This window comes from Balaenoptera acutorostrata, chromosome 1, assembly GCF_949987535.1.
Source record: "Balaenoptera acutorostrata chromosome 1, mBalAcu1.1, whole genome shotgun sequence".
NCBI lineage: Eukaryota > Metazoa > Chordata > Mammalia > Artiodactyla > Balaenopteridae > Balaenoptera > Balaenoptera acutorostrata.
Window position 1 is genome coordinate 160,817,075 of NC_080064.1, and position 279,505 is coordinate 161,096,579.

The following is a 279,505-nucleotide window of genomic DNA, read 5'->3' on the forward strand; positions in this document are numbered from 1 at the left end:
GCACCTGTAGGGTTCTCCTTCCAGAAGAGAGGTTTTCTTCATGGGAATTGTGATTACTTTAGATCCTAGACCTCTGAGGGCTTTGTTAGGAAAATATGATGTCATGTTGTAGGGAAAAAGAAGTTGATATCTCTACTGGTAATACAATTCAAGTGAATAGTTTTAACTGGTCAGCTACAGAATTGGACTTTTGGGGAATCTGGGAGAGTTACCTTCAAAGTTGTTTGATTTAAAAATAAGTAATGAGAGCACTTAAAAATGTCTTTGAAAATTACAAAATAACACCTTTACTGATTTTACAATAATGTGTAGGAACTCTCTCTCTCTCTTTAATTGTGGTAAAATACACATAACATAAAATTTATCATCTTAATCATTCTTAAGTGTACAGTTCAGTGGCATTAATTACATTCACATTGTTGTGTAACCATGACCACCATCATTCCACAGAACTCTTCATTTTGCAGAGTTGAAACTCTGTACCCATTAAACAATAGCTGCCCCCTGCCCCCATTTGACAACTCTAGGTACCTCATATAAGTGGAATCATACAGTAGTTGTCCTTTTGTGACTGGCTATTTCACTTAGCATAATGTCTTAAACGTTCATCCAGGATGTAGCATGTGTCAGAATTTCCTTCCTTTTTAAGGACATTATATGTATAATCCACGTTTTGTTTATCCATTCATCCATCCATGGACACTTGGGTTGTTTCTACCTTTTGGTTATTGCAAATAATGCTGCCATGAACATAGGTATATTCCTATTTTTTTAAAATGTCCTCTACACCAAAGTTTTACAGGCCTGTGTATACATTTCTATATAATCACCTGTCCTCATTAAATTTTTAGAATTAACCTTTAAATATACATATTTTCATATTATGAGTATATATTTATGTTGGTAGTATAAGCATTGTATATTAATTTTATACCTTTTAATAATTACATGAATGACTAAACTGTTATTGTAGTTTTAACAGCTTTACTGAGGTTTAACTGACATATAATAAACCTCACATGTTTGAGGTATACATTTGATAAGTTTTGGCATGTTGTCTACCTGTGAAAACATCACAATCAAGATAAGTGAAAAACCATCACAAAGTTTCTTCATCATAATGTGTTAATAAATGAGTAAGATAATACTGCATTATAGAAATGACATTAGGTTAAAAACAAATAAGTATAAGCCAGATATTACCAAGTTTTAAATAATGATCCAAGCCACCCAGATTGGTCCCTGGAAAATTTATTTAACCTTAGTAAATAAAAATAAACAATCTCCCAGGGAAGTTGTGTTAATAATTGTGTCTCAGCTAGTACCATGTTTAGGAGAGAGGGTACAGGATAGGGGAAGAAAGAAAAGAAAAAAATCTTGGATACGTTACAAGTTGAAGAGTGGCAGTATCTATTTTCCTATAGTCCTTGCTTGAACTAGTCCCCTGGGCCTCAGGCCTCTTCTGAAACTGGTCACAAGTGAGCCAGATGCCAAGGGGAGGGGCTGGGGGCTCCCATGGGAGATCTGCTCAGAGTGTTATGAATATGGCTTCTTTCCTCTAATGATTGATTCTCTATCGTCTGTTGAATAGAGACCAACTTTCCAAGGTGAATATTACTTGGTCTTCAATCTGGCTGCAACCTATCATGTCAACCATACTTTTTCATTTTACTTTAAAAGGACGGGAGGCCTATCTGCACTATTTGACATTCTTTATTTTTTATTTTTTTTGGTCACACCACGTGGCTTGCGGGATCTTAGTTCCCCAATTAGGGATTGAACCCGGGCCCTCAGCAGTGAAAGTGCAGAGTCCTAACCACTGGACCACCAGGGAATTCCCTATTTGCCATTCTTTAGACGCATATACTGTTAACTAATATTTTGCTGTTTGTTTGGGGCTTAATGTACTAGGCATTATGCTAAATACTCTACATAAATTATTTCATAATTCTTACACCAATTCTAGGAGGAATATATTGTTATTATCCCATTTTGCTGATGAAGAAAGTGAGGTGTAGGAGATTCAGCGACTCACCCAGAGGCTGCAGCTAGTGAATGAACAGGAATTAGAACCTCGGCCATCACCAGAGTCTAAGTTCTGAGCACTGTTCATGAAATCCCTCTTTCTCCCTGCCCAGCCCCACATCTCCACCTACTGAGATCTCACCCTTCTAGTAAAGCTCAACTTTTCTGGGATGCCTTCCTTGGTCACACTGATCAGAAATGACCCTTCTCTCTAGTTCATTCACATAGCGCTATGGCATTGATCTTGTACTGCCTTAGGTTTTAAATATTTGTCTTTTAGTCTTCTCTCTACTGCTAGACTTCTGGTAGGAATGGTTTGAGGTTGTGTAGTGCAGTGCAGTGCACTGCAAAGAGTGTAGGCTTTGGAAGTAGCCCTCAGTTGGAATCTTGTCAATATCACCTCCTTGCTGTATATCCTTGCTCACTCAACTTCTCTTCTGTGACACAGAGATAAGACCAACCTTGCCAGTTTATTGTGAATGTGTGTAAAATGCTAGCTCCATGTATGGCAAGTATTAAATGCTAAATAAGTAACTCTTACTACGGGGGGGCCCCTTCAGATAGTAAACATGTCTAGAATAGTGTTGTAGCCTAAATGGTGGCTCTTAGTAAATATATACTGGCTGTAATGATGAATGCATAAATGAATGACCTGGACTACTACAAATAATTTTTTTAGAAGTAGTTTCTTAATTTGATCTTGATAATATATCTTGCATAATACCACCAAAGTGATTTTTTAAAAAACCAAACTTATCGTTCTGCTAAGGTCATAGCATAGACTGTTTACATCCATCACTTCCCAATTACCTTGATCACATTTTTTACCACTAGAAGGCTAAACTGCCTCTCGTTCCCTTACTGCATTATCTTATTTCATGCTTCATGCTTTATCCATGCTGTGTCTTCTGTTTGGAATGGGTCCTTTTCCTTGAACCTGGAAAACTTATCCTTTAAAACCCAGCTCAGATGTCACCACCTCCAGGAAGTCTTCCCTGCTTATCCCTACTCTCTGCATAGTGACCTTGTGCAAGATCCCAAGCAGGATTCCTTAGCATCTCTGCACAGGGTTAATCAGCCCACCCTCAGCATCTCCTCAGCAGTGTCTTTGTGCTTATTTGTATATTGCACTCATCATATTACATTGTAATCTCTTCATTTACACCTCATTATTTATAAGTAGCTGAGTACCTGGGGGATGGAATTGTCTTTTATTCATTTCCATGCGTCCAGCTTCTGGCATGGAAATGAATAAATACTTATAAATTGAATGTGAACCTTTTCTGAGTTGAGGTTGGATTTGACAATGCCAGGATGCCTTGCTTCTGCATTTCTCCACCTACTCCAATAACAAGACTTCTCCTTATGTTAATGTTATTTGAAATTCAAAGTAGATTAAGCATTGTGAATATTATCATCATACAGGGACAAGTACAAACTATGTCGCGCTGTGGAGGTTCCCCAATGGTGTTAAGTTTTTCCTTATTTACTACCCCCTCTGCCCCTTTAGAATCATTGCCCTAGAGCTATACTTGAGTTCTTCAATCATGTCTTTCCTTAAAATTCAAGGAAAATATTAACTCTGAAATTCGAAAGAGTTTAAAACAAAAGTAAGGTTTTTCTGTAATTGAAGCAAAACACATTCTACATTTGTCCAGGATTTATTCATCATTTAAAACAGATATTCCAGGTCTAAATTTGAGAAAGTTTAGGTCTGTTTTGACCAGGAGTTAAAACAGAGTTGACCTGAAGAAGAACTGCTGGGATACTTTTTCGAGGCATGGTTTTGGAGAGAGCTATTGCCTTATTAGAAGCAGCTACATGGTCTATGGTAAAAGGGGAAGAAAGGTCCAAAGTGCCCAACAGAAAAACTCTCCCCGCTGGTTTTTCTAGTCATTTGGTATTAAGTAGCCTTGACTTTATTTATACATTGTGAACGAAGGGTTCTGAACTTGAAATATACATTCATGAGGAAGGAAGAGCAGCTGGGAAGTGCACCTCCTCCATTTCTATGAGTATTTTAGGATGCCATCTGTTAGGGAGAAGGCAGAGCCTTTTTTTTTTTTTTAACCTTTTCTTCTAAAAATGCACTAATCAGTGGGCAGGTGACCCAAAAGGCGTCATGAAAGTTGGGACCTTGTCTTTGCTGCCTGAGCCCAGATTCTGCCTTTCGAATCATAGTAGGGTCTGAGTGCTCACTCTGGAGAAGGTGACCTCACCAGCCATGGGCTCCACAGGAAGACAAAGCACAGAAAACAAAGGTATCCAGGAGCGTGAGCTGGCCAAGACGTGATATGCCTGGAGCTTTAAGAAATACATCCTGTTTCTGAAGAGTTGGCACCAATTTCTCCAAACGTTGAAACCCCTTGGAGATCTGCTCCTTTTTCCCACTAGTCTTTTTCTTGTGTTTATTTATTTATTTTAGGGGGGTGAGGGTAATTGGGCCAGATCTTGTCAGATGAGTAAACTGCTCTTTGGGAAAGCATCTTGACTGAGATATCTATTTTGGAGCAATACTTCTTTGGGTCCATAACAAACTGAACTACAGGGCAGCATGGTTCCCTGGGAAAGAGTGCTGGATTTGGAGTCAGAAAGCCTTGGTTCTAGTTTGGCTTTGCCATTTACAACTGTGATTTTGGGGGTAACTCACCTCAGGTCTCAAAATTCCTTGTTTGTTTCCTCATCTGTAAAATCGGGACAACAATTCTTGGCCCTGGCTAATGGTGATGGTGATTATGATGAAGATGGCTAGCATTTAGTGAGTACTTCTTATGTCTAAATTGTGTTTGAAGTGCTTTACGTGTAGTCTTAACTCATGAATCTCCCAACAGCCCTATGAGGTAGCTACTATTATTATCCCCAGTTGACAGATGAGAAACAGGGAGGTTAAATAACTTACTCCAAAGCACACAGCTAGTAAGTGATGAAGGCAGAGTGGGAAACCAGGCCCACTCAACATTGTTGTGAGGCTCCAATGAAATAATTCATTTGAAATGCCTTTGAAACTGTGAAATGCTGTGGACGTTTAGTTGATTGTTCTCATTTCCTAGTATCTTGATGCGAAAAGGAGTTCTAAATGCAGTGTTCTAAATGTCTTCCTAGTATGTACCTATTTGATCTGCCTATGCCTTGGTTTTCTCATCTAGGAAAGTGGGGTTAAATTAGAAAATTTCTAAGGCCCGCCGCAGCTTTCATGGTCCATTAGTTTTGCTTATTTCAGATATTGAAGGTAACAGTTTTGCCCCTGTTTCGCAGGCACACTTGTAAGTACAAAACCCGTTGTATTGTCTGAATGACACTCTCCCCAGCCCCAGGGCTTGCCATGTCTGTGTGGCTGCTGCACACATGGAGCGTGGACCCCTGTGGTGGCACAGTGGCAGCTGCTCTGGAGGGCATCTGAAGTGACACTTGGTTAGGTGTCACTATCTGATAGAAAGGTGAGCCTCACAGCTGGGGAAATTGAGGTGAGGGATAGTTACTTGATTGACCTAGAGGTGGACTTGTGACTGGGTTACTAGGGACAATAAATGCTTTAATCAGGATAAATATATTAAACCTAGGACTTCCAGTAAGCTCAGAGACTTACAGAGTGAGAAAATTCTCCCCTGATACTGGTGTATATGGTTTTCCTCATCAATGGTCATGGGCCAGAGGTGGAACTTGTGTTAACGCTGGGTATTATAGAAATTTATGTTGTGTGCAGAACTTGAGTTTAAAAGAAAAAGAAAATGGAAGTTGGGTGATTGTCTTAAATTAAAATTATGGAATAAGGAAGTAGGAGGTTTTTAATCCCTGACATCTGGTCTGGGACAAACTGGGCGGAGGTGGCATGGATGTGGAACTGGGTAGGGTTAATCTAGACATCTGGGCTGTGGGGTAAGTGACTTCAGGCTCTCCCAGGATGTAGGATGGCCTCTTGCCTCTTATATTCCTCTCCATGTGTTAGGCCCTTTGTCAACTAAGGGATTTCTTTGTGGATTGTGATGAGGTATGCTGTAATATGGAGTGGAAGTGTTCCACGTTTGTGTTTGTTTTCTTTCCACCTAATGAATAGGCTAAGTAACAGTCTGTCGTTTTAAAATGAGTACCATTAATAATGATGACAGCTCATATTTTTATCAGTACAGCATTTAAAAAATATCATTCACAGGGAGGGAAGGAGGGCTGTAGGGCCATGGAGGACTAGCTATGTCATGTTGGACAAGTCCTTCCACTTTTGGGATTCTCAGCTTCTCAGCTAGAAAGTAGAAAGATGGATTACTAGTTCCTTGCTTTGTCATTTTTAGGACATACGATCCAAAATGGTTATCTTCAAGTGAGTTGACACATAGAGTTTACATGTTCATAATTGTCCTAAGAGAAGGCTAGAAACCATAGAACAGATACTGTAGGTTCTTCCTACTCATCTCTCCTACTCCTGGTTTAAGATTTCATCTTTTTTTAAATTTTATTTAATTTATTGGAGTATAATTGATTCACAATGTTGTGTTAGTTTCAGGTGTACAGCAAAGTGATTCAGTTATACATATATATATATATTCATTCTTTTTCAGATTCTTTTCTCATATAGGTTATTACAGAATACTGAGTAGAGTTCCCTGTGCTATACAGTAGGTCCTTGTTGATTATCTATTTTATATATAGTACTGTGTATATGTTAATCCCAAACTCCTAATTTATTCCTCCCTACCACGTTTCCCCTTTGGTGACCATAAGTTTGTTTTCGAAATCTGTGAGTCTGTTGCTGTTTTGTAAATCAGTTCATTTATATCATTTTTAAATATTAGATTCCACATGTTTAAGTTTTCATCTTTAAATGACATTAGTAAGCTTTGTGTTTTAGATGTCCTTGGAGTCAGTTGTGCTGTATCTCTTGATCTCTCTTATTTATTCAGTGATTTGTGGTGATGTAAGTTATCTCAACGCTTTGCTGTCAGCAGTTTTAAACAAACATTGAAGCATTGTGGGTAGATGATATCTGTTGATTTGATTAATGAGGTTCTTGATCTGGATATTTTAAGACCAGTGACAATACAATTTTAAAACACCTAGTACCCTTTAAAACTACAGTAGTGTTCCCACTGCCAAAGCCTGAAATCGATCGATACCAGTTAGTTCTTTCTGACAGTACATGTGTGCATGTGAGCTTTCTTTCCCTCTTGGGCCAGGGAGCAGGGCTGCCAGTCCAGAAATGCTAGCTCTTCCGGATTCAGCAGCAAAAAGAGTTCATCATTATCCAGGCAGAAACAAACCTCCCAAGTTTTTAACCTTCTGTTACCTAAAGTCTTCTCCTTGTTCCTCACAGAAGATGAGGCACTCCTGAGCACAGGTGTGCGCGTGCACATATACGCGCACACACACACTCTCTTACAAAACTTAATATAAAACGATCTCATGTTTATGAGAGCTGGAATTACTTGTGTTGTGCAGGCTCAGTGGGCATGATGTGAAAGCAGGGCTATTTGGCCTGTGGAGATTGCAGATAAGACCATGATATGTAATTGAATAAGAATTTGAAAAATTATCCGATAACATTAGGAGCAGCAAAGCACTCGCTTGTGCTTTTTTTTTTTTTTTTTTTTTAAATGCTCGAGAACTATTTGGAGGAGGAGTAAGGAGCTGCTAGCATTGTTTTCAGGGTGTGGGAACCCCCTCCCCACCCCATGAGCCAAATCTGTTTGCCCAGACAGAGTGTGAGGTCTCTGAGAGATCCCAACAGATCATTTAGTATATTCTTCTGCCCCCGGCAATTCTTCAGTCTAATCATGTCAGGAAAAGGGCTGTCAGCTAACCTTTAAAATCTTTTCCAGAAGAGTACACTGTAGTCTACCTTTCCATCTTGTTCCAGTGACCCAAACTATAAATGGTCAATTCTTTCATTTGTGGAGCTTGAAACAGGATAAAAAAGGAGGCCTGATGAACTGAACTTATGTTTTTGCTACTGCCGCCACTCCCTCTGTACAGACCTTTGCTTCATCTGGGTTCTCAGTGGCTCAGGGAAGGAGGAGGTAATTGATGAAACTTTCAAGGCATTGCCTCATGGCTGCTGGGGTGTTCTTCCCAGTATCCTCCCTTCCCCACTGCCACCAGTTTTGGTTCATCTGGTATTGAACGAGGAAATCATGAGCTAATTTCAATCCAGCACCCATTTATTGAACACCTACTATGTGCTTGTTATGTGCTGGGTTGTGGGCATCTAGAGGTACATAACAAGGTTTTGGTTTTCAAGGAGCAACAGCCTATTAAAAGGAATGGACAGGTTACACAAATACAGTGACAGGGCCACAGTGGAGGGATATAGAAGGCCCAGAAGGGAGAGAATAGTCTGACAATGATTAACATTGATGAGGCTGGTGGAGGAGGAGGATAGTGATTGCCTCTTGGTATTAATAGAGCACTCGATAGTCTGAGAAGTGTCTTTCCATACTTTATCTCATTTAACCTATGACTGGCACGACAACAGGGCAGTGTGATTTCAGGCAGTTTTGGTCTTTGTTTTCTGGGCTTTTTGGAAATCTTTTATTTTGAAATAATTACACATTCACATGCAATCGTCAGAAGTAATACAGAGAGCTTGCACATACCCTTTACTTAGTTTCCCCCAATGGTTAACATCATGCAAAACTATAGTACAGTGTCACAACCAGGACTTTGACATTGATACAAACTGCTGAATGGTGCCGTCACTAAAGGGGTCCCTCATGTTGACGTGTTATACTCCTGTCTCCCCCTTCACCTCATCTCACCTCCCTTAGTCCTTATTCCTTAACTCCTGGAAACACTAATCTGTTCCCCATGGCTATAATCTTGTCATTTCAAGACTATTATATACATGGCGTCATATAGTATCCAGCCTTTTAGGATTGGCTTTTTTTCACTCAGCATAATTATCTGGTGATCCCTCCAGGTTGTTTTGTGTATCACTAGATGATTCCTTTTTATTGCTGAATAGCGTTCCATTGTATGGATGTACCACAGTTTGTTAACCATTTACCCATTGAAGGACAGCTGGGTTGTTTCCAGTTTTTGGCTGTTAAGAATAAAGCTGCTGTGAACATTCATGTACAGATTTTTGTGTGAACAGGTGTTTTTTAAAAAAATGGAGGTAATTTTTTTTAAATGGGAAGATTGTAGATTAGAAGGTGGAAAATCTAGGTTTTGTTATTCACTAGGAAGTGATGTATATATTTTCCTAAAACTGATCACTTAACTTCTTGAGTCTCAATTTCCTCATCAATAAAATGGCATAATATATGTTCTGCCTACATGCTAGAGTTGTTGTATAGATAAACTGAGATAATATATGGTAACAAACATTATAAACTCTAATAAAATATAAACATTTCTCAGTGGGACAAGATACCACCTCACTGTGTTTTCTGGGAGAACTGAGCTGGAAACGTACCCAGAGCAGTTCTTGAATTGCAGTCTAGAAACAGCTCTTTTAGGTGGCCTTTCTTTTTCTTAATATTGATGTGTGGGTGTTTCTTATATATTCTGGTTACTTATCTTTTGTTGGTGATATGGGTTGCAAATACTTTCTCCCACAGTTGGCTTAACTTTTCACTTTTTATTGGATTCTTTGATGTATAGGAAATTTTAAATTTTAATATACTCAAATCTGTCTAGCTTTTCCTTTATCGTTTGAGCTTATTTTAGAATGCACATACACACAACCTTTCCTATTCTGAAATCATAAGGATATTCTCCTATGTGTTCTTTTAAATGTTTTTAAGTTTTGCTTCTCACAAATCTGACTTGAATAAATGTGGAATTTATTGTTGTGAATGGTGTGAGGTAGGGCTCTAACTTTATTTTATATTCCGTATGGCTAACCATTTGTTCTGATTCCATTTGTTGAAAGGGGCCATCTTTTCCCCCATTGATTTGTAATGTCATATTTGGACATGTATTGAATTTCCACATATTTCTGGGCAAGATGAGCTTGCCTTCATGCTGTAGTGGTGTTAACACTGTTGCCATCTGGAATGTGCGACAGGGGTGTTGACGAAGAGTTGCATGTCTCCCTCCTGAGGTAGGCAGCAGTAAGCTGTCACCATGGCTCCAACCAGAACAGCTCTGCTTTTATGTTTGCTATATTGGGTGTCCACCTCAGATTTTATTTGATGATCTTCTTACACTTAAAATCTTTTTTGGAAAGGTTTTAAAACTATAGTAGTAGCAAATTATGTGTTGGAAAATGTTTCAGAGATAACCAGGGGTCTTCTCTCTTGTTTTGGGTTGGATTTCAAGGGTAAGCCATGCAGAAGTCAGGACCTAGCGGTGAGGGGAGAATGTGCCAAATAAATACATGACTTTGTGATTGTCAGTAACCCTGAACATATCACTTATGCCACCAGTAATTAATATATAGGTTCCACGAGAGATTTAGAGCTGTCTAGAATTTAGTGGGTATCCTCTACAATCGCATAAACCAGTGGAGAATAATTGCCAACGTATACAAAAAGTAATAAAAAAAAAATTTAACCAACAGCAATACAAGAAATGACATCAGCCAGTGGATGACTGAAAATGAGTAGTGTTGATAGAACTTGAGGAACTCAGAGATGGGAGAGGTGTGGGCCAGAATGAATAAGACCTTGACTTACGGAGTAGGATTTGGCTAACTGGAGGGTAGGAGGAAAGAACAGAGGCCGTGTGTGCACTTCCCTTGGTGGTGTTCCCACAGCCCCCACCATGCTCACCCCTCTGGCATCACTTCCTACACCGTAATACAATGATGGTTCTATCCACCCTCACCCCACCCCGTGCCCCTTCCCGCAGATACACTCTCCCTACCAGAAAGGCGCTTGTGAGCTCTTTGAGGGTGGGCAGCCTTTCATCTTCACATTCCCAGCATCCAGCAGCATGTTGGCATGTGGTAGGCACCCAAAAAATGTTTGCTGAGTGAGTGAGTGAGTAGACCCTGGCTAGAGCAGAGGAGTTAAGAGACAGGGGAGTAGGATTGGGCTGGATGGATTTTGATGATCTTGAAGATCAGCCAGAGTCTGACTCTGTGCTGCCGTGGTCAGAACAATAGAGGCCATCTGGGTTAAAGAGTGGGGCCATGCAGTCCTGTTTCAGAGACACTCTGGTTGCTGTGGACTGGGAAGGGAGACTCGCTCCTGCCTACACAGTGTACACCAGTCTGTGCCTGGCCCGGAAGTGGGCGCTGTGAATATGTTGTTAAATATGACCAATTCTTATTGCCACCGATGAGGGGAGTGTGATTCTCCATTTACTGAACTATCAACTTGTGCTCAGACAGATGATCTAAGGTGACAGATGACCTGGGGTGGGGTGGTGACTGAGGCCCAGGTCTGTTGGGCTCCAAAGCCTGCTTGTTCTTTTACCCTTAGTACCATGTTTGTCCACATTATAGTCAGAGACACTACTAAGGTAGGAAAATGGGCTGCAGAGATAGGAACCAGGGCCGAGGTAAGAGTCAGGAATGCCTGAGGTTTCTAGCTTGGGAGACAAAGAGGACAATGGTGGCGATGGCAGAAATAGTCACGGGGAGGTCGGGGCACTGCGCTTGCCGAGAGAGTGAGCAGGGAGCGTTATTCTAGACATCCTGAGTTTGAGGTGACAGTTCCATTCAAGCAGGAATTGCATCAGGCAAGTGACAGTGCCATCCCTTCCCCACTCCTGCCACCCCACTCATTAAATCTGTCATTTTCCTTTCTTCTAAATTGAGAATGTTGCAGAGAAACCGTGAAATAGATGACACCTCACTCCCATGCCAAATACCTGACCTCATTTGCAGCTTCTTTACATTTCAGTTTGAGAAATGTTCTCCCTTGAAGGGGGACTTACTGTTTGTGTTTAGGAATTAGTAGCATTTTCTTTCCCCAGTCCCTGTAGGGGATGAGCACAGCTAAACAAGGAAAGGAAAACCTAGCTGCCCTGTTCTCCTCTTCTCCTCTGATAAACCTCTCTCCGGCCCGAGATTCGGTTAGAGGCCCCTTTTGAGGGTCAACCTGTGAATTAAAGAAAAGACAAGTCAAACCCCACCACCACCCTCCACCACCGGAGCTCTCAGGGTTGACAAGGAGCTGGCAAAGGAACAAGTTATTTTAAAAGCATCCGAAGGGAGTGTGGGAGAGGCTGAGTTCAGCGCTACTTGACTGGGTGGTGCCTGGGCTGTTTCAAGGTGTGGGAGCAGAAGTGGCTAATTGTCCTAATTTGAATAACTTTGGGATGGTGAGATAGAGGGCTTGATTGGAGATTGTGATGTGGAATTTGTTGACAGAGGAGATCAGACTAAAGCTATTTATGGGAAAACATATTTTCGATATTGGCAGTTGGACCAAGTGGATTCCATCATCACCTCCAAAGGCTTTGAATTTTTAGTGTTATTTCTGTTTTGAGCAGAATGGCCTGTGATTGCTTCTCATCCAATGTGCTGGATACAAGGAGACTGTAGGAATTATTATAATCTCCTTTTTTAAAAAAATTTCTGAGTAACAAAGATTATCCACAGTTGGCTTGGGAATTTTAAGCAACCAGATTTTAAGCAATTTGGTAGGAAAAAAACCACCCAAATGGTGGTTTGAAGGCTTGCACACCAATCCTAGCTTTGACCCTTAACTACATTAACTACACGGCCCTGGGTAAAGGCCTAACCTCTCCTGGCCTCAGCTTCTTCCGATATAAGATGACCATGTAATAAGCATACCTAGGGGTTGCTGTGTTGATTAAATAATATAATGCTTGTGCATCTGCTTTGTAAATTACACAGTCCAAACAAGTATACATTAAGATTTTATTTGCTGTGACAGAAAATGGTGGATGGTCTCCTGGTGTTTGTTTTAAGGAGACTTGACCTGTGTAACATTGACTCAGGATGTTTGTTAAAGTGAATCACCCGTTGCCTTCTGGGCCATACTTGAAGTGACATGCCGTGTTATGGTGAACCTCTTTTGTACCGCCCCAAGTTTAGGTTTGCTCTTACACAATTTGGGTGAAATTTATGTGCACACCCATTCTTCCCCAATAAGAACAAAACAACAACTTGGGCAGGGCAGACATCAAGATAGTGACTTAGCAGGCAAATATGTGATTAATAATGTAGATTTGGCCTAATATTAGTGTGGGCCTCTGTATACAGATGGGTAAATGATAAACAGCAAGTCTGCCAAGTAGAGCGTGTTGGGGAACCTATTGGCTTCTGTCTATGCTTGAGTATACTATGCTGATGCTGTACTTGATGTTTAACTAAATACATTCATACCAGTTGCATTACTTTGCACTTATTTATTTGTACATCTTTCTCACCTATTAAACTGTGAGCTCCTTGAAGGCAGGGACTGTCCCTGTTTATGTTTGTTTTTCTGGCATCTAGTGTAGCGCTTTGGCACACAGTAAATGTTTATTGTTTTACTGGATGAATGAATGAATGAAACTCTTAGCACTTTTATCGAGTTAAAAGGATTTTTGTGGAAGGTGTAGATGTGTGATTATTCGTGTTGTCATCTGCTAATTTTATAGATGTCTCAACTGGAGACCCTCACTGTGGAGGAGAGACCCATATTTATGCAAAGCTGGGTTGTGGCAGTTGCCGCCTCCTGCTTCGTCTGCCTGCAGCCAAGCTGCCTTGGCCTGATGGTGCAGTGGTGAGCACTGACTCTACACTGGCCTGTGGTCTCTTAATAGAATAATGGCCTCCCTCAGCCCCTATCCCCTTTGCCTTCTGTCTGCCTCAGGCAGTCTTCCTCATGCACATGGTTGTCTTCATCACACTTGTTCCTTCCCTTCTCTTTTCCAGTGCTTATCCATTATCAAGGAAATCTTTCCAAACCCTTCTTGCCGATGGTGTATTCTTCTTCATGAGTTAGAGCCCAAACTGAACACCCGCCTCCAACATACCTTAATCATGGCAGATGAACCGGAAAAGCACTAGTGATGAACCTGAAAGGAGAAAAGCCCCTCCACAAGGCTCACAGTGAAATGAAAGCAATAAAGCACCAGTGCTGTCAATGTTGAAAGCTTCTAAAAGTGCCCCTACGCCTCCTTTGGAATCCCTAAAAGTTTCCATTTACCTCCTCATCTTTCTCAAATGAAATTTCTTCTTTCTTAGGCATCAGTCTAAAAACAGCAGAGCAAACAAAACCCTCCACAACCTATTTCTTATTCTGTTTTGCACCAGTGGAAAGAGAATGGGATTTGGAGTCGGCAGGCCAGTGTTAGAGTCCAATTGCCACTTAGTAGCTCTGTGACTTTGAAGAAGTTTCTAGGCTTTCTGTTCCTCCATTTCCTCAACTGTTGACAACATCGCCATGTTCTACCAAATATCACCTATCCACAGAGTCATGGTGAAGTTTATGTGTATGAAAAACTCTTTGTAGCTAACAAAGCACCATATACATGTCAGGTATTTCTATTGTTACACTGGTTTTTCTATATCATGTTTCATTTGCACATACTGGATATTTCAGTTACGCTGTGGGCTGAGTCAGTTTTCTACCAGCCTGAGAACTGAAACTCTGTCGCATGCCTTTTATGGGGAAATGTGTTTGCACTTCAAACACAAACTTACAAATAATCTTGTTATGCAACATACTCTTGGTAAATTAATTGAGAGCTGTCTCTACATTGTTAGGTGTGGATGATAGGAACTCTATTTTATACTTCTTTTGTACCTGCCCCTGATGTTTTGCATAGTGCTGGGCATTTAAGATATACTATTGTTGATAGTTTGAGAAGTAATCTTTTTTTTTTTAACTTAAAAAAAATTTATTTATTTATTTGGCTGTGTTGGGTCTTTGTTGCTGCGCGCGGGCTTTCTCTAGTTGCAGCGAGTGGGGGCTACTCTTCGTGCGGTGCGCGGGCTTCGCACGGGCTCTAGGCATGTGGGCTTCAGTAGTTGTGGCGCACGGGCTTAGTTGCTCTGCAGCATGTGGGATCTTCCCGGACCAGAGATCGAACCCGCGTCCTCTGCATTGGCAGGCAGATTCTTAACCACTGCGCCACCAGGGAAGTCCTGAAAAGCAATCTTAATCATGACCTAGAATCATTCTTATTTAGCAGCAATCTCAGTGTCTTGACTTAATATAAAACTAATTTATTTTGGAGCCAAGAATGGGAAATTGGAGGACCTTCTTCTGTATCTATTTTGGTCTTGCAAACTCCAAAGTTGGATACATTTGAGTAAAGAAAATCAAATCTACTTGCAAAAACATTGTCCAAAAGAATGACATGTGTCTGCCAGTTCCTTAGTATGATTTTTTTTTTCTTTTTTTTTTTAAGATGACACTCTTTCTTAACTAGCCAAGGGAACCATTTCCCAACTTCTTATCTTGTTGGGGATGTTTCTGAAAAATATACCAAGTGTGAGAACCTGTAAGCATGGAGTTTACTAATCTGCTTAAAACCAGTTTTCCTGCAATTAGGTGCTCTTTAATGTCAACCATTGTACTTTTGTCTATAGGAAACAACTCAAGTTTAGTCCTGTCCTGCTCAAGTTTAGTCTACAGTACAGTTGGACTGGGCTGTAACTCAAGCAGTTGCTTAAGTCCAACTGTAAGCAGTTGAGGGGTAGGGTTGAAAAAGAAAGGCTATTGAATACTCTGCTCAAGAGAGTTTAAAGAAAAGAATAGAATACTTTTTTAAGGGAGGGTATGGGGTGGGGGTGGCGGTGGGGCTGCTTCTGAGTGGAGGCAGAAGCCTGGACCTTAGCATCTTGCAGTCTTAGTTCTGTTTCGGAAGCTTCCTCAATTTGTGCCAAAGTTGTGTAATGACGTTCACTACTGTTGAAGGTCTTCTTGGTTTGATTTGGTTTCACCGTTCTGAGGTTCCCTTTGTCTTATCTTGTGAGCATATCTCAGCGAATACTTAAATCATTAATGACTCTTTTGGCCATTTTCATTATCTGCCAAGCTGAAACTTGGGTGTGGTGGAAACCTGTGCAGGCCTGCTTGGCTGGGCTGCACCTGAGCACTTGAGCAGTTCCTCGCATCTTAGCTGTCAAAAGGCCACTGAATAAACAGCCTGATTTTAATAGGAGACCCGATCACTGCAGATCCTTGAAAAGGAGACAGAAGGCTAGTCAAGGGTGGCTCTCTTCAACCTGAAGGACTCTACAGCAATTAACACCTTGCCTCTCTTTTTTAGGCAATATCTTTTTTTTTTTTTTTCCCTCAGAGACTGTATTTGGGTTTGGTGTTTTTTTCTTTCAGGATTTCTATAGCTTCTTTCTTTCAGAGACTCAAAGTGCTTTTAGTTCTGTCATCTCATTTATTCTCTGTAGGAGCAGGAATTAGGTGTTGATGGAGGTGAAGTGGTGCATCACTTACTGGGCTGTGGAGTCCGTGTTCCACGGGCAGTTACAATAGGAGTTCTTCTCGTTACTTGTTGCCCAATTTATATACACACACACACACACACACACACACACACACACACACACACACATATATACATCTTACCTTATTTCAAACAAAATGGATGACAGTGTCACAGTTTAGTGTCTCCTAAAAGAGAATTTTACATCTTAGTAATTTTCTGTATTTTAAATATCTAACTTATGCCTCATAAGGAGAAAGAAGAAAGGAAGAAAGAAAAAAAGAAAGGGAGAAAGAGAGAAAGAAAGAAAGGAAAGACTTTTCTGCTTTTGACATGAGTTGTTGAACTTATTTGTCCCTTGGTAAGCTGATCAGTTGCCACTTGGATTGAGAGAAAGATGTTCAATCAATCAAAGTGTTTCTGCTACATTGGCATGCTTTGTAATGGAAATGAAAATGACAGCATGTTTTTGTCAGTTTAAATGAATAGGTTTCCTTTAGATTGATGCTAGAGTTGGTATTAGAGGTAACTCTCAGCCTATGAACGCTGATGATTAATTATGGAAATGCCTGATGGAGGCACTTGATTTTACCTCAGCGTCTTATTTCCGTTGGTGAAGTGTGTGCCGGCGTTGGCATTTCTTGTGAGTGCGGGAGTGAACCAGGACACCGTCTCTGTGGGGCCTCCCAGAGAGCCTTACCCTGTCTTTAAAGATTTCAATTCAACTTGTTTAAAAGATATTCATTCATTCATTCATTCATTTTTTCATTCATGCACTCAACATGCGGTGATGCATGTTCACTATGTACCAGGCTGTGGTCTGGTGCTAGAGACAGTTACCAACAAGACAGAGCAACTGTCTGCTTTCATGGAGCTGTAATCTTAGTGGAAGAAATGTACAGTAAAAACATAAGTGGATCAATTAATAGGGTAATGAAAGGTAGTTGAGTATTCTGAAGGAAATAGAGGAATCAGGTGGTGCAGGAGTTCCCTAGTGGCCTAGTGGTTAGGATTCCGGGCTTTCACTGCTGTGGCCCGGGTTCAATCCCTGGTCGGGGAACTGAGATCCTGCAAGCTGTGTGGTGTGGCCAAAAAATAAAAATAAAAAGAGATCAGGTGGTGGATTCAAGAGTGGCTGGCAGGGACCAGTGTGGGGGGAGCTTACTTAACCCATGTGTGGTCAGGGAAGGCCTCTTGGAGGTGACTCCTGAAGATCTGGGGGCAAGGGAGCAGCAGGTGCTGAGGTCTGAAGGTGCTCGTTTGAGGAACAGAAGGAAGGTCTGTGCAGCCAGAGGTAGAGAGCAGATGGGAGACGGATGTGGAGTGAGGTGGACTAGGCAGGCAGGGTCAGACCACACGGCCTGGAGAGCACAGTCAGGACTATGCATTGATTCTGGTGGGTGCAGTGGGAGGCCACTGGAGGGCAGCTGCAGGGGAGTGGAATGTCTGATTTATTTATTTATTTTTAAGATCACGCTGCTTGCTGAGTGGAAAACAGACATTAGCTGGTAAAAAGTGGAAGCAAGGGTATTAGTTGGAGTCTTGGCAGTAATCAAGTGAGAGATTTTGGTGGCTTTGACTAGGTGAAAAGTAGACAACTGTGAGACTTGTTTTCTCTCTCCACCAGGTGAAACTAGAATGAATGGTATTCTTTTTTTTTTAATGTGTATATATATATATATTCTTAAAAAAATTTTTTTCCATTATAGTTTATTATAAGATATTGAATATATCTTGTGCTATACAGTGCTGTACATTTACTATGCTTGTATATACTTGTGCTATACATTTACTGTGCTTGTTGTTTATCTATTTTATATATGGTAGTGTGCATCTGTTAACCCATATTCCCAATTTATCCCTCCCCTTCCCGCTTCCCGTTTGGTAACCGTAAGTTTGTTTTCTATGTCTATGAGTCCGTTTCTGTTTTGTAAATAAGTTCTTTTGTACTATTTTTTAGATTCCACAAATAAGTGATATCATATGGTATTTGTCTTTCTCTTTCTGACTTACTTTATTTAATATGATAACCTGTAGGTCCATCCATGTTGCTGCAAATGACATTATTTCATTCTTTTTTTATGGCTGAGTAATAATCCATTGTGTATATATACCACACCTTCTTTATCCCAGAATGAATGGTATTCTCAAGATGGATTTAAAAGGAGCATTTGCAAGGATGAGTGGCAGGACTGTATGTGGAGCTCTGATTCCATTTATGCAGGGTGGATAACACACCTTTCTACAGGACAGCATTGCCATTTACAGCCCAGGCTCTGTAGAATGATATGGCAGGCCTGCAGATAAGACCTACAACTCTGCAGGCCCACTTGAACTTCTTTGTAAACCCACTTGAACTTATCTGGAACAGTTTCAAGCTTTAGTTCTCTGTTTGCCTGAGGCTGGGCAGAAAACCAGCTATTGGGTGTGATTCGGGGGCTGTTGTCAAGGTCCCCTGTGGGGGGATGGGATGAAGACGTCTCTTCCACTATTAGCTTTACCTGTTTACAATGGTCTCTTCCCTCACATTACTCAAAAGTGCTATTTGTGTATTTATACTTGAGTGTGAGATTGCATTTGTTTCCTATGAGAGGTTTTGATAAGGGTCTAAGCCTACTAGATGCCAAATTAGGGAAGGAGAGCATCTCAGGGGAAAGTGCCCATGTACACGTGGCCAGAACTAGAAGGTTGCGGCACCTGCAATTGAACCTACTTAACAATTTTGCTTAGGGAATTCCCTGGTGGTCCAGTGGTTAGGACTCAGAGCTTTCACTGTCTGAGGGCGTGGGTTCAATCCCTGGTCAAGGAACTAAGATCCCGCAAGCCATATGGCACGGCCAAAAACAAAACAAAAAACCAGTTTTGCTTAGCCTTGAACTCTTGCCCTCTCAGAGAATTAGTTTTCTAATTTTGATAATGAAGAAGTTGGATTCGATGATCTCAGTCCCTTTTAGCTAATTTTAGCAGGGGGGTTTGTACCTAACCGCCCAGGCTTCTGAGTTTTTCCCCTTTAGTCCTTTTGTGAGAAGATCCTGCATTTTCTTTCCTTTTCCTCTGCCTGAAAGGGTGCTCTGTGGCCACGGGTAAATGCCAACTCACTAGTTTCCCCAGGAAGGGGAGGGTGCACACTTCCAGAATGGTATCTGCCATGGTGTCTGCATTCTGGTCAGATGGCCATGCTCAGTAGCTGTGCTCCATGTTGGGAGCTTATCTGTGGGAACCAGAAAGGCCCACACGCCCATAGTAAGTGACCTTTACATAGTGAAGAAGTGGGCGAGCAGAAAGAATACTCAGGTCAAGGTTTTCCGGAGGGAAGATTTTTGAACCATCAGCTATTAATTAGAACAGAATTTCCCTCCGCACCTGAAGATCATCAGGAAATATATATAGCAAGGAGGTCCCAAGTGCCGGGGAACAAACGTAATTACAGTTACCTCATAACGGCTTAGCATTTCGTGCCTTTTGAAATTGGTTCACATATATAATGTCATGTGACCTTAAAATCCTGTGAGGTAAGCAGGGCAGAAATTATTAACCTCATTTAACAGATGGGAAGAGTGAAGCATTAGGTAGGTAAGTGACTTGTCCAAGGTCCCACATTTAATACAGGTGAATTAGAATTTAGAATGCAGAATTTTCTTTTTAAAACAACTTTATTGAGGTGTGATTTATATACTAGAAAATGCACCCACTTAAAACCTAGAGTTCAGTGAATTTTGACAAGTGTACACACTTGTGTAACCGCAGTTGTAACATGCTGAGCATTTCTATATCCCCTCAAATTCTCTCCTGTTCCTTTTGCATTAATTAATCCCCCCTCCAAGATCTTTTGATGTCTAATCCAGTGCTCTCTTCATTGCCCCATACTCCGATTTGACAGCCTTTTTAGCTCTATCCTGCTGCAGAGAATACAGGCTGGTAGCCAGCCAGCCTCATCGCGTTGAGTTATGAGAGTGAATGGGAAGCCAGTAGGTTGGTTACTCCAGTGTTGGTTCCTCCTTCCCAGGCTACAGAAAGGTCGTGTGGGTTCCCCTCTCAGGAGAGCTTGAAGAACAGGACACCCACTCACCTGCCTGTACTGGCTTCCCTGTAGTCTGCAGAGGGGAGCTGGAGGTGATGGGGTGTTGGAGGAGACGACCTCTAGGGGATGCCTGACTCCCGGATCGTCTGCTCAGTCTCCTCCATGGAAACCAGCTCTCTGCTGCTTAGTTGCAGTTCCCTAAGGCCTTAAGCAATCCGAATTCCATATCTGATGAATGAATCCCCAAAGGTGTTGAAGATCCCAGCTCTGAAAAATGAGCAAACCCTGAATTTCATAGTTATGTAGGGCGGGTCTGGGAGAGAACTCTCCCTTTGCACCTGAGCTAGGTTCCAAGGAGAGACACTTCCCGATATGCTGTTCCCAAGTCCCAGATTTTGACCAAAATGTCTGGCACATTCCAGAGGGTTCGGATGTCTGGCCAGGTTGCTGTGTAGCATCCAGTAAAGGAAGAGAAGGGGCCTGCCCCTTTTCATAGCCGGCATTGCCCCCAGACCAGCAAGATAGAAGATGGTGTCCTACCTAGCTGAAACCCTAGAGTGGCCACAGGGGGTGACCCAGAATGCAGTCTCTGCTTTTCTAAGGTGACATTGCTCCCATTTCACCACCCAGTTTGGGGGACAGCCCTTGTGCTATTAGCAATGATGATAATCCCTTCCTTTAATTTGTTTTGGGCTGCGTGAGTTTATAGGGCCCTTTTCTATCCATTATCTCCTTGTTCTTCTCAATAAGTCTAGTCCCTTCTGTGAGGGTAAAAGCCCTGTCTCATCTGACTAGGACAGCTGCAAGGACAGAACAGACTCAGATTTCTCCTCTGCAAAGGCTCATCTTAAAACCTAGGGCCCTACGGTATTGATTTTCTTCTAGTTATCTTTGCAAATTTCTCTGGCTTTGCTGAAGGGGGAAAAAGTCACCAGGCTGCATGCTTGAGCTTCAGGTTTCTCCTTAGCTGGTAACCCCCGCCAGAAAAAAATTCTTCTTTAAAGAATTGAGCCTCAGGCACTGGTTTTTGCCTTGTATGCCCTTAAATGTCTAGCTCTCAACAGCTGGTGACCATCCCTCGCCTCCGTCTTTAGTTTGCTGTTGACCTCAGCTCGGTGAGTCCCTGGTGTTGACTCCTTGACCTCGCTGCCCTCCTGCAGGGGCCTCTTGTACCATATGGACTTAGAAAACAGTGGGCTTCCTGTGTTTTGTCTACCAGCAAAGCTGGGTACCTAAAGGCCCCTGTGACAAGGCCATGTGGCTGACTCCAGTGTGCTGTGAGAAGACAGTGTTAGAACAAAGACTTAGCTGAGAGCCCCAAATGTGTACATTTGACGTGGTTGCACAGAGGTTGGGTCAAAGGTCAGCTCACGTCTGCAGAGGGAGGGACAACTCCAATTTTGCAGAGGTGACAGGCCGTAGTGATGCTGTTTCTTGCATCTCCCATTGGAGTTAGCTTTCTAAAGGTCCATGAAGGTTTCATTCCTTTTCATGCCCCAAGAGAGCTTTCCATAGCAATGAAAGAAATGCAGGAAATGGGTAGGATTTCAGATGGCCAAAGAGGGTTGCCAAGAAAAGAAAAGAGTGTCTTTTAAAGGAAAAATTTTTGGAGATGCTCTGTGGGTGCTGCTGGTCACCTGGGGAGATGTTGGATTTATTTGACAATTCCCATCTTCCACTTAGGCTTCATGTATACACTTGTTTGGGAACTAGGGAGGGGAATAATACCCTCCCTAAGGATCTGTGGCTGAGTGCATTGTCCCCAGGACCAAACGGAGCTGCCGCAGCTGAGAAACAAATTGCCTCAGCTCTCCCCAAAGAGCTCAGAGCTGTGTGGTTATTTCCTGTCTTTTTCCCCTTGTATTTTCCTCTTTGCAGTTTGAATCTTCCCTTTCCACAGGAAGTCTCAGCTGCCTAACCCCCAGCTTTCCCCAGGCCCAGATGGACTGTTGCCTCTCTCCTTTTTCCCTCATCAACCTAATCACTTCTTCGTAGACTCTCTTGGAGGAAAGAAGGGTTTTGTTCACCCGCCTCTTGGAAGGGCTGCACCCTACCAAGACAGATGGCGGCCTAGCCTATTTTTATCTGTCTCCAGGGAAGAAGATTCCACAGCCTATTTTGAAACCTGTTCCACTGATTGACAGCTCTCAAATTAGGAATTTCTTGCTGATATCTGACTTAAAATTCGACAGCTGTCATTGAAACTCATTTCCTTTTCTTCCTTTGGAAGGAGAGAGATCCTCGAGGTCATTGGGGCTGACCCCTAATGAAGGAAATGAGACCCACAGATTTCCTGACTCCAGATTGAAATGGAAAATAATTCCTCATCCTCTCATTGAGGATCCCATCAGTTTGGGGATATGCCTTTGAAAGCACACGTTTGGGTGCCATTGTGTGAGAATCAATTAATTTTCTGGGGGAAAACATGTGATTCTGGAGTGGGAATGGAAGATGTAAAATGCAAGGCATTAACTGCCTTACTCTGTTTCTAGTGAGAAAGTTAAATGATGCTTATAGAATTACCTTGCCTCTGTTGGCAGAGAAAATAAAAATAAACTCAGCTTTCAATATACAAAGGCTTCCCCAGTTCGTTTCCCTCCTCTCGTACCAATCCCGTGTCTTTAAAGAAGAAAAAAAGGGTTGGTATTTTTCTCTCCTCCATCAATGGGATCCTCCATACGTTAAATATGTCTTTTAAAAATATTGTCAGGAGACTGAAACTCTGCTGAAGGCTCCCTTTTGCCTCGGCTTTCTGCTCCTGCAGACTTCTTTTGACATGAGGCCCCGTGCTGCTTTCCCTTGACAGATTGCATCTTGATGGCATAAAGCTCTGGTGGAAAGCTAATGATGTCGGTTCAGTTTCAGTGGCTGGAATCTTGTTATGTGGGATAGAAATCCAGCGTTCTATGCAAATTAACAGAAATGTATTAGACTGACTATCAAGGGGTCCTGGGAAGGGATCTCACTCCTCCTTGATAGTTAGTACTTGTGTCTTTTCTCAATAAAACATCACCTGAGACATTTTTTCTTGCAGAGATGGCATCACGTGCCAAGATCTGTGACCAAAGCTGAGGTGGCATCTGGGGCATCCTTCATCTCTTGGTCCATGCTTCAGGCTATGAGTAGTCAGTGTGCAGCTCATGCTTACAAGGGTTAGCATCTCAGTCTCTGGAAATTTGGCTAAAATTCCATGCACTTTGTCTGTTTGAGAGACGTTTAATGGGTCTATTTTATAAAATCCCAGGTCAACCTTCTATGCTATCCAGTTACACTGGACCGAGGGAATATAAACTCATTTTGCTATTGGCCTAAGAGAAACAGGCAGGTGTAGTGGGGACACCTTCTTATCTGGGCAACTGGACCAGTAGTTGGTCAGTCAGTCCCAAAAGTCAGTTACAGCAGAGAATCTTTTTTTTTTTTTTTTAAACATCTTCATTGGAGTATAATTGCTTTACAATGGTGTGTTAGTTTCTGCTTTATAACAAAGTGAATCAGTTATACATATACATATGTTCCCATATCCCCTCCCTCTTGCATCTCCCTCCCTCCCACCCTCCCCATCCCACCCCTCCAGGTGGTCACAAAGCACCGAGCTGATCTCCCTGTGCTATGCGGCCAGCAGAGAATCTTAAAAAAAAAAGATACCGTCCCTAAGCATTTTATTTAAACTTCAAAATAAATAAAGGTACATATATTCACAAATCTTTTGATGTGGACCAGGGCTTTTTCTTAGAGTGAGGTTCTCCTGAGTAGAGTTCTGTTGACTTTCTTTCATAAACTGCACACTTAACACATTGTGATTTCCAGTTTGTCTCTTTAAGTAAAGTGAGTTCTTTAATACACTTGAGAAATAAAATGCATAATGTTTCTAGATTTTTTTAGTTCCACCAATACAATTTTTTACCGTTGTCTTGCCCACACCTAATTCATCGGCAATTTTTTTTAGCAACTTGCCTTTATCAAGTTTTTCCAAAGCATTCAATTTATTTTTCATAGAAACACCTTTTTTTACTCATATTTAATCACTTTATATAATACAAAATTAAAATAATATCTGTTATGAACAGACTACTGACCCTGGGGAAGCACCCAGCCTGGCTGATGGAGCAGAAGGGAGAAGATACACAAGAAAAAGGCCTACTACTTAAAACCCAGCCAATGTAGTGTAGAGAACAGTTGAAGTATGTCACATAAGCTGGCAAGTTGGTTAAGAGAGCATCGTCTGTATGTATCTCCTTTTTGCATCCATTGCTTGATATATGCAATTTTATCTTAGCACCTGTAATCGTAATTCCTCTATTAGACTATAAGCTTAGGGAGGACAGGGCCCATGTCTTATTTATCTGTGTATCTCTCGTTGCCTAATATAATGCCTGGCCCATAGTAGATGCTTAAAAGTGTAAATTGTCTTATTGATTCTCCATGTGTGTGTGTATGTGTATATACACACACATATTTAGTGTAGTGCTGTACACATAGTTGGTGCCAGACAGCTCTTTCTCAATAAATGGATCTATATGTGTATCGCTGCACATAATGTACTCAAAATTCAAATAAGAACCTTTAGAATGTCTATTGTTCAGATTTTTTTTCGCACTTGTTCCTTCTGTTTGCAGGAGAGACTGAAATTGACTGTGGAGCGTTTACCCTCGGGTTAGAATGACATGTCTTTTAGGAAGGTATTTTCTTTCTTTCTTTCTTTTTTTTTTAATTAATATATTAATTTATTTTTTGGCTGTGTTGGGTCTTCATTGCGGCGTGCGGGCTTCAGTAGTTGCGGTGCATGGGCTCCATAGTTGTGGCACGCGGGCTGTGGAGCGCAGGCTCGGTAGTTGTGGTGCACGGGCTTAGTTGCTCTGCGACACATGGGATCTTCCTGGACCAGAGCTCGAACCCATGTCCCCTGCATTGCGGCGGATTCTTAACCGCCTCGCCACCAGGGAAGTCCCTAGGAAGGTATTTTCTTAATAATAGCTATGCTTCATTCTTAGAATAATAAAAATAATATCAATAATAATTAGTATTTACTGAGTACTTACTATGTGTCAGGCACTGTGCTAAATGTATATTATCTCAGTTAATCGCCACAACCCTGAAAGGAGACACAACAAAGAATGTTGTGTTATTATTCCTACTTACAGATGAGGAACGTTTGGAAGGCCTAATCTTGGAACAGTTGAGTGATGAGTACAGTTTGTTTTCAGAGTGCTGCTTCTTATTTTAGGGGTTTGGTTCCTCTAAGTGGGGTGAAAGGAGCCCTTGAATCTAAAGAGAAGGCCTAGAGGGAGAAACTGTACTTGCTTTTGGCTTTCTGGGATCCAGGGTAGGCACTCTCTGGACTCCAGAGAATAAAAAGGATCCTTGTGACTGCGTGTTGCTCAGAGTGTTTGAACGGCTCCTGGCAGGTGGTAAGGAAAAGCCAAGGTGGCACTGAGAACAAGCTACTGCAGGACATTGGATCCTGCCTGTCACTTCCCTCCCAGGCCTTTCACTTGTCGGCGGGCTCTTCTGAACTCCTTCTGCTCCGCTGGTCTGGATGTGTGGGAACAAGCTGCTTGCAGGTGCCAATACAAACAGCAGTGTGGGTCCCGGAAGCCTGGGCTGGGAGCTGGGCAGAGGGTGGAGAGGCTCAATTTTGGAGCAGTGATGATGGAATTAATTTTCCCAGCTGTTGGCATGAGATTGCTTCTGAGCTGAATTTAAGAGAGAGGTAGGATCTTTGGTCTATCTACACTTTTGGGACCCAGCAGATATCACAGACCTCGTCTTCACAAATGACAGAAGTGCTAGTCCGTGGGCCTGTTGGTCAGGAGGGTGAGAACATCAACAGCAGAAACAAACACACAAAACGCCCATGGATTGGCAAACAGAATTTCTTCTCAAGGCTACGTCTGAATGTTGGACTCGTCCCTTTTTTGTAGGTTGGAAGGAGACAGCATTCAGAGACCACCTTCTCTAGTCCTCCTTTTCAAAGGAAAAGCTGTAACTGATTTTGTGGTTGACTTTAAATTAATATAAAGACACCTTGGCCCGGAACTTAAATGAAAGGATTCTTGATGTACTTTTCAGCCAAAGGGCTTTTATGCTGCTGTATGGCCATTTTTTTCTACTTGTCTGCAGAAATTACAATTTTTGACAGTTGTCTTGACAAGAGTGTAGATTTTAATTGAGGAGGGTGATTTCATTTATTAGCAAGGTTGATTTCATGTTAGAATGAATTCTCTAGATCCTTCTTGGATTACTTTATGTTCCTTGACAAGAAAGACGTTGACTACCTTGAGTTTTATTCTGAGCTGAATAAAGTTGTCCACCTCAGGAATTCTAGAGTAGGGAGAGAATTTTGTGTGATCTGGGTCCTGTCTCTGGAAAGTGCCGTGCCCATCATGGTGAAAGGCTTCTGCAGTTTGGCCTTAAACCCGCGAAGCTAGTTCTCTGAAACGCCAGCATCCTAGCCGTGCATGCAAGCAGAAATTGTTCATGCCTAGGCCATATTTGGATGTCACTCTTCTTCAGTTTCATATCCAGTTTCCGCTTTCCTGAGACAGAATGAAGTCAAATAGCCCTCACAAAACCACTGGCCTTAAAAGCTCCCCCAAACATAATCCTTACAAGAGCCTTGAGAGGTGGGTATCGTTATCCCCATTTTACAGGGAGGAAGCTGAGACTCAGAGAAATTAAGTAACATGCCCAAGGTCATGTAGATCCTAGGAACTGAGATCTAGGATTCCAAAGTCTGACTCAAAGTCTATGCTTTTCCCACAGGGCTTCTGAACTTGACCTCAACCCTTTGCCGTTTATGTTGCCTTTTGCACTCCTTGGAAACAAATGAACTAAAATGGGTGTGAGGGAGAAAAAGAGAAACCTAACTGTGAGCGTTCAGATAGGTGCTTGTGGGGGACCCTTACTGTCAGATAGGAGCAGCCAGCCCTGTCATTTTCGTTTATGTGGACAGACTTCTTTCTCCTCTGATGGCCACTGGGTAGAAATAAGGATGCTGCACAGAGGAGAGGAGCTAAATGTAGCTTCCTGTGATTTACATAATAAAATTAGAATCTCCCCAATGGCCCTTTCCTGTCTGCTGGTGGCCATGATGGACTGCACCACCCTGGGGACAGCTTCACTTAAGGGCCTCCCTGGGGTCATCAGGCCCACAAAGGGTCTTGGGATCAAATGTGCAGTTAAATTGATGAGATCAATTCATTAGGATAAAGACTTCCTCTACTTCCAAAGCAGTGCGGTGCTCAGGCCAGTCTCTCTCCTTTCGAAGTAAAATATATAGATAAAAGATTTCATATTGGGAAGAGCTCTGTGCTGCCCTTTTTTCAGAGCTTTGATTATTTGAAGCGAGGGAAAGACTTCCTGAGCCTACATCAAAATATTCAACTTTGAAAGATGAATTGTTTTGAGGTTAGTTTGCTACCTGCTGTTTCTTTTAGAAATGATTTTTCTATAGGTTTAAAAGGTGACCCAAGTGACTTTTTTAAGTCTGGGAGGAGTTTTACAGACATTTTGTGTGTGTGTGTGTATGTATGTGTGTGTGTGTTTGTGTGTGTATGTGTGTTTTACCTCCTTCAACTCTGACCGCCTGGCAGTCAGTCTAATGTCTTCCCTCATCTTGATCCTTTAATTACCTATTTTGGTGCACATATGAATTAGATTTTTTTTTTTTCTGAACTCATAAAAGGCATTCTAGCCCCCAGAGGAAATAAAACTCCCCCTCCCACCCCAGTGAATACTCTTTTCCTAAAGACAAATAGAAAGTGGTTTGGGTTTGTCCCCTTTGCTTTAGTTCATAAAACATCTTTCACTTCCTTTGTTGCTGATAGTCTTGAACTTATAAAGTAAGGAAAATAAATTGAAATCAAAAGATATTAAATTGAGAGAGAAAATGATGCTGCCACACTCCCAGCTAGAGGCAGGCTTTTTAATCCATAATTTCAGACTTATTTGATTATAAAGTATAGTGACCCCTCTATTTTTTTTTTCTTCTGGTTTTCTTTCTAGTTCTATAATCAGGAGTCTGCTATTCTCTTTCTAGTGCTATAATTAGTAGTCTGGTCTAAGACATAAGAACCTTAAAGTTCTTAACAGAAACACTGCTTACTCGCCTCATTTTATAGAGGCCACTCAGCCTCTATGAGTCATTCAGTTATTCAACAAACATCATTGAGTGCTGACTATGTGTAAGAACTGTGCTAGATGCCAGGGGTCAAAGACAAAGAGAACATGCTTCCTGCCTCCGAGTGCATCATCTGATCGTGAAGCCCACATACAAACAACCAGGCAAATTCAATGTGAGAAATGTTGTAATCGAGCTACACTCACAGTTCTGATTTTGTACTTGTCTGTAGAGTAGCAGTTTCTATCCTGTTTTCCATTTACCTGATTACTTGCTTGTTCCTCTGTGAGCTCTTGAGGTCCAGGAATGGATATGGATGTGGATATGAATATGGATATGGAACCGATAAGGGAAAGGAGGTCTGTTACCAATGCCAGGCCTGTCTTACAAGGGGTCCCGTAGCTTTTAACCTTCCTGCAAAATGTTTTAATTCCTAAAGACTGATAGGAAATGGTCTTGGGTGGAGCCACCTGGGAAATAATGGATTTTGCATTCTTGCTTATTGCAAAATGTCCTATTTGCTTTTTAGGATTCTCTTAGGTTAAATCATATGAAATCATCATTTTGTAGGTAATTTCACATGGTCCAACCTAATAAAAAGAGGCCAATTTTACAGCCTTCTGGTCTTCTTTAGGTTTAAGACAGGCACAGAGGTGAGGTTCTGGGCAGGTATAGTGCATCCTAAACACTGCCACCAGTTTCCCAGCTCGGAGTATGAGTCTCTATTTGGAGCTTCAGAGAGGGAGGGAGCTTGTGCCCCAACTGTTCCTGTGACACTCAGCTCTGGAGTGGAATTCCTCCGGGGAGTGCCTTTTTGTAGACTGGACAGGGAATAAAACTGCTGCTCTGTGCCCTTCTTAAAGTATTTTTGTTTACCTTGGAGAACGTACAAGTACAGGGTTTCATGCATATATAAGAGAAAACAGCAAGTGAAAAGGATGTGTACACAGTGGCATGAATGGGGAGCTATTCTTAGCTGGGACTCTAACCTAGAGAAGAACAGGAAACACGATGCTTCTGAATGTGGACTCCGGCTGCCCCAGGCTAGAGCCAAGGGGCTTCGAGTCATAGAGAAACTCATGGTAGCTGCTAGTGTCCTCCAGACCTTCCTCTTTTGGTAAAAAATTTTATAGTCGTGTGTCTCACACTGAGATGGAGGAGGGGATGGCTTTCTCTTTTAACGGATCTGGAGAGAAAGTAGAGAAAGGCTTGGGAAGTGGGCCTCCTACGTGTACTACTTCTTCCATAGGAACGATCCACATCTATGTGGTAGATGGAGTAGCTTCTCTCACTCTGAGTGGTTTCGCTTCTGAGAAAGAGAGGGTTGCCTTGGCTGCCTGGATTAAACCTTCTTCAGAAACTTGTGTTCTTTGGTTTGTTGTTCAATCTCTCACGTTGGGGTCAAACCTGATTTGCCTTTGTAAGACCAAGACTGATGTATGTTATAGCCACAGTGGATGCCAGCCATTTTCTTGTCACCCAGTGACTGCTAATTGATTTGAACATATCAGGGTCTGGAAGCTGGACCAGTCACCCAGCTTCCCTATCTGAGGGTGTGATTGATAGGAGGAATGTCTCCAGGTAGCATTTTCCTGGATTAGGATAGTGATGGTGTTAGCCAGGATCTGTGTTGTCAGTGTCATTACCACTGAATGATCTTTATTATGAACGTTCTTAGACCGGGTGTGGGAAGGTGATATACATCCAGCCCCCACCCTGTATGCTTATTGTCTAACATTGACAATAGCTCCAAGTCAACATTTACAAGAGCATGTCTTTAGTCAGAACCCTATATGAGATGGGATTTCTTCAAGGAGGGCCTGAAATTGTGGCATTACAATTTACAAACTCTCTAAAAGGGATAGGGCCTGTATAGAAACCATTCCACTTCCTCATTTCTCTAAATGGAAAAAAAATCTCATTTCCTTTCTTTCTTTCTTACTCAGAACACTAAGTCCATTCAGCTACCCCAATAGTTATTATAGGCAGGTCACCCCCCTTAGAAGAAAGAAAAATTTTTCTTCCTTTAGAGTGGTACATGGGAACCTCAGAGTGGCCTTTTACCTCTTTCCTGATTTGATTAAGATTTGTGTGAAATGAGTGTAGGGAAAACACTGGCTATAGACCTGACAACTGGTTCACAGCATGTTCCTGTTTGTGGTAAGTCTGTGCTTTGACTATGTGAGGTCCCCATATTTTCCAGTTGTCACACTATATCAATGCTACAAGTTAGCCTCCTTAGGTAAGACAAGTGCCAGTTAGCATCACCTGATGGGGAGGAGGAGGGGAGAGAACAGAATTGTAAGCTTCTCCATTAAAGTGGTGAACATGTCAGTGCCAGGCCTTGGAGACCTGGCTTGAAAAAGCGTGGAGGTCACTGCCAGGAGCCCCTGTGGATCCGTAGACCTCGCCACCTTAGTGCTGAGTTTGATGAGTCACACAGCCTTCAGGTAAAGTCATTCCCAAGGGATTGCGAGAATGTGCCCCTCTTGGTTTGGATTGTGTCACATTTACTTTTTCTGGCTTATATCTGCTACTGAATTTTTTTGCATCATTTCTTCCCCGCAACTGCTGTTGATAATTTACGTGACACCAAAAAATCCGGGGAAGGTAGCTTTCTCTAAGAGCTGTGGAAGCCAAAGCGCAGAGAATTGATCTTGCCCCTGATCCAACAAATCGCGATCAGTTCTGCTGAACTTGGTCAGGCCTGGTCACTTAGGGTGTGTTCTGGGAAATGTGAGGTCTGACATGAGATATGTACAAGGGAGGCTGGACAGGGAAATGGCTTCACAAAATAAAATAAAATATTCATATTGATGTGATCCCAAAGAACTTGCCTTTTGGTTTCGTGATGGCAAGGTGCTGGATCAGTCTTCTGCGTGGATCACAATATGTGAAGCCAGCTGAAGTGAAGGGGTGTCTAGACAGGAGAAATGATGAGTTGAAGTTTTATCAGAGGCTGAAGATCTTCTGTTGTTCTCTAGCAAAAGTTCCTCTGATGTGGAATTTCTCTGTTTTGTCTAGCTAATTGGAATTATAGTCTGGTTTCTGTCCCTAAAGACACTTATGTTGGGCTTGGATTGCCTGATTCTCTTTGCTCATCAAATTGATGACATCAGTAGTAAGGCATGAGATCTAATGTCTAAACATCAGTTTGGTTTTGGATGATAGGTTCCTTGGGTTCTTAAGTTAGCAGAGAGAAACCAAGAGAGGCAGTATGGTGTAACTAGAATCAAACAAAACCCCAAACAACCAGCTTTAGTGTCAGAGAGACCTGGATTCGGATCCTGACTGTACCATGCATAAGCTGTGTCACTTTGAGCACATCATTTAATCTCCTAGAACCTTAGTCTTCTCATTGTAAAATTTGAGCAGAATAACTGCCTACCTTGCGGGGAGGTTGTGAGGTTAGAAGGTGGAATGCCCAGGAAGGGCCTGGCACGTGGAGGCACACATCAGCTTCAGCTGTTTCTGTTACTAGCAGTGGACTTAGCAATGTACGCATCTGTCCCTCCGTGCTTCCCACTTTTCCATTTGTAAAATGAACTTGACATTTCCTACTCAGTGGTTGACAGGGAGCCAAGTGAGATATCTGAGCTGGTGAGGATGGATCCTGGGTCCAAAATTGGGGTTCTACAAGTTGCGCTGTCTGTATAAGTTGTAGAACTATATTAAAAATATACCCTGCTTGTTTCCTCTTCTCGGTCTCCCATTCAGAGCAGGGCTCGCTGGCTTTGTGCTTGAAATAGTCCTCAGATGGTGACGTGAATAGTAGATGAACACAATCCTTGTGAATCCGTTTGCCTTGTGCTTGGGAATTCTAAGACCACAATCGCCGGAATAGAAAGCCTCTAACCTGACATCCCACCAGAGCCACGTGTGCCTGCTAATGGATTTCTTTGGGAAGCTGGGACAAAGGGCTGGGTCTGCTTCTGTCGTTGAGTAGGCCAGGTAGGGGGCAGTCCATAAAAAGCCAGTCTCCTAATTGTCTGCAGTTTATGAGTCTGGCTTACCTGGGGACGTCCCACATTATGATCCAATTAAAGTTCAGCCTGTTTACTCTGCTCCAGTTGAGGGGTTATAGGAGAATAAAGGCAGATAAGATATTTATGGGTGAACCGTTTCCTGTTTCTTTTTTTTTTTTTCTCTAGATCTGTGATTAAAGGGTTAATAGCACTTGTTATTTATTGAGCAGAGCCCTGGGAGGGAGGAGGGCTTTGGCACTTATTTTGCTCCTTCTAAGAGCCCAGGGCTGTGTCAGCAGCATTTCGCATCTTACTTCATTTATTCCTCATTATTTTTAGCCCCGTAATACAGAGGGTCAGGACTTGCCCAGGGGTCATGGTCATGGGCCTTCTACTATTTCATACCTTGCATGCCATCTCTCCTAATAGATAGGCAACAATGTGGTCATGTCTGGAAGATCCTGGTGATTTAAAAGCATCACTGAATGTTCATTAAACATCTGAATGTAGTTATTATATATGTGAGACTGGGTTCACCATAGAGCTCCTGACATTATCTGCAGAGAGGCTGGCCCTGACCCTGAGTTTGGCATTTTATGCAGTATTTTGGTTGCCCGACTCTGGAGCCGTGGTGCTGGGCGCCTCCATAGTGTGGGGGTGTTTCTAAGAGCAGCCTGAGCCCTTAATTATCTTACTAAAGACATTGCCCTCTGCTCGTGGAGTGTCTTTCTCTGGGAACTCTGGAGCTCCCAGAGACAAGATCTCAGCTTCATAACATCCCTGTCGAAACGGGGGGATCTGAAATCATTTGCTCTCCTTTACAGCAAGTGGGAGATTCAGGCACAGATGGGAGACAGAGGCACAGAAGTTAAATAATTAGTCCAAGGTCACATCAAATGATTTCCAACTCAGCTGACAAATCCATCTAGGACTTGGTGTCCCAAATGTTGCAGCTTCCCTTACAGTGTAATCTGGTCTCCACCACTTTGCGTGGCTTATCTTTCTTCTCCTTTTTCTCATTTGGTAAATAAGATGTTTCTTACACCTACTTCCTGATTAACGATGGGTTTTTTTAAATTTAGCCCTTCAAGATGATCAATGACTTTACCTAGAAAACTGCTGCCAGAATGTGGTTTATAAAAACATACCTTTGTTGTGATTTCTCCCTGATGCTGAATTTTCTGCCCCTATATTTTGCACGCTGTCAGTTTCTGTGGGTTAAGAACCTTGGGACTCTCAAGGGTAACCTTGACAGAGAAGCTGCCGTAGTTGGGAATTGTCACGTTTTTCAGAGCAGTGCTGTTGGTGGTGGGGGGTTTCTAGAAATTCCTGTCCTCAGCTTCGCAGAGGAAGGGCAGCACGTTCAATGTTAGCCTTGTCCTGTAGGAAGAGTACAGATTTGGCTTGTGTTATTTCTTGTTTCTTGTAATAATGTTGTTATTTATAATGATACCTTTCTAGTTACCCTCATGACTCAGTATTCATTAAAACGTATGAGATTACTCATGAAATGTTTCTCCCTGTATTTTAGATGGGAGCTGTGAGGTGGTGTGATTACATTTGGCCTCTTAGGAAAATGGCCGAGTTGTTCAGATTCTCAGCTACATTATGTGACGTTTTTTGTCAGCTTCACTACTTACCACTGAAGAGTTATAAACGGGAACTTTTTACAAAAAGAGATAGATTCACCCAGGGGAGGGGATCCATTGTTAGTAAAATAGGTCTAATGCCAAATGCTTTTTGTTTCCTGAAGACCTATCCAACTGCAGATCTTGTGGCTTCATAATATATTCAGTTCACAGTTGCTCATTCAACATTTTCTGTATACCCATTCTGTGTCAGGTACCACGTTGGACATTGAATGACAGAGATGAACAAACTCCTAAATCTTAAGATCTCACGGTAGATGTTGGAATTTAGTGTCATTTAGCTTCCTTAGATTCTGCAGTAGTTCCAAGATTTCCCAAGACCCTGTCCCCCAGTGTCCTGTTTACTTCAGAGTGTGTCATTCTCTGCTGTCCTCCATTCCCCCACCCCCCCCACCCCCAACTGCTGCTACCCTGGGCCTAGCTGCCATCACCTCTCACCTGGACTATCTCAGCAGCCTCCTAACTGGTCTCCCTGCCTCCACTCTTGCCTCTTTCAGTCAACTCTCAACACAACAACTACAGCAATCTTTTAAAAATGGAATTCAGATCATGTTACTCCTTTGTTCAAACCCACCAGTGGTTTTTCCAGTCTGTGCATGGTTGGGCCCCCACTATCTGCTTGACCTTGCCTTCTGCTGTTCTCCCCCTCGGACTCCTCTTCATCAATATTGGGTTCATGGTGTTTGCTTTAACATGTCAGCCATCCTGGGCATATTCCTGTCTTAAGGCTCTGCTCTTCTCTCTGCCTGCAACATTCTTCCCCTGGGATCTGCATAGCTCATTGCCTTAGATCTCTGCTCAAAAGTTACCTTATCAGCAGGTCCTTCCTGACCACTCTCTATAAAAGGTACCCCCACCTTGTACTTCCCATTTGATTAGTGTCTGATTCCTCTTTCCCCTCACTAGAATATGAACTCCATGAGGGAAGGAATTTTGCCTGTTTTGTTCATGGCTATAGCCCTAATACCTAGAAGATGCTCAGTGACTACCTGTTGGCCAGACTTCCCTGGTGGCGCAGTGGTTAAGAATCCGCCTGCCAATGCAGGGGACATGGGTTCGAGCCCTGGTCCGGGAAGATCCCACATGCTGTGGAGCAACTAAGCCAGTGTGCCACAACTACTGAACCCGCGTGCCACAATTACTGAAGCCCGTGCGCCTAGAGCCTGCGCTCTGCAACAAGAGAAGCCACCGCAATAAGAAACCCGCGCACTGCAACAAAGAGTAGTCCCGGCTCGCCACAACTAGAGAGAAAGCCCACACGCAGCAACAAAGACCCAACGCAGCCAAAATAAATAAATAAACAAATAAATAAATGTATTTATTTAAAAACACGAAAATACTTGTTGGCTGAATGAACGAATCAGCCTATTGCTGAATCACTCAGTGAATGTCCTCTGTAGAAGGGGCTCTTAGACCAGTGGTGCACATCTCTCGGGTGGCTGGTGTGGGGATGACGTGGTTAGATTGGCTCTGCCTGTGTGGAATAGAGTTTTTCTTAGCATCATCCCAACTGGCTCCTATTGGGTTGAAGCCTACAGTTTTAGCCTTATTAGTATCACTTTTTAGTCGTAAAGTCAGAGGATGTTAAGATTGGAAGGGATCTGGGACACCATTAGGTCTACTTCTCTCTTACTGATGTGAGAATAAGAGTCTAAAGAAAGTGGGTGAGTTACCCAGAGTCTTAAAGCTGGTTAGGGTTAACCTGAAATTAGGCCTCTGACATCTGGTTCCATAGTCTTCACTGCATCTAGTCTCCTCTGGCTGAGAGAGTTCACAGGCTTTCAGATTTGACAATTTCTCTCCAGACTCCAAACAGGAGCTTTTATCTGGACGTTCTGGGTGAGTGTAGATGGATGACGACCCTGTAATATGTGGAAAAATCCCAAAGACTGACCAGTGTGAACGGGAACTACCCCAGGTGTGCCAGGAGCACCACAGGCAGGCTCGCTCTTCCGTTGGCAGGAGCTGCGTAGGGTGGAAAGGAAACCAAAATCAAGATCCCTTGCCGCTCCAGTTATTTTATTACATGTCACAGTCAGAATGTGTCTTCCATTTAAATTCAGAGTTTTTGATGAATGGCCAGACCAGCTGCAAGCCCTTTAGGCCAGAAACCTTGATCTCGCCAACTGTTCATTTTCTCGATGGACTTCCTTATTTCAGGCGTTTGTGTCTAGCCGGCCTATTGTGGACTTGTCAGAGGGGTGTAGAGCCCTCTTTTTGCGACAGTCAGTTCCCCCCATGCAGCATGTGTCCTAAAGCTGGCCTGCCTCCATCCTCTTTTTAAGTGCGTGTGTGTGGTCTTTTGTTAAGCAGGGTGAAGTGAGAGAGGACCCTCAAAGAGAGAAAAACTCCTTCAGCATTTGCTAGAACATGTTTGTGAGCTGACCGAGCTGTAATTGGGATGGCAGAAAAAAGGCTTAAATTTATTAATTTCTTGTCAGCTGTTTTGTCATATAAGGTGCCCCAATTTTAGAAGGCACTTTGATCATACATGAAGAATGTGTTGTATTAATTCTACTCTCGGTGGCCTCTTTGACCATACCTATCAAACATGCAAAAAGCCCATGTTTTTGCTGCTTCTAGTTTTGCTCAAGCAAAGGCTCTAGACTTTCTTAATTTATTTCAGCATATTTCCAGTTTAGATATGAAACGTACTCTGGGGATGCTGACTTCCAGGTAGCCATTTTGGGGGTCAAAGGAAGTTAAGTATCCTGAGTACAGTAGCCATATTAGCTAAAAAAGCTTCATTTTGGTTTGGTTGCAAATTTTATTTTAGCTTAGTTTTCTTACTTTAGGTGGGCAAAATAATAAAGGGCAGAAAGTTTAGAGCTGTGCCCTAAGACACTCAGCAAAACAATAAGACCTAGAATTAGGAATCAGGAGTGACTCTATTTACAGATTATTTCTTTTCAGGCCGGGCTAGTGGAGTTTCTGAGCACCACTGAATTCTCCCTTCTACATCTTCAGATTTTGTAATCGGACCCGTTTGGGGTCCGATCCGGGTCACTGTCACTCATGGGAGCCCTTGATCTGGACAAGATGGACCTTGAGTAGTTGAGTTCACACAACTAGGGCAGTGAGAGGGTCTCTCCTCTTGATTATTGTACATTTTCTTACCAAAGAGCTAGAGGAGCAATCTCAAGGTCAGGCGAACTCACCCTGATGTCTTGGGTTGTTTGGGATTATGCTGGATTCTCACTTGGGTTCTGTCATCAAATACAGAATGCTCTGATCCTTAGGGGCAGAGGTAACTATTCAGCCTGTGGGTTCAATAACCAGGAAATGGAATTCTTACCCATTCTTGTTTTTTGTGCTAGAAGTTATTACTTTGAGATTTGAACCTGTCTCTTTTTTTCTTTCTCTCTCTCTCTCTCTTTTTTTTCCAGTAGCAGTTTGAAATTGGCTGTTCATTCAGACAAAAGCAAAAGGATATTTACCCAGCCTGGGAAATAAATGTGAACCTACATAGTCTTTTCCCAGCTTTTTTTTGCTCTTTTGGTAGCATGTTAATTGTATTTTCTCTAGTAACCTTCCCCCTCCCACCCCCCGTTCTTTTGGCAGCCATTATTACTTGAATTGGAAGAGCAGGTGAAGACCTGTTTTTAGGACTGTCTGGAAGAGTACAGTACAGAGGACAGTCTCCGCTAATGGTAACCAGAGCCAGGGGGCTGGGGGCAGCCTGAGCTGGAATCAGTCAAATTAGCACAGCACTGACTCTGAGTGGCAGGAATACAAGTGACCACAGAGTGTTAAACACATCTGGAAGAGGAGTCTGACATCATCCCCGGCATCTGTGGGGAATACGCACAGCCTGTAGACCCATTCCTCTTTGACCCTATAAAGATTCTTTAAAAAGTAATGCCCCTGAGTGGTTTTCTGGCCAGCTCGCCTGCTCATTTATCTTGGAGGAGATGGAAGGAGACAACCTGCCTGTGAGGCTCCTCGGGCCCCAGAGGCAGATGGATTCCGCATTTGAAAGTGCTGAAGCTAAGAGACCGGGTCTTAGGGGGCCCTGAAGGGTCTGCTTTTCCTCTACTCATTGTCCCTACAAAACTTTTCCTGGCAGCCGGCATTGCTGTTTAGACGGTTTGTTCTCTGCTTGCTGTTTAAGTTGTTTGGCAGTGGTGTGTCAGGATGCGGGTTTTCTGAATGCTTTCCCAGCTGGTTACTTGAGTGGGGGTTAGGGCGGGGCGTTCTGAGCTGCTGAGGCCAGTCTTCTGTCTGGACACTCTTAGCTGGACCAGTGGGAGAACGTCATCTTCATTCTGCTGCCTCTGGTGCTGTTGTGCGTGGCTCTTGAGATGCGGATAGGGTGAGTTGGGGGAGTGATAGGTCTTTTTTTGTTTCTTTTTTGTTGGTGAAGGAGTCCAGACTACAGGAGTCAATGTGACTTTTACCATTATTCTATGCATAATTCTCTGCTAGCCGTTGCCCCCTTCCTCAGCCTGTAATTTCCCCAGCTCCTCTTGGTTGAATTTATTTAAGGGCTCCATTTTCAAAAGCAGGTTCCTTTTTAGTTCCTGAGCCAATTATGACTGAAAAGTAAGTTCTATAAGCAGCCTCAGATCCACCACCTGGTAAACCGTGCTGCCAACTAGACCTGGGATCTGGGATTCTAGATCAAGGGCTGGGTACCATGACGCCCCTGTAACTCCCCACATCCCTCTAGTTGGCTCAGCCCATTAGGGCTAAAATTGTCACTCGTATCCTGGTCTCTCTTAGAGGCAGAGGCCTTGCCTAAACCCCAAGCTGCTTGACTCAAGTTCTGAATTGCTCTTTTTTTGGTGGTGGTGGTGGTGGCGGGGAGAGGGTTCAAATATACACACAAGAAATTTAATGAATCTCCATTTACCCAGCACCCAGATAAAACAGTTATCCCCATTTTGCCAAATTGGTTTCATCTTCCCCAGACCCCTTAAACATTTACTGTTATACAGGAAAGGCTAAATAATTACGTAACTCCCCACCCCATCTACCTTTTAAAATCGCTTTTCAGAATAATGAGTTAGTGACCTAGTAATTTCCAGTGGTGACCAACAATCTTTTTTGTTTTTTTAAAATATTATTATGAACTTACAGATTTATTATGTTATCAATGTGCTTCAACCCATTGCATTCATTACTCATTAATTGTTTTGGATGCTCACATTGTCTCATCTTAGGTCAGTGGACATCCCTTCAAGTTCATCCCATGTTCTTTTGACATGACCCCATTGAACTTTGATAGCTTCCTTGCTTTCTGGCATAAGATGTTCCAGGCTGTATATCCTGCACCAGATGTGGAATCAGCCATTTCTCCTGGGGGCCTTGATTTCTTTTGGTAGAGAACACAGTCTGGGCTCTAGGACTAAATTACTTTTGTCAACTGTCAACCCTCTCCTCGGGGACTACAGCCTGCTCCCCTGCTCGTAGCCAGTGTGAGCTTCTTACTGGGAATCAACAGATTGATAGTCACCCACTGTGGAGTTCTGCCTCACTCTGGTAAGGATTCATCTCTGAGAATCTGGTGTTCTATCCCCTGGTTCTGACACTTTTGCTTCAATCACCCTGAATTTGGCTAGTGCTATGTATGCTGTGCCTTGGACTGCCAAGCTGTTCTCACCGGGGCCAACATCCCAGTCTAGAATAGTTGCCCCAGCCCATGCCTAATACCCTGTAAGCAAGATTCTATCTGGGCTCAGCTTAACTTCTGCCCCTGTGGGCCTTGTGTTCCACCCATTCCCAGCGTTCCATTCATCTGAAACTCTCTCTTCCCTCATCAAAATCTTATCGGGTCTTTAAAGATTTACTGCTGCTTCTTGGGTGCTGAAGAACCAGCTCAGGTGTTCCTGTTTCAGTTTGAGACCCTATAGGTCTGTCTCATGAGGTAAGTGTCAACCCGGCTGGGATTAGGCAGAGTGGGGGCGGAGGTTAGAGGGTGCTGTTGGCACAGCACGTACCTGGCTGACTTATTCTCGACTTTTTCTTTACTCTTGTAATCCATGCATTTCAGCACCTTCTGAGTGGTGTTTGGTAGGTTGTCCTGTTGATTTTCAGCCAGGGAGTAGGATGTTCTGGCTCTGTACCATTGGCAAAGGGATTTGAGGATAGGTAATGGGCTACAGTTTTGTTAAATGGAACAGTATGAGGAGATGGCCTTGTAAAGAGGCTGGGCAGCGGGGCCCATTTGAATGGTTGGTTCTTGGCTCCCATACTGGCAGATCCTTGACAGGAATTTTGAATGGTTCCAAATCTAACAGATCACTTGTACTTAACTTCAGAGGAAAGTCAATTAGCTTTCCTCAGGGTTGACTGTGTACCTTGAATGCAGTTTTGTGAATCTCTGGAGGTTCTGTGTATAAGGTTTACTCGTTCTGTTATTTTAGTTTCGCTTGTTTACATGGAGACCGTAAATGTTGAAGAGAAGCAGACATTAGGATTGAGAAACCCAGGAGCCTTGTTCCCTCCCATCCCCTACTTGGGTTCTGCAACGGGACCCATTGGTGAGTAGTAAGGAGCTAGGCTCAAAATGAAGTAAGCCCAGATCTAGCTCTGCTTCGTGCTTGCTCCAGTCCTCAGTCAAATTTACTTCAAGCAACTCAGAGTAGCATGGGGAGTGGTCATTCAGGACTGCAGTAACTTGCACTTCATTATATCTGGTGGGAGACTCAGTAATTTATAGCCTATCATTTCTGGAGTCTGGAGATGGCTTTGCTGAAGCAGATTCTATTACATTAGAAGAGAACCTAGCTGGCTGCGTCTAAGACCCGAAGCTTTTAGATGCTAAGTAAGGAGGCCATATGAAGGGAACAGAATGACTCTGGAACTCAATCCCCCACCTGAGAAAGAGAGTAATAACATTCTGGGTTGGCCTCTTTTCATTTCCCTTTGATTTTGAGTAATAAATTCCCTCCCTACTTCCCAGCTGAACAATTTGGGAGCCTGTATTCCCTAGAAAGACTCTGTTCTCACACCCATCAGATTGCATTAGGTGAAAACTCCTTGGCCTTAATGAATGTTGAAGGATTTAAAAGGGCTAATGGAAATTCTTCTAGAAGTAGCAATTTCCATTCTATTGGTAAGACAGTTCTGCAGAAATTCCCCAAACGTGTTGGGTTATTTTATAAAGTAAAACAGCCAGCATTGGGTTTTCTTTGCTAATAGATGACAGAGAGAATGTGGACATTTGGAATTCATGGAGACTCCCTGAGTTGCATTTTAGCTCAGGTGTTATGTCATCTTTCCTAACCCTTTTACCAGAGCTGCTCACAGGAAAACAGCATAGATAGATTTGCTTTACTTCTCTCTTTGCCTCCTCCTACCATTCTTTTAGAAAACGGTGAGTGGCTGCCTGCCAGGTAGAATCTGGATGACAAAATCCAAAGCTAGATTCAGAATTGTAAGCATAACCCCTGCCCAGGTTGCTTACAAAGGAAGAAAAGGAAGAGTTTTGTACAAAATCTTGCTTCATTGGCTTTAAATATGGTATTTATTGAGTTATCACGTTTTAATTTAGCCTTGTACTAGTTGCTATGCGCCTTTGATTGATCAATTTCATTCTACATTTACGGAGCACCTACAGAGTTCCTGGCACTCTGCTGGGGCACCTGAAATGAAAAGATGAACAAGACATGGTCCTTGCCACCTGGAGCTCACAGTCTAATGGGAAAGCATCAGAAGGTACGAGAAGAGCTATAGTAGTCTTGCCACATACTTTACATGTGTATCCTAAAGCCAGTTGGGAACCATGGGATTATTTTAAGCAGGGGAGTGACATGATTCAGTTTATATTTTAGAAAGATCACTAGTGGCAGTGAGGATAAAGTGATTTAGAGGGGGTGAGGCTGGAGGCAATAACAGTTCAGACAATAGATGTTTATCGAGCCCCTGCTTAGTCCTCGGTGTAGTTCTAGGTGCTGGGAACCTAGGGGTGAACAAATCAGACAGTCTCTGCCCTCAGGGAGCCTATATTCTAGTGGTGGTGTGAGGTCGTGTAGACAGACAATATGCATGATATTTTTCAGATGGTGATAAGTAATTTGAAGAAAATGAATAGAAAATAAATAAATGGAAGTTAGAATGAGCATCAGGGTAGGTGCTGACCTATTGGGGTAGTTAGTGAGAGCCTCTCTGAGGAGGTGACATTGGAGCTGAGGCAGCTACAGGAAGATGTGGGGAAGAGTGGTCCTGATGGGATGAACAGCAAGGGCAGGGACCCTGAGATGGGAACATATTGGCACAGTGTTTGAGGGCCATAAAGAAGATCTGGGGGGCTGGAGCATAGAAGGAAGGGCAAGTGGTACTGAGGTGAGGTTGGAGGGCCTTGTGGGCCATGGGAAGGAATTCGGATTCATTCCAGTGGAGTGAGAAGCACTACAATTAATTAAGTCAGAGATTGGCAAACTATGGCCCATGGGTCAAATCTGGCCTGCTGCCTGTTTTCGTAAATTAAGCATATTGGAACACAATCATGGCCATTGGTTTACAAATTGCCTATGGCTGTTTTTACATTACAAGAGCAGAGCTGAGTAGTTGTGACAGAGAACATATGGCCCAGAAGCCTTAAATATTTACTAACTGGCCCTTTATAGAAAAAGTTTGCTGACCTCTGAATTAAATGCTGTATTTAAGTCTTGAGAAGACACTCTGGGTGCTATGTAGAGAATGAGTGGTAGGAGAAAGAGTATATCTGAATAGTTCAGATAAGAAATTAGTGGATGTTGAACACCAGAAGGCAGAGGTCATTCTGCTTTTATTCTGTTTAAAAGCACCTAGCTCTTATCTATCCTCTCTAAATATTGTTGATTGAATGATGAGGTACAGATTAAGGCAGTGACAGTGCAAATAAAAAGGAAGCAAGGCTTTGAGAGATATTTAGGAGGTTAAAAAATCAGTACAGCTCCTTGCTGATGAGTGGATAGAAGTAGGGGCAAGGCAGAAGGAGTGTAGGATACCCTTCAGCTTTCTGGGTTAGGTATCTTGGTGCATGGCACTGCCATTAACTGAGGCGGGGAGAGTGGAGCTAGAAAGGGCATATGTTGCCAGGGAGAAGGACATGGGGCACCCAGGACGTCCAGGTAGAGATGTCCAAAAGATAGTTGAAAGAGGTCTGGAGCTCAGTGGCATGAGACTCAACTGGTGGTGACAGGCATGTTGGAGTCATTAGCTAATGCAGGCTCTCCCAAGAAGAGGAGGGCAGAACTAGAGCTCATGGCATTTATTTCCTCTGCAGACTTGGATCTAGAGAGGAGGCAAAGCTACACTAGCTGTGTGGATGGTTTGCATCCGTTCGTCTGGTCGTCTCGTGACTACAGGATATTTTTTCTGTGGAGACTGGCAGGCTCCCATGAGGGCTTGCCTTACTCACTCTCCTGGGTGCCAACCTCTTTCCCTTAAGTGGGGTGACTGGGGCAGCTCTGGGGGCTCTTCCTTCCCAGACTCCCTGCTAACACGGGAACATCTGTGGCCTTTTAACTCTGCAGTTGATTCGTGTCTGCATTTATCTTGTTGAGGATCTGGATAGGTAGGAAGGTCTTAGCTGGCCTAGGAGTTTTGTTAAAGCAAGAACTGTCTGACACCAGGGTTAGACAATTGTTTGAATTTTATTCATTTTGGTGCCAATCCTCTTAACCCACAAAGCTAGATAAACCCCTGACATGCCCCTCTATTTCTCCCTTCTTTCTACTTGTTTGGGGGCAGGGAAACCACAGAAGCGATTTATGAAAAAGCACTTGTATTGAAAGTGGCCTTAAGATAGTTGTAATCCTAGACTTGGATGTAAATCTCCCCTCTTCACAAAAGTCCATTATGAAAACCCAAGAATAAAATCACAATTGTGAAAAGAGGAAGGCCACTCTCTACCCGGTTCTCCCCACACCCCCGTTTTTAGCGTAGTGTCACGTTTCTGTTGTTTTTGCACATTTTAGAAGGCTGAGTTAACCCAGTCTTAAGTATAGTGTTCAAATTTTTATGGGCCCTCATGTTTTATCGGTTTCTCCTTCCCTAAGGAGACAGTCAAGTAATAGTCTTGTTACTCCTCTCACCTAAGTTATTACTGCCCTGAGGTTAGTGACTCCGAGCAGGCCCAGGTAAGAAGTCTGAAGCCTGGTTATTTGACCCCAAAGTGGAGGAAACAGAGCCTTCTAACCCTTACTACCAAATTAATAGGTAGTAAATATAAATTAAAGACATGGAAAATTATTTTTAAATGTATATGTTGAGAAAAATCACTTCCATCTCAGCTCTGGTCTGCCCAATAGACCCCCCTGCCCCTTATACATGCCACTCAGTAGTTTCTTATATATCAGTATAGTATTTCTTTATGTAAATACAAGCAAATAGGAGTATATATCCTTATTTTCCTCCTATTCTTTTGTACAAAAGGCAAGTTATTATTTTATTTTATTTTATTTTTTTGTTCTTTGTTGTCGAATTTTTTTTTTATTGAAGTATAGTTGATTTACAATGTTGTGTTAATTTCTGCTGTACAGCAAGGTGACTCAGTTATACATATATATATATATATATATATATATATATATATATATATATACATTCTTTTTCATATTCTTTTCCATTATGGTTTATCCCAGGACATTGAATATAGTTCCCTGTGCTATACAGTAGGACCTTGTTGTCCATCCTTTCTATATGTAATAGTTTGCATTTACTAACCCCAAACTCCCATTCCATCCCTCCCCTCGCTTTGGCAACCAAAAGTCTGTTCTCTATGTCTGTGTGTCTGTTTCTGCTTCGTAGATAGGTTCATTTGTGTCATATTTTAGATTCCACATATGAGTGATATCATATGGTATTTGTCTTTCTCTTTCTGACTTACTTCACTTAGTATGATAATCTCTAGTTGCATCCATGTTGCTGCAAATGGCATTATTTCATTCTTTTTAATGGCTGAGTAATATTCCATTTATATATGTACCACATCTTCTTTATCCATTCATCTGTCAAGGGACATTTAGGTTGTTTCCATGTCCTGACTACTGTGAATAGTGCTGCTATGAACATAGGGGTGCATGTATCTTTTTGAATTAGAGTTTTGTCCAGATATGTGCCTAGGGGTGGGATTGCTGGATCATATAGTAATTCTATTTTCAGTTTTCTGAAGAACCTTCATACTGTTTTCCATAGTGGCTGCATCAGTTTACATTCCCACCAACAGTAGGAGGGTTCCTTTTTCTCCAAACCTTCTCCAACATTTGTTATTTGTAGATTTTTTCATGATGAAGGCAGCATGTTTTATAATTCGTTCTGTAACTTGCTTTCTGTCCTTAACAGTATGTCTCGGGGATCTTTCCATGTTGGTACAGAAGGAGCTTCCTCATTCTTTTCTCAGAGCTGCATAGTATTCCACTGTGTGGATGGCTGCCTCCTAGTTTACTGAACCAGTCCCTTAGAAATGGATGCTTGCATTGTTTCCAGTGTGTGCTCTTACAAGCACTACCTCAGTGAACAAAGGCAGCCTTTTAAAGGATTACACAGCACTGCATGTGCTACTTAAAATGAGATTTTTATTTCTCATTCTTAGAATGCCGGTTGGTTTTATTGGTTGATAAATTCCCAATTACTGGTATTCATGAGTGAGACATTGATGATGGGACCGACATCCCTTCCTAACCCTAAAATCATTAGTATGACTGCTCCATGGAGGCATACTGCTTTATCTCAGGTTTATTTTAATAATAAAACCTTGGGAAATTTTAATAATGAAACCTACTTAAGGCCTTTTGCTCAAGAAGTCTGAATCACTGATCAGTGCAATTACTGCTGTGGCGGTAGAGCAATTTAACAGGATAATAGCGAATAAGATAAATTACTCTTCGGATTTTTAATGGATTGATATGCAGAAGTATGCAAGGGAAGATGGGGTGGGGGAGGAGCACTTTCTGAATTTCAGTACATCGCTTTACAAAATAGGGAACTGGGCCATTGTCCCATTGCCCCGGATCCCCGGCGGCGCGCGGGTGCGCAGCTAAGCAGCGGGTAGCCCCCGGCGGGGGGGGGGGCGGCCCCTGCCCATCACAGAGCCCGGAGCCAGTGTTGCTTTTCTCTGCGGGCGACTTCGAACTGCCTGGATTTTTAACCCGATAAACTGATAAAGGACTAACATGTCTGGAGTCTTCCAAAGACAGAAAGAAAATCACTTTCTTGTCGCAACAGTAAGATTTTGTTACGAAATGCAAAAGTAAAGGTTAAAGCCTGGGAGATAACCGGTCGCATATGGGGGGAGGGGGGAGGAGGTGGTAAAAACTGTGGCTGTCGCGTCCCAACTATCTCGGTTCGAATCCCGGGTTTGCCATTTGAGAGCCTACTCTGTGCTAGGCGGTCGGAATACCGCGCTGAACAAGATTATCTAGGTTGTGGCTTTCTTGGGGGAACTATCATTAGCTCGGTTCCCTTGGTATGCTTCTAAACTCTGTTTCTTCACCTATAAGAATTGTTGTAAGGATCTGAGACATCCTGGATTAAGATGAGAACGATTAACGCGCCGTCTGACACACAGTAGGGGCTCAGTAAGCATTTGTACTTCTCTCAATTTGAGCTCACCTGGTGAGGGCAGCGCAGAGAGGAGACAGGTGCCACGGTTAAGAATGATTCTTTGAGCAGTTCTTTTAAACAAGCGCTGGACTCTAAGGATGCTTAGCTGCAGATAGGAGACCTGGTAGGTGCCCTGGAAGCTAGGGTTCATAAGCTAGAACATTACGGGAAAGTGAGCCCCGCACCAGTGGACGCCAGCAGAGAACTCAGGAGGGACTTCTAGCTAGGGTTTCCCGCTCCGGGTCTCAAGAAGGCGTGATTAGCATTCGCCCCGCCCCCCATAGCTTCCCGGCCGGCGATTGGCCCACGCTCCTCGGCTGCCAGCTCCAGGCGGGGCCGGAGGGCGCCTGGGGAGAGGCTGAGCCCGCGGGGCAGTGGGCGGGGACGCGCGGAGAGCGTGTCGGGGCGGCCCACCAACCGAGCCCCAGCGCGAAGGGGCGGGGCCGGGGCGGAGCCTCCCGGCGGGCATTAGAAGCAAGTGACCCAGGCTGGGCGGGACAGGCCAGTCAGTCCGAGGCCGTGACTCCACTGCGGCCAGCGCCGCCGCCGCCGCCGCCGCCGCGCGCAGTTCAATACCCGCCGGAGGTGGGCCAAAGGGTGCTAGAGCGCGGGGGAGGAGCGGAGCCCGGCGCGTCCCGGGAGAACCGCCACCGCCCCCAGGAGTCCGCTGGAGCGCGGATCCCCCTGCAGGGGAGGAGAAGAGCGGCGGGCGGGGCGCGGCGGCGGGCGCGCACCATGCAGTCCTGTGAACAAACACTGGCAGCGATGGGGGAAAATAAGTGTCCCTGGACTTTGGACTAGATTACAGCCAGATATTCCAAAAGCATCGAGACACTGCTCTCTGCGGCCTCTGAAAACAAATGAGACCCATAACACCCTTGCACAAGCTTTTAAAACATGGATCAGTGTAGCAAAAGGAAAGCTGTTCCCCCCCCCACCTCAATATATTTTTCTCTTCCTCTTCTGAGAAAGCCTATATAGTGATGAGCACACACTTTACTGTTAGAGAATTCTGTTTGCTTTTCTAATCTGTTGAACCATTCCCTCATTTATATATGAAAGCCTATGTATTGATGAATACACACGTACACACACCACGCATACATACTTTACTGTTAAAAATTCTGTTTGCTTTACTAATCTATTTAACCATTCATTAAAGAAGAGTGTGAGGCCATTACTGGGGAAGGGGGTGACAGTGCATTGGCTAGCAGAATACCAGTGACCAGGACTGAGTGGGGACTAAATTTAAGAAGCTAAAATGGCAAAAACAATTAAAATTTGAGGATGTCTCCCTAGAAAAACAGCAAGTGTAGGGATTTGCGCTTCATTTATACCAAAGTTGGAAAAGTCAGATTTAAGCCCAGGTCAGTTTTTACATTATGGATATTAAGTAAACAAGTGTATAGTTTCCATAGTGTATTTAAGCACTTTGCTGGTGGAAAGAAGCCTGGTGTTATAGTTTTCATGGACTTTCAGAAGCTATTCACGTTTATAAAAATGCACTGCTCTTACACACTCATCCTCTGAATCAAAATTTCAGTATATTCGACAAAACCTTGTACACAGAGTTACAGAACTTTTTGCACATCTAATTCCTCTACTTGTTCAGAAGCTTCTTAGAACCTTGAAATAGATCCCCTGCCTGAGGGCCAGTTCCTCTCTTGTTTTTCAAATGAGGAACTTTTCTGATCACCTTGACCTCTTCCCTCAGTTAACATGTCTTCCCAGAAAGTACATAGATTATTCTGCTGCCTTAGGTCATTGTGCCTAATTTGGGTTTTTCCTCTTCCTTTTATTTATTTATTTTTTTTTTTGTGGAGGAGTGTAAAGATGATGCAGAATGTATCTAAAAGTTGTGGGATGATGTGGTTGAAGTGATTTAATTCTTCCTGTTAAAACAACTATTTTTCATTTTGGCAACATACCAAACCTAAAAAGAACAACCAATTTACTTTAAAAAAAAAAAAAAAGACAGTTAAGACAAAGGATACTAAGCCAAGGAGAGGCAATACAGGTAATGCATTTGGAGGTCTAGGTCCAGGCCAACTCTCAGAGCTGCCTCTGTTTTCAGCCTCTGTTCTCACCGCTGCTCTCCCCCTCCCTTCCCTCAAAGATGAAGCCCACCTGCTTCCCTCAAGTCTTACCTCAGCCACCCCTCCCGCTACCCAGGGCAGAGAAGCCCATCTATTTATGGTCGCCCCCTATTTCCATCTCATATGCTGTTTTCTTCTGATTTTTATTTTTATTAGGCAAACAATCCACACTCATGAAAACAATTATAAAATGGAAGGTTGTGGGGTGGTTTAGCAGCTTCTTCACAGCCAGCTCTGTGATTTTAGTGAGGATTTAAGGCCCAGTTTAGTTTCACATGTACAGCTTTTGGGCTGTCCCTTTCATGGTTCAATTGTAAGCAACGTCTCCCATCACAGATTAGGGGGTAAAGATTTAGAAGGAACTAATATGTGACCTCTCAGTAAATCAGTTGATAAGACTTAGGAAGTCATTTTAATTTCTATTATTAACCTCACACTTTGAAGTTGTCTAAATTGGCTGAAAATAAGTATTCTTGGTGCCTTATTGGTTTATCCTTGCAAACCTTTGTCTTGTTTTCTCGTAGTCGTTTCCAGTGATAAGCCTGTGTGTGTGTTGTGTGTAATTGTGAGCAATGTACAAGCTTAAATAACGTGCTGACACCACTGTTTCCAAGTTGGTATTCATTAGGCCGTTTCCTCCTGGGCTAGGGCTGCACTAATCCTGACACCGGCTGCCAGGAGAAAACCTCATGGATCCCACACCGCACCTTAATAACAGCATCCGTGACCTGCAGTCTCAAGTACAGAATGGGAACCCCAGAGCTAGGAAATGTAGTTGTATATTTTAATGAACTGCTACCCCTGCTAAAGAGGCTTCTTTCACTTTTGTGCTCTACAGAAAGACCAAGGGGGGTAGGAGGGACAAAGCTTTGAATAACTGCTTTCTAACACCGAATGTGGCCAACAGGACAGAGAACATCACAAATCTAGGCAGGTGTGAGGTACAGTGGCTGAGGATTTCCTGCTCCCCCTGCATGCCCTTTCTTGCCTCCAAAGTCCGATCAAGTGATCCTGGGAAAGAAATACGCCTGGGTTGAGGAGGGTGGTTTTGAAAGAAAAAGCTACCAAGACATTAAAGCAGGGTGAATGAAGGGTAGGCAGGATGAAAGTAACTAAGTAACCTGGCTCAGAACTCTCAAAAGCTTCTAGCAGCTTGATGACAATTACAGGATTTATTGCAGTCTGTGGTACATCATTTGAAGACAATATTACTTCATGTTGTTACAAACTGTATGTATAATGTGTATGTGTTGTGGGTGTGTATATAAATAATATATATTATATATATGAGAGATTTAGTGACTTTTGATACGGGTTTGGTGCAGGTGAATTTATTACTGAGCCAAGTGAGGCACATACTGAGTCAGTAGTTCGAGTCCAGGGCATTCAGTACTTTTTCTGATTTCCATGTGTGTATAGTGCCTGTCCCATGCGGTATTGTCAGTGTCATGTCAAATCCAGAACTCACAAAGCAGAGCCAGCGATATTTTCTTTGTAGACAATCAACTAGAATCTATAAAATTATTCCTGGCAGATGATTATAATTCCAGATCGCTAACACTAGCAAAAGGAAACCCAGAGCATCTTGATAAGAAGTTTTCTGTTTTTGTTTTGTTCCTGGAAGTCAGTAGAATAGCAGTTATATGTGGTTGTATTAGTGTCAAGATACTTAATTGGCTGACCTTATTATTTCAGAAAAAAAAAATTGTATGTATTATATTTGTGGGAAGTTAAAATAATGCTTTGAGATTTTTATCAAATATGGAGAGTAGTTATTTATGAAAAACAAAGAAATGTCTATTTTTGTTTCTTTGTTCCCAATTACTGTAGATAAATTTTAAAGTGCATTAAAGCAATGGTAAAGCAAATAAGATGCTGTACAAGTATTTTTCTCATGCTTTCATGGAGAGACACTGTTTTCTAAGAGTATCTGAAGGAGGTATGTGCATTCTAACTTCATGATCAGATTTCTCGGATGTACTTTGAATGTAAGCGGCAACGTTTTTATTGATAATAAAATCAAAGAAATTCCAATCACCAGAAGGAGAACTAATGAAAACATGTTTTACCTGAATATACTTCATAGGTTTCTCCTGCTGATCCTGTGATTGTTTCATGATTCACTTGAAGAAATGAAGGAAAATACACATAAGAACAGAGACATTACCTGAGATTGTGTTCTATTTTATCAACCCTCCATCTATACTCTGTACTGAAGCAATTTGGATAGAAGTGTTGCTGTTGTTGTGTGTGTCTGGTTTGCAGTCAGAAACTCCCAAAACTTCATCATTCAGCAGTTAGATCCACAACTTTGTATTAAGGTCTAAATACAAGTCAGGGAACCCAGATAAGATAAGAGGATATATGGTTCTCCCTCTGTATTTGTGGGTAATTGGTTCCAGTCGTCTCCCTCCCCCCCGTGCCACCCCATACCAAAATCCATGGATGCTCAAGTCCCTTATATAAAACGGTGCAGTATTTACATATAACCTACGCACAATCCTCCCATCTTCCCCCGCACCCTCCTTTATACTTTAAGTCATGTCTAGATTACTTATAACACCAAGTACAAATCCTAAGTAAGTAGTTGTAAATATAATGCAAATGGTTGGTGGTGTGCAGCAAATTCAAGTTTTGCTTTCTGTAACTTTCTGAAATTTTTTTCCCTAAATATTTTCAGTCCATGGTTGGTTGAATCCACTGATGCAGAACCTGTGGATACGGAGGGCCAACTGTAAATTGATTTAGAGTTGGCACTTCCCTGACAATCTGGACAGATGCTTAGTAAACCTGAGATAATTAATTTAGCATCAAAGTGAGTACTATGAGCATTATTAGATTGGTACATGTTAGGGCATTTGGGAGAACAGAAAATACAGCGGTTGAGCTGGATCCTGGTGCAAGAGCCGCTGTGCCTGACCCGTACAGGCCTCTAGTGGGCACGTCTTCCCAATGCTTTCTCATTGTTCATTCCCCCCAGTGGAAAAGGGGGGCACTGTTGGACTTAGGAAGTTGGAGAAATAGGTAATAATGCTTCTTTTAGTGATTTAGTTACAGAGCTCTTACGTGCAACAGAATGAGAGGAAGTAGAATGGTTCTGTGCATAGATTTGGGAGCTAGACTGATTAGGGATTCAACTCCCAGCTCCATCATTCATGGGCTGTTGATCCTGAACAAATTACTTAAGTTCTTAGTACTTCATTTGTGTACTGCATCTTAGTACTTTCTCATCTGTGAAAGGGGGATAATGATAGTACTTATATTTTAGGGTTGAGAGGATCTAAAAGATTCAATCAGGTTAAGGTAAGTAAAACAAGGAGGAAGCAGCCATTCAGGCATGGAATGGAAAGGGAATTGAAAGACTAGTTTTCAAATTTGTGTCTGCATAAGAATCATTTGGGGTTCCTATTAGAAATGTAGATTCCCAGGCTTCAGCTCCAGGAATTGAGATTAATTTGGGATCCAAGAATTAGGTCTTTTTGTTCTGTTTTAGTAAACTTTTAGAATTATTTTAGGTTTACAGAAAAGTTGCAAAGATATATCCATTTTGCCCTAATATTAACATATTATCATAGCACATTTGTTAAACTAAGAAGTCAACATTAACGCACTACTGTTAACTCCAGACTTCATTTGGATTTCACCAGATTTTCCACTGATGTTCTTTATCTGTTCTAGGATTCCACATTGCATTTAGAGAAGCTTCATTTCTTACAGGGACTTTCAGCCCATGAGAGGCAGGTGGTCTGGAGACCACATCTTGAGAAACACTAGGACATGTCAAGGGCTGAGGAAGGTCAAATTGCCCCATCCTCACCACCATCCTGGTGGTGGGGGTGTTGGATATAGAAATTTGAAGAGTTGGGATGGAATCCTCTCCCTTAGATGAGAGGGGTTACCTTAAGAAGTGAGGCATCTGTTCCTAATGCCAGATGAAATGAGTTTTGGAGTTTGGAAGGTGGGGTTGCTGCCTAGCCTGAGGAGATACATCTAGGGTTGTGGGCAGATCAGGGGAGTGAGTGCAGCAAATTGGGAACAACTACTTTGTGGGAACACAGGAGGGCTCAAGTAGTTGATTAAAGGGGATTACAAGGGGCCAGTTAGCCCGTGAGCCATATAAATCCTGTATTTCCTGGAACCTGGTGATAGTGTTTTAGAAATGGCTCACAGTAGTAACCAACATCAAGCACTGCCACATTGGACACGGGCAGAGAGTCAAAGGGTGAAGCTGAGATGACCTTGTTGAGAGAGGGCAGTGGGAGGTGGACAAAACACTGACGCCCTGCGTTTGGAAGAGTCGGTTCCCACAGTGAGGAGATCAAGGGCCACCATCTGGGGAGCTAGAAGTAAAGGTCAGTAGAATTGAGAACGGTAAGATGAAGGAATAGACGTTGTAAGAAAAAGCTGGCAGAGTAATTTGAGGTCTTGAAGTAGAGATCGACATATTCTTGAGGACCTTAGGTCCTGAGGCTGTCACTGACTTTCTCTAATCACATTCAAATTATTTAGCTGCCCTCACAGCAGTTAAGTAATCACCTAACCTGTTCCTTTTTTTTTTTTTTTTTTTAAAGAACATTAACCTCTTCATTTGACTCTGGATTTCTCTTAATTTCTATACTACTTCACTTTCCTGGTTCTTTCTGCATGTTAGAGATCCTAAACCATAAACTGGTATTCATAACATTTCTTTCACATGAAGTACATGTTATCTCATCTGCCAAACCCATTTAAAATGGACTAGTGGAAATTGCCTCAGAAGCCAAACAGATTGCACCTGTGTACAAGGGACCAGGTGTCTCTCTGAAGGGCTCCTAGATCTTTTGTATTCTTGCTGGCACGGTGTCAGGCTGGCCAGGCTGGTGAGTGGCTAACAGTTAAGATTTTAGGTGATCTAATCCTTAACTTGATAGATGCTGGGTGTAATCTACAGATTCTGCATAGAAATTAGCACTTACCCCTGGCAGAGCCCCTACCAGCTGTCAAGTGCTTTACCAAATAGCTCTATACTCAAGAATGCGGCTTCTGGGTGAGGGAACAGTCGTAGTCATTTTACATGTGGTTAGAGAGAAGTCTTGGGTGATGAAAGATTTTAGCTAACCTACACGCTATAGGTAAACATTTCCAAAAACATTGCATAAGCTGAATACAGAGTGAATTGTTTTCCAGTAAATACTGGCTTCAGCATTTTTCAAAAATCAAGGAATGGTATATTTTATAGAATGGGAAAACTAAGAAATGAAATTTGACCTGTTGTAAAACTAGGATTTAGTGCTGTTGAATTTCAATAATGGGCATACAGGGTACATTAGGAGTAAATGTGAAAGAATAGGGTCATGATGGAATCTGATACAGGGTGGAAGAAATTTCTCTTAACCAGAAACACTGGGCCCTAAGAAGTTGTCTTAGGGTCAACCACATGAATTTAACATACAAAAATGGCAATTTAATTTGGTTCAAACATACATTTCAAACTTTTGTCTTTTCCTTGTAAAGAATCAAGTTCAGTTCACGGTATACCAGAGTTAAAATTGCACAGATGTCAGTATTCCAATAGAGAAAAACAATTTTTTTTAAAAAGCGAAAAAGTAAAATTTGAGTTCAGGTAGTCAGATATTCTTTTATAGTCTTACTACTTTAGGGAACAAACCCTTCCTCGGTATAAAAATCTGGAAAAAAATGCCATAGTTGCCACCCTCTTAATAACTAGTTTCCATGCCCCATATTTGTTGGAGAACCTACTTTGTGATGTTTAAATTTTTACCTTAAGTTGCCTCAATTTCCCATTTATTAAAATGGCTGTATTGCCTCTAGAATTAAAGCTGAAGGGGAAAAGCAATTTTTAGCGATTCCCCTTATTCTACCAACTTGTTCTTGAAGCTACAGTCATGCCCAATGTTCCTACCCCCAATTTTTTTTTTTTTAAACCTTCGACCACTCGAGATATGTCAGCATTTCTGCTTAGTAACTGGCATATTACTACGCGGTGCAAACTATTGATATAAACAGTGACTTGTGATAGATTTTTTTCCCCTTCTGTACTAAATCAGATCATTTCTCCTCATCAGCAACTTAACAAGAACAAAGTTAAAGATGTGACCTCAGGAAGGGAACTAAGGTGGATGAAATACGACGGCAATACTATCAGGACTGATGGAATATTGCTCAAGTGCAGTGGCTAGGGTCTAAAAGAAACTTCTTTAGCGATCTGGTATATTTCCAACTGCATGTGAAGTGAAATAGCAGGTTAACGTCAAATTCCGGGGCTTGTGTAAAAGTCACCCTCTTAACAGCAACCACAATGCTACTGCTTCCTGTTCTTCCATTTTCTTTCCTGTTCAATTGCTTGAAACCCTCAAACAACAAGTTCTGATTCTACAGTATTCCTGTAATTCCTTTCTCTGTGTATTTACCTACTTTTATCTTTCAATGTGCATTTCCATCTTGGCACCATAACAAACAATTCAAAAATGCCATCTAATGCATTATGCCACTGAGCACTGTAGCCAGTGATTTTAAGTGTACTAGATTATCTTCAGGTTGAAAAGAGCGTAAGCTGGAGAAATAAATGTCTACATCTTAGCTAAAGGCAGGGGTCAAAACAACTTATGAATGGTTAGTTTGAAAATGCTTTAAGGCCCGACTATCAGAGCTGACTGAAAACATTTGAGTTAGGCAGAGTTGTAATGTTATGTGAATAGTGAGAAGTGTTACAAACACAGTAGCCATATATTTTAATTACAATAGAGTTTATTAGCTTTTCTTTTAATATAAACATGAGGAAGCAAAACCACATAAGTTGTAGCATTCTTTTCAAAATAAAACTGCAATCAGTACTTGAATTTCCAAGCTCCAAACTCCATAAACAATATTTTTTGAGGTGGTAGATTGTAGTATTTTATATACCATAATTTATCATTTATGTCTCTGTCCCTTAAAAATGATGGAACCTGCAGCACTCAGTATAATGTGAAGCCTTGCGATAAAGAGAGAAAGTACTTCTGGCCCAGAAATGCTTTGTTTACAGGCAAAATTCCTAGGATTACATTTGAGAAGGTAGGAGGAGAAAGATTTCACATAGTTGAGAACACTTTTTTTTTTTTTTTTTTTTAATATTTCAAGTTTAGGTGACATCGTTACCAATCTCCAAAAAGACTGATTACTGGACCTCCCTGCCTTTTAAAGCCTGAGGTAAGGGTTCCTAAGGTTTATATGTTTCCTCTTAAATAGAACTTGAAGTGAGACACCTACAGCCAGGTTAACACACAGGATAGAAAAGCTGTTTCGTATCACTTACTCTCCTGTCCCTACTATTAGGGTCCAGTTCCTTTCAATTTATTACATGTGAATTAACACTGTTGTTCATAATTCCTTTACCAAATCTAGAAAAAAGAAACTTAGGTGATCAAGCAGGTAAGCAGCCCAGCCTTGCAAAGGACTATTTTAAAAAGAGGAGGGGAGGTATCCCCTCAAGTCTTAGTGCAATTTTAAGCTTTGATACTTGTAGAAGTATAAATGCCACAAACTTACAAAACATCATTTGAAAGTTTTATCGAATTTCTTCTAAACTCATTTAGTTTTGTAAATTTTAAACGTTAAGCGTTTATTGTTTTATTTTTTATTTTTTACAATTTATGTATTTATTTATTTATGGCTGTGTTGGGTCTTCGTTTCTGTGCGAGGGCTTTCTCTAGTTGTGGCAAGTGGGGGCCACTCTTCATCGCGGTGCGCGGGCCTCTCATTATCGCAGCCTCTCTTGTTGCGGAGCACAGGCTCCAGACGCGCAGGCTCAGTAATTGTGGCTCACGGGCCTTCCCAAGCCAGGGCTCGAACCTGTGTCCCCAACAAGAGAGCCTGAGACAGTGAGAGGCCCGCGCACCGCGATGAAGAGTGGCCCCCACTTGCCACAACTAGAGAAAGCCCTCACACAGAAACGACCCAACACGCCATTAAATAAATTCATTAATTTAAAAAAATAAAAAATAAAAAAATAAAAGCTTAATGTTTAAAATGTACAAAAGTAAATGAGTTTAGAAGAAATTCGATTAAAGTTTCAAGTGATGTTTTGCCAGTCTAGCATTTATACTTCTGCGACAGTGTTCTGGAGTATCCAAGCACACTATATTAAAGCTTAAAATTGTTGTAAGACTTTTGGGACACCTTCTATTTCATCACCGGCTTGTTAATTACTGGACCACCATGTTGGCTGGAATTATGAAAATATCCTTTAATACAAGTATAGAACAAAGAGGAAAATCATCACAAAATCAGAAGCACCATTATAGTTAACAAGAAATGCAGCACGGACCCAATAGAAGGAAATAACCTACTTTCTCTGTTTATGATCGCAAGCATGCTAATATGCTAATAAGTACTGCCTGCAAAGAATTTGGATGACATGTGTTATTCAGCAGCTTTTTGGTTTAAATTGATTGCCAATAATGACTAGCAGCTTCAATGATATAGTAGGGAGGAAGAACCCTGCAAAACCTAACGATGCTACAACAGTCTGTTCCGAAGTTTGGCTTTATGAGTTGTTAGGAGTCCCATGTTTTTTTTTGTTTTCTTTTTTTTGTTTTTTTCTTTTTTTTTGTTTTTTTGTTTTTTTTGTTTTTTTTTTCTTTTGTTTTTCTCTTGTTTTTTGTTTCTTTTGTTTTTCTCTTGTTTTTTTCTTTCTTTTGTTTTTCTCTTTTTGTTTTTCTTTTGTTTTCTTTTTTTGTTTTTTTGTTTTTTCTTTTTTTGTTTCTCTTGGTTTTTTTTCTTTTGTTTTTTTCTTCTTTTTTCTTTTGTTTTTTTCTTTTGTTTTTCTTTTTTTGTTTTTTGTTTTTCTCTTTTTTTGTTTTTCTTTTGTTTTTTTCTTTCTTTTGTTTTTCTTTTGTTTTTTTCTTTCTTTTGTTTTTCTCTTTTTTGTTTTTCTTTTGTTTTCTTTTTTTGTTTTTCTTTTGTTTTTTCTTTTTTTGTTTTTCTTTTGTTTTCTTTTTTTGTTTTTGTTTTTTTGTTTTTTTTTGTTTTTTCCTTTTTGGTTTTTTTTGTTTTTTTCTTTTTTTGTTTCTCTTGTTTTTTTTTCTTTTGTTTTTTTCTTCTTTTGTTTTTCTTTTGTTTTTTTCTTTTGTTTTTCTTTTTTTGTTTTTCTTTTGTTTTTCTTTTTTTGTTTTTCTTTTGTTTTTTCTTTCTTTTGTTTTTCTTTTGTTTTTTTCTTTTGTTTTTCTTTTGTTTTTTCTTTCTTTTGTTTTTCTTTTGTTTTTCTCTTTTTTGTTTTTCTTTTGTTTTCTTTTTTTGTTTTTCTTTTGTTTTTTCTTTTTTTTGTTTTTCTTTTGTTTTCTTTTTTTGTTTTTTTTGTTTTTTTGGTTTTTTGTTTTTTTTGTTTTTTTCTTTTTTGTTTTTTTTGTTTTTTTCTTTTTTTTGTTTTTTTTTGTTTTTTTCTTTTTTTTGTTTTTTGTTTTCGTTTTTTTCTTTTTTTGTTTTTTTTTTTGTTTTTTTTTGTTTTTTTCCACACACACACACTGTATTTTATTTTTACAAGAGATAGATAGACTGACACCAAGCATTGTACATGGATGACCACAACAAAAGCAACAATGATTGCAATTACCAAACATGAAACACACTTATACTATGTCATAATATTGACATTCAGTCCAGTAATCCTCCACTGTAACAGCTCCTTTACTTTGCAGTGAAAATTGATTTGTATATTCTTTTCCTCTGAGTCCTTGTGGGATTTTTATAAAAAAACAAACAAAACAACTAATACTAAACTTTCATTGGGTTATTTGTATGGAAATATGTTAATATAAATGTTTCAGACATTACATGAAATTTTTTTTTTTTGTTTTTTTGTTTTTTTTTGTTTTTTGTTTTTTTCTTTTTTTTGTTTTTTTTGTTTTTTTGTTTTTTTATGTTTTTTTCTTTTTTTGTTTTTTTTTTGTTTTTTTCTTTTTTTGTTTTTTTTTGTTTTTTTGTTTTTTTTTGTTTTTTTTGTTTTTTTTTTCTTTTTTTGTTTTTTTTTTCTTTTTTTTGTTTTTTTTTTTTTGGAGTCCCATTTTTTGATGGTAATACTGCACTGATTCTAAAGGAATATGCAGCAGTATGGGACAGTGAGGCAAGAAAAACATAGAAGTTATATAGTTAGTGTCTTTAAAGTCTAAAAATTTAAGCTATTAATTAAAAAACCTCACATAGTTCTCAGCTATCACATATCTGTGTGTAGATTGGGAGCAGATATCTGTGCATGGATTGGGAGCTTTTAGCTTTGGAGTGGTTTTTGTAACTCTGTTTACAATAAAAAGGACAGAAGAGCGTGTTACATTGACGAGGTCCCGTTCTTTCCTATGAGCATAATCTTCGCTTGTCCATGAGTCTCTTGAATTCAATGTCTTTCTTTAAGGTGAAAATACTAACTTTGCTGGTTTCTGAGCAGGAGAGGTGCTATTTCTCCAGTCCTTGTTTCGAGGGGTTTATGATGTTACAACCCCTCACTTCTCCCTTAAGAGAGGATGGCATTGGAGCGCCGAATACCAATGAAATTATCAGCGCTGAAAGACCTTCTCATAGCAGCTCTACACACGTCTTTGTATTCGTCGTCACACAATCTGGAAATGGCCTAGGAAAGTCAATCAGGTAGAACATAGGTATAATTAGGGGGAAAAAAAAATGTTCGGACCTTAAAAAAACAAAAAAAGCATCATTGATAAGCCACACATCTACATTCGTTTAGATAGTTCATAGTTACTGCTACTTTGGATAGCTGATATCTACACTAACTGACAATTCCCTAAGGTAATAACCTTTAAGGGCTATGATTAGATTGCTGGGGCAAGGGGTAACTTGCCCTAATAACTTAGAGTTACTTAAAAATTGGGTTCCTAATGATAGGCTCCTAATAGCAATATCATCTGTTACCTACACACGTGATCCTTAAACGTAATGGACATACACTTGGGCAAAATCAGTGTTTACTCAGCTATTCAACTTCTATTCAGTTTTCATTAGTTATTACATACTCTAAGAAAATTTTAATCAGGTAGGTATGTGCTGAAGGTAGGAGAGGTCTAATGACAAGCGCTGAAAGGTGCTATTTCACTTGCACATAAATTATGGTAGAAAAACATCTTATTCTAAAGTACCACCAAGGTACCACAGAAAGTATCAATTTTAAATGTGTTCATTTCAGTTGTGAATTTTGCTGTATACCCACCAAAAATCATAAGCCATAAGTATTACTTTGTTCCATGTACGTTACCATTTATATTAAAAACTCATGTACTTTCTACAGCCAGTATCTGAATCCACATTATACCTTCCAAGTATAGGTCTCTCAGGTTAGCCACGGATGCTTTGTCTAATAAACTCATGGGACTGAACTGTGATACACATACACACACACACACACACACACACACACACACACAAACTGCAAGCTGAGTAAAAAACAGTTAAGAGGGAATTCCCTGGTGGCGCAGTGGTTAAGAATCCGCCTGCCAATGCAGGGGACACGGGTTTGAGCCCTGGTCCGGGAAGATCCCACATGCCGAGGAGCAACTAAGCCCGTGCGCCACAACTACTGACCCTGCGCTCTAGAGCCCGTGCTCTGCAACAAGGGCAGCCACTGCAATGAGAAGCCTGCGCACCGCAATGAAGAGCAGCCCCCGCCCACCGCAGCTAGAGAAAGCCCGCGTGCAGCAGCGAAGACCCAATGCAGCCATAAATAAATAAATACATTTATTTATTTATTAAAAATATCAAGACAGTAGAAATAGTCCAAAACATCAATTATTAAAAAAAAAAAAAGACAGTTAAGAGTGGTAAGTAGATTATGTAGGTACATATGATTAGGGATACAATTTTAAGAAATTATTCATGTATGGTTATATGTAAGTGTAGAGGTTCAAATGGAAAACCATTAAGAACAGATTAAATATGATTTAAAGTATTCTGAATTATGGTTACAGAAGAGACAATTTTTTTTTTAATAATGTGGGATCCCTGTATAAACCATAAAAGACACAGGAAATATGATGCCAACGGGTCAATAAGCTCTTCAAACTGTTAACAGCTTTCCATTTTCCTAATCACTGCTTAATATAATTTAGCTACAGATGTGGCTTCGGTGGCTGACAGAAAACCCCAGTTAGTGATTTCACAGCCTTACCTTTAAGTTCTGTGCTCTTTCTTTGCTAAGAGGAGTGAATAGAACATTCAGGTTGTTGTCATCTGCTAAGGAGCGAAGGTCAAAGTAGTGTTTGACATACACACTGAAAGGAACAATAATATCCACATGAAGTAGCTCCAGGACGTGCCTTTCCATCTCATTCCTGGGGGAGGAGGAGAAGACAAAACCAACACAGGACAATTTTAGTCAACTGGGCTATCTTCAAAAATACCATTCTGAGCTACTAGGATGGCTCTAAATACTGTTTTGAAACAAATAATGGCTACCCAGCTGGATTAATACCCTAATGTTCAAACAAGGTACAGCTATTTGTGGTCCTTTCTGCGTCCCAGCACTTTGAGTCTGGGACAAGGGGGAAGAGGTTATGGCCCTCTTATGCACTCATGCTGCTGACTCAGGGGCTCATTCTTCAGAGTTCCATTAGTGCAGCTGTACGATTCATGCTCCACACTCACTCACAAGGCCCCGCTATAGTGATCAGATGAAAGGAATGATGGATGCTGTTTATTAGCTCTGAAGAACCTGCAGACATTTGCACCGGGCTGAGGACAGGAAGGGGCTCACTGAGGTGGAGACGAGCCAACACAAGGCGTGGGCACATCACCACGGCAACAAATGGATCCCTCGAGAGCCACTGCTGTTATCTCTGAGGGGGGAAAACTCTTGAGGCAACAAGGATTCATCTCAAGTAAATAAATAAATAAGCTACATTCGATGGGAAAGGGAATCCCCCCACCCCCACCCCGTGCATGGGGCTGTGTCAAAGGGCATAATCCAAGTTTCTGTTCACCTTAAAACCTTACTAGGGTGAGTTGTCGTCACCATGACAGGACAGGATGCACTTTTTAAGCTTAGGAAGGCAGTAAGATTATGTCTCAGCTAGACTAAACCCACTTTACGATACGACCTCTGATAGAGCAGTTGTTTCCCCCGGTGTTAGGAGAGCAGCCCAGAATGTTCAGACCTACCGCCCCTTGCCAGGACAGACTGCACACGCCCACAGAGGGCGAATTCAATGAAGTGGGAAAGTAGAGTGCTGGGAGCAGGCTTCTGCTATATGACCATATCCAGCCATTTGCTTGCCAAATGTTTAAGTAAATAAATATAAAATTAGAGTAAATCTTACCACTTTCCACAGCAATCACTTTAGAGAGTTGATTATATAAAAATGATAAATACCCAAACAAACATGCAAGTGGCTTATTTTACAATACATTTGGTTTCTTGGTTGTAAAGTGTTAATATTTTATCCATTGGATAAATCAACAAATGCTCCTTGTTCTCCTGTATGGAGAGCAGAGTATGAGCAGAAATGAGGTTTCTCATTTGTTGAACTTTAAACCTAACTGAACCTACTTCCAAAATTAATTTCCTGTTCATACGGCCAGAAGTCTATAGAAATGTAAATCAGATAATGTTTTGATAATCAGCTAATCAGGACTTAATTTACTACAGGAATAAATGCACTTCACTATCCCTTTTATATTTTCTCCACTAATACATTTTAATTGTGTGGAAATACAGTACTTCATAGGATTAACATGTCTATTAATAGAGCTTTAATCACTGAAGAAAAGCATTATGCCTACAGAATATGCATCTTCTGTGTTTTTTGCTGTTTTTAAATGGCTAGGTGGCTGAAGAGCCTACCACTTACAGGCGCAGCAAACTGTCTGAACAGCAGCTGCTCAGTTTAACTTACTCTTTTGAAGGGAAATATATATTTAACAAGACACAGAGATGTTAGAAAGTTTTAAGGAAAAGCTGATAGACAGCAATTTTTCAATTCAGACTCAAAATGAGACCATTACAAATAGTAGTCAACAGCAGAGGGATGAAACAAATGTGTATTAAACACTTTGTTGTAATGCTTTCCAACTCCCAAAGATCATAAACAAAAGCAGCCTATTATAAACATAACTCCTGGTGATTCTCCGTTCTACACAGAAAAGCGTTGTTTAGAATTAGTTTCTTCATAGCCGGACAGTGCTGCCAATGCTCCTGGGCTCAATGTCTGTGAACACCCACACGTTTCCCTGCATGTTCTCGGATGTTGCACCTGGAACCAGAGCCCCAGTCAGCTCAGTTGCAGAGTCTGGGAAAATTTCAGCTGCCATCATGGCAGGGATGGTGTTCACGATTACAAATTTTCCTTCCTTCAAGGGACCAGTTTAAAGACTGATGATAGTGTTGGTCAACGTCACTTTAGTTTCTGCAGCTTCCAAAAGTACTTCTATTCATTTCAAATTCATTATCTGCTGTTACACTGTTCGCTAAGATTGCTACCAGCAATATCACCATGACCACCTGGTTTACATGATCACCAAAGTGGGCATTTTCACCAAAAGCCACTTTGACAGCTACTGACAGTCACTGGTCCCTTCTCTTAGTCACAACTTTCCTCGCTTCAGCTGTAAATATGCACTTTGGTAATTGTGAATTATCTCGAGTAAGGGGCAAAGGTAACAAAAACAAACTCTTGCCCCTGCCTGCCATCTTGATCGGCCTCTGCTGTCCAATATAATCAAGAGGTGTCCTTTCCCATTTTCCTGAAGGCCACCCACAAAGACAGGTTCACTGTCAAGCGGGCACTTCGAGAGTCTGCTGGAATTACCTCTCTGGCTCATCCTGCTTCCCACCCTTGGGGCCCTTCACCAGAGCCAGATTGGAAGCCTGGCGTTTCATGCCAATGTGAGCGTGCCATCTGTGAGGAGAACCTGCCTAGTTAACTCAAGGCCCCACAAAGTGCCGCTGTGTTTGCTGAGTGCCCTGGGTGAGGCCCCAGGGATGCTTCCCGGACTACCTGAGAGGTAGGTGTTTCCTAACTCGGCAGACTTTAGGGGAGGAGACAGGAACACAGGGATCTGAAACCTTTATATGTGGCTACCTGTACATCATAGTTTCTGTAACAACAGAACCTCAGATCAAAAGGAGAAAAAGACCAGCAAAAGCAAATACACAATGTGTGACTCAGGTTGAAATTATAACCTGTCAGTAGTCTAGAGGCCCTAAGACCTTAACAGTGGCCACTTGCTTCAAAGACCAGGCATGTGCCCCTTAAAAATGGACTGGACCTGGTAGACAGCTTTAAGAAAGCTGTCAAGTTACTGACTGTACCATGTTGTTCTGGTAGTGAGCTTGTAAAATGTTTGGCAAAAACCACCAGAAAAATAATTTCAATTTATCGAGCAGAATATTACAACAATAACACATCAAGACCTACCAATTAATGAGGGGAAATACAAATTGTTATACTACAGCTAGATAGAAAGAAGTCTGTAATTTTATGTCTATTTCAGCTCTCTGCACAAGGTAACCTTTCTTAAAATGTAACATTTCTTAAAAATGTAAACTTTATGAGAGCAAATGAGGTATTGGAAAATGGTTAGAAAGTTCACGGTAACCTTACAAACTCACATGTCCTCAACTGTAATGTCCTTGAGGATCTGACAGTAGTCCACATTCCATACAGCCTGATTGTCCCAAAAGTTGGAGGCAAGAAGAATGGCTCCCAAAACAATTCTTTTCCAGTTAGTGGGGCAAATGTCGATCTCAGCATAAGTTAAAAGCCTTTCTAAGTAAACCTGCAAAAGTAGAGCACTGATCTTTGATTTTAGTTCAGTTTAAGTGCTGTGATAAGAATTGTTAGGAATGCCAGATTTCATCTCTTTTGGACACCCCTTTTATTCCTAGGTTCTACAAAGACTTTGCTCAGCCAAGCCAAGGCCAGAGGCCAGGTCACAGTTGTAAGTCAGATATTTCTGTTAGTCTGATATTTCTACTCTGCCCGTGTGAATTTCCAACCCAATTTTGGTCACAGGAATGAAAGGACATCTCAGCAAAGGGCATTCTAAAGACACGCATTGTGTTATTACCTTCCCACTTGTCAAGGGCAGCACATACAGCCCAGTGTCGACTTCAGCTGTTCAGTAAATGCTTGAGTGCCTATCACGTGCAATGTTAACTACAAGACTGGTGGTGGTTGCATGGCGATTTTACATAACGCTTGAGTGTGTAAAATTCTGGTAAGACTGAGCACACCTCTACCTTCTCTTCAGAGTCCCCAGTCCTTCTGTGGCATGAACTTGAAGATAAAAACTGGTGGTCAAGAGAGCCTCCCAGTGGCTGCTGCGTGGCATAGCAGGACAGGCAGTCCAAAGGGGCTTGACAGCTAGCTGGCAAGTATTCCCATATTTTAGTGCCTTTTTAAGGAACACACATGCATACAAAGGGTAGTCCTTTTCATATCCCCAATTTTTCACATCTCCATTATCATTTCATTATTCATTTCTGTCTTACATAATCTGCAGCTTAGTCAATTCTTTTGGTTTTAAGGTGGGAAGACCTGCCTGTGTCTGTATCCCTGGGGCTCCTCTAAACCTGCCGGTTTGTGAGATGATTTCATGGTTTCTTTTACATGTATCAAATGTCTACCCTACAAAGAACTGGATGGAGTTAACAGCTGAGCAAAGATGAGAGAGGTAAGCTGTGATTTGTTGTTACCTCTGTAGAAGAGTGTATATGCCATTTGACAAAAAGAAAAATGTCCAGTTTTAAAGAGTCTGTTTACTCTCTGATGGGTTATCAGATTGACAGCTCAGATTCGCCCATGCCCTCCAAACTCTACTGTGTTTTCAAACACGGGTATTGAGATTATATGTTCTTAGTGAAATTCGGCTCCCATTGCCCAAAGAACTCAGCACTCTCTAGTACCCTAAGAACGACTCTCCCCGCAAGGTTCAACTCTTTACTTTATGGGACTAATCAGAGGCACTGAAACGACACTGGCAATCTCTCAACTTCCTCTCACCTTTGTACTGGCAAACTTGGTACACGTGCTGATATTCATTTATCCCACTTGCCCTCCTGTCTCGGAGGAAGCGAGATTTCTTTCTTTTCACTGAAGCTAACTCTCCTATGAATGCAGTTGATCCCACCTCACTTCTGCAGAGCACTGTGCCCACAGTTAGTCTCTTTTTGAACAACTTCTCCCTCTCTGTCAGAGGCTTCCTCCAGTGTGAATGCTTCCATGTCCCCAGCCTGTCCCCCACTGCCCCTCGACGGCGTCCTCAGGGCTGAGGCCAGCTCCTCATCTCCCATCCTCTCCTTAACCCACTTCAGTCAGCCTCCTGCTGCTACCACTCTACAGAGACTACTCTCGCCGTGGTCACCGGTGCCTTCACACAAACCACCCAGAGCTCTTCGTCCCAGAGCTCCACTCCCCAGGCCTTCCCCTCAGAAATGAAAGAGCACTGCCACACGCCCAGTCGCTGAGACCAAACACCTGCACTTGAGTGTATCCTGCTCCAATCTGTTAGAACTTCTTGTTATCTCTACCTTCACTGGTACCCTGACCGCTTTTCTGTCTGTCACTTCTGACTTGTATCGCTGCCACTGCCTAACCTCTCTGCCTCCCAACAGACTACAGTCTGTTCTCCCCAAAGCAGCCAGGAGAGCCTCTTAAATTAAGAGTACTTTATGCGCCTGCTCCAGATCTGCCAGAGGTTTCCCATCAAACAAATACCTTCTTCCCGTGGCCTGCAAGTTACGAGGCCCTGTGCGGTACGGCCTTGTCCTTCCGTGACCTCATCACCTATGCTCTTTCCCTCATTCCCCGCTCGGATCACAATGGCCACCTTGCTTTTCCTTGAACACACAGAACAAGTTCCTGTCTCAGAGCCTTGCACTTGTCCCCTCTGCCCGTAATGCCAGCGTACCTGATCTTCCTCAGTTCAGCCACGTCCTGGGTTCAAACATTACCTCTTTAAAGAGGCTCTTCCTGAGCTTTCTAGTAAGCCCCTCTAATCACTTTATCCCTTTACCTTGCTTTCTCTTCATGGTTTTTACCACTACTTGAAATAGTCATCTTTTAAAAAACACTCATTAAAAAAAAAACACTTATACTTTGCTATACACCTGAAACTAGCACAACACTGTAAATCAACTGTACTCCGATTAAAAAAAAAAAAAAAAAAAAAAAAATTTACGTCTTCCACACTTGCTCCATAAAGGCAAGAACTTTATTTATCCAACTTGTTCTCTCCTCCACCCCCCACATGTAGAAAAGTGACACAGAGTAGGTATTCAGTGACATGGTATTTATGACATGAGCAACTTCTTGGTAGCATTTAGCGTTTGGACCATACTCTCCTTCTTGAACCTCTCCTGGTGTCTCTTAGGGTTCTCTGCTGGGTTTCCTACCACTGTAGCCACTCCTCTGGGGATCTGTCCCTTAAGTGCTGACAGTCCCTACAGATCTATCTTCTACCCACTTTTTATTTTACATACTTTCTCTGCATTTGAACAGCTACACTTAATTCCCTCCCTCTAGCTCAGATTCATGCTCCAATCCCATATATTCAAATGATTACTAGACACTGCCATTCTGCTGTCTCGCAGGTACATCAAGCTTAACTTGTCTACAAAGAAATGCCCCTCTTCCAACCCAAACACTCTCCTTCCTGCATTTCCTAGCTCTCCATATGCAAGCACCATTCCTGCCTCTCTCAAGCATGTGCTAAGCACTCCAAGTGGCCTGTAGCTCCAAGAAAAGGCCTGTGTCTGATCCAGTACCCACTGAGGGGTCTCTTTTCAAAAGGACAAGCCTCCTGTCCTAAATTCTGCCTTGATAGGAGCAGGCAGTGAGTGGCCTAAGTATTCCTTCCCTGCAGACCACGCAGCTGACTTTCCCCCCTACAGGTTTGCTATAGGGAGGAGTAAAACAATCCCAACTACCTCTCACTTGAATATGATTTATTATTCAAATGATAAAATCTTACCACAGGAATTAGGAATGGATGACAAAAAGGTCCTTACACAGCTGTAGCTTAGCAGGCTAACTAGAGTAAAGCCTTCTGAAGTCCTACTGGCACCCTAGTCCTGGGCAACTTCACATGCAGGCAATAAGAGGACAGCAGGGGTGGTTAACACCATTATCCATTATCCAAGGAACAGAGAACTGAGGGCAGTAGTTCTCAATCAGGACACACATCAGAACTGCCTAGGCAGTACAGTCTGGGACTCAGCTTCAAACTACCCGGAACCTATTTCTGCCTGTGGACCAGAGCGTTCAGTTATTGCCCCGCCCTACCACCACAACATGCGTCGTCTGTGTGTGCGTGTGTGCACTGTGCGTGCATGTGTCCCCTCAGGTGTGGAAGGAGAAACCAGAAATCTCTCCTGCTGCCTTTAATAGCAATTGTTTTGTGATGAGAAAAGCAATGGCAACATTTTAAATCATAATGATTATTGAAGCTCAAATGTGTATACTTTACTTTCTTTTGATAGGTTTCTCTTAATAAAGTTCTAATGATCATTTCAGGAACCTACTTTCATTTGGGAAAAACAGGACCATACCATGTGTACAAGACAGAAATTTCTACAGATGCTTTACGAAAGAAAAAATATCTTACCAAAGTTATTACTGCACTTTCAGCAGTTAGCTGTGTGGCACTACAAAGAGCATGAACAAATCTGTAAATGAATTTGTGTTCAGGATCATGCTCGAAGTATTTCTCTGGAACCTTTTCTCGCTGAAAGGAGAAAAAATGCAATTTATGTATCCATGGAAGAAAAATACTTAAAAGTACCCTTAAGATAGCAGTCTTCACACTTGGGCCCACGTGCCCCTTAAAATAATTTTGGTTGGGTGACATGTCTTGTAGTCTTTTAAATATAAACAATGGGATCCTAAAATACCACAGTGATCCAGTACTCACCACCATTCATTAAAGAAAAATACAGGCACAACCGCAGAAAATTTATGTATTTCCACGTTCCTCCCCACAGAATTCGAACCAAATGTAAACTATTGGGTTGGCCAAAAAGTTCATTTGGTTTTAAGTAAAAATAAAAGACACAGTTTTCATTTTCACCAAGCATTTTATTGAACAATATATTCACTAACCAAACAAACTTTTTGGCCAACCCAATATTTTTAGGCTCAAAAGTCTTGCTGATCACCATATGTCATACTTTTCTGTAATCAACTTTGAAAACACATTTCCAGTGTCCTGTAACCATAAGGCTCGAAGAATGTGCTGTCCTGTACAGCAGTCGCCAGCCACGTGTGGCTACAGAGCACCCGAAGAAGTGAATTTTAAAACTTTGTCATTTTAATTCGTTTAAAATTTAAACAGTTTTCTAATTTTCTTCTTAGAGGCCTTATCATATTAGGTTTATTTACAAATATTTATATTGTTTGATGCTATGGAAAATCATCCTTTAAAAAGATACATTTTCTGTTACTTGGGTATGTTTACTTACCTGCTCACTATTCATACAAAGTGCAACTCGGTTCATATCCATCAACCCCTTATACAACACGCCTTCGGGAAAATGACTAGACACAACATGGCGTGGGGAAGAAGACTTAAAGGAAGATGAATTTGACTTCGAGCTGGAGGAAGTAATTTTCTTCTAGTACTTAATTTCAAAGCAAATCAGCATGAAATAAACACAACTGTATAAGAGAAAAATACCACTTCAATAAAACTGACACTTACTGTGAGTGGATGTAATCTCTCATCAAAAATATCCAAGGATCTATCTGCATCTCTATAAAATAAGAATGTGCATTTAAAAAATTAATTCAGGAGTTACTATCTTAGTAAAATATCTGCTAGGAGTAGAGAGAGGGGTAGAGGAAGCTTAACCTTCAACAAAGCAAACAGTTTTATAAATTCTTCTCCTGGATTCCACCCTTAGAAAGGTTTCCTGACCTATTTTTACTCAGCACATCAAGTTCCGTGAAATCTTTTCTACAACAACCAGCCAGAGTTGCCTCTATAAGCACTGACCCTCCCTAACAGGCAATGCTAGTAAACCAATATATTTTCACTCCTCTAACCTCACACTGGAATATGCAAGAACATTTTATAAAGCAGTGGTGGTGGGCAATAAATTCTTCTAACTTCAATCAATGTGAATATGAGATTCATGGTTTTTTCCCGTTTTTTTCTCTTTAGTTCTTTATATTCTTATTGCGTATTTCTTCTTGTCTCTTTTAAATAGTTTGAGTTAAAAATGTAATTGTCTTTTTATTTTAAAAGAAACCAGGCTTTTTAATTTAAATTTTCACCACACTAATACACTGCGCTCATTTGAACAGCGGTTCTCTAAATGTGGTCTGCAGGCCTCTGGGATTCTCCCCTATCCCCTCCTTCAGGAGGCCCAAGAGGTCAAAACTGCTTTTATAAGAATACTAAGACACTACCTGCCCTTCACATTGTGTGACATTTGCTATGGATGTATAAAAGCAAAAGTGGGTAAAACTGCTGGTTTCTGAGCATGAATCAAGGCAGTGGTACCAAACTGAATTAGAAGTCATTCAATTATTCACTGCCACTTGCAGTTAAAAATCTGCTTTAAGAACATCCTTGATAAAAGAGTAAAAATTAATAGTGTTCTTAAACCTTGGTCCTTCTTTTTAATATTCTGAATAAGTGGAAAGTATGCATTAAGCACTTTTACATACTGAAATATGGCTGTGTTAAGGAAAAGCACTTGTGACTTGGCGATAAGTCATTTTTTTCATAGAACACCATCTTTATTTGAAACACTTTTTTCATCGAACACCATCGTTATTTGAATGTACAACTGACACAGTCATTCTTTCAAAAATGAACAAAGTGAGCCTGTCACTTCAAGGAAAATCACTCTAAAGTTATTTGTTGCCAATGATAAAATTCAAGCCATCAAGCTAAAAATATCAGGATTTTTGGAAAACTTCTACCTTCTATTGTGAACTTGACAACTTCTCAACACTTAAAAGACTTTTCTGGTAAGACTGGTGGTGATACTAACAAAAGTGAGTTTTTGACACTGTCTAAAGAAATGTGAACCAATACTTTCCAAATGACCAATGTATAATATTATAAAGTCAGGTACAGGTAAAAAGATCTACTCAGTATGCATGACAGATCAATGGGTATTAATTTAACATAGTATTTATTACAAGTTCATTGATATGATTTAGAATTCCATTTTAACTAATTTAAGAAACTAGCACATGCAGACTTTTGGTACAGTATCAAAGAATATACCAAAGTATCTGAAGGCTGTAAAAATACATCTTTTTCCAACTATATATCTGCAAGCGGCTGGATCTTCTTCATATTGTTTCTTCAAAACAAATGACTGAAGACAGAATAGATATGAGAATCAGCTGTCTTCTATTAAGGAGATACTTTTCTCTCAATATTTTTTGTTGTGGAAAATAGTTATTTTTCATTAAAAAAAAAAGACTTATGTTAAACACTGGGGTTCCCAATCAGGGGTGATTTCGTCCCCCAGGGGACTTCTGGCCATGGCTGGAGACAGTTTTGGTTGTCGTAATGTGGAGGGAAGAAGGTGCTACTGGCATCTAGTGAGTAGAGGCCAAGGGTGCTGCTATATATCCTACAACACACAGGACGACACCCCACAACAAAGCATTATCTAGCTCAAAATTTCAATAGTGCTAAGGCAAACCCTGTTTTAACATACAATGGATTTAATTTTTTAAATTCTCAATTTCAATGTCTAATACAGTAAATTATCAATATAACCCATATAAACAAATACTCTTTGGGATGCTCAGTAACCTAAGAATTAAGGGTCCTAAGATAAAAATAAATGATTCACTTCTATACTGTAATAAAAGCACTCGAATAATAAAAGCTTATGCCAGTAACATCTATAGTTATTACCTAACACTAAACTTGATACCTTGTAAATTAATTAGCTGGAATAACAAGATAGGTTTTAAAAGAGCTCACCTGTTCTTTATGTGGTAATATATTGCTAAGGTCAAACTGTGGAGGAAAAAAAATACATTGTAATAACTGATTTTTATCATATCAGGCCTGAAGACATTTTTAAAAAGGGGTTAGCAAGGAGGGAAGACCTTCCAGAGGCCCAGTGGCCCCGAAATCCTCGAATTCAGAACAGTACCACATGGGTGCTTTCCCCCTTGTTTTAGGTTCTTCAGCTTTTAGCAAAATTAGGAGACCCAAAATGCTAGATATGCTGTTAGAAGGCATGTTTTGGTTGATTATTATAATATATAAATTATTACATATTTCCCCTGTCATTTGTCCTTCTACCCACAAAACCTTCTGTCCTGTACAAGTTATATCTATCTATACACATGCTTAAATTTAAGCCATATAGTAGTTTGTGTGTGGGTGTGTGTGTGTGTGTGTGGTTTTTTTGTTAGCCCCTGCATTTCAGTTGATTTAGTTCGCTATCCACCTACCCATCCGTTTTCCATTATTTCCCTAAAAGTAAATAATAAAAGTGCTCTATACCAAAATGATTTAAAATCACTTTTACATAATTATTAGAAAATTTAATAGCAAAATTTTATAGCCACAAAACTGATGATAGGTCTAGCTATCCTGAAATAAGCAGTGCTAATAATACAGCATAATACTACACAGTGGGCTTCCCTGGTGGCGCAGTGGTTGAGAATCTGCCTGCTAATGCAGGGGACACGGGTTCGAGCCCTGGTCTGGGAAGATCCCACATGCCGCGGAGCAGCTGGGCCCGTGAGCCACAGCTGCTGAGCCTGCGCGTCTGGAGCCTGTGCCCCGCAACGGGAGGGGCCGCGATAGTGAAAGGCCCGCGCACCGCGATGAAGAGCGGTCCCCGCACCGCAATGAAGAGTGGCCCCCGCTTGCCGCAACTGGAGAAAGCCCTCGCACGAACCGAAGACCCAACACAGCCAAAATAAATAAATAAATAAATAAATAAAGTAGGGGGAAAAAAAAAATTTAAAAAAAAAATACTACACAGTATACCATTAATGACAGGTATTTCCAAATTATTTTAAATAAAGTATTAACGAACAGATAGATACAAGTCCTTAGGTAGTCTTTTTTAAGTTACTATAGTCCTAAGTTATTCACAGCTGTTGTATATTAGGCAACAAAGGGGTTCTCTGGTTAAGTTATATGCTCCCCTTTGTTCTCAGTGTCTAAAATGAAACTCAAAATAATTGAGGGAAGGCAAATCTGAATTTTATAATAGGTCTATAGAATCTTAGCACTTGTATAAAGGCCTGTAACACCGTTAGCATCAAAGATGGATACTTCTATAGTGCTTCAAAGTTTCATCTTCAAATTGATTTTAAAATCACAGCATTAGAAGTTTTATGATGGAAAGGACCACTGAACCGTAGATGACATTTAATTAAACAACCCATTTTACAGATAAGGGAACCAAGGTTTAAAACTGACTTACCTAAGGTCCCACTAATTATCAGAAGCAGTTCTCTTTCTCCTGCCCTCTAACCAAATAGTGGCTCCCAAGCTCAGCTGCACACTGGGATCATCTGAGAAGCTTTAAAAACTGCCTGGCTTCTGCTTCAAGATGTTCTGATTTAACCGGCACTGGGTATGACTTGGGCATCAGGACTGTTTTTAAAGATCCCCAGATGACTGCAGCGTGCAGCAAAGTTTAGGGATGAATGAGTTAGGGTTAAGATCGGAGAATCACTCGGGATGCTTTTGTCCATATAATCATGCTTCACATCATTCCCCATCTTGTCAAAAGGTGTGTGTGCGTGGGTGAGAGAGAGACAGACAGACAGACAGACAGACACACAGACACTGTGTCTTGGAGGCGGGGGCAGGCGGGTGGACTTTGTGCATCCAGAAACATATATCTTGAAAAGTTGCATAAGTGATTCTAATAAGGCTCACCTACCCCACTGAGAACAACTACCCCACTGAAAACTAACCCCATGATAAACATTTTCAAAATCATTCCTAAAAGCCAATTGGCCCTATTAATTTTCTCAGTAAACCTTTATTTCACCAATAATGAATGTGATGAATGATCATTTTTAAAACTTCATGAGAGCAAATTAAAATTTACTGTACTTCCAAAAATTAGACTAGGTCGGGAAAAAAAAGGATGAAACCTACTTGTCTGAGCAAGGTTAATCTTTTTTTTTTTTTCTTTAATTTTATTTAATTTTACTTATTTTTGGCTGCATGGGGTCTTTGTTACTGCGCGCGGGCTTTCTCTAGTTGCCAAGAGCGGGGGCTGCTCTTTGTCGTGGTGCGCGGCCTTCTCACTGTGGTGGCTTCTCTTGTTGCACAGCACGGGCTCTAGGTGCGTGGGCTTCAGTAGTTGTGGCACACGGGCTCAGCAGCTGTGGCTCGCGGGCTCTACGGCACAGGCTCAGTAGTTGTGGCGCACGGGTTTAATTGCTCTGCGGCATGTGGGATCTTCCCAGACCAGGGCTCGAACCTGTGTCCCCTGCGTTGGCAGGCAGATTCTTAACCACTACACCACCAGGGAAGTCCCTGAGCAAGGTTAACCTTCAAAGTACTTTTGAATTATATACTGGACATCAGACTCTTTTGAATTCAAAAGAAGCTGCGACTCTAGCCAAAGTAGAGTGGTTTTTGTACCCACAGATTCAGTGTCTTGGCTGAATAAAAACATTCAGTGATGATGTGATAAGTGCCCAAACTCAGGACTTTAGAGATGGGGCTCAGTTTTTGCTGAAACATGATTTGACTGCAACTATTATTGTAAGCAAGAGAGGAAAGTTACATTATTATGACTGTGAACTTGCTGTCTTTAATTAAAGTAGAAGTTACTGATAATTTAAATAGCTAAAAAAAAAGCTGGCACATTAAAAACCAATTAAAAATATAATTAGCTTATAAAATTAAGACAACAAATAAAATTAAGGATAAGGACATTAATATTTTCAAATAGCATTTCCCAAACTGTGTTCTGGAAAATCAACATTCATATCCTAAGGAGATGTTAATGTTTCGTGGACAACCGCGAGGGAGGAGGCAAGAAGCTCTGCATCCCGTTTGGTTTTTTTCTCTTAAATAAGCTTGAAAGGTTCATCATTAGGGTGTTTTGAAAGTGCATCTCCAATTGTGGACTATGAGGTGCTCCCAGAAATTAAAGAATAGTTTCCATCATCATGACACTGTTCGTGTCTCCTTAAGTATAAGCCTGACCACAGCCATGTTTCCGAAACCTCACCTCTTTTATTGTTCTCTGCTGTGATTGATACAGTGTGTTGGAGATATATTTATATATATAAACAAAAATTAAATGTGTCTATTAAGTTAAAACCTCAGTTGAACAAATTTCATCTACAAAGAAATTAAGCTTGAGTGTGTATTTCTTAAGACTGGTTTGATATATTCTCCCCCTCTTTGGGGGACAGCAAGGAGAAGTAAAATTTCATACAGAAATAGTGCAGGGAAAAAAAAAATGCACAGTGGGATAAATCTGACAAAATCAATTAAATTTAAATGCAGAGTCGCTTTGGTGCCAGTAGGGGACAAGCTGTTCCTTCTTCTAAGAGTAGCTTCCAAAGTAGTATACATTGTTTGAGGACTACAACTCATAAAGAAATAATTTTTTCTAGAAATAGCCAATAAAAAGTACCTCTCTTTCTCATTATGTTCAACAATGGCTTAACAATAGAAATGCGTCAAATAAAGATTTATACTTTTTCTGGGATTTCTTATTTGCTAACTGGCTTTCCCTTCTATCATGCGCTCTAAGATTAAAATGGAAACTGAAAATTCATATTTAGGTCCTTGAAATCAATCTATAGTTGACACCAGTTTTTTAACCTGATCACTGAAAAGGACAATTCAAATGAATGAAATTATGTATGGCTAGGATGCTTTTAGCGATTAAGGGGGTCTGTCACTCAGCCCTTGGCAACCTACTTGTACTCACCATTTTACTGTGGTTCTAAGATTAGGCTGGCTGACTGTGCTGTCATCTAGAAATATTGTTGAGCATGAGCTATACTTTTTAGTAAGCTGCCCTGGAGATACCTGAAGGGGAAGGGAAATAGAAGAAAATGTCACAGTAAGTTAAACCTATAAAGTGTGTTTTTTTCCTTGGTTAAAATGTCAAACAATAAAACATTAAGATTTTTCTTACACTCCATGAACTGCCTGAGTGTGATATCATGTGCAGCTCTATGGGAAACCTCTATACTCTGACTTCCACAGACGAGCTTTGAGAAATGGGTTATAAAATGCTGCCTTGATATAGTACCTATAATCAAACCTGGCAAGCGCCTATTATAAATTACCTTTATAATAATGTAAAAAGTTTAGAATAAGATTTCAGGGTTTTTTCCTTAAGCAATGAAATGCAGCTGAGATTTCCTATTTCTATTCATTTACTACAATAAAACGTAATGCTTTATGTAATACCGATGTAGGAGCATTTCACTGCAGTAAACGAACACCAATAATAAATGTATTAGTTCAGGAGACAGTGTGACGAAACAAACGTTTTCGAATCAGAGGCTGGGCATGCCAGGGCTGCTCTATCACTAAAAAGCTGGGGGCCATAAGTCTCTCTGGGCCTCAACTTCCTTATCTGGAGGACAAAAAGGTACTGCTTAAAGATTCTCTCGCATCCAAAAAAAAACGGATAAAACAACTCTGAGAATTTAACTTCTCACTTCATGTTTAAGTAAGACTGCCATGACATTACTCAAGTGAGAACCTCAGAGAATACTTGCCATTCATTTCAAAATTGTACTAATTCTGTTCTACGTGTTATTTGACACTCCTGCCTCACCCATGCTGCTCTCTGCCTGCAGTGCCTTTTTCTTCCTCCTGTCCCAGCAAGCTTGACCCCATCTTCCTCTAGGATCCCTCTGCCAGCAGGCACACCACAAAACTTCTCGCTTTCTGCACACTCACACATCTAATTTACCAACTGTTCCATGGTCTCAGCTGCTTGCATAGTACCACCCTCTTAAGTAAACAAGCTTCTCCAGGTTAGGAAGATTCTTCTCCTACCTCCAGCTACTGAGCACAGAATCTGGGACAAATTAGGATTCAACAAGTGTTTGAGAAATTATTTAAGATCAGTTACAACTGGAGGTAAATCTTACTAAAGATACAAATTCGTGAGAATTTATCTACAGTGGTGTTGGATAGGTGACAAAGAACTTTTTGAGACCCTCTAGAGAATGAACTATCTTTAAAACACTTTAGAAGTATCCATTTATTTGTGAAGAGCCCATGAACACGGCAATAGTCAAATACTAAAATGGCCTAAACTATGTTAGGACAACTCTCTTCCTTAAAGTAAGGCCAATAACCAAATCCCAATCACTGAAAGCCACTGGAAGGAAGAGTAGCATTCTTTAATACCACAGAATACAAACAATTTTAAAGCTGGGTTTTGTTTTTGGTTTTTGTTTGTTTACTAATTCAGATGAGCCTTCCTTCCTCCTATTAATATAAAACAGTTTTCACCATGCTGTCACACTCTCCCATCAATGTCCTCCACAAATACATGAAAGGTGAGGCAGGGAGAAAATCTAGTTGATGCTTTTTAAAATACAGAGCATTTAAGTAAAAATTGCCAGTATCCAATAATCAGAAATATCCAAATGGCATATATAAAACACCATTTTGCTTGTTTCAGATGCTTTATGCAAAGCCACTTATTCCTTATTAACAAAAAGTTCTAGATGTAACATATTTGAAAAGTATCACTATTTGGAAGACTAATTTCTCCTTCAAGCTAGAAATGTTTTAAACTAAAACTCTGATATGGTCCTTAAGCTATTTGGTTAATGTGTAATTTTAGAATCTCAAAAAACAGATACAGCATGAAAAATGAAAATTCACTCATTCAAATACTTTGATTCTAAACGAAGCAGGTTATCTTTTAAGGTCACTACTATTAGGGTATAATATGACATACACTACACGTAATAAAAGTCAATTCTGACCAAAAATCTATATATATGAGGGGAATAAAAATAGTAAGGAAATGTACCAAAATATAGACTAGTTGGTAGAGCTTTGGGTGCTATTTATCCTGTTTTCCTCTATTAAAAACTTTTTTTTCTATTATGAATGTATATTGATTTGTCTTTGGAAATAGTACTGCTAAAACATTTAAAATTTTTAATTAGATGTGGTCTATAGTCCTATGGGGGCTCATTTAATGTATCAGCAACTTACAGTCTACTGGCTCGATCCTACAAAAGAAACACTTCCACAGGCCTACTCCTGAAACTATTCAAACTTTCCAGCATCTAGTGTTCACTAAAGGATGGCAGAATTGAAGCCTCTGAGCAAAGCCTAGATATGTTAGCTGCCAGCAGATTACTTTCCTCTCATCTTGCTTGAAAATTTAAGATAACTGTCCTTTATGATTAAAGCCTTACCATTGCTGGCTCACAACCTCAATAAACTGCACTGACACACATAAGGGTATAAAATGCAAATACAAAAAAAAAAAAACAAGTAGCAAAAAACACTACTGACAGTTTAATGTTCATAGGTATTATTTCAATTGGTCACTGAAGAAGAGTATTTATCTTCATTCAGCACTAAGGACAAAATACATGGACTTTTACAATCTTTATAAGGGGAAAGGTTGCTTAGTAGACTTCAGGTTTAATGGTGAAGACTAGAAAATAATCATACCTAGGAGGTTAGTAAGTAACAACCCTCAAAGCTTATCATTAAAGGTCAAGTACCTGTTGAAATCCTGCCCCCACCCAATGACTCTTCCCACTGTGCCCACTGCCTCTGATTTTAACCCATTAAAAGAATAAAGCTGGAGAGAGCGAGAGTACGAAGTGCGGCAACCCGAGTCATGGCAGGACAGGCATTTAGAAAGTTTCTTCCCCTCTTTGACCGAGTATTAGTTGAAAGAAGTGCACCCGAAGTTGTACCCAAAGGAGGCATTATGCTTCCAGAAAAATCGCAAGGAAAAGTATTGCAAGCAATGGTAGTAGCTGTTGGATCAGGCTCTAAAGGAAAGGGTGGAGAGATTCAACCAGTTAGTGTGAAAGTTGGAGATAAAGTTCTTCTCCCAGAATATGGAGGCACCAAAGTAGTTCTAGATGACAAGGATTCTTTCTTATTTAGAGATGGTGACATTCTTGGAAAATATGTCGACGAAAATAAGTCACTATTGAAATGGCATCACGTGAAGCTGCCCGTTCCCCCAATGGCATCACGTGAAGCTGCCACTGAAGTTCTGAAATCTTTCATCCTGTAAATAATTTCCGTGTTTCTTTTATAAGAAAGTAATGATATCCAAACTAATGATATTCAGTGTCTCTGAAATTTAGTTTTCTCTGTATTGATTTAAACATTCCCAAATAAAAGTATATAAATGAAAAAAAAAAAAAAAGAGAATAAAGCTGAAGTTCACTTTTTTCTTCCCCCTTTTCACAAGTTTTGGATACGTTTATTAAGAATCAATGACTTTAACTGAAAAGTCTGTAATACTCCATCTATGTTGCACATTAATGGACAATATGGTAGGGTGAGTGGTTTGAATAGAATTCATACTCCAGGCCTTAGTAGAAAAGTATAATATTCTAATTATAGGTATAATCCAAAATATTGTCTGAATTAATATCGTTAATTATATTGAATTAAACTTCAAACTCAGAACCTATATTCAAAGAATAAATCTAAGTTTGAGTAGACTGACCACAAATCTATTTCCTCTCCCCCTTCTTTCAGATATCATCTCAGTAGAATTAAAGGCATTTTTTAAAAAAGCTATACATAAGACAGGATAAACAGCAGATGATTTTTAATGTTTGAAAGGTGAAAAGACTAGATAAAGGAGTGGTAACTGACATGGCAGAACAGAGGAAGCACAACCTTGGTACCTACAGAGAGTGACTAGGACAGGAACAAGAAAACCAGTTTGTCTTACGGAACCCAAGGCAGGCTCAGAGTTCAGAGGCGTGGTCCCCAAATCCTTGCAGTGAGGCCCATCAGTTAACGAGTTGTCCAAGTGATGCTTCCAATTAGATCTTAACAGACAGCCAAGGACCATCACTCGTTTGAGGGAAGCCCCCAACAAGTAAGAGATCAAAACAGGAAGAAGGAATGGGACTTCCCTGGTGGCGCAGTGGTTAAGAATCCGCCTGCCAATGCAGGGGACACGGGTTCGAGCCCTGGCCCAGAAAGATCCCACATACCACAGAGCAACTGAGCCCATGCGCCACAACTACTGAGCCTGCGCTCTAGAGCCCATGAGCCACAACTACTGAAGCCCACACGCCCTAGAGCCTGTGCTCCGCACCAAGAGAAGCCACTGCAATGAGAAGCCCACGCACCCAACAAAGAGTAGGCCCAGCTCACCGCAACCAGAGAAAGCCCACGTGCAGAAACCAAGACCCAATGCAGCCAAAAAATAAATAAATAAAATAAAATATAAGGATGCTTTAAAAAAAAACAAAACAAAACAGGAAGAAGGAATTGATGGGAGTGATAAAAACTCAGGAGCAAATGAAAACTTGAAATTAAATCAGTGAAAAAAAGAATGACAGGATATAAGAGAACTCTATAAATTGAAAATAAGGTAGACAAAACAATATATTCAATAGAAGGATTAGAGCACAGTCAAGGAAATCTCCAGGAAGCAGGACAAAAAGACAAAATGCAAAGCAGGAGGGGAAAAAAGTTACCGATCTGGTAAGTCTAAGACTTCCAACATCCGAATAATAGGAACCTGGAAGAAAAAAACAGAATATCAAAGAAACACACAAAAAAGGTCTATACCAAACCAAATTATGAAATTTCAAAATCCCAGGGAGAGGGAAGGTACTAAAAGGTTCCCGAGAAGGAAGGGATGGGGGGAAATGACTAAAATCGGTAATGTACAATGTACCATACAATGTCAACAGGTTTAAGAGCAACAGTGTAAATGAGAAGATGAGAGGGAAGTGTCTTTAGAACTGCAAAAATTAGTTTCAACTGAGAATTCTATACTTTCTCAAATAGAAGGAGTTTCAGAGAGGCTAGATCTCTATAAACTTTCTGCCCATGTGCCCTTTTCCCACGAAAATGTGCTCCAGTAAAACAAGGAAGTATAACAAGACAAGAGGGAAACAGAATCTAGGACATAGGGGATCCAACATAAGAGAGCAGAGATATGTGAGATCCCAGATGACTTCACACAGATATCCCAGGAAAAGAGGCATAGAGCAGGCCTAGGGGAACACTAGTCTATATGGGAGTAGGAAGACAAAAGATCGGGGAAAAGTGTCTCCAAGAAAAAAATGGAACAGATGTGGCTTAGTAGACGGAAAATATTTTTGATAGGCATGTGACAAATGTTCAAACATTTGGGGAAAAAAATAGCTGTTAGAAAACAGGCAAGTGAATATAGTCAGGAAATTAATTCCACAGAAAAAATGAAGAATGTGAAAGCAGGGAGACCAGGCAGGGAGCTACTTACTGCATGTGGCTGTGTGAGATCACGTTGGCTAGGAAAAGGGGGTTGGGTTATCCTAGAGAAGTGCAGAAGGGCTCCAATTTCATTAATATTGAAGAAGAAGAATGAAGGGTGTGCAAGGAGGAGGCACAGTCAGAGAACTATATGGCTCAGCAGTGCACAATATTTGCAGAGTCGTAGTAATGTAAACATTGATTCTGATGTAATAAAAACTGATACATGTTGAGGGAACACAGGGAGGGAAATAACGTCATGGTGGACCGAAGAAGCTAAGCTTTCACCTGCTATGACAAGAAGTCAATGGACAGTGCTAAAAATTAACTTACCTGTTATACTTTTATTACTTTGGTTAAAAAATAAGATCAAAAAAATAAGGCAAAAGAATTTAAGGCAGATCTTTATACTACAACCATATTAGTGAAATTTAACTGAAATGTCAGAACCCTTAAAAAATGGGCACTACTAAGTCAAAGACTTTCCTGAATACATTTGATAATTAGGAAAATAGAGATTTAGAAAATCTACCAAAAAGAGGTCCATGCTAACAGTATTGGATCCATCATATTTTTAGGAATCATGGCAGACATATTTTTAATTCAAACTATTAATTTCTTAACTTTTCAACTGTTTACTTACATGGTTTAAAGGGTTGCTCTTCGTCTTTTCCCGCACTAAGAATAAAAAAAATTAACTGATGAATTCTGATACAAATGCCATAGAAAAATAAAAGTAGTCACTAATTATTTGACGGATTACCAATAACACAATGAGATAAAATTCCATTCTATTTTTTAAAATAATTTCCAACAAAATATATAATTTAAATCACCCAGCAAGATGAGTCCTATAAATAAAATCTAAAAACTTAGTTTCACTTTTTTGACCTAATAGATATTCTGTATTAGGTACAAATGAAAGACTCCCCATTTACAAAAGAAAAGGACAAAGCAAATTAGGCCAGGTGAGAAACTTAGCTAATAAAAAAATTTACCTGCTGCATAGCTGAACTACTAGCCAGGAGTATTTTCTAATTCTTCATTTACACACAGCTTACTTTAATTACCACCATCTACAGATGACAACTCTAAGAACCAGTTTCTGGCCAGGCACTCATCTCCGAACGCACCAGTATCTCTGGAAGCATCCTGAACCACTTAATGGTAACCTACTCAAATACCTTACTGAAAAAATACACAACTGGAAAGTAATCTATGTTAAACGTAAATTTTAAAATGAGTGTGCTGACCTAAATGAACATATCTACAGCACACAAAACTGTTTTGCTCCAACAAAGGCCAGAAGAATAAAAGCCTGAAGAGGGTCTTAGGCCACACTCTTGCTCACATTGCCTCCTTTAACTCCAGACAGGCATCACAGGCACGGATTCCTTAAGGCTGAAGAGAGAGACAGGCATGGGACAGCTTTTCTTTTACTGTCTCCAGAGCCCCTCTACATGTGAGCAGCTCATGGCTCTGGAAGAAACTGAGAAATAGAGCAATCCTAACCAGAAATGAGTGGCTCAAGTACACACACTAGAAAAATGCAAGTTAGAAACCCCAGGAGCTTCCAGGTTGGTGAACACGTAGTACCCTTGCAGGGGGCATCAAAGCTCTGTGCCCTGTCCCCATGCCTGGCCCTATGCATCTCTTCCATCTGGCTGTTCCTGAGTTATATCCTTTTATAAAAACCAGTGATCTAACGGAAAAAAACAAAAAGCAAAACAACAACAACAAAAAACCAAACCTCCGTTTTTTATTGTGCTGCTTCACTTTAAATATTATGGAATGTTCACTTCTTGTATTCCTGCTCTCGTAATCAACTGAAAAACTTGGTCACGTATGGCTCTTTAGCAAATAAACTAGGATTTAACATAACATTAAGGAAGACAGGCAGGCAAGCAGGAGTGCAAAAAATTCTACGGTTCTGATTCTCATCTTAAAACAAGGAGGACACAGGAAATTTATCTGAGTTTCACATGCTGAGGATAATCTTCTGGAAAACCCCATATGGCATGTTGCTCTTATTACCCTGGCACAGCACTACATTAGGATGAGAAAGTTTTGAATAGCTTAAAAGTTCTGAGTAGCAGAAATCTGGATGTGAGATAGGCTCGTCTGGTTGAACACTGTGTAAAACAGGGCCAGAATCACAAGGCTCAATTCCCATATATAACAACTGATTTTTCTGATTTGATCAAATGAAAACCTAACTGTGACCTAAACCCTATCATTTGTCTTTAACATATGTGCTCTTCGGAGCAAGGGGAAAAGGACAAAGTAGCATGCAGAAATAGACCACATCTAAATCATGTGGCCAGTTGACTATGTTGATAAAGAGGTGGCAAAATGTATAAACAGATAGTCTAAGTGTTCTCCTCCCTAAAACACTGACAACTAAAGGAAACTGTATCATCAACATATTAAAATAAGACAAGTGAATACATAAAAAGAGTGAAACATTTAAACCACTGTAAGAGTTTTTCTAAATACCTCCTATAATACACAAAACAAAAACAGTTTTCACTCTTTTTCTCAGGGAAAAAAAAGCATTGCCTTACCCTCTGTTTGAGATTTGCTCAGACAAACTGTGCTTGACCTTGGGTGGTCAGAAGGGTTTGGTTCCAAAGCTAAGTCTGTATAGGAAGAAGAGAAAAAGGTGTGGTGATTTAGTTGAGTAGAAAAATACATGATTTTAAAGATAGCTACACATTGATTGAAACCACTTTTAATAGTCTTGAGAAGAGCTTTTAGTAATGACAAAAAGGCAATTTTAGTAAAGGCACAATATAAAAATCCTATTGGGAAACAGCAAAATTGTAGAAACTCTCCATACATGTGGAATAAAACCATGGCTATGTCTTAGACTTCTTTAACTTGCACCTAAATCATCTATGCCATTTTTAGATGAATCATATATGTGACTCCCCTCCTATTTATCAATTAAAAATTCAGTCACCCTCTTTTAAAGCTGATATTACTAGCACATTCCAGGAACAGTCTCAAGAAGCAAGTTATGCTGTGGCCAACTACTGTCAGATACCAGCTCAATATATCAAATATGCCAAAACGAAGTGAGTTGCTTTTGGCAAATGTTCTTCAGACAATCAAATGGCTAATTCTAACTCCATTCAACAAATGAACTCATCTAATTGGCTGTGGTTTATCTGGGGGCTATTCATCATGGCAGATTTAAGAGGACTACATAAAAGTTCAATGTTCTAATCTATAGGAACACTTCCATGATAGTGATTTTTAACTTTGCCCTCTATTTCCAAAGCTAAACTCACTTCTTCATTCCACGCTGCGTGATTAATTTGGGGCTTCAATAAGAGTACTTTCTGGAGCAGATCATAGGGCTACTAGAAAAAAATTTTGGCCACACCTACACGAAAAGGTGGGTCTGCCTGTAGCCCACCTTGCACCAAGGTGGGATAGCGTCTTCTATTTAGGCAGAAATACAAAACAAGCACAAGCTACCACACAGGATAGTAAGGTTGTTGTTTAAAACAAACAAACAAACATAAAAGCCCTATGACACTTCCTCAGCAAAGTCCATCTCAAACCATTTAACCAATCTTTTAAGAAACTGGACCAAGATTCAGATAAAGAGTAATGGTTAAGGCAATTATTTCCCAAACCACATAATAACTGATCTGTTTTTGAAAGATGGCTTTGATGGTCAAAGTGAAATACAAATATATCCCTGCCTCTGAGAGAATCCAAAGAATACACACATTGATATATTAAAAACTAATTAGTCTAGTAGTGAATTCTGTCTAACCCAGCATTCCACAAATGTATCTACCTAGAATCCCCTTTTCCCACCCAGAAAGAATTTTGCACGAACAGTAATTTTGGACTTCCCGTTTTAACAGGAATCTGAGCCATCCATTTTAATGTCATTGCCAGCACTAGTAATTTACAGAGCTAAACCAACTGCTTTGTTCTTCATGAAAATTCCTTCACTGAATTTGAAGTTTATCAAGCTGCTTTTGGAGAAAATATTCTATTCAACATTTTTATGTAAAAGACCCATAGAATTATTTTAAAGTTTTTTTCTCCTACATATTTGAAAAACTAAGACAATGGGAAAATAAATTATTTCAGCTGTACACAAAATGGCAGGCAGAGACTTTTACAGCTGCCTCTAACCTATAGCTTCCGAAAGAATTCATGACTACTTACCTATACCAAAAAGAAAGTAAATAGACTACATTTGAATCTAAAAAATAAGCAGAAATGTTTGCAAAGTAGCTGTATTATTTATCAGTGTCTATGGCATGGTAAAACTTAACAATTTTCAATGGAATTCCAGGAAAATTAAGTGCCAGAATCAAAGAGAAGCAAGCTTTAACACACACACACACACACACACACACACACACACACACACACACACACACACACACCCGCCAAACCAAGATGTGCTACTACAGATCTAAATACAAAAATCAAGAAGGCTGGGATAAAAGAAATGACAACATGCAAAAAAAAAAAGTAAACTTAGCCCAAGTGACCAGAAAAAAGCTGGCACTCTCCCTACTCTATCCTAGGGGGTTCAAAGGTAGGCACAGGACCCAGGACCGGCCAATCAATCACAGCTGTCCTGGGACTTCCCAAGAAAAGAGAAAGGCAGAACTGTACTCTAGGATCCTTAGCTAGTCTTGAGCTGCTGGACACTCCCCTTGCTATCATGAGGGGAAAGGCTTTTCAGGAGACATCAACAGAGGAGAGCAGAACTGAGGAGATCATTTAACTCCTGGGTCAAGTAGTGCTTAACTCTGTGATGTTCTTTTAACTTGCAACTGAAGGAGACCTGGTTAATCAGCAGTACTGATGATCACACTAAAGGTGGGGAAAGGTAAAAGTCACTTGCTCATTCCTTTAACAAATATCATGAACAAAAATCTGCATGAGACAAAACGATGCTCTGTTTAAAAATTACACACAACCATTCACAATCATTAACACACAATGATTCACAACCGTTACTTTTAGTTGCTTTTCTTATACGTTAAAAAAAGCTCTAATTAGTGTACAATTTATGTCTTCTTGTTACTAACAAGCGCTCTCCACCCCACTGTTGCATATTTATTGTCTAATGAATACACACTGGCCCGTCAAGTGTTATTCCTATACTGGACTTAGCCAATCCCCTATTGCTGGGGATTGGTGCTTACAAAGTTCTATTCTTAAAATATTAGGAGGAAAATCTTCATGTACATAGTTTTTTAAAATAATGGTTTTATCTCCTTAGCAAAGATCTTCGGAAGTGGAATGACTAAGCCAAAAGGTTAGATCACTTTCACGGCTCCATGTACAATGCTAAATTGCTTCCTAAAGAAGGTGGGGGGCACATTAGGGTATAATGCTACCAATCATCACATTTTGAGTTCCTACCCTTGCTTTGGATACTTGAAAAAAAAAAAAAATTCCTACTGATATGAATGAGGAACCTCACTGTAGATCTAATTTGTATTTCTTTTGATTACACAGTTTGACCATTTTCCCACAGTTATCAGTGTCATTTCCACTTTGGTGAGTTGGCCTATCATTTGAATGTACTGTAAACACCAGGGCCCTACTGCTGTCAGTTTGCATGAGGTTTTCAGAAAATATTAATCTTTTGTTTATAGCCTATATAACTAACAATTTTCTATATAACTTGCACTTTTTGCTAATGAAAAATACCACATCACTATCTTATAGAATGGACATGTGAGCCATTAGACAGTAAACTCATACATACACACAATATTTCTGCACTTCCCATTAACTATCTTCCCAAGAGCCTAAGGAGACTATGATAAAACCTACCACACTCTTCACTATCACAAAGGTAAGACTGCCGACTATTAAGCAAAGCTTTACCACCCACCATCCCTCTCATCCCTCTCCCCACCACATGCACACACAGTAATTTAGAGACTTCAGGAAATTACTGTGCATTCAGGAAATTACATGGATTCTTCTGAAAGTTATTTCTTTAGAAACCTCTAAGAATGTTTTACCCAGGAGAAATATTCTTGAGCTCATGATTAGGGGTTATGATTAAAACTGTATTTTAAGACCCATCATTTTTGTATTATCAATTTAAATTGCAACTTATTTGACAGCATGATAGGTCGGTGTAGAAAAAGTATGATTAAAAAAAAATTAAACTCGGTCTTAATGTAAACATTCCTCAGAGGAAACCTGTAAAACACCACCAACACTGAATACTGTTTTTCCTCCAATCTAAGATTCTACCAGTTGTTAAGATCCATCTCAATTGCAGTTGTTAAAAGTGTGAAAACATAGGCAACTTAGAACAAATGAAATGCATTACTGAAGGCTAAAAGTGTTAAAACTATGCTATCAAACTGTCGATAAATGATTTTTCCTTGTTAAGATATTAGAGGGAGAGGGAAGTGACCAAGAAAGCATCTGACAGAAGCAGCATATTTCAGAAAGCGATTAATATCAACATATTGATTTCAATAGATTCCAAAGAAACAGGCGACGTCAGCAGTTTCTGGGCAGCTGCTGAGCACCAGTTTACTTAACGGTAACCACTGCGTTTACTGACCTGCCCGAGCATCCCTACAGTGCACAGTGTAGTAGCTTTATGGCTCATGATACAAACATTACAATCTTTACAATTACCATGTAAACTGATGATTTCATCTCTTTGAGTCCACACTTGCCACCGCAGTCAGGGAGTTCCTGCCAGCCAGCCCTGAGCTGGGCTGCCTCACCAGCGGGTACACAGCAGGCTCCTGCACCTGCCAGGCTACTGCTCACCCAAGCCTTGATCCTGCTTTCCTAGCTTCTGACAATCCTGGCTTCCAAACTTCCCAGCTCTGGTTTCCAACTGCTTCTGTACCTGCCTCTACCCTGGTTCTCAGTTTTGCCTTATTTTAATCCTCAATCAGTGTTACAGTGATCATGACTGAGAGGTGACACATAGGTAAGTACACCTGGCTTTATATATTTCTAAAGAGTACTTTACTCAGTTTCTTGGACTTTTAAGAACCTTTCTGGGTTGCAAGTTACCTTCATTTCATTTCACGTTATGCAGTGTTACTGTTTTAACTCTTAAGTTTTATTACTTTCATACACTAAACCAACAACAACAAAAAAGGGTGAGAAAAAAGGTAGTATTCCAAAGAAGCTCACATAATGTCAACAATAAATTCTGTTCCTATATGCCATGCATTTGGAATTTACAGTCCTACTCTCTATCAATACTCATTTTTAAAACCTTGGACAACTCAATTTATACCTAAGAGAAGAATTCCTACACTACCTAACTCAGAACATGGTGAGAATCAAATGAAATGCAAGAGCAATCTATATACTACAGCCTATTTTAGACCCTTATTAATATCGCTTTTTTGTTCAAGCCACTGTTGGCTCTCACCTGAGCCACCGCACCAGCCTCCTAACTGGTCTCCCTCTCTGCTTCCTTCCACCCTTACAGTCTATTCTCACACAGTAGCTGGTCTGATCTCCCTCCACCCTCTCTACCCCCCTTCCCTTTTTCTAAGAATTAACATCATTCCCCTGCATATAATCCTTCAATGGTTTCCCATGACAATTAGACTAAAATTCATATTTTTCTGTCAAGGCCCACTAGGCATACAAGGTCTTAATCCCCCATATTCCTCCTGGCATTCATTCACTCAGCTGCAGCCACCCATCTTTCTGTCCTTGGCACGCATCAAGCATATTCCCTTCTTAGGAACTGCACAGAAGCCTCTTCTCCCACAGCCTCACATGGCTCTCTTAGGACTGCTCATGGGTCGCTTAAGGAGAGAAGCTGTCTTTAACCACCCCTTGTAAAACTGTCCTCCTCCCCAGCCCATTACACCTTCATTTTCTTTCTTAGTGTTCTCACCTGATGTTATTCTTGTGTCGTCAGCCCCCAGGCACCTCTAGAAAGTAAGGACCTGAGTTAGGATACGGGTTTTGTCTTGTCTAACCACTGTTTGTCCTGCCTCTGGAATGGTGCCTAATAATCATGTTTCAGTGTACCCAAAACCAGTTAAGTTTCTCCCAATTTTCCCACATCATCTAAGATTTCTTCTAATGCTCTCTTTTGATGTGTTTGTCACCTAAGACCAGAGTTAATTTCAGATCTCTTAGAGTAGTAGTTTAGTTACTCAGAATCAAAGACACAAGACAGGTTACCAAGAACCACGAAAACCTAAAAGAGGAAATCTAATGTTCAGTGAAAAATCAATGGTAACTTTAATTTGGGAAAAGAACATTTAATGTTAAAATACCTTTACTACAAAATGACTCACCCTATGAATTTAATGAAGTCGTAAGACAAAGTGTACAATCAGAATGCTATAGGGAAGTATCAATACAATGCATCAGTTTTTATCTGTGTCCCCTGAATAAAGCATTATAATGGGATTATAAAAGATGCTCAACCATAAAGGCTGGGTAAATGAATTATGCTCCAACCATTCGATGGCACAGTAAACAGTTGGTAAAAGGCAGGCTGTAGAGCTATGCGCAGTTGCATGGAAATACATCACCCTGGAGCACTCTCTAGGTGTCAGCACAGTTCCAGGAGCTTCATGTCGTTACTTTTCTTTATAACAGAAAGTTACAAAGTGGCACAGAAAGAACAATCCCATCTTTGTAAAATAAACACAATGTTATGTTTATATGCATACAAAAGGTTCAGGAAGAATCAACACCAAAATAGTAATAAAAATTCTGGATATTCTGAGTGTGAGTGAAGGACTTTTCTGTGTTTTCTAAATCTTTTACATCAAATGTTTATTAATACTGTCACCAAAAAAAGGAAAGATCTGTCGCTCAGAGGTTTTTCCACATCATATTGCCAATTCCTTCCCTACCCACTCTTCAGGGGGATGGGAGGTAGGGGTCACTTGAGAGAGCACCTTTCACCAGAAAATTAGCAAAGCTCCTAAGGTCAGAACATAAAGGCTGTATGAAAAGTTGATGAATAAAAATAAAATCAGATAATAGGACCGTAGCATCTTATTTTCTATTATGACACTACCATCAGTTATATTAGATATACTGTTAAAGACAAAGTAGTAAACAATTCTTTTGAGTCTATCTGAAATCTATACTACGTTCTTAGGAGTTACTTTTTTGAGATGGCTTGAAGAAATCATGTTCTTCTCCAATGTTTCTGAAGAACAAGACAGAGCATCATTTATGTACGATTTTCTCTAAGTAACCAAATAATTCTTCACTGTAGAAAAGCCAAAATGTTTTATATCTGAGTAGGTATTTCTCAGTTTCCAGGGAAACTGATACAAAATTGTCTGAAATAAAGACATTAAGAGCAAACTTCCAATGTGCCTGTGCTTTATATTTGGTGTTCTGACCTTGTTTCTATGGAAACTTAATTAATAGGCAAATGCTGAAATTGAGGTTTCTCTTATCACTTTATTGAATGCCCCCCCAAAAAGACAAATTGAAATGAAATTTTAACAATCATGTTAAACATAAAAAGGTAAATTCTGTACTCATGAACTCTATTTTTCCAGTTCCTGATTTAGCACTCCTTCCTTATCATACATAGTCGTATGCTAAATGCTTAGTACCTTACCTGCCCGCTTACCAGCTTCCCCTAATGTCCCTCTGTCCAGGGCATTCTCGGCTTCAATTGGATTTCACCAGAACAAACTCTTTAAATTATATCAACGTGTTTACCTGACTGATAAATTTAGGCTATTTCATGACTTCTACTTTTATTCATATCCATTGCAATGTATGTACAGACAGAGAATGGAGAGGTAAATGTTGCTTCTGAGTTGTGTACAATAAACTGGAATGGCAATAATCAAAACTGGAGTATGCTGAGATAGGCCTAACTTATGGATAAATTATAAAATATAAGGTGCACTCTAAACAGTTTCTTAAGCATCCCAAGAACTGAATTTGGCATATCTACCACCTCCCAAGTCTGTCTCTTTTGTTCAGTAGCTGTGTTACACAGTCATTTCAGATCTCTAAGTCTTGGCTTCTTCATCGGCAACAGAGGGAGAATATATACGGGCCTTATTTGTAGATGGAAGGGCCAAGTGAAATACACAAGAAAATGCATTGTAAATCTTAAAAGAATTCTATAAAGGTCCAATTTTCGTCTCTCATCCTACATTAGCCAACTACTAACTGTTTTTAAAAATCATTTAGAGGCTTACCTTATAGCAACAAGCAGAGCAGTTTTCACAAGTACTTACATGCTTTGTGTTTAAAGCTACAATTAATTCACATAATTTGTTCATTCTTTCACAATATCTAACTATTCTGAAAAGGGAGTACTCTCCACTTACAAAGCCACGTCCATCATAAGGGTGAATCCACAGGCTTAATTATTCTAACTTTTAAAGAAATTAAATAAACCCAACTAAAATTTAAATAGAAGAGCTGTAAGACATTTCGTCTATGAAATAATGAAATAATCTCTGGCATTTAAATGAAACAAATGGGCCAGTGGGGCTTTAACATCTTTATGATACAATGTTTTATACTTCAAAGAACAGTCTTTATTAAAGTGCCACTATGCTACCCAGAAATTTTTTTTTTTAACCTAGAGCCATCCCTTTCCAAAATTCTAGAGGCAAAAATCAAACATTTCCTCTCTTCTCTCTCTCCTCTCCTCCCCGACAACACCCACCCCCAGCCACTTAGCCTTCAGAACTTTTACCTGAACATTCTTAAAGTTAAATAGTATTCTACTGGGGGGGGGGGCGGAGGAGGGAGCCATGGAGACATTTTTCTGCAGGATGGATGTGGTATGTTAACTCCCAAACCTTTATATTACAAATGACAATCTGAAGTTGTTTTTTCTCCTTTGAAACTTCTGTCCAGCAGTCTCAGGAACCACCTCACCCCTCCCTTAGAACAGGCAACGTGCAAAAGAAGTCGGTTAAGGCTGTGCAGCTGAAGACATACTTGTGTCAAAGTGGGAATTTAAAAGTAATCAGAACTCCATGGGGTCTCCTTTGGTAAAAAAAAAAAACCCAACAACTATTCTCTGCAGCCGTGGCAGTAACGTTTCACACCGTTCACAGTTATTTTAAGCCCCTCTCCCACCATTTTCTTTCCTATCGTGTTCAAATTATAGTTAGAAGAGATAAAGTAGCTTCTATCAGGGCGACTGAAAACATTAAAATCCAAAGAATTTTAGTTAAGAACACCATACTGACTCTGTCCATCTCTATTTTGAATTTAAATGACAAATCCTCTAATGTTTGTCTTAATTGTCTCGAGTATCAACTACCTTAACGAATAGAAGTCTATCATCAGGCCCTTACCTAGTTCCTTCGCTTAGGTACCATCTGGATAGGGAGACGGGATGGATACGCCGAAGTTAGAGTATTTAAGTTTTCATTAAGAAAAGAGAGAATACACCAGAAAGTCTCTGCTAAGTCCCACGAGATGTTAAATAGAACCACGAACAGGAAGGGCCGCGGATTAGAGGGTCTCAGGCCGGGCTGGGAAATGGGAACGGGGGAAAGAATTGGGCATTCGGGTAGGGAAGAGGGAAGGAGACTGGCCGGACGCGACTGGTAAAGAATAAGGGGTGGGGATGCCAAGCAGAGCCAGCCTTCGTCCCCGGTGCCCAGCCCTGGGAGAGCCAACTCCGGGCAAGAAGGAGCCCTAGGCGGCGTCTCCCTCCCGGGGGACCCTGGGGGCGGTGGAGGCCAGAGGTAAGCCCGAGAGCAGACGGCGCCGACCCCGCGAGGGGCGAGGCGCGCCCGCCGCTTCTTACCTTCGGGCATCTCCCGGTCGCTGATGTGCTGCAGGTGGTGGCCTTCGCCACCTGCGAAATCCAACTCGGCGGGTTCCACGGTAGCCGCCGCCGGAGCTACTGCCACCGCGTTCCCGGCCGCCGCCTTGTAGACCTCAAACTCGTAGTCCGGCTTCGCTGACCCCCTGCGCCGGCCCACCTTGGGGCTGGCATTGGGGCACAGGCAACAAGACAGCGAGTTCCCCATGGGGCGCCTTCACTCCTCGCCGCCGCCTCCGCTCGTCCCCCGACTCCGCTGAGCTCAGAAGCCGCCCCCTCCCCCAACAATGGCGCGGCGGGCACTGGCAGCCCCGGGCTATGCCGGGGCTGTGCCGCACATGCAGACGCGACTTCGCCCGCCGCTCTCCTGTCCGCCCAGCCGCCGGGCCCCGGGCAGGGGCCCGGCCCCGGCCGCACCCCCGCCGCCGCCGCCTCCCCGGAGCCAACTAGTCTGTGAGGGCGGTGACCAGACCGGCTTATTTAAAAGGGGTGGGAACCAGACAAGCGCTGAGACGCGCAACCACTGCAGGGAGAGAGCGCAGCCGGAGCTCCTCCTCCTTCCGCCGCCGCCTCCCAACTGAAAGTAGCTGGCTCGGCTGGCCCTTGCCTACCGGAATGTGTCCTTCGGTCACCTGGTTACGACGGACCAATCACGACCAGAGTTCCCTCAGAGCGCAGGCATGTGACTCACAATGCCCCGCCCCCGCCCGCGGCTGCCCCGCCCCCCAAGCGGCGCGCCCCGGACTCTGGTTTCCATTCATCTCTCGCGCTCCGAGCTTTCCGGTCCTGTGGGAAGCGCCGCGTTTGTTTTTTTTTTTTTTTTTTGTTTTTTGTTTTTTTGTTTTTTTATACTGCAGGTTCTTATTAGGCATCAGTTTTATACACATCAGTGTATACATGTCAATCCCAATCGCCCAATTCAGCACACCACCATCCCCACCTCACCGCAGTTTTCCCCCCTTGGTGTCCATATGTCCATTCTCTACATCTGAGTCTCAACTTCTGCCCTGCAAACTGGCTCATCTGTACCATTTTTCTAGGTTCCACATACATGCATTAATATACGATATTTGTTTTTCTCTTTCTGACTTACTTCACTCTGTATGACAGTCTCTAGATCCATCCACGTCTCAACAAATGACTCAATTTTGTTCCTTTTTATGGCTGAGTAATATTCCATTGTATATATGTACCACAACTTCTTTATCCATTCGTCTGTTGATGGGCATTTAGGTTGCTTCCATGACCTGGCTATTGTAAATAGTGCTGCAATAAACATTCGGGTGCATGTGTCCTTTTGAATTACGGTTTTCTCTGGGTATATGCCCAGTAGTGGGATTGCTGGGTCATATGGTAATTCTATTTTTAGATTTTTAAGGAACCTCCATATTGTTCTCCATAGTGGCTGTATCAATTTACATTCCCACCAACAGTGCAAGAGGGTTCCCTTTTCTCCACACCCTCTCCAGCATTTGTTGTTTGTAGATTTTCTGATGATGCCCATTCTAACAGGAGTGAGGTGATACCTCATTGTAGTTTTGATTTGCATTTCTCTAATAATTAGTGATGTTGAGCATCTTTTCATGTGCTTCGTGGCCGTCTGTATGTCTTCTATGGAGAAATGTCTATTTAGGTCTTCTGCCCATTTTTGGATTGGGGTGTTTGTTTCTTTGATATTGAGCTGAATGAGCTGTTTATATATTTTGGAGATTAATCCTTTGTCCGTTGATTCATTTGCAAATATTTTCTCCCATTCTGAGGGTTGTCTTTTTGTCTTGTTTATGGTTTCCTTTGCTGTGCAAAAGCTTTGAAGTTTCATTAGGTCCCACTTGTTTATTTTTGTTTTTATTTCCATTACTCTAGGAGGTGGATCAAAAAAGATCTTGCTGTGATTTATGTCAAAGAGTGTTCTTCCTATGTTTTCCTCTAAGAGTTTTATAGTGTCCAGTCTTATATTTAGGTCTCTAATCCATTTTGAGTTTATTTTTGTGTATGGTGTTAGGGAGTATTCTAATTTCATTCTTTTACATGGAGCTGTCCAGTTTTCCCAGCACCACTTATTGAAGAGACTGTCTTTTCTCCATTGTATATCTTTGCCTCCTTTGTCATAGATTAGTTGACCATAGGTGCGTGGGTTAATCTCTGGGCTTTCTATCTTGTTCCATTGATCTATGTTTCTGTTTTTGTGCCAGTACCATATTGTCTTGATTACTGTAGCTTTGTAGTATAGTCTGAAGTCAGGGAGTCTAATTCCTCCAGCTCCATTTTTTTGCCTCAAGACTGCTTTGGCTATTCGGGGTCTTTTGTGTCTCCATACAAATTTTAAGATGATTTGTTCTAGCTCCGTAAAAAATGCCATTGGTAATTTGATAGGGATTGCATTGAATCTGTAGATTGCTTTGGGTAGTATACTCATTTTCACAATGTTGATTCTTCCAATCCAAGAACATGGTATATCTCTCCATCTGTTGGTATCATCTTTAATTTCTTTCATCAGTGTCTTATAGATTTCTGCATACAGGTCTTTTGTCTCCCTAGGTAGGTTTATTCCTAGGTATTTTATTCTTTTTGTTGCAATGGTAAATGGGAGTGTTTCCATAATTTCTCTTTCAGATTTTTCATCATTAGTGTATAGGAATGCAAGAGATTTCTGTGCATTAATTTTGTAACCTGCAACTTTACCATATTCATTAATTAGCTCTAGCAGTTTTCTGGTGGCAGTTTTAGGATTCTCTATGTATAGTATCATGTCATCCGCAAACAGTGACAGTTTTACTTCTTCTTTTCCAATTTGTATTCCTTTTATTTCTTTTTCTTGTCTGATTGCCGTGGCTAGGACTTCCAGAACTATGTTGAATAATAGTGGTGAGAGTGGACGTCCTTGTCTCGTTCCTGATCTTAGAGGAAATGCTTTCAGTTTTTCACCATTGAGAATGATGTTTGCTGTGGGTTTGTCATATATGGCCTTTATTATGTTGAGGTAGGTTCCCTCTATGCCCACTTTCTGGAGAGTTTTTATCAGAAATGGGTGTTGAATTTTGTCAAAAGCTTTTTCTGCATCTATTGAGATGATCATATGGTTTTTATTCTTCAATTTGTTAATATGGTGTATCACATTGATTGATTTGCGTATATTGAAGAATCCTTGCATCCCTGGGATAAATCCCACTTGATCGTGATGTATGATCCTTTTAATGTGTTGTTGGATTCTGTTTGCTAGTATTTTGTTGAGGATTTTTGCATCTATATTCATCAGTGATATTGGTCTGTAATTTTCTTTTTTTGTAGTGTCTTTGTCTGGTTTTGGTATCAGGGTGATGGTGGCCTCATAGAATGAGTTTGGGAGTGTTCCTTCTTCTGCAATTTTTTGGAAGAGTTTGAGAAGGATGGGTGTTAGCTCTTCTCTAAATGTTTGAGAGAATTCACCTGTGAAGCCATCTGGTCCTGGACTTTTGTTTGTTGGAAGATTTTTAATCACAGTTTCAATTTCATTACTTGTGATTGGTCTGTTCATATTTTCTGTTTCTTCCTGATTCAGTCTTGGAAGGTTATACCTTTCTAAGAATTTGTCCATTTCTTCCAGGTTGTCCATTTTATTGGCATAAAGTTGCTTGTAGTAGTCTCTTAGGATGTTTTGTATTTCTGCGGTGTGTGTTGTAACTTCTCCTTTTTCGTTTCTGATTTTATTGATTTGAGTCCTCTCCCTCTTTTTCTTGATGAGTCTGGCTAATGACTTATCAATTTTGTTTATCTTCTCAAAGAACCAACTTTTAGTTTTATTGATCTTTGCTATTGTTTTCTTTGTTTCTATTTCATTTATTTCTGCTCTGATCTTAATGATTTCTTTCCTTCTGCTAACTTTGGGTTTTGTTTGTTCTTCTTTCTCTAGTTTCTTTAGGTGTAAGGTTAGATTGTTTACTTGAGATTTTTCTTGTTTCTTTAGGTAGGCTTGTATAGCTATAAACTTCCCTCTTAGAACCGCTTTTGCTGCATCCCATAGGTTTTGGGTCGTCGTGTTTTCATTGTCATTTGTCTCTAGGTATTTTTTTTATTTCCTGTTTGATTTCTTCAGTGATCTCTTGGTTATTTAGTAACGTATTGTTTAGCCTCCATGTGTTTGTCTTTTTTACGTTTTTTTCCCTGTAATTCATTTCTAATCTCATAGCGTTGTGGTCAGAAAAGATGCTTGATATGATTTCAATTTTCTTAAATTTACTGAGGCTTGATTTGTGACCCAAGATGTGATCTATCCTGGAGAATGTTCCGTGCGCACTTGAGAAGAACGTGTAATCTGCCGTTTTTGGATGGAATGTCCTATATATATCAATTAAATCTATCTGGTCTATTGTGTCATTTAAAGCTTCTGTTTCCTTATTTATTTTCATTTTGGATGATCTGTCCATTGGTGTAAGTGAGGTGTTAAAGTCCCCCACTATGATTGTGTTACTGTTGATTTCCTCTTTTATAGCTGTTAGCAGTTGCCTTATGTATTGAGGTGCTCCTATGTTGGGTGCATATATATTTATAATTGTTATATCTTCTTCTTGGATTGATCCCTGGATCATTATGTAGTGTCCTTCCTTGTCTCTTGTAACATTCTTTATTTTAAAGTCTATTTTATCTGATATGAGTATAGCTACTCCAGCTTTCTTTTGATTTCCATTTGCATGGAATATCTTTTTCCATCCCCTCACTTTCAGTCTGTATGTGTCCCTAGGTCTGAAGTGGGTCTCTTGTAGACAGCATATATATGGGTCTTGTTTTTGTATCCATTCAGCCAGTCTATGTCTTTTGGTTGGGGCATTTAATCCATTCACGTTTAAGGTAATTATCGATATGTATGTTCCTATGACCATTTTCTTAATTGTTTTGGGTTTGTTTTTGTAGGTCCTTTTCTTCTCTTGTGTTTCCCACTTAGAGAAGTTCCTTTAGCATTTGTTGTAGAGCTGGTTTGGTGGTGCTGAATTCTCTTAGCTTTTGCTTGTCTGTAAAGCTTTTGATTTCTCCATCGAATCTAAATGAGATCCTTGCCGGGTAGAGTAATCTTGGTTGTAGGTTCTTCCCTTTCATCACTTTAAGTATATCATGCCACTCCCTTCTGGCTTGCAGAGTTTCTGCTGAGAAATCAGCTGTTAACCTTATGGGAGTTCCCTTGTATGTTATTTGTCGTTTTTCCCTTGCTGCTTTCAGTAATTTTTCTTTGTCTTTAATTTTTGCCACTTTGATTACTATGTGTCTCGGCGTGTTTCTCCTTGGGTTTATTCTGTATGGGACTCTCTGCGCTTCCTGGACTTGGGTGGCTATTTCCTTTCCCATGTTAGGGAAGTTTTCGACTATAATCTCTTCAAATATTTTCTCTGGTCCTTTCTCTCTCTCTTCTCCTTCTGGGATCCCTATAATGCGAATGTTGTTGCGTTTAATGTTGTCCCAGAGGTCTCTTAGGCTGTCTTCATTTCTTTTCATTCTTTTTTCTTTAGTCTGTTCCACAGCAGTGAATTCCACCATTCTGTCTTCCAGGTCACTTATCCGTTCTTCTGCCTCAGTTATTCTGCTATTGATTCCTTCTAGTGTAGTTTTCATTTCAGTTATTGTATTGGTCATCTCTGTTTGTTTGTTCTTTAATTCTTCTAGGTCTTTGTTAATCATTTCTTGCATCTTCTCAATCTTTGCCTCCACTCTTATTCCGAGGTCCTGGATCATCTTCACTATCATTATTCTGAATTCTTTTTCTGGAAGGTTGCCTATCTCCACTTCATTTAGTTGTTTTTCTGGGGTTTTTTCTTGTTCCTTCATCTGGTACATAGCCCTCTGCATTTTCATCTTCTCTGTCTTTCTGTAACTGTGGTTTTTGGTCCACAGGCTGCAGGATTGTAGTTTTTCTTGCTTCTGTTCTCTGCCCTCTGGTGGTTGAGGCTATCTAAGAGGCTTGATGGGAGGCTCTGGTGGTGGGTAGAGCTGACTGTTGCTGTGGTGGTCAGAGCTCAGTAAAAACGCCGCGTTTGTTAATCGAAGCCGTCCTGAGTCAGTGGGCTCTGTAGAAAGCCCCTGTTCGTAAAATGCCAGTTCAGTTAGCAACTCGGTTTCACCGGGTCGACAGTTGACTCATTTGATGTATCGCTCAACGAACTTAGTTTCACCCCAATTTTTGACCGTTTTTTATAACTGAATGCTCCTCCTATCTTGCCTTCCAAAGAGTGTTAGTTTCCACCTACAGTTTAACCATAGCAACCCCCGGGGCCCTGGTCCTACTCTCAATAAAGAGCTGTGGCTGTGTCTTGAATGAGACTCGAGGACACATCACCCCTCCACTTCCTCATCAGTAAATTAGGTACCGAACTCCTCCCTCCCACCTCTGAGGCGCTGGGATTCAGCAACTCGCTTTTCTCGCCTGTTTCTCTCTTCCACGGCAAGAGTTTCCAGGTTTCCCTACTTTAGCCAACAACAACGCATAAAGCACGATTTTCTCATACAAACTTGAGAGTCACAAAGTGAAGTACCACGGTCTTGATTTGATGAAGATGATAACGATAGTTAACATTTGGCAAACACTATGCGCCCGCCCCCGTTCCAAGTGAGGTACTCATTTAACCCTCGGGAACAAAATCCTCAGAAACCTTCATTTTACAGATTTTACAGAAGCTAAGTAACGTTCCCAAGGTCACATGATTGCTCAGGGGTGTGGCCAGGATTTGATCCCTGATTGTGTGGATCCCCAAAGGCACCTTATTGTGATCATCAGAAAATAAAGGTAGAAGTCAAATTTGGTTGGAAGTGGCATAGTGTATCAGGATTTTCTTTTTTTAAGGAGGAGCAATTTTTTGATGTGGATTTTAAAATACTTTCCCTTCATTCAACATTGATTAGTCCCTCCTACATGCCAGGCACCCGTGTGTGAAAAATAGTCCTGCCCTCAGTGACCTCAGGCACGGTGAGAAAACAAAGGCTTAGAAAGCCCAATAGTCTGAGGTCACACTGCTGCAAAGTACTTAAACCTGAAATTCAAACCTAGATCTATTAACCCCAAGTAGATGCTGGGGTAAAGAGCTTGGTTTTCTTCCCAGAAACATGAGAGCCATTGAATGTTGTGAAGTTAAGGAGTCACTATCAGGTGGTTTGTAGTGAGGTCACGCTTGAGAATAAGTAGGACTGATGGAAGCAACAAAACCCATTAAGAGACTTTATATTCATCTAAGAGAGGAGTGAGGGTTCAAACTAAAGGCAGTGGCAGAGATTGGAGTGGAGGGAAAGGATCTGAGGTCATTTGGGAGGTAGAATAGAAGGGCTCAGTGACTAGATATGGAGCGGGAAGGGGAAAAGAGAAGCCAAAATGGCTGCTAGGGTTCTGGCTTAGGGAACTATGTAGAGTGTGGTTACTTTTTCTTAGATAGTGCAGGAAAAGGAAGAGGTTTGGGAAGGAAGATCATTTTGGCTTCTGTTAAGCGGAACATGGAAATGGAGCTCTCTGGTTGAAAGTAAGCCTCTGCAGACTAAGTCCATTTTGTGATATCCCAACTTATGTTTTCAAAAATAACACATTAAATCAATTTAAAAATGTGATTGGGGAAATTCCCTAATGTTGACAGCTAAGAATATCACATTTTTCATGGAGCAACTTGGAATCTATGGTTTTAGTAAATGAGGCATCCTATGTAAAATAAAACTGGTAAATGAGAGCTCTACCCACCACCAGAGCCTCTCATCAAGCCTCTTAGATAGCCTCAACCAGCAGAGGGCAGACAGCAGAAGCAAGAAAAACTACAATCCTGCAGCCTGTGGACCAAGAAACACAGTTAGAGAAAGACAGAGAAGATGAAAAGGCAGAGGGCTATGTACCAGATGAAGGAACAAGAAAAAACCCCAGAAAAACAACTAAATGAAATGGAGATAGGCAACTGCCGTAGACCGGCTGCAGAAAGCTAGAAGTTCCTGGCGGTGAGGGGTAAGGAACTGAAAAGCACCAGTATGGGGTCAGAAGGGCCAAGACAACTGATGGTTGCAAGGCAAGTTTATTCAAAGAGCATGAATGTATATATAGGTTTAGTACGGAACGAATATCAGACAATACATCAGTAAACCTTGTATTTCCACACAATTCTGTCGCCACTATCTATGCGCCACGATCTATGCGCCACTATCTATGCACCACTATCTATGCACCACTATCTATGCGTCAGCATGCCTTATGGGCCATTCTTTGGAGATACAGACTTCCCCCTCAGGGCAGCACGTCCTTCTTCTGGGGAACAACCAGGGGCTCTTAGATGCAGAGCAGGCACCTGGAGCGAAACTGGCCGCAAGCCATTTTCCTTTTTTACGCTCAATACCGCAGCGTCAGGAGTGCATACCAAGAGAGAGACAAGCAGTTCTCCGGAAAGCAGAAAGCTGAATAAGCTTACAGCTTGGGGGCCACCACAACAAATGACACTCATAGTTGGCTCTTTCTGCATGTTTCTGACCCTCTGTTCTGGGGCAGCTCACTCTGGTGGGTCCTTCAGGGGAGGAGCTTGCCATGTGGTCACAGTCTTCGGCGTTGGGCTGAGAACTCTTAGACAGTAGAGCCCGTGGTGTCTGATTAGCTCTGCCCAGCCTCATGAGGAGAAGGGCCTGGCCTGCGTCTCCTGATGTTCCAAAGATGGCTCTCCTGAGGACAAAGCAGGACGGGCTGGAGGGCAGATGCCACTGGTAGAAAGAGCTGTGGCCAGAAGGGGTTTTGCATAGTAATCCAGTACTTGGTCCATTTTCATTCTCCTGCCGTTCAGAGGCCTGGCCCCCGGGTCTGCTTTCACTGTGCTGTTAGTGTCACAGAAACAATACTTTGAGTAAGGAAGAGAGAGCTACAAAGGCACAAAGATCTTTCATATTTGCTTTACACATGCCCTCCCCTGAGCTACCTGCAGACAGGTTTAATATGGGGATCTCTCAGAGCAGGTGCAATAGCAGACAAGGATAGATGGGGAAAGAGAGGGAGGGAGGGAGGAGGGGAGGGAGGAGGGGAGGGAGGGAAGGAGAGGAATGAAAAGTCCCGCTTCTGAGAAAAGAGTTCTTTACAGCCAGATCAAACACAAAACTAGAGGAGCAGCAAACAGGACGATTTTTATTCTCATTCAACTCTCACAGGAGATAGGAACGCACATGCTAAAACAGCATTTGCCGGTGTAAGAGCTCACAGTTTTCCACAAAGTCTTTACACGACAGGATTGTGCAGTTGAGTTGATCTACAAGTGGTTCATAAAGAGCTCCCCCCTCACCCCGCCACACACACGGAAAAGCCAAGTTTCATAATGCCATGACCCTGATCCCTGAAAAGCCCCCTGGAGGCTGACCGTCAGGCCTCCTGCCTGAAGGTGGTTCATCCCAGGGCGGCTGCAGGCTGCACGCGGGCTCAGTGTGCTCTGGCCACAGGCGGCTGTCCAAGCCCATGCAGCTGCTCTCCTCCCCGCCCAGGTGGGGGGACCCTCCAGGCCACCTGGGGTAGCGCTCCCTCTTGGGGACCCTAAGCATCCAACAGAACTGGAGGGGCCTGTGCTGGGCAACCAGCTGGCTGGAGGGAGGGCATAGCTGGTGTTCTGTCATGGTCTTCCTTGGCCCTTTGTTCTCCCAGCTCAAAGCTTTCGTGATGGAGAAGCCGTCCCCATCTTTAGGGGGAGATCTGGTCATTAGAGCCCGGGAGGAGGAAGCCCTTCGCTTCCTGCGGACCTTGCAGCTTTGATGTCACTTAGGTTTCTGTTGAACACCTGGATTTGGATGCAGTTGGAGGAGTGCACTTAGGGATTGGAAGTCATCCAGGAATTTCAAGCAATCAGATGCACCCGGAATGTTAGTAGTTTAAATCAAGGTTTGACAAATTACAGCTCATGGGCTAATCCAGCCCTCGTCCTATTTTTATACGGCCAGCAAGCTAAGAGTGGTTTCTATATTTTTAAAAAGTTGTAAAACAAACAAACAAGAATATGCAAGAGAGACATATATGACCTGCATAGCCTAAAATACTTACTATGTGTCCTTATGTGATTTACAGAATCAGCTTGCCAGCCCCTGGTAAATGAAGGAGCTAGAGATGATAAAACGTCTAAAGTTCACGAGGAAAGGTAAAGACAGTGAATCCCTGGTGGCAAGCATTCACCTTCACTGGAGAATGACACTAGCTGAGCAGGCGCGTGGCTCCCCGCTCACCTGACGGTGCCCGGCCTGCTTATTATAGGGTGACGAGGGCGAAGTTTCCTAGATGGAAACTGCACAACACGGAGGGATGTGATGGATAGTTTTATGTCGACTTGGCTGGGGCATGGTACCCAGATATTTGGTCAGTCGTAGTTGGATGTTGCTGTGATGTCATATTTCAGATGAGATTAACATTTAAACCAGGAGACTTTGAGAAAAGCAGATTGCCCGCCATAATCTGGTTGCATCTCATCCAATTAGTTGAAGGCCTTAAGAGAAAAAAGATTGACCAGCCCCCCCACCCCCCGGGGGAAAAGGGAATTCTGCAGCAGACGGTGTTTGGATGGTCTTTCAGCATCTCCAGCCCACCAACCCACCCTGCTGATTTTAGGCTGCCTAGCCTCTGCCATCACATGAATCAATTCCTTAAAATAACTCTCTCTCTCTGTCTCACACAAACACGCACACACATACACGCACATACCTACTCGTGTGTGTGTGTGTGTGTGTGTGTGTGTGTGTGTGTGTATTCTATTTCTCTGGAGAACCCTGACTACTACCAGGGGGCTGACCTATATACAAATCTTGATAAAAAACGCTCTCTGGTTACAAGCAAGGCCTCGGTGAGACTTGTTCCCATGGTACAAGTCCATCGAGGTCAATAAACAGCCCCAAATGTCTGCAAGTCAAACTAGACTCTGCTTTTTCTGTGTTTCCTAAGACTCCGCATGGGGCTGAAGACACACAGAAGTCAGGCTCCTGGCGGCCGCAACACTCTCTGCCCAGGGCTCCCCCCGCCCCGTTCTTTGGACACATCGCCAAGGCTCTGGAAGAGTACTCAGGGCAGGGCTCATATATGAGGGTCCCAAGGTTGGCGGCGGCCCTCTGGCTCTGATCACCAACTTTCCTCCCACTTAGGAGGTAGTGCAGTGATGGAGACAAAACAGGGCTGGGCTGTCCTAGCTCAGGAGCCCGAAAGGAGACTCTGAGGCCGAGCTTAGCAAGCAGGAGTTTTCCTGGGCAGTGCTCTTGGGGCCAACACCTTTGCTGGGCGAGTGCGGGAAGCAGGGCTGGGCGGAGGGAGCAGGTGAGCCTCGATGCCACCCCGCAGAGGCATCCGGCAATCCTGCGGGGAGCTGTGCCGCTGGGAAGCCCTTCAGAGTTGTTCCCGTTACAGAGAGGGGGTCAGGCCTTCCTACCCACTCAGTGACCACTCGTCTCTCTCCCCAGCGAGGCTGCCCAGGAAGAGGATGTGGTCTTGGCTGCAGGCAATTCCCAGAGAGGACTGAGCTGTGAGCCAGAAGGTGTTGGGAGAACGGGAGACTCTGTCCTGGAGGGGAGTCTGAAGGAGGCAGCCGGCATTCACTACAGTGAGCTCAGCAAATAGCTTCCCAGTGGAGCCACCTTCCTTATCTGCAGCTCCACTTTCCCTGGGCTTCACCAACCTATGCAGACAGATGGGGTCCTAGCAGCGGAAACAGCCTGAATTTGCAGCACCTCCCTCAAATGAACGTAACTCAGATGCCTCCAGGTCTTACCCGCTGGCGTCTGTCAATGTCACATCTGTAGCACTGACCAAACCCACCATTTGTTTGATGAGCAGAGATTCCAGTGTTTGGGGCGGCAGATGAACTCTCCAGTCATTCCCTCTAGAAGCCCCTGGCAGAGTGGGCAGGGGAGAAGGTTTCACATACGATAGAACCACTGCCTCTATCTCCGGTCCAACCCTCCTTCTGTTCTGTGCAGTCTCTTACTGAGCTGCCCATGGGCTTCTAGCCATGCCTACTCATGCCCAATGCCTGGGCCACTTCTGACCATCTCACCCTCTTCCACCCCACCTCTGGCCAGCAGGAAATTTCCATCCTTGCCCTTCTCCTGACCAGCTGCTTCAGAAGGGTTGCTGGGTTTCAAGTGACAGCTCTCCCATTGATGTCCCAGCCGGTCACCTTCCTGGATCACAGGGTCTTGGGGGGGGGGGGGGCGGGGGGCGTGGTCAGGCCAGCCTCAGGTCATATCTGGAATGTGTACACACATCTCAGGCCCTGCTGCCAAGGCTGATCCACGCTGCTGGACCTTTGCTACGGCCACTGTGACTTCCTCACCGAAGGCTCACTCCATCTTCCAAGTCACCCAACTTTGGGGAACCCATTCCATCAGATCGTTCTCTATGTCTGAACCCTGATTATGAGCTGGCTTTAAGTTTTTCCCACTAGACTCTTAGGATGTGTCTGAACATTTATTTTTCTGTCCAGAACTTTCCAAGAGAGTCGAGAAGCTTCCTCTCATTTCTTGACAATTGAAAAGTACCCACTCATGGCAAGCAGGGGAACTCTGAGGGGTTTTGCTATTTAATTCCAGAACCATACTAAGAGAATCATGACAACGTAGCCCAAAATGACAGCACACAAGACAACTGGTGTCCTTTCAAGGTCTGTTTGACAAAGGGATAGAAGAAATGCTTTGGAAATGCACATTTAAAAGTGTCCCACCTAGGGACTTCCCTGGCGGTCCAATGGTTATGACTCCATGCTTCCACTGCAGGGGGCACAGTTTCTATCCCTGGTCAGGGAACTAAGATCCCACATCCCATATGCCGCGTGGCGTGGCCAAAAAAAAAAAAGTGTCCCACCTACACTTGGATGATGGCCCAGCTCCACTGGTCACCCTCAGCATGATCTAGACTGGGATGACCACAGCTGTGTGGGTCAGAAGAGCTGGATTCTTACTCTGGCTTATCCTTTCTTTGCTGTGTGCACCTGTCCTACCTGGGCCTCAACTTTCTCATTTGTAAAATGGAGATACGGCAGCCTTGACTACCAGAGTGTAACCTTGGATGTCAAGTGAGGTGATGTCTGTGAAGAAATTTGTCAGGTATGAGTTACACAGATGTGGAGACCAAGATGGCTGTGAAACTCACTGCCTTCATCAAGAATGCCTGGGCCGAGGAGCCGGAACTGTCCCATCCTTCACCATTTGGGCCTCGCTATAATTCTGCCCACACTCGGCCCCTACACCATGTACAATGTCTTGGTCAACCAGGCCACACCCTACAGCCACCCAGAGCTCCTCCGAGATGATGGGAACGTGCTCAGTTACCCCCAGGACACCAAGGCCCAGCTTGGAGTGGAAGGAGGAAGTGTGAGCACCCCGTCCTCAGTGGCCCCCAATAAAAATGTGAAAACGGAATAAATAAATAAATTACACACAGAAAACAAACTAGTGAATATAACAAAAAAGAAACAGACTCACAGATACAGAGAAGAAACTAGTGGTTATTGGTGGGGAGAGGCAAGGGGGGGAGGGACAAGATAGGGGTAGGGGATTATGAGGTACAAACTACTGTGTATAAAGTAAGTAAGCTACAAAGATATATTGCGCAACACAGGGAATATAGCCAATATTTTATAATAACTATAAATGGACTATAACGTTTAAAAATTGTGAATCGCTTTGTTATATACCTGAAACTTACATAATACTGTACATCATACCTCAATTAAAAAAACAGGGGCTTCCCTGGTGGCGCAGTGGTTGAGAGTCTGCCTGCCAATGCAGGGGACATGGGTTTGAGCCCTGGTCTGGGAAGATCCCACATGCCGCGGAGCAACTAGGCCCGTGAGCCACAACTACTGAGCCTGCACGTCTGGAGCTTGTGCTCCGCAACAAGAGAGGCCGCGATAGTGAGAGGCCCGCGCACCGCGATGAAGAGTGGCCCCCGCTTGCCACAACTAGAGAAAGCCCTCGCACAGAAACAAAGACCCAACATAGCAATCAATCAATCAATCAATCAATCTTTAAAAAAAACAGAAAAGAGAATGTAAGTTCAATGACGATAAGGACATTTTACCCTTTACATATCTTTGTATTCTTTGAGCCTGGTAACTACCCTGCACATAGTAGAAACTCAAATACATTCATTGAGTGAAAGAAAGAAAGAAATTACACAAAGGTGGGGTCCACTTTCCAGCTTCGTGGTCTAGCAGCTGCAGCCACACTGGGAGGTCACTACCACACGCTGTTTATTCTCTATTCCTGAGTCCACACGTGTGGCCCTCAGCCAGAGGCAGGATGTGTACGAGCTGTATCAACACAGCCCCTCCCCGATAGGTTCCCAGATGCCCTGGTCGGGGCTGGGAGAAGACGTAGGTTTTGAAAAATCGCCTCAATAAGTTCCACCATGACCCCCCACCTCCCAAGTTAAGCCCCCCAGGCTCAACTCCTTCAAAGAACCCACTGAGGATCAAAGGCCCTGGAATTCCCGACACCTTTAGCTCATTCAGAGCAAGAAGTTCACCAGACCTTCTTGAACTGTAAGCGATGTCAGACACAGCACCCTCCCCTGTGTTTTCCTAATGTGGGTCCTCACTCCCCAGCTCATTCGCTGGCTGCCTGGCCCATCTGGAGAGGTCTGGGGTGCAGCAAATGGTTTCCAAATGTCTGAATTTAATGAGACACATCTTTTCTAAAGCCATTCTAGAAAGAGATAGTGGCTTCCAGTGGGAGGTAAAGAGACCCCCTGGAAGCCATTAATCTTCCCACGTCTTAGGGCATGCTAGGCAAGCAGTTTGGAAGGAGGTCAAACCCAACTGAGGACCCAGGGAGGCTCACTTTGGGGTGAGCCTGGCAAGTCGACTCTCTAAGAATGTGTACCTCAGCTGCCACCAAGGCCACTGCTGGATCCCAGCTTGGGAGGGGAGAGGAGACAGGGATAAGAGTGGTGACACTCTCTCAGCGTGTTCTGCACCCCAGGCCCAGCCCTGTCCAAGCTCCACCTCATCCAGTCCTCACAACAACCCGATGAGGTAGGTTCTTTTTTTTTTTTTTTTTTTTAATTTATTTATTTATTATTTATTTTTGGCTGTGTTAGGTCTTTGTTGCTGCACGCGGGCTTTCTTTAGATGTGGCAAGCGGGGGCTACTCTTCATTGTGGTGCGCAGGCTTCTCATTGTGGTGTCTTCTCTTGTTGCAGAGCACGGGCTCTAGGCAAGTGGGCTCACTAGTTGTGGCTCGCGGGCTCAGTAGTTGTGATGCACGGGCTTAGTTGCTCCGCGGCATATGAGATCTTCCCGGACCAGGGCTCGAACCCGTGTCCCCTGCATTGGCACGCAGATCCTTAACCTCTGCGCCACCAGGGAAGTCCCCCAATGAGGTAGATTCTTTATTAGCCCACTTTACAGATTGGGAAGCCAAGGCTCAGGGGAGGTAACTGAAGCCAATAGCCAACAAGTGTCAGGACTAGGATTTGACCCTTGCTGTCCAACCACTATGTTATGCCCCCAGAGTGAGGTTGAGGCATTGTTTCTCAGAGGAAAACTGAATGATCCCCCAGATGAGAACTCAGAAAAAGGCCTTCCTTTAGGCTTAGCAGGCGTGGGGTGAGTGGCATGGGAGTGGGCTGGGGATGTGGGGAGGAATGGGAGCACCCAGACCTGAGACAGCCCTTGGCACCTGCCTGGGCTTTCCATTTGGTGGTGAAGTCTCTGCTGCCATCCCCAGAGCTGCCCAGCCTCCCTTTCCTTGGCCTCTTCCTGTCCATCTTTTCCTCAGGGTGGGGGGTGCCCCACAGTTCAGAGCACAGCCGAGCTGGTCCTCTGGCCTCGGCATCCCATCTGTTCTGCTCTCCTCCTTTCTCCAGGAGGAGGAAATGCCCATTTTACCTGAACACACTTGGGCATTGAGCCTCTTAGGAGCTGTCTGCGGGAGCTGCAACCTGAAACGTGAAGCATGGGAAAGGCTGGTCCCCCACCCTGCCTCACACAGCTGCAAGTCAGTAGGAGGCCTGCTTGAGACAAGCAGCACTTTGTCATTTATTTTTCCTTTCCTCTTTTTTTTAAACACTTATATTCCATAATAGCTGGTATTCCTCAGTGTTTACTCTCATCATTATAAAGCCCTTATTCCTTAAATGTTTGCTTAACATTTTTTGCAGAGCAAAGGAGAAAGCTCCATGGGCCTCTGCAAACAGCTGCTTCCCAAAGACAAGGGAGGAAAATACCCAAAGCAATGATGAGGTAAAAGGGTCCGTGAGCCCTGGGAGGTTCTCCTGGCAGTCCGAGGGCTGCGGCTCATTGCCAAGGCCATCATATGGCTGCCTTTAGAGCCCACTCACTGACCAGTCTCTGGGGCCCATGAAGGCCACGGAGGTTATGACAAAAAAGTCATCTCGGAACTTCCCTGGAGGTCTGGTGGTTAAGACTCCACGCTTCTGGACTTCCCTGGTGGTGCAGTGGTTAAGAATCCACCTGTGAATGCAGGGAACACGGGTTTGATCCCTGGTCCAGGAAGATCCCACATGCTGTGGAGCAGCTAAGCCCATGCACCACAACTACTGAGCCCGCGAGCCACAACTACTGAGCCCGTGTGCCACAACTACTGAAGCCCCTGCACCTAGACCCCGTGCTCCGCAACAAGAAAAGCCACTGCAATGAGAAGCCCGCGCACCGCAACGAAGAGTAGCCCCCACGCACCGCAACTAGAGAAAGCCCGCGCACAGCAACAAAGACCCAACGCAGTCAAATTAATTAATTAATTATTTTTAAAAAAGGACTCCGTGCTTCCACTGCAGGGGGCACGGGCTTGATCCCTGGTTGGGGAACTAAGATCTCGCATGTTATGTGGCGTGGCCAAAAGAGAAAAAAGAAAAAGAAAAAAGAAAAGGGGAGAAAACAGTTTCCAATTTATTAAAAAAAAAAGAAAAAAAGAAAAAGAAAAAAGGTCATCTCACCTTCCACCCAGAAGCATTCAGTGGGGTGTCCCCACAGTGCTAGAACAGTTCAAATGATCCACACCCCAGTGGGGCCTCTGAGTTCAGGCCCCAGCAGGGTAGAAGTTTCTTTGGGGAGCTCTGAGACCAGGATTGGCTCCAGAATAGCCAGATAGCACCCCCAGCCAGGCATCTCCAGCGACTTCTTGGCAGGTCAACGTCATGGTCTCTCCTGTGGCCCCTTCTCCTTGAATTAACGCCTTAAATTTTCAAAATGCCTTGTGATTTTCAAAACACTTTCACACACATTTTTTATTTGATCCTCACATTACCCTGGAGGAAGGCACCTGGCAGATGAGTAACTGAAGCATTGGAAGCTTAATGGCTTGCCTAAGGTCACTTCGTGTTATGGACTGAATGTCTGTGTCCCCTTCCCTCAAATTCATATGAGGAAGCCCTACCCTCCAATGTTAGGTATTTGGACATGGGTCTTTGGAAGTTATTACATTTAGATGAGCTCATGAGGGTGGGGTCCTCATGATGCGATTCGTGCCCTTATAAGAAAAGGTACCACAGAGCTTGTTTTCACTTTCTCCCACCATGTTCATGCTCACACACACAGGGAAGAGGTCATATGAGCACACAGCAGGATGGCGGCCATCTGCAACCCAAGGAGAGAGCTCTCACCAGAAGCTGACCATACTGGCACCTTGATTTTGGACTTCCAGCCTCCAGACTGTGAGAAATAAATGTCTGCTGTTTAAGCCATCCAGCCCATGGCATTTTGCTACAGCAGCCCGAGCAAGGAATACATACACTTGGCTTCTAAGATCCTGTTGGAACACCAAGGTCTATGGCCTCAGCACCTCTCAGTGAATGGTCCCATTCTCCAGCTCCTAACCCCAGAAAACTGGATGCCATCCTGATTCCTCCCCTCCAGTCACCTCCAACCCACCATTCTACCCTAAATATCTCTGCAGCCCAACCCTGACACTCTGTCCCTATAGCCACTGCCTCCATTCAGGTCTTTATTTCTCACTTGGATGAATTAATGCCCTCCTCCCCATTCTCCACCTGGCATGCAGAACACACACACCTGGTTATGATTCTCCCCCAAGTCACCTTTTAGTGATCCCCCACGGCCTTCAGGGTCAAGCCCAAGCCCCTGGCACCTTCAGGGCCCTCATGGGTCACCTGATTCCTTCTGAGCAGGCATGCTGCTCCCAGGGCTGGGCATGGCACCTAGCTCCAGCCCACCACCCCTCAAAACCCTGCTGGATGACTCCTAGCCACCCCTCAAGATTAAACTCAGCCTCACCTCTTCTGGGAAGCCTTCCCAGAGTCCCCCAGTCTCAGTCAGGGGCTCCCAAAGCCCCAGGTGCCTCCTCTTATCATGAAGCTGCTCCTCCTGGGATATTCCTGTGTGCCGATCCTCTTTCCCTCCCACTGGACTCTGAGTTCCATGGGACACAGGACTGAGGTCTAACCTCCATATTACCTGGCTCTGGCTTAGGATACAGTTTTTGAGGGACTGAATAGGTCCAAGGACTTCAGTTGGATTCCTGAGATGCAGACTCTGTTTAGGATAGGATTTTAGAATTCCTTCTCCAAGTCTGTTATCTTCACTCTGTCTGGCTCTAAACCTGGCTTCTTTGAATAAGTGCCCATGCTGATTCCAGCCAGACTTCCCAGCTCCCAACTGCCTCATTGTCACCTCCACCCACACCCACCCACCTCCAGGGGTGAAACGGTACACAAAGGCAGAACCAGGTGCCACCTGAGAAACAGTCCTGAAGATACGTCCCAGGCATCTGCTAGTTAAAGGACATCCAGCCTCCTGGAGGAGGGGACAGAGACAAGGGATAAAATACAACTGTTTTGCCTGTTTGGGGGTTGGTGGGGGTGGGTAGTGTATACTTGCTTCTGTGGTGACTGTATGCGGGTAAATGGACAAGGTCTGTCATCTGTTTAGGGACCTGTTTTGTATTCTCCCAACCCTACACCCATTTTTCTTTTCTTTTTTGAATGTACTTTTTTTTTTTTTTTAAACCAAGGTTGTAGAATTCCAAATTTTTTTTCAACCTTGGAACCTGAAGTAGAATGTCCTCAAGTGGACGGATTTTAGTCCTTAGAGAGTCAGTGTGTGTGTTGCTGCTTATTTAAATACAGTTCAGTTGGAGCCCCAAGAGTGCCAAGGTCCTCCCTATGCCTTCCAGATGCCCTTCTTCTTCCTAAAACCAGGAGAGGTGAGCACCTGAGCAGGGAATCTCAGGTGACTTAATTTAGTTCACCAGTGCCTACTCTGAAGTGCTGGGTGTCCGTTCTTGAAGAAACAAACTCACTGGAAGGGCATGTTTTCTTATTATATACTAATAACTTCTTATACTAATTTGTACCAGAAGTTCCTTGATTGTGACTTATGCCAAGTAATTATGAAGTTTTTTTTTTTTTTTCTCAGTATTGCATGAAGGCTACCAAGTTGGAACAGGCAAGTCCTGGATGTGAAAGCTTTAATTTATCTACCTCATTCATGTGTTATTTTTGTAGCTATAGTCTCTATTTTCTTATTTGATGACTGCTGAAGTATTCCTAGGCCCTGTCATAAACCTAAGAGTTAACGTATTGGTGGGAGCCGCTGGAAGTTCAAGATGTTGTTGTGATTCTTTTTTTCTTAATTCCCCTTTTGTATATGTGATATTAAACAGACGATGAGGCGTTACTCTTGAGGATTTAACAAGGAAGGAGAAAGAAAGACCCACATTTCTGGGTGAAGTCTTTGCCCCTCTATGTGGAGAAGTCGATTGCGACTGTTCTCAAGTCTGTCTCTCGGTAATTGCACCTGACTTTAGGACCCCCCCAAAAATTTTTTTTGCTTTGCCAAGTTGTGCCTTTCCTTCTGGAATTGTAAGTGAACACAATAATAGTGCCTGTTTACACTGTGAAGTGGATATTGTTACAGAAAACACACCAGAGGCTTTCTCACTTGTTAAGCTAATAATGCCTTCTGAATGTATGATCTACGGAGAAACCCCTGTAGTTTTTACCTGCTGATGCTGTCTGTTGGAGAATAAATTTTGGATGGTTCTTTTTTTCACACAAAAGAAAAAAAAAAAAAAAAAAAAGGCTCAGGCCCCTTGGTCCTAGGGGCCTGAGCTGACCCCTAGGACCAAGGAAGTGGTGCAGGTGGCCGTGTCAGAGGCTGTGAGCCCTACTTGTGGTTCTACTCTACTCCGCGGAGTCGAGGCTGGGAAGCATCTGTGTAGGCGGGGTCTCCCTTTCCCAGTCTCCCGAGCATCTTGGAGGGGCCTGTGGCTGGCTTCTCACCTACAGAATGTGGTCGAAGTGGGGTTCATGGCTTCCAGGCCCAGCCCCTACCAGCCTCCTGCGGGACCCTCCACTTCCTTGGGGCTTCCTGGGAGCTGTCCTTGCAGGATGGCAGCGTTACCCTCAGCCCAGGCCCTGAATGGGACTCGACTCCCCTCCCGCCACTGCCAGCTGCACTTCATGTGAGCAAAACAGAAACTCCTTTTGCATTAAGCCCCCGAGATCTGGGGCTTATCTGCCATTCACGCAGTGGGAAAGCCAGAGCCAGGCAGAGAAAAGGGCTCGTGGGATCAGCCAGAGCTCCTGGAAGGAATCAGAGTCTGCATAAGAGCCAGTGGGTGGGTGACTCTGGGGTGGGCATACCTGGTCCAGGTCCTGCCTCTACCGTTTACCGGAAGGATGTGCTTGGGCCAGTCGCTTGCCCTCTCTGGGCCTCAGTTTTCCTCTGTAACATGGGGATTAGTCTTAGTACACACCTCAGAAGGTTGTTCCAGAGGATGCTGTTGGAGACTCACCCTGCCCCTCCTTCCCAAGCTGGGCTGCTATCAGCTTCCAGCTGTACCCTTCTCTGTCCCCCTTCAGCCACCTCCTCACCCGGAGATTCCTTCGAGGTTATACCCCTACTCCCCACCCGGGGTCGGGGAGAGTCAATCTGAAAAACATTGAGGAGAACAAAGCCCTTGCCTTCAAGCAGCAACTCTGTGATGTCAGAGCTTCTGTGGTATCAGGCTGCGGTTACACTCCAGCAAGACCGCCCCCCGGTTTCCCCTCTTCCCCTGCCCCATCCTTGCTTCCCTCACATCTACGATAGTGCCCACTCATTAAGTCACCTGCCTAAGAATCCTCATCTCAAATCTGCGTCTGGTCAACCCTCTCTAAAACAGTTGTGAGATTATGCGGGTCAGACAGTGCCTGGCATATGGCAGGATCTTACGAGAAGGGAGCGAGCGTGATTACTATTCCTGCCAGAGCCAGTGCTGGTAGGGCCAGCCCACGGCTGCAGAGCCACGGCCTCAGGCTATGACGGCACTAAAATGCACCGCCTGCCCTGCGCTGAGCTCACCCCACCAGGCCCAGAGGAGGTAATTCAAGCAGAGAAGCTGAGTTTGTACACAGCTCACAGCCCCCAGTGCGAGGGGTCGGTGAAATACTACCCATGGCAGCTCTCTTGTGAATATAGAGCTCTGATTGTTCCAAGCAACCAGAACATTCCTTTGTAATAAATAAGCTGTCAGCAAGAAGGAACAGAAAGTCTGGAAACCTGGATGACCGGGGACAAAGCTGATCTTATGAATAGGCAATCAAGTATGATTTGAGAGACGCCAAAAATCTCAACTTTCTAAACTCACAGCTTGTCCCAAAGCCCCTGCCCTCCCCAACCAAGGTTCCTGAAATGCCCCCATTCAAAATGCATTCCTTAGAGTTTTGAGCACAGGTTTAGAGTCAAATGGACTTTGGGGGTCTGTGACCCACAAGAGAAGAAGTGTCAAATTCAAGCCTACGTCTTAAGCAGAGCACGACTGGGTATCAGAAGTCTCCAGGTGGTGCCGGGCGGCCGGTGCCTCCTCCAGGTGCGCACCACACTTCAGTGGCTTTGTTCCATGAAAACGATCAACTGCCAAGTTCACAGACACAGAAAATAGAATGGTGGCTGCAGGGACTGGGGGAGGGGAGAGTGAGGCGTCGTTTAATGGGTACAGGGTTTCAGTGTGGGACGTGAAAGAGTTCTGCGGATGGATGGTGGTGATAGTTGTACAACAATGTGAACGCATTTAATGCCACTGAACTGTACCCTTAAAAATGGTTAAGATAATAAATTTTAGGTTATGTACGTTTTTCCACAATAAAAAACGAAAACAAAAAACCACTACAATCAGCCAAAGACAAAGGTAGCTTTGATGCTCACTGTGCCGGAAAGGTTGAAGGGCCCTGGCCCCAAGCTCCCAAAGGCCTTGAGAGGCAGCACCTGAACCAGGTGCTGGGCCAGGCCTGCCTCCCCAGGGCGTGTGCAGTGCAGGGTGGGGGGCCGGGACAGAGCAACAAGTGGGGAGGGGAACACAAGCCCTGCGCTCCCGGAGAGCATCGGGAAACCCTTCCACACCTCCCACGTTTCAGATGAAACAAGGCAGATGGGCGGCGGGGTGAAAAGGAGAGGCTCTGGGGGCTCGGCTTCCTGATTCTCTGCAAGGACCACTGAGCGTAGCGCCCGTGGGTAGGTCCCGGCCAGGCGGGCTCTGATAGTCAATCAATGAACAAGCATTTCCGGGGCTGCACCAGGGCACTGGGGATGCAAGGATGAGTGAGAGCCTCTGTCCTGCCCTGGATCCCAGCGGGAAGCCCGAGAGGTGAACGGGCAGGTTCAGCCCTGTGTGGTGGGGATTCGGGTGAGGGAGCCATTCAGGGTAGGGGTGTGTTGAAGGAGTTGGGGAGAGCATTTGAAGGGAATTGGGGGCCAGGGAGTAGGCTCCCAGGTCAGGGAGGAAATCCATGCAGACCTCTCACGTTCTCTCCACCCCGCTCCTCATTTGTCTGGGGTCCTGCTGACAGACTACAAGCTAAGGGAAAGACAGACTGAGGCCTTGATGGTCCACATGGTTGCCCCCTTAAGAATTCGCCACATTATTACTAAGACCGACCTGGCAAGAAAATGAAAGCTCTCTTGGGGCCAGGTGGGCATGGGGGACAAATTCCCCATACAACGAAAAACGTGTCCTGGGTGCCCTCCACCCTCACCCCCCCTCCGCCATGACAGAGGGACAGAGGGTGGCCGTGAATGATGCCCAGCAGTGTGCCTTTGTTTCTGCGGCATGTGGTTTCCAGGGAGACCAGGGTCACTGCCTACGGGTAAACACCCACCCACACAGCTTGAGAACGGGATGTATCCTCTGAGCCCTCCTGCGATGGAGGCCTCAACTACTTATATCCATAATTGTGTCCCCATGGGGATTTCAAGTGATGCTCTGACCCAGACATCCAAAGGATAGCAATGGACGCTTCTGGAGACGAGAAGCCTCCTGCCCTGCATCACGTCCTAGGCCCTGCTCTCTCTGTCTGTCTGTCTCTCTCAACCATCTCTCGGCTGGTTCTGAAGTTAGGCAGGGAAGAGAGAAGGGTTACACCCTGACGCCCTGGAACCTTCCTCACGGCTCCTGTTGTGTATCTTCCTTTCCCAGGGGGGTCCTGGTGTGTGACTTTCAGGACCACGGGGGAAGGATGTGATCTCTCCTTCTGAAACTGCTGACTTTAGCCTGACTCCTCTGGCTATGAGTCCAACCCTAGGGAAGGTGGGGGGAAGGGGAGCGGGGGTGGAGAAATGAGGGGCGAGGCGGTTGTCGTGCATTTATTGCACATCTGTGAGCACTGCACACGCTCCTTCATCCTCACGCCACCCTGGAGGCTGGGGGTGTGCACCCTTGTTACTGACTGCAAGGAAACCCACACGCAGGGCATCCCTTGACCACATCCTCACCGCTGGGAAGTCGGGGGCAGGGCCCTGCTCAGGTCTGGCTGAGTTCAAAGCTCTTAACTCGCTAAAATATACTGTCCCCTTAGACGGGGAAGGACCTTCTGTGAACACCTAGCAGAAACCAAATTCAAATAGTTTTGGGGGTGTTTTGTTTTTCAGTAAACATAACACCCCGCTGCCTTGTGGAGACCAGACAGACGCCCCTCCGGGTCTCCCAGTCCAGTAGACACGCTAGTCTGTGTGTCCTCTCTCTGTCTCTCTGTCTCTTTCTCTCCCTGTCTCTCTCTCTGTGTGCCTCCTTCTCCCTGTATCACTCTGTCTCTGTCTTTCTCTATTTCCATCCCTCCCTCCCTTCCCTATTCACCCTCATCAAGTTTGATTTCCCCAGTAGACAGCTTTCCAGCTGTAATAATATAGTCCATCTTCTGGAGCTTAAGGCACTTTTACATATTATCTCATTTGTCTTCACAGCATCTCTGTAAGGTGAAGGCTTGACAGAAATAGTGAAACAAGAAACGAGAGCTATAAAAGAACTTACACAGTGTTCTGTACCAAAGCAGGGAGGTGCTGGGGGTCCATGAGAATACCCACTGGGCCTGGCATATGAGGCTTCATCGCCACCTGCATCGAACTCCTCCAACAAGCCAGGAAGTGGGTCATTTTAAGAACAGAAGATGTGCTATGGAATCAACGTGAAGGAAGGAATTAGCTCCGCCTGGAGCATACTCTCTGAAATGACCATGTGACATTTGTGCTCAGCCTTCAAGGATGGGTAGGATTTTTCTAGGTCAACTACAGGAAGAACAAGAATGATCTGGAACAGAGAGGTGCCAGTGTCCTGGCTCGTTTGGGCTTGTGGGACTGGATAACCAGGTACCTGATGTGGGCAGTGGAATAAAGATGAGATTCCAGAGGCCACGGTGATTTTTCCTTGGGCCAATGCTGTGAGTGTACCAAGGGGTTTAGGACACAGTCCTGCCCACTTGGAGCTTATAACCTAATTGGGGAAATAAGATCAGTAGGCATTGAACCATTGAAGCCATTGCCTTAGAGGATGCAGCTCTAAGTCCAATTGAAATAACATTCCAAAGAAAGGAAAGATCACGTATGGGCAAGGTAAGTCCAAGAAGTCATCACAGGAGAGGGAGGAGGTGAACTGGGGGGAAAGGGAAGTATTTAGGGAGGCAAAGAGGAGAGGGACCTGTGGGGAAGCCAGAGGGAAGGTCGGGGTGGGAGCCCGTTAGGCCTCTGTCCTCTCAGCGTCACATTTGTCCCCAGACCACCCCCCTTTCCCATCACCCTGCCCCGCATGATCCTGACTTGATCCACGGGTTGATACTTCGGGGGGAAATATAATGGGTCATTATATCGCTCTCTTTTTTACGTGAAAAGTTTACCACAGCTCCTTTTTTGGTGGAAAGTAAGTAAATCAAGGGGCAAGGGGTATCCAGTTCCCTGAGGGGGAGGATGGAAATGTTGTCAGCCCCTGAACTGGATTTTCTGCCTGCCTAGTCCTTTCCATTGGCAAATTCATGTCCCAGCTTTCTTTCTCATGCCTGGAACCTCTAGAGAGACACTGGCTGGCCCAAGGGACTCTAGGAAGATTGAAGCATATTGGTCCTCAACAATCAGTTTTTGAACGAATGAGTGAGTGAATGAATGAATGAATGAGAACCCGAACTCCCTTTCCTTTCCCTTCCATCACCCATCACAGGCAGCTCACCAGGGTCCTGTGTCTGATATTTGTCATTCCTTGGTATCTGCGGGGGACTGGTTCCAGGAACCCCACAGATACCAAAATCCACGGATGCTCAAGTCCCTTATATAAAATGGTGTGGTATTTGCATAAAACCTACACATCCTCCTGCATACTTTAAATCATCTCTAGATTACTTATAATACCTACTACAACATAAATGCTACATAAATAGATGATCCAAGCAGCAAATTCAAGTTTTGCTTTTTGGAACTTTCTGGTATAAACACATTATCCCATTTAACCCCGTAACAACCCTATGAGGTAGCCATTTCAAAGATAAGGAAACCAAGAAAGCTAAGTGATGCAGCAAGTTCACACAGCAACTGAATGAATGAAGGAGAAGATGAATGGACACTAAGAAAGCAGGTGGGATCTTAGTTTCCTGACCAGGAATCGAACCCACGGCCCTTGCATAGGAAGCTTGGAGTCTTAACCACTGGACCACCAGGGAAGTCCCATCACATTTCTTTAAATAAATAAATAAATACTAATATAAAAGAAAAAGAAAAAAAAACCTTACCTAACATAATAGGATAACATACATAAATTGCCCAATTGTCCAAAACAGTCTTACTCAAAAAATACTAGCTTCCTTCCCTATCTATAAAATAGAACTATTTTATAGATGCAGTCTTGCCTGCCTCTCCCTACCTTACAGGGGTTGGGTGCCAGTGAGACGAGGTATCAAATATGAAGACATTCTGTGACCTATATCTCTATGGGACACAGCTTTCCCCCATCATTCTCCTGGGGAAAGTGCGACGTTGATTTCCCAGCACTCGCTGGCCTCCCGTGGCATGTGTCAATGACTTAGGACCCAGCATGATGATTTTGCCAGTTGGCTCCAAAGCAGACAGGTCAGTGAGGTCTCTGACATCTTACACTCTCATCTGCCTGATGGTAAGTGAGCTGCCTCTAGCTCCAAGTAAAGCTCAGGAGAGGGGACGGACCACCTCCGTGCCCTTCGGGGAAGGACTAGGCCCCGGGAAGGCAGCCCAGAAGACCAGATGTCAGAGTGCAGAGTCCATGAACCAGATGGGTGCAGAAGGGAAAGCCTCTCTAAAGACCAGCGCCCCTACCAGAGACGGCTGGAGGCTGAGCTTCCCAGCAGCCCGCGGTGGAAGGGAGGCTCTGAGCAGAGCATGCGTCTCACCCGGTGCTGCGGCCCCTGGGGAAGCTGGGGTCCAGGGACAGGTCCTGGGAGGCTGATGAACACCTAAGATGGCCCAGGTGTGAAGACAGGGCCACGCTTGGGGGCTGTTGAACAGGATGGTGGACGGGGTGGGTGGCTGGATGGGAAGGAGACTGGGCCCAAAGTGCAGAGCAGGAACCAGAAAGCCAGAGGGCGTAAGGCCAGAGGCGGAGCAAGCTCAGAGATCTGCACCCACCTCCTGACCTTCCTGATCCTCTTTCTGACAGCCAGCCCCACAACCAGACAAAGGCACTCACCCTCCCCTCTTAGCCCCATTTCCACATTAGAAAGCCCGAAAAAACATCAATTATCTGCTTCCGTTTTAGAAAGTCTTTAAATAATTAACGATTATGGGATGGCTTTGAACTCCTAAGATAGGAGCTGCTATGGTAATATTATTATTGTTTTGAAAAATAATATGTCTCCAATCACTAGCTGTTGCTAAAGGGTCTGTTATCTTACCCTTGGGGGTAGCTGTTTGCAAGCTGATTAATTAGAACTCCATTTTTCAGACTTTTTAATTTAGATGTTAATAAATTCAATACTTTTATCCATTTGTTGTCCCAAATAAGATCCTTTGGGAATAACTTCTCATTTACGATAGTGACCTGGGCAAGACGGCTCATAAAACTGTATTAAGAATGCCTGGGGCTTCCCTGGTGGCGCAGTGGTTGGGAGTCTGCCTGCCGGTGCAGGGGACGCGGGTTCGGGCCCTGGTCTGGGAGGATCCCACATGCCGCGGAGCGACTACGCCCGTGAGCCACAATTGCTGAGCCTGCGCGTCTGGAGCCTGTGCTCCGCAGCAAGAGAGGTCGCTACGGTGAGAGACCCGCGCACCGTGATGAGGGGTGGCCCCCGCTTGCCGCGGCTGGGGAAAGCCCTCGCACAGAGGCGAGGACTCAACACAGCCATAAATGAATAATAAATAAATAAATGAATAAATAAAAATAAAAAATAAAAAAAAAAAAGAATGCCTTCAAGAAACGATGAAAATTGCATTATGAATATACAGTCCTCTTGCAGGCCTCCAAATTACTAGACCCAAGACACAGCCCAAACTCCACCATTAAGTTGAATTAATATTCCTGTAAGAACCGTAATCCTTACACAGTCTGATTTTCTGTTTAATTTCTCAACCCAAGCATACTGACTTTTCCATTTAATTGACTTTGCCTCAATCTTTACCCAAAGGAAAAATAAGATACAGAAGCAGAGAGAAAATGACTTCGATTGCGTCTCTCTGCCCTTCCGCTCAGAGGCTGCCCCACTCCACGCTCTGGGCTGAAAGGCAGCCCACCTGGAAGGAGAGACACGGCCCTCGTCCATCAGGGGACCTGGGGACCTGCACAGGGGGGCAGGGAAGAGCCCATGTGACATTGGGCACCCTTTCTCAAGATGAAGGTGCCTGGAGATGGCACCCAGGACAAGGGGTGGTCAGAGATTTGGGGGAAGAGAGGGCTTCTGCCCATCCAGGAGGGCCAGCTCCCAGCCCTGATGGAAACGACAACCAGCAGCCTCTCTGGGTCTCGGGGCTCTGTCTTGGGGCTGCACAGCAACACAGAACTGCTCTAGATATTTACCGCAGGGTGTAACCTTTCTCAAAAAGCCCCGCTGAAGAGAACCCCACCCGTCCTCTGGGCATCACGGTCCAGCCCCAAACTCTGCAGGGGGCCACAGCCTGGTCCCTGCACTCCCCGTCTCTCCCACCCTCCCCTCTTCTCTGCCCTGCTCCTCCTTTCTGTCACCTGGCCTCTGCTTCCCTTTCCTCCCTCACCTGCTCCCACTCACCCTGCGGGCTCTCCTCGAAGTCTTGTTTCACACTCCCAGTAGACCGTCATCGCCGAAACAATAGTAAAGATTCACCCATCACCCCTCAGTTACTTCAGGGTGATCAGAGGCAGTGGAACGACCCCCAAACCACATCTGGAATGTGGGAGGATGGCTTCATAAGCTGTAGTCCCAGCCGCGCCTCTGTTAGCTGCTATTCGAACGAACCTCGTTCCGCGAGCGCGGTCCCTGGCGTGAGGTGGGCGCTGTGTGGGAATGAGCAGGGTTGCGGTGACACACGCCTGTCCCCCCATGGAGTGCCACAGTGGCGGGCAGGTCTGGAGACGGCTCTGCCCGGCTAAGCCTTTCCTCACGGCTAGCTTCACTGGGGAGGCAAAAATGGCACCAACAGACCCGGGACGGGTGGATGGAAACATTTCCCTTCAGGAGGGAGCAGCCTGGGCTTCCCTGGTGGCGCAGTGGTTGAGAATCTGCCTGCTAATGCAGGGGACACGGGTTCGAGCCCTGGTCCGGGAAGATCCCACATGCCGCAGAGCAACTAGGCCCGTGAGCCACAACTACTGAGCCTGCGTGTCTGGAGCCTGTGCTCCGCAACAAGAGAGGCCGCGATAGTGAGAGGCCCGCGCACCGCGATGTAGAGTGGCCCCCGCTCGCCACAACTAGAGAAAGCCCTAGCACAGAAACGAAGACCCAACACAGCCAAAACTAAATAAATAAAGTAGTTATTAATTTAAAAAAAAAAAAAAAGAGGGAGCAGCCTAATCGGACCATATGCTGGGAAGAGAGGTGAGAAAAGAAATCCCCCTGGATCCAAACACAGAACAAGCAGTCGGTGTGCGTGGAACAGGCAGCTCTGAACCCCAGTCACGGGGTAGCTTCCCTCCCGCTGTGTGTGCAGGGCCTGCTTCCTCGTGTCTGGGTGAACCGGTAACACCTATGTCCCACGGCCACCCCCTTACAGCGCCCCCATCATGTCACACCGGGGGCCCAGCCTCTGTGCTCACCTGCCTCCCGTCTCCCTTCTGTTACCGACCCAGGTCCTTGGACTCTTCAATCACTAGAAATCGGTAAGAGTCCAGATAAGAAATCCAGGTAAGGCGGTACTGGGAGCAAAAACAAGTAACAGGTGCCCTCGCCCGCTCCCTGAGGAGGGTGCCAGCTGGCTCCTTAGACGGAGTTACGACAGATGCAGGTCCCTGGGTTGGGCAGGAGGCGGAGCTTAGGTGGCCTGCCCACCCCCTTGGCGGCACTGTGTGCAGGGACCATGCACAGTCCCCTGCTTTCGCTCCTGGCACTCAGAAGTGACAGTTGGTTTGTGGCCTTTTTGTATCTTATTGCTTATTGTTGCCCCAACTGCGCATACCTGCAGTTACTTTTAGTTTCTTTGTATTTTGTTGCTGGAGGAGACGTTTGTCCAGGTGCAAGCACTCTGGTAAAGGGTCCCAGGTCTCAGGGCCCAGGGCCTGTCTCCCTTCCACTCCCACAACGTTCTCAACTGTATCCACAGAATCTGACCCAGGGTGGGAAGAGTTCATTTATGTTTTTCCCCCCGTCACCAAAGCAGAGAGGAGCCTGGCTGCACCAAGGTGAGAGGAGGTGCAGCAAGGGGTTAAGCCTGAAACCTGGCCCTGCCACCTTCCAGCCATGTGACCATGGGTGAGATACTCACCTCCTCTATACCTCAGTGTTCCCCTCTATAAAATGGGGCTAAAAACAATGGATTGCTTTTGTACAGATTAAATGACTTAATATGTATAAATTGCTTAGAACATTGTCTGCACACAGCAAGTTCCATGTAGGTGTTTGCAATTATTGTTAATAAGATGTTTAACCCCTTGAGGGTAGGGACTGTACTACTTTATCCCCAGATGTACTGCATCCCCAGATCTCCATCCAGTTTGTGGAACATAACAGCAAAATCATCTGGCGGAAAGGCATGGGAGAGAAACGAAGTTAGACTCAAGTCCCAGCTGTGTGATCTTGGATGAGTTATACGTTACAATGACATTCATTTTCGTGAAAAGCTTGCAAGTCTGATACGAGGATTGGAATGATGTTCATAAAACCCTTATTAGCATAGTGCCTGGTGCTTCAGGACACTGGATAAATTGGTGGCCGTAATCTTTGTTATTATTGTTGAATAAATGAGCACAGAGTGAGCTGCAGTCCCTCCAAGGATGGAATTACATCAGTAAATCTTCAGGAAACCTGCATCCCCATGGGCGGGTCCAGCTATATAAATTGTGGGGTCCAGTGCAAAATGTAAAGGTAGGGCGCCTTGTCCAAAAATGATTCAGTATTTCAAGATGGCGACAGCAGAGCATTGCACCAAATATGGACCCTCCTTAGGGCACAGGAGTCATGCCCATGGGACCTGACCAGGACTAGTTTCAGCCCAAGGGACCAAGGCCCTCTTATTTTGTAATCAAGAGTCTCGGCCCAGAGAATTCGGGGGCCTCATGTCACTTCTCTTTTGGATCACTCAGCAGGGCGAGGCTGAGAGCTCAGAGCTCCCAAGGCCAGGCCAACTGTCCTCAATAACTATCAGTTCCCAGCAGGGGCCCGAGCACTCCCTCCTGCAGCTGAGACCTCAGATCGCAAAAAGTGAATGACTCAAGGCCATCCCTTATCTTTGATTAAGTGTGGACAAAAAAATGTACATGGTACCTGCAGCGGATTGAATTACTGGCCCTAATCTCTCACCGCCCCTGCCCGCCCCCCCCCACCTCCCCCCGCCTCCCCCCACAATCCCCGCCAGCGTATTGACCTCCACAGTAAGCTGGGTGCACCTCACTGCCCCTTGACTTTCGGCACGTCCATGTTACTTGCTTTGGTCAATGGGAACAGCTGGGCTTGCCCTCTGGCACACCTGCCTGTCACCATGGGAAGAACACAGCCTGCGTGGCCCCCCTCTCAAGGAAGAGGAGAGACACGTAAAGCAGACCTGGACCCACCTCGCAGTCTGCAGTCAAGCCCAGCTAAACGCACCCGAGATCAGCTGAACCCATCCAACCTGTAGACCCATAAGCGAGAAATATATACTCCTTGTTTTGGGCCAGTAAGCTTGGGGTATTTTGTTAAACAGAGTCACTGTGGCAATAGCTGGTTGATATATAGTACCTTGCAACCCAAAGAAACTGTCACTCATCCCCCAGACACTTATTGAATGGCTATAATGTACCAGGCACAACTTCTGGGGGTTTGAAAATGAAACACACACACACACATACACACACACACGCACACATACACACACACATACACACATCCTCCACCCACAGTCAAGTAACCATTTAGAGGAGAGAGCAAATCTGTGTAACCATTACATGGAGTGAGCAACTCTATTTTTATCTCCCAGTTTTATGCAAACGTATTCCTGGAAGCCCATTTTCCCATGGCAGGCCCCATGGCTCTCCTGGTCACTCCTGCATAATACAAGAGTTCTCCAGTCCTCACAATCACAAGTCTTGGTTTAATAATTAAAATTCCAGCCCAGAGGAATAGTCAAGACTCCACTCTTGATCCAAGCTGGAGACCCCTCCCTCCACTCCCAGATCTCACGCCTTGGAGGCAGCGAGGCTGGCTGGGTGGATGTGGTCACGGTCTTCTCTAGCCCCCCAACCATGGGCTTCTACTCCTCCTGTCCAGCTTTAGACCCACTGGAACTGGACTGAGGTGGGGGAAAGAGAAACAAGGAGCGGAGAGCAGAAAGTTCTCCCGTGACTGGCACTGCTGGGTGATCTAGCACCAACTTCCTCTTACGTGCGGGAAGATTCTTGTCTCATGTGCGTTTATGAGGGCACATCTGGAGACACCCTCAAAACTGGGGCTCTCTGGCCATCAGTTCCCTTGACCTGTGTCAAAGTACCTCTATTCATGTTGGTTCCTTACTCTTTCCTCAGCCTCTAAGCTATCAGTGATCCCTCCAGCTCCTTTCAGCTGTATCTCTCTGACCCTTCAGGTGACCCTCTAGGACAGGTCCTAAGATGGCCCACACTAACCCTCTCTCACACATGGTCCAAGGTGGTCCATGGGCATCACCCTGCACCCTTTGACCTGACAGATGCCAGGAGAGCAGGCCAATCCCAGTGTGGCAGAAACTTCTGCCTTGCTCCTCCCCTTATTTTTATGTAGCAAAAGCAAGTATACAAAAGTACCTTCCCAGGAGTGCAGAAAGGCTACTGATCTGATCTTATATGCTAAACTTAAGTTTTAAAAAGTGTGTGTGTCTATGTGTGTGTGTGTGTGTGTGTGTGTGTGAGAGAGAGAGAGAGAGAGATTCCACAAACTGAGAGCAGCATAAAGAGAGCAAAGGCTTGGATTTTAGTATATTTTAAAAAAAGATTTCACTTTAGTTTTAACAGAAGCATTTAAAAAAAAAAAAGCAATTTTGAAGTGAAGATTAAGACAGGTGAAATTTCAGTTCTGATTTGGCTTTAATTCCAGCTCTGACCCCGGTTATGAGGACTAGGTCATGGTATCAAAAACACATTTTTACTTTTATCAAGGCAGAAATGAGACTTTAATCTTTATATTCTCTTTGGCTTTACCCCCTCCCCATCCCACGCTCCATGTTGCTGCCGTGCCCAGTCTCCCTGAACCCGGGTATATAGACCAGCACGCTGGTATCACAGCATCTTTTACTTCTACCTCCAAACACTGCATGGCACGCTTACTGTTATGAAATTTAAAAGCATTTCAGTGAATTCGTGTTTTGCTAATCCCTCTCTGAAAAGCCAAGATACTCCTTGCAATTATTTAAAGCACCCTCCGGGTATCACGGAAACCAGAGCTGTGAATCATCACTGCAAAGTAACCTCCTCTGGCATCTGCTGGGGAGAGAGAATAACGTCAGCCCCTACCAATTCTAAGCCTCAGCTTAAGACTGAACACATAATCGTATAGCAATTGTTTCCACCACTGGAAATGCTGTTACTCATAGTTATTTAAAGTTACTGTCTTCACAAAGGTCACCAGAGCCCCTTTACTGTGACAAGTTCCTCTGTAAGCTGACATTTCTACTTAGATACACAACTGGACCCACAAATTTATCACTGACTTTTCCTCACCAGAGAGCCGCAGAAGGAGTTGGTTGACTTCTCTTGATCGTTATTATGGAACGTCTGTACGATACCAAAATATGGGCTTAACAAATTTCTTAATTCAGGGAGAACTTGGGCAGAATTCTCTGAAATAATGGGCGGTTTGGAGTCAGAGTGACATAGCCTTTTATGCTGTTGCGATTCATAACGCTATCATTTTTATTTTGAAATAATTCTTTCAAAGGTAGTCAACTGGGGGACTAAACTATCCTGATTCTATTCCAGGAAGCAATGTTGAGTGCGGGCTTTGAAGGCTCTGGATACATTTGTGAACTTGTGCAAGTGTTTTTACCTCTCTCTGCCCCAGATCTCCCTATCTTTGAATTAAGGATAATAATATCTGATTCCTGGGTTAGAACGATGGGTCTCAACCGGGGAAGACGGGCATGATTTTGCCCCCCAAGAGGACATCTGGCGATGTGTGAAGACATTTTTGTTTGTTACAACTCAAGGATGCTAATAGGTAGAAACCAAGGATGTTGGTAAATACCCTACAAGGAATAGGACAGGCCCCATAACAAAAGATTATCTGGTTCCAAACATCAATTGCGTCAAGACTGAGAAACCCTGGGTTAGAATAATGCTATTTTAAATCTGTGAATATGTATGTCTGTGTACGTGTGTGTGTGGATAAATGTAAATGATATAATATATATTGATTATTTTTAAAAGTTAATCTGTGGACACTTCAACAAATCTTAGTTTTGTTTCTTTCTAAAACCCTTCATAACACTTTCCTTCCAAAAAAGTTTTCATACACTGTTTAGGCAAATTCTGGCTGTTTCCACCGCTACAACTTCCAATGTCTTACCGTCTTTTAGCATATTCTATTTCTATTTTTTTTGCTTTTTCTAAAAACCTTATAGATATGATTACAATCCAAATGCAAATCAGCTATCCACACAATCAAATTCTCATCTTTCTTTTAGACGTAGTGACCCTTGTGGAGGTATCTCTTAAAGAATACACTCCAGCTCACCTATTTAACTAGTTTTGACTTAATTTGGGGTGCTTTATTAGCAAACAGTGTAAGACAAAGTAGCTGGTATAATACAGAATGATGTTTAAATTAGTTTACAATTTGCTTGGCCTCATCTAGAACTGCAGTGAACAAAGCCATTCAGAAATGTCAGCTGTGTTCCCAAGCACTGTAACAAATTGTCGCCTGAACGCTGCACACCTAATGACTTCAAATTAGCTTCACTGCGATATCGCCTGACAGTTCGTTACGACTGTTAGCAACATAGCTGGCGTATCATGACCAATAAATTGGTTTCAGTGTGGGCTGGGAAAGGGACTTCCATCAATTTGATTAAAGAAATTACTGTAGCATTCAAGGCATAAAGACAAACTAGTTTAAGGAGACAGAAATAAGTTCACTGTACCAAAGAAACACGGCTCATTGTCCAAAAATTTGTTTGTAAACTATTTGAAGATCAAAGCTCAAACAAACAATAATTCAAGTAGACTACTACAATTCTTAAACCTTGTGATCAGGTATATGTTCACTGATCTAAGGACAGGTCTGGAGAGAAAAATAATTGGATACTTTAAAATACTACTTTTGGGACTTCCCTGGGGGTGCAGTGGATAAGACTCTGCACTCCCGATGCAGGGGGCCCGGGTTCGATCCCTGGTCAGGGAACTAGATCCCAAACGCATGCTGCAACTAAGAGTTCGCATGCCACAACTAAGGAGCCCGCCTGCCACAACTAAGACCCAGCGCAATCAAATAAATAAATAAATAAATATTAAAAAATAAAAACCTGAAATACTACTTTTAAGGCACCATATGAGAATATTTACAATGTCAATTGAACATTTATTTTCATAATTTATGTATAAATTCATGGTAAATATCTAATTGTAAACCAAAGCAATATGCAAATATGAAAAACAATTCAGTATAAATCGCCACTAAGAACAACAAAATAAGTGATTTTTAAAAGGAAAAAAGGTATCTAGACTACTCCTGACAAAAACTATTTTTTATTACGATATTATAGCTTTATTTAGAGTTTAGGAAGCTAAGATAGAGTAAGTTCAGGAAGTTGTCCCATTGGCAGGCCAGGCAGGACTTATACCCAGGCTGTCTGCCTTAAAGCCCCCAATTCATAAACATTTATTTAAAGTGAAAAGAAAAAAACAGAAGTATTTCCTTAGGAGAAAACTCGAACTTTTTAAAAGAATAAGGAAATATTTTAACAAGTTATATTCTCTTTATCTTAGGTTGGCAATAGTACCTTCATATGCGAAAAAATAATTAACAAGCATTCAAGATGGTACAGTTATAAAAATGGCATATGATTCTATTAGGACCAAGAAAGCACTAAATTAAGTATGACAAAAACAAATGTAAAGGTTTAAAAAAATCCTAATGAACGGGAATTCCCCGGTGGCCCAGTGGTTGAGACTCTGCGCTTTCACTGCCGATGGTTCGGGTTCAATCCCTGGTTGGGGAACTAAGTTCTCACAAGCCGTGCAGTGTGGCCAAGAACAATCAATTAATTAAAAAAATACAAATAAAAAAAGTAAATTAAAATAAATAAATAAAATTTAAAAATCCTAATGAGAAAATTGTGAATTTGCCTAAATCAACATATAAAGCCTAGGGAATTAATGGCAAACTTTTCTTTTTCATTTCAGAAAAGGTACCTGGAATATGCTTCGCCCATCCAATGATAACCACCAATTCTCGATCGGCCAAGTCGCACAGTGTAGTGAGGGCTTTGATGTCACTGTCGGGAACAGTAGGGTCAGGCATGGCATAGATCTTCTCCAGTTCAGCCACCAATAAATGTGAGACAATCTTGTTATCTGCAGAATCAGACCAGAGCACAACAAGATCACTAGTAGTATCATCCCTCTTTCGCACGTTCTAAACTAGGTGGTATTTTGAGCAAAAACAAAAAACAAAACAAAAAAAATCCCTCAAACACCTATAATCAACCCCAAATATTCCATTTACGGTTCAACATATATATACTAAACAGTGTTCTGGAAAACCCATAGCAGTTGTAATAGTTCTTTGTTTCTTCTTGGCTTTATCTGCCTTTGCTGGAATGAAGCATCTGTCCTGCAATGAAATTTTTTATAGCAAACAGATAAGAGAAGTTAGATGCTTTCTGGGTCTGCTCTTTGATTCTTAGGTGGGATCTGGGGAAGCAGATTAAATAGCATACAACAGCTTTAAAATAAATATCCATATAAACCATTGAAATATAGAACATAATGTAGGAGGCAAAGAACTCCTACTGCCCATAGACATAATGGGCATGAAAGTCATTAACTGTCCTAATTCCTTTAAAGAGGAGCAAAGGTCAGAGCCCTTCTGCCGGGGTGAATTACTGACTGTATAACTCTGTCTCAGTGGGATGCATTCAATATGAATGTCTTGCCTTTCTCCCCCTCCCCACATACCCAGCCCATCTTCCAAATATAGCCAATGTCAGTTTCCAGAAAAATACTCCAACTTAAATGTGACCGTATTTCCACTTTGGAGCATCTAATACTTTAATCCTCTATTTTCATCTGTTGTCTTTAGCTCATTCTCTGGCTCAGATTTATCTGTCTGAAATTTGTGATATATGTTTTTAAAATCCTTCATAAAATAAACACTAGAGACAAATGGAAAGCATCACATCAAATGTGTTTTATCGCTCAGGGCCATGTGAGAGTTTATGGAAGGGGTTATAAAGCCTTGCTAACGGAATGATTTTTCTTGTTGGCCCCATTTTCAATTTCTACATGTAGCTTTAGATTTGATACTTTCTTCTAAGTGAGGAAATACAAATAGGTAAGAATAAACTCAGATATTTCAACGTCTGTGTCCTATTACTCTAGAAAACTAGGGTATTAAATGGGATCTTTGTGAGCCAAGTCAAAGGTTCCTCTACGTTTACTAGACCATTTGCCTTTCCCTATACATTTTTAACTTTTTTAACTTAAAATGAAAAGACTTCATATACCTTAGAATTGAAAACATAGTTCTTTTTTTGTCTGCTGTAACAACATAACAAGGATACTTATCCAAGCTATAATTAGTAATTTTTTGATAGAGTTTAAAATTTTTACTACTATGACTGCCACATGACTTCTGTTCACTTCAAATTATCAACAGATAACCATTCAATGGCAGTAATATTCAATTATTATCAAATTAAAAATACAGATTTGGGAGGAAGTATTCCCAAATATCATATTTTCTAGAAAAGAAATTAAAATCAAATAGAGATTCTTTTTTTTTTTAATTTGTAGGATCTGAAGAGAATGACATTTGTTTCTCGTATATGCTATCGAAACAACACCCTGTTTTTTAGCTACGCTTGGAAAAGTTTCCACTTTCATTGCTCTGACAATGCAGCAAAACCTGTCAGCAACTACTAGATCCTCAGGATTAGAAGAAAATGCAGTAATAAAGGGTACAAAAATGTAACGGAAGGAAATCGTGATTCGAGTTCTTTCAGTACAGGGAAAATGCAACCTGTTTTACCCAAGCCACTGGATACTTGACTGGAGGGGGGTCAGAGAAATTTGGTGGAAGCTTAGAAATTCCTATCATTCAGAAAATGGAATAGCCGGCAGCACTGTTTCTAGGTGAATCTTATTTAATGTTTCCCTAATTAGAATCAATAGAACCCAATTTTCATTCTTGGGCTTTTGTAGTACACAAACAATCAGTCAGGCTCCAGAAATCTCCCCCAGACACTTTCTGAGCAAAGCCCATGCCTAGTCTCTGACAGGATCTGAAAATTAAGTTTTATAAATGTTTGTTACCAAAATACACTAATTGGATAGACTAAGGAAAATTAACACAGAGGCCTTAAGATAATGAGTAATGATTTATTAGGAGTCCTCTTTTATCTCAGACAAATGGAGCTCATTGAAATTGCTGTAATCTTCTTAAAGGTACTTGACAAGCCTCTTCCCCTTTTCTCAGGTTTCCGCCGAAAACCATAGATGTTTCTTTATCCATCCTGTGGACTTACGAATGGGCTGGTGCTCATTTTTCTCTCGGTAGAGGATATCATCAATGGTGTCAGTCGACTTCGTATAAAATGAATGAGAAATGGCCAGTCTGGATATTAGTGAATCCAGGAAAACGAAACCTCTAATGAAATTAAACATGAGTGTTTATTGCATTTTATTGTATTATCAGAAAGTTTTTTTATTCTAATGTGCAAAATCTGCTTAATGCAGTCCTAGATTGTATTTGCAGAATGCCAAACAGCTTATGCAGGCTGAGGAGAAGATGCCAGATTGGACAATTGAAGGTATAATCAACATAATGTTTTTTGGAAAGGCAAAAGGAAACCATGCCATATGTTCACTTAAGCTTTAATTTTATGTAAAACTGGTTGTTTTTTCCTTTGACATAGCTAAAATGTCCTTTCATTTACAGTTCAGGGTCTGTTTTACGTATTTAACAGACCCCCATATGCTCACACGGATGATGCATAACAGCGACCCCTCCTGGAGAATCTGAATGAGAAGAGGACACTTTTTCTCTTCCCTTGAAAGCAGATCAGAAATTACCCATGTCTTTTCTAGAACTGCTATAGCTGCAACTTCCTCTGGTCAGGGCTGGTTGTGTCTTCTGAGACAGAGACAGCTAAATGTGAGAATTGTTTCCACCAAAGCACTTTCAGTGCCTCGTATAAACTCTATGCATAAACATCCTAAAATGTTAGCCCTTTTGCACTACAGCCATGAACTGATTTTTCAGAAACTGGAACACAGTTAACTGCCTCAGTCTATATTCTAGCTCTTTTTAGCTAATGACAAAGAGAATGGGGTTTGCATTTTAGCTACATACCTACCATCGTTTCAAATTGCAGCCGGGCATTATCAAACCATGGGCTTTTAAAAAAACACTTCATAATGCCCATAAGGGCATCTGAAATGGAACTACCAACCTATGCTTGTTATCAGTAGGGCCCCTCCTTGTTTTAATCTATTGCTAGCGAGTGCGTTAACCTTCTATAGCTCTAAATTAATGAGGCTCCTAATGTATTTTCATTGGGAGGTTGAACAAACTCATTTAGCTAGTGAAAACTACAAAAATCACTTTCTTGTGAAATCTGAAACTAACAGCTCCAATGAACTAATGATCATGGTACGATCCATTTTATGTACCTCTGAAAATAACCTGTAAATGTAAAATTCGCACTATATAAGCTATGCCTTGGTATGCTTACGCTTCCACAAAATGACTAGGTGAAAAAAGGTAGAGGGGGAGAAAACCATAGGAAAAAAAGTTAATTAGCTGAGTTGTTGTTGCCCTGCAAAGGAAATCCTTGGGAATAAAGCCACATCTCCCCACCCCCGCCAACAAAGAGAAGTCTCGTTGGAGTCAGTAGGGATGGGCACGCCAAAACTGATGTACCTAGAGCCAGCTGGGAGGATGTCATGTGCTGGAAAGCCAGACATGTCTGCTGTACTTACATGGCTTTTTGGCTGGCTGAACCAACTGAGGGTTCAGGTACGGGCTGTTCTCCGCATCTATTCTGCGCTTGTACTTCTGCCGACCTCCACGTACTCTGTCAAGACGCACTCCTGTGGGGAAAGACAGGCACTTCCTTACTGTTGAGGTAACTATCTTTGAGACCAATCAAATACATAGAGAGTATCATCCAAGGGTGCTAGGTAAACAGAGAGTAGATTGCAGAAGGGTCCAGTGGAAGTAGAGGAATGTAAAAAAGTGATGGCTAAACCAAGACTGCCACAGGTTGGAAACCAAACCTGGCAGAGATGACCAAGCTGAAAGACATTTATGCAAGGCCATCAGAGTCACCTACATACCAAAGGAAAGGTAGCTTTCCTTGAGAATTAATACAAAGAAACTGGAATTTGGTGCTAACACAGTTTCTCAAATTAAAGACATTGGCAATGTGTATCCTCTTCATCAGTCACCCCTGAAAGCTCAATGTGTGGGCTTGAGTAGATCAGCAGACCCAGAGCTGTTCAATCCACCCCGGTCTATCAGAGGACTCCACGTGGACCTGTGGAACTGAATTGAGTTGAAAACCCCTACATGTTGTAGAGAGCTGGAACCCCACTACACAAGATGAGACGCAAGGATCGTTCCCTGTTCTAAGTCAACATGTCTCAGAAGGAGCATGTTCCTTACATTCTGGCACACGTTTGTATTTTCCTTCAAATGAAAGAAAACTGAGAGCAGGTCTGGACTGAACGCAGGTCAGAAGGAGGAGATTCCTGAAAGAATTCAGGAGGCTAGGATGGCGAAGGAGGGATTTGTTAGGAGGGCAGAGATGAAGCGTGAAGCTAGAAAGTAGGCAAAAGTAGACTGGCATTTAGTAATACTTTTTCCTCATGAGTGATGGACTGGGTCAAGATTCAGGGAGGTTTTGCTGGCAGTGGATCTATAACATTAAGGAAAGGGGCAAAAGGGAAAGAAAGGGATTAAAAAGAAAGAAATGTTTCATTTACATGGGGCAGTGGGGAGGGTGCTTGTTAATAACGTGGTTTCCGGTCTGTAATTGTAAAGTTTAGGACAGAAACTTATAAATCTTTATCAAATAAAGAGAAGATTACTTGGGAGTAAGAGAGAGATGAGATTCGCTTTGTGGTCTTATATTGTACCTTAATTGATAAGACAGTATTAACATTATCCATTAATAAATTCACAACCAAGTAATTCATTGTACATATTTTGGTATTTCTCAAACTGTTCAGAAGATAGATTTGGTTTAACAGTATCCTCAGTATTGTTATTTTACTGAAGGCCCTCTCAGAGCCTTTAACATGCAACTAACTCTCAAATAAAACTCTCAGAGGGAGATACAGCCTATGCAATGTTTTGCAAACCAATTTAACCAAGGATCCTGTTTTGGGAACATTTGTTAATATCACGTGGAACAGGTGAGTTGTGGTGTAACTGAATTATACGAAACAGTTTGGGAAAGGCTGATATATTTCTATGTGAATCCTGAAGGTGAATATATACTCATATGTTAAAGATGACTATCAATCCATGAGCTAAAGAAAAACATAACTTTTCATATTATCTTAATACTACTACTTTAAGAGTTGATTTCCTTTTAGTGATACACACAAACATACACTTGGTTCTAGATAAACCCTGAAATGTCAAACTGAAACATCAGAGCAGAGTTTAAGTGATATCAGGAGACAACTTCAAGAGCAAGTAAGTAGGTTTAGACAAACAAATATCAAAAAACAAAGAGCTTAGGTACAGTCTCTAAGTATTCAATGAAAATAGAGTGCTTGTGAGTCATGAAGAAACATTTCTTGACTGCTGCTTTTAGAGCAATTTTGCACCTAGAGTTCCATTCCTTCATTTATCTAATTTCTAATGTTCTATTTTTATTGTGTCTATATTTAATTTACTAAAGTTTAACACCTTCCCCCTTTTCCCCCCCTTTAGTCATGTTTTGTCTTTTTTCATTTCTTTCTTTCTCCAAGATATTTTTCCAGTTTATATAATGTGGTCGCATTTTGTCTGTTCATCTGAGATCCATTCAAATTTGTTTCATCATTAAGAATTTAAAATTTTTCATTATAAGAGTTTAGAAAATTAAAAGCATATATAACTAAAAGTGGTATCATAACACGTTTGGCATCCAGCTCCAACGCAATGTGAACATTAATGTGATATGATTAGTGGTGTGAAGAGAAGGCAGGATGAAACAAACAGAGAGAGAGAAAGACAATGACAGACGAAGGCTAAAAAAAGGAGGAAACATTTAAAAATAACTCTGAAATTGTTAGAACCAAGAAAGCCTGACATACACACACTACTATATATAAAACAGATAATCAACAAGGACCTACTGTACAGCACAGGAAACTCTACTCAGTACTTTGTAATGATCTGTATGAGAAAAGAATCTAAAAAAGAGTGGATATATGTATATGCATAACTGACTTACTTTGCTGTACCACAGAACTAATTCAACACTGTAAATCAACTATACTCCAATAAAAATTTTAAAAATTAAAAAAAAAAAAAAAAAAACAAACCAAGAAAGCTCACAGAATGCATCTCAATTAGGTTTGTAGACTCCAAAATTTGCTTTTGGTGTCTGTCAGGGCATGAGTTCACCATGAGCAATATAGCCTCGCATGCCCAAATACTGAACAATACACTACGTATTTTCCAACACAGGAGTCAGAGCTGGTGAGTTTCTGACAATGGATTTCGTCCATCCTGAAGGCCTAAGGAAGAGGATCGTGGCTGAAAGATTGGATTCAAGGTCTTGGCTGGAAACAATTCTGACACAGTTATATCACACTAAAGCCACCAATCAGCTTAGCCAACTGGCCCAAGTTTATGGGAGAAGTGCAACACTGAAAACTAGTTATTAAACATCATGAAGAAAAAAATACCTATACTTGATTGACAGAATTTTTATTATGCATTATGGGATATTTTTTGTATTTGTAGGAATAGATCCTTTAAATACTGTGAAATAATTTTATTACTGTGCATTTCATTTCAACTTTGAACAATGAATTACTGAAATATTCATATTATTTTTTACGTGCTCCTCCAAAATCTAAAGGAGAGTTCTCACTCTTACGTTCATTCTCGCTTTCTCTTTCTCCTTTTCCCTCTTCTTCTCGCTTTCTTCCCTCCCCCTCACCTCCTTTCAGTGTGTGGGTAGATAAACTACTATCTATCCATCCATCCATCCATACCATCTACATATCTATCCAGTTTCTAAATATTCAAGTACTTTTTTACCAAAGCCATCATTTAACGCTTTCTTTACTTCCTAAAATAAAGATCAGTTGGACAAAGCATTCTTTTATGATTTATAACTTTATGTATATGGTATTCAGTAGATGACTGTAGAGGGAAAAAATTAGATATTAATACTACATAATTAATAATTAATACAATTATGTAGCACAAGTTGATGGGCAGTCAATATACAGAAAAATTGTTCCTGCCAAGTTTAGATAACACTTAATGGTAAAAATTTCCAGAGTCGATGTATTTTAAAAGATCATAATAACTTTTATGTGAAATTTTTATTCCCATTTTAGGGGGTTAAAAGTAGGCAAATATCAACAATTTCAAGTAAAAAATATTTATACTGCTTTTAATCTCTTTTCAAAATCTGGAAAATCTTCTTTTTATGCATCTTCTAGTGATATGATGATAATGATAATGATTTAGTTTAGCTGACTTCATACTCAGTGAAATGTCTAAACTCAAATCCTAGTAACACACCTGCAACTACTTCTACATCATACTAAAATTATTCATCAATTTACTCAGTTCTGTTGGAGAAAAAACATAGTTAGTAAAACCAGTTTTTTTTTCCCCCAAGGACAATCATATAACACGGAAATACACAAGTGACATAGGTCTCAAAGTTAAATCAGCCCAAACTATGTGTTCAAACATGTGGACCCAGCTTCTTTATTTGTGCATCTTTGAAAATAAACAGATGTATTCATCTGAGTCATAATAATATATGCACTGAAACTTTAATAATTGTATTTTAAAGAGTCTGATAAAACAATACTATACAGATATCATTAAGAAGTCTATTTTCACATATATACACTACTATGTATAAAATAGATAACTAATGAGAACCTACTCTATAGCACAGGGAACTCTACTTGGTGCTCTGTGGTGACCTAAATGGGAAGGAAATCCAAAAAAGAGGGGATATATGTATATGTATGGCTGATTCCCTTTGCTGTACAGCAGAAACTGACACAGCAGTGTAAAGCAGTTATACGCCAATAAATAAATAAATAAGTCTATTTTCAGTATATTTCTAGTTTTAAAGTTTTTCCAGAAAAATGTTTCCAACTGTAATAATATGATAATTTATTCCTAAATATTATATGAAGAACATGGAAAAAAGCAAGGCATAGTTTGCAAATCAGAATGGTTTCTTTCTGGCTCTTTCATTAACAAGCTCTGTAAATTTTGTTGAGTTCCTTAACCTGTTTGCTTTTCCAAATATAAGATGGATATTAAGACAATAACCTCCCTGGTGTTTTGCTTTAATGATCCAATTATATTAATATAAGGTACTAATATATTTGGATATTATACTAATATACTTGGATATTATACAAATGCATTATTAAATATCTTATAAACCTTAAAATCCCAAGGAAATTGCCATTATATCATTATTTTGTTGAAATATTACTATATTATTTATTGAAATATATTTTGCATCGTGATCATTTATTGAAAATCTACCCCCATGGAGTGTGACAGTCTACCCTGCCTCAATTCTGTAGGTAAACACATTTGAGGTATGATTGAATGGTAAGATAATACAAAGGATAAAACCGAAATAATGACATTATTTGATGTCTAAGTGATTACAGAAATATTTGGTATCCCATTCTATTTGCTGCTCATCCCTGTCACTAATAATATCATTTAGAGTTTATTTTAGAACAGATACAGAAACTAACCCAAAGTCTATGAAAAAGAAAAATGCTATCTCTGAGTTTAGCTAGAAACACACAATACAAAGTTAAGTAGAGAATTGATAATTATCCAATTAACCTAATACATTTCATTTAAAAGTCTCTATTTTCAGCAGAAACAAACAAAAAACAACAACAGTATTTACCATCAGGACCTGGAAAATCCAGATTTGCCATAAACAAACATCAATCTAATCCAAATATTTCCACTTACAATGGCAAAGCCTGTCTCTCTACATCTTTACAATCTTAAATACAAACAATTTCTGTTTGGACTCCACTTGTAAACCATTTTTGAAAAAGTTTAAAAAGGAAGATTTCTCCCAGTAAATAAGATACCCACAATGTTCAATGTTTGACAGGATTTGAAGTTAATTAAGGCAACTGGATTTTCTATTCATGTGGAGACTGCCATTACCCCTTTCGTTTTTTAAATAAAAAATTTTAATAGTTGACATTACCTACCAAACAGAACGTTTCACATCGCTTTTTCTATCAAATACTGCATGTGCCTACATTGCCACAAGGGAATCACAAATCTCATAAGTTGTCAGAATTTACAAAATTGAGGAAGCAGGAATAGGGCAAGAAGGAAAAAAACAAAACAACAAAAACTGCTATGAGGCACATAAATGCCAAAAGAAGTAAAACAGTTCAGCACAAGGCCTTCTTAGGTCAGCTAATTTTAAGTCTACATTTTATGCCCAAATGCAAATTTTTACAGTATTATATCGTCCAAAGACAAAAGTATTTTTCACATTTTTAATAGCACAAAGTCATTTCATAGGATAATAAAAGGTCTCCCCTTCAGAGAATTACACAAGGCCATCCTAGCCTACTTCGCTATATTAAAGACAAGCCTTTTTATAACGTTGTTCTTAAACAAAGGTTTGCTAAAAACGTTAATTACATAGACCCCTGGAATACTTAAGAAAGATGCAAATAGTCATATTAAAGTAATGATAATTTTTTAAAAGATAGTGAAATAATATTTTAAAAGATTAGTGACTTTAATGACTACTAAGTAAATGGTTGGATTATTTAAATGTTATCCAACACGACTTGTAATTGAGGATGAGGAGCATCCTGGGAAAGTAAAACTTATGCCGCAAGAAGGTGAAGAGGGTGGGAACGTTGTCCTCCACGATGTCTCTGGTACTGCGGTTCCCTTTGCTGCGGAAGGGAATCCGGCTCTTTCCGTTCAGGAAAAGAAGTACCTAGAAACGCCCTTGAATTTGCCTGAGATTTCTGTGAGGGAACCATCATAAACAGAGGGTGGAGAAAATCCCTTTGAGGGGCTGTAGGAAAGGAAGCAAAGGCAGATCGGCAGAATCAAGACACAGCGGCGAGAATTTTAGTGGCAGCCTGTGATGGGATTCTTCCTCGTAACAGCATCCTTACAGAGAGTACCAGCTTTACCTACAGTATTTGTGCATATTTATAGGTACCCCAGTAAAGGGATGAGTGAAAATTATTTGTACATTGACGCAAATACTCCAGGGAGAATCTAACCATATTAAATTCTGGAGGATCATGAGAGACAATAAAACACACCAAGCCCTAGTTATCTTCTCTTACTATTATTGCCCTTTCTCAAAATAGACAGTGATACTGTTCAACATGGCTTCATGATTTCGTTCCTTTCTTCCTATCTCAGCAAACTTTTGACTCCTGATATCTGCATCTCCTGAACAAGCAATGTCTTCATTGATAGTGGAATGACTTAATCTCTGTATGAAGTGTCTTGGAATCAACCAAAACACCCATTGGTTATTGAGAGCTGCTTCTATTCCAGGCAATGGGTTAATTGTTTTACGTACATGAACACATTTAACACTTACAGCAATCCTATGAAGCAGGTGCTATTATTATCCCATTTTACAAATGAGAAAACTGGAACTGGGAAGAGGCTGAGCCAGGAGTGGCAGCTGGAGACCACGGCTGCAGAGCCCACGTTCTCAAGCACTATGTTTATACTGCTTCTCTGTCATCAAATTCTACTTTTGGGAAAGAGCATGTGGTATAGACTCCAAAAGCAGAAGCACGGGCAGATAAAACCCAATTACTGTGGTAAACAATACTCGCACCCTGATAGGGGGTGCATGCAAAGAGCAAGGCAGAATGATGAACTAGCACGAGGAGAGAGGAATACTTTTACTCCGCTGAAGGGCTAGGCATTTTGCATCTATGACTCTATAAAGCGTCTCCACTTAGAAGAAGTTTATAGCTATGAGACTGTGGGCAAACCAAAAATGATAAAAAAGATTCAGTCAGTCTGCTTTTCTCTTGAGGCAGGGACCCAGAGATATTCATTTCCTCGCTCCCTGTTCCTCTTTAAAATGCCACTGAAAGAAAACAAGGACTGTTTTGCCAGGGCCATGGAGGCAAAGCAACATTCTGGCTGAGTTTTACAGTTTAGAAGGAGACCCCGATGGCGGCTTTTCAGTTAGACACCTTGACGAATGGTTACATTTACTTCTGCTGAAATAGCATGACAACAATTCAGGAACTTTGGAAATAGCTTGGTTGCATGTGGAAGCACTGTAAGATCTGCTGAAATAAAAGGGAAAAATCACACAGGGAGAGAAAATGCATATCCATTAGGCGGGCTTTTTTTTTTTTTTTTTTTTTTTTTTTTTAACTGAGTCCTCAGTCACTAAAAGAGATAAAAGCCAGGACTCACATTAAAGCTTCCTTGCTCTACAGATGAATTAACAATTAGCAAAGGGAAGTCTTTCATTTTGGTCTCTTGGTAGCTATCTGGACTATTAAACATGTGAGGCTTGCACAGGAAATTACAAAGGCTTCCCTCTGTTTCAGATTCAAGCTGCATCCAAAATATATTTGTAGGTTTCTGTGCACAGGACATAGCCACAAAGAAGTCCCTCCTTCTTTTTTTTCAAGGTGTGATTCACTGCTCTTGGCTGGTTCTGAGGCATATGTGCTAAATTTATAATCTGGCTGAGAGCCGAAATCAAAATCATAGAAATCTGAAAAAGACATAGTTTACAAAATATTTTGCAGGGAAAATATTATTCCACCAGGGGTCCAGTTGCTTCATCTGAAGCATGGAGCCCTGATCTATGACACATACAAGTACCAATTAGGTCATCTGCAACAGGTGACAAGTTTTAATTGAATGTCTTCTGTCTGCAATTCTGACAAAAGGTGAATAGAAATAAATGGGTCTTGGCAAGACGGCTCTGAGCCTTACAATACCCAATATCTCATTATTTTTAAACAGCTATCTATAAACTGATGCTGACAAGCCTTGAACCTTTTATTTCTGCTCAAGATGAGGTGGCTGTGAAGGGGGAAAAAAAAAAAAGGAAAGAAAAAGGGGCATCCAGAACATTACATTAAACATGCAATACCTACCATTATCACTTCCCCAATGTAATTAAAGGAAATCTCCTATTCAAAAGGCACTATTTCTTACTTTGCTTGATGTCAGAGAGAAAGAGAAAGAGAGCGAGCGAGCGAGTTTGCTTGGCCTGTATTTGCTAAACATAGAGACTGCCTTTAAAGAAAAAAAAGAAAATCTTCCCTTTCTTTCTCTTTTGCCTGTTAAAAATTTCATAAACTATTGAAAGAGATACTGCGGTGACTTAAACCTATCTGAACTCTATTTTGTCTGGTTACTATTTAATACTGGTGACTCTTCCCTTTATCCTTTTCGAAATTGCCTTCTCATGTGAATAAAGTCGTGAATTAGTGGGTAAAGACATGAAATGTGGTTGCACATCACCATCAGGAAAAGTGATTCTACTAATTCACAATTAAATGTGACACTGGCAGCAATAAGTTTAACACAATAATAACAGTAATAACGGTGCATAGCACCCCATGGGGATGCTCTGTAAACAGAAGCACAAATATTATTTATGCAAAATTCAATGCCCTGTAAAAATGAATTAAAAATGAAATCAACCAGGCTGGTTTATAAGTTGTGGGTTGAAAGTCATAGTCACTGTGTTTCATCCAATGGAGAGGAATACAGTGGAGTCTAGTGAACAAAAAAACCACACGTGGATTTCAAAGAGAATATAAGTTGTGGGAGAAAAAAAAAAAAGGAAATAGGTGACAGAGAAAGATGGTGGTGAGTCTGGAGGTCATTTGGTTTTAGCATGTGTGATTCTAGATCACGTGGGCAACCAAAGTAGAGTTCAGCTCAAAAGAGAAGCTTATGGTCACTTTAGTAGGGGAAAACTTTAAGCCCTGGCCAATTTGTTAGGAACTCAGCACAGTTAATAAAAATGCATTACCAGACTCAAGCAGAAATTCCAAGAGCCAATTCTAAGATACCAAAGTGACACATGGTGTTTAATGAATATTTTTCTGGTGATTATGATTTTGCAAAGTTGAGACTGGAAATAAAGTAAATCTAGCAGAAAGAACATATGTCTGGGTCATGTGAAAAAAAGAATTGTACCAAAAACACAAAATACATAGGAAAAAAAAAATCAGTTCAATAGAGATCAAATGTTAACATAACATTAATGTATACACGCCCAAATCTCATATCAGTGAGAAATTTTCTTGTGACACTGTGACGTTTATTTCTTATTTCTTGTGACACCGGCAGCAATAAGTTTAATACAATAATAATAGTAATAACAATGCACAGCACTCCATGGGGATTCTCTGTGTAAACAGAAGCACAAAGAATATTTATGCAAAATTCAATGCCCTGTAAAAATGAATTAAATATGAAATTAAGCTGGTATTCAAGTAGCTGGAATGAGAGCCATAGTCACTGCATTACATTCAATGGAGAGGAACACAGTGGAGTCCAGTGGCCTCCCTGTAAGGTTTTAGTGGAGTAAACAAGAAATGCCATGGACTGAATGTTTGTGTTCTCCCAAAATTCATATGTTGAAACTGAATCCCCAATGGGATAGTATTTGGAGGTGAGGCCTTGGGGGTGATTAGGTTATGAAGGTGCAGCCCTCATGATGGGCTTAGTGCCCTTATAAAGGAGTTCCCAGAGAGCTCCCAGGCCCTTCCCAGCACGTGAGGACAACAAGAAGCCTATCTATCAACCAGGAAACCCTCACTGAACACTGAATCTGCCAGTGCCTTGATCTTGGACTTCTCAGCCTCTAGAACCCTGAGAAATAAATTTCTCTTCTTTATAAGCCACCCAGTCTATGGTATTCTGTTATAGTAGCCCAAATGGAATATAACAAGAAGAAATGAAGGAACATTAAAAAAAAAAAAGACTCAGCCATAAAAAAGAATGAAATAAGGCCATGTGCAGCAACATGGATGGACCTAGAGATGATCATACTAAATGAAGTAAGTCAGAAAGAGAACGACAAATACCATATGATATCACTTACATGTGGAATCTAAAATACAACACAAATGAACATATCTACGAAACAAAAACAGACTCACAGACATAGAGAACAGACTTGTGGCTGTCAAGGGGGAGGAGGGCAGGAGGGAAGCATTGGGAGTTTGGGATGAGCAGATGAAAACTACTGTATGCAGGATGGATAAACAACAAGGTCCTACTGTACAGCACAGGGAACTATATTCAATATCCTGTGATAAATCATGTTAGAAAAGAATATGAAAAAGAATATGTATATATGTATAACTGAATCATTTTGCTGTACAGCAGAAATTAATACGACATTGTAAATCAGCTATACTTCAATAAAATTTTTTTAAAAAGGAGGAAGTTTAGAGAGATACTCTACAATGGGTTGATTCAAGGTCTAATATGAAATAAAGAAAATACAATGGTTTCCACCCCCTTCTCATCCAAATCTATATACCATCGCTAACCTCCATTCATCTGCCAACTGTGCTGCTAAGTATTTGTGAGGAAAGTTAATGGAGAAAAAGGAAAGGAAACCAAGAGAGAGCATGAGAGCCTGGTCTAAGCCTTGTAGAAATGCAGACATGGAGAACACGCATGGCGGATTCAGAACGCACTGCCAGCTGCCTCGAGTCCACAAGAGCACATTTTCAAGCCAATTAAAATCCAGTTTTCCTCCCCCAAAGTTGACAAATCAGACTGTTGGGGAATTTAAGACCTCGTGAGAAAAACTAGGGTAGAATAATCATGAGTGGCAGTGATCATAAAAAAGCACTTATACATAAATGATATATTCACTAAAATTAAAGACAAATATGAAAAGACTATCAATGACAGACACACTAATTAAGTCATGTTTCCTGTGCAATTAATTTCCATTTATCATCCTTTGATCTCTTGAATATTTCTAGGATCTTCCTTCTAGCTGGTTTCAGCAAGATGACTGTAAATTCAGTTTGAGTTGCTGTAGATAATAGGCATATGAAAAGACTTTTTTAGAAACATCTGGTTTTTAAACCAAACGTTTAATGACACTCTTATGTTACTACTCTGGGCATCTTGGTTTTAATACGGTGCTACTCCAGGTTCATGTTTAATTGATATATAATGTTGAAGATTTGGTGGAGAGTTATACATAAGTAAATGTAAACATATCAAGATTTTCAGTCAAGGAAAATAACAATTAGGAAAGTGCTTATTCTGAGGCCAAAAAAGAAAATTGTACATTTAAGTGCTGTGGCAAGGTGAGGTCCATAGGCTGTACTTTTATTCTTAAATTAGGATGTGTGAAGAGTGTGTAAAAAAGAAAACACCAATGACATTTCTAGATGCCAAATAGAGTGGGTCTTGGCTGAGGAAAGCCTGTATCTGTACCAGGTCATAAATTTCCTGAAAGACTTCCCTGTGTGTAGCTGTTACAGGAGGGGCTCGCTGGGAGGTACTGCCAGGATGCTCACAATGGTCCACAAGGCCAGGAAGAATCTTGAAATCCTAAAGGCGCCAAGAAAAGAAAAACACGCTTTTCCAGCCACAAGGCGGCTCAAGGCTAGATGTTGGGAGTAAGTCTCTAAGTGTCACTGCCTCATAGAGAAGGAGGCAGAATTTCCCACGAAAATCTCCTTGCAGTATTCCAAACCACATTTTCTTACTCCTTCCTGCCAACAGGCTTGCTCTCTATTTTTAAAACGTAATCTGGGTTAGGGACCTCCCTGGTGGCGCAGTGGTTAAGAATCCGCCTGCCAATGCAGGGAACACGGGTTCGAGCCCTGGTCCGGGAAAATCCCACATGCTGCGGAGCAACAAAGCCCGTGCGCCACAACTACTGAGCCTGTGCTCTAGAGCCCGTGTGCCACAACTACTGAAGCCCGCGCACCTAGAGCCCGTGTTCCGCAGCAAGAGAAGCCACCGCAATGAGAAGCCCACGCACCGCAACGAAGAGTAGCTCCGCTCGCCGCAACTAGAGAAAAGCCTGCGCACAGCAACGAAGACCCAATGCAGCCAAAAAAAAAAAAAAAAAAAAAAAATATATATATATATATATATATATATATATATAAACATAATCTGGGTTAAACTCAAACTTCCAAATATTTTATTTATTATGTATATTCATAATTCCACCACAAAAGTTGAGGGTTGAGGGCATGGTGAGAAATGACACTCTAACGGAAATAGCTTCAAAGGATCAAAATACAGCCAGATGATTTTGACGTATATTTTAATTGCATGTTGCTTTGTCATGGCCCATGCAGTATACGTCACATGCCTGCCACATAGTAGATACTCAAAAATATTGAGTAAGTGAATAAATCAATTTACAACATGCTTTATAGCCATGTACTAATCAGGTTTTTTTTGGTTTTCATTTGTTTGTTTTTCTTTTGATATTTCTAAATCTAGAATGTATACACAGAAGGATATGGACCTCTTGTCAATTCTCTCAGTAATTCTTGCTTATCGTGTCTTTCTTAATGTACTAGTATATTGTAACTTTAGAAAGGTATAGAGAGCTTGAAGGTGACAAAACAGCATGAAGCACTGAAAAAAAAGAGCGTTGCTGAAAGGTAGGACATACGAATTTAATTTTTCAATATTCATCCTGGTAGTGTAAGAGGAAACAGCATTTGATTTGCTGGGAAAACCTCAAATAGATATTAAGAAAAATTTACTAATCAGAATTATATTTAGATACTAATTATTGAGCAAGCAAGACCAAGGTCCCTATACTTGGGAAATTTGATAAATGGAGAAAACCATTCTCTTTCCTAGTAGACACTTTGATTACTCTTCTGCCTGGAAGCAGATGAATGAGTTTGATCACGTGTTAAGCTCTCTTCCAGTTCTAAGATTCTATGAATGAAATGGTGTACTTAAAAAGATGGAATTGACCCACAGATTCAGAGTACAACAACTGCCTTGGCAGTGGGAAACATCAACATACTTCATATCTTAAATCAGGAAGACCAAAGCCTAATGGATAGCATTAATGAACCAGAAGAGCAGAAAGCTTTCTGGCACAGGCCTCAGCCTTTCTCTCACACTGACCTTGGCCAAATGCATTTCCTTTTGTTCTTGACAACAATACAGCAAATAAAGTGCCCATGTTTGAAAAACGCTTCTAACTTATTACTGCATTAGGAAAAGATCAATGCCTGTTGCAGATGGCTGTGGAGACTGAAGGATGGAAAATTAGGAACAGCTTTAGATTTGTGGGCAGTTTACAACATAGAGACTAGATTATGCTAAGGAGAGGAGAATATGACCTAATAATGGAGATTTTGAAAACAAGCAATGAGTAGCTAATACCTATGCTGTTACTTAACTGAATTTCATCTGGAGTTTCAAAATAAAAAGGCTAAATAGGATCAGATTTCAGTAAATATACCACAAAATAATGTTTCATCTCAACATCTATAGTCACCCTTTTTTTCAGAAATTACAGTATATATATAATGTAAATATGCACACATATACATAAACACATAGATATAGAACTAGATAAACACACACAAATTCTAAACCAATGATACATTTTTCAGTTTCTGTATTTTCCTGATAATGATTTGTCTGGCCAAATGATTCTGTAAGAATTATTTATTTGCAAGATTTTTCCATCCAAAGAAAACCCATGTTACATGAGTTTATACTGATATTTATATCAGGAGTTGCAAATTCAAACAACTACTGCAATGTCAAGTGAATAAGTGAAATGGACTGTGTGTTTAAAAAGTTGGTAGCTATTTAGAAATTATCCTTTTATTTTATTTAGGCCTTCATTATATAAGAGCATAACCTAATTGCATAATTGCTTCAGTTGTTCTATACGCTATACTTTGAAATTCTATTTTAAAAATGCTATTATCCACAGACATAGAAAACAAACTTATGGTTGCCAAAGGGGAAAGGAGGTGGAGGGATAGATTAGGAGTTTGGGATTGACATACACGCACTACTGTATATAAAATAAATAACCAACAAGGACCTACTGTATAGCACAGGGAACTCTACTCAGTATTTTGTGATAACCTGTAAGGGAAAATAATCTGAAAAAGAATATTTATAAACGTATGTGTATAACTGAATCAGTTTGCTATACACCTGAAACTAACATAACATTGTAAACCAATTATACTTCAATAAAAAAATAAAATTAAAAAATGCTATTTAGTAGGGTTTTAGGTAAAATAATGTATAAAAATATTAGGATTCTCATTAGAAATCATTTCAAACAAGAGTAAAAAATGAATCATCGATGCCCACACATAGCACCTGTCAGTTAAGAATGTTGACATGTTTTGATCCACACAAGCCCTCTTAAAGAATCTTGCTTAAATAAGCACAAGTCTCCATTGTGTTTTACAGTAAATGGCAGCAGAGGCTTTCTTGAAATTCATCCATTATGTTTACTAAATATCTTGACTTTTTGAAGGAACATCTTTCTGCCTAGTGAAATCTGTTGGAACCTGCAAAGTCAATTCTTGTAATACAATTGTTGTGTCTTGATTGTCACTAAGATTACACCAAATTAACCATCACTGGGAATTAGCTGACAAAGAACCACTCTTTTGTTGGCCTAGACCCTTCCTCCCCCAGCTTTTTGCGTTATATGGAAGAGAAGGTCTTTGACATGGCAAAAGAGTAAGATGTTGCTGAATGCTTTTTGGAACCGTCCTAGGAGGAATTTGGTTTTAACAGCGTTTTCTTTGGGTTGGTAGGTCATGGAGTACAATGGACCAGAAGATGCTGTTGATGGCCGGAGGCGGTGGGTGTGGCTGGGAGATGGCCAAGACAGTGTTACTATCAAAGATATTATGAGAAAAGAAAGGGAAAGAAATTGAACTTGAGAAGACTCTTGAGTGTTTTAAAAATAAAACCTATACGTTTAAAAGAAGGTGGTCAGGGGACTTCCCTAGTGGTCCAGTGGTTAAGACTTCGCCTTCCAATGCAGGCGGTGCGGGTTCCATCCCTGGTAGGGGAGCTAAGATCCCACATGCCTCGTAGCCAAAAAACCAAAGCATAAAACAGAAGCAATAGGATAACAAGTTCAATAAAGACTTTAAAAATGGTCCACATCAAAAAAAAAAAAAATTAAAAAAAAATAAATACAAGAAGGTGGTAACAATCACGTTTCCATTAACTGTTTAAGAACATGCAAGCACATTATGGAACTTTCCATGAGCCAAATAACATAGTACATGGGGCAAAAAAGTGAGCCTTTACACAGGCCATGACATACACTGGACAGCCAACAGTAACATACCATTAAAGCCAGAATCAGTAAAAATATAAACCTATTCATGATAGGGGAAAGTCAAATCTGTATACCTGCTGAACTAAATGGTTATATCATAATTCCTACAATACCATACCACTCGAACAACGGGGGCCTCTGACAGAGAGGTAAGGGCTTCTTCTAACTCTGTGTATTTCAGAAACTCACTTTTACAAGCTTCTTATCTCTGCTGCCAACAAGAGAACTGGATAGGAATCCCCTGGAAGCTGTCATCCCAGTGACCTAATCAGTCAAGAAAGTTGCTGTTGGGCAGCAATGACCTCCCACCCTGCCCACTATCCACAGGGGCTTCCTGCTAAGCCCTCAGGGTCCCTACTGGCCAAGGAAATGGAAGACCTTGAAACTGAAGCCAAGTCATGACATGGCAGGTCAAGAAAGCACAGCAATAATAAAGAATATCCTTTAATGTCATAATAACATTTCCATCACAATGCTGAGACTGGAAAAAAGTACAATACTTAGATTTAAAAGAAAGTTTTAGATAGTCATATATCTTGGTTTACTCATGCCTTTAGCCATGTCCTAAGGGAGATAGTCAACACAGTCAAGAATTTATGTGATTTTGGGGGAGGAAACATAGAAAAGTCACTCTTCTCATCATTCTTCCTTACTTCTCTCATCTGGCCACCCAATTTAATTTTATATGTGTATTCATACACACACATACACATATATACACATGTATGTATTATGTAGATATGTATAGGACCGATCAGAACTTTCTAAAATAAATGATATATTTTGCAAATCAAGGTACTTTGTTGTTAAAACATATTATAAATGGGAGAAACATAAATGCATTAGTAAGCTCTTCTGAGCATTTTTTTTTTTTTTGCTGTGTGGCATGTGGGATCTTAGTTCCCCGACCAGGGATCGAACTCGTGCCCCCTGCATTGGAAGCATGGGGTCTTAACCACTGGACCACCAGGGAAGTCCCTCTTCTGAGCATTTCTTGCCTGGCCACTACTGGAATTATTCCACAGATTTCAAATAATTTTCCAGCCATGATAAAAAATTTGCATATTTTTAAAATGCTTACATTACTTCATGTACTTTACTCGCTACTTATAAAATCAAGGAAAATAACAAAAGTACTGTTTAGTATTAAGATGGGAAAAAAATAGAGCTCAGCTCAGTAATTCTTGGCACATCTTCCATAATATGATGTGCTTATTAACTGCTGAGGGTATGATTCAAGAATATCAGCATTTAATGGAGTGGTTTTAAGACCAGGTGTATGCTGAATACTTGAAAGACCTCAAGGTACCAAACATACTCAGTAAATGTTCATTGTTAACAAGAATGAAACTAAAAATAACTGCAATTATTTTAATTATTGTTCTAATAAAATGACAGTTCATTCATCTATTAACACGTATTCAGTCAAAAATTGAGATAAATTTAAAAAGTTAAACAGGATACAGAAGGGGTCTGGTACCAAGGTAAAAAGAAATCATCTACAGAAAATACTGCTTGGTATTTTCTATGTGTCCCTGGTGCTTATTATGGATTTTTTTTTCAAGATTGAGATACACTTAAAGAAAATGGGGAAATTAAAAATATGGCATGGACTCTGTAAATCTAAACTGCCACATTTAGTAAACTACTAATGTGTACTGAATTTTCACGTGAAGTTTTTAGCATAGGATTACACCAAACATTGTACTGTCTCTAAATTTGAATCATATGTTGCCTATTTAAGAGAACATGGTGGACAAGTCTGGATTTAGAATATAAAATTATAAAATTTCTCTTGAAATCAAGGACTTAAGCACAGAATAAAGGAGTAAATACATCCTAAGATAGTCCCCGAAAAAATGCGGGAGGAAATCTGATCTTTGAGAAAAAATACTTTCAAAAGTGGGATGTTAACAATTTCAAATAATGTCAAAATAAATGTTGTAAACAGTTATTCATAATCTTAAAAGTATCACCATAACATGTTGCTACTAGATAATGCAACATAAATAGAAATAGAGGACCAATTATATAAATTTTATCAATCCAGTGACTGAATCCAATGAACACACATAAAAATAAAGCTATTTTATATTTTAAAAATTATTTTACTTTTTCAAGAAATTCCAGTAAGTAACAATATTCTACTTTTCATATAATGAAATGTGAATATATACAAAGGATAATTCAGAACCACAGTAATAATTCCTTACACTGAAAATTCAAATCTTTACAACTTTCCCACTTTCCTATATGGCATAAGTATAGTTTCTGAAGCTACCTGGGTTTCAGCTTCTTTAGCAAAACAAGCTTTAGCACAATCTTTCAAGATTCTGGAATAAAAATTGCTTTTAAAACATTTGAAAAGAAGAACTTTGAAAGATATTTTTGTCATGGATGAAATAGCTGTGGTTTTGAAAACCAATAATCAATGTTTTCTTTTAAAGCAAAATAATGGCAAAGTTAAAAGGTACATTAACTTTGGCCATTAGAGGGATGTGTTAATTATTTTTAAAATATAATACCTAATAATGATACAACTATTAAGTCAAATCATAAAGCACTCTCCGTCAACTTCTAATTGTCCAAGGAAGCTAATAGCCTAAGTAACTTTTGGGTTTCCAAAACCTTCCTTTATTAGCACTTTTGTAACACTTGAGACATTTTATCCTACTTACAACTTCTACATCTGCTGTCCAAACAATGCCCATATGATGATTGAAAGTTTAACAAATAGTATAATATTATTGATATTTCAATATGGATTAGGTATTATAAATCTCATATAGATAGCAAACTGGCAATGGAAGTAAAATAACTATATATTTAATGTAAACAATTCAGACATGCATTCCATGGAATTCTGAGCAAGAAAATCATTTTTGAAAAATTATAATTAATTCCACAATCTATAATTTTGCTTCAAATCAATGCTTTGGATCAAACTGAAACTACATTCAGGAACTCTAATGCATTTAGTAATAGACAGACAATCTACACCTCAGTTGCAGTGTCCCCACTCTGAAATTTTAAAAGAAAGCAGTAGCAATTTTACTGTAATCTGATAAAGAAGCATTTGGACCTTTGGGGAAGGAGTTAATGAATTATAGATCTGAAACCAAGTTCCATGGATTCACTGTGGACTTTTATTCTAATAGTTAAAGTACATGTCTATCAAATTGCTTATGAGGACAAATTTATGGAAAATAAGCAAGAGTAGAGCTTTGTTCTTATTAAGAAACATGAATATGTATGTAATTTTCGCCAGACTAAATTAACCCAAAAATGAATGAATAAAAAAAAAATAAGGACAATAATTGTCACCAGAGAAGGCTTGCTTCCCTTCCTGCTCTTACAAAAGCATTTATGTTTAGAGTTTCAAAAAAGAACTCATATTTTTCGAATAAAACTATTTGGAAAGAGACAAAAGAAAAGGAATCTGCGAGGAAACCTTTACAGAGCAAGAAACATGCACAGTGTTACCCCCTTAGTAATAAACCTTTTTGAAGCAGGGGTAGCCTGTAGGCTTGTTATGAACGTAATACATGATAATTAGTGTTCGTGCAAGCAGTATACTATTGCTGAGGTGTGTCGATTTCCTAAGCATGACTCTATTTACAAAGGTTACATTGAGCCATTAAGCCAAATTTTACATTAAACATCTTTTGAAACTTCAGGAACTCTGAATAGAGTAAAATCCCATTTTAGCAGCAACAGTACCAATATGAAATGAGTATGAAATATATCATAGATAGTTGTGCAAATCCCTCCCCATCTTTGTGGGCATGTTTACAGGTGTTCTCCCTGGCGAATGCTCAATTACCAATTCATCTGAACCAACATCAATACATAAATGGATTATACCTGTGATTTTACCTTTATTTTCAATCTAATGGTTTAATTTGATGTCCGCTAATCATTAGGGATTTTAGAATGTAAAATCAGTACAATTTGACTTTAGCAAACTTGCAAATTATACTATTCTTATCTTTCTCATCTTCTCGGGCTACTGTTTCTTCTATAACCTTTTAATATGTGAAGACCTGAGAGCGAGGAACTAATATATCAAACAGCAACAACAAAATCCAGGCAATCTGGTTCATTTCTATTAATAAATTTATTACTATGATTTAACTCTGGCATTGCCTTATATAAAATAGAAATAAATAGCTATTATTTTAATACCTTTATGTTCCAGACATTTCAAATATATCAATCAACTCTACCTCAAAGACTCTGGAATACAGTAAGTAAAAACACCCAAGTGAATTAATGTCTACAAAGCACTTTCACGTAGATCATCTCATTTAACTCATAACTCAGTGTTGTAAACATACGATTAATATTATTATTAATAATAATATTTCAGGCTCAGAGGAGATAAGCAACTTGTGATCTTGGACCTATTTTTCTAATTCCAAGTGTTCTTTATACTCTTGTATATATATCTCCATTTTCCACAACTCTAGCAAATTTATAAAAAATAAGAAGAAATAGAAAAAAGAAAATAATAATAGCAGATAATTTACTCATTGATCTCCCCACCCCTTTGCCCCCCAAACAAGCACTTTGAGTATCTCCTGGGCCCTTCTCTGAGAACTTGCAGTCGATGGGAACAAAGTGAAGGGCAGGAATCTATCTACAGGACATGAAGTGTGTTATCACCAAGGTTCACGACTGAGGTTGTGGCAGGGAAAGAGAAGACAGAGTCAAAGGAAGAGCCAAAATTTAGATCCTAAAGGAAAGGAAAACACTGCTCTTGGCCAAAATGGGGAAGCCGGAAGAGGGAATCAGTTTCTAAACAAAGATAAGAAGTATGGTGTCATACTTGTCAAGTTTCAGATGATTTGGGGAAATCCAAGGTACATCACACGGAACCCCAAACTGAAGTGCAAGTGAGAACGCAGACCTGGTGCTGTAAACTTGAGCCACAATGCAGACACGTGAAAATATAAATGTAGATTTGTTTTTCAGAAAGTACAGAATGGAAGGGCTAGGACCTATCTTGGAAACTTCTCATAAATATAGTAGAGAAACAGTAAGTGAAACCAGAGAAGGAAACAAAGAATGGGTGATTTCAAAAGCAGGAGGGGTAAAATTGGTGACAACTGTACCATGTTAACCAAGGGAGAGCAAACCATTTAAGAAGTGTGATTTGTAAAAGTTTAGCAAAAAGAGTGGAGATGGTAAAATTGAAGACATTATATAATATCAACTTAAGGAACACATGGCAACATAACTATAAGTTATGATAAAATTGAGTATCTTAAAAACAGTGTGAATGTATATACTCTTCTAGATATTTTTTAATCAACCCTGATGAAAATATATGCAGTATCACAGATTCTTATCTAAACCAAAATCCTCCTAAAGGTAATCATTATTAATAGTATGATTAATATATAATTATATTATAATGCATCATATCAAATGGGAAACTATTATATCCTATCATACTGCTCTATTTGTGTCTGTGTGTGGGTGTGTTTAAAGGTGATGTTTAGTGTTTGGGTTGTAGCATATCTTTGCATTTTCTTTAACACACTGTAAAAAAAAAAGGAGTAGCTCAGAGTCAAAGGAGCAAATACCAACACAGTTAAACTATAGGAATTTTAACAGTCTTACATCTTGTAGAAAAGCCACAAAGCTCCATGCTAGCAACACTTCTAAAGTCCGCAGTATGGGACTGGATTAATTTTGCTCTTTCTGTTATTTTTTATTAAATCTCAAAAACCCCAATTTCATATGAAATTTCACTCTAGAGTACTTTGATGTACTCTGAAAGTTATGAACTTAAAGAACTGTAAAATCCACACTGATTCGGATGTTGTTTATGTTAAGGATTGGCAAAAGAATTTCGATAAACACATAAAAAGGAGTTCAAACTGGCTTCTTTCCTCTCTGGAGTAAGGAAATAAGAAGACTCCTGCAATCTTACACCACGTTAAACTGTGTTTCACTTACAAAGATCATCGATATGTTTTCTGGGCTGAAGATTCTGTTACAGACTTTTGGAGAAAATGAAAGCAGAGGGCAGTAGATTGGTTCTAATGATGAAAATCCAAGATTGAATAGTATTCTGCGATTTCAAGTCTTTAAACAGATACAGTATTGTCTGATCCCTCAATAGGGAGCATGGAAGAGTAATAGGAAAACTAGAAACCCAACTTCATTTTACCCACGAGAGTACAGGTCACAGACAGCGTCTCCATCAGACTCATATTCAGTAACTAGGGATGGGCTGACAGCATACGTTCATTCTATTGTCTCTTAAAGCTTATGATGCTTTATTGACACACTACTCTTTAAGGCTTAAGCTTTATTGACACATGACCACTACCATGTGGTAAAGTGATATTCCTTTTATACAAACACTCAAACAACAACTGTGGTACCACAGAAAGATATTGTGTCTTTGTCCCCATTCCTGACACACAGCTCCTAAAATCTCTGGAACTGTCTGAGTGACAAATAAGGGTGACAGGAGCCTCTTTGGTTCTAATGGGGCAACTCTTCATGACCCCTAGATTGCTTCAGGATGGGGGCGTGTTGGTCAGAAAGACCAAACCTTGATTAGAAGCTTGGAACTTTCAACCACACCCCCTACACACAACCTCCAGGTAGGGGAGGGCGGCTAGAGATAGAATTCATTGCCAGCGGCCCGTAATTCAATCAGTCATGCTTATTTAATGGAGACCTCCATAAAATACCCTAAACAATGGGACAGAGTTTGGAGAGCTTCCAACCTGGTGAACATCAAGGTGCTGGGAGGACAGAGCACCCAGAGAGGGCATGGAAGTTCTGAAACCCTGCCCATCCCTTGCCCTATGTATATTTCCATTTGCTGTTCCTCAGTGTATCCTTTATAAGAACCTAAAAATAGTAAGTGAAGTTCCGTCCTGAGTTCCATGAGCCATTCCAGCAAATTAGTGAACCTGAGGAGGGTCATGGGAATCATGGGAATCTGTGTGCTGCTTTTTGGCTTATGAAGCACTACACCTACCTTACCTCACCTGATTCTCATATCCACTCTGAGAGACAGGTATTGTGGTTTCCCATTTTACAAATGAGGAAACTGAGGCAGATTCAATCCATTACAAGGTTTGTGGATTCCAGTGACACTCCTACCTCAGTACCACATGGCTGCCTTCCTTACATACAAGGGACTGTCTGCATTCCAGCATTATTAAAAAAAAGAAGAAGAAATCAATTAGACAAAGAGCTGCCACTGAAATAAGTTGGTATTGTTCAGATTGCTCAGTCTGAATGAATAACAGTCACTATGCCATCTCAATTAACGTAGGCAAGGCTGCAGTCATCTATCTTCTTTTCCATTGTTGCTTAGCTTTTTGACTAAAATGGTCAGTCCTCTATTGTTAACTGTGATTGTTTTTAAAGAAGTGAAAAGAAAAAAAAAAAGAAAATGAACAAAATCAATTATAGTTGTGGGTGAATTCCATATACATGAGGCCCAACTTTACAGTTTCAATTAAATGGAAATACAGGCCCATTGTTTTAAAAGCATTAAAAGACAATTCTAACACTGACACTGGCCCTCACCCACACCCCAACCTTGTCTTCTTAAACTAGAACACCTATGACAACCAAGCCCAACACTGCCTAGAAGACTGGATACTGATAATGGCCAACTATAAATAACTATCTGCATTTTAATTATTCCTCTAAAAAGTCAACTAAGTACAAGTCAACCACTTTGTACATTTCTATAAAGTATGGAAATTATCTAGTTTAAAGCAACTTGATAGAGTTCACAGATGTGAAATCGAAAGTAACTATGTATAAGTCTGAGTAAATTCCCAGTGAATAATTCAAAGATTTATTCTACTCACACTGACTGAATCTCAATAGGAGTTCGAATCCTGAAACACAAGGGAAACCTCTTAAAATTGGTGTAAGGAAGCACTTCATGGGAGTGGCATTGTGACTTTAAAGTTATGGAACTGGATCCAATCCCAGCTCCATCACTTCCCAGATGTGTGATCTTCATCTCTTTTGGGGCCTTATCTAGCTCATTTGTAAAATGGGGATAAAACCAGTATGTATCTCCCAGACACATGATGACACAATGAGATGATGAGTCTCTGGTAGAAGACACGTCAGCCATTGTTAGTACTCACATGTGCATTACAAATACACTTTACTATCCTTCAGACTTTTAGTTTTTCAACTTTTAGCTAGAAATTAATGCCTTTTAGGGACAATAATATTACTTATACATTTTTGAATACTCTTTTAAGTAGGAATATTTTGAGGATAGCAAAATGTCCACGAAAATCTATTTGCTCAATGGTTCCATCAGTCCTATTATGCGGCCAGCCGTCCAGTCAAGAGGGAAGACCTTGGGCAAACTGTCTTCCATCACGCCCGCCTTTCAAGACTGGTCCTCTCCCTCCATCACACCAGCTGACCAGAGCGTTCAGTATCCTGGAACCAACTAATGAAATCTGATCACTCAGTTCACAAGAAAGTGAAGTGGAAAAAAATGACTGGTTTTAGCTTGAATCACAGCTCTACCACTTTCTTGTTGTGTGATCTTTGCGCAATTCATGAACACCTTTTAGTATCTTTTTTTCCTCTCCTGTAGAGTTAAGAGTGAGGAATTAGAAAAACAGCATCTCTAAAAAGCCTAGCACAGTACCGGGCACATAGTAGGTACTCAGTAAATATTCTTTCTCTATGGCCTTCATCTAACTCTTTCCCAGGAAGAATGAACATAGCATGTAAAGGAAACAATTGCAAGGCAAAAAAAAATGAGTCTTTATTGGTGGAATTTCAGGACTCAGTAGTATCTTGGTAGAGAAGCTATTTTGAGACCTGGGGCATTTTTAGCATCTGTCACATCACAATAGGCAACCACTTAATCTGAGCTGCAGAGAGTAGACTATGGCTAGAGGTGATGTTTCCATAAACTCCTCTAGGAAAAATCCTGCAAGTACTTGTGTGAGAGTGAGAAATCTATCTCCCCTCTTTCTAAGAAAGATGAGAGGGACATTGTTTTCTAGGCAAATGTTTGAAAAGAGAAAACTAGTATGATTAGAACAAAACAGTATGTAGCACAGTAAACAATGTTTAATGATAGAAAACATGGCTTTTTTTCCAAGGTTGATATTATTACTTGGGAAGGCTTACTTGATGTCTAAAATTCTCATGGCACTCAGCTCTCATTACTTTAGGAACTCAGGTTAGCTCAAAAATGACAGGGCCATGATACCTATAGAAAGAGGAAACTCCAATTCGGCACAATTGCTAGTCTAACATAAGCAATCATAATTGGCCTTATTTATTTTTTCACCTGATAAAATACATTCTGAAAATCTGTGGAGAAGCATGTATAGTAAGCACCTGTTTATTTCAGAAAACTAAATTTCAAATAATTTAAAAAACAAACTGCTAGTATCAAATGTCAAATGTCAAATGCATAAAATGTCAATTTCTTGGGAAGGGTGCAGCACAGATTTCATTTCTGTTATGCTTTTAGTACCTTTCCTCTATTTCTGGAGACAAATAAATTTTGAGAGAGCCTAATTAGCTGTCTGTTCAGGTACAACTCAGTGAAAAAGCAGACGGCATTCCTGGCCGTTTTTCCCCCAACTTCAAATTTCTTAGAATGCTGAATTTCTGCTTAAACTGCCTCAAAGCCCTTGAGATCAAGTGACGATTTTATTTTCTGCAACACCAGATAATGAAAACAATTATACAAAGCATCAATAGCATTTCTTCTCCACATAATTTTGGTAGAAACATGGGAGGACATTAAAAAAAAATCTGTAACAAGTTAAGTGTTTTAGTAGTGTAGGGGAAAGACAAGGGTTTGTTGCCATGTTTCATAGGCATTATTTTGACGCACGCCGCCCAAAGCCAATTCAAAGAGCAATCAGGGATTACCCGCAGCTCCGTTTTCTCTGGAGAAGAACACACGTTCTTACATTGCTTCCAACCTTTACAAGCCCCATCCCTGGGGTCAACTGACTCACGGAGAAAGTCAGATGAGGAACAACATAAAACACGATTACTGCTCTAGTTTTCCCTAAATGCTCTAGGTAGCCATCACTTTACCCTGTGTACACCGCATTCCACTACTGCCCAAAGTAATAAAGACTTCTGTCACCGTGAGAGCTTTTCATCTTCAGAGCTCCTTTCTCCTCTCCTGATAAGACTGCCAACTCCACTCTCAGTAAATGAGCTCATGTGAACACTTTATTTTCAGTGCGTGAAAACAAGGGCCACTGCCCAGATTCAGAGATGGAGGGGGTGGTGCTCGGTCTTCAAAGTCAGATGAGGATGTTTGAAAGGGATTGAAACTGACCTAGGCAGCCTCCCTTGGAATAAGGAAGTTAAAGCTGAGCCATTATGTTCCTCCACTAGCCTCGCTTCTATTTTACAATGAAGTAAGATTTGGGCGGGAAGGGAGGGAGGGGGACAGAGCAGCTACCTCGAAACCGATTTCTGTTTGTGAACATTAAACATTTGCATTCACTTTGGCCAACACCACTAGCCAATATCAATGCCTCCGCAAGTATATGTGAGCTGAACGTGTGGCACAGATGGCTAAACCGTCACAATGCAGTCAATTCCGAAATAAGTGAATCGCAGCTTAGGCTTCCTCGTCCAAACAGTAACTAAATTTAATTTTTTTGCAATCAGTGGCATATGTTTGCATCTGTGTACAATGTGACTTGGGCCAAATCTGATATGGCCATGGCATCCTGAGTACTAAGGCTATATAATTCCTAGGGTTAAACGTATTGCAAATACCAGAGGGGTACATGTTAACTAATTAAGAATATACATGGTTTTTTTGGTCCCTTGGATATCTACCATGTTTGTATAAAGGTAAGAGCTGCTGACCAGCGGGAAGATCTTCACTGATGTATTTCTAAAATGTTTAAACTTACCCCATCTAAGAATAATAATAATATTTCTAAAACTTTTAAACTTGCCCCATCTAAGAATAATATGTGGAACACATTTAATTTCCTATTTTCTCTAAAAGGGATTGGCTTTATCTGTCTGCCTCATTATATTCACCCAATTCAATGTATTCAAATACGTAAAAAGTACTTATTATGTGCCAGGCTCTGAGGCAGGTATACAGATAAATAATTACAGCTGTGTAATGTTTGTTTTCTAATAAAAGCATGAGCTAGACCCTAGAAGGAACATAAGGAAGAAAAGTTCTCTGGGGAAGTCAAGGAAGGTACTTGCGCATAACTACATGCGTCCCACAAATAGGTAATACGGCATTCATGGAAGCGCCAATAAAAATCTCTTGAGTCACATGAATGGGAACTTCTCTCCATAGAACATGCAACTGAAAGCCCTAAAATAAATTGTTCATATTGAAAACCCACAGTATAAAACCTGAAGACAACAATTAGAAGCAACCACGAGCAATGAATTCTCCAGTGACCGGCGTCTCGTTTAAATGGTGAATTGAGGTGGCTGGGTGTCTAGCCAAATCATTTTCACTTTCTTCATTTTCTTGGGTAGGGTGTTTTGCTCAACATCTGTGCCCCACAGTAAGCTAGCGAAATAGGCTTTCTTCCTCAATGGCCAAAATCTGATCCAGATTCCAATGGAAAAAAAGAGGCCTCATACGGTCCGGGGCCTGGATCTCCTTCCAAGCTAGACCCTTAAAGCCCCTATCACTTTCCTGTAATTCACTGAGTGGATCAGTCAAAAAGAACTAATTCAATGACTACTGTGTGCAAAGAAGAACTCATGGCATGTAAACTTTCTGACACAAAGTTTTTAAGCTATAGTTAAAAGAGACAAAATATAATAATAATATGACAACAATTAAAATAGAGGAAATAATATGACAACAATTAAAAAGCCAACAAATATGACAACAATTAAAAAGCCAAAAAATAGTCAATGCTGAAAATAATATGTTATAAGCTAAATCCTTGAGTGCTATGGAGATTTGGGAATTTAGGAGAGAGTGATGAATATAGTGATATGGGGTTAAGAAAGGAAGACTAGGGCTTCCCTGGTGGCGCAGTGGTTGAGAATCTGCCTGCCGGTGCAGGGGACACAGGTTCGAGCCCTGGTCTGGGAAGATCCCACATGCCGCGGAGCAACTAGGCCCGTGAGCCACAACTACTGAGCCTGCGCGTCTGGAGCCTGTGCTCCGCAAGAAAAGAGGCCGCGACAGTGAGAGGCCCGCGCACCGCGATGAAGAGTGGCCCCTGCTTGCCGCAACTAGAGAAAGCCCTTGCACAGAAACGAAGACCCAACACAGCCAAAAAAAAAAAAGTAAATAAATAAATAAATAAATAAAATTTAAAAAAAAAAAAAAAAAAAAAAAGAAAAGAAAGGAAGACTACCCGAAGGAGACTGATTCTGAACCAGGTCATGAAGGAAGCGTTGGGGAACTAAACATATTATGTTTATTATAATGGTTCCCAGTGACTTCTTTCTGATTGATTTTATAAGAAAACCACAATCAAAGGTTTTTAATATCTGAAAAGAAAAATAAGAGATAAAGTATATGCAAGCTAGTATTGGTTCATTAGTCATTTTTAAAGAAAGAAAGAGCACATTAGAACTTACATGGTCTTAACATCTCACAACAAGAAAGAGAACTTTACATGGTGTACTTTCCTTACAATTTCTTTTTTTTTTTTTTTTTTAAAGGATTTTCTTATTTATTTATTTATTTATTTATTTTTGGCTGTGTTGGGTCTTCGGTTCGTGCGAGGGCTTTCTCCAGTTGCGGCAAGCGGGGGCCACTCTTCATCGCGGTGCGGGGACCGCTCTTCATCGCGGTGCGCGGGCCTTTCTCTATCGCGGCCCCTCCCGTCGCGGGGCACAGGCTCCAGACGCGCAGGCTCAGCAATTGTGGCTCACGGGCCCAGGTGCTCCGTGGCATGTGGGATCTTCCCAGACCAGGGCTCGAACCCGTGTCCCCTGCATTAGCAGGCAGATTCTCAACCACTGCGCCACCAGGGAAGCCCCTTACAATTTCTTAAAACTTTGCTATTTACAAATTCTAGTATAATTAATGGGGAGTGTTTATAATGCTTAATGCTGAAAATCCTCTGATCTAACTCATTTTTAAAATGAATTATTGCACTTAACAAGGAAAAAAAAAATCCTTTCGATTTTTCCCCACATGCTACAGTTCTCCAAGTATTCCATATTTTCAGCTATTATCCCTTTCTTACAAAGAGCCCACTTAATAATGTTCACTCTAACAACCTCATTTATTTTCCAGAAAATTAACTCAGTTTCAACCCTGATTAATGATTTCATCTAAATGAATCAAATTAAAAATTGAAAATTATATTTCAAAAGCCAAAGAAAAAAAAATTGACCATTTCCAGTTAACAAATGATCCTTTCAAATATTAAAAGATGACCATGAAGAGTGCGTGATAGTAATGAAATCTGGCTCGGGTCTGCTGCTTATCTGGAGTTCATAGAGGAGGAGAATTAAAGGAAAAAAAAAGAAAGAAGAAGAAAGAAAAGGGAAAGGTACCCTACGCATTTTTAAACACTGAAATCCCTTGGGAATCCAAACTGACTTCTGCTTAGGCTTTGCCTGTAATCAGTGTACCAAAATTATATGAGCATTTCCCTCTTAATTAAAACTGGTTGGGCTGAAGATGCCCCTCAAGCAGAAGGGGGATTAGGAAGTCACACACACACTAATAGTCCCTGCTAACAAAACCTAACTCGTGAAAGAACGCTTCATGCTACACTGTCTTCTCTATGAGGCAGAAGAAGCCCATAAGGAAAACAAGCAACTAATTAGGGAGAAACTTCTCTGTTATTTTAAAAAAGCTACCTTGGGCCAGGGATTAAGGAGGAGGGAATAAATGGGTGAAACACAGAAGTTTTTAGGGCAGTGAAACTATTCTGTGTGATCCTGGAATGGTAGATAAACCCAGAGAACACTAAGCATGAACCCCAATGTCAATATGAACTTTGGGTGATCGTGATGTGTCAGTGTGTGTCAGTGTAGGTCTATCGTAACAAATATATAACTCCTGTGCCAGGTGTTGATAGTGGGGGAGGGAATATATGGGAACTCTGTGCCTTCCACTCAATTTTGCTGTGAACCTCAAACTACTTTAAAAAAATAATGTCTATTTAAAAAAAAAAAAGAAAAGATAGAATTCTCTCCACAAAATCTACTTTTGGGGTCTATGGGATTACTGACTTTACCCCAAGTCCTGTGAAAGAACTTTAGAATAAAGGATCATGTCACTTTCAGCTAGATTTCCTTATTTAATTCAATTGTTTAAATGTACGCACATCGAGAGTAACCAACACAGAACGAACGGCCTTCAAGCAGGTGTCAGAAAACAGAACGGAGGCGTTCTGCTTGTACACAGGATGCATCCTGTTTCTTTGACGGATATATTCACTTCAAGCTCTCCCTTCGGAGCGCAGATTGTTAAAGACAGAATAGCCTCTCAAATGATGAGGGAGAAAAAGCTGCTTCTGCGTCCCTCCCCAATTCTCCGCTGGGAGTTGACTCGCGGAGGTCGTTAAGGGCTTCGCAGAGGCCTCCCAAGCCGGCCAGCGGAGGCGGGAGAAGGGAGGCGGGATGAGGGATGAGGGATGCGGGATGCGGGATGAGGGATGCGGGATGCGGGTCGAGGGACACGGCGGCTGCAGATGCGGGCGGGGGATGCTCGGCTCCGACTGCCAGCTCGGCCTCCCGCCCCGCCTCGCGGCCCCCCGGCCCCCCGCAGGCTGTCGGCCCGCCCCAGATGGGCGCGGGGCCAGGGGCTCTGCTGGGTGGAGGGGCCGCCCTGGGAAGGAGCCCTGGCCGGCAGCCCGCGCACCCCGCCGCCGCCCTGGGGCCTCCCCTCCGCACACGTGCGTCCGTCCGGGGCGCCTCGGAGCCACCGCATCGGGAGCCAACCTTAGAGGCAAAACACAAACGCAGAACAGGGAAGGAGAGGATCTCCCAGAAAACTGGAGACCAAAACTATACGGAACACATCTCGAGTGTTATGGGGAAACAAGGGGATCTGTGACTGAAAACATTTACTAAACAGTATTCATTCTCATGACCTGTTTGGGTTCGGACAGAGAAACACGACTTCAAATGGAATAAGCAAGGATGGACTTTTATTTAGGGCAAGAATGTGGTGGGTTTGGGAGTTACAGGTTTACTGCAAGTTAGCACTTCGCAGCCGCTTTCTCTTCAGTGGCTTGTTTCCCATGTCCCTTGTCATAGCTGTTGTGCCCACACCCCCCGTGCCCCCAGGTTGGAAAATTATTTCATTAATCACCACAACAGGAGGCAGATATTACTACCTACAATTTAGAAGGGAAAATAAAGACACAGAAAGAAGTGACTTGCGTCATGACCCACCCCCCCAAAAAAAGTATCGTGTTATATGGCCCCTTAACTATTAGGAATCTGCCAGACTTTCTGTAGCAGACTTCATAAAATTCTAGAAAAATTTTCAGTACCCCGCATAATTTTAAAAACTGAAATCTATTCAAAGCCCTTACACCTGAAACGGGCCCTTGGGAGATTACTAAAATGCCTTCATTTAACAAAGAAATAAATGAAGGCTCAAAATGGGTGAATGACTTGCCTAAGGTCACACAGCTAGTAAGTAAACATAAGATAAACATGTATGAAAATGTCTGAATCAGTCCTAGTCTTTTTGCGTTCTGCTTAAACTCCTGGTGCTTTCAAATAGAGTAATTGTTTAACACACAGTGAAGGCTATCATCTGCGTTAGCACAGAAAGTGCTGGCTTGAATGAGCCTTTGACATCTGTAGGGATTTCATAATGATTAGTGGAAAGGATGAGGAGGGCCTGGCTATGCCTGGCTATGCCAAGAGGAATGTGATTCCTTTTCCATTACATTTTCCCGAGGAGTCTAAACGTTCTCAGACCCTACCTAGCTTGTCGTGAGCCTGCCAAGGCTTGTGACTATTCTAGGTACATACCAGCTTTTGTGATGAAACATAATGCAAAAAATAAAATTTGGCTTGTGAAAGCAAATATTCTTCAACACCAAATATAATCTTTGCACTTTTCAAACAAGAAGGCTGGGATAAGAAAATCAGAGCTAGGGCCAACTATAACAGGTGCTAATAAAATTTTTCCATGAACCATTGTGTCCGACTAATCCCTACCCTGACCTGGAACACTTTGGCCATTTTAATGCCAGGCCTCTCTGGGTTATCTATTCCAGGTTAAACGTTCCCAAGTGGATTGCTGATTCAGTGCAATGGAGAGAAGTTCTGCAGGGATTATTCTAAAACTGTGCAAGAATTTCTCTGACAGTCTAGATGAACCAAGTTTTCAAAATGATGATCCAATGAATTACCTAGCTGAGTAACATCTTCCCAGCTTAACAGGACACTGAAATGATTTCCTCATGTTCAAGGTTCAGGAAATAAATGTAAACTTGCTGTAAATTTAAATTTGTCTTTAGTAACTGATCAATAATCTGACATTGTTTTCATTGTATACATGAAGAAAATGAAGACAAAATAATTTTTCAGCTGTATCATAATGGTGTTAAACTACATCTATATAGCACGAAAGAAAACAATAGGTGGAGATAATCTTTAATTTGGTTGCTACAGATAGCAAAATCTGATAATAAAGATTTCAAAGCATTATCTTTTTGAATTATTGAATTTAGCCACTATCTATATTAATCAGAATAAGCACATTAATGTCTTGCTTTTATATTTGATATCACTTAAAATCCCATTTTAATCATTGTGTATACTGAATGACATTTTTAAAGGAAATTAATCTATGTAGTTCTTAAATATCATTTAATTTTCATTAATAGTTCCTCTTGTTCATTTTTCACACTAAACTCCTCTGCTTACTTTAACATGTAACTCAAAGCCCACATTCTACACAAACTTTTTCAAAATGTATCTTATTCATCCATTCTCCAAAAGACTGACACAATCCATGAATCGACCCTAATTTTCACTGAAGTAGTTTGCAAATATTTGTTATAACTTTATTTACCTATCTGCTTTATCTGGTTTGACTACTTGCCGGATGAAGATAGATTTCTATTTAATCCTCACCATAAAAAGACACTATTGAATGCTAAGGAGCCTGTGAATACTCCACAAAAGATCACCGGCTGCAAATCAGTTTAAGTCACAGACATATAAGAAATGAAACGCAAGCACAGTGATTCAGCGATCTCAGTAATTTTCAAACGATTCTATAAAACGCTGAGATTTCCAATAAAGAAAACAGAAAATTCTTTAATTTATGCCATAACATTCTGGTTACAAATTCTACCACCCAGTGAGGAAATGAGGATGTGACATTAAGAGAAATAATGCATATAAAGGAGGAAATTGTTGTTCTACTTTTGTCAGAGTCCAGATGGGAAGACAGAAACCATACTAGGCATTTCAACAGGGAGAATTTAATATGAGAAACTGGTTCAAAGGGTGTTGGAGAACTGCAAGAGCAAAAATAGGGCAGAGATCCTAACTGCAGGAAGCTTCTGGAAACTGTGGGAGCACAAGGAAGATTCAGTACTATCAGAATCTGGAAGCCCAGCAAAGAGGTCCCCACTGGACTAAGACTCAGACCTCTGAGCTTATGCTAATGGGGCTTGAGCGGGAGTGCCAGAAAGAGCTAGAAACGGAGCCAACTGTCAATGCCAGGGCAAAGGGTCTTTGATGGGATGGCACTGTCAGGAAAAAGTCAACAGGAAGCAAACATAAAGATCCAATTTCTTCTCTCTCCTCCTGCCTAGAATCCCAGCCACCGCATCATACACACAAAAAAGAGTGGGCTTAGAGCTGAGAGACAATAGCTTGATAAAGGGCACTAGGCTTAAGCAGGCTTTCATAACTGGATCATCAACCTCATCTCTAAGAAACAGTAAGCTTTCTATAGAAGTGCATCCTGGGGCATTAGAAAGGGATCGGGTCACTTGCATGAGCCAATAATCCGTTTCTAATACCTAGCGTTCACCCGCTAACTTCCGCATTTACATTGTTTTCCATGACCTGTATCACCTAAAATATTTAGCTGTTGCTCCTTGATCTAAACCATTACTCTTGACCTTTTAACTTTAAAAAGGCAAATTATATCGCTGTTTGTCACCAAAGACACAGTAGTGTTTCTGTGCAGGATAACTACATCTTTGGAATATACTGAAACCCTACCCCTGTGGCCTTAGGGCTGCTTTGGCTTGTTACCAGGAGGACAGGTGGATGGAAGGGCGGGGGGAGATGCCTGTATGTGAGGGGCGGATGCATATGTGTGTACAAGGAGGCCGCTATTGTAAAGAGAAGCATGGCACAAAACTAGGCCAAAAAAAACGTAACCAAGAAACAAAGCTCAAACAGGAACTTGATAAAGAAGTTACTTGTTCTTTTCTTCTTCTTCTTCTTTTTTTTCCCATTAACGTTTTTGGTCAGATCCTTAATGTTATATGAAAACAGAACTATTGCCTGTGAACCAATTTACTAAACAAATAGCAGCTGTAGTAAAACATCTGTTTGGGAAAGAGGAAATATAAACTCATAAAATCAAATGAAGGCAATGCGATTCGTACTTTCACAAATATGTGAATGTTGGACATATGGTGCAGTTTGCAAAAGATTATCAATCATTCTATTAAAAAACAAAGTGCAAAACAGGTATTACTGTGATTTCCACACAACATAATAGCCAGTATCTGAATAAGATTTTAGAAAATGGTATATGAATAATTCTCAGGAATGAGAGGCACCATTCCCATCTCCCTTGCAAAAGAAGTGTTTAAAATGAAAGATAGCATTATATCTAAAAACATTTCTATATATCTATACTGTCACCAAAAGTGGAAAGATTGGTATAATATAAGTAACATAATAAGTAACGTAATATGAAGACTAAATAAAATAATAATAACAATAGGAACGAAAAATCGTATGTGGAACTTGGGAAAGGCATTTGCTAGATTATGCACAGACTTGCCCTCTAGTTCATTAGGGTCAAAGCGATTTGCTTTCTGAGATCAATCATTAGAGGACCTCTACTAAAATTTTCAATGAAACTATGAAAAAGAAAAGTAAGGGAAAGACTGGGTTTCATCCTTATGTACCCAGCCTGGAAGAAAAGCACAAATCAATAAAGAGAGCTTAGATTAAAAAAATGAAACAAAACAAAACACAAAAACATCTTCTGAAGAAGTTGCTGTTATTTTCATAGGAAGGGAAAAGCTGATCTTCTGGTTTGTTTGTACCGCTTTGCTGCCCCTGCTCTCCTTCCTTCTCTTTGATTCACAGAGTTTAAGTTAAAACCAAAGAAAGACATAATACATCCGAAACCAAAATCACATCACTAGTGTATAGCAGATCTGAGAGTGGTAATAAATGTCAGAGCTGTAAAAGCAAAGGCAAGCAGCTAGGTTCCTTTTTTTTTCTTCCTTTCTTTCCATACTTAAAAGTGAAATACCTAGCTGTTATCTTGGTGCCTGCAGAGCCTCCCCATTGTAGATTCAATAATACAAGAGGCTTCTTATCAGCAGCTGGGGTGACTGATTGGAGCTGTGATATGTTTAGACAATGCACTGTATTTAACTGAATTTACAGATGCCCCAACTCAGGCGTGGTAGTAAACGCCAGAGACTAATAGGAAATTAAACATGTACAATGGACTAACTCCATTTGCTCTCACAGTGTAATGTGTTTAGTTAACTTACTCATAGTCACACTTTATCTTTTTCTCTATGGATTCCCTGGGATATGTTTCAAATTGGCCAGAGGTTAAATCTTCTTTTCAATTTTTTTGTTACCATTTTATTGCCGCTTTCCCTTATTATGGGGCCCTCTTTCTCTTGCAGAGATAAGCTAAACAAGATGACCCTCAGTCCTCCCCCACCGACCCAATTATCAGATAGTCAGCAAGGAATGCCAGGCTACAGGATTCCATAATATTAATATTAATATAACATGAGAGGAACAAAAATCAGTCACTTATTTGAAAGCAATGGTGTATTTAACTCATTTGAAATTTAAATGTGAATTTTAATGTACCTGGTATGTAACACATACATACAGAGTGGGAGCAGCATGCCCAGGCCATTCGGAGAATTGTTTTAACTCTTCATTGTTTCATAGATTTGCTCACAAAGACAGCTGCAAGTAGACATGTGTCTACGTGCACGCACAGCCCAACTGTTGAGGGGGAAGGAAGAGTTGTCACAGTGCTCTAGTACTTTCCATCTGGTTAACAGAGAAAGAGGATTTATCGTTAGATAAATCCACAGATGGTTCTGTAGATCTTCTTTGAAAGAGGTTGTTCAGAGAGAACCCTCTCGTTATACGAGAGCCACTGAATCCATAATGGTTTTGTTGTCCTTAGGAAACCGTAAAGAATTTCTACATTCATGAAAGCATGTTACCTAGAGAGCATAAAGGAAATCTCTAGTCTATTCTGATCACATGTGGACTCCTGAGAGGGTTCAAGATAGTCCCATCTCAACGCTGACCACATCCCCACCTGCCCATGACCCTGACCTTGAGAAAAGTGGAGTTACATACTGAAAAAACTGGCAACAAAGGTTGACATGAGGCTACATCATGGTGACCTCTGATTCACTTGTTTATATTTATTATGCGGACAAGCAAAAACATTTTTTTGCATCAGTCTTTCTTACAAAGCCAAGAAGTAAGGAAATCTAGAGCAAACACGATGGTCTGGAAAGGTGGACAGAGTGGATGGTTTCCTGGCAATTTACATGCTTCAAAATCTAAAGAATGAAACTGGACAGAAAGAAGGTACAACATAAACCCTATGTGTACATATTCACACCTACTTCTGAAAGACCAACCCCTGGACCCTACCACTGAGCAGCCCCATTCTGATATACAGGAGACCCAAGCCAGTGACCATGGCCTTCATTTTACATCATCTTCTCCATTCTCTATTTCCGCAATAGCCCTTATTACTGAGTGCACAAACTATTTTATCAGAATCTTGCATCTAATGAGACGTATAAATATTTAAACAAAATGGAAAAGAAACATGTGACTATGATGATCAAATGCTAAGTGCCTGAATATCAGAGTCCTTTCAATCAATTTTTAAATCGGCTTTTTTTAAAGCAAGGATGGAACCAGATGAAGACACTAAAACCACACATATCCACACAAAACCACTATAACCCCGGCTTATAGAATTAATCATCCCAAAGCATTACTACCCCCATGCCCAGATCCAAACTTAGCTCTGTGGAAAGAGCAAAATGGCATGGAGTACTAATGTCATTTGAAAATCAAGTAATAATCAAATAACCATTACTCAGTAAAACAGACTTCATAGTATTATGAACTGAGCAGTCCAATAAATGTTACTTCTCTTAATCAGTTCTGATTGGTATTTGCTATAGGAGACACAGACAAATCTTTGACCAATCTTTAATTAGTATCACTGATGAAATATTTATTCTTTTAATTTGAATTTAGAAACCCAATAAAGCCATGTTTGCATCTTTTATCAACTTAAATATTATCCTCCTTTATTGCTTTTGTCATGACTGCAGATTCTGAAAATGTTCTCCCGAAACAATGCATATTTCACATATGCATAGTTGCCCTGGTCTCATTGTTTTTAGGGCAGATATTTAATATAGGCATTCAGGTCATAAATTCATTTCAGTCCTCTTTCTGAGGGGATCATGCAGTAGATTTCCTCTAAGTGTCAAGAGAGAAAAGGAAGATATTTTTAGACATCCGAAGACCTTCTTAGGGAATCATAGATTCACCAAATCGTACCTAATCCTCCCTGGAGTTCCGGGGGTTCAATTCACAGAAACGGTGGGGCTGGACAACATTACCGGGCCCTTGTGTCTAGGGCCCAGACACTGAACTCAGAAGCCAGTGTTCTATATTTGGTTCTACAACCGATGGGCTGCCACCTTTAGCTTAACCCGTCTCCCAACCACAGACACAGTTACACAGTTCCCAAGTCTGATGGTTCAATGGGGATTGGAGCTCATTTAAAATAGCAGAAATCACCAAGCATATTATTAAAATCTAATGAAGCAATCAGATTGCACCTTGTTCCAAGAACACCTTTACCAATTTCCTCTAGTCCACAAAACACCTCTGAAATTAGTAATATCCAGAATACTCTAGGAAACAAAACAAAACAAAACACAGGAGGGACTGTATCTTCTGAGAGTTACACAAACAAATAACATAGATGTCCTCTGTATTGCTCAGAGGAATTTGCAGGACTGGAATATCTCCCCTAGTTATTGGTTTTGAATTTTCTTTCACCTTCTCTCTTGCATTCTAGAATCTCCAATGAAAGCTACCTCTTTGTGACAAATCTATTACAAATGGGTGTTTGTAATGTGTAGAACATCAGATGTTCAAACAAGCTGTGCTTTTTCATCTATTACATGTACTTGATAGCACCATCTACTCTGCTACCTAGAAGTTTCAGGTACACTTACTCCTGAGATTATTATGCATGAGATTATCAACTTTTTCTCAGAAACTGGGTCATACTAGCTTTTGTTTGCTATTGTATATTTAAAACCCAGCACAATGCCTGGCACATAAACATCAAATGAGGAGAACACAGATCTTTTCTCAAGGAAGCCAACACTTAGTGTGTACTTGTCTCTAGGGAACCTTTGATGGCGTCTACCTGGGAGACTGCGCTTCGTCCTTGACACAGCTTCTGCTGCAGAGTCCTGACCTCCAGGTGGGTGCAGACTCTGATACTCCTACATTCTTACTTCTATCCAGAAACCACAAAAACAACAACTGAGGTTTTCATGTTTCCGCAAGATCTGTTTTGTGAAAAAATGCCGAGTAGGATCCCTAACGCTTTTAATCAGGTTCAATAAAACAGAATACTCTGGGATTCAGGACATAATCTTCACTGAAATCCATTTTAGAAGTAACAAGCCTACTTTTTTCTTAAAATAATCTGCCATGAAAAGATAGGAGACACAAATATAAAAATAACCTTATTATTGATACACTAGCTAACGTGTATGTTGTGTATGCTGCCATTTCCTGTCAAAATCTTCATTAGTCGCTAATACTGTCAAACAAAATCTGGGCCCACAATTCTATTTGGTGGTGGCTGTCAGGTTATATTTTGCACATTTCAGTATTATTTAAAAGTACTTTTCCATATTTAATATATGATGGCTTACTGTACCTTTCCACCGGCATTTATCACCTCTCAAGATCGATCAGTCTCCACGAAAGTGAAGTTCACTGTCACAGAAGGGCCTAGCCCTCATTTATTTCCCTGTACAGTATTTGGTACAGAGCGGAATGTACAATAGTAGATGTGCCTTCAATGTAAAGGTCACACTTAGAAATAGAAATATAAGTTATTAAAATAGACTTATAATCTTTAAAAACATCAAGTGCCCTTAAAGTCTACGTAATTGTACAAAATTCAATGTGTATATTTTCTTTTGCTCCAGGTTCCAAAATGATCCTAAAGATGCTGCCGTCTCCCAAACCAGAATTCCAGTTGTTGGCAGGATTCACCATTGAGTTTAGAAAACTACAGGCTTACAGATCCCCATCAACCAACTTTATCCTTGCCTAATTTACCCATCTCTGTAGTAAGTTAAGTCAATGTAGCTTATGGGGCCTTGAAGGCATTTAAAGGATATTTAGAGGAGTATTTTTTTTTTCTTCATTTGATTTAGCTACAGCATGATAAGACCATGTTAATTTGTTTTTCTTCTGCATCTCCTTACTAATGATTAGGACAGGCTCTAAACATGAATGCTGGAGAGAGAGGTGTGCTGTAAGTGCCTAAAGCGGTGAATTTGGTTCCCACCACCCCATGTTCAGCTCTGCCACTTACTGTCTATGTGACTTTGGGCAGGATACCCAAACACTCTATCTCTAAGGATATGAGGATAGTAAGTGCTGCTGAAATACACACACACACACACACACACACACACACACACACAATCTGTTTGCAGTACTGAGTACTTATCAGGTGCAAAGCATTGTCTTAAGATCTTTACATTTACTAACTTATTCCTTACACCAATCCTATGAGGAAAAAAGCAAAGGCAACAGAGCACATAGTGGCTAAGTAAATGCCCAGGTTTTCTCAAACAAAAGTGGTAGAACTGGGATCTAGCTGTTTTACTGCCTCTGAGGGATATAACTAAGATTATAAAAAGCATCTAGGACCAAGTTTGGCACACAGTAGGTCCTTAATATAAATGGTAGGGTCTTCTTTCTCTCTGTCTCTCTCTTCCTTGTGTTTCCTTGTCACAGAAATCAATCGCCAGATTGTCTTAGACGAGCCTGAAGGATAAATTCAACTGGTATAAAGAGCCTAGCCTAGTCACTAGAGATAAAATCTCATGAGTATATATAAATATTAAGCCTACTAACAAATATAATGCACCTATAAACACACACACACACACACACACACACACACACACACGCACACAATTCAAGTTAAGCCTCCAAAGAAACTTCCTGGAATAACCCTTGCCAATGAGTTTATCATCAATACTGATGGAAAATGGACTCAGGTCACAAACACTATGCTGGGTTTAGGGGCAGGAAGAGAGGAGGTCAGACAAGAATAAAACTTATTGCCTGCCTTCAAGGGCCCAGAATCCACTGGGGGACTCTTTTTAATAACTCACTGTAATATATTTTGTACTACACTAGAGGTATGTAAAAAAAAAAAAAACCTATGGGAATGTAGAGCAAGAAACAATTAATTCTGCCAGAGGATTCAGGAAGTCTTCACAAAATGGAAGTGATTTCTTTGAGACGTGTTGAATTTCTCTAGGCAAAGACACAGGTGAGAAGGGCACTCCAGGTTGAGAGAATGACTAAGCAGAGACACGGAGGCATGGAGAGCCTGCGACGTGCCAGCAGTCGTGAGAAGAGCGGGGTGGCTAAAACATACCGCAGCTGAAGGAGGCCAGGGAGGTCAACTAGGTTCTAAGTGTGAATGGCCGCTTAGACAACTGGTAGGGGGTTTGGACTTTATCCTGTGCAGTGCGAAAGTCCGGAACAGAAGGCACCGTAGACACATAGACCAATGGAGAGTACTTCATAGCCTGGGTGATAAAGGAAAACAATCTATACTAAAGTAGCAGCAAGGGGAGACTTCCCTGGTGGTCCAGTGGTTAAGACTCTGCGCTTCCACTGCAGGGGGCAGGGGTTTGATCCCCGGTCAGGGAACTAAGATCCCTCATGCCCCATGGCTCAGACAAAAAAATAAAAAAATACAGTGGCAAGGGGGGATGAGTAGAAAGAGATGCAGTCAAAGGATCTTCTGTAGGTAGAATCCACTAGGCTTAGTAACTGAAGAGATGGAGGGGTTAGAAAAAGACGAATGCCAGGAGGTGTCTGATGACAGTAGTCTATAAACTTGATGCTCTGAATATTTACTCTTGCTTGAAAAGAAAGGAAGGGAGAAGGAAGGAAGGGAAGAAGGAAAGTAGGAAGGACTTGCCTTTGAGGAACTGATGCAATTCTAAGGTGCTGTAAAATGGAAGCAGAAGAGTAGACATCCTGAGTTACAGTAAAGGGCACCTAAGGGCACTTGTTGGTGGCCCTACATCACTTCCCAAAATACATACACAATGTAACACAACACCCTTTATCTTCTTTTCTCCATTCCTCTTTCTTCTACCTCCTTCTTCTCCTTCCCTCTTTCCCTTCCCTCTTCTGTGTAGTCTGTCCTAGGCCCAAATACATCAGCAGAGCTTAGCTCTACAAGGTGGGAAGAATCCATAATACTCTGCTCTCTCGTTTCCCTCACACTAACATTAGTGTCACAACCACAATTTACTTGACACTCCTCAGAATCCCATTATAAAAATTCAGGTTCTTCCAAAACTGCTTTGTGGGACTTATTGAACCTAAAAGCTCAGCTATGTTTACCCCTGAGCCTGCGGCCTCAAAGTGGAATAACTTAATAAATGGACGCGGCAGAGACACCTTTATGCTTCCTATGCAAATACTGCTTAGAAAAGCCATTAATGGGAATTATGGAAGGAGAAAGCCAACTAAATACATGGGCCAGAATAAGCAGGATGACTCAGTTGGCCTTCAGGGCCCTTCTCCTCTGCTGGTAATTTTATTAGAACCATTGCCAGTGAAGAAATTTGGAGCTTTTCGAATTGAACTGTAAATTGTTCCTGCTTTCCATGGGATCCTAAAGCAATTTCAGGGGGAATTTTTCTTTGGTTTGTGGAGTGATTCCCTGTGGACTGGGGGAAGTCTTTTGGAAATTTCTGGGTTACTCCTGGGGATTTTTCCCAAAATGGATTCTTCTTTAGAAATAGTTTGGTTATTAATTTTTTTAAATATTGGAAACTTTTTGTATAAAAATGTGTAGCATGTCCCCAAGTTTCTGTTTACAGGAGTCATAAAAACACTATTATAATGGTAATATCTTATAATGGTGGAAATGTTTATACTCATGGTTATAAAACCCTGTATTACTGCTTTGATCTCTGCAGTAAGAAGTTATTGTTTTAAAAACAAGACACTGAATGTGTTTTTTTTTTTTTTTTTTTTTTTAATGAGGATCTTGAATCAGATGCGTATGTTTGATTGATTGATTGATTGATTTTGGCTGTGTTGGGTCTTCGTTTCTGTGCGAGGGCTCTCCCCAGTTGTGGCAAGCGGGGGCCACTCCTCATCGCGATGCGCGGGCCTCTCTCGTTGCGGAGCACAGGCTCCAGACGCGCAGGCTCAGCAGCTGTGGCTCACGGGCCCAGCCGCTCCGCGGCATGTGGGATCCTCCCAGGCCAGGGCTCGAACCCGTGTCCCCCGCATTAGCAGGCAGATTCCCAACCACTGCGCCACCAGGGAAGCCCTGAATGTGTTTTTGACAATTCTTCATTACCCAATTTATTTTTGGCAGAAGTGCTATAAAGTGTTTCCTTTTTATTTATAAAAATATATTATTTGTGATTCTGGGAAAAAGACTATGAAATGACATGGAAAGCACCTTAAAATGTTTGTCTGTGAGACCACTTAAAGGCTCATAAAAACTATTTTGATGTAACGTTTATTGTGTTCTATCATCACGTCATTCATTTTATTTAAAAGTGCATGCCTCTTTCCACATCCCAATTTTAACAAAATCATCTTTTACTGTTCACATCATGCTCAGAAAACTTCAGGTGGCATTAATAATGCCGCCCATTCACACCTGAAACTAACACAATATTGTAAATCAACTGTGGTTTAATAAAAATAATAAAATAAAATAATGCTGACCGTTCACAGTGGCAATATAAAAAAACTCCTTTAACCTTCTCCTCTGTTGTTTCTCTTGCAGCCAAAGTTCCAACACTAACAACAACAAAATGTTGTTTAAAAGATGATAGATATGGGGAATGACACTCGATACTTTGTAATAACCTATAAGAGAATCTGAAAAAGAATATATATACACACACATATATATGTAAAATTGAATCACTTTGCTATACGCCCGAAACTAACACGACATGGTAAATCAACTATACTTCGATTAAAAAATAAATTAAAAAAAAAGATGATAGATATGAATGGGAGAATTGTTTTTCGTTTTCTAAGAATGATATCTCATTACACTCATAAGCTTTCATTTCATTGTTAGCCTCTTAACCCAAATAGGTTTCCTTTTGCTATTTTCCCTGCTCTGTCACAAGTTTCCCAAGAGAGTCTTTTCTTGGTTTGCAACTCCTGTAGAGTAAAATATCACTTCTGGTGTCTCCACAGGGCCACAATGTCCAGGCTACACGAAATTTGAAGTCCTTTCTCCCTGACTCCACACCCTGCTTTACAAAAACACACCATTTGCAGATCAAAGAGAGACGATTTATGCTTTCATCCAGCTGACGGACGATTAAATTAAAACAGATCAGCAGTGCAGTGCACGGGCAGGTGGCTCCCACCACCACTGTCGGCCTCAGAGCGATTAAACTGTGGCGGAGATGGAGGGTCTTCCGCTCCCATTCCCGCACTTACAGATCAAACGGTGACAAATGAGATGTTACCGCTCTTGTAAAGCAGGGCGACAATCTGTCAAAATCCAACATAATTTGTGACCCTCTGTGACATCCTCTTTCTCTCTTTTTTTTTTTTTTTTTTGACATTTGAATACAGTGATTGTACTTGAGTCAAGTCCATTTAAGTGAATATAGTCAATTCTATCTAAAGGAATACAGCCTGTTAGCGCCAACATGGTAGCTGAATATGTATCTGGTGAGTACTCCAGCGACCCTTTGTGTTAAGTGCATACCATTAACAATGAATTCTGATTTTTTCCAAGTTATATAATTTGATGTCTTGACAGCCCAGACACTTAAAGCACTACTATTTGTTTTAAATGGCTTTATTTTATTGTTTAAATGTCAGTATCAAAATAAAGTAATGCATACAGCCTTGTCAGTTCTAGTACAGGGGGAAGTATTCCCGTTGAGGAGAGTCTTGAAAGAGTTTGTTCTAAAAATGGACTCAAAAGTCAATTGCAATGTCTCTTGGCTGAATCCTTAAATGACTCATGAAACATATTTATACCACATTTTCTGTTTAGCTGGTGCATTTAATAAGGCACTGAAGCATAAACAGCAAAGGGAGCATAGCATCTTAACTTACTGAAGTTGACATCATTGCCAGGTTAAAAAAAAAAAAATTACTGACTATGGAAAATGACTGAGGGATGTTTGATAGAACCCACAGCCCAGATAAATGAACAGACCTCTCCGTGGGCTTTAATTGTAACATCTGCTGAATTATTATAGGTGGCTTAGTCTTAAAGGAAGAAAATAAAAGATTCAAGGCACTGATGGAGGATAGTTTCCAATATTTTTAACTACTAGAATGACAGGGAGAATTGATTCTCTCACCCCTCTACTCCATTCAGACCTGTTTGGGGTTTACGAGCCTGTCACATTTCGGAAAAGCCGTTGACTTTCTACGTCAAAGTGGCTAAAGACTTTTCCCAAAAGACTTCTGTTGACCACAAACTTTTAGGCAGGGTAATGCCAACCTTCAGGGAAATCACTCTGAAATAACTTTGTTTACAAAGAATAAAAGTATATCTAGACTCTTTGAGCACTTTTTTTTTAGGGTTATACTTTAAGGTTCTCGGGCATAAAATGTTTTTCTGCTGTGTAGCTCACTCTGTGATCTGCCAAAGTGGGTGGGCTCAAGTTATTCTGCTCATCCTGGTTTATTTCCTTACCTCTGGACTTGTTTGCCCACATTTTAAAGTAACTGTCCAGCTTGATTACAAGCCCTGTTAATGACTTGGCTTCAGAAACCCAGCTGGCTAAAGAGTAGACCCCAGTTTATGGGATTTCAGAGTAATGAGCTGAGACAGAAACTTCACCTCCATTTTTGGCACACGGCATTGTGATATACACTAATCTACCCTTCTTATGATGGACCTTTATATCCTCTCTAGGTTTTAATGCCTGTCATCACTCTATTGTTACCCAGATGAGGAAAGGGAGAATATGAGCCTCAAGACCTACAGACCTTGTCTATTAAAGCCAGGGTCTCAAGCCAGTCTGAACACATAAGAAGAGCCATGGATTTACTTTCTACAGCCAGGAAAAGGCATTTCACCCCCGAAAAGGGATCCAGCGTCTATGGCCAGCAGCTCTACTGTGTCAGGAGTTACTAGAGGGTCGCTGCAGTGGATGATCACAGAAGAAAGTCTACAGTAAGTCCCCTACACACGAACCTTCAAGTTGCGAACTTTCAAAGATGTGAACGTCCATTCGCATGTCTAATCACGTATGGCGTGAGTGAAACTGCAGCTTGCCCTCTGTCTCCTATCGTTGACGATCCTTCAGCTCTACCATCTCCCACCTTCTCTCCCTCCTCCAGTCAGTAACTCTTCTTGCCTGTTCACTCGATGCCAGCCCCTATATGCCAGCTGTTGTATCAATACTGTGTTATTGTACTTTTCAAGGTACTGTACTATACTGTAAGATTAAAAATGTTTTATTTCTTGTGTTTGTTTGTCTTTTATGTATTATTTGTGTGAAAAGTATTATAAACCTATTACAGTAAGGTACTATACAGCCAATTGTGATAGCTGGGTACCTAGGCTAACTTTGTTGGACTTATGAACAAATTGGACTTACAAACGCGCTCTAGGAAAGGAACTCGTTCATATGTAGGGGACTTACTGTATTGGGGTTTGGCTCCACTACTGTGTGTCTGTAGATTTCTAGACTGTAACTCCCACAGAGTTACCCTAACCTGCTGTGTGAGTGGCTTTTGTTATCACTGAAAGCCTACCAACAGGTTGGTAGTTAATATCGTGCTTAGTGAAATAAGCCAGACAGAGAAAGACAAACACTATGATGTCACTTATACGTGGGATCTAAAAAAACAATACAAATGAATGTATATGCAAAACAGAAACAGACTCACAGATAGAATAACCCAGTCGTTATGAAAGAGGAGAGGGAAGGGGGAGGGGCAAATTAGGGGTATGGGATGAAGAGATACAAACTACTGTGTATAAAATAGTTAAGTGACAAGGATATACTGTATAGCACAGGGAATTATAGCCATTATGTTGTAAAAACTTTTAATGGAGTATAATCTGTAAAAATACCAAATCACCATAGTGTACACATGAAACTAACGTAATATTGTAAATCACCTATACTTCAGTTTTTATAAAAGTATGTTCTTCTCTGAACCAGTTGGAAAATGGGTATAAAAAAATAGAAAATGCAGGTTTGCCAAATGTCCTCTTCACAGTAATCCTTCCCAAGTCAAAAAATGCCACGTGAAAAATTTTAGAAAGATTGACTTTTATTTTCCCCTTCATCCCATCTAGCACTTTCTCCATATTGTTTATAAATGCAAATAGGTTAGAATTGTACCTATTGTGATTGACAAACAGCAGTCATTGGGGTGGCCAACTGGCCTGCATTTGTTAACAGATTACTTCTACTCCTGTGAGTTCTGTCTGGCTCCTGGGTCTGCAAAGGCCTTTGCTGATTTTATAACCTGCCACAAAGCAACGAGCTGATCTCTATTCCTCACTTTCCTCTCTCTTCTCTCACTTTCCTGCTTTTGATGTAGATTCTCTATTAGACACAGGGGATATAAAGCAGGTTTTCACCTTTGCCTAGAAGTAAGCACAAGGGGAGGAAAGAGGAAGGTGGCAGAAATATTCTGAACTTTAAAATCTTCCCTCTACCTCCAAGATGAGGATAAATGTCCCCCAAAGATTCCCTGAGATACACGCACAGACAGCTCTCCCCCCACAGGGATCTCCTGGCACCTCAGGGCTTTTTTGTTTTTTTTTTCTTTTTCTTCTTTTGATGGAATATAAGACTCTCAGTGTATGTAGAGATCTTTTCAAGCAAGACTACTGTTCTGTATCTGTCAAATGACATCTTTATAAGATAAAACTCATCTGATCTGTTTCTTTTCAACGTCCTCAATGTTTGCTATAATATGTTAATTATATGTGAACTTTCCTACCTCTAACAATTTCTCAGACTTTCCTTAGCTAAAGCTCGCATCTTCCCGTGTAACTTTTCCAGCAACAGAACACAAGTGCATCTGAGTGGCTGATGTTGACCAAACTGGAGACCACTTGAGAATGTCACTAAAAGAACAGTGGCTGAAGCTTATAAATAGGTGACACTATTGATAAAGCATCAACAAAATGCTTCATGCTGTGAAACATAAAGCCCAAGCAGTCATATTGTTAAAAACCTGTTCCTGTGTCTAATGTCTACATAAATAGCATGAACGCAATCTCATGAGCTGCTTTGTTTGGTCTCAAGCTAATGACAGGCGCAGGAGAGGAAACTTTTCCTACTAATTGCTGGTCTGCTTTAAAAACAACAACAACAAAACAAAAAAAACAAAAAAAAACTTCCGGGGTGTAGGAGACTTACAATGTGAGCAAACATAATATCACAGAGCGGAATTCAAAAGAATGCCAATTATTTGAACATTCAGCAATGATCACATATTGTGGTCCTTAAGTTTAGACCAATAACATTTTGATAACAAAAATGCTCAACTCTTGGCCTTAACCTCACCCGGCACTTGTTGCTACTGAAAGATTAAGGTTATCTCTCTATGTAAGTAACCCACATTTATGTCCAAAATTATACTATAAAGCAGGAGACTTCTTGGCTAGAATAAAATGGTTTTTAACATCAATTTATTAGTACTCTGAAAATGCAGGTCCCTTTCCCTCAGCTGAATGACTAATGCATTACAAGATTCTGTGATACCCAAACCATTGACTGTCAGAAAGATTTAAGTTCAAATCAACATGCATTTATTCTTTGGTATAGCAATATGGAAGGCTGATGGCATGAATATTTTACAGTAATGTTTCAATATTAAAATCCCCATATTGAGATTCTGGAGTAGCATACAAATTATATTTAACTATCAAAAAATTCATTGAAGTACTTATTAGAGTATCAGTAATAATAGTCATTAAAATTTTATGATCACTTAAAAAAGAGCACTAAATAAAGACAGTTTAGCAAATGCCCTATTTACATATTTTAACAAGACTTACATAGTAATATCAAAATCACATTGAATGTGAGAGTAAAATTAAACTTGCCCTCAAAAGAACAGATACATTATGGATCTACCCTGATAAATTTGCTTGTTTTCCCAATAGTGGGGTGAGTTGCACTCATTCATTCACTCTGCCTTTTTGGACCAGCTGGGATATTACACAAAATATGACCAAGGGTCAGGGGTTCAATCTATGAATTAAGGACAGAATTAACTAAAGAGGCTGTATAGGAATTGAGTCTGCAACCTTAGCCTCCTTTAGCACCAAGTCTGATTTTGCTCGGCTAAACACTTACACATGGACATCACCTGATTTACATATATGTAAGTAAAGAATATGTATATAACTTCTCCCACATATATATGTATATATATAGGTGGCTCACTTTCATTTAAAACCTTTTAGACTATTTATGCAAGTTCAAGTCCTTAAGCATTTTGATATATAAAATATGAAGCTGATTTTTCACAGCATTTTAGAAAGCTGATGAAAATCATTTTCAAAACTATGGGCCCTCACACTTTGCACCTCGATCCAGTGTAGACCATAAAACTAAAATATTAGTGGGATTTGCTTTCTTTACCTTACATGTGTAAGGTTAAGTGTGATCACTGTAAATTCAACGCACTTGAGTAAACAGTAGGCCAGCAGAAATTCTCAAGGAGAGATATATGTAGGTACTCAGGAAAGATGGGTGGCCTGGGGTCAACAACCAAGTCTGCTGAGAGTAGCCGTGCCATTGACACAGGTCACTTTGGTTTCCTTGGGACGAGTGATTTACTGGCAAACACATTCAGTAGAACCCGTTAGGATCTATCAGAATTTGAGGCTCATGGTGGCCAATTCATTTGACAAGACATGCAGCACCACAAAATCCAATGAGGAATAAATAGGCCACGCCATATATGAGTCCTTAGCTATTTTCCTTGTTTTCCTGTCTAGTGACTTTACAAAATGTCTAACACTATCAAATCAGAAAAGTGAAAGACTTCCTAATATCATACCGTTCTGATTGTGTGTGTGTGTATATACACATGCTCATGTGTATGAGAGAGGAAGATAATTATAGAAATTATAGATTCTTATAATCAGAAATTTATAGAAAATATGAAATACAAAATGTCAAGTGATGCATTCTGAAGTATTATCTAAAGAAAAAAAGAAAAAATATCAGAACTTTTTGGGACCGCCTTCATTCTATGGTGGTAACAAATTCATCAAAAAGCCCATGATCACCATTGTTCCTGTTTCCCTTCTTCAAAGAAATAGGAATTAAGGTCTCTCACTGTCATTGGCTGCCAAATAAGTTTCATGCACCTTATATGGCAGCTATATTAGCTTTAGAGGTAGGACATTAACTTTTTCCTGCAAGAGTCTAGCTAATGCCAAGCAGGAGTTCTGTATTCTGAAAGGCATGACTGGTGACAGAGGACAAAAGACCACAAACAATAATTTGCAATGTATTTGGGCCCTTCTTCTGAAGTATCTTCAGCTTCCCAATGATCTTTTTTGAGCTTAATATCAAAATTCAATTACATCTTTCACGACACAGAGTGGTTTGTTTAGTTGAAGAGTTAAAAGATACCCAGAATGACCTGATAACTGAATAATCCACAGAGAACACCCAATACATGTGGCTAGCAGAGAGTCAAATTTAACTCACAATATCTAGTCAGTAAAATACCTAAAAATGTTTTTAAACTGAAAAGCTCATTCAATTTGAATTAGAGAAACCTTGAATACGTAACACTGACTCAGGAAGATCCAAAGCATACAACCTTCTTCATTTCATGGTCCTTCCCAACGTTTCAAAAATTAAAGAATAAGCCCTTTTGATATTAAAAAAGCTCTTCATACATGTAGAATTGGTTTTTTTCATATAATTAGGAATGCTCTACTCTATAGTAACAGATGGTAGAATATAGTCTTTAAAAGCCTGGGCTGGGAAGTCAATTTCTGGTTTGAATCCCAGCCCTGTAATGTACCCATGTGATTCTGAACAATTTACTTAATATCTTTGTTCCCCAATTTTCTCATCTACAAAATGGGTTAAAAATAGCACCTAATCCTTAGTGTAATTGTGAGGATGAAATGACTTAATATACATAAAGCTCTAATTGTAAACCATCACTATTTAATACATTTTAGATCAGCCCATCACAGAGCCAATTTGCCAGTTTAAATGCTATGCTGCCCCCAGAAAGTCCTACTCAGTCTTTTATATTCATTCATTCAATTGTTCTTATTCTCAAAGAGTTTGGACAAGGACACACCACCAAGCTAATGTCGAACCAAGAAAAAGAACTAATGAGGCCTACTCTTGACAGTAAGTGTGTACTTTGGTGGGGTGGAGTAATTACTTAAATAAGTCAATCCTTCCTTCACTAATTCTAATTCATTCACATTACACTCTGGCACAAAGTGAATAAGGAGTTTAATCACTTATATGTGACCTAGGAAAATGTTGACAGTGTTTGACCTCAAGGACAAAAAATATAAATATTTACAAGAATGTACACTTTTATAAGATAGTTATCTCCTCTCATCCATGGTCCTTTGATCTGTGACTATAGTTACCATTTGGAACATCTACTGAAATATCCTCCATTTTCAGAAAATAGTTCAAGGCAGAGCAGTATTTTGAATGATGCAGAAAAGAGGACTGATCTTTAAACACGTTTGGCTCACCAATCTGAAATCTGCTATTCCTTGAGATAGTATCAATATTGACATAAAGTTTGGACACCAGATGTCAAGATGCAGGGTGTTTTCCAATGAAGACTCCCATCTTATTTTGCTTTTACATCAGCCAATGAATATGGATTAGACTGGAAGCAGCCCTGGATATGTATCCACAGCAGAAACTCACTGTAAGTGGCATATAAGTGAGATTTATGTATAAAATTTTGCATACTTATTCTAGTCTAAAGCACTCAAAGCACTAACCTTGACCTACCCTATCCAGTTGGGCAAAAATCCAATGTATTATTCGATTTCAATAATTTTCTTTTCTTTAAGTTTCATTGGAAAAGTATGCCTGCCTACCTCATATAGTACTAAAAGATACATCCTAGTGATATGTGCTTAAAAGGCTTGACAAAGAGGTACAATATTGAGGGCCACATACAGTAATTATTCCATACATCCAATCAAATATACCATTGGTCGCAGCCTTGTGTGTTGTTACCAGGTGAGGGGAAAGGAGATGCAGAAGGACCTTAGCCCACACGTCCAAGTAATGTTATGATAAAGCCACGCCCCTTAGAAAAAAGGCTTCCCTCAGATAGTTCTCATCTCTAGTCAACACCTGAAGTTCTCAACAATGCCATTCCCTCATTGTCCTCTTGAGGAAGCAGAATGTCTCATTATTAATCAAGCCATTTGGGGGCAGGTCACCAACCACAGAAGACAAAATTTCACTCTCCCAAGTCATCTTGGCTCTGTTGTTCAGAAATAGAGATTGATGGCACACAAGGATTAATCAATTGCAGTGGACGGCTCCACTGATTTTTCTGATGAAGTGATTATTACTCCTTCCAATAATATTCCCAAATCCCGTCAGGCTCTGAGGGGGGTGAACTCTGCCTCTGAAATGCTTCTCAAGTCCATCTCTTTCTAGGCCTACTGCCATCACTCTCGTGTGGATCCTCACTGTTCGACCCTTGAAAAATCCACAGTGATGTGCTGACTAGATTCCATGCCTTCCCTCCATCCACGCTTCTCCCTTAAACACATCACTTCTCTTAAGGCACAGAAGCCTTAATTGATGTCGACTGTCTACAGGATACAGTGCACGTATTTGGCCTGGAATTCTAGCAACACCTTCCACGATCTGGGCCTTATCAACTCCATCCTCATCTCCAAATTCTGCCTTTCCCAAAACTTGATTTGAGCCAGAATGATACTTACCGTACCCTGAAAATCACTTAGACCTGTGACTTAAGTGACACCTGTATATAACTGGCCACAGTTACTCTTCTGTGGAAGGTCTTTCCTCTTGACTTCTGAAGTTCTAAGAATTAACATTTCTTTAAGAATGGGAGAAAGTCCACTTCTAAAAGATTTCTTAAAACACTCTGGTCATCTTTAATTAGTTAGGAACTCAACTCTGATAACTAGTGTCTGGCTTATTTATACAGGACCTCTTCTATGCTCCTGAGAATTGTTATATTTCCTTTTAGGTGTTCTTTGATCCTTCTCAACTAGATCAACAGCCCTTTAGGGGCACAGACCCTATACCTGAAATTCCCTGAACATATTAAAGTGATCTATACATAATGGAAAATTTGTTCACTATGATATTAAGAGAAATGTGTGTTTCTCCCTTCTATTAAATAGCTCTGATGGAACACAAAGAAAAAATATGTATATTTATAATATACAATTATATATAAATATAATATAAATGTAAGAAATTATATAATACATAGTTTTATTTATAAAATATATAAATATATTTATATATTTACATATATTATTCCCATAAAATAGTGCACACAATCATTTCCTTAGTAGGCCATGCTTTTTATTGGTGTTTGCATCTTGTAAGCTCAATTTATAAGGTCAGACTTTTCCTGAAGAAGAAATTTAGATGCATATGAATCACTCTGATTACAGGTTTCTCTTTTTCAATATGCTCTACATTGATTTGAGCCTTTTGAAGTCTCAAAATAAATAAATTACTAGTATATTTGAAAGGAATTTCCATATTTCTAGATGAGATTGGCACTTTTAAAGATATGTAAACTAATCTAAATCCCTCCTGTAGAAGATAGCATTTTAACAATATTATTCTTTTTTTTTTTCCTAGGAGTTCAAAACATTAACTTTCATAGTCACAGTTCAATGCAACTTATGACTAAACTTGACATCCATCAAAATCAATTAACTCTACCTTTTAAGAACAGGGAACAGGGCAGATTTTGTTTGCAGCATTATATAGATTAACATTACCCACATAGATGATATCATTATTATCTAGCTAAATTCCTACATCCTATGAGCAATACATCCATACAATGAGGCCAGAAAGTACTAATGTAAAAGATTCCCTGCCCCTGTTCTTCTGACAGAGCAGGAAAGGTGCCAGGGACAAAAGCTCTGCTATTGAGTGTCTAAGGAAATTGAAGAGTTACTTTACCAACTTTGGAAGGTACAGGGAAGGAAGCAAGACATCTGAAAACTAGTCAGATGCTTACAAATCCTTACAAGGATAACCTTACAAGGGTCACTAGACCGTGTAGTTCTGAAAAGGTACCCATGTCTCATTAACAGACAGAAAGATGCTAAAGTTAATAGTAACTCAATATGACAAATATATTGAGGATCTGCTAGGATCTCTGCATGCTGGGATGGCCATAAATAACTTTTGTGTGCATGTATAGCAAAATGCACAGAAACACAAACAAATATGTAACAAAGGCAGTATATAACAAAGGCAGGTCTACATAGAGAGTATACATTTATTGTGCTCAAGGGTGTATATCCACGTGGTCAAATGTACTGTTCTAGCAGGAGCATCATTTATAAATCAAACTCTACTAGCCAAGTCCATATTCCCAGACTACTATTATTTGCAAAAGATCTGAAACACTCTCCCTTTCCCCAAAATACGCGAGGTCAATATAGTTTCCACTAAGACCTAGAAAACAGCCCAGAGAGATATAAAAACCCCATGAGTGACCACCAAAGGCCAGCCTTGGTCTCTTTCTCCCATAAATCATAGGCAATAGGGTGCTAAGCACTAACAATCTAAAGAGGAATAAATTCCTAGAACCATGAATAGAAACTTGCCTTTGCTCATTTCTAGCAATACTGTGAGTTTCTGTTCCTGTGTTCACTTATCGTTGCAAAGATGAAAAAGTATTCAGATACTTAACAGTGTCTAATAATAGGAGACAGTTTAGAACAGAAATAATTCCAGACCTCTAAGAAACCTGTCAAAATTTCCCAGAAGTAAGAAACAATGACTTACAGTAGACTCTGGCCATGACCCTGGGGTCTAAGTGCTAACTCTAAAAAAGTGCCATGAGATATTTGATGGCAGGTGATCAAGACATTATTTTTCGCCCTATCTGGAGCAGATAATATACTCTGAAATGAATATTCGGCATACCCGCCTTCAATACCACGTGGAAATTCACACAGAGACACAAGAAAAAAATGACATTCTTTTTCAAGGCTCTACTTGAATCCATACAAGACCCAACCTTCATCTTTAGGCTACTGTTCTCAAGTTAATAACTCGGTCCCTGAAATTCTTACCCAGACTCCAGCCTTGTGGTTTTAACTGCTGTGAGTCATTTTGATTTGGATACCCCAATATTACCTGAAACCCAGCATATCTGAACTCAACTCATGCTGAATCCATGTTCAGTACTTATGAGAGGGCTCGGATCACAGGTCAGAGAAAGCACCCAACAAATATGCGTTTGGTGGATTATTTCTTCTCATACCAGTTTCCATTCCACATGTCCCAATTCCGTTTTTTTCCACCCACTGGTTTCCTACTTTGCTTCTGTGAAATAACTGAGTCTTACTGAGTTGTTCCCCACCTTCCCCCCGCCCAACTCTCATTCAAACACTCACCAAATCCCTCTATCCTTTCTTCACAAACTCTGTCAGAACTGCCTCTCTGCACACACTACAACCCTCAACCAGACGCTGTGCACCTTATACCTGGGCCGATGGAACTGTCTCCCAGCCTAGCACAATTGACATCTGTCTCTTTCCCCTCTCATCTGATCTGACTACTTCTACAGGATTAGAATTCATAAAAATAATAGCTTTGGTCCTTTTTTAGGAACACATACTGGCTCCCCGCTGTTTGTTAACATTAATTCTAAACTACCTCAGCTGTCTCTCAACGTCTCTCTAAACCGAGCCCACCCTACCTATCAATCCTTATCACATAGAGAATGTCCCCACAGCATCCTTTGGTCACTTTGGTCCTAACTACACTTAGGCAAACTCTGTACTGTGGTTTTATAGGCAAAAAAAAAAAAAAAAAAATCTATATTAACATTTGTTCTCTATATGAGGTTCATACTTACCATACCATCTTGCTTCTGATTTTTTCACCTGAGAACATCATGCTTCCCTAAACAAAATTCTGGGTTGCTAGAGATGGTAATATCAGAGGCAATATTCTCTAACGATTAAGATCTGAACTCTGGAGTGGACTTCTCAGGTTCAAATCCCAGCTCCTGTAATTAAAAGTTACGTGACCTCCGGGAAAGCCTTTTAACTTCTGTATCTCAGTATTCTCATGTGTGAAATGAAGACAATAACACCTACTTTATAAGGTTGTTGCAAGAATCAAATGAGCATACACACACACACACACATACACACACACACATACACACATACACATACACACACACACGTACACACAGACACACACATACACACACACATACATACACACAAACATACATACAGAGTGCTCAGAAGAGTACATGAATGACATGGTTAATAACTCAATTATTTTTTGTTATTATTACATTTCTTGTAGCCACTATTCTACCTTCCCCTCCCTTCCTCCCTTAATGTCAAGATGGGGGGACATCTGTCCATGCTCCTTACTTCTGTTTCACCCATTCCATGCAATCCTCAAAGTGCCACTACCTGATTCCTGCCCACACCATTCTAATAAAACTGCTCTTGCCCAGTTCAGCTTTGACCTCTTTGCTATCAAGCCCAAAAGTACTTTTCACTTCTTTTAATTGAACATTCAATGGCTTTTCACTTTTTTTGACCACTCCCTCCTTAAGCCTCCACTTCCTTGGCCTCTGTGATGCCACATTCTCCTGGATTTCCCTCCCACCTCTCTGATCTTCTTAATTTCCTATAGATTCCCCTTCCCCTCTCCTTGACTTAGTATCAGCAACCCCAGGATTCTGTCCTGAACTCACTCTTCTGTTTTAAAGAAATTTCCCCACAGCTTCCATTATCATCTGTACCCTGACAGCTCCCAGAATCTCATCTTCAGCCCAGATGAAGATCCATTCTGCCTCCTGGATGTCTTTGCTCATCCATCCCACCTCAAATCAGCATGGCAAAAGCTATATGCATCCCTCTCCCACTTCATCCCCAAGTACTGCTCCTCATCTTGGGTTCTCTAGTGCAGCACCACTGACCCAGTGGCCTAAGTCAGAGATGCCTGTGTAGGTCCCTGCCTGGCATCCCTCTCATCACGTTCTGTCCACTGCGTTACCTTCCTCCTCCAGATTCTGTTCTCTTCTCTCCCAACAGGACTGATCTCTGATTTCACTCTGTCATTGTTTCTACCCGGGATTACTGCAGCAGATTCCTAACTAATATCTTTGCAACTGGCCTTGCCCTTGGCCACACTATATATAGTTCGACGATCTTTCTAAAACTGGAAATCTAATCATATCAGCCCCCAGGTTAAACCCTTCACTTTGTTTCCCTACTGTCTGGATAAAATGGAAACTCTTTAGAGACAATCTTTCTTTATTTTTAATTAAAAAAAATTTTTTTTATTTTTTGAGGATTTTCTTTTCTTATTGACATATAGTTGCTGTACAATATTATATAAGTTACAGGTATATAATATAATTATTCACAAATTTTAAAGGTTATACTCCAATTATGGTTATCATAAAATATTGGCTATATTCCCCATGTTGCACAATATACCACTGAAGCTTATTTTATACCTAATAGTTTGCACCTCTTACTCCCCTACCCCTCTTTTGCCCCTCCTGCCTTCTGTCTCCCCACTGGTAGCCATTAGTTTGTTCTCTATAGCTGTAAGTCTGCTTCTTTTTGGTTATATTCACTAGTTTGTTGTATTTTTGAGATTCCACACACAAGTGCTATCATACAGTATTTGTCTTTCTCTGTCTGACTCATTTCACTTAGCATAATGCCCTCCAAGTCCATCCATGTTGCTGCAAATGGCAAAATTTTGTCCTTTTTTTAATGGCTGAGTGGTATTCCATTGTATATAGGTACCATATCTTCTTTATCCATTCATCTGTTGATGGACACTTAGGTTGCTTCCCTATCTTGGCAATTAAAAATAAGGCTGCTATGTACACGGGGGTGTACATATCTTTTTGAATTAGTGTTTTTTTAGGGATATACTCTTTAGGGTCAATCTTCAGCAGGACCCAGCTTGTCTTGCCAGCCTCATCTCTCATCATTCCCTTCTGAGATCCTAAACTGAACTACACGTGGTCCCATAAAGGTGCCGTTCTCCTTCATAGATTCTACTTCCTCTCTTTGGAGTTCTCTCACATCCCCTTCTCTGCTTCCCTAACTCCTCCTTGTCCTTTAGGGTGAGATATGGGTGTCACCTCTGCAATAAGCCCTCCCTAATTTTCCAAGATTAAATCAGGCCATCCTTCTTGGTGTTTTGTTTGCACATTCTGCATACATACAATATCCCAATTCTTGTTGTCTTATTCCTTGCTGTCCTTCATATAGACTGAACTCTTTGGGGACAGGATTCATGCCTTATTCATCTTATCCCCAGAACTCAACAGAGCAACTGGTACCTAGTAGCTAATAAACATGTATTTATTAAATGAATGAATGAATGAAACTAGCTGCAGTTCTCAATGCATAATGGGCATCGTTATCATATTTTTGGTCTAAAAAATGTTTAAATTCATGACTAGCTTGCTGATAATGTCATGTCTCAAGGAAAGAGGTAATATTATGGGAATTAACAGTGCCATTCTTTACATTAAAGAAGCGCTGTTGGTAGAAATATTGGTGGGTGTGGAAGTGAAAGAAATCTCAAGAATAAGTGGTCATGTAATCTTGCAGTTTACAATAGTGAAAGAGGCAATGCACAGCCATGTACCTTAAACTCTAAGATATGTATATATAGACATAGATGTAAAAAAATTCAGAGAGATAATTATGTCATATTAAGAACTACAAAACTGCCCATACAACTTGACCCAGTTTTCCCTTCCTCATGGAATCATCTTAAAAGAAATGATGCAAAAGAAGAAAAATGCAGGACTTCCCTGTTAGTGCAGTGGTTAAGACTCCGTGCTCCCAATGTAGGGGGCCCGGGTTCGATCCCTGGTCAAGGAACTAGATCCCACATATGTGTATGTGTGTATGTATGTGTGTGTATGTGTGTGTATGTATGTGTGTGTCACATGCCACAATTTAGGAGCCCATGTGCCACAACTAAGGAGCCTGCAAGCCACAACTAAGGAGCCCATCTGCCACAACTAAGACCTGGTGCAACCAAATAAATATTTTTTAAAAAAAGAAAAAAAGAAGAAAAAAATGCTATAAAGTTACATAGGATGATCACATATATAATGGAGGGAAAACAACAAATGACCCTCATGAAGCAAATAATTAGGTGAATGATAACACTGATTTTTTAATGACATGGCATTTAAGAATGCTACAGAAGTATATGTAAGAAATAATGTATGCACTATGATTATAACTATGAAATATATGTGTGACTAAAGGGATCACAGAGAAATAAAAATAAAAATTGTATTTGCTCTAAATTTGCTTTCAAAATGGAAAAATTGAAAGATTAAAAACAGAGCTGACTCCAATAAGAAAGTCAGGCTTTAGAGAATTAATTAGCCTTTACATTCTTCTTATAAATTGCTAACAATCTCAAAAGGGAAGAAAAGAATACGGTATCTTCAGAACCCAACGCGGCTAACAGTAATGTAAAGCTACCATTTATTGAACTTCTGCTATACACTAAATCCTTTGAAACATTTTCTCTTTAGTTCTTACAATTACTTTACAAAGTAGGTACTATTATTTCCATTTTATAGATGAGGAATTTGAGTCTCCGAGAGGCTAAATGGCTTATTCAAGGCTCAAAGCTACTAAGTGGTACAGTCAAAAGTCAGACCCAAGTACACTTTGGTTCTAGCCCAGAAACTTTCTAATACGCCATCCCCACTGCAGGCCATTCTTTCACAAATTTAAATTTTAAAAAAACAAACACAAAAACAAATAGAAGTAAAAGAAGAGAAAAATGGAAAAAAAAATCAAAAAGAAATTATAAATAAGAAACACATACTCCCAAGCTAGCCAAGGCTTATAAAGGATGTCCAAGTACCAAATATCTTTTAGTTTGTTTTCATTGTCTTGCTTTCCATTTGCTCAGGAATGATGGTTATAGTAAGTATGCACTTATTTCCCAACGGCTGGTACCAGCCACTTATATTTCAAGCATCCACTAGTGTGTGAATCTTGGGGAAGAGGAGAATCCCAACTCCCAACATAGGACAATTAAAACTCCAGACAATTTGCTAACCTGAACCCCAGCAGTAGGGGGTGGGTACATGCTCAGCCAATCAGAACCCCTGCCTGATCTCCTAATAGGGAATATGATTCAAAGAAGGGACTGCTGAGAAGTCACTCCAGGGCCAGTGCAGCAGCTTCCAGTACCTGGTGCGAGCAGCTCCTGTGGTGGCCACAGCAGCGTCCTTTAGGGGATGTTCCCGGACATGAACTTGGCTGTGGTCCAGTCACTCCACTGCCCATTTCCTGAGCCTGTTTCTCTAGCATTCCCATTGACTGTTGAGCTACCGATTTCCCTGCCTATGTATATTCCTTTTCGGTTTAAGTTCACTAAAGTCTATTTCTGTCGATCGCAACCAAGTGCCCTGGCTGGTAAAATAATGTAACAGGAACAGATGACCAAGTGACAGTAAACTATATTGCTGTTGCTTTTGTGTTTGTTTGTTTGTTTGCTTTTGCCTGTTTCCTCCATCAAACAAAATGCTCCTCTAACCAGGGCAGGGTGAAACTGAATACACCACAAAATAAAATAATAAGAGAGCATTTACACACTTTAATAAAAGTCAAAATGCTAGACCCAAGGAGATCACAACCAGACTACCAGGAAAGGGTCCTTATGAAACTAACGATGCAGCTTCTTTAATCTTTGAGAAACCAGGGAACTAGAAGCACCCCATCTATAGATGTGAACATGTCTAGACTCTCCAGAAAGGGGAAACAGAGGATTTTAGAAGCTACAGATCCTGATGTGTATCCCTTACTAAATTTTAGAGAGAATTAGGTTCAAGGCCCTATAAGCAACCACATGCACACTCAACCACACAATATAAACAGTAGTTGCCTTTGGGTGGTGAATTTTTTTTCCTCCTCCTATTCTGCACTATCCACATTCATTTCCTATAATGAACAGTTAATCCTTTTAAAATGGAAAAATACCCAAAAAACAAACTTAAAGGTCAAATCATGTCCTACCATGAAAAACCTCATACCCTTCTTTGATGGGGTTACTCTCCTAGTAGGTGACAGGAATTCCACAGACACCTTGACAGTGCTTTCAACAAAATACTTAACAAAATCACCATGAAAATCCTGTGGACAAGACAGAAACGTGTGGGGTGGATGATAGTAAATATAGGAGAGTTTGTGCTGAATGACATTAGAGTTAGGTGAACTCACAGCTGGATGTACTATCATACTCAAATTATGTGTATTAATGAATTGGTGTCAATTTACAAGGAAGGAGAACTCCAGAGGTGGATTGGGAATTTTTATGGTGAGTCCTACTCAATGTTAGTTACAATGGCGTGAAGACAAAGATCGCAAATGTATTATAGTATTTACAGGTGAGCCAAAGAAGATGTGTATAGGTTATACAGGATGACAAAGTGATTCTATAAGATCCAATTCAAGATGATATTTTTCAAAAAATCTAATAAGGCTAGAAGTAAAATTCACGATTAGGCTGAAAAGTCAGTTAAGTACTAAAGGCTAAGGGAATCAAAACTAGATAATGATTTATGAAAAAACACCTGAGGATTAGAGCTGACAAGAAGGTTAACAGTATCAGTGGTCTGGGAAGAGCTTCTATAATATCCAAGGGATCCAACAGATCTGGTGGTCAGTATTTAGTCGTAAAACATCAGCACTACAGGTCTGAGAACCATACTTTTAAGAAGACGCTTATGATTATTTTTACTTATTAAGTAAAAAATAATTTCAAAAAAAGCAACCAGAATGATAAGGGGCCTGAAAATTATTTTAGGGAAGAATTAAAGATACTTAGCCTGGAAAAGTGTGAAGGAGGGAAAAGGAAGCACTTTCACATGCATGAAAGTATCAATATAAACTTCTGTGTGATTCCACAAGGCAAAAGCAGTGATAATCAGCTGATGCTCAAGAGAGGCGGTAAAAGAGCTACTAATATTGAGACAGAGTCAGGGCAAGGAGAGACAGGTAGCCTGTAGCTAAAGCAGTAATGCTGTACCGTAAGTTTATTCCATGAAGCTAAGCTTTCTTCTTCCATATCTTTGTGCCCAGTGACCCAGCTAGAGCCTAAAACACTTAAAGCATGAGAAAAGCAGTGCGTTTGTGGCCACTAATATATATTGAAGGTCAAGGAAATCCTCAAGAGTAGATTTTCTAACCCATTTCCAAGGCACTGGTTCCCAGAACTGGGATATTACATTGGGTTTTCATGGTATGATTTCATATAGAACGACTTGTTCCTTGTGGATGCCACTAAGAACTAAAATGTCTCTAATCCATACAAAAATAACTAGTTTGTGGCTATGGATTTTAAAACTGGAAGTCCCTTCATTCCCAGGTGCCATTCTTTTTTATTCACAAACATCCTGATCACTCATAATGCTTCCTCTTTTACCACTTCCCTCTACCTCTAGCTGCCATGCAACCTTACCCCCACATTCCCTTCCTTTCCATGCTGGTCACATTGTGGCTGGTCCTCGCTTTCTCAGATGCCAACTCAGCTTGTCTACACATCCCACTCCTGCTTAGTTCTCCTTCTACTCTGCTCCATCTAGTGGAATGCTTTTCTTTACAGCACAGTGCCAGCTTTAAGAAGAACGAACTCAACTTTGCTGTGAAGGGTTAAGAAATAAATGTAGGAAGCAATATCTATATAAAGGTATGAAAGCTTTTATTTTGGTTAGGTAACTTATGTTTTCCCAAATCCCTGGACAGAAACCTAGAATTCTGACAACACGTTTACTTGAAGAAAGTGGAAATGTTCAGTATAGTAACGGCATAAGCATTACGGTCAATGAGGGCTATCCTGTCAAGAAATAAAAGACAGGCAAATGACTATTTTCTCTAGTATGGAAGCTTCGTTAGTACAGTTTTGTTCAATCTAAATTATTATTTGATAATTGTGAGATATGCTCTACGGATCAAGAAGGTTTTTTTTCCTTATACTGGGTGATAAAGTTTAAAATATTAGGGAAATGAAAACAGTCCTATGTTTTCTTTTATATTTACAGAATAGAAGGTGTGCCTGGAATTATGTGAAAATTTCATCACATTAGCATGAGTATGATTCTCTGGAAAACATATTATATATTCCTGTGGGAGGATAATTATTTTACAATGTTCATAGAATATGAACTTTACTATAAACCTAGAGCCTGATGGTATACTTTCTTCAGATATACTGATTAATCTGCATACGATATCCTTATGATTAGAATAATGGACTTTTAGAGTTGGAAAGGATCTTAGAGTCTAGTGCCACAAATGTTAATCCGTGCCCTTTCTACACTCACAGGGACCACTCTGTGAATACAAATAATCCATTGAGCCTGACAGGATCAGATCTTAAGGACTCAAGCTACAAGCCAATTTGGAATAGGCTCTGATAACTTTTGGAGTTGAGAAGCACATGAATGAGCATGAGCTTGAGTATTACCATCATATGAATAAAAATTCCTACTTTTGAATTTGATTGGGTAAAGATCACAGAAATAAACAGAATAAAGGACATGAACAAAATGCAACCTTAAAAGTGACAGCAAGGCTAGGCAACACCACTGGCTCATTCCTTCATTCCCCAAGATGTAGCTACCGAGTTCTTTCTGAAACATACATCTAATCCTATGCAAAACAAGGACCAAACCTTCAAAAACTCATTAACTTCAGTCAAAGTCTAAAATCATTAACGAGATTTCAAGATCCTTCAATATCAAGACCTTGACTCCATCTTCAACATGACTAGCCTGCCTCTGTACTGGCCATGAGCCTTTAGCCATACTTAGCAACTTTCACTTCCTCCAAAGAGCAAAACTCTCTCAAGGCCTCTGAGCTTTTGCATCAATGGACTCTCTACGTGGAGCTCTGTTCTCCTGTCCCCTATCTTTCACCAGGTGCGCATTACTCTGATATCATCTTATATATCACTTTTTTCAACAACCCGAAACTGGATCAGATACTCCACCCACGTGGCTCCCTCCCATGCCCCCTTGCTGCCACCAACCCTCCTTCCCACCACCAACCCTCCTTCCCACCACCAGCCCTCCTTCCCACCACCAACCCTCCTTCCCACCACCAACCCTCCTTCCCCCCACCGGCTAGACAGTAAAGTCCTTCACCTCCTGTTCACTGTTGGTCCTCATCACCTAGAATCCTGCTTGAAACAACAGAGGCAGTTAATACACCATTGTTAAGCGGGTCAATGAATAAACGAAGGAATGAAACTAAGACACCAGGGAAACATTGGCACATAAACCAATGAGCTGACAGTGGGCATTTCAGGGTTCTGTTTTCTTAAATATAAAAATAGGAAAAAAAGGTATCTTTTCCCAAACATGTTTGGATGCCAAATAATTTTGCTCATCGGGTATGTATGGATATAAGATAGCACTGTGAGAAGCAAATTTAAGACATAGTGAGTTAAGTCAGAATGGAGTAACTCTGGGAGGGAAGTAAAATTCCCCTATGGGACTTATTACCTCCAAGAGCTAAGTCACCCCCTGGGGAGAATTTGGTTCTTATATAAGAATGCTAATTTTTTTTTCACCAGAGCAGAGTCTAATCAAGTGTGTAAATGCTGCAATACACCAAGCCGCAGAAGAGAATTAATGTTCCTCTTGTGGGTGGGTTCCTGAAATGTCTTACCACCAGGAAGTAACACAGGCACTGAACAGAAACAGAGATCATTAGAAAAAGTTATACAAAACTTATGAAGAGAAAGACCCTTGCTTTATGTGAACGTAAGAATTTGATCCTCTTTTTTTTTTGGTGCCCTTAAAGTAGAGACTTAGGTAAAATACCAAGTCATACCCACATTCACAGGGCTCAAAGTAAGAAAAAAAGTCAGTTTACAATTCCTTTGGTTGTCTCTTGTTGTATTCGAACACTACGTGAATAATAGTATCTTAGATACTCTAGTGAGTTCATTCTTCCCTTGCTTAAAAAAAAAAGAAAAAGGTCACACATACCCACAAAAATGAAAACTCTGACACCACTATTATAAGCAAAATCCTGGTGAAGTGGTGAATGGTGAAGTCACTGGAAATATTGGGGAAATAACTTGACTTTTAAGCACATATTGTTTTATCGTCAAGTCAGAAGCAGATGACAAACGAGACGAGCGCTGTGAAAAACGATTTGCTTCATTCTCTGTGATCAGAGAGGGTCTCTTTCATTCTCTGTGATCAGAGAGCCTTGGATGTCCCAAATCACAATCATAATTTATCAGCTTGAATTATTCTTCCAACACAGAACGATCACTGAATTATAGTAAGACTTCAGAAGTTCTGTCCACCTGCTGATCAAATTTCATTTTTGGCCTTTTTTTTAACTGTTAGTAAAACTAACACACACACACACACACACACACACACACACACACTTAAACCTTATAGGAAACGGCTTTCACCTCTGCCAAATTTCAGCTGGGAACAAATTTTTATGGCCAGCTAATAAACCTGCTGAAAACAGGGCTTGATAATGAAAACCCTCCCGAGCCCTTAACCACAGTGTGTGCGGCTATAATAAAAAGAATTAATGCAGTCAATTTGTACTAGTGTTCTCAGAACAAAAAACCCTATTTCAACCACAGCCTTTTCAACAGCTGATTGGCAGCCCTGCCCATTTCCCCTCTGCAGTGTTGTCAGGAGTCTTCAACATGATAATGAGCCTGTCACCATATTCAAATAGCCCTGTGACAGCAAGTTTTGTGAGTGTGACGTCCACTGCAAAGGGTCTGTCAAAAAGCACCTTTCAGAAAATGAAAAGAGAATGCTTTCCTGATGATAAAACTAATTTCTCCATAGATAAACGAGTGAGATTTTTCATCAGATTTTGTCAGTGTTGTGTTGTGATGCATTTATCCCTTCAAATGTTCCTGTTTTCCTTTTTTTTAAAAATATACCTAGATTTAGATTTGTCAGTGACGGGGAAAAAAAAAATGATGATGAAACACAACTTTGGTTCCAGGAAGCTGAGTCCATCAGGTTACCACAGAGGGGGAAAAGGGGAAAAGGAGAAAAAAAAAATGGATGCTTTTTCTAAAATGTTAAAAATTGGAAAGAAGAGTGAGAGGCTAACTGGTTTCCAGTTGCCTAGTTGGCTTCCAAATTCTGTAGGCCTCCCTCACTGAGGCCAGTTGTCTCCCCAGAAACACCCACAGGAGATTGCACTGTTCCAACTGTCTCCCACAGAGAGATTGTCTCTCAGTGACTTCCTCTGTGAGAATCTGTGACTTCACAGCAGAGAGAAAGCTCCTACTTCAAGATCTGAGGGTTAGATTACTTGGTACATTGTGTTGGCTTGCCAACAACTGGGAAAATGTGTTTTCATCACACTTGAACACATTAAGTAATTTGGTGTGTGACAAACATGTTAAAAAGTATTATTGTTGTGGAAAAAGCCGTTTTTCTTCAGTTATGAAGAATGATTTTATAAAGAGCCCAGGCCTCTAGAGCATTATTTAACTTCCTGCTATTTTACCCCCCAACCTAGACCAAATCTCAGTGTGTTCAGCATTAAGACAAAACTCTAACTCAGGTATTTTCTCAGAAGGGGTTGGTACGTATATATGTATATGTGTAGGTATATTAATGTGTATATAAAATACATGCCCCCTATATATACAGTGTATGTATATAAAGCACATAAACATACATATGTATATATATTATACATGTATAAAATCCGTGCACCATACATACATATTGGGTGTATAGAAAATGCATACACATACATATATATGTATTATATACATACATAATGCAAATATGTACACATGCACATATATACACACACGAAGTAGAAAGAATGTCAAGCTGTTACTCTTTGTGAGACACTAACAAGTGTCTCAGATTTTAATAAAATTCACACACTTGTACCCAAGAAAAACAGGATGGCTCTCTGGCTTTGATAGTGGAAGAAGTATAAAGAAGATGGGGATGAGGAAGCAGGGGTACAAGAAGCCAGCAGAGAACTGTCATTCTCTTACTCCTGAGGTGCCCTGAACACCACCTTTAGCAAATAAACACATGCAGGAGGTCCCGAAGTCTTCGAAGAAAGAAAACCGATGTCGGAATTTAAATCCAACACCTACTTCATCTCAGGCTCTGTGACAGTAAAAGAACCTTATAGAAAAAACATATACTCTGCCCAGTAAACTACCATATGATTTAATTCCTTAATATTCTTATATTGAACTATTTTCAAACATTTAAAAAAGATATTACAATACACACATAACCACATGTTTCACTAGTCTGACTTTAGCTGATGGTTTACTGATACAAGTCCCATTTTTAAAGCAATGTTTCCTTTCAATCCTCTGATCTCATGGCCACTTATGTATCTAGATGTGATGAGAGCATTTGTGAAACCCTTTGGCTATTCAAAAGCAGTGGAGTCAGTGGAATTCTCATTCTCTCAGTTTCAAGTGAATACAGTCCTAGTTATGTCTCGATTTGGTTGAGATCTGAATATGCCAAAAAGGTCTACTAATTAAGGAAGCTGACAACTTCATGTTTTTATATGTATCATATATATATATATATATATATATATATACACACACACACACACACACACATATGTCAGCTTACACGACTAGAGAATTTTCCTAATTAAAAGTTAATACGTTTTGGTGTGTGAGTTGGTGAGGGAGGGTAGAAACTTAATCTTTGCATAGAGGTTATTCTAAATACACCAGGATGATCAAAATTAAAAATACAAATTAGAGGTATTTAAGAAAACAAAATAACATGATTCACCTTTACTAGTCAACAGATAGGGAAGCTGAAATTATTAAAGAGTTTCTAGTTTTTAAAGCCCAGAGTAAGAAAAAGAGGCAAAGGGGAAATGTGGGTGGAGTAGGGGATGGGGTCTCCCCAGTACGTGTAAAAGCAACTCCTGAAAGAAGATAAAAGTAACTCATGAAGGATCAGCCACAAATCTGACTGATCTTAAGTTCATCAGCTGGACGGAACTATTATAAAGCCAATAAATAGAGCTGTAGACAGCTGGCCGTGTGTAATACCCTGCCTCTTTGCCTAAATGTTTAAACCATGATTTACTTGGGATTTAAAAAAAAAAAAAAAAAAAATGAAATCTCAAACTCAGCTCTCCCCCAACATACAAAGCAAATTCCAGAATCTTGAAGACTTTTATTGTCTCTGAAAGTCATTGTCACGACCCTAATCCCCTCATTAAAGCTAAAGAAAGGCTGGGATGGCATTAAAATGAATGCAGACGATTTGCAGCAATCTCCTGCTCTCACCACCTCCAAATGAAGGCAGGCACATTGCATAATCCAGGCAGCAAGAGCTCCTGACAGGTGGATGATTTATGCTCATAGTCAGAAGAATCGGAGGGCCTGCAGAGGAGACAGCATGAGCTAGGCGGTGGCGAGACAGATGCTCTCAGTGGGCTTGCGGGGGCTGGCAGGTTCCAGCTAGTTCAGGTGCAACCTGGACACTTTAAGTGCTGAACTCTGATTGCCTAGATTCCAACACTCTGATGTGCTATTTGCAATATGATACGCAATGTACACAGTGAATAAACTGTCAACTGCAGGCAGGCACTGTATACACGCATGTACCCCTTCCGTGCATAGATGTTATGGACACAGGCCCCAGCACATAAGAGAAAGGAAACCCATTTTTTTGTCAAACGATTATTCTAGTGCAGATGTAAATGTTATGAAGCGCAAGGATCTTCAGTCCTGAAAATGTTTAGCCCAGGTAGGGTAAGCGGAGAGTGACAAGATTCCCTAACAATTAGATCAATATTAAAGATTGCACAGCGGGATTAGGAGAAACACACCTCAGCAGAAAACCGACATTCCTGTCAATTATATTAATTATTTTTCAGATACATGACATGCCTTCATGACATTTCCTTCTGAGAAGACATTTGAATATTTGAGAGGAAAATGAATAAGGGGTGGATAAAAGGAAGGATCCCTAAAGGGTTGAACTGCTTTGAAATCAATCTTTAGAACAGTTTTTTCAGAATTTCTCTCAATAGCCCCAAACAATAACAATCTGGTAAAGATTATGGTATTGGTTAAAAGGGTAGATAAACCTAATTATAGCTATCGACGACAAATTACGGCCACTCCAATATCTAATAGAAGGTATTAGCCAGCATTTGACTGGTCAGCAGTAACCCACCAATGGCTGGAGAAATTCACTCCATAGATCTACACGGAACTGTATAGATCACTGTTTTCCTGCTCAGCCCAGTATCTCTGAGGCCCAGAGCTCCAGGCATCAGTGAAAGGGCTAAGTACCCAAATGGACAAGCTTCGGGTTATCTTGGATGAATGCGACTTTACTTTTAACTCCTAATACTGCAGGGTCAAAGGTAGAACTGCCAATGAGAATTAAAGACACAGCCATCCCTTTAATTAGATAACAGTATTCAAAGACTGGTAAATTCCCAAGAAGCCACTTTGCAAAGCAAGAGTTACAGTGTTCTCCTGGGGGGTAAGGGGGAAGGTGGGCACTGGGCTTTTTTCACCTCTGCACCACTAAAAGAGAAATTTTTAAAAGAACAAAATGGAATACATTGTAAGTAATTCAAAGTGCCTCCAGACTTCACAGTTCTCCCGAGAGAAAAAACTCAAACAATTTGAAGTCTTCACAAACTGCATCCAAATCCTTTTTCTAACTTCATTAAGCTCCGGTGCTTAAAAATCGTTCATAGCAAGTACTTTAATTAGAGACGAGCCAGTGCAGGAAGCACTGGACAGGCAGTGCATCCGCCCAGTAATAACACTGCCTGGGGTGGCAGTTTCTTACTCAACGATGCAGCTTAGTAAAGGGACAAACCAGGGGCTGATACCTTTCCTCCTCCCCCAAAAGGAAACTGGGGATGTGGGTAGGCGGGCGACAGAGACAGATTCAAATGTCGTTCTGGCCTCATCAGTATTCCACCAGGTTACCATTGTACGTACAGAGAAAGAATGGAAAATGTATTGAAGAAAGCAAGTTTTAAGAGAAGCAGAGAACTAAGTCATCTGTACTGTGTAAGCCTATTTTTCCATTTTTGTTCCCCTTCTTTCCTCTCTCCTCCCTGCTTTCTCTTTGTTTTCTCTTTTTCTCCACGCCAAACCTTCCAACCCCCATACTCTGGGACCAAAACCATTGCCACGAGATTTGCAGTCTATAGGTACAAAACCAGCATTAAAGCTGTGGGTGCTATATAGAACTCTGAGCTGCTGCCGTTGATGGGATGTTCCAAGGTCAATAAAGGGTGGAAAGGAGGTAGGGAAAGGGGAAGGAGGGGAGAACATTCCTATGCAGGAGTAATTTATACTCTCTACTTTCCCTGCTGGAATAATGGCTTTGAGGCAGAACTTGGGAAGACAAGTAAAGAACTTGCAGGCTCCCAGCGACCTGCAGCCTTAAACCCAAGTTATTTAGAGACCTAAAACCACAAAAACAACAAACCTAAAACAGCACAGTTTTGAAGGGATGGCATGATTGTTAAAGCTCGAGGAGGAGGCGAAAGCCCTTTCTTCACTAATGACTCACATACTGTTTACCCTGAAAAGCTAGAAGTGAACGAACACATTAGCATGTCCAAAAGTAACTGTAGATGCCATAAATTACACTCTGGAAAAAGTTAGCCATGATCTGGATGAGAAGTGATTCCATGGCTGCAAGGTCATTCGTTTCTGGTCCATGACAGACTTGTGTGCTGTTCTCCCACAATCCACAGAGGGGTCTCTGTAATTCTGGCAGGTTCTGCCGACCCTGCCTGTCACCTTCAGATCTCATACCCACAGGGGAGGGTCTGGGGCTGGAGTCACACAGAGCATTACTGAGGACCTCTGACCCCAGTAAGTCATGGAAAGCAGCAGTGTGAAGACAACTCAAACCTGCTGTGAACGCAGCACTTGGTCATTTGGAAGGGAAAAAAATTCCAGGAAGATGACATTTGAGACCTAGCAAAACAGATCTGTTTTGGGTTTAGCTAGGCAGTGTCCTGAACGCTTAGACAACAAAATAATAGTGATGATAATGATACTGATAACAGCTGACATTAACCAAGGGCTGATATTTATCAGACGGGGTGCTAAGTATTTTAAACTTGTTATCTTATTTAATCCTCACAGCAAACTCCATAGGGAAGGCATTATTATTATGATCATTGTTTTATAGATGAAGAAACCGAGGCTGGAGACATTAAGAAACTTGTGAGTAATCAGCCGCCTAACAACTCAAGGCTGCCTATCAGAAAATTCTATGATCTTAACACGCTATGTCGAACGATGTGTTTATAATACAATTCCAAACGTATTCTCTTTATTTTGCCCATATATGAAACCCGTGCCTTTTTTAAGATATCACACTACCTAATGGAATTTTGCAACGTTAGAAACTAAGGATTCAGCATTTTCCACTCTACTTTCCTCAGCCTAGAATTTCTTTAAAATATCCAGCCATGAAGAAAAAGGAAAGTGAAAATAAAGCAAAAGAATGAGGTATAGGTACCTTAGCAGGTCACATGAGAAGACTTTTTATCTGTGATCTCTCTCACTGTGATGGAGGGGAGGCATAGGAAAGGCCCTGCAACTAACCTCTGCTTCCCTGGCCCATTAGCTGTTTTCCAATGTGCAAATGACTCTGGTCTCCCAGGACCGTTTAAGAGTTCAGCCGACTTCAGCATTCACTCCTTCTGGGTTTCCAGTTAAAATCAATGCATTAACTGCAGTTGCTAGTGAGATTCTGTAACTGCAAGTTAAGTCAGAAAGGTGAGGAAGGGAAGAATTCCCAGCTTTATAAGCTTAGGAACTTCCAAAGAGGCCAGTTCCCGAGTGGCATTAAAATAGAAGTAGAATTACCTGTAAAAGCTGGGGGATTTTGTTCTTTTCTACCTTAAAAAAAGTTTTGATAGATTTTCTCTGCTGGAGCACATAACCAAATAGTTAAAGATTTGTGAGATAATCAGGAGATTCTCTAGCTAATATTTCCTAGGCACACAGAGTTTGAATTGAATCGCTGTTCCGTTTACTTTGTCACCATTAGTGGAGCTTTATTTTTCTACACCATCCCCTCCAGATTCTAATTAATGACTTCTCCGGAGACCTACAGACATATATGAAATCGTTGAGAAATACATTTGTTCACAGACCACAAATTTGGACCTGTTGACTGCAGAGCAGGAAAGTGATGCTACCAACAGAAAATGAAATCATCAGACAGTGACCTGGACTGCCTCTTGGGCACAGATGCTAGGCACCGGCAGTCTCTTCCGCTAAACGATAGCCCGTGACAGCCTACCTGGAAAGGGTGTAGTTCAGAAATACCAGCGGTTCCAACATGAGTCAAACCATTTCTAAGAAAAGGTAGAAACAGTCTACATGGAAACATTAAGAAATAATCCTGTGGTCCTACAGAGAGCAACATCTACAGAAATCAGAAAACAGTCCTGTGATTGCATAGACCTCTTATTTTAGAGTATCTATAACAAGGAATGATTCTGGAATTCTAATAGTTCTGGCACCAAAACCGTTCGCTGAAATCAAGGTCTCCTTGCTCACAAAAGGAAGTAATAGCAGAGAACGGTGGCTTCCATGTGCCAGAAATAATATTTCGCCTCAACACTCTGGTAAGATCAACTAATTAAGAGAAAAACCAAAAGACTTCATTATGAATATCAGTAGAGCAATGGGCTTCAGCATCTAAGAAATCAGGAACAAATTCTGGCTTTGCCATTTACTAGTTGTACCACCTTAGGCAAGTTATTTATATGAGTTATTTAAAATGGGTCTTATATAGAAAACAAACTTATGGTTACCAAAGGGGAAAGGGGTAGGGGATAAATTAGGAGTTTGGGATTAAGAGATACATACTACTATATATAAAATAGATAAACAGTAAGGATCTACTATACAGCACAGAGAGCTACATTCAATATCTTGTAATAAACTGTAATGGAAAAGAAGCCGAAAAAGTATATATATGTATAACTTAATATTTTGCTGTACACCTGAAACTAACACAATATTGTAAATCAACTATACTTCAATTTAAAAAATAGGTCTTACTTTTCTCATTTATATTCATTAACATATGAAATGTCTATGGGCAAGACAGGTGAAAAACAATGGTATTTCTCATCTTCTTTTCTTTTTTTTTTTTTGAGACAGGATATATCTATTGCTGTATCATCAGGGTATTCAATATAAATTCAGTACAACGTGACTTCTGAAATACTCTTCTGTCATGGTCACACACATATAAAGGAAAATGTAGAAATGATTTATATATGATGATAGCCCAGGAATTGTTTCTAAAATCATTGTTTATGACAAAATTATTTCTATATTCAAGTTTTAATAATGGAACTCAAAGCCTACTAAAGTAGACTAAAAAAGAAGAAATAATTCATCAGTTATATGTTATTGAGCAACTACTATGTGATCGTTGTTATGTTAGGTGCCATGGTAGACTCAAATATAAACAGATAGAGTCCCTGTTCTGAAGCTGTTTATGCTTTGCTCTATGGTAAATACTAAGTGACAAATAGAATAAAAAAAATTAATATTGATATTAACACAATATTTTCTGATTTCTTATTTGTTTACTAGGCACTTTGCCAAAGAATATTACAACTATTACCTCATTTAAACCTCAAAACAACCCTCTGAGGCAGTGAGAATTACAACCCCCCATTTTACAGATAAGGCTTAAAAATTCGGGTAAAGCAACTTGTTTGAGATAAGTAATAATAATAAGCAAGTACGTAATAAAGTTTGGATTGAACTCAGATTCTATGTCTGCACTGTCCAGTAAGTTGGTCACCAGCCACATGGGGCTATTTAATTTAACTAAAATTAAGTAACATTAAACATTCAATTCTTCTTTTGCATTAGACACGTTACAAGGGCTCGATCCACAGTCACAGACCCCATCTGATCTGAGACACAGAGCTTTTCATCTTTACACTCTACTTCCCTACATGAAATTAAAATGCTAAGTTGTATGAAACAACATAAAGGCTGGTAAAATTCAGAAGGGAGAAAAATCTATATACTTGTAAATAATCAGGCTTATGATTATTGATGATGGATCATAAATTCCATGAGGGCAGAAACTTGTCTGTCATGTTCACTTTTTTAACCCTGGCATTAATAAAGTGATTGGTATGGAGTCATGCCTCAAAAATATTCATTGAACGGGTGGATAAAAAGTGGATGAATAAATGTTTGAAGATGGGTTTGGCGAATATGTATGATTTTGGTCCATAAGTTGCTAGAAAGCAGCTTCCAGAGGAATAACCCGACCCCATATAATGAACAGGCTGTATTTCTTGGACAGCACATAGAAATATTTACACCGATTAGACCATAAGGCCAGAATCCACATTCCTTCCAAATATTTCCAAATTATGCATGAATTGATAATAACCTAAGACTGGCTAAGGTCAGAGTAATTGCCACTTAATTGGCTTCAAATATACTAATGATTATGATAATGTTGATACTGAAGAGACTTAATAGGCCTGGAGATAAATGTCTAAGGGAGCAGGGGGTGAATCCGGGGGAGGGGGGGTGGGATAGGGAGGGGATAATTATGGAGGTCATAAGCTTGGAAACCACCAAATGGCAACTCACTATGGTGGTGAAGAAACTTCGCTTTTAGAAGAAATTTTGGAACAAAAGAATGTTCAAAAGGTGGGGCAGGGGGCGGGCAGAGGAAGGAAGAGGAAGTTGTATGCCCCAAAAAAGTCAGGTATGAGGGAAAAGTTTAATTGGGGGAAATTAACTGGACATAGAAAAGCCACTACATAAGGGCTCAGGAGGCCACAAGGAAAACACTTGTAGCTGAGAACTGAGAGGCAGGCCGGGCAAAATGAACTTCACTTCCTAAGTGGGTAACGTGCTGGCTGGAACTGAGAAACAGAACCAGAAATCAGTAGAGCTAAGCAGAAACACATGCTAAGTGAAACAAGGTAATGCAAATGATCTCATTCTTACATAGTCTACTCCTTCAATTCCCCACATCCCAAATACACCTAAAAAATGCTAATCCAACAGCCCAGGCATCTAAAGCTAGGACTACGCAGCCTATGTAGAAAAGACTTCACAGTTGAAAATGTAATCGTTGAGAATAATAGGGAAGGGATTATGACTTTAGATACACATCATTTTTGGAGAGACAGGTTAACCCAAGGGCAATCACTAAGAAACCCTCCCTTTGGGTTCTGACATCGGGCCCATGATATCCCGACCGCCGTGTAGAAGCAGGGGCTCTTACAATTGGGGCTTTAAGAGTGGAAATCCTAACACTCCTGTCAAAGGTCTCTATAAAGCTTCCTGCTTCCAAAATCATTTCCATGTGCTTCTCTTTTAATGGCATGATTCACAGTCACGTCAATAGTAAAAAGCATATAAGCTGAAATCAGGTAAAAACAAAATGAGGATGTGGATACTCAGCTGAGCTCCACCGCACCTGGCAAGCAGCTTCGAAGGCGCCTGGGCTGTGCTGTCTGCCCGGGGAAGGCTGGGTGGGAGTGGCAGGGCTCTGATAGTTGTTCTCGTGGCCACAAAGCCACACTGGCTCTCAAACAGCACAATCTGCCATTCACTTAAGTCTGGTTTGCCAGGAAGCCCAAGGATGGACTCCCCACCAGTACCATCAGGCTCAGGGAATTTGGCTAGCACCAGGCACCCCAGACTTCTGCCAGCTAATTGGCTTTGGGGAAGCCGCTGACCTACTCTCCACTGAGTGGGTTTTGTGAACCTGGAACCCAGCCTGCCGCTCATCATTGATCAACCTTGGCCAAGCCAGCTGGCTTATTCCTTTGCAGACAGCTTGCCTCAGGGAAGCTGGTTGGTGGCTCGACAACCTACTAAGAGAGAGAGACGCAAAACTCCAGAACAATCTCTCAAGAAATAGCCAGTGCTCGATTTCTTTTGAGGGAGACTTCAAAGTGAACGAAATCATGTCTGATGCCTTGGATAACACAGAGGGAGCAGAATTCTGCGTAGCCTCAACAAGCACGGTAACTAACACGTTAGGAATGGTGCCCAAAGGAAATAAAACCATGGAGCTCTTCATTAAACGGGTCTTATTCAAATATATACCAGAATTCCTTTACATTAAATTTAAGCACAATGTCATGAACAACAGGGTCACGTTGATATATGCGGGGATTGGTGGAAAGGAACAAAAATCTGTTGTCTGGAGGCTGGTGGGGAAAAATTCCACATCCAACAGAGTCCCATATGGCAGGGACCTCCCCTCCCCACTTACCATGCTGTCACTAGACTTCTCGTGTAAGAGCAAATGTTGAAGCAGGTTCTTTCCCCCTTGGGGCAAAATCCATTGGGGATTTTTAATAATCCAAAAGGTATAAAAATTGGTAGCATATTAGATAAATGCTGGCTTCCTATTTCAAATTCACAAATGGAAATGACAAATGAGGACAATCAAATAAATGATTAACTATTAATAGTATTCCCATTAAAGCACGAGGAAGGGAGCTAAGAGAACCGTTCCTTATAATTGCAATCTTTCTGTCCTCTCTCACACTAAGGTGGCGAGCAAGGATAGATGTATTCAGTTCCAATAATTCTCAGTGCTGTGTTTGGTAAGTTCACATGAGAGAATCTCTCCACTTCATTTCTAATGTAATTGTTATTTTCAAAAAACATATAAATATAAAATGGTTCCAGAGAACCAAAGGTCCACAGGAAATACGTGATAGACTAAGACTCACGTGGGTTAGATACAGAGTCATGGACAAATCTTTAAAACATTAGTATTTCAATTTTCCCCATTTATAAAACAGATAAGATTGTAATATCCCAGAGGTCCACTATGGCCACATCCTCAAAACAACTGAGGCAGATGGTATTCAAAGTCAGTGACTCAGATTCACTGCTCTCTACAAAAGCAAAACTTATAAGGAATTTGGTTCTGAACTTCACTTAACTAAAAACTGGAGCCAGAGAGTAAAACTATGTCACGAAACAAAACGTTCCTCTCTGCTCCAATTGGGATTTAAATAAGATGTCACACACTGCTTGACCCCCGAAATCGGGTTCCCAGGAACTGAACAGCTTAAGTGTTACTGATGTTTATTCACACAGTTTATAACTTTATTCCAAAGTTTATGTTGAGATCTCAAGAATCTCATAGTGCGAAGTCACCATGAAAGATCTAGTCTAATCCCCACATGACACTTGAAATTGTTCTCTACATCATCTCTCATAGTGATGGGAAACTTAACTGCCTTTCGACACAGTTCATTCTATTTCCGGACATGAAGTGAAGAACTCAAAGCGATCAAGTGAGCCCTGGTTCGGAAAAAAACTGGTTTATTTAAGTAATCTTTTAAGAGCTCAGTATCTCATAATACCCATAGCTGCTGAAGAATCCCAAGCTAAATATATAGTAGAATATTCCTACTGTATTAAACAAATACAGAACATAAGCAGTAGAGCCAGAACGCCTGCTCTAAAATCCAGACTCCATCATGCATTGTGAGAACTTTGGCAAGTAACATAATCTCTCTAAGCTTTTCTTTCCTCTGTGAAATGGGGAAATACCCACCTCTGGAGGTCACCATAAGGATTAACAAAAAAAAATAAAAATCCAACTAAAGCACATAGTACATAGCCTAATGCACACTGAGCTCTCACGAATAAGTGTTATTACTCCTACCCTCAAAATCTTTGCTATTCATTTTAAGACTATTCAGGCTTTCATACCAACAAAGCATGACAAAAAAAACCCCAAAAAAGTCACCATCTGGCAGTGCAGTACCTGTACACGAAATAAGTCTTCGTGGCACCTTAAGTATATTCCCAACAGCTTAATGTCAAGACAGAGCTCACGAAAACAGTGCTCTTTGCTATTGCTTACATTATACCTTGAGAGTTTTGTTTAATACTCTGCATTAATGAGGGAGCTTCTTAGGATAATATTACAACAGAGAGTGCAAGAAATACCAGTGAGGTCAATGCAGTTCTATTAACTGTCATCTAACAGAGAAATATTTTCCTTGAATACCATTAAAGCTTTCTCCTTTTCTTTGTTCTCCTTTTTGAAGGCAGTAGGAACCCAAATTTCCCTACCAATAATTTCTGTTTTCAACTTGGTAGCATAATGATATTAGACTTGGGGGAAAAAAAATTCACCTTGGCAATGTCTTCTTCAGAGGTTTTTACAAAAGATATTTTGCTAGGATAAATTGCACTAAGCAGGTTCTTTAAGTAAGCAAAAACAAATCTGTTTGTTAATAAATGGGCTGAGTAGTTTTTGTATTTTTTAAAGAGAATCTACCTGGAAAAATGCTACAGCCTTTAAATGAACATTTTATTAAAATGGAAGATATGAAACAGAAGGGTAATTAGATAAGTAAGTTGCTCTTTGCTGCTTCTGCTGATAGGGTAAACCCAGAAGACTCTCAGAGTTCCACAAGCTGGAGTTGCAGCAAAACAGTTCTGGGATAATTTTTCTTTATAACCTGGGGGCTCAAGACAACTGATTGGAGAGATGTAATGGCAGCTAAATGAATAAATGCATAATCTGTGCTCTGTCTCATATGTATGTATATATGTGTACACACACACACACACACACAATGCCTTCTCCAAACTAAAAAGTAGAAATAGGAAGTGTACACTATGGATGATGATAAGATAGCTCAGAATAAATAGGGTCTCTGCACAAAGAATCCTCTACTGCGGAGGGATCCTCTATACTCCTATCATTTTTTCCACTCAAAGATTCCCTAAATATGAGGTAGGTCTTATTAATCGATGAGAGAGAGCAAAAGATGAGGGCCTTCCCTTCTACACAGACTGGCAATGCTCGATGGATTTTAAATGATTTGGCAAGCCAAAAGATTTAAGCAGGGCATAGATGGCATGAGCCTTTTAAGGTACTAGAGAACCAAGAAATGAAAATGAAAGATCATTCTAGATCTTCATACTTTTTCAGGTTAATTTCTTTCCCAGGGACCTATCTAGAAACAGACACTAACTCAGCTTGACCAAAATGAACGGACCTGAATGCATTGTTCTATGCAGTATCTTTTTTTTTAATTAATTAATTAATTAATTTTATTTTTGGCTGCGTTGGGTCTTCGTTGCTGCGTGTGGGATTTCTCTAGTTGCGGTGAGCAGGGGCTTCTCTTGTTGTGGAGCACAGGCTCTAGGCACCTGGGCTTCAGTAGTTGTGGCACATGGGCTCAGTAGTTGTGGCTCACAGGCTCTAGAGCACAGGCTCAGTAGTTGTGGTGCACAGGCTTAGTTGTTCCATGGCATGTGGGACCTTCCCGGACCAGGCCTCAAACCTGTGTCCCCTGCACTGGCAGGCAGATTCTTAACCACTGTGCCACCAGGCAAGTCCCTCTATGCAGTATCTTTAACCTTGCCATTCTCACCTCCACAGCTCCTGATACACAATGCCTTCTCCAACTCACTCTATGCGCAATATTCTAGCTGCTCAGTTATCCTGTAAAGACCTTTCCCGGGCCGATCCCCACCATTATCTGTATCTGCAGTGGCCTCATTAAACTCCAGGTGAAAAGTCTGGTTTCCCCATTCAGAATCCTAAGGAAAAGCCCCTTCCTTAGGAACGCCATTTATGCATGTATCTTAGGCACAAACCCCTTGTTAAGCCCACAAGTTCTGCTGCTTCCTGGGAGTGCCAGCACTGTTTCCCATTTTCTCCACCCTTAAATGAATATTTCGGGCCACTACTGGCCTGCTATACTGAGATGGTGGGCAATCGACCCACAGCTGGAGCAGGAAAGACCCCTTTATGGGCCAAGCCTGCAACATGGCTTGATAGAGCTACAGGAGGAGCCTGAGAATATGACATACCTGACTTTCATCTCACTCCCACTGATATGCAATGGGACCTTGGGTAACTTACTAAAACTCTCTGAACCTGGAGTTCTTCATCTGATTAATGAGAATCTGACACCCAGGGTCCCACTATTTTCCTCACAGTGAGTATTAAGGTGATAATAAAACCGTAATATCCTGTGCCTTTCCACACTGAATAACATTTCAAATGCTGATTCCCAACCACTGCTTTGACTTTACCCTGAACAGGAAGACTCACGATTATACCATATCTTGTAAATTGCCAGCCTAGAATCTTCACCCTTCTATTTTTTAGACTTTTAAAAAGTGGAGGAAAATATTGAGCACCTCTGGAATAGAAACTTACTTTAAAGATGTCAAATCAGGTATGAAAGGTAAATACGGTTATCGACAAAACACATAACATAGTTATGTGTTTTGTTTGTTTTAATGACTCATTTTCCCCCAAAGGAAGTATTCAGAAGGCACTTAAAATTATATAAACTCGCTCTTGTCCTTTCCCACTTATGGCAATGTTTTTATTTTAAAAATCTAACAACAAAACTTCAAATATATCTGACCAGGAGGTATGTACCTCCTGCTTTTCTAGAAAGATGCAAAGCATCCAAAGAATTATTCAGTTAAGACAAAATTGACAAAGTAGCACAATTCACTCGCCATGTCTATCGAATCATAGTTCTTATTGTATTTTCAAACTTATGGATACAGTTAGCAGCAGCAGTAATAATTATAAGTATCTTTGTGTCATATATTGGTACTATGTTTCTAGAGACATTATATCATTTTTAACAAAACTTATAGAATTTTAGAATAGAAGAGATGAGAAAGAAAGTAGTCTAACTGCTCTCCGGCACATACGGAAATGAAGGCAGAGTTGAATGGACTTGCTTAAAATCACAATGCAAGGTTGTGGAAAATCAGAATTAAAAGCCAAAACACAATGTTTTGCCAGACACATGGGAGAAGCTCACTTAATATTTATGGAGGTGTGCTAAAACTTATTTCTCTCCTCTGATTTTTTTTCCACGATGGTCTGATATCAATGTCACCTCAGTAAAATTTAATGTACCTATGAGGTTAGTAGAATTCTTATATTTCTTCTTGCACGTTTGAAAAGGTGTGTGATTTGTCCATTTTCTTTGGTAGACAAAGGATTAAGTTCCATATTTATAAATAAATAGGTTGAAGCAAGTGAGTCCTAGAGGTCATATACCTTGCCCCAGGTCCAGGAGGAGACAGAGCCAGGGCTTGAATCTAGCTCCACCTGACCTTAAAGCTTGACCCCTACCGTCTCCAGCAACAATAGCTAACCTTGATCTGGTCCTTGCTCTGGGTCACATGGTATGCTGAGCACCTAACCTGCAGTATCTTATTGGCTATTCACAACAACATTTTATTTGCAAATACTATTATTGCCACTACCATTTTGCAAATGATGAAAGTGATGATTAGAAAGGTTAAGTAACCATCTTTTTAAAGGCGAAGTGAAAAGCACAATTTCTTGGCATGAAATAACTAAACCAGTCCGCCAGGCTGCCTGGATTCATCTGTACTATGGCATGCAGGCTGGCCTGGCTGGGGAATATAATATTGCACACAAATGTGCATCTCTTGCTCTCATGTGCAAGAGTCAAAGAAAAATACTTGAGTTGCCAAGGTGAAACCCATCACGCCAATAAAGAGCAAAAAGCCTTTCTTCAATCTTTTGATCCGTGAATTCTATACATAAATAAAATAATTATTGCTTTCATAAAATATCTGTTTGCCACTGACAGAAAACAGAACCGGTATGTCCTACAATAGCCTTTAAACAACTAAGGAGAAAGATCAAAATAAAAATAAATCTTGACCAGATTTATAGGTGCACGCTGATTAGTTCTTGTTTTTTCCTTCACATAAACAATACCTGAAAACAATGAGAAGGGAATGTTGAGACTAGGTATCTTGTAACAGATGGGTTTTCTCTGACTTACAGTATGGTATCATGCCGAAAAAATAATGCTGGCCCATCATTCGTGAGGCTTGGCAGAAAGTAGAGCCCAGAAAAAGCGAAGGGGAGGGCTTCCCTGGTGGCGCAGTGGTTGAGAATCTGCCTGCTAATGCAGGGGACACGGGTTCGAGCCCTGGTCTGGGAGGATCCCACATGCCGCGGAGCGGCTGGGCCCGTGAGCCACAATTGCTGAGCCTGCGCGTCTGGAGCCTGTGCCCCGCGACGGGAGGGGCCGCGATAGAGAAAGGGCCGCGCACCGCGATGAAGAGCGGTCCCCGCACCGCGATGAAGAGTGGCCCCCGCTTGCCGCAACTGGAGAAAGCCCTCGCACGAACCGAAGACCCAACCAACACAGCCAAAAATAAATAAATAAATAAATAAATAAATAAGAAAATCCTTTAAAAAAAAAAAAAAAAGCGAAGGGGATTTTTCAGGATGCGGAATGGTGCAACCACTTGGATTTGAACTAAGTACCATTTTTTTTAACTGTACTTCTCACAGTTTTATGTTGTTGCATTTTGTTGTTTTCCCCACACAACTGTTTCTTTGCTTCCACTGGTAACAATTTTTTGATTCAAAAATTCTAATATTAAAACCAAACATCGCTCATCTGGATATGATCCTGGTGCTGACTAATGAGAAGCCACGTCTTATAGGAATTTAATAACACACACTGTGATGTAACTGGAGTTGTTTACCCGCTAAGCCACCACTTCCATTTTGTACCTCACATCCTTAGTAGAAATGCCAGTCAGTAAAACCAAGACATTATTTTTAAAAGAGTAAAAGTCTCATCTTTCTATAAACGCCCTTTTTAATGAAAACATCTTCATTTCCCTCAAGCAGCATTTTATCGAAGATGCACATGGCTAGGTGAATAAAAATACCTGTGAAAGGAAAGAAGATTCCCATCAAAGCTGTTGAAATCTGATTTCATTTCAGATTCTGGAACTCATGTTGTTTTCTGTTTAAATAGATTTGGTCTGTCAATTTCCCGACCTGCTGTACCATCAGCCTGTATGGACTGCTGTGGCCGACACGGGGGTTGTAGAGACAAATATTATTACGGACCGGTAATCGAATTGAACAGGTTTACACTGGAATAGATTTACAACATCATGATCTCTGACATACTGCATGGGACTGAAACCCCTCTCCATCCATAAAGATACATTTAAGACAGTATCATTCTCTCCAGGCTGAGAAGGTAAGCCTTGAGCCAAGGAGATGGCCAAACGTAACTGTGCATTTATATGCAGGGTGTAATGCAATATTTCACTGTATTTTTTTAAGGACACAAGAAAAAGAGTATTCCATATTTACTCATAACTATCATCTCCTTTCTATTTGGGGGAAGGGGCTTAGAGATATTTTTCCACCAAAGTGGGCACGAGGAAGTAAAGGAAAATAAATTATTTTTTGAGTATATCAGCAACAGCAGCAATTCCCTTGAAAACAGTCCCTCTAAAGGCTTGATAACAGCAACTGAAGAGGTGTGAATTATAGATAAGCACCCGTCCTATTTACTTTCACCAACAATGTTTAATTAAACGCAGTTCACACCTTTTCAGTCACTCTAACCACCCTTCAAGATTGTTCCTGCTTGAAAACACAATGGGGAAAATTATTTAGGGGAAAATATGTTTTCTACTTCCTCCTTAAACCTGGAAGGGCAAATAGGTGAGTACACTGTAGCAGCAAAATCAAACTGATCAAAACAATCCTATTTCCCTGGACATGGAGGCGTATCTCCATGTATTTTAGTTTTTGACAATAAAATCCAAATCTAGGACACACCCATTCAAAGTGTTAATTGATACATTACTTTTATAACATTTTTAAAACATTGATTTGCTTTTGGAAAATAACGATTCCTCAAGTCCAAACTCTAAATTAAGCCTTTTCGAATGAGTGTTAAGTTTGGTTTGAGTCTCTACAGCTCAACTAAGTGGCAATATAAAGATAATTAAGACCAAAAATATGATTGTCAATCACTTGTTACACTCTGAAATATGTTTTGTTTGCTACTCTGCTATGGGGTTTAAGGCAATTACTAAGGTAATGTTTCCACCACAAGAAAGTCAGCTATCACCACTGTCCTAACTCAGAGGAAAACTCTTTGTCATATGGGTTGGGCAGTTATCATTGGATTATTATTCATATGTTTTCCTTTGTTAAAATTGTTATCCTTTTAGTATCTTCCACATAAGCTTTCTTCTAGCAAGAGGAACCACGTCTGTCGTTTTCACTGCGGCATCACTGGAGCCTAGGATAGTGCTTGGCACGTGAGAGGAACTTAATAAATATTTAGGAAATGGATTATAAATGCAAAACATGCTCACTGTGGAAAAATCCGAACAGTGCCAAAAGCTATAGAGTAAACAAGAAAAGTACTCCCTACCCTGACTTTCTTTCACTAGTGTTAACACTGGTACCAATCTTTATCCTTCCTTCTGTTTCTCCATGCATATACCATCATAATGTGTGTGTATTAATATAAATTATTACAGTACAAATTTGTATAATTTTTTTAATATAAATGCAATATAAGCATATTTTATATAAAATATATTTATATGTAAATTGAATCATCCTACTAGGCAATTTGTTTTCTTTTTTTAATTATTGAATTAAAGTTGATTTACAATGTTGTGTTAGTTTCAGGTGTACAGCAAAGTGATTCAGTTGTATATATATATACATATATATGTATATATATATGTATATATATATATATATATATACACACACACACATATATATATATCTTTTTTAGATTCTTTTCTATTATAGGCTATTACAAGATATTGAATATAGTTCCCTGTGCTATAGAGTAGGTCCTTGTTGTTTATCTATTTTATATATAGTAGTGTGTATCTGTTAATCTCAAACTCCTAATTTATCCCTCCCCCCTCAATTTCCCCTTTGGTAACCGCAGGTTAGTTTTCTGTGTCTGTGAGTCTGTTTCTGTTTTGTAAATAAGTTCATTTGTGTCATTTTATTAGATTCCACACATAAGTGATATATCATATGATTTTTGTCTTTCTCTCTCTGACTTACTTCACTTAGTATGATAATCTCTAGGTCCATCCATGTTGCTGCAGGCAATCTGTTTTCTATTTTATTTTTATACTTGGCAAAATATCTTGGTCCTCTTTCCATAAGGCTTTAATGATAAAGTTACACGCTTGTTTACAATTATTTTTCAACTTGAGGATGAGAAGACTTTGGGAGAATCTTCTTAGTTCCTAGTCAGTGGAGGAGTTAATTCTTAGTGGACAAGAGAAAAATAGCATGAATTCCACGTACCCAAATATAATCTGATTCATTCATCTTCCTATGACATTGTTCACAGTTAAAATCTTGGAATAAGAACAAGCCAGGAAAAATTATGAGATCTGGTGATGCCATACCTAATTGAAGCTCTGGTTCATTCATGAGGAATAAATACTTGGATCTACTTGGATTCAGAAGTTAAAAAAGAGGTGATCTCGGGACTACCCTGGTGGTGCAGTGGTTAGGAATCCGCCTGCCAGTTCAGGAAACACGGGTTCCAGCCCTGGTCCGGGAAGATCCCACATGCCGCGGAGCAACTAAGCCCGTGCGCCACAACTACTGAAGCCCATGTGCCTAGGGCCTGTGCTCCACAACAAGAGAAGCCACCACAATGAGAGGCCCGCGCACCACGGCGAGGAGTGGCCCCGGCTCCCCGCGACTAGAGAAAACCCACGCACAGCAATGAAGACCCAATGCAGCCAAAAATAAATAAATAAATAAATTTACTAAAAAAAAAAAAATAGCCTATAAAAAAATAGGTGATCTCCAGTAACAACAAATTATACAAACTCATAAGGCTGACCCCAGGAACAAGGTACAGTCTATGACTCAACAGAAACAGTACATTTAAATATTTAATTTACCTCATATTCTTTCAAACTTCAATGACCATATTTCCATTTTGTTACTGTATAAAATTATCATATTTATTTTAAACTCTGGCAAATTTTCTGAAGAGAAGGAAACAGTAAAACCTAAATGCAGTATATAAAATGCACATCTACAAAGCACATACATATACAGAAATATATTAAAAACAAACCAAAAACTAAACCTAGGCCTCCCACAGAGAAGAACAATTTTTCTCCATCTCCAAGCTAAAATGTTAGTTTCACTAGACATACTGAAATATACAAAGATTTCAGGAACTTTGATTTGGGTGGGAGACTTGAGTGAATTCTAGAATCTATTTGGGTTCAGTTCCTGGCTCTGCCCTCATCTGCTGTGTGAACTTAGGCAACTCGTTTAGCACGGAATACATGCTCATTGTTATTATTTTGTGTCTGTTGTTGTTATCCCCAACTGAAAGCAACAATTTTAATACCATTGTTACAAACTCTTTATAATAGAATTTAAGTCCCAAAGAAAAGACTAGAGAAGAATAAAGAGTGCTTTAAACCTAAGATGAATTTTTAAAAAAGAAAGAAAACGGTACCCATATGAAGTGATGGATGTGTTAATTACCTTGATTGTGGCAATTATTTCACAATATATATTAATGAAATACAGGTCATCTACCTTAAAAATACGCAATTTTTATTTGTCAGTTATACCTCAGTAAAGATGGGGTGATCTCTCTGTAGACCTAGTAGTGTAAAGAAAGCAAAAAGACAATGACAGTAGCCTCTTGGCTACCCTTCATCCTTTGCCTTCTGCAAATTGTAAAGATGGAAAGAACCCGAACTGCCAAGCATACCTGGTGGGTTTAGCTACACATCAGATGTGTCCTACCTTGTCCCTTCCTGTTGATGTCAAGCAGTTAGCCACGAGAGATCAGCAAGTCCGGGTATAAAGGAGGAGTATTCTGCTATCAGATTCAGGATACTTACTGTGACCCCAGAGTTGCCTGGTTTCTCTAATATTTTTGTAATTCCCTGTGCATCCCACACCCCCAGCCTAAAGTACAGGAGCACTAGCACACAGCCTTACCTTCTTTGAGCATGCCCACTTTTAAACACTTCATGAAGCGGCAAGCCTGGCAGGATTTACGTCTGCGCTTTGTGATTTCACATTCATTCGTGGCAGGGCAGCTATATTCTATATTACCTAAAACACAGAGTTTAAGAAAAGAAGCTGTTAGATTTGCAAGACCCAGGCAACCCTAGCATCCCCAAGGCAACACCAACTCTGCTACTCCTGCCGTCCTCCCTCAAAAAAAAGTCAACGGCAGTCATGAGGATGTCACAAATATGAAGCCAGATGCTCGCTATAACCGCTGAAGATGCATCAAATAATGAGAAGATATATGGTGAAGCTCTTCAAAAGATTAAGCTTAAAATCAGCCTTTAAAATTATGCTTCATCCACTCATACAAAGTAGCGGTCTTCCAGAATTTGAGGATCCGAAAGAAATTTCCCAGCGGATTATTTCCATAAAAACACCAACATCAAAACCGTATTACAGTACCATCCATCCTGGACTTCTTTTGGTTACTAATGCCCTGATGCATCAGACTTTTTGTCTCTCTGACACTGAACAGTACAAATCTCAACGTGAAAAATGGTCAGCAGGCTAATTTGGGACTGCGCAGTAAGCTCCTTGAGGGCAGGGACTGAAGTTACATGGTTCTCGCTTCATCACTTACCAGAGCCTTACAATACAATTTTACTCTTGGAAAATGTTTACTGATGATGATGATCACCATCATCACCACCATCATCACCATCACCACCGTCATCATCACCATCACCACCATCATCACTATCTTCATTACAACCATCATCATCACCATCTTCATTACAACCATCATGACCACCATCATCACCATCATCATCATCATGTTTATTCAATTACTTGCATAATGAATTCCAAACACTCAAGCTGCATGGAAGTGCTATAAATCAAAATAAACTGCTATGAAATTATATTTTTAATATTACAGTCTACATCATTTACGTTAGTAACAACACATTTGAAGTGATAAGGATGTCGCCAGAAGATCCAAACTTTAACTTGCAATTTTTCAATTAGTGCCAAAGACTATGTGTGGGAAGTGCTCTGGGGCTGCCTACAGCTTTGTAGAGAAGCTGCCTTTAAAATAAAGCCTCTCTCCCCTATCAGCTCTGTCACATAGTGCTTGAAGGTCTTTCGTTACTTCCTAACCCTTTCCCCTTGTGATTAAGTGCATTAGTATCTTAATGAAAATGCATTCTGTTTATTGCCCTCTTGGGAAGGGGGAGGTCATCACACCAAATGCATAAATTGTCATCAGAGACGGTCCGAGCATAATTGCAATTTTGCTGCTCCATGTTTGCAATACCCAGGGTCCATCCAAGTCCCCTGAAACATGCACAGATTCTAGTAATTAGCATAGAGTCTGCCTGGGACCACAGCATTGATGAAATATTTCAGAGTTAATCACACTTTGTAAACACTGATTTATATTGACTACCTTTCTCCAGACTGATGTCTCCTCATTAAATATCACATTAGGGCTTCCCTGGTGGCGCAGTGGTTGAGAATCTGCCTGCTAATGCAGGAGACACGGGTTCGAGCCCTGGTCTGGGAAGATCCCACATGCCACGGAGCAACTGGGCCCGTGAGCCACAGCTGCTGAGCCTGCGCGTCTGGAGCCTGTGCCCCGCGACGGGAGGGGCCGCGATAGTGAAAGGCCCGCGCACCGCGATGAAGAGCGGTCCCCGCACCGCGATGAAGAGTGGCCCCCACTTGCCGCAACTAGAGAAAGCCCTCGCACAAACCGAAGACCCAGCACAGCCAAAAATAAATAAATAAATAAATAAATAAATAAATAAATAAATAAAAAAAAATATCACATTAGTGGATTGCAGGATTGTACAAAGACTCAACTACTCAGCAACTGCTAATTCAACAGGAAGTAATACCTAACCACTCTTAACTACGGAGAACTGGTTAAGTATGCATGGCTTCAAAAAAAAAAAAAAAAAAGCCTGTGCATTATAACTTAAGATAATCCTATCAAAATTGACTAAATTAGCATTCTAATTCAGGGTATTTATAATAATAAAAGCACCTACTTTTTAACATAATAGGTGAAATATTAAGAGTAATATTAATTGCATCAACAGAAGCACACACCATCACCTTCCTCAGAGATATTATTGTGTTACTGTATTATTACACTCACAGAAAACCAAGGATAAGTCAAAGGAACCAAACTGGCTGGGTCACGGCTGAGAATAAAAGGATTTAGAATCTGAACTTTAGATGAATGATTTTTCACTGCGATTTTCACTGAAAATTTATTTTGCATCAAGAGAGTATTGCTAGTCATTTTCTAGGGGTTAATTAGTATTCGACTACCAGATCCTTCCACTCTACATGGCTCTCCTTATACTTATGTAAAAAGAAACCCAAGCCTCTGCTTTCTCAGGAAGAGTGGAACAATAACTAGTTAGAAAGAGAAAAAAAAAATGTTTTCCGAACAGCATTACTTCCCTTTTTTTGTTCCTCAAAAGTCAATACGAAGTCATCATTTGTTCACTTTCTAGTATCAAGGCATGAGCACAAGTTCCCCTGCCCCATCCCTTTTAACCCAGTGCTGGAAACTTCTACTGGGATGACCCAGCATCACACACACACAAAATAATCACCTTCCTTTTCAAACCAGTTCCTCTTCTTCTTTGAACATTATATCCTCATCCTTCGCAACAAGGCCCTTCTGACAGGCCCCTAAATGAGGCCTGTGTGAGCTCACACCTGAACTATGGTAGTTATCGCCTAACTGGGCATTTTGCCTCCGTCCCGTCCCCCTCTAATCCACACTGCATACCACGATCATATTCCTCTTCCTATGACGGCTTTGATCATGTCGTTAAATCAACTTTAAAAAAAATCAATAGATTCCTATGGCCTCTGGAATAAACATAAAATATTCACCTAGCCCACAAAATCCCTGCCCCATGTGACTCTCATCCACTTTTCCAGCAACATTACAATGATTACCTTATATGAACTTCCTGATGCACCAATTTGATTTATTCAGTTTTTGCTGTGTCCTTCAGACGTCCCTCTGAGGATGATCTATCTTTGCCCCTCTTTTCTTCTTAAAATTACTTCCAAGGCTCAACGTTCAACTCAAATTCCATTCAAATCTTTCATGAAAACGTCTCAAACCACCCTAGCAGAAAATGATTTCTTGGTTCTCATATCTTTTCGGGTACTCTCATCATATACAGACGTGCCAGATTCTTTTATACCTTTTCACGTGCATATTATCCATGAGATGGTCAGATCCTGGAGGCAAGGATTATTGCTTATGCGGAATAGAAATCCTCCACCCAAAAGTAGTATATAAGTAAAATAATACATTTTAAATTACGTGATATTTTTTGGTGTCTCAAGGTCATTTTTCTGAACATCAATTATGATGCTGTCACATAGTACTGTCCGCAAGGTCAGGTGAGCTAGATGGCCCATTAGGAAGCAAAATGAAGAACACAAGGAAAACCAGTCCACAAATCAAATTAAAAAGAAAAAAAAGTAGAAGAAAATCTAGTTAATTTTTCAAAACCTTACAAAAATACCTTTGACAAAAATGGAAATCCATGGCAAAACCAGGAGAGCTTATCAAGGAGAAAATAGAAAAATACAAAGGTTTCTGGGGAGTTAAGTGTGAAAAGAGAAAAAAAAAACAAAACAAAACTGTAAGAAGTTTTAAAGGAAATAAAAGTACATCTTGATATAAATAAGAATAAAAGTAATATAAAATATGAAAATACAGATGGGTGGCACTAAAAGAGCTATTTAATGTTTATCTTATCATAACACTTACTATCATTTACAAAATGGGTGCCCTAAGAATTGGGGCCATGTTGCAGAAAACACTCAGGAGTGATTCAATTATAGCAGCTGAATCTATAGACGCCCCTTCTCTGAATGACTGTCTAAAGATTTTTATATTTCTTCAGAAACAGAAGGGAAATTGTCAAATTGCCATATGAGAGTTTTAGATCACATATAAAGAAGGATTCCAGTTTCCTTTCTAACCACTACATTCTATAATTCTTCAATGACAAAGAGATACGTAAAGGCAGAAGAATTTTTAATAGTGACTTAGGATGAGTTCTTGAGGGCAGAGTTCTGTCTCATTTATAGCTGAATCCTCAACGCTTATCAATAAGCCTACCATTTTGTACACGTGCAGGGCTGGGAAAGAAAGAGCAAGTCCCTGCCTCTTAAGGAATCTACAGTTTTACAGAGGAGACAAGACATGTCAACAAATCACAATACAACTGAGTGTGCAGTGCAACGGTTCTGGATTCAAGTCAGCACCAGACACCCGTGTACACGGATGCATCCCCACAGCTGCTGAGGGTGTGCTTTGGAAAGTCAGTGAATTCTTCACACAGGAGCAAATGATTGAACTGTGCTGTAAAAAATGAATAAATGACTACATTGGGGTAAAGGAATCTTCCCCAAGCTATAGAAAAAAACACCACATTCTTATAAAAATTTCGCTGTGAATGGAAAGAAAATACACTGGTCCTGAGTATTTTCATAAATGATAGATTTTCAGCTAAGCATATAGACATGGTTTACGATGAATCTGACATCCTTCTGCCAAATGTTCTGTTTCAATAAATTTGTCTTGACATATATGGAAGATAACCTTGATTTCACTAAGTAACACTGGTTTATACCTTGAAAAACAAATCAACATCATTCTAAAGAACTTCTTGGCTGGAGGAAAACCTCTCTAATTTCCAAGCCCTCCCACTGAGTTCCTTAGTTCATTGTTGTTGGCTGTGATCACCCACCCAACAGTCTTTGATTCATGTCAGAGTCTACAAAGATTCTGCCCTTGAAAAACCTTCCCTGGTGCTTTTTCTATTCAATGAAGAGAGCATTTTATCCTAAAAATATGCTGCCCCAAGCACCTAGGCAACACTGTTACATCTATTTTGATAATGGCTCTAAGACACTCTCCCAATAGACCCTATGATCTCGATGGGGCACTTGTTTTCCTTCGATTCACCAAGAGGAAACAAGGCAAAAATATTTCCAGTAGCAACTGCCGGCTTCTGGAATGTTAACACTGGACAGTCATTCAGGGGAATGCAGAAGTTATTGTTCACAGCCTAGAATTCTCATTTCAGACACGGAGTTTTCTTGGATTATAGCTCGCTATTTTCTGGGCCACGTTTGTTATAAGGCACCAGGGACTGAATTGGGCAGCCGTGGATGACACGACTGGAATTTTCCCAGTTTTGTCAATAGCTGGGGAAATAAGCTCAGCTTCAGAGGGAACCAGATCCACGTGGAAGCTCTGGGTTTTTTAACCAGGCTGACAATCATGATAGAGCAAGTTATAATATCTCTTGGCGTCTTTTCAGAAGGTCCTGGGCTCTGATGACTGACTGCAGAGTCTTCTGTACAATCAGTTTGAGGGCAATATAATCCTCTCACTTACTGCTTAATAGAATCTTGCAGCTAGCTGGTGGATAGACTAACAGGGTGTATGTAAAACTTCAGCCTGGAGCGCCAGTGGATAATTTGTATATTCCTTTCAGTCACTTAATGGACTTTTACAGTTTAGCAGTGAAAGGGCTGAATGATGTAAATTAGCACGGCATCTCAAAATAAAAATATATGTCAAGGGCTTCCCTGGTGGCGCAGTGGTTGAGAATCCGCCTGCCAATGCAGGGGACACGGGTTCGAGCCCTGGTCTGGGAGGATCCCACATGCCACGGAGCAACTAGGCCCGTGAGCCACAATTACTGAGCCTGCGCATCTGGAGCCTGTGCTCCGCAACAAGAGAGGCCACGATAGTGAGAGGCCCGCGCACCGCGATGAAGAGTGGCCCCCGCTTGCCACAACTAGAGAAAGCCCTCGCACAGAAACGAAGACCCAACACAGCCATAAATAAATAAATAAATAAATAAATATTTTAAAAATATATATATATATGTCAAATCTTTACTTCTGACTCACATCTCTTGCACATAGTAATGAAGCATTGGACTTTATGTAGTTCCCAAGAGCTGTCCTCTTTTTCATACATACAGACATCATAATTTTAAAGCCAATTTGAAAGCATCTGTCTATTTCCCCCAATTGTTTTAATTTTATTAACAGAACCAAATGGCTTGGGATGACCCAAGGGCACTCCAAGTGGGGTTTATCCAATTGTTTTCCAACATGAAGTGATTTAAAAATAATGGGATTCGCCTCAGTACACAATTACAGAGCATTAAAAACATGAAGGCAGTAATCTGTAGTATTTTTGTTTTAAGTGTCCAAAAGCAGGAAAAAGAAAGAAGGAAAACCCTCTCTTTACTGTATGGTAGTAAAGGTTTTTCCATACAGTGATACAACTTCCCTTTCTTTCCTTTTCTTCTCTTTTTTGTGTTTAAAGCTCCTTTGTTTCTAGCTCCTTTCTCCTCATTCTACCTGAAATAGAAAATAACAGTATCTATAGCCGGGATTATATAATGTGAGATAATAACTCATTACATACCTGTGGCAAAAAAAAGTCATAATTCTATCAATGCATATTTAAGTAAAGGATGCTATTTTATTTTCAAAGAACGCACCCAAAGTTAGACTTCAAAATAAGTTACTTAGGGACGCTATATCTCTTCCCAGAAGAATGCTCTGAATACTTTTTGAAACTTCTTTCAAACTGCCACTAGAGTTATTTCAAAGCTATAAAGCAGACAGGGGAAGGAATCAAATGACACTTTGCTCATACTCACCCAAAATATTTGACTGGCCAAATACAAGACACGATGCCGAACGACGGTTGTCTATTACGAAATGTTAAATCTCCCCTCAAAGGTCCAAGAACTGCCATCACTGAAGATATTTCAAGAATCTGCCTCAAGTTCTCAACGAAGATGCCCCAGACTATGACAAGGAATGGCAGCCCCAGGCAACCGAGGGGACCGCATCCACTTGCGAGCTCGAAGACGTGGCAGATGGAGGAGGTGGGGGAAGAGGGCCACGTCCGGTTAACAGGCACACCGGGCTCTCAGCAGAGCAATTTCCTACACAGGGTTATGCCAGAGCCTCACATTCTTTGCCTTTTGGCTGCCCCTCTAACCCTCTACAAAATGAGGTGGGAGACAGGCGGGTCTAGAAAAGGTCACTTGATATTTGGTTCTTTAAGGTTCTACTGGATTAAATTCTGATCATCACAAAAGCAATTTACAAGAGCCCTAAAAGTATGTGGGCACAAATGACTGCCTTTTCACAGTGAAGATCAGGCCTTGCTCCCAAATGCGAGTGGATGATGCTTTGCCTTTAAGGGAAAAAGATCAGGAAAAAAACCCACAAGCAGGCAGGTTTATTTATTTTTTATTTATTTTTATTTTTTGGCCGTACCACACAGCTTGTGGGATCTTAGTTCCCTGACCAGGGATTGAACCCTGGCCCCCCAGCAGTGAAGGCTCAGAGTCCTAACCACTGGACCGCCAGGGAATTCTCCAAGCAGGCAGGTTTATAAATCCTAGTGACTGGAGACTAAACCACAGACTCTGGTTTCATCCTCCAGCCATCTGTGTTGGGAGGGCCATTGAGCCTACAGTGGGTACCAGCATTGACTGCCTCCATGCAAATACATGTATCTAATCACAAGATTACATTTCCCCATTGTATTCAGTGAACAATGATTTAGCAGGAAAACAATGCTGTACAATGGGGAGGAATTATTTAGTCTTAATTTTTTTCCAATTTAAACAAGACATACCCTGCCTCAGTTTCCCCCAAACTTGTAAACATGGCCACTCCTTTATTGCTTTAATTGCACAACTGTTAACACTGAGCACGGTGCATGTTCATCTCAAAGAGAAGTTGGGAAAAAGTTCTTGTGTGCCCATGTATATCCATCCTTAGCATACGGCCTTGCATATGGGTCAGGAAAACGTCTGAGGATGAATAAGTGAGGGAAGAAGGAGAAAGGAAGCGGCAGATCTCAGTTCAAATTCCAGCCCTGCACTTTCTTAGCTGTCAGAACTCAAACCGGTCACTTCACCTTCATACTCCCAGTTTGCTTACGTACAAAAGAGGAATCATCACTCCTGCTTTATAACATTGTAAGCATTACATGGAATATAGGTATTAAAATCATATACAGTTTTGTTCTCCCTTCTGAGAAGAAAGGGAAGAAACAATGTAAGATTTTCATCGACGATGAAACATTATGAAATACTCTGACTCAAAGACCTAAGCGTGGAGTTTGGGAATAGTATAAAAACAGTCTTCTGCAGATTTATGCAAGAGTGTGAGAATGAATATGCCATTCACCCAGAGAACTGGAGAGAGGATTTTGTCTTGCCAACAACTCTCGTGTACACAGCTATATTTTACAGATACCAGGAGGAGAGGAAGAAGTGTAATAACTCAAGTCATTTTTTAAAGCACCAAATTGTCTACGAAGTGAATTTCCAAGACATCAACCACCTCTCCTCATGAACATTTCCTGTCACTTCCCTGGAGCTTGTTAAACTGCCCATCACTGGGTGTAATCTGATTATAATTGAGGGCAAAGCATTTGCAAAGCTCTTCAAAATCTCACCCCAGCCTTATCTCTTGCCGCAGTTCCAGGTCAATCCCTACCTCTATCCCAAGTCCACCCGCTTGTCTGACACCCACGCTGAATTACTTCCAGTTTCTAGAAAGCAGCATTGTCTTTCCTGCTGGTCCTAGATGTGCTTCTTTTATCATTTCTTCAATGAAGCTCTCCCAGGGCCCACAAGACTGGGGTCCAGGGGTCTGTATGGGTATAACTAGTTCATCTCGCACTTACCTTCAAGCGAACTTTTCTCCTAGCCTTTAAGGCACTTTATTACATGTGTCTAGTGAATTGCCCACCTCTTGTCCCAGCTGTACAACTGTCCGTTCCTTGAGGACGGGGACTTACTCCCCTGGAGTCCCCAGCAGAACGTTTCATTACCCGTCCACTTGATTTTTACTGATCCTATTTCTCATTCCTTCATTTTAATGTTTAGCTCCAAAGTACGCATAAAAATAAACTAGGTACAGTCAATTAGACAGAGCATAACTGATAGCAGCCCACCAATAATATACCATTTGTCATAAAGCAACACAGATTTTTAGGCTATTAGACTTAGAACAAATCCCAAATTCCAGTAGGTTCAGGCTCCTGGTTTTATGTAGACCTGAAAGAGGTGGATGGGTACTGACTTATCTATGATCACTCAACCCTCTTTACAAGGATAAGTGCTAGTTAATTGCAGAAAAGAGACTAAAACTCAAATTCCTGACAACCAGCCCAATGCTCTTTCAATGCACCTGTTAAAACTTACATACCAACACCTCTAATAAACAGTAAGAGTGTGGAGCACTCTTCTATGTGCTCTACATCTATGAACCCCCATTTTGCAGATGAGAGAATTAAGGCACAGAGAGAAGAGGTAACATGCCCAGAATTACACAGCTTACAAGCGCCAGAGCTAGGATTGAAACCCAGGCACTCTGGATCCAAGTCTCTCCTCTTAACTAAGATGCAATGTCGCCTGACTCTAATCTCCAAAAGAAATTAATTGAGTGCTGTAACTGAGTGTTGTTTAGAACAGAAATGAAAAATGAAATCGTTATCTCCTGAGAGGGTGCTTTGTGTAGCTGTTGTTGTTGCTACTGTTGCTGGTTGCAAAGGAAATTTTGATGCCTGGGAATGTGGTAGGATAGGGTGGATCTTGGCATTGTCATTTGCTGTTGTCAGACTTGTGGTGCAAGACCAGCTGTGGGAGAGGATAGGGTTGCTCTTGGAGAAGGGAATTCCTCAACACCTCAAAAAGAAATCCCTCAACTTGTCTCTGTACCACTATGGTTTGTGACCAGTTTAAGTCCACAGAAACCAAACAAACCGTGTCACCAAAGCAACAGGTGTCAGGTTGTACACATGTATTTTATAGATCCCCAAACACAGCTATTGTTCATGATCGGAAAAAACTCAGAATCCAGAATCGGCAGGGTGTGCTTTGAAATGCATTTAAAAGGGAATAACAGTATACAATCAAAAATGCTTACTGATGAAAATGATGGAGAATACAAATCTCTCTCATCAAGGTATGCAGAAATTTAACGTTTTTAGCTTTGACAATGACATCTTCTTGGAAAGGGCTACTGCTCTTTTGCAGTGTAGAAAACATCCCCTATGTGATGTGTGCAGACACTTCATCTTTGCCTTTAAGCTCCTATGGTATAGGGATCGTGTCACGGTCTTCATAAAAGAGCTCAAAAACGACCACTGCCACCTGAAAGGTGTTATATCTGAGCTAACCGTAACTCCCCAAATTTGCTGTGCTCAGGATCCAACTCCAATTCTTATGTGTTCTTTCTCTACTTAGAAATTTTAAACAGCCTTGATATGAGTCTGCCTGTGTCTCTTTAAACATACAATTAAAAAAAAAAAAGCTCTGTTAACATAATACTCTTGGTGAAAGGAAGAAATGCTAATTAAGTCTAATGCAGCCACTCCATTTGGATAGAAAGAGTTTCAATGTGCGCATTTTGCAGTGGCAATTACCGAATGGTACAGTAAGTCCGTATGACAAGTGTGGAGGCATTAGGATCCTACCCTATGTGACAAAAACAAATGACTCAAAGAGGAATTTGACTTCATGCCAATCTTGAGATTTTCCTTCTACCTTAAACAAGTCAAAACAAGCATACCCTTTCCTAATACTGCCCCTAAGTGCTTTGTTCTTGAATGCTACCAGTGTGCCCAGAACTCCTAAGAGACATTGGTATTAGATTCTTCCTTCCGGATCAAGTTCACGTATTCAACAAGTGTCTACCTATGTCCTCCAAAGCTGGTATGGATTTGGGGAAATCCTGCTTGACACAAGTGATGGTAATTGATCTATATTTAAACTGTAGAATGTGATATAACTGTGATTACAAGATGCTAGAGTCAAATGGGTTCAAGTCCCAGTTCTATCATTTTCTGTCTGAGTTGGGGCAAACTTTTAAACCTGGAGTTACTTTCTTTGTAAATGAAGTGGTCATGGGACCTAGCAGTTGATACCTCATGGGGTTGCTGTGTGAAGCAAGTGAGATCGTGTATTGAAGGTACTGAGCAGAGTGCCTCATACAGAGTGAGCCTTGATTATCAACCATCATCACAACAGGGTAACGATACTCAGGAGCGGGATGCAGAAGAAGAGCCAAGAGGGACTTGCGAAGGGCCCGGTGCTGGGCCTCAGCCCAGAAATGAGGAAATGCTGGGCAGAGAATTCCTCCTGGCCGGCACTAGGAAGCCAAAAGGCTAGGAGCGTAGTAGGTCTGTTAAATCAATAGGCACCATTAGGAGAAGCATAAGCCAACGTTCAAAAAGGAGTAATGACTAGTCACCCCAAGAGTCAGGGGACGCCAACAAGGCTGCCAGCTGGATTTAGAGTAAAACAGAGAAGCTCAGAGGAGAACCAGTAAAGCTCGGACCGTGTAGCGTGTGTGCCTGAAGATTCTCCTCTCGGAAAGAAAACCTGGGCACCTAAACTGTCTGCTCTGACAGGGTGGTCAGCAAAGGACCTGACGTCTCCTCAGGGAGGAAAAGTACAGAGGGAAACTTAGCAGGGGAGAGTGGGGGGCTTCTTCCTGTTGGATGATGATCCAGGGGAGGCAGGGTCAGGATTCCTCTTCCTGGAAACACTTAATTCTTACCCCTTTATAAAACAGCAGGGGTCCACAAGCTTTTTCTTAAAGGCCCAGATAGCCAAGAGTTCAGCTTTGCAGGTCCTTCAGTGTCTGGTACAACTCCTGTAGAAGCAGGAGAGAAGCCACAGACAACGCAAGAATCGGTGCGGCTGTGTTCCAATAGAACTTTCTTTAGCAAAGTGGATTTGGCCCCCAGGGCCTTGGTTTACTGATCTTGGGTCTAAAACATGTGGACAAAAGGCTGCAATGATAAGAAATACTTTACAATCTCTTATCCATCATTTCCTCTTTTTTTTTTTTTTCTCACAACCCTGTAAAGTAGCTTCTTATAAGTTAGGTTCAGATATTAAAAAAGAAATCTCAGTAAACTGAGACGAACAGGTGGCAGGATGAGTTGGAGGGCTTTTGCTTGAAATATTTGTAAAATTTGAAATTGTTATCCACGTAAAACATAGTCTGAGGACTCTGGGGACAGCGAGGGTGTTCCAGAAGCAAGGAGGCAGTGCAGACGCTTTGGAAGCGAGGGAAAAAAAATACAGGCGCAGTCAAGGACAAAATCTTGGGCTAGATTCGTTCCTTTGAAGATTCTTGTACTTGCCTCTGATCTTCCTCAAATGGAAACTATGTTAATAGTATGCGCTGAAAGAAAATGGGTATCAGAATGCAGATGTAGGGTATGCTTTCAGATTCACGCTAAAGCATTCAGATCTCAAGCTCTAAATTTTAAATTAATCCAGATTTTCTTGTACTAAATTCTCTTGTTTTCTTTCTAGGATGACTCAGTGATGCCCTTCCAAAAAAAAAAAAAACATATAAAAATATGGCTGTTTCTTTAAACTTTTTCAAACCTAAATAAAACAAGAGTTAATTCCAAAGAATATAATTTTTTCCTATAAACATCCAGATGCATTCATATAATCACTTAAAAGAAAAAAAAAAACTCCTTCTGACTAGTATTCATCATAAGAAAAAAAAAATTGATTCTGAGCTGCCTTCTATTGTGGTCACAACGTTTAGTAAGTGGACAGGAGAAGAAATAAGCCTCTTCCCTCCTGAAATCAAGAACGAAAGAGTCTGGGAAGTGTTATCAGCGGTGAGTGTACACTTTTAGGATCAACCTAAGACCAGCAACTAAAAATCTAGTAGCAAAATGAGTGTCAGCAGATAAAATCCAAGGGAACTGAGACAGAAAACTGATATGGTGGTACTGAAGGGCTGAACTCTCAAACTTTATATTTAGGGGATTTCAGAAAATGAATGATAAAAAATTAGATATTTTTAAGACTTACTTCTGCTGCCTCCTTTTTACAAACCTTTAATATCATCTAATCATCACTGAAAATATTAATTCTCCTTTTTTATTATATTTTAACAACTTAATGGAAATATTTGCCCATGAACTAAAATCTCTTAAGAAAAATTCAGTCCAAAATTATTCAATGCTTGAAAAGCTTTTAAAATATACAAGGCAGGGTAATGAGGGGGTTAAGAGAAGAGGCTCTGGGTTCAGACTGAGACCCAACTGTGTCTGGGCAATTTCTTCTCTGTGCCTCTCTGTGAACTTTATAGAAGTTCCACATCTATAAATAATATAGTAATATTATAATGGTAGTATCTGCTTTAACGCAATGGTGGAAGAATTAAATAAGATAATTAATGTAAAGCACTTAGAATAATGTGTGGCACATTTTAAAAACAAATATATTCATTATTATTATGACAAATTAACAAATTCTTCATCTATTACTGGTATAAAGGCATTGTATTCAATTCAAGAGGATGAAACCAACTATTTACATTGTCCACATATGTAATTACTTATGGATAAGCATTGGCAGGTGAAAGATTAGAACTTCAAATTTGAGAAACATCCAGAACGCCTCAAAAATATTTAAACATTCACATCATACTCATTATTAGAATGGCCATTATTAAAAAAAAAAAAAAAAAAGAAAGAAAATAAGCATTGGAGAGGATACAGAGAAATTAGAACCCTCATTCACTGTTGGTGGGGGTGCAAAATGGTGCAGCCTCTATAGAAAAAAATATGGAAGGTCCTCAAAAAATTAAAAATAGAACTGCCATATGATCCAGTAATCCCACCTCTGGGTATTTTATCCAAAAAATTGAAAGCAGGATCTCGAAGAGATATTTGTACACCCATGCTTATTGCAGCATTAGTCACAATAACCAAGAGGCAGAAACAACCTAATGTCCATTGATGAATGAATGGAAAAAGGAAATGTGATGTATACATCTATACATATAATGGAATATTATTCAGCTGTGAAAAAAAAGGAAATCCTGACATATACTACAACATAGATGAACTGAGGACAGTATGCTAAGTGAAACAGGCCAGTCACAAAGACATAAATACTACATGATTCTGTTTATAGGGGGTTCTAAAGTAGTTAAACTCATAGAAACAGAAAGTAGAATGGTGATTACCAGGGGTTGGAGGAAGGGGAAGATGGGGAGTTGTTATTTAATTGGTATAGAGTTTCATTTCTGCAAGATGAGATAATGTTGAAGATCTGTTGTACAATAATATGCATATAGTTAGCACTAAGGTATTGTACCCTTAAAAATGGTTACGATGGAAAATTTTAACTTATATATTATGTTATGTGCATTTTATGTTATGCTTTTTACCACAATAAAAAATAAAATGAATTGGACTTCCCTGGTGGTCCAGTGGTTAAGACTCCACGCTTCCAATGCTGGGGACGTGGAGGTTCGATCCCTGTTCGGGGAACTAAGATCCCACGTGCCGCATGGTGCGGCCAAAAAAAAAAAAAAAAAGAAAAAGATGTGAAAAAATAAAATAAATAAAAAATATGCTGGAACATCATTTCTTTTACATATAAACTTATATTAACTTTTCGTATAAACCAGAATACTTTACCAGCATCCATTACCTAATTTTGCTTTCAGGTAAAACTTCTGAAATGGTGTAATAAGAGAACTCCAATGACCAGGCCTGTTGAATCCCAACAACTTAAAGCAACTTCAAAAGAAACTTAATTAATGCCCTGTGTATACTTTATCACTTCTATGATGTCATCTAAATTTATCAAGTAATTATCAGAAAAATGAATCATTGCCTTGGGCTTTACCAGTAAAGAAAAAAAATTCTGACCCATGCCACTGAACGCCACCCTGCCATTCCTCACAACCTGTCTCACAGCTTCCAAAACCTGAATTCTAACAAGTAACAAATCCTCAGGATTCAAATCATATTGAGACATATACTCCTGCAACTGATTACCCAAAAAAGTGACCCACATTCGCACCAATAGGAACTTCAGACAGCAGAACTCTCATCACTCAATTTTTTTGTTTTCTTTCCTACCTTTAGGGTGAACATTTTAGTGTATCCTAACTGGATTCAGCCAGAACCAATTCTGAATTTAGGGGAAGAAGGATTTTATCATGTAATTACTTTAACATATGTTAAAGCATGCACTTTGAAAAATATGAAGTACAATGTATCTTTCCTAGTATTTGCGCTCAAGCATTTAATATGACGCTCTGTAGACGGTAGCCATTCTAACAAGGTAATTTATTGGTTATTCTCTGAACGAAACAGCATTATTTGTCAGGGCTTGGTTCTGAGTGAGGGAGAACCAAGAGGAAAGAATGAAAGCTATTAGAATGTTAAGAGAGGTACTGATACCTTTTCTTGGGAGTTCATCTTGTTATCAAAGGACAGCCTCCAGCCTCTTCATCAAAACAGTCATCAGATAACACTAGGGTGACCTGCGTGCAAGTCCAGCTGTCTGTAGGCAAAGTATCAGCCACACCCTACTACCGAAGAAGTCCCATCACAGATGCAAAAATCCACCTAGCTAACAGACGAGAAAGTAAATGGTTTTTTTAAAGAATTAATTGGAACTGATCCGTGAAGTCCTTCCGACCTGAGCATGTGAACAACACAAACTTTCTTCTCACCAGTGATTTGCTGGAAGAACTGGTGTGGAGTGCTGGGAGAGGTTGTGGATTTGACCAGTGGTAGGCTGGGCCAGGCTAGGAAAAGAGAATTACTCGCCAACAAATTCCCTGGAGGAAATGGCAATGCACGTGCTTCCTTTCCCGTAAGAAAATGACTTTATCCGGAACAGGTAAGTATGGATGGCGCAGGTGGACCAGGACAGTGGAACCACAGAGGGCACCAATTCTCACGCCAGCTCCACCTACAATCAGCACCTGGGAGTCCCTTTCCTTCCTGGCTGCTACTTCTGAGGACACTGGCTCAGGTGAACCATGGGAAATGGATTTTATTTTCTGAGTGCAGAGGGTTTTATTTAAGAAAAAAAAGTTCACAGAAATTTAAAAAAGAGAGAGAGCATAGCCTCTTAAGTATGCATGTGTAAAGATAATCCAGAATAACATTCGTATTTTTTTTGATTCTATAACGTAGGCCGTATCAGAGTAGAGTCAATGGAGAATATACTAATATTACAGATATATTAGAAATTTAGTTAAAGTGTGAAAATAGAACTAAGTTTAAAAAAATTACTAACAAGCTTGTCCTTTTATTAATTGTAACTATTGCACTTTTAAGAATTAGCGATATTACTACATTTTTTTAATAAATAAAAATAAATGCAATATCATTTACCAGAGGATCATAAAATGCATACTATAATTTCTTCCCAACCACTGTGAAATAACATAGACAGTAGAAGAGAGGGTCACTCGTTTTGCAAATATATTGCTTAGGAAAGTGAATTGTGTCTGCCTAACTTGACTAATTATCCAATCTCACTAATTTGACAGTGAACTACAGTTGGACTTTTTACCATGGCATAAAAAAGTTTCATTGCAAATTCTTTTCCTCCTTGAATGCCACTGGCATATACCCCTTACATGGGATAGGTTCCTATCTACTGTCACCCAACTGGACAACATACCCTCTCAGGAGGTTAAAATATGTTGATTTTAAATGACTTTCAAAATACAGTAACATAATGCAATGTGTTTAATAAACATGCAAATGATACCAGAGATGCTGGTGTTGCAAATGTGAGTTCCTAACATCTGAAGGACAAAAAAATAGTGGGGAACATTACATTTTCTTCTCTTTTCTTTTCCCTGATCAAAGACCAACCATGCAATTTAATCTCTGAAAATTAATCACTCTTATTTTATACAACCAAGATCCAACTTTTTGTCAGTGACTCTAAATGTTACTTTATTTTCACTTACATTGATTCTGTTTTCTGATTAACTGGCTGATACACACATGTGTATGTCATAGTGAACAGTGAAAAGAGGCTAGAAAATTCTAATTCCTGGAAAAAAAATATTCTGAAAACTGAGATAATAGGCTAAAAAATATCATCACGATAGAGACCTTGCTTTCAATTTAAATAAATGATATGCATGCAAAGCTGTCCAGAAAGTCCTCTGATATGAAAATCCTGGCAGTCATTGTTGCCTACAAGGAAGATGAAGTGAGGGTGTTTTAGTCTAGCAGCTACCCAAACTAGGGCCAGCCTTCAAATCTAGCCCTAGGTTTGTTTTGGTATGACCTCAAGCTCAGAGTGGTTTTTATATTCTTAAACAGCTTAAAAAATAAAACAAACCAAAATTGAGTACATGACAGAGAAGGCATGTGACCTACAGATCCTGAGATATTTACTATCTGTTTTACCCTCTGGTCCTTTACAGAAGAATTTTGCTACCATTAGCTCTTCAACAACCTCAGAAGTGATGACAATTTAGGCCAATTCCTAAAGGTCAGAACAAACCATGAAAAAGGAATCACTACTCATTTATCCTGAGAAGTGGGTCCACTAAGTCAAAACTGAGAGAGATCAAACTGTAAACTGTGCTGTTTCCTAAAATATCAATTCGCATAATACATATTCTTTACCCACAAAGAAAGCCTGCAATACTAAATTTTACTATTAAAATAAACACTGAAGCTAACAACTAAAGTAGCAGGAGAATAATATTTCTCATTGATAACTTGGCAACATTCATGCATTTCAAAAACTCAGACAAAATTGGCATCACATGCAAGGAAAAGTGGACAAGTCAGTTAAACATAACAAAAGCAAGCTCAGAGTTAAAGCAAATGAGGTTTAGACAATATTTCTTTTGAAAATATCACCTCAGTATTTAATTTAACACTGCATCCAAACTGATAATCAATGAGATTTGTTAAGTCAATTTAGACAATTCCATATTATTTTGAATTTTAATTTTAGAACATATTCATTTTGAAGATGCTACATACAAACCGGGATAGTTATTTTCTCTAAATGCTATTTAAGTTGAACAGATAATACCTTATTATTTTCCTTGGTAAGGTTCATATGATGTACAGACACTCCATTTGTAAGTTATTTCCGCCAGTGCTGCAAATATTCTATTCTGAGACTAAAATAGCACATGATGGCAAAGAAAATGCTACATCCAGGAAAGGTCCTCTAGGACTAAGCCGTCTACTTCAGGAAGGAGTCAACAATTCAGGGTGGAAAATAGCAGACACATAGACTGTGCCCATTCACCTTGAGCATATGCCTTCCTCCTCTTAATGCCCTATGATTAAGGTGAGATTTAGGCTCTTATCAGTGTCACCTTTGGACTCAGACTAGGAGGGCCCCCCACCCGAAAGCCCTGGGCTTTAGAAAGTATCATGGTGCAAGCCCTTCCACAGGCTAAGGACACAAGCCCCGTTTGGACCGCATGATCCCCAGTACCCGGGACTCCTGAATTCCCAGGATAAGCCCCTACAAACCCCGTTCCAGGACCTGCGTGGCCCTCTCCCCTGGGTCGCTCCTCTGAAAGATGGCCTGGGCTGGACCGCAGTGCCAGAGTGCACATTACAAGGCCTGTGCGTGGTCAAGGTGCAGCTGTTAGGAAGGGGTGGATGGGCCTTGGACATGGGGGCAGGGGTGTCCACACTACGTACCAGACATGATGGAAGGCAGAGGGGAAGGAAGAGAAATGGGCTGGGCTGCAAGCTAAAAGCTGGCTCTCCTTCTACTGCCTCTTTCTGACACAAAACTCCTAAGAGTCTAAGAATTAAAAACGCCAAGCTAGCCTCCCAGGCCACTGTGAAGGCGTATTTGTCAAATAAGAGAACAGAACATATTTGACTTAGCAGTTTGTTATCTTAATTTACAAACGCTTACATATTTACATACACAATAGGTGGGTGTACACTGTCTCAGGTCCCACGAGCATCCGCAGTGGACTTGGTTCTCATGATGGTCCCTCCTAGATTTCACGCTGCAAAGACATTCTGCTTTTTTATTTCCTGAATCCCATATTCAAAGCTTAATTGGGATATTTTACTCAAGTGATAAGATTCAGGTTCCCTTTCTGATTAACCTAGTTTCCCATCCACAGTCACAGAAAAAAAAATTAATTGATCACCACAAAACTACATAAAACCAGGGGAATTCTCTGGTGGGCCAGTGGTTAGGACTCGGTGCTTTCACTGCCGAGGGCCTGGGTTCAATCCCTGGTCAGGGAATTAAGATCCCACCAGCCGAGCAGCACAGTCAAAAAACAAAACAAAACAAAACCAAAAAAACTATATAAAACCAATCAAATTTCCAATCGGCCCACCTAAATGCCCTCTAATATAAAAGGGCACTATTGTGAAAAATGGCTACAGGGAGAGAAAGTTTACTATCAGAGCAAAAGGGGGGTAGCTGTGAGCTGAGAAGCTCACAGGTCCTTCTAGTTTAGCATCAAAGACATCTATTTGTCCTAGAGTATTTGAACCACCCCGTGCTTGAATAGTCCAGTCATACTGCCAGTATCAACCAGCGTCAATCAATTATTGAGCCCTTACTATGGGCCAGGTGCTTTGATAGTCTCTTCATTTAATCCTTACCACCTGGGGAAGGGAGGCACAGAGAAGTTATGGCCTCTCAGCAGGTAAGTGGCTAAGACTTGGACCTGGTTTTATATGAATCCAAAACCCATGCTAGAAAGAATATCTTAAAAAAAAAATCTCCTATTTTTAAAATATATAATATCCTTTTTAAAAGAGGGGGGAATGCCATATTTCTAGCACAAGAATGAACGGTTGAAATGGTTATATTAATAAATATATACAATTTATTTTCCATATTCTTAAATAGACATAAAAACTTCACGGGGCTAGTGTTTTGTGAATTAAATAATGAAACACATATTGACTTTGGGGGGATATAAAGATATTTTCCTTCTCTTACCTCCTTAATAAGAATCCAGGGAAAACTCTTAATGAGAAGGTACCAAAAAAAAAAACCCACAGAAGTTCCCACTCATTTATGAATTAAGGCCAAACTAGAATTAGAAAAAACAATCAGAATAACGATATCACACACAAAAATTAATAAGCCTAGAAAATGACAATGAAATCATTGCTGCCATTGTAACCCTGTGGGATGATAGAGCAGTCAAAATCCTCTAAAAAGTTTTTGGTCAGAAAAAAAAAGAAAAGAAAGAAAAAAGCAAACTAAAACCTTCCAAAACTTTGACTTTTACTTAAGTGTTGACCTAATTCAATAGTTTTCCAATGATAACTTGGAAACAGTCAATAAATAAAATATGCCTTTCTGGTTGACTTTCACTGAAATTTATGATTAATTGCCTTTCGCAACTAGAATACCACATTCAGCTTTGAAAAGAACAATTCTCATTACTTTTCGCAAGAGGCGCTCTGAATATATGTTCTTTTGGCTCTAAATTTAAGAAGTATTTTGTCCAACTATTAAAATGTATTGCATATTGGATAACCAATCTTAAATTATTATCACAAGAAATAAAAATTCTAAAGAGGAAATATTCCCATGACTATGGCTTTGAATATATATGTCCCTTAGTCAAGTCAATGAGACCAGAACCAGGCAGCCACACTTACCCCCTTGGCCATAGCGGCTATGAGATGGTGGGAAGACTTGTTCTTAAGGGCAGTTGCATAATCCTTTCTCATTCTGCAGGAGAGCTTTAAGGGAGGGAAGGGAAAGACTACCATCGGTCAAGGAGAGTTTGGCTGCAATGCTGCCTCAAGGCATGAGAATGGATTCTATGGTCCCTTCCACATCAGACTAAGCATCTGTGATGATGCAACAGATTCGGCCACTTTCAACATCTTCCGAGTTGAATCGCTATCACTAGTTGGCCAGAGGAAGGAGGGGCCGTTCCAATCTCCCTTACAATTACCGCCCTAATTATTACATTACACTTTCACAATTTAATCCCTTTATTTGCCTCACTGCTTTTTGGGGGCTAAGTGAGTATCACGGCGTGATGCCCGCTGATGTAGCTAGCAGGGTAGCAGGGCAGCAGGAGTGCCACCCAGCTGCCAGCTACAAGCACAGCCAGGTGGGCAAGCCCAGAGTGCTAATCCGGACAGTGACATGTCTGCTGCTCAAAATCCTTGAAAGTTGCTGTCTCCAATATGGAGTAGAACTGAGCACTATACATCAATGCCAAGAATCACCCTGTGGTTCACCCTGTGAGGCTTTGGGTAGCATTTCAGCATCCTAAGGAAGAATCAGCGATAGAAGTGCAATTGTTCTATTCCAGGGATCGCTCGGTAAGTAACTATTGCACGGCTATTAATAGCTAAGCGATAGGATTTCTTTTTCTTTTTCTTTTTTTTTAAACAACTGTCAGGAAATGTTTTCACATAGTTGTCCTATCTTTGGAAAACATACTGAGGACCACGTTGTTTCAATCCCCCCCCCTCCCAAAACAAAAAACTTTGGTATTCCCTCAAAGCAGGAGACATTTATAGGAGGAATTCACTGCAATCCACAAACCTTTGGGAACCAAGCTTTCACACAGTGTTGCTAAGCTGAAACTCAGGCCAGCACAGTGCCAGGCCCACAGTAGGTTTTTAGTCAATATTTGTTGAGTAAATGGGAGTGATTTTCATTTTGAGACCATTTTGCTTATACCAGCGTACATAGTGTTTGTTAATTTATCCCCAAACACTCCCTTATCTTTGTGTAGTTAGACCCCGAGCTGTGTAAACTGAATTAACAAAACCAAATTACTAACAGTTTAAATTTGAGATGTTCTGTAGCATCCATATTCTAATACTGTTGGACAATGGGTGGTAGGAACCCGAAGATTTGAAGTGTGTTTTCATTCTCAAGTTTTGCAATCTAGTAAGTAGGCTGAAGAGATACTTTCAAATGCCCCAAAGTGGGAGGAAGCTTTGCATACAGATCATCATTGTTTATTTACTCACTTTACATGTGATTTTGTATTTCACTTTATCCAGAAGCATTCCTTGAGGTAGGTATTAACGCCTTCAGTTTATAAATGAGAAGAAGGAAAATAAAGATCCAGTGGATGAAGGATTTTTGTAAGAAAATGCGAATAAAATATGGCTATGGTGATCAATTAAATATGAAGATACAGCTATTAAAATATTTAGGTAATTCATACATACGCCACACTAACTTGGCTTGTGTTCTTCCGTTAAAACTATGAAAGGCCGTGAAAAGATTAGGCTGATAGATCCACTCTATTATGTAAGAGTTATGATATCTTGAACAACTGTGCACTTTAACTCTTTAACTGTGTATTCATCAGCCATACATCAAGGAAGTGATTATGTAATAGACAGCACAAAAGCAATGGGAGATGGTACCACCTGTTCCACTCAGGACAATCACTGATCTTCAGTGCTACTGGGTGAAAAGACTTGCCCGCCCACATGCTCGTAAAAGGAAAGGGTAGAAGATTACTCTCTGTGCTCATAAAGGGGTTCAGAATCACCTTTTGTTAAAACATTTAGAAGGATTAGAGTTTAACAAACATCATCTCCTTTGCACTTTAAAAACCAGTAAGCATGTCACACAGTTATTAAACTGATTTCAGTTATGTCCAACAAGGGACCAGTAGATGACAAAGAAGAGTTGTCAGCGGTAAATCAGCAGCAACACGGTAATAGAGCTGTGGTTCTCAAACTCGGGTGAGAATCAGAGTCACCTGGAGGGCTTGGCAAAGCACGAATTGCTGGGCCCTCCCCCAGGGATTCTGACGGAGGTAATCTGGGATGAAGGATGGGAATCTGCATTTCTAACAAATTCCCTGGTGATACTGATAGCGGCCACACTTTCAAAAGCACTGTCACAGAACACAGCACAGTATAGTGCAGTGGTTCTTAACCTCGGCTTTAGATGAAGCATTAACTAGGAAGCTTTCATAAATCCCCGCTTGCCCTGGCTGCACCCAAGGCCAATTAATTCTGAATTTGGAGGTATGAGCCTAGGCATCAGTATTTTTTTTATGTCTCCAAGTGACTCCTGTGAGCCTGCAAGGTTGAGAACCACTGACATGAGGGAAAACACACTTGTATCTATAACTGGTTAAGAAGATACATTTTGGGTATTTTTGTTTTGGCCATGCTACGTGCTTTGTGGAATCTCAGTTCCCTGACTAGAGAGTGAACCCAGGCCCTCAGCAGTGAAAGCGTGGAGTCCTAACCATTGGACCGCCAGGACATTCCCAGAAGATACGCTTTGTAAACCACGGAGCAGAGCAGAATACAATCACTGGTGTGCTGGGGATCCTCAATAAACAATGATTCTTTCCTTCCTCTATTTTCTTCAAAAGTGTATCACAAAGGATCTAAACAAGTGAAATGTAATTTTCTGTAAGATATATATCTATAGCTTTGAAAAGGAGCTGAGTTTTGTATTTGTGGATTCCTAGTTTAAAGGGTCACATACAAATTTTAGTCATGTTTTTCTACATTTTTCGGTGGGAAATAATATTGTTATTTATAAATCCGGAGATCTATAAAGGTTTGGGTATGTCTTACATACGTTGGAAGCATATTTTATATTTTGGTACAGTTTGGAAGCTTTTTCATACAAATTTATTAAAAAGGTGGGGAAAGTACATCCAACCACAGGAAAAGAAGGAAGGGCATAGAAAATTAAATTTGTTTAGAGACGTGATTCTCAAAAGTGTAGTTCCTGGACCAGCATCAGCATCGTCTGAAAACTTGTTAGAAATATAAATTTTCAGACCCCCTACCCAAGACAGATCTAATGAATCAGAAGCTCTGGGAGTGGGTGATCTGCATTTTCACAAGCTCTCCAGGCGAGTTTGATGCACACTCTACTTTGAAAACCACTGGTCTAAAATATTTATCATTTCACCTATACGAAGAACAGAAGAGGTAAAAGCACTATTTGTCCAGTGCGCATCGGTTCAGTGGCTATGCAGACCCCCACTGCTCTAATAACAGCTGTGCTCTTTCAAACTCCACCCATAGCTTATTATCATTCCATCTTTAGAGCTTGATAGTAAACGCGGAATTGATAGGGAGCATATGCGGGGATGGGGGGGTGGGGGGGTGGGGAGTCTATTCTACAAACCCTCCACTATCAATTTTCATCTATTTCTATTTTGTACTCAAGATAGAATTAAGAATGCACAACTTGACTAACAAGGGCCAGAACCACGAAAACCAACCAACCAACCATCACATGAGGCTGGAGGAGGGTGGGTATCGCCAGGTGCAACCCTCACTCACCTTGAATCGTCCTCTTGAAGAATGCCTTGCAGGCTTCACAGGATGCTACCCCATAGTGGTACCCAGACGCGATGTCACCGCACACTAAACACAGTCTCTTGGGCATCGAGTTGAGCATGTATTCGCACTTGGTCTGGGGGTCTTCAACAATGGTGCTGGAGCAGTCATCGTACAGTTTCCGGACAGGCCCACTACCTCCTAGGATAGGCGCAGAAGGGTAGAGAGGTGGCGAATCAAGTCCGTTCTGATGGCCATTCATGGTTGAACTGTAGCTCCCGCTGGCGTCTGAAGAGCCACCTGGGCTGTGGTGGTTGACGCTGTCCGTCAGGGAGGCCGGGCTGGAGGGTTCCGTCTTGATGAAGGACGAACAGCTGGAATCAATGTGTCGATCTTTGTTTGACATTCTGCAGAGAAGCCTGAGGTTTAGGGAGGTGCAAACAGAGAGAGAAAGAGGAGAGAGTGTCAAACACAGATACCAAAAGAGGTAGAAACAAAGAGAAGGTGAAAAAATAGAGAAAGTGAAAAAAAAGATCGAAAGGAGAAAAAAAAAAAAAGAGAGAAGAAGTCATACGTTAAAGACATTGCTCTTTGAGAGTGCTGCATAAGAACTAGGGACTACACATCATTCTCTAGTCAATATCTCTTGTTCTACAACAAGGTAATCAGCATAAGGGCGTGACAGGGTTACATCAAAGTGCCCAGACAGGCCATAAACAAAAGCTCTAACAGATCCAGTTCCTTTCGTTTTACCTTTCTCTTCAAGAACCACTGTCAATATCTAAATCAACTCTCTAGATTCTAAATTTAGCCAGGGAAGAGGAGTAATTTGCAAAGTCCATATCACTTCTAAAATTACCCTTATCCTCACTCTACTTTTCTCTTCCATTTTCTGATGTTGCAGTCATTTTATTATGAGCAGAACTAAACTTTTATTGTCAAGACCGAACAGATGATTCCTCAGCTCTGTAATTACTGTTTGTCAGCACGCTTCCATAAGCATAACTGTGTCTTTTATTGATCTAAGACACACAGGGAATATATCCTCAATCACGTTGCCTCTTTAATTAAATTGCTCTATTTCCTAGACATTTAGCGATACAGAAAGACATCAAGGATAAAATGCTAGCCAATATTTAAGGATTATTTCCTAGAGCCCACAAAACAGTGAAATGATCACCAGCATTGATTAATAAATATGTACATGTGTTTACATGTGTCCGTGTCTGCATGTGCGATTTGCCACTGTTGAAGAGAGGAATCACTAAAAGCCATTTGAGCCTTCAGTGTACCTGTGAATCCATAAACCTGATACTTCATATTCAGCAAAGTAAGGATGTATCAAGTTTTGCCCTGAAAAAATGAGATTTGCGATGGTCTCTTTTTCTCCCCTTCCTTTGGTCTTTTAACATCATACCTCCTAAAAGGAAATATGATGAAGCATCTAATCTAACAAACTCTCTCTCTTATCTAGAAGAAACAGACTGCCCCTCTTTGTCAGACCCGTAAGTGATTAAATTTCGGAAGAGGTAATTAGATGAAAAGATATAATTGGTCCTATTTTCTTTCCGGTTCGCCATAGTGCAAAACCCCTTTTAGCAAAGTCTCTAGGAACCTTCTGAGAGCCCACTATAGAAAGAAGAGGTGACAGTTGAGAAACAAACTTAGATAATTGCTTCCCAGTGGAAAGTTGATTTACTCGGAATCCCACAGGGTAATGGTCATTCACTCGAATTTGGGGGAGTAGTCACAGGATAACCGAAGGGATGCAATTATCTCTTTCACTATAAATCTAATGATATTTTATCACTGCACAAATTTCATGCTCTCCTCCGGGTGCCCCCTTCCCCCACTGTTCTGTTACTTTCAAAAGAAGAAAAATATGGTTATTTCCTATCAGGGAATGTTCACTGAACGGTTCCGAGAAGGCGGTCTCAAGAGCAAAGCATCCAGAGCAAGAATTTGCCTCTTTCCTAGCAGATTTCCCATTGGAAGTTTTGTGCCTCTTTCTAAAGTAAAGCAAACTCAGGATGTGAAGAAAGCAAACAGGAAGGAGAAATCCACAAAAATATCTTCTTGCTTTCGCCCACCCACTTGTGTTGTCCTTTCATCAAGAACTAGTGAAAGAAAAAATAGCCCCCTCCAGCCTGAACCGGGCGTCCGCTCCCTCCCGCATCTGCTGCCTTGTCCCCGTCACTGTTAATGAGCTCTGTAATTAATAGATCGCTCTCCTTGTCTCCCAGCTTGCACCCTGGGCTGAGCACTTTTCCTCAAGTCAACGTTTGAAAGAAAGCGGGTCGGCACTGACTTACAGCAGCCCTGCAAATTCCTTTTAATTTAAAGCACTTACTCTACCACTTCACTTATTACCTTATAATTACTGGACTGCTCGCACATACATTATGATCTTAGACTACAGTTAGAAGTTGTTAGGGTACTAAAACACGGTCGCTCCCCTTTCCTCTCTCCGGCACTGAATCTCTCACAGCCACGACAATGAACTCTTTCGCCATCTGCCTGCGAGGCGCCATTTCTTAATCATTTTTTCTTTTTCCCAAGGAGAGTTGCTTTGAGCTGCTTGATCACAAAACAGACCATGCTTTCCCTGGGCCTTCTTTTCTCTCTCTCTCCTTTCTTGGATTGTCTCTGTTCAATTTTATCCCAATTTTCTTTCCCTCGGGCGTTTTCTCATGGACTTCTAAAATGTGCAGAACTCTTGACTGAGAAACAAGGCCAGGAATCACCCTCCTATTTATGGAAGGGTTATTTGCAAAGTCACCAAATGTTTATGTGTCAAATGCATGTTGTTAAGGTCTTTGAAAAATTGGGTGTCTCCAGCCAGCTGTCTCCTCGAAAATCTCAGCCCCTAACTTTGCAATAATCTGGATGGAAGCAAGAAAATTCAGGAAGTTCAAGTGGTCGGGGAAGCCTTTGGACAGTGGCAATCTCTTCTACACAAGTCTGGCCATTGTAGCTGTAAAGGAAAGTGAACATGCTGGATCGGTGCTGTAGGTTTTCTATGTTTCTTCTCAGACATGAACTGCTTCCTTAATGAATACCTTTTTGCCCAGTGGAAATAATAATAGAGTTGCCATTTATCAAGTGCTTACTACATGTCAGGCATTGACCTGAGTACTTTCCAAATATTACCTCATTTAATCCCCAAGACAACCTTGTGAGGGAGGTATTACTCTTTAGGAAACAGAGCCTCAGACATCAAACAATTTCCTGAAAGTCATACAGTTTGGAAGTGGAAGAGTCGGGATTTCAACTCAGGGCTGACTCCAAAGTCCAGTGCGGAAATGTCCTGAAGCCAACAGAGAGTTTTTCAAGGTGTTCACTGATGATTTTAAATAGCCAAGCACAGAGGGGTAGAGCTGGCACACACAGAGGCTCTATGACATTCACACTCACCCATGAGTGGAAAAGTGGCTGAAGAAGCCACCACGCTGGCTACAAGGCCACCCCGTTGAGTCACCCTCCCCAGGGTTTGGAGTGACACCGAAACAGAATCTGAAAGAACACAGTTGTCTCCTAATTACTACTTAGCTCATTACACTGAACATTTCCTAGACACCATTACATTATACCCTAAAACTACAGTGGGTCTTAATTCTCTCCCTCTCTGTCTCTGAAATTCTACAGCTCTATTATTCAAGCCTGAGATATTCACAACTATCTATAAATTCAATTGTCAGCTGGTGGGTTTTATTCTAGACTGCACTTCAATCTAAAATTAGAGGCACTAAAATTCACATTAACTCTAAGAGGAATGTAGTGAATAAGACTTTATTTCAAAAGAACACCTTTTTGTCAGAAAGAGCCATTTCCAAGATGATGGCTTTATCTGGAGCCAAAGAGAATAAGCCCAATTCCACATTGTGCTGTTAACGCAGAAATTTTAGGTCACATTGGATTAATAAAAATCTAAATTTCGTTAAGAATTATGAACAGAAATAACATGTGTTGGGAAAATGTGGGAAATATTTATTTTAAAGGCTCTGTAGAGTTGCTTTTATTTTATTATTTTAAGAGAAATGATGGGAGACACAAGGGAAAAAGAGAAGCAACTTTCTAAAAATCTTCTCTGAGTGAACACCCTGAGAATAAACTGGACGGAGAAACAACCATGTCAAGAACAACATTTATGTTCTTTATAAGAAACTAAATTTGAGGGATATAACAGCTTTCCAGAGGCCAGGGACATTGCAGTGCTTTAGAAAGTATTTTCAATACAGTTTGAGATATAGTCTTCTGTATTCTATATATATTCTATATATGTTCTATTATATATATTATACATATATATACATTTATATATAAATTCTGATGATCCTGCTTCAACATAGGAACTTCTCGCCCAGCCTTGCTTAAGGGTTAGCAAGAGTAAAATTTATCTTTGGTGTTAGATACTAATGACCAGGCAGATAAAGCTTCTTGGTTGCTGGACTATTTAAAAATGTAATTTTTGACAGTTGATTAACTGTACGTACAGGTGTTCATGTATAGGGAGAAAGTGACAGACAAAAAGAATAAGAATCAATAAGTTGCTGCTGGAGGGGGAAAACAAGATAATCTGTAAGTTAATATTCCATTTATATTATAATTATCAAGCTTGTTTTCAGAGAGGCTACCTAGATCCAGGTAAATGTATGACTGTGAGTGAATTGCTGTGAATTTCTGGGCAATATGTAGGTGTCCAGAGTGGTCTACATTTCCCAGAAGGGACTTAAGCCTACGTTCCATAGGCTTATATATGATTAAATATTATTAACCCTTTCACCAAACTATTGGGTTGCCCAAAAAGTTCGTTCAGTTAGTGAATACGTTGTTCAACAGTTCTTCGTGAAAGTTAAAAATGTGTCTTTTAGTTTTACCTAAACCCGAACGAACATTTTGGCCAATCCAATAAAAGTTCGTAATAAGCAGCTGCATTTCATCTTTTGAATTTTATACCAAACTTGAGTTCATTTGCTACTTTATTTCCCTCCTAAAAAAAGTGGTGCATCAATGCAACACATGTGTACAGATCTTCTTCTTTGGCCTTCCTGATTTTAACACCAAGGAAAGATTTTTTGAAATTTTATTATACCTATTTCAGTGACAGACACCTAAATAGGCTAAATAAATGACAACTAAACAACTCACTAGTTTATTTTCTTCCTTGTCATCCTTAAGGGCCCGAAAAGGTACCCATCATCATTATAAATTCCAAACACTTTATCAATTTATATCTCAAAGTTTTACATAACAACAATGGAGCCAGCAAACCTGCAAGCTTACAAATATGAGAAGACAGAGAGAGAGAGAGAGAAGACAGAATCCTTAGTTCTCTCACTGAATCAGAGAATTTCAGGGTTGGAAAGGAAGGTTATCGAAAGTCCTATCGCTCATCACTTAACCTATCCAAAGTAGGAATGAAGTTATAAGGATTGGTCGGTTTTCTACCTGTCGAAATCACCAGGTTGAATATTTAAGTATTTTTGTTTCAAAAAATAAGAAGCTTTTATTAGCCTATAGGTTTTGGGTTTTGTTTTAATGCTTTAAGAAGAAAACCTCCAAGACTAAGGCAGCAGCTCCCCGAGGCCCAGGCTTCCAAGCTCATGACCCCAGCAGCTCCGCTGGCAGTCTGAGTTACAACTCCAAGCACGCCACTTTACAATGAGCTTTTTTTTTTTTTCTCCTGCTTCAACTAATTGCACTCTCGTAAAGTGGCAAAACGTGAATCACTTAGTAACAAAATGGGCACCAGCTGCTATTGTCAAAGAATGGTGATGCTGAAGAAAGAGAAAGCAACCGAATGAAGTGTCATGTCAGAAATCAACGGTGCAACGTGTGATTTGAGAAAACATGACTACTTTACAGAGACAGGGTGTCATTATGGCATCACAGTAATACGCTGCTTTGACAACTGCTGGGTCTAACATATCATCATTGCATTAAGGTACACTGGCTTAGTTGGGGAAGGAAGAGAGAGGATTTTTTCTTTTAATAAGAAATATCTTCGGGCTTCCCTGGTGGCGCAGTGGTTGAGAATCTGCCTGCTAATGCAGGGGACACGGGTTCGAACCCTGGTCTGGGAAGATCCCACATGCCACGGAGCAGCTGGGCCCGTGAGCCACAACTACTGAGCCTGCGCGTCTGGAGCCTGTGCCCCGCAACGGGAGGGGCCGCGATAGTGAGAGGCCCGCGCACCGCGATGAAGAGCGGTCCCTGCACCGCGATGAAGAGTGGCCCCCACTTGCCGTAACTAGAGAAAGCCCTCGCACGAACTGAAGACCCAACACAGCCAAAAATAAAGAAATAAATAAATAAAGTAGCTATAAAATTAAAAAAAACAAACAAACAAACAAAAAAAAACAGCTTTATAGAAATATCTTCAGGTCTGCCTGGTTAACCTAACAGAAGGAGACCATTAATTGTAAAGAAGGAATTGTAAATCCTGACCCACACGCCAGAAAGATTAAAACACATGCGCACATATGCACACACACTTAGATACTATTTTAGGTCTTCTTTAATAAACGTGGAGGCCCATCTAATGGAACAGAGGTCTGCATAACATGATCACAATGATTTAGTGATGCCGCTTCTTGATTCTTTGAACAAATAACTTGTGCGTTTAGTCTAAAAGACTCTTTGCAACTCACTCTGTCAAGAACCAGAGTAAGCAAACAGCTCCCCACAAAGCTGATGCTTGAGTTGTTGACAAGAGATGTAGCTAAGTTGTGTGGGAACCAGGGGCCAGCTCCTTCAAGTAACAAATCGGAGCCTCTATCTAAGCTGAACGCTTTCCCAGTTCTGTCAAGGGCCACGCGTGCTACACTAAGCAAAGAAGTTTAGGACAAATAAAAACAGGAGACTTGGAACTCATTTCTGGCCAGTCGTTGAAAGCACCCCAGGAATATAATTTCATACCTAGGGCTAAACCATGACCAGGAAGGACCTTGCTGAAGCCCTATCTGCTTTTAGGGCTCCAGTGTTCAATTTTGCTCTGAAATTAGGTTGGTCGACTATCCTGATTTAATCACTGAAGTCTCATGTCCTGGGACTTCCTTAGTCCAGACAATCCAGGATGGTTGGCCATCCAATCGGATATAGAGAAAGACCTATAAAACCTTGTGCCTTTCCTCCTGCTGTTGTCCCTAAAACAAAGGAAGGGAAATGGATTCCATTCCTTTTCAGCAAAGAGAAATGCGCTATTCACACTGGGGGTGTTCTAAGTGTATGCGTTAGAAAGTGCCTGCATCCTATCTTACTGTATCATTCCAGCCAGAGGCCACTGCCCAGTGCCTTGTTAAGCTATCCAGACTATTTTAGATGTAGGAAATTGCAATTGCTTCAGTTTGCGTTACCAGGTGATTTCTGATGCTTCCTGGTTGATAAACTTTATTAATGGGAAAAGAAATGGTCCTGTGATATCACAATGTGTTGCTCATTACAGTTGTTGACAGTTTCTGTATTGAAGGATTTGATCTGATGCAGGAGCGCTTACTAGTGTAATTCATCCTTAGCTTGTTTTCTTGGACCTATGTCAATCTGGGGGTGCGCCTCCCTTGTTTATAGCTCTAAATACAGTAAGCGAGCTACTGGCAAATCAATAAGACTGTTAAATGCATAATAATGCTGGGTAATTGCATACATGATGTTTTGCATAATTAACCGTCTGAGCTTTTCTTTAATATAATGGGCTCTCATGTAATATAGAGCAGCTATAAGTCTATAAAATATACACAGTTTATATGAACCATGATTCTGCTTAAAACTCTGGCTAATCACCTACATTGGCTTTGAAGGGAGAGCTCTCCTCCACTGCCAAGTCCAAATCAATTCTTATGACATTACTTTACAACTAACATGATATTTAACTGATGATGGCTATTAGCTATTATACAGATTGCACTCAGGGACTGTAACAGTAGGGGAAAAAAATACCATTCAGTTTAAACAAACTTCTGCCATGTAATCAATATTACTGAGGCAAATTAAGTGTTTTAACAAGTGTGTATATTTGCCCTAATGCAGCTTAATTAACTATATCCTCACAACTGCCGAAGTCCAGGACACCTATGGATATTAGAAGACAACGTCAAGAACTGTCTAGTCAGCGACTCAGATGCACAAGAGATGCAAAACAAGCATTTTATCTTCAATCCCTAAGGACAGTTCTTTCCTTACACAAGTTACTCCCCTGGGACCAAAAGCCAGAGGCCCAGAAGGGCTTTAGAATCGTGTACTCTACATCTTGATGTAGGAAATGCCCAAGTGTTGACCGGATCACTATCTCCAGGGTAGAGTGAAACAGCCCTGGGCACAAGGTGGGGACCCTGCCAGAAAAAAAAACGGTGAGTATGGGGTAAAAAACTACCTAAGATAAATCATCAAAATGAAGCTTATGATATATGCTGAATGTAACATTTATTCGGTCTTAGAGATTTACTACGCCATGAGCAGACCTCCTCTGCAGTAAGCTTTCTAGAGAAAAAAAATAGTCTCCTCCTTCTACAAATCTCTGGTCTTTCAAACAGAAATATGGATCAATAAAGGTTGCTTGTGTTCAGACAATTCCGTTTTCAAGCAGTCAAGGAGCACGCCGAAGAGAAAAAGCCGACACGCCAGCGGGGGGACTGACAGCTAAATGAAGACCTTCTAAAGGCATCTCGCTAGAGGAGAAATAAACAGACATTCAACTCATAGAAAGTCTATGCACTGATCTTTACAAATTAAAAATCGAATATAGATGCTTTACACACACACTCCAGTGATGGAGTTCACAAATCAAATCCAGGTCAGTGAAAGCTCAGGCTGCCTGAATCTCCCTTTCCTATTCTCTTTGCTACGCTGGAAGAGGAAATAAGAATGCTACCAGGAGTTGATGTAAGGATATTGAGATCATCGTATTGATGTCACCCTTTACTCATTAAGAAAATGTTTTGCAAAAGCAATTACAATGACCAATAAGCCAGCTGCCTCCATAGATATAGGCCAGTTCCTCTGGAGTGGAACTCTGAAACATTCCCGGAAACTGGGTGAATCACAGTGGTGAGAAAGCTGAGCTGCTGAGGAGGAATCACCGTTGAAATAAAGGTTGCTTCGAGCATATTGGAACATTTCTGTTAGAGAGGGAGATTCATCGTACCGCCACAGATAATAAACCACGTCTTTCCCTGTTGGACAGCGGTTAAACTATATTTATACTTTTAACTTAATAGCTTAGTTTGCAGTAGTTAACATCTGGATGCAAAAGCAGCTGGTCTGGGGGTGATCTATGATAGCAGAGGTTAACATGATATTCTGTTGGTACGAGGTGTTGTTCAGCTGAAGTAGGAGAGTGGGGGGGCGGTGTGGAGGAGGGGAAATCAGCTAATTATTAATCCTAAGACTCCTTCCTCTGTCTTCTTTCTTTAAAAGAAAACATTTCATTGAGCCAGTTGCCTGAAGAGAAGGTGAAGCTTAAACACCCAAGCCACTACTTGCAGGCAATGAAAAATAACATATATATTTAATTCAAGCCATGGAAATGACGAAGGATTTGTTCTGCAGCATTATGGGTTTTGTAAAAGAGATTATTCAGCAGTGGGACACCATCCAGCGAAGACAATGGAAGCCACAGAGAGGCCGGGATTTCAGATCGGAAGGACTCGCTTGTGGTTTGTCATTCAAAGGTCCAAAGATAAACGTGCAGAGAAAAATTTCTGACTCTTAGTCTCAATTCTGAAAAACTGATTAAAAAATGTAGGACACCAGGGTTCCGACACCTTGTCTGTCTTCTCCTCCATTTCTCAGCAAACTGTGTCTTCTTAACAGCGCTAGAGGGAGGAGCAATGTGGTTCTAGCCGGGGACCCAGTGCTGTGTGACCTGAGGCCGGTCTCTACCACACTCTGACCCTCATCCTCCCTGGTCAAATGGCAGGATGTGCCCACGTGCTTTCTAAAATAACTGCTGCCATTAAAAAAAAAAAAAAAAATTCTACTGGGTTGGCCTAAAAAAAAAACCCAAACGAACTTCTTGGCCAACCCAAGATTTTACTCCAATAAAACCCATGCTGGCTTGTGACTCAGATGAGACTGAGAGCAAGGGCTATTGCATGAAAGCACACTTCCCAAACTTCCTTTTGTTTCCTTGGCTGCTACTGCACTTAGCCAAGTTTCACGGTTAGGGCAGTGCACGTGTGTGTGCGTGTGTGTGTGCGCGCGCGTGCGCGCGCATGTACGTGCTTCAGGAGAAAGAAAAAGTACGCAGCCGACAACCTGCTACATAACAACACAACCACAGCAACTACAGTCAACTGAGGAATCCTTCCCAGCGGGTGACCGAAGGCCAAACAGTGCCACGATCATCTGGTGGGATCCAGGAAGCAGGACTCTTGGTTTTTTCCTAGAAATGGTTCTCTTTTTGCTCATTACGTTTTTGGTGGGAGGCGTTGGCAGAAAGGGCAATTCTCTGCAATCAGCGTTTAAGTGAATGTTTGTCCCAGTGTGTGACACCACGCTGTCAGCAAGCAGCGGAGAGCCCTTGAGTTGTTACTACGTTTGATTTGACTGCCAGTAGGAAGCTTCATTTCTACCAACTGTTAGTTGCTCGCTCAAAGAATCTTCGTTTCTGGAGTGATTTTTTTTTTCCTCCTCTCTTCTATGTCCTTTTCCTTGACAGGTTGTGCGCCCAAATGCCACGTGGATGTGTCAGAGGCAACTTTAGTTCTTTTCTCCCGAGCTGGTCAGACCTGAGGGCCTGGCTGTAAAGAGTCCACCCAATGTGTTTGGAATTTCTAGTCTCTCATTTAGATTCTCTGAACTTTAATTCACATTTCCTAGATCCTCACCAGGTCAACACAGACGCAAGCTGGTTCGGCCACATTGTGGTCACATGTTTTTACTTGGTGGGGTTTATTTTAGCTGATGGAGCAGACATTTCTGCAGCTCTTATCAGCCAAAAAGAGAAAAAAAAAAAAAAAAAGGCTGGTCACTCACCTTTTCGTGCAATTTTGTTGAAATAACTGCTCTTTGGGTGACTGCTTCCGACACCTCTAAAAATTTTTCTGATTTGATAACTTTACTACTTCCCGTGAAAGCTTTTCTCTTTCCAAATAATGATTTTGGTAATTAGGATTCTCAGATAGTGTCTCTGATAAGAACTTCTGACAGTGAAAAGCATCTTTAGAAACAACAAAAGCATATGCATGAGTAAAAACGGTGGGGAAAAAAAGAGAAGGAAAAATCCCTCAGAGATATTATGAAAATTCAGGCTGAATGGAAAATTAATTAACACTAAAGAGCTAAAACTGTAATTAAGAAAAATTTCATTAAGGAGAGGCAGGTGAGTCTGTTTTTCTAAATATGACAAGGTGCTGTGTAAAAATAAAGTAGAAGCAGGTTTTGGGGAGTGGAGCACGAAAGCCATGTCTTTAACCAGATCAAATTCTCGAAATTGGCTGTCAAGACAGGATTGTTGTGATTTATACCCGTCTATCAAGTGCATGAACAGAGAGACTGAGAGAACAGAAACAAGCTGCTGTCGCTTCCATTCACAAAGAACCTTTAATTTCCACAGCACCATCTGTTACCAAATCTAATTCACATTCCCCCCTAATCTGGTTTAGTCCCATAATACTAATTCTTCCCCAACCCCTAGGAACACAAACCACCAAAAAAAAAAAAAAAAAAAGGCTGTGGTTCTTGGTGAGTGAGAAATTGAATATTACAGAGTTAAGGTGTAAAGGCTCTGGTGACTTAAGGGAAGCATGCTCTTCTCCATTAAAATGTCTTCCTGGTAAAGGGATTTGTTTTCAACCAATGCAGAGATACGAAATTGTTCATATTTGGGGTAAAAAAAAAAAATGCTGATATAAAAGTAGGCCGGGGACACGAAAGCAGAGGTTGTCATAAAATACAATTGTCAAGTTTAGTCACTTTCAGAACTGGCTATAAAATCACTTTGTCATGGTTTTCACATAGAGAAAGCCTGAAACTGTAATTTTGTTAAGGAAACTGAGAGTGATGTATAAATTCAGAAAAAGTAGAGAAGCCTGGGCGGGGGTGGGGAGGGGGAAGCTGGGGGGAAACCTAGGAGGAAATGAGAATGGCAAAAAATCATATTTAATTTAAAATAAAGGGATGTATATGGGTAAACACACATCCATCTCTCCCAGTCCGAGATTCTATTAGCACATAGTTTTGATTCAACATCACTTCTGCTCTTAGCCAATATAATAACTGGCATTCACAATAATGTGGAGCTATAAAATTATAAAGTGCTTTCTGCATCAGAGAAAGATTAAACTACACTCAGTAAAGATTTACTGTTAAGTGTATTTTATTGCTTTCTAACTCTGTGAAAATTTGTTATCTCTAAAGGCAATAGTACACAAAGATCCACAGGCATACATTACAAAATGAGAAAAGCCATTGTTTGAATCCTAGGATGAGAAGTTTTGATTACACGTTTAGTCAACTAGCTTACTACCTAATTCTTCCATGAATATTAGAAGCATTACCCTTTTGATCTCTAACCCAGTCACATAGAACACTAGCTGGGTTACAGGATATCAACCCCTCAATGTCAGTAAATCACTGGAGAGGTTATGATCAAAATATTTATTTTCATGATAGACATGATTATCACCCATAAATACATTTTTTGTAGAAAAGACTTTAACTTGTAAAGTCCATCACCGAACTGGTAGTATCTTTATACCCAATTTTAAAAATCCTAAATCTGTTATATAAAGATGTATATTTTCAGGAAAGAATCTCTCATTTTACTGATATAATCCTCTGATTAACTAGGTACACAGATATTTTCAACTATTAGCAATAATAAGAGCCTGCTTTTTAAGAGACATGGTAGATTATGAAAGAAGATAAATCGTTCAGGACATTGTAATAAACAAGAAAACTGGAGACGAGAATAAATATGCATATACACACACACATGAGCATATATATATATATATATATATATATATATATATACGCATCCTATAGAAACATCAGTGGGTGTCATACACACATATCAGTGATTAGGGATTCTAAAAATGGTAAAATATAAAATAACACTTAATATTTTCAATATTCATTAAGGAATATGCTAATTCTGATATCCCTAAATCATACACAGTAATTTGTACTGTATAATTTTTAGAGTTTCTAATACAATTGCAAATTAAAGAGACATTTTTGTTTTCTTCACACTCATAAAAATGGCTGACATTCCAAGACTGACAACACCAAATGCTGGTGAGGATGTGGGGCAACCAGAACTCGCATACATTGCTGGCAGGGTATAAAATGGTACAACCTTTTTAGAAAAACAGTTTGGAAGTTTCTTATGAAATTAAACGGACACTTACTACGTCACAACAATTCCCTCTTAGATATTTACTAAGAATGAAAACATATGTCCACAAAAAGAACGATACACAAATGTGTATCATCACTTATTCATAATGGCCCTAAGCTGAAAACAAATCAAATATCCATCACTGATGAATAGAAAAACAAATTGTTATTATATATATGTTTGTGTTTATGTGTATATATGTGTGTGTGTATATATATATATCCTGGTCAACAATAAAAAAGAAGCAAACTGTGATCGTCCACATACAATATCAGAGATACCCTGGTGAGCAAAAACTAGGTAGATACAGAAGAGTACTTACTCCAAGATTCTGTTTATGTGAAGATCTAAAACAGGCAAAACTAATCTCTAGGGACAGAAATCACCAGTGGTTGCCTGGAGCAAGGGGTGGGGAATGGCTAGAGCCATTAAGGAAATTTTTCCTCCTAACACTTTTTACTTTGTTTATACTTATGTCTAAACCATATTTTTGTATGTGTTATATGGATTACTTTTGTCAAAACTCATCTAACCATGCATGGAAAATATGTGTTTTGTTATACGTAAATTTTATTGATAAAATTGATCTAAAGAGAAAATTTTGAACAATAAGTTTAAATATAATGGGAATTCCCTGGCGGTCCAGTGATTAGGACTCCGCACTCTCACTGCTGAGGGCCTGGGTTCAATCCCTGGTCAGGGAACTAAGATTCCACAAGCCACTCGATGCGGCCCCCCCCAAAAAAAGTTAAACATAATAACTTTATATTACTAGAAGTTTCTATCGATTCCTATGCCTTGTACCAGGTGTTAAATAGCCAGACCTAGAAAATTCTTCATCAACATCTAGCTGTACTTCTGATTTACACACAAGGACCCAGGGGATCAGGGAAGAGAGACAGATGACTTATTCAAGGACACCAAGAATTAGAGGTAGAACTCAGTCCAAATTCCAGCTTTCCATCTCTGAGGCCAGATCTTTTTCTAACCTATTAATGGGGCAAAGGATGAAATCAAGATTAGGCCCATAGTGAATAATAGTCTACTGATCTGAATGATAAACACCCCTCTGTATTCTGTTTTGAAAAACATGAAATATTTGTTACTGTAAACACCAAATAATTCTGTGCATATTTGGGAAGTAAAGAAAGCAAACCTGACTTAATTCTTCATTTTCTTCATCCAAACATGGAACATGATAGAATGGCTTTAGTAAATAGGCAATATGTAAGCAGCAATGTGGTCATGTGTCATTGTAAGTAATTCACAGTGGGCTTTTAAACTTTTTTGGTTTGTTTTGCTTTTGTATTTGGAATAAGGAAGTAGATATTATGGGAGATAGAATATGGAAACAGGATTTAAAACGTGGAAATCAGAAAAAGAGGAGAGTCACCTGATTTTTAAAAATATGGTTTAGATATCAGTATAAACCCAATAAAAATGTGTCAGGGGAAAAGTACAGTATATAAAACCTGAGGTGGTACATATCAAAAGAAATGTATAATTCTAAAGGAACTTCCAGGAAAGAAAACTTGCAGAGTAACTTAAATCAACTTAAAAATTATTTCATCACCAATTTACCAGCTGCTTCTCAAGTAGGAAGACAGGGATGGCATTCCGTAGCAGGAAAGGAAATAAATCACAGAGCACATTTCTTTCCCTTCTTTAACTTTCATACACATGAAGCTTACAGCATTTAGTACTTAGCTAAGGAGAGATGACATGATTATATAGCTAATTCATGTTTTCCTGAAAAGAGGATTCTACAGAATAATAAAACTGTGTACATTCCTGAAGACAAATCTAGCCAAACTTATAATCTCTCTCTTTCAAAGGCTCCACACACTCTACAGGTCGACAACCAAGCCCCTTAGCCAAAGAGTCCAGACCTTGCCCTCACTGGCTGGCCATCCTCTCTGACCCCAAATCTCACTCCTCCCTGCCTTGTACCTCATATATATGCAATGCTTGCCAACTTGTAATTCCTCCTACCAACCAGCTTTCCCTTCTCTCTGGGATGCATCTCGCTTTCCCTGTCCCCCTAACAACTAGCCATCTCCTATTCATTAGTAAAACCTCAACTGAGTTATCACATGTCCAGCGAGTCTTTCCAGACACCTCTTTCCCTAGATATTCCCATAATTCCGTGAGCCTATTTCTACAACCACACTTAACCCACTGTCTTTCCTGTGTATACTTATACTAGCGACCCTCCACTTCAGGAGGACCATGCATTGCTTTCTCTTCCTAAATTTAACCCTGTGCCCGGGCTGGTGAATGAAGGAAGAAACCATGAATTCACATCCGCAAAAATCGGTGAACTTTAAACACTGGGGCACAAATTTTCTAAATTAGAGTGTTGTTCACACAATCTTGAGAATCTGTGAGATACAGCATTAAACACGGAAAAGCTATTTTTATATCTCCTTAGGTCAAAGTAAACCTGCTAAGAGATTTGATCTAAACAAAACAAAACAACCTACAGGGTGAACTAGTAAATGATTATAAGAGCTTTAATTAGATGCCCTGGCTTTGAGTCCACCAACATTGTTATTACTTACTTAGTGTCAACTAACTGTGGGCGCTGACATGTTATCTACAAGCCTCAGTTGCTGAATCTGTTAAATGGGAACTGTATCTCATAGTATAGGAAGAGTGAATAAAAATTATCTGCAAAGGTGGCACTGAGTTCAGAAGGATATCAATGAGCAAGAATGAGAAAGGCCATTTTAGGATGAAGGAGGGTGACCCAGAAGTGGGCGCATGCAGGGGAGGCTCGGAGAGTGAAGGAGGGGGTAGCTCTGCGGAGCGCTATAGGGGATCTGGAATTTGCTATGGGTTCAGAGAGTAGGTTGGGGCCACACTGTGGAAGGTTTGAAATACTAGAATATGCAGATTAGATGTTATTTTGTAGGTGATGGGAAGCTACTGAAGATCTCTGAGGAGAACAGACATAACCCGGTTTGTGCCTTCATTAAACACAGCTGTGAGTGCAGCAGCGCCCGTGTACTCACTCATTCACCCCTATTATGTTTCAGGCGTATAACCTGATAAAACAGACCAGACCTCTGAACTCACAGTGTTTAAAGCCCAACTAGGAAGCTATTCTATCCAGCAAGATAAACGATGAGAAAAACCTGCAGTAAGAGGGTAGCAAAGAAAATGAGAAAAAGAGGAGATAGATATTATAAGCATCATCAAAAGAGGTTTGGGGCTTCCCCGGTGGCGCAGTGGTTGAGAATCTGCCTGCCAATGCAGGGGACGCGGGTTCAAGCCCTGGTCTGGGAAGATCCCACATGCCACGGAGCGACTAGGCCCGTGAGCCACAACTACTGAGCCTGTGCGTCTGGAGCCTGTGCTCCGCAACAAGAGAGGCCGCGATAGTGAGAGGCCCACGCACCGCGATGAAGAGTGGCCCCCACTTGCCGCAACTACAGAAAGCCCTCGCACAGAAACGAAGACCCAACACAGCCATAAATAAATAAATAAAAATTGTATAACTTCATTAAAAAAAAAAAAAAAAAAGAGGTTTTTACACCCCCAGTGATCCCTAAATAATACATGAGAATCGGTCAAGCTAAAATTTCTTTGACGAAGTGTAATTTTTTATAAAGTGTAATATCAAAACAAACGAACACCTTATGATGGAACTGTTCTTGATCTTGACTGCGGTGCTGGACAGAGGAATCTACATAGACAGTAACATAGAACTAAACACACGAACTCACACACACAAGCACAAACGCACGTGCAACTTGTAAGATCTAAGGTCTGTGGACTCTATCAATGTCAATTTTCTGGTTGTGATATTGTATACCATAATTATGCAAGTGGTTACCAGTGAAAGAAACTGGGTGAAGAGTACAGCATTTCTCTGCATTATTTCATACAACTGCATGTGAGTCTACAATTACGTCAAAAAAGTTTTTTTTTTAATTAACATTTTCCTTGAAGACGTGGGCTACAGCCTATTTGACTTTGTATCCTCAGCACTTTGTACTATGCTGAACTCATATTAGCTACTTGAATTTGTCACTTAACAGACGTTTGTTGAATGAATAAATGACTGAACTGCAAGGCATTATGTCAACTATAGGCATCATTATTCTTTATAAACGTTGTTATAAACCTCATCACAATAATTTTCTATGTCTGACTTACATGTGTCTGACATTACTTGAAATACCAAACCTCTGACACTAGACACCAGTTAGTCAAGGACATGAAGCTGATGGCATAGATGGTCCTCCATTCTGCCGCTTCTCAAAGAATATGGTGAATTCTCAAGATAATGTTCTTAAGAAACATTGATATGACTTCATATATCCCAAGAAGATATCGGGATTTCTTTTCTTTTTCTTTTTAACAGTGAGAAAAGAAGTTAGAGTCACACACTGATTCTCAAGACAGTCTTGTGAGACAAGTGTTTTCTCCATTTTACAGATGAGGAAACAGAACTGTGATAGAACCGGAACTTGAACTTGAATTTTCTATATCTAAATTCTGTCCTCTGGGCTGCAAAATGCTGAACCACAAAGATTTAATAACAATACTTTACAGCAGCCAATTAAATATGCCAACTGTCGTCACACCTATAACTACTATCTTCTAAAGATTTTATTTTTCAATGCTGTAATTTTCTTAAACAACTGTATACTCAGTTAAGTGCTATGCTCTATCTGTGATGACTATTTGAACCCACAATACCAAAGATGGGACCAAGATAAAATAAAAAGAAAAAAAAAGTAGCTCATTCCCTTAAATGTCTAAGAACAAAGGATAATAATGTTGAAAAGTCAAAATCACTAGCAACTTAGAAAATACTAGATTATTTATATTATTATACCATAGAAGGGATGATTATTATTTAATTGAGACAGGTTTAGAGCCTTCTAATAAGGAGAAACTAACTTATTTCACAGCATGGAAAATTGCAGCTAGATACTAGGTAGAACTTCCTGGCCAATTAGCTTTTGTCATTAATTAACTGTATCAATACATATAATTAATATACATTAATTAATTTGCTATGTCTCAGTTATCTAATAATTAAAATGCAGGTACTAATTAATGCCCACACCATCTAATGCACATGAATGTTGAGACCCAAAAGAGAAAATAAATACGAAAACCTCTGAAAAGCTTAAAGTGTTATGCAAATCCAAAGTGTTACTATAAATCTGTGGGACAAAATATTTTAATTTTTGGAATAAATCTGAACATAAATCTGCATCCAGTTTTGAAATATAAATCCATACTTACCTGGGCTTCCCACAAAAAAATTATTCAACTTTGGGGATTTGTTGTGAGTTACATTTGTTTAAACACTTTGATAATGCATTCTGACTTCTACTGATTTTTCACCAACATTAGCTCACACTATCACCCAAAATGAACTCCTTAACTTCTCAGTACCTGAGATTAAGAGGTGATGCTAGTTGTTTATAGCAAAGCTTTAAATGAATCAGTTCACAAACTTTAGTGAGTATCTACTATGTGAGCATCTACAAACAAATACCGTATGCTAACACATATATATGGAATGGAATCTAAAAAAAAAAAAGGTTCTGAAGAACCTAGGGGCAGGACAGGAATAAAGACGCAGATGTAGAAAATGGACTTGAGGACATGGGGAGGGGGAAGGGTAAGCTGGGATGAAATGAAAGAGTGGCATGGACATATATCCACTACCAAATGTAAAATAGATAGCTAGTGGGAAGCAGCCGAATAGCACAGGGAGATCAGCTCCGTGCTTTGTGACCCCCTAGAGGGGTGGGATAGGGAGGGTGGGAGGGAGACGCAAGAGGGAGGAGATATGGGGATATATGTATATGTAGAGCTGATTCACTTTGTTATAAAGCAGAAACTAACACACCAGTGTAAAGCAATTATACTCCAATAAAGATGTTAAAAAAAAAAATGAATCCGTTCACAAACTTTAGTGAGGATCTACTATGTGCCAAGATTGATGTGGGCGCTAAATAATAAAGAAGTTTTTCCAAGGAAAATGTGATGCGTTTCAGAGGTCAACATACCATGCTAAGAATGAAGGCTGCATGGAAGTTACGCAAGAAAATAATGAGGTTCGATCCCCCCCCCCCCGATTCCGCCAATCAGATTCCCCATGGATAACAATTAATCTAACACAGGTCTGGGGGAAAATCAAGCTAGAGATAACTTCTGAAACTGCTTAACTACATTGGACCACCTTAGACACTCACCACAAGAACAAGACAAGAGGGTGTAGATAAAGCGATTATGACCACTTCTGGGGAAAAAAAAAAAAGTGATTCCTATAAATAGAGGCATAGTCTTCACGCAAGAACCATGGGAAACGTCTCTCTGGAGTTACATCAACCACGCACGACATTCATCATAATGGTTCTCAAGTCTCAGCAGCCGCTGGGTCGCACCCTCAGAAACCCAAGTCCCTGCCTCCTCTGTTTGCTGCTAAGGCAAGGCTGTCCTACGACAGCTCATACTTCCATCTTCCAGAAGGCAAACAGACAGGGCAGGATCAGTTCTTGTTCTTATCCGAAGTCCAGGAAGGAATATTGTGGGAAAACAGGAAAAGGGAACAATTAGTGGTGCCCATCTCATAAAACACTCAGTCATTCTTACCTAGTAGCTAACTAGTTAGATGTACAGGATTTCAAGACTCCTTCTGGAGCATCTATGTCTGCATGTGAACCCCACACTCGCATCTAGGCCTATTTGTTTACCGGAAAATCATAAAACTCACAGTAACTGATGGTCAGTTATAGGCATGAATTTTACAGACAAGGAAGCTAGGGTCCACAGTGAGAAATAAACTTGAATGGTGGGGAGATCCAAGAAATGGGAAATGGAGTAAGGAGTTTGGTTTCATCACTTCAGAAACCTCTATAGGAGAGATGGAGTGATACCTCTCTTCCATTCCTAAAGAACCAAAGATTCTGGTGACTCAGGGAACTGAGGTTTAGCAAAAATGGATCTCTTGAGAAATGGTCACTCCTGTCCTAGGCTTCCCCCACATGTCCATATTTCTCCCCACTCTCCAAAATTCAGCTGACAGGTTATCAGGCTCTGATAATAACACTGACTGACATTGGAAACTTTATTCATTCATCCATCTTTCTATCCACGGAACCTCACAAAGTTGAAGGCCGCATGCTGAGGTCATAGGTAGCACAGAAATAAGGTGATCTGCGTATCTACCTGCACTGCTGTGCTGTCAAATTTAAACTAGACGGTCTACTAAAATAGCTGCCGCAAAAAACCCAAATAATGATAGTCAAATGATGGCGTATGATTGGTTAACTATACTGAGTACAGGTGGTTGTTACCCTAGTCGTTTCATTAAGTATGAAAGCCAAAGATTTATGTAATGGGTGATAAGGGCAAGAATGCTGTAAAAGTGAGAAAATACGGCAACAGTATGCTGTACATCAGCAGTGGGATAACTATTTATCTAAAAAGTTGGCATTCTTAAGACTTCCAACAGGCAGCGTATGAAATTCATATATTCAAAGGAGACATCGTAATAACCTGCCGGCTGGTGGTGATGGATATGTTTTTAATCCAAATGGCCACAATCTTCAGTCTGCCTGTCATGGAGGGCCAGGAAAAAATGGAATTTTCCTTTCATAACGCTTGATGTTGAAAGAGGAAAAACCTGGAAGCATGATAAGTGGCTCATTCCAATGGACAAATGGACATGGCGCTGAGAGAATGACTGTGAATAAAAGTCATTGTTCCTGAACTAATGCCATTTTCAGTCGTTACACCAAGAAAACGGAGCAAGGGATGATTTCTGCCTCCTTCCCGTCTGGAAAGCACAAGTTCAAACTGCAACAAAAGCTGGAAAATCTTCAACACCGTGTGGATTCATTTACAAATTACCTCTTGCTGGAAAAAGTCAGGGCGAAGGCTGGTATAATATTTGTCTATTAACTAAAACTTATTGTACAAACACAGCAAGAAGAGTTGATGCTGTAATGCTTTACTGACTCGAAAGCCTCGCCTATGGATTTCCTCCTTTGAGGTTTAAAGGAATTCCTATTTCTCATTCACAGTCTATCAGAAAAGGTATATGACCTGTATTTTTTAATTTATATAAATCCACTCAGTCAATCAGCCTGGCCTGAAATTTAATGGATGTATCAGTCATTGTTGGTCCAGGGAGAGAGAACAGGCAGCAGATTCCACCATTCCATCTCTCTTCTTCCATTACCTTCCTCCCCATCCCCCCCTTTTTTTTTTTTAACCTCACCAGCTCCGATGTCTCCCTTAACTTCAAGCAAGGAGTCTTTCAAAGCTGTTGTTTTTAAAGGGAGAAATTCAAGTAAATATAAACTGATGGAAATACAGGAAGACCCTTTGGCTATTTTGGTTTTAAAAAAAAATCTTCATTTTCCCCATCCGTGTTATGGCAATTTTATTACATATTCAGCAAATTTACAGGAACATGATGTTCCCCTGACAAATTAATCACTTTCCAAGCATTTTAACATATAAATAAAATATCACCACAGGAGAGTAAAATCATCAGCTCAACTAGTTGATATAACCCTTCCTTCAGGAAAACTGACCTGAAATAGATTAAAGACCACCTCCCAGACACACACACAGACACACACACACACACACACAGACACACACACAGACACACACACACTCTCATAACTATGAGCTAGGCACTCAGACTACTGCTAACAAGGCTTTTAGGGACTTCTAACTTCAGAAGCCAGATTGCAGTGTTTAAAAGATAGGAGAAACGGAAGACAAAAGGACCTCTTCAAATATCTTTAACCTCACAACAATCTGCTAGAATCGATCTTCTCTCCTTCATAGTTTTATTTCTGCATTTCCTCTAATAATAATCATTAAATACTATATTTTTATAGTCCTATTCTTACCCTGCCATTCTAGGCAGGGAAGAAAAAATGCAAGGGCTAGGTCTCTGTCTTTGCTTTGCGTTCCCCTCTGCTAATTTCAGAAAGTGAATCCAGCAATTATAAGTAGTAGGAGGCTGATAAGGAACCACACGTGCAGGAGAAATAGGTTCAATTCAAGCTTCCCTGACTAATCCTTATTATGACTCATTTCGACTTCAGAATTTGTCGGTTGAGGCAAGAAGCTAATTTGGCTTTGAGAAGTGAAATCTCAGTTTTGTACTTTCCTTCTACTGCTTCTAACAACCCATTATTAACAGCAAAGTAGGAGGGGGCATGAAGTATTTATGGAGTGCCCACTCTCACCAAGCTTTTTTTTTTTTTTTTTGGCATGCTATTTTATTCGATCATTAAACTTGACATACTTTAAGTAAGAGCATTAATTTCTTTGGCTTCCAAACCCACAGTCTGTACCATTGTATCTTACATCCGAAAATAAAATGCATTATTTTTAAAACCGATACCCAACATGACTCTCAAACTCTGATCCTGAGATGAACAGTAGGACATTCTGCCAGATCAGGAAATAGGAGCGGAAAGGCCATGGTAGATTTCTCTGAACTGCTTCATCGCTCTGTATACACAGATGATGCGTCTTCTGTTTGCACTCATCAGAAGACCTGTTTCCTCTCTCATCACGGGTTCTCTCACATCAAATACAACCAAGGTTTAATCTATATTTTAAGAAAATAAAGAAATCTGGCATCATGCCTGGGCCCGTTGTGACACCCCAAAACAAAAGATGACCAGGCCATGTTGACTGTCTTCAGTGCTTATGTAAATACCATTCTATTTATTAGCTCTGCTTTGGGGAAACCCCAAATGGTCACCTTACCTCCCTACTTATGAGCCTGTAAAAATACTGGTGATTTATTATTACATCCTTCTTCTTCCCTATGAATGGGGTAATGAAGTTTTTTACGGAGGCTATTAAGAAGCAACTGGGATGCTACTATTTGCTACTTATCCCATATAATCCCATATAATAACACCATAACTGCTATCAGAGGGCAACACTTAAAGCAGCTAAGCGTTCCGTAACTATAGCTGATTTGACAAAACTGTCAATAGCAAATTTCAAGGATAACCACTAAAAGGAGATTTACTTTTGAAATACATAATGTGTTACACAAAGCCTTTTATTAACATTTATTTATTTTTTGGTTCTAATTAAATCATTAGACTTACCAATTGACTACATAATTACAAAGTCAGCATTCTTAAAAAGAAAGTAGTAATAACACTAATTAATTTCCTTCTGGGTAGTTCCTTGACAAATTATGAAATTTCTCTTTTAAATTTCCTGACAAATATTTGGGCACATAAGATTTCTTTAACAGTTGATGCTCATGTCTTTAAATAACACCTTCAGTGAAGATGCCAATCAAATAAAAATAAACATCCAGATTATGGATTTTCTGAGAGAAGATGAAAGAATACATCTGTAAAATGCTAAAAAGAGATGTTTAGAGCAAGTACATGTTCATTTACTAAGCTTCCATTGACATTTTATGGAAATAAGCATACTCTAAACTCTTCCTATCAAAATAAGTATACATTTTTTCATGATCTTAAGAAAAGTAAGTTATTACATATCCCAGGCAAAGCTGACACAGGTACATGATCTGATGAAATCATATGAATGTAAATTACTCAAAGATAATATAAAGCTGGCCCTGTCCAGATTAGATCAGAGATGTTCTAACACCCGAACCTCAGAATACAAAAGGAGATAAAACATGCTCAGGAAGCCTCATGCCTTAAGTCTTAAATAAGAACAAAACTTAACAAACAAACAGGCAGTCAGGGTGAATAAAAGCAATTAAGGTAATATGTAAAAAGCCTGTGTTCTTGTATAGATATTTACATTTTTTTCTAAAACATTTCATTACTTTGTACATTGATGGAGCCTAAAATATCTATAAGCGTTCCCTGAAGTTGCCAATTAAACACTGTGTCAACTCCTGTTCTTGTAGTTAAACCATTGCCATCACCATGTACATGTTATTTCTAATTAATTCATGTCTCTCTTAACTTTGTCCTTCTTTGCCTGTCAAAAGAGTAGGCATTCAATCATCAGCCAACAGTATCTAAGTAACTCCAGGAGCAATAGATTACTTCCAGGAAAAGATAATTTAAAAAGCTACAAATTCTGGGAAAATATAATCTTGGGGCGGGGGCTTTATTTCTATAATGGTATGATGCAAAGCTGGGGGTGAATGTTGTATTGTTCAGTGTGGGGCTGGGGAGAGAGAGAGCTGGGATGTGAGAGGAAGAACTGCGGCGCAGAAGAAGAAAGATTAGGGGAGAGGACAAACCAGGTATGCTCTAACGCTCCTGAATTTTATTTAATGCCTTTAAATTTTATGGAGTTACTTGGCTTACGACAAATAGCTCATTTTATCTGGCCCTGGAAAATGGATTCAAATGCAGATAAAAAGGAATCATCTCAAATACTTTTTGGAAAGTGACTGGTTATAAATACATTTCCTTGAAATAAAAAGTGTTTTATTTGAACAACTATGAATTGGGCTGCTGCTTATATTTTGAATTAGCAGTATGTTTCATTTTCATGCATATTTCCCTCCAAATAGACATTGCTTATTTAAGTGAAGGCTAGAGCTTTACTGGCTCAAAAAAACAGCTCCATTAAATTTACTTTGCAACTGAATTGAGTCAAGTGGGATGGAGTAAAGACACCCTAAAGAATGTAGTCTATTCTAGAACACAAACACCACATGCCTTTCTGGACAGATACAACCAGGGGAATGATTCACAAACACATTGTTTTTTTTCATGGCTCTATCATAAGCTTGTCCATTAAAACATAAAGAGGTTAGATGTAATATGTAACATTATCCATGTATCTGTAAGAATCTATACAGTAAAAATGAGGGGAGTGCATAAAAAAATCATAAATTAATTTAAATGAAGCTCCTACCCCCTACCCCCAAATTATATTACCCCCTAAATGATTCTCAGGAAAGAAAACAGGAACAGTTTGTTTCAGTCTCCATACTACTAATGACATTCATAGTTCTAAACCTTCACTTAGAATTTAGAAATCATTTTCATATAGACTAGCTCTTCCTAGATTTCAATGACAATTTCAGCCTGGTAAATTTATCTTGTTAGATACCAGGAAGTCTTTTAAAACCATTTTGTTAAAACTTTCCTTATTTCAGTATAAATGGTTTGTTTAAGTCCAGTTTACAATTTCTTTAAGTATTTAGTTTTTGCATTCATCAGGTAATTCCTAGAGGACATGCCTGTCCATAAGGTTTATCTAGACCCAAAACACACAGAGTCCTACAAAGATTCCTACGATTGAGGGCTTTCATTGCATATTTAGGATATATTAATGGATATGTTGAATTCCATAACAGGGTTTGGTATACAGCAACTAACCAAAATATTTTTGACTGGCCACCTATACAAATAAAATTAACCTAACATTTTTTTCTACTTGTTTTTATCTAGTAGAAAAAAAAGAACCCAGTATGTATAAATCGCAATTCACTAAAAAGTCAAATGCATTATCCCCGCCTGCCCCCACCCGCCACAAACAAAATCAACAGTTTCAGAAAGGACAGAGTTGTTTTATTTCTGTTAAATCAATGCCTAAAAATATTACATTTCATCAGTTTCACTTATCCTGAAAAGTCCCCAAAGGTTCCCTACCCGAAGCCGGCCATATTTTCAGTGCAAAACAGGCTGCGCACTGCTAATCTAAATCTAGATAAAACTCATGGGTTTGTCATCTGCACGATGATCTATACATCTCTATGTCTATGCAAATCAAATGCTTTTCTGCGTTCCTTTGAGCATTCCAAAGCACCCAGGGCTAAGGGAGCTTGAGGTTCTCGCAGATTCTTCCCCTGCTCCTCCTCTCCTTTCCCTCTGTGGATTTACACTAGCTACCTAAATAATTCACACTGCCTGCTTTTCAGCCCGAATGTTCCTCGGAAGAGGCCTACAATGAGCTACTGCAGTCACCAGATGGACCCATGGATGCAGCAGGTGAGGCAGTTGGCAGGACGCCCTGTCTGATGCTGCTTGCTTCGGCACGGGCCGCCTTTCTTTCCAGGTACATTATCATCATCTGAACACTGAGCAGGAGTGCAGTTTGGGGGTGGGGTGGAAGTGGGGCACTGGCAAACCCTCTACAAGCATTCCTAGAGGAACCGTAAATTACCAGCTGCCCTCCTCCTCCCTGCCCCTCCACCTCCAGCAACCCCGGATTCTTTACGCTGTTGCTTTGTTAGTGGGTTTTCGAAGACCATGGTGAAGGTTTCACAGTGCCTTTTGGCCCTATGCATAAAGAAGGACGCATCCGTTTGAAAATTCCACCTCGGCTTAACAGTAAGTGAAGAAAAGAGGATTCAAGGGGATGGATACCGGAAAAGTCAGGAAAACTAGGAGGGAGAAATGTAGTCTCATAGACACTTTGCAAAAAACACAAATGAAGGGAAAACACAGGTGAGATGATTCAGCTCATGTCTGCAATGCATTTGTATCAAGGTAAGCTGCCCTTTGCATCTAGTGAGTGGAGAGAAAAACTGTATTTTTCTAGCTTTTCAGTGTTGCAGAAAATATCAGCTGTGCCCAAGTTTGAGACAGTTCTTTGTCTCATATTTCTAGTGCCATTTCCAAAAAGCGCAGCATTTCCCTTCCAAAGTTCGTAATTCTATAGGACTGGAAGACAAAAATTGCCATGCATATCACTTGAAATTGGAAGTTTGCAACCTCATGGTGCCAAGCTATCATGAGACGATCACTCGGTAACACGTCGTATAAATTTTAATTGAGTATAAACACTTGACAAAAATTCTCCTGAGTTATTTCTGGCATATTCAGATTGGTAATGGTACCATGACACCATGATTTTAATCTTTCTATAAACTTAACTGATGCCAGTATAAATCTTATTACCTAACTTCACTAATCATCTAATTATAAACATCCAAAACTGCGACAGAGAATCATTTTAATGACCTGAAGCAAACCAAGCTGTATCTTCCAAAAAATAAATAAATAAAACACTTGAATAAAATGCATTCACTGAAAAGAGGCTGCAAAGACAGAAAACTGCTTTGAATTCCATCATCGAGTCCTCGGGCAAATTGAAATCCCAGGCTTTGGGGAACAGCACTGGGTAGTTTTGCAGGACTGTTGGACAAAGACAGTAGCTGTGAGATTATCTCGAGATTAAGGGCAAGGTTTCCTTAGAAAAATTACCTTTCAATAGTCATTTACTTTGATTAGAATGAATTTACTAATGCACACCTTTCCCTCAAAGTCAAACTACACAAACCTTCTAGAGTTCAGATACATCCCCCTTCCTTTTCCTATGACCTCGGAAATATCTTTTCTTACCTGATCTTTTAAAGCATTTTCCCTCTTTCACTTCCAGTCTAAGAAACAAACCACACACAAGTCATTTAGAGCATTTTAAGATGTAACGGCAACTTTCGGGATCAAATCTTCAAAGGCTTCACAAGGAAGCAGGCAGGACCAGACTTGACTGCTCTAAGACCCCCAATCACACTTTTGCAATATTTAGGATCTAAATGTACCATTTCTAATTGTGTTCTTGGGGGCTAACTTCCTGTCAGCTCTAGAAGGCCCAAATCAGAAAATCAGAAAATCAGAATGGAAGCTCCAACTTGCTTAAGTTTTATGTAAAACCTCTGCTACCTAAATTCCTGAAATCATTTTCTGAAGATTGACCCAAGTATAAATTGAAAACTTAAGTATATAAAGTCCCATTTTAGAGTGTTTTTTTAATGCACTCAAGATCATTTTATATTTTTATCATTTATTTCAGGATCTTCGTGCCCAGGACAGGGCCTGCACATAGTCAAATATTTTGCAATGAATGATCAAGAAAATGCAGTTTAATGCACTAAATATTGATTACTTTAATGATTTAAAAAATTGCAAAGGAATGCATGTAATCATTTTGATGCAACGTGAGAAGTTACTATAAGTAATCAATTGGATGCCAGAGAGTTGGTTATAAAAAATTCACTTCAAAAATCAATTTTAAATTTGTATCTTCTAAACTCGATTTCATTAACTCTCATTAAGCTATTTGCCCACAACCTAATTAATGTACATAACCAAAGGTACTTAATAATACTAAACAGAAGGGACTGGACATTTCTTAGAAACACATGAAAAGGCAAATGGTAATAAACTAACATTTAAAGATAGTAACTGTAAAATTAAATATAATATTTAGCATTTATATATTTTATAATGATGTAGATGTGTGTTCAGATTGCCACAGTTAAACTGGCAGGCAAGATTACTTCTAAAATAAAAGTAGTAGCAAAGTCTCAGCTAAAAAATAACTGCCATTTAAAAAATTAAAGAAGAGTAAGTATAAGCAAAGGGTGAAGGAATGAATGGGTAATTACAGTTTAAGCCCTGGATATAAAAGACAATACGGTAATGTATGGTATAAGATGCTGCTGAAAATGAATGATAATTAAAATTTTGATTTCTGACATTGCAAAATTATTCTTTTAGAAAGTCTATATGATATTCTCAAACAGATCCACCTTATATAAATATCTATATTTGAACATACTTTTGGAGTATCAGAAATTAGTGTCATACTATTATATACATATGCAAAAAACATTTGCTTTTCCTGTGTTTAAAGAAGAGTCAGTACCTGTGTGTGTCTGTATTTGTGTGTATGTGTGTGTGTGTGTGTGTGTAATACAATTTCTGTAACTGATTTAATTGTTATTTCCTTTATTTCAGATGCCTTTCTGGATGTGACTATCTTAAAGTTGCAAAATGCAAGTTAGTCTAAACCTAATAGAGAAAACATAGATATCTAAATTTTAGCCTGATATACAGTATATACTAGAATTAGCATAATTTAAAGAAAACATATTTATAGGTGACCTTTCTCTTTCCTAAACGAAATATCGACAAAGTGATTCAAATGCCATAAATTCAATGCAATGCCCAACTGGTTAAACTCATGCAGTCCCCTATGTTAACTATGATCTTTTTTTTGCCAGCTTTCTTGCCACTATGTAGGTAGTGCTGACTGAAAAAAAAAAAAAAAAAATTGGGGGCGTTGTGGTTATGATCTCTAATGAAATTACTTATTTTATTTATTTGTGGTTTACCTACCTAGGTGAAAGTATACATTGAGTCACATAATTAAACACAAAAAATATCTTAGAATAAACCAACCAACAATATTCTTAAGAGGTGGGAAACACAGCACCCTGAATGACTATCGACTTTAAATTTGAAGTCAAGACAGTATGTTTGCAAAATTCACCTGTAATCCTGGTTCAAGATTTCCCCAGACCACTTTTGCTCTGCTCTGAAAGTCTGAGAAGAAGTGTCGACATAAGTTTTGCATTTACAGTTTAAAAACAGAGAGAGAGAGAGAGAGAGAGAATGAGCACAGATCCCTAGCACGCCTCCTGGGCACCTAAACAGAAGTATTTGCATAGCCCTTGAACACTGTTTAGCAAACAAAGAGTGGACAGGACCAGAGTGGCTTCTATCTGCCAGTCCTGCCGTCCTTTTTCAAAGCAAGGCAGGGGTTCTGTTTTTAGTCCACACTCTGGTTCAGCGTTAATCCTGTTTTATGTTGTTCACACCTGCCGCTGACTAGCAGCCTGCTGATGGGTCGGAGCTCACGCTGCTCAGACAAATCCCACTAAACTGAGAAGCCGGACAAAAGCTACTGGACAGAGCTGGAAACAAAGCCTGATCAGAGTCGTGAATACAGGAGAAGCAGACCCCACCAAAATCTCTCCTCTCATTTGCAGACAAGCCTCCGATGTCCCAAATTTCCCACCCAACAGTAAATGCAACCAACTGGTCTTTTTTGAAAGCCTGAACCCCATTGGCTTATTTATATTCCTTGGCTTTTTATGTCTTTTGGTAAAATGAATGCCAATACAGTAAAAAAAAAAGAAAGAAAGAAAGAAAAAGGAAAAAGGATTGCTAGAGTCAGATGTACATGCTAGCCACTCTTTGTGTCCTTACCAAAAGAATCTGTATGTGAAACAAACCTCATTATTAATTTAAAATATCCTATAGCTCACCTCTCTAGTCATAGAATTCTACATCCAAAATGAACAGAGATAGAAAATATATATTCTGCCATCAGTGGCCACCGGGTGACCAAGACAGTGACTTGTATGCTAAGACGGCTCTGCTCCCTCCCCATCCTGCACTGCATGTGCCTAATAGCACACATCAAAAGGAATGAATTCTTTTTTGATCTTAGTACCAGCGATAAATCAAATTCAGTGACACAGACAGGGGGGAAATGCACCACTAAGGGAAAACTCCAAGACTGACAGTGGGACCAGTCGGAGGCATCCGCTCCATCAAGTTCCAGTAAACGATACCCACCCTCCCTCTCTCGGAAACAAGATGTAAGCTGTCATATGCTTACCCAGAGTGAGAAAAACTTACCCGGTCCTGATGCGACCCTAAGTCAAGATGAACTTTCTGCTGACATTTCCAGCGGTGGCCCCGGAGCCCCTCCCTCCCACCTAAAGAGTCAATTTCCTTCCTTTCTGGGAGCCGGGTTCTTCCCGCTGGTGGGCACCGAGAGCTCCTACTGGCCAGCACAGGGTGGCTCCAAGAGGAGCTGCACATCTGGGGGGGTCAAATGAAGACTCTGGGATCATTTTATTACATCTCCTGAAGCACCTTTCCTGCCTGCACACAGCCAATAAAGCATCAAGGGCTCCACTGCCGACACTCGGGGAGCTGCACATCTGCCTAACCCACAACGGTGCATAAATTTAATGGAGCACAGTTTTAATACTTCTCTGGGGAGGGAAGCACGCAAAGCGCTAACTAGCCAACTAACGTTCTGTTAATGGATGGATGTGGGGATGCCATAGTTGAGGTGTTGGCATCTTCTTCCCAAATCGCTTTCCAACTATTTACCCTGAGCAACGTGCTGTTTTGGAGGGTCAGTCCTCGCGAAGCCTGACTCACTTGCGTGTGCCGTACTCTTCCTCGGCAGGTGAGAAATTTACAGGGCTGCTCAGAAGCAGCTTGGCTACCACAGGTGAGAAGCCACATAAACGCACACTTTTCCAGTGTGTTTAAGACTGTGTTCTTGGGAACTCTCTACTGGCGCTAAAGAAAAGAGTCGTCGTCAAAAAATGATACTGTAATATACTTGCTATGATTGCAGACAGAATTCATGTGTCTTTCACGATCGGACACAGCCCATCCTAAAATTAAAAATATAGTTTTTGCTTTCAATTTGTTTATGGGATATGGACAGTATAGGAATAAATTCAATTATTATGTGGAATCACACAAAATTGCTTATATTTGACCATTCCTTGACCTAGAAAAATGGCCATTTCATGGGGTTCAACCTAATTTAATTAGAATCCTAGTATCTCACTTTCATGCAAAAAAGCCTGAAGTTTTGTCGGGGCATTTCGTAACTCCAAACTTGACTTTCCTCCTCATGTTCCCTCAGAAAGCCACCTCAGATTCATTTTGGGTTTTTTTTAAACCCACTATGAAAATGAGAAAATTTATTGAAGTATATTTCAAGACTTGAGCCTATTAAGATTTGGGGTACACAAGCCCTAGCTGTCAAAATTTCACTGAAAATCAAGTTTTGCACGTTAGACCATCCACTCATTCAATGGAGTGTTCACTCTAAGGCTTGCCTTTTTGAGAAGCAACTTGGTAATCCCATATAACAAAAGAGTAAATGCTTCATCCCACGGACCAAGACTACACACTGATGGAATAGGATGGAAGATCTCATCCTTGAGGTCCTTCGCTAAAGGACTTGAATCATGGATGATCTTTTCTTCCCCCAGCGACTTTGTAAGTTTGCTCAGGACAGAAAGATTTCAGTGTATCAGCAGCAGTAGCAGCTCTCCGATCAGAGGGTATTTAATGTTTTGCATGTAGTATTGGCGATGGGATGAATACCCTCCGATAAGACGGGGAAAAAAGGAGCCTCGGCTGTGCCATTGATAAAGGTGTGCTACCTGCCGCGGCCTCCCAGTGCAGCTCCTAAGTTTCCCCACTTCTGAAGAAAGTGAAGACCACCTTAGTTGGAGGATAGTGCTTTCCTCGGGCAGGAATTTTCATTTCAGTTTGAATCTTAAACCATTACATTGCCAGTGATGCATTTTTATGTTGACAATTGACATCTTCGTAAAAGAATGAAACCTTCTGAGCGACGGCTCAAAAGCATGAAGGTTGCCTGCAGTAAGTACTTAAATTATTTTACATCTAAATGGAGCCCAGCTGTTTTGAGTTAAAATTTAATAAACCTTAAATGGATGACCTTTCTTGCACAGAAAGGCCCAGAGTTGCAAAAACGAACTTTCCAATGAAATATAGTTTAAGGAACTAGTGCTGAACAAAGGGCTAGTTAAAGCTGAATGCTTTGTCAATTTATCAGCTTGTGAACATTCTGTTCCTGGATTCCCCACCGCTGCTGGATGTATAGAACGGTGGTGCCTTGCTTAATCGAATACTATTGATTCAAGTGTGTCACAGTGATCTCATGGAGAGTAATCAATAGTAATCCAAAATCAATCAATCTGCTCTTGCACTATCATTTATCAAATCTGAATACACCAAATTATTTGTAGGCATCAAATTACAAAGAAGAGAAAAGGGGAAAGCCAGGGAAAGTTCATGGTTTATACTGAAGCGCAAAACCAGTCACTCTCTTTTTTAAGGGGAGGTGCTTTAAAATGGACAACTATTTGGCCAAATGCATTTATCTTCTCATTAACCTATCCTAAATTTATACTGAATCTCATTCCATTTCTGGGGAAAAAAAAGTAAGATTTCTTGTTTAGGAGTTGGCTGCTTCAGCACAAGTGATAGAAACGTAAAGATGCCCCAACTTACATAGTAGGTCACACCAGCATTTTCCAAGTCTGATAAGCTAAGTTTCAAATGCCTGTCACCCATCTGCTGGTAAACAAGGAGACTCGATTGGCACAGGACATAACTGCATCTTCGAACATCAGAAATGATGGTTAATGGAATTGGAGTGGAAAAAGAAATACTTAATTTCTCCAGAGAACGTACACATAGATGCACCTGCTTATCAGAGAAGCTGCTGTTGACGCTGAGGGTTCCTTTATCAACAGATTCACCTGTAATTTCGTCCAGGTAATAAATCCTTCTATTCATTATAGCACACTCAAAAGCACCCCTACTATTTAACTTGAAGGAAAAAAGGCACAGAGTGTCTAGAACATTTACTTTCGCTAATGTAAAAGTGTTGGCATTTTACTTCATTCCCGATAAGCTGGTGCTAGTAGAAGTGATTATCCTTTTCTTATTCAAAGCCTATCAGCATTTCGAAAAGCTCTCTCCATCTTATCAGGTGTATGAACAGCACAGTTACTGAAAACAGTTTCTACGGCTCCTCTCTCTTTCTGCCAAGCTATCTGATAAACCCCCAACTAACTAACTGTATTTACACACAATCAAACAGAAGTTGTATCTTCCGCGCGCTGTGGCCAGATTCCAGTTTGCCATAGGTTTTTCTGCTGTGACATTAACTTAACAAAAATGTCAGTAGCAGTACCCCAAACTGACAACAATCAAGAAAACACTATAAAAGCACTCAACTAGAATGCACGACAAACAGAGACGAAAGAAAAACAAATACGAAAAGTTGAAGGCAATCTCTTTGGAATTCGGGGTGGGTTGGGGGAATAAAGCGTACTGTGTATGCAAATCGGCATGAATATCATGCACTTACCTTTCACTAAAGTAAATGGTCCTTTAGCAAAACAGATGAATAGAAAAACAGCAATTTTAAAAGAAAACGCTGCTGGGATGGAGGGGGTTCAGGAAAGTTTTTAAGAACTGAACGGGCACTTCCTCATATTTCAGGTTATTTCAGTGTGGGGCAGAGAGGTTCTATAACGTAAGCAAAGTAAGACAACAGACAGTATCATCGAACTTACCCCATACACTGAAGACAAGACAGAAAGCAAGGCTGTAACATATGGTGACCACATTCTCAGGATAGATTTTCCAATCATTAAAACCCTCATAAATGCTCTAGACATTAAAGTTTTGTTCACTATAAGGAAATTAAAAAATACAAAAATACAATTTGAGTGTTCAACCTCATCATTTTTCTCATTCTTCAGACTTAACCCACTGAACAGTTCCATATAAAGGTATGAAAAAAGAATCACCCTCCAGACTAACATAAGTGGATGATCTGCTCTCCATTTCTATCTGGTACAAAATGCTTACCCTAGTTCATGGTTCATACAAATTGAGAGACATCCCTAATCGTTTCTGGGTAGCTCTTTGGAGCATGAAAGACAACAGTGATATTTCTCGAACATAAGAGAAATATGAACTTTACTTCAACAACTGAATAATAAATTCCTGACCCTAGGAAAGAATCTCTGCTTGGGCTTCTGTGCATAAATTGCACATTTGTTCCTCACCTCCCTTTGCTGAATGGCTAAGAGAGAACAGAAAACGGCAGCCACACGCTCCCACCTGAGCCCAACTCCTGATTCTGTCTAGACTCCAAGAACAGAATGAGCCTTTCCTTAGATGAGGAGGGCAATAAGATGAATTAGCCAAGTGTGCAGTTCAGTACAATTCAGCTGATGGTTGCCTTTCCATCTGTGACACTATGATCCCATGACTGATGAGGCAGGTCTCATTTAAGTCTGTGGATAAAAGGGATGCTTCTGTCATTTCATAGGACCCAGAACCAACTGTATACAATCACTTTCTCATATACATCTTTCCCCTTCTTTGGCCATGAATAGTTGGTTATGGGTATGATATTCTTCCTCAAAATATCTGATCTGTTTTAATAGATTAATGGCTGTGAAGAAAGCATTGTTAGAGTATTCTTTCATTTATGGAAAAATGAATACAATTTAACATGGCCATCTTATGTTTTTGGAGAAGTGAAAGTACTACAATAATTTGGAATTATGGAGGGCAAAGGGCCATTGATTGAACAACCTCACATTTGAATTTTTCTCTTAAGTACCTTAGTCTCTATAATTTTTTATATGACTCACTATTTTTGCTCACTCTGAACATAATTTTAGATATTCTTTTCAAAGCAAAAGAAATTCTTATAAGTATGAACTGTAACAACATTTTAGCTGCCTTGAAAAGGACACCTTTTCAAACATTTTTACTCATATTGTATTAAAAAGAAAGTAAATGTTATTTATTTAACGAGTCCTTTGTTTAAATTCTCAAAAGCATTTTCAATGAGTCAAATCTTCCTAGAGCAGATGAAAAAGGAATTATCACATACAAAGATACCATCCTGATCATGGAAGAGAAAAAAAGAATTCAGTATGCTTCTGCCTATTTTCTGTGCCTAAGTTCTTGATTTACTTTTTTAAATTTCATTTTTTTTTTTTTTGCCTATTGAATAAGCCAGATAAAAAGAAAGAACAAGATTTTTTTTTTTTCTTTCTCAGAAAATGTATGCAAAGTGCAACAAAGAAGAAATGTCCCTTGTTTCCAGCGGACTGGCAAGGCTGCTGCTTCAGACTCTCCACTTGTTAAAGTCTTTATATACATCACACATAAGAGCAACCGAGGCTCCCCACTTCAGACTTTTTAAAAAAGTAAATCCCATTATTATCCCATTACTTCCAAGACAGTAAAAAGATGTGAACAAGCTTCAGTTATACTCTTTTTTTTTAACAAAACTCATTATCGTCTACGCTTTCTGTATTCCCACAGTTAGAGTTTTAAAGAGAAGTAAGCAAACACGCTGGTTTTCATTGCACTTCTACTAGCCATCAATCTCTAATACAATATGAGAATTTATTGGGTAGCTTCCCTTTTATTTAGTACCATCTTAAGCAGCTGTTTGCGGAGGTGTACGAGGAAGCAAAGTTAAATTGATATGTCTGTGATATGCCTGACAGCCCTTAGTATGGCTAATATTAATTTGTTTTCTTTGGCTAGGTAACTGCTGCCAAAGCATATTATACATAATGTGTACTTCCAATCAAAATGATGAAAAGTATATATGCAATTTTGTTTCACTCAAAGCAAGAGGAGAAGGCACAGAGGA

The 279,505-nt window shown here is 40.5% G+C and overlaps 1 protein-coding gene across 6 annotated transcripts; it reads right to left on the bottom strand.

The window, feature by feature from the left end:
• Positions 1-58,692: 58,692 nt before the first annotated feature.
• LOC130707487 (cyclin-Y-like protein 1) lies at positions 58,693-243,565 on the bottom strand. Of its 6 annotated transcripts, none has more exons than XM_057542117.1 (13): positions 243,154-243,565; positions 218,973-219,089; positions 132,781-132,891; positions 128,992-129,153; positions 83,633-83,707; positions 81,712-81,746; positions 75,565-75,665; positions 71,616-71,651; positions 69,363-69,414; positions 68,271-68,390; positions 64,276-64,442; positions 60,838-61,000; positions 58,695-59,289 (listed from the first exon to the last, which is right to left on the bottom strand). In XM_057542117.1, the coding sequence occupies exons 1-13, from the start codon at positions 243,554-243,556 to the stop codon at positions 59,173-59,175; spliced, it is 1,659 nt and encodes a 552-aa protein (XP_057398100.1). In that variant the 5' UTR covers positions 243,557-243,565; the 3' UTR covers positions 58,695-59,172. The 6 variants fall into 6 exon arrangements, with proteins under 6 accessions (XP_057398096.1, XP_057398109.1, XP_057398100.1 ...); XM_057542102.1 differs by lacking the exon at positions 75,565-75,665 and adding an exon at positions 80,306-80,349 and having other exon boundaries at positions 58,696-59,289; positions 243,154-243,564; XM_057542106.1 differs by lacking the exons at positions 71,616-71,651; positions 75,565-75,665 and adding an exon at positions 80,306-80,349 and having other exon boundaries at positions 58,696-59,289; positions 243,154-243,564.
• Positions 243,566-279,505: the final 35,940 nt, after the last annotated feature.

Excerpts from the sequence above, each read along its gene's own strand:
- LOC130707487 (XM_057542117.1), bottom strand. The coding sequence starts at position 243,556 with ATGTCAAACAAAGATCGACACATTGATTCCAGCTGTTCGTCCTTCATC. Across the intron at positions 69,415-71,615 it reads TATTACCACATAAAGAACAG|AGATGCAGATAGATCCTTGG; the intron begins GTGAGCTCTTTT and ends CTTATTTTATAG. Across the intron at positions 59,290-60,837 it reads AAAGAGCACAGAACTTAAAG|GCCATTTCCAGATTGTGTGA; the intron begins GTAAGGCTGTGA and ends TGACTTTCCTAG.